We start from the raw sequence: 282,803 nt of genomic DNA, 5'->3' as shown, positions 1-282,803 counted from the left end.
AGTTTAATTTCAAGACTTTCCTGTTCTCATTTCTATTCCAGCCACAATCACTTGCATAATCTTTAAGAGGTTCCAGGTTCCCTAATCTTTTCTTCAGACCTGTCACTAGAATCAACCTTAATTCTTTGTTTATGGCAATACAGGGTGTCTCTCTTTTTAAAGGTTTATTTATGCATTTATTTATTATTTTAAAGGCAAAGGGAGACAAGGAGAGAGAGTGGCAAATACAAATCACCATCTATTAGCTCACTCCAAAAATGGTCTCAATAGCCAGGTCTGGACCAGCCCAAACTATGTCCAGGAACTATATCCCTGAGCTATATCCAGGTCTCCCACGTGTATGACAAGGGCCCAATTACTTGACCCATCACCTGATGCTTTCCCATGTACATTTGCAGAAAACATAATCAAGACTAGAACTCGCACTCTGATACAAAATGCTAGTTTAACCCATTATGCCATAATTTGATCCCCAGTGCAGGCTTTCTAATATTCACCTCAAAATTCCCAGCCTCCATTCATCATCCAGGTCCAAAGACCCTTCCACATTTTCAGATATCTATATAGGAATGATCCTACTGGTCGGTGCCAGTTTTCTATCTTGGTCATTTTTCTGCTGCTATAATTGAATATCACGAAGTGGGTAATTTATAAAATATTGAGTGTATGGGTCTGAAAGCTGGAACATCCAAGAGTTTGGTGTCAGCATCTTCTTGGCGTCTGGTGTTGCTGTGCTATAACACAACAGAGGGAGAGCAACCTGCCAGAAAGAGGTCACTCTCACATTAATCCATGGATCCATGCAGAATGAGTCCAGTCCAAAGGGCAGAGCCCTCATGACACAGCCCTTCCTGAAGAGTCTGCCACTCAACACTGCTGCATCTGAGACCAAGTTTCTTACAGGTCAAAGCAGGGAAATGTGTTCAAGCCTATAAAGTAGTGAAAGTGACATTACAGTTTGTGTAATCAACAAATAAGAAAACAAAGGTTGTAGAGTGTGTTCAGTCTGTAAGTTAAGAGGCCCACACTCCTACATCCAGAGTAGCTAGGTTTTAATTTCTGGCTCTGATTCCTGACTCCAACTTCCTGCTAATACAAAAGCTAGATGGCAATAATGGCGGCTCAAATAATTGAGTTTCTGCCACCTACATGGGAAACTCAGATTGAGTTGCAGGATCCCAGCTCCCACTCTAGGCCAGCCCTGCCACTGTGGGCATATAGCAAGTGAACCACGGGATAAGATCTCTCTGTGTCTCTGCTTCTCAATTAAATAAATTAAGTGGGTTTTGTTTTAAAGATTTGTTATATATTTGAAAAGCAGAGTTACAGAGAAAGAAAGAGGCTGAGAGAGAGATCTTCCATCTGCTAGTTCACTCCCCAGATAGCCACAATGGCCAGGGTTGGACAGGCCAAAGACAAGACAGAAGCCAGGAGCGTTATCTAGGTCTCCAACATGGGTGCAGGGGTCCAAACACTTGGTGTATCTTTTGTGACTTTCCCAAGCCATTACCAGGGAACAGGATCAGAAGCAGAGTGGCCAAGACTCAAATCAATACCCTTATGGATGTTGGCATCACAAGCAAGCTTAACCTGTGAAGCCAAAGTGCCAGCACCTAACTAAACTAAAATTTTAGAAAACAATCATCCAAGGCCCAGCGCAATAGCCTAATGGTTAATGTCCTCGCTTTGCACGTGCCAAGATCTCATATGGGTGCCAATTCTAATCCCAGCAGACCCACTTCCCTCCAGCTCCCTGTTTGTGGCCTGGAAAAGCAGCTGAAGACGGCCCAAAATGTTAGGACCTTGCACCAGAATGGGAGACTGGCTTCGGATTGGCTCAGCTCTGGCCTTTGAGATCGCTTGGGGAGTGAAAAAACAGATGGAAGATCTTTCTCTTTCTATCTCCTTCTCTCTGTATATCTGCCTATCCAATAATAATAAATAAATAAATATTTTAAAAGAAAACAATCATCCAGGGGACAATATTATAGTGTAATAGGTTAAACCACTATTTGTGATTCTAGTATTTCATATAATCACCATTTCAGTCCTAGCAATTTCACTTATGTTCCAGCTCCCTGGAACTAACGAGCCTGGGTAAAGCAGCAGAAGATGACCCAAATGCTTAGACCCCTGCCAACTGCATGGGAGACCCGGATGAAGCTCCTAGCTCCTGGCTTCGGCCTGACCCACTCCCGGCCATTGTGGCCAGCTTGCAAGTAAAACAACAGATGGAAAATCTCTCTCTCTCCCTCCCTCCCTCACTCCCTCTTTGTAACTCAGACTTTAAAATAAATGGATAAATAGGAAGGAAGGAAGGAAGGAAGGAAGGAAGGAAGGAAGGAAGGAAGGAAGGAAGGAAGGAAGGAAGGAAAAAAGAGAGGGAGGGAGAGAAATCATCTAAGGGTCATACAGAAAATAGTTGAAGAAGGGACCCAGATTTTCTTGCTGTCAACCTCTACAACCTCCACAAACATTGCTCCTCTGGTTTGCTGCACAACTTTTCTGCTTGTTGACTTTAATTATCCCCTTGTTCTCTCTGAAGTGTTAAAGTCTGGGAGCCAGCTATTTTACAACAGTCATCAAACAGGCAGCTCTGAGTTGCATGATTTGGAGCAAGGGCGTAGACAGATGGACACAGCTTCCAAGGAAATTTACAAGTCATTATGAGCATGGTAATCTGCCTAAAACAAACTCAAGGAGTGTAAGATATACTCAGTACTAATTGTACCATAATGTCCTCACAATACATTAGCAAAATAACAGCATGAATGGTCCAGTGTGATGGCACAGTGCCTAAATCCTCACCTTGTATGCACCAAGACCCCATACCGGCAACCACTTCCCATCTAGCTCCCGGTTGTGGCTGGGAAAGCAATAGAGCTGATGACCCAAGTCCTTGGGCCCCTGCACCCACGGAGGAGACCCAGAAGGAGCTCCTATTTCCTGGCTTTGGATCAACTCAGTTCCAGCCATTGCGGCCACTTGGAAAGTGGACCAGCAGACAGAAATTTTTCTCTCTGTCTCTCCTTCTCTCTGTAAATCCACCTCTTCAATAAAAATAAATCTTTTTAAATTAAAAATAGTAATGAAAATTAAAGATAACAACCTGAAAACAGTGAATGCAGGAGAGTCTGGGTAAGCAAACACTTCCGTTGTTGTCAAATTTGGCCATGGGACAATGATTATTCATACTGGAAAAAAAAAATGGAAAGCCGATATACTTCAGAGGTCACAGTATGCCATCAGTGGGAAAATGATGGGGTTTTCAAACAATCACACTGAAACAGCTGAAGTCCTCCACCTGACACCACACAAACTCAGGAGAATTCAAAACCTAAATGTAAGAGGCAAAATATAAAGATTTTAGCTAACAATGTAGGAAAATTTCTACATAATCTTGGCATGAGAAAGGATTTTTTCAACAAGACACAGAAAACACTAACCACATTCACATATTACATTTTTTTTAAGTTGTCCAGTGAGAATGATAATAGGAATTCCATTTTTGTTTTAGGTTACTTTTATCTTACGAGTTTTTTTTTTTCTGTTTCCTCTACTTGTTATGTCATGATACCTTTTTATATTGGAAAGTTAGTTTGTGATTATGAAGTGGATGAATATGCTATTATAATAATTTGGGACAAATATAATAATAAGGGAATAGAAGGAGAAAGTCCTATATTTCTACTAAACTCTATACGGTAAAACTGTGAAATCTATTATTTTCATATAAATGGGAAAAAATTATTTCAAAATAAAAAAAAATGGAAAGTGAAAGAAAATGGAGAAAGGAAAAAGCCAAGCCACAAACAAGGGTGTGGATATTACAAAAGGATAACTGGCAGAGGACTGGTATTCAGAAATGCATAGTGAATTCTTACAAAACATGAGAGAGAGTAAGAGAAAAGAGGGCTGGGGGAGGGGGAAGAAGGCACCATGAGCTAGTAAGTTAGCCCTCAACCTGTGCTGCCAACATCCCATATAGTCATCAATTTGAGTCTCAGAGCTCCATTTCTAATCCAGTTCCCTGCTACTGTGCCTGGAAAAGCAACAAAAAAAATGGCCCAAGTGCTTGGGCCTCTCTACCGACATGGGAGATCAGAAAAAAGATCTAGGCTCCTGACTTCAGACCCACCCAGCTCATACCATGCAGCTATTTAGGGAGTGAATCAGCAGATGGGAGACTTCTCTCCCTGCTTCTCACTCTCTGTAAACCTGCCTTTCAATTAAAAATAAATGTTTTTTGAAAAAGAGGGAAAAAAAAGAAACAAAATATTACAAGTAGGCATTTGGCAAAGGGAAAGTCTAAATGATTAATCAAGATGAAAAAAATGTCTCCCCAGCTGTAGGCAGCCACTTAGGCTACCTTGTACCGGAGGCAAGTGTTCCACTGTTGGGAGAAAAGCAGCCAAGAGTTGGCGGGCATCCTGGGTCTGCTTAATGCCAAATTTGTGTTAACTCTGTCAGTATGCCAGCATAGTTACCTATTCTATTTTTTTAAAAGATATGAGGGCAGGGGACAGATGCCAGCACGTCAGTAGACAGGGTGTGTGTGTGGGCCCTGTGTGGTAGGAAGGGCCCTAGGCTGGCATGGCACACCACTGGAGGACCAGGCTTTGGGGGCTGTGGATTGTTCAAGAAAGCGGGTCTGTAAATGTATGGAAGGGAGGACTGCTGAGGGAGAATGTGAGGGGTGAGGAGTGACTTCTGGGGTACTTCTACCAACCTGGCTACTGCACTTACAGGTAAAGGGGGTGAGACTGGGTGGTCTAGAGGAGGGAAACTGGAGGATCTTCTGAGGCTAGACCAATGCATTCACCATGTGAGAGACCTGACCTAGGATTGTTGGTATCAACCACTGCCTAACGGTGAAGATGAAAGCCATGGCTGGGGGTCTTTCCTGACAGGATTTGACCATAGTATTTGCTAGCAAGTGTTGGGGCAGGGGGTGGACCACGTTAGGCTGGGCCATGACACTAACCAGCTCACAAGAGAACTAGTTCTGGAAACATGCTGTGGGGGATTTGTGGGGTACCCCTGTGGAACTGCCATACCAGCTGGTTTGCTCGAGGGCTGGGAGTGGTGATGGGCTGAGCTAGGCACAACCATGGAACTCAACAACACTCATGGTCGCTAGGGTTGGAAACAGGCCAGGCTGGTCCAAGCTGCAACACTCACAGTCCTACACAAGGGTCAACACTGAGGAGGCAGACCACCAGCTAAGGGCCTAACACTCCCTGGCATGCATCAGACCTGCATCTGGGAGTTGGCCTGGTAGGGGAACTTGAAGAACTCCCTCTGGTGAGCATATGAGTCAGAGTTAGGTATTGACCACGCAGGACAGGTCCACTTCACTTATCGGCAGGTGTGTGGGTTGACTCTGGAGGGGCAGATCGGGCAGGGTTGAGCCAAACCATAGCACATTGGCATGTGCAGGAGACAGGAAGGATGCAGGCCATGCTGGGCTAGGCTATCACACCTACTGGTTTGCATGAAGGCAGGGATGGTAGCAGGCTGGGCAGGGATAGGCTACAGCACCTATCAGCAAGAGTTGAAACTTGGGGCAGGCCAGGCTGCAGCATCAGATGGCAAAGGCCAAGCTTGATAATGGGTTATGGCAGGCTGGGTCAGAGCAACCACTGGCATACACAAGATCTGTGTCTGGAAGCAGTCCTGGTCGGGGAGCTAAGGGGCTACTGTTCCCTCTTGTGAGTGAGACAACTGGAATAGAGGTGGAAAACTGGCTAGACATGGCACAGCATCCCTTAGCATGGGTGTGGACTGTGTCTCCAGCACCCACTGGTGCTCTCGAGAGCCAGGATACATGTGGACAGGCTAGGTTAGATCTCTGCACCCTTTGGACTGGGTCTGGGTGTGGGCCAGGTAGGGCTGGGCTGTAGCACCAACAGTAAGAGCCAGAATGAGTATAAGTCAGTCGGGCTAAGCCACTGTTCCTGCCGGGACAGGAGGTGGCCCAAGTCAGGATGGGTCAAGGACCCACCGTTGTGCATGACATCTGTGACTGGAAGATGTCCTGATACAGGAACTTGCGGAACTCACTCATCTGTCAGGACACAGTCCCTGCTGGTGCACACAAGAACCAAGGCTGGGGCGCGGCGTGGTAGCCTAGTGGCCAAAGTCCTTGCCTTAAACGCGCCCCGGGATCCCATATGGGCACCAATTCTAATCCCGGCAGCTCTACTTCCCATCCAGCTTCCCGGCTGTGGCCTGGGAAAGCAGTCGAGGACGGCCCAAAGCCTTGGGTTCCTGCACCCGCGTGGGAGACCTGGAAGAAGTTCCTGGCTCCTGGCTTCGGATTGGTGCAGCACCAGCCTTGCAGTCACTTGGGGAGTGAATCATCAGACAGAAGATTTTCTCTGTCTCTCCTTCTCTGTGTATATCTCTGACTTTGCAATAAAAATAAATAAATCTTCATTAAAAAAAAAAAAAAGAACCAAGGCTGGGGGCCAGGTTACAGTACTCACTGGCATACATATGGGTCAGGTCTGGGGGGCAGGCCAGGCTGGTTCAATTCATAGTATCCACTGGCAGATGTGAGAACCACAACAGGACAGGCTGGGTTGGGCCACAACACCAGCCACTTCACAGGGCCGAAACTGAGGGCTAACTGGGTTGGGCTAGACGGCAGCACCCACCAGCATAAGCTGAAATTCACAGCAGGTGGGGCTGAGGCAGTAATTTTGGAATATGCTCCAAATCAGGGACCCTGGGGTGACATCAAGTGGCCTTCCCCTGTTCCTGGATACTGAAGCTGTTGGGAGTGGCCTTCTCCCCTTCTCTCTCCACTTTTGCAGATACCACAAGAAAAGGGTTTGGAGGCATTCCTTGGCCCTCCCCACCTTAATTGGTGGTCCACATGAGCATGCATCCCTCTCAACTATGTAAACATCATTAAAAATAAAAGGATCTACTCTTAAAATGTTAAACACAGGAATATCATTTAACCTCTGCAATAATCAAGGAAATGCAAATAATTGTTTTAAAAAGCAGTGAGAGCAGCCTATTGGTTGCTGGTGGGTGCCAGGCTGGGATCGTCTCCATGTGCAGAGCCCCGATTCCAGCCACTGTGTCCATGCAGTGACCTGTCCCTGGACCTACCCAAACTCCAGAGACTGCTCCCTTCACAGTATCTCCATGTCAAGGCCTCTGCACTTCTGGGATGTCAATCAATCCTCAAGACTCTGAGCAACAGAGTAACTCTTCCTTTGAAGGTAAGGGAGGGTAATGAGACCTAGTAGGTTGGAGGAGAGGGACCAGATGACCTTTATGGATAAGACTGATACACCAAACTCCTCTAAATCCTGTGTTGTAGTTGTAATCACTGAACAATGATGGCCACTGAACACCAGTCCATGCAAAAGCTTAGGCTCGGGGCTTGCCTAGCAGGATCATATCCTATTACCTGACATGATGATGGATCAGGAAACGGGTTATATTAGGCTGGGCCATGACATTAAGCAGCACATGAAAGAACCATATCCGGGGGTAGATTCTGTGGGGAATGTGTGGGCCAAACCCAGAGGAAACACTAGTAGCTCAAGAGTTGAAGGGGTGATGGACTAAACTAGGTGTGAGCCTGCCATCACTCACAGGTAAAGGAACCCACAACAATCTGGACTGGTCAAGGCAGCAGCACCCAAATGTGCATCCTGAATACCGTGTGGGGTGGGCTGCACTGCAATGTTCACCAGCTCATACAAGGCCAATTGGAAGGCCAGACTATGCCGGAACCTGGCCTAAAACCCAATGGCATGTATGAAAACTGGGTCCGGGAGTGGGTCAAGTGGAGGAACTTGGGAAACTCCCCTGGCGGGTCATAGTTCCTGCTGGTGAACACATGGTCCAGACCTGGAGGTCGGACAAGCTGGGCAAAGTAGCTCCAATGGCTGGCTAATGTATGGATTGGTAAGGGAACAGGGTGGACCAGGCAGAACTGAGCAAACTTAAGCCCAGAAGCAAAATTAGAAATCAGGATGGAGCACAGGTCCTGCCAAGCTAGGCTCTTGTGCCTGCTAGTCTACGTGAGCCAGGGACGCTAAGTCACAGTGTGTAAGGCAAGGGCTGGGACAGATGAGGAGCTGTGCCAAGCTGAGTCAGAGCAACCACTGGAAGGCGTGCAATCTATGGCTGGGAACAGGCCCGGTTGGGGAGCTAACCCTAGCTGGGTTGAGGTTCCCACTGAGGAGCGTGGGGGCTGGGGTGGGGGCTGGAGTGGGGGCTGCGTTCTGATCAGGATACAGTTGTAGTCTCACTTAACACAAGTGTGGACTGGGACTGGATGCACCAAGCTGGGCTAGACTCCAACACCATCTGGTGCTCTGGAGGACCAGGGTAGATGTGGGACTGATTAGGCTAAGTCTCAGCCCCTACTGAGCCATGTGTGAGCTGTATGTGGGTTTGGATGAGCCTTGACTGGGCTGAAACATCCAACAGTAAGAACCAGATTGGGTTGAAGGCCAGTCAGGAAAGCCACTGTTCCTACTAGGACAGGAGGTGAACTGAGTAGGGCTGACTTATGGACCCCCTGGTATGCACGAAAAATGGCATTGGGAGAGGTTCTGATGGAGGAATCTGGGCAACTCCTCTGGCAGGACACAAACCCTGCAGGTAAGCGCAAGGAGCATGATAGGAAACAGCCCAGAACAGACCATGAAAAGTTTCCCACTGGCATACATTTGGCATGGGTCGGGGGCAGACAAGGCTGAACCAGTTCACATCATCCGCTAGTGAATCCGATCACCAGAACAGAGTGTGGATCGAGCCAGGTTCAGTCGCGAAAAAAAAAAACAGTGCACATTACAGAATGCCAAGGTGATGTTGGCTGTACCAGATGTGACCACAGTGCCCAACAGCACATATGAGAACCAGGGAGGGAGGGGGCAAAGCCAGCACAGGGAATATAGGGGTGCTCCCCTGCTGGACGGCTACTCCCATTGGACTAGGCAGTGCTACAACACCTGTGCGCCTCATGTGAGCTAGATCAGGGAAAAGCCAGGCTGGCCTGATTGTTCCTACTGGTGCAAGCAAAAATTAAAGTGGGTGAGGGTTGGTTGGGCTTAGCTGCCACAGCATCAGCTGGCAGAAGCTGTCACTGGGGGATAATTCTGTCAAGTTAACCACCTGGAGAGTGCATAATCCGAGAGTGGAAGTGGCCTAGAAGGGAAATAGTGGGCTCCTGCCTCTTGGGTTACCACTCCCACTGGAGGGAACGAAAACTAGGAAAGGGGCAGGGGTGGCTAGACAGAGAGGCACCCACCAGTATGTGTGTGGGCTGGGTAGTAGGGTTGGTTGGGTTGAACTAGGTTTCAATGCCCGTTGACATGTACGAGAGCTAAATGGGATGTGGGACAGACTGAACAAGTCTGCGGAACACACTGGCAAACCAGGGTAGGGAGCGGGCCTGGTGGGGTTATTGTGGGTCGCTCCAACTAGGCTGCAGCTCCCACTGGTTTATGTGAGAGCCTAGTGTGTGCTGGGCAGAACCAGGCTGGACTGCAACACCCATTGGTTCCAGTGGAAGACAGCGCTGGAAATAGAACTGATCCAGCAATTGCAACCACCAGCTGATCAGGGCGATGAACTGTGCCGGGACCTGTACTTGCTAGTACATACAAGAATCTGGTCTGGGAACACCTCAAAGTTTCTTTGGGTATCTCCCCAATCAAACTATTGGACTCAGAACCCTAACCATGAAAAGACAGAGGCTAGAACAAGTCAATCAGCCACCTCAGCCATATGTTGGCAGTGAAAAACTGGGCAAATGGAGACTCTAAGATGGACTATGTCAATCAGTAGATTCTTCAACAACCTCATTGTGCTTGGAGTGGCAAGACTGGCAGCAATTCATAACCGTTGAACTATCAAAACCACTTGAGCAAGACCCTCAGCGCATGCCCCACATCCGGGACCTGGGGTAGGTGGGAGACTGGGTGGTGCTTCTCCCTTAAAATCCCCCTTTACCTCAAATACATGAAGGAAACAATGTGGAAATAATAGTCTTACCCACTTTCCTGTAGTCCTTGAACCTTTTTACCTTATTAACTATGTAAAGATTGTCAAAAATATAATAAAAAATGGAAAAAGAAAAAAGAAAAAAGCAGTGAAACATTGCTACATATCCCCAGATGAGAAATATGGTCAAGTCTAATGGTATCAAGTGTTTAAGCACACAGACCAGGGGAAAGCCAGTCTAAAGCTGTGTCTCTTGGGTGCAGAGTAACTTAGCATTAGCAGCTTACCTCCGTTCCATTCAGCAACTCTCTCCATAAGTATATGCCCTAAATTTGGAGAGATTCCCATTATCTGCACAAGCAGACACATGCAAGAAAGTTCACAGAAGAGTTGAAACAGCAGAAATGCCCTTCAACATTGAAAAGGACCAAATGAATGAAAAACCATGATTTGTTCACATACTGTGATATTACACTAGAGTCACAAAGCTGTCACCACATGCATCAGTTTGGAACAATCTCATAAAAATGTAACATTGAATAAAAAAAGTAGATCACAAAACACTTATGATTCACTTATAAACACAAACAAGGGGCTGGGCACTAGTTCAACAAGCTTATCTTCCGACTCACAGTGCCAGCATCCCAAATGGGCACTGGCTCTAGTCCCAGCTGCTCCACTTCCTATCCAGCTCTCAGCTCGTAGCCTGGGAAAAAGCAGAGGATGACTTGGGTCCTTGCCCCTGCTCACACATATGGGAGACCCGGAAGAAGCTCCTGTCTCCTGACTTCAATTCAGCCCAGCTCCAACCACAGCAGCCATTTGGGTAGTGAACCAACAGATGGAATACCTCTCTTTCTGTTTCTCCTCTCCCTGTAGCTCTGCTTTTCAAATAAAAATTTAAAAATTGCTTTAAAATCACACAAATACATGCGCACACACATGCAAGCAGAATTGTAAATGAAAAAAATCTTCAAAAACTTCATGGAAAAATGCATGGATGCCAGCACACTTACTGAACTGTACAGAAAAGAGGCAATACTTGGGTCAGTGCTGTGGTCTGGTAGGTTAAGCCTCTGCTTGCAGGACCAGCATTCCTGTGGGTGCCAGTTCATGTCCTGACTGCTCCACTTCTGATCCTGCTCCTGCTAATGTGCCTGGGAAAGCCGTAAAAGATATCTCAAGTGCTTGGGCCCCTGCTCCTGCATAGGAGACCCAGAAGAAGCTCCAGTGTCATGGCTTCGGACAGACCTAGCTCCACTATTGTGGCCATTTGACCAGAAAAGCCAATGGATGAAAGATGTGTGACTTTCTTGTCTCTCATTTTCTCTGTGAAACTGCCTTTCAAATAAAACTACATAAATCTCAGTAACAACAAAGAAATGAAATGATTCTCATGAAAGGTGGCAGAGTGGCACCTAAGGGAGGGAATGAGCTGGAGAGGAGCACAAGGCAGCAGTCAGTGTTCGGTACACTGGGTGCTGGTTAGCGTAGGTTTTGCTTTAACTTTAAACTGGTCCACTAAACTAGGATATAGCTTGTTAACACATGAAGTTATTGTTCCATGTCAAATCTGAACAGATATCATTAAGGCCACTTGGTTCAATGAAAAACCTATGCATCTATGAAATATGTTGTATAGTATTTTTGATGTATTTTTCCAATTTAAAAAAATATAGAAAAGGGCCCAGAGCAGTAACCTAGTGGCTAAAATCCACACCTTGCACACACCAGGATCCTATGTGGATGCTGGTTCATATCCCAGCAGCCCTGCTTCCCATCCAGCTCCCTGCTTGTAGCCTGGGAAAGCAGTCAAGGACAGCAGAAAGCTTTGGGACCCTGCACCCATGTAGGAGACCCAGAAGAGGCTCCAGACTCCTGGCTTCAGATTGGCTAAGCTCCAACCATTGTGGCCACTTGGGGAGTGAATCATCGGATGAAAGACCTTCCTCTGTGTCTCTCCTCCTCTCTGTATATCTGACTGTCCAATAAAAATAAATAAATTATTCATATATTTTTAATATGTGTATGTATATATGTTTAAAAATATATATTATGTATAGTATACATATATGCAATACATATATACATATATAAATATGTATATACATATATAAATATGTATATACATATATAAATATGTTATATAATATATGTTATGTGTAATATATAATATGTTGTATAATATATACATATATTATGTATATAGACATATATAAATATATACAGTATGTGTATATACATATATAAATATATACACATTTATATACATAAATATGGAAGGGAATACTAAGGAAGAATCAGGAAAACCTTGTTCTAGGAAAACTAACTGGGCTCCAAGCTGGCTGTTAAAACCATGAAAAGCCCTTTACCCAATTCCTGCACAGGAACAGAGTGCACTGGCGGTTAATCCCAAGTCTCTGCAGAGAGCATGACTCCCAGGTCTGAGTCCTGCCCACGTCACTTAAAGCAGCATCTCCCTGCCTCAAAGACCCAGCTAGTAGCAGCATACATTTCCCGTTTGACAGAGTTGTTAGGAAATGCACTGCAGGTAAGAGTATATAAATGTATAGGGTCTTAAAATTATAATACCATTGAATGTAGATGCTGGACTCTTTCCTTGGTATATGCTTGCAATGAAAGACTCTCAACTGAATTTGATTTGTAATACTGCAACAAGGTGGAGGAATCCACCAAGGGGGGAGGGGAGGAGGAGGGGTTGGGGGAATCCCAGAGCCTATGAAACTGTGTCACATAATACAATGTAATTAATAAAAAAAAAAACCTGTTCATTCACAAAAAAAAGAGTATATATAAATGTAGAGGAAGTGCTGCAACACTGTGTTACCAATAGCTTAGCAGGGTGTCCAGCATCTCCTACTTAACTAAACAAAGAGAGTCGTGTTATTGGTCCCTTTTCTCCTGCCTCATTTCTTCAAAGGGCTTCAGAAGGGTAAAATGAAGAACTACATGAATGAGTTTTTAAAAGCATAGGAACTCCACACAAGGATGGTGACTATGGCTGCTCTCTTGCTCATACACATCTGGGCCAGTCCGCCATCACTCACCACAGAAGCAGTACCGTCTCATTGATGGCACTGCAGGCAGAACAGCGGGAGTAGGGATAGAGCTGCCGCTGCCTTCCGTGCCACCTCAGAGTGAAACGAACACCTGAGGTCTTTTGCAAGACTTATTTGTTTATTTTTATTGGAAAGGTCAATTTACAGAGAGAAGGAGAGACAGAGAGACCTTCCATTCGCTAGGTCACTCCCCAAAGGACCTCACTGACCAGAGCTGAGTTGATCCAAAGTTAGGTTCCAGGAGTTTCTTCCAGGTCTCCCACACGGTGCAGGGTCCCAAGGCTTTGGGCCATCCTCCACTGCTTTCCCAGACCGTAAACAGAAAGTTGATTCAGAAATGAAGCAGCCAGGACATGAACCAGTGCCCGTATAGGGGTGCCGATGTTGCAGGCAGAGAATTATCATACTACACTACCACATGGACCCCATAGAATACCTGAATTTATTCCAATGTTCTGGTGTGACATTGAGATTCCTGAACTCACAAGCAAAAGGCCTTGCAAATATTCACCTAAGTCAACCAATCTAACCCTCCTGATTCACATAAGAAGCACCAGAGATCAGCGAGGAGTCTCAGACAGATCCCATGGAACCTCTCCAAGGGATCAGGCCCTGGCAGCAAGCATGGTCAACTGTGACCTGCTGGGGCACCAGATAGAGCAGCTCCAAGTGGTGGACAGAACCGCAGGCTTCTCAGCCCAGGCTGGCTCTCGGCTTCACCAGGGTTTGCAGGTAGCTTGTGCTTCCCACTTTGAAGCTTTAAAAACAAAAAAAAAAAGTCCAATGTTGTACAAAATTATTTTCATATAGAACATGACAAAAGTCTGTGGGAAGTGGGAGGTCTCTGCTATGCAAACAGGATGGCCTCTATCAACAGTCTCTATTCCACCCTCACCCATCCCACTCAGCTTTGGCACTAAAGGCTAGAATTACTCCATGGGAATGTGGAGAGAAAACTTAACATCCCTGGCTGACTTTGTATTCAGTCTGAATCATCTCAACTTAAAAAGAACGAAAAGAAAAAAGAAATCCGGGCACATGGAAAGAAGGAAAGTTCCACAAACGTGTAAACATGGCCCGACTCTCTCATCCATGTTTCAGGTGCAAGCTTCCACTTTCATTTTACAACTTGATAATCCCCATTAACTGCACTTCGCTTTTCAAGTTCAAAGCCAGATATCCAGCTGCATCCTCCCAACAAATTCACAAGATTCTGTCAGCCATGGAGCCTTAGATGTGTGGACCTAGTCTCCTGGCCACTATTCTGTTGAATGAACGCTTCATAAGTATAAAAACTATGCTTGGTAACTCCCACCATACATTCTACTCCAGAAACTCAAAAGGAAATTGAACACTAATTAAACGGAAAAAAAAATACTAAAATTGATCCTATTTCTTACATTGTTCTCAGTTGGCCTACTTTATCTCTGTCCAGAGGATGCCCTGAAGACAGTGTCTGTCTGAGTAGGTGTAGCTCTGTTTATAGTGGCTAGACTAGTCGTGGATGACATCTTACTTCCTGTAGTTCTGCTGGTGAACTCCAGAAAGCACAGTCCAGAAGTACAAAACTGTCAGTAGTATCGCTACTGTTCAGTTACTTACGAAGACCACCTGCTACAGTGATCAGTATGGAAACCCTATACAGATTCTTCACAAGCCAACATTAGATATGAAAACAGTCTTGAATTGCTTGGCTGTGCTGGCCAAAAATCACTGTAATCCAATCCCATTGTTACTCCCAGAGAGCAACCCCAGTGTTTGAACTGAAGTGAAGATGATTATCCACCTACAAGCATGACAGTATATCAGCTCATATTTGTCTACTGAATCTTTTTTCCAGGCTTTGATAGTGATTGTGAAGCTGAAATTGAACTATCAACCCATTTGTTATATATGATTACTGAGCCTGGAATGTCTTGTTGCAAGGAGTGGATGTTTTGTTGTTGTTGTCAGATAAAGAGAAAGGAAACTTTCATTTATTAGTTCATTCCTCCAAGTCCCCAAATGTCAAAAACAGATCTGGGTCAGGTGGAAGCTGAAAGTGGAAACTGGGTACAGGTTTACCACATGGCTGGTGGAGAGCTTACTACTTAAGCCATTGCCTCCTATAGGAAGCTGGAATCAGGAACGGAGCCAGAATTCAAACATAGGCACCACAACACAGGATGCAAGCCTCCCACCCACCATCTTAACTATTTAGCCAAATCTATGCCCTCAAATCTAGCATGTCCTCTATCAGTCAACTGAAGGGTCCAGCTATTAGTTTATGATGTTGATTTCTTGGATGGCAGACTGACTTGCTGAGTTCCCAAGAAAAAATCTCAGTGCTTCAGGCAAGTAAAATTTTCCTAAAGAAAAGGTGCTGGCCATTTGAGGGGTTGGGAGGTGGGGGAGAATAAATGGACAGTTACAAGTTCACAACTGACCAGAATAAAGACACTTGTAGATTAGGAAATAGGAAGCCCAGGTGCAGGTGGAAGAACTGGTTTCTGGAATCAGGCTACATGGCTAACACAGCCTGCCCATACTGACAAACATTTGATTCCAGGAAGCAAGTCAGCACATTCTTTATAAACAGTGGTTAAAGTTGTTTATCGTGAATTAGATCAAATCATAAAAAAATGATTTGGAAATTTGAAAGTACTACTCAAAATACTTAAAACATAGCATTCAGCTTCTGCCCTTGGGACCACCAATGGCTCCCTTGCATGAACTCTGGGGCCTAGAGACTTCATGCTGGAACCTAGAGACTCATGCTGGGGCCACCTGAGTGGGCCTAGAGATTCCCACATGTGCGTGGGTCTTGGTCTGGTGGGGGAGGAGGGAAGTGTCCCATGCTGGCATGCTAGCATGCTGGTGTTGTGTGCTGATGGACCAGGCCTGGCAACACACACATGATTGGGTCCTGGACAGGCAGAGGGGTAAAGTCCCAGGCCATCATGCATGCCAGAGGAGCAGGTCTGGAGACCCATGCATGAGCTTGAGTCCTGGGTGGGTGGGAGAGACTCCAGGCAAGAAAACCACCCCTCCAGAAGACTGTGCTGGAGAACCCATGCACTCCCAGGTGTGGGGACTGTAGATTGCTTAGGGAAGGGGAGATGGGGAAGTGTGGGTGGGGGGATCGTGGATGGAGTATGTTGCAGGTGAGGAATGACTACTGGGGAACTTCCACCAACAAGGCCACCATAGTTGCAGATAAGCAAGGAGACTAAGACAGAGCAGTTTCAAGGAAGGAAGCTAGAGAACCTTTCTGGCCAGACTGATGCACCCAGCCATACGGAAGACCTGAGCTGGGCAAGTGAGCATCAACCACTGCCAACCACCACTCACTGGCACATGCAAAAGCTAGGGCTGGGGGCCTACCTGGCAAGGCTCAACCACAGTACCTGCCAGTGAGTGTAGGGACAGGGGATGGACCATGTTAGACTGAGCCATGACACTGACTAGCATACAAGAGAGTTGGGTATGGAGGCAGATTCTGTGAGTGATCATGGGCTTATGCTGTGCCACTGCAATATCCGCTGGTTTGCTCAAGAGCTGAGGGTGGTGACAGGCCAAACTAGGCCTGACCACAGAACTCACCAACACTCATGGATACTGGGGTTCTGAGTAGACTGGACTAGTTCAGGCAACAGAACCTGCAGGTGCACCCAAGAATTGTATGTGGGGCAGGTTGGGCCACAACATCCTCCAGCACACACAAAGGCCAACACTGGAGGTAAGAGGAGGGAATGGATTGTACCAGGTAAAGGTCTAGCAATCGCTGATATGTGTGAAATCTGGGTCTGAGAGTGGGCATGGTGGGAAATTTGGGGAACTCCCCTGGTGGGCCATCACTCCCTCTGGTGAGCACATGAGTCAGAACTGGGTGTTGGTCAGGCAAGGCAAGACTGCTTCACTTGTCTTCAAAGTGTGTGGGTTGGCTTTGGGGGACATACCAGGCAGGGCCAAGCAAAACCATAGCGTACTGGCATCTGCAGGAGCCAGGATGGGGTGTGGGATAGACCATCACACCTACTGGTTTGCTTGAAGGCAGGGATGGTGGCAGGCTGGGCGGCAGGCTGGGCAGGAATAGGCTACAGTACCTATCAGCGAGATTTGGGACGGGGGACAGGCCACACCAGGCCAGGCTGTAGCATCCAACGGCAAGGGCAAAGACAGGGGATGAGCCAGGCCAGGCTTGGTCAGAGCAGCCAGTAGCATGTGACTGGGAGTTAAAAAGAGACCTAGGCTGGGCTGTAGTTCCCACTAGTGAGCATGAGAGCTGGAATGGGGGCAGTGATCTGGGCTAGACACGGCTGCAATGTCATTCGGCATAAGTGTGGACTGAGTCTGGGGTATGCTGGCCTGGGCTGGACTTCAGTACTCACTGGTGCTCATGAGAGCCAGGGTGGGTGTAGGACAGACTGGGCTAGGTCTTAGCACCCACTGAACCATGCAAGAGCTAGGTCTAGGGGTGGACTAGACAGGGCTGGGCTGTAGCACTGAACATTAAGAGCCAGAATGAGTATGGGCCAGTTGCGCAAGGCCATTGTATCTGCTGGGACAGGAAATGGGCCAAGAATCCACCAGTTCTTTAGCACAAGATTTGTGACAAGAGTGGTGACCAGATAGGGAAGCTTGGGAACTCCTCTGTCAGAGTGCAGTCCCCGCTGTTAAGCACAAGATCTGGGGCTGGGAACAGCCCAGACCACACAAGGTTACAGTACCCACCAGCATATATGTGGCTTAGGTCTGGGGACAGGCCAGGCTGGACAGTTCATAGCACCCACATAGAAGATGTGAGAACAGGATAGGGCAAGAGACAGACTGAGCTAGGTTGGGTTGCAATATCAGTCAATTCACATTAGGGCTGGGATTGGGGGCTAGCTGGGCTGGGCTAGGTTGCAACAACCACCAGTAAGAGCTGGAACTGGAAGTGGGTGCAGACCAGGCTAATCCTGGCTGCAGCATCCACCAGCAAATGCTGTGTCAGATTGAGCCATTGTACCCAGCATACACAAGAGCCTGAGGGGCGCAAGCCCAGGAGAGCTGGGACTTGGGGCAAACCAGGTTGAGCAGGTCTACAAAACCTATTGGCCTGCATGTGAGATAGGTTAGGGGGAAAGAAAGGGTAGGTTGAGCAATCACATCCACTAATGCATGCAGGAGCCAGAGTAAGTGCAGGTTGGTTGTGCTTTGCCACAGCATCAGGTAGCAAGTGCCAGGAAAGAGGCAAGGCCTGTCAGGCTAGACCAGAGAACCACCTGGAAAGCGCAAGATTCAGGACTGAGAGTGGGCCTAGTAGGGTAGCTGTGGACACCTTTCCGATGGGCTACAATTTCCACTGGTGAGCATAAGAACCAGGGACTGGAGCAGGCCTGGCTGGACAGGTGGTGACACCCATCAGCATAAATGTGGGCTACATAGTGGGGTTGGTTGGCGTGAGCTAGGCTCCAACACCCATTGATGTGTACAAAAGCCAAATAGGCTGTGAAATAGACTGGACCAGTCTACCATACATACTGTAGTGTGCACGAACCAAGGTTGAGGGTAGGTCTGGTGAGGATTATTGGGTGTCCCTCCAACTGGGCTGGGGTGTGTGTGTGTGTGTGTGTGTGTGTGTGTGTATAAGGGCTGAGTGTGTGGCGGACAGGGTTGGGCTGGGCCATAGCATCTGTTTGTGTGTGTATGAGATGGTGCTGGAGACAGAACTAACCAGGTGACTCCAACTACCCTTGTGTGTATAGGCAGTTGTGGGTGATGGACAAAACCAGACCCCGCACTGGCTGGCACACACAGGAGTCAGGTTGGGATCACCTCAGGTGAGGTGTCTTTGAGGATCCCCTGTACTTGATCACTGGACTCAAAACTCCAACCATTTGGAAAACCTCAGCAAATGTAGTCTGATCATGGAATGCATGTGTCAGAGTTGGGCCTCCTCAATTGCTGAAGCCTGTGCAGTGGACAGCATGCCTGATGCATATAGGGGACATGACAGATCACTGAGACCTGCAGAGGACATCTAGTACCATAGAGGGTACCACAAATCCGACTGCTCCCCATGGCCAAGCTTTGACAGCAGGGCGACAGTATGGGCGAGTTGAGAGTCTGAGGTGGACTATGTCAGCAAATAGACACTGGAGGGATTTCTTCAACCTTGAAGCAATGAAATCAACAGCATCTCAGAATTATCAAAACCACTTAAGCAGTACCCTCAGATCATGATCCACAGCAGGGACTCCAGGATAACATTGAGTGATTGTCCCACATCCTTCAGTACTGGTGCAGTTAGGCTGCTGTGAGTAGATCTCTCCCCTACTCTCTTCCCCTTCCCCAGATACAGGAAGAATAGAAAGGAAGATTGGAAGTAGTTGTCTCATCAATTTTCCCCCATTCCTTGACCCTTCCCATCTTAATCGGTGGTCCACATGGGCACACATCCCTCTCAGCCATGTAAGCATAATTAAAAATAAAATAAATCCATTATGAAAAAAATAAAGCATAACATTTAGATCTCCTAGCAAAGTTAACAACAATTAAAGCACGTGATTTACTTAACATACAAGGAACCTTAAAAAGTTCATGAGAAATGTATATTGTGTAGAGACTTACATGGATTTTAATTTTTTACAACAAAATAAGCTTTTAATTCCACCTTTTTATGAGCTTTCTGAAGTGTGCTCGTATTTCAGATGAAAACGAAAGTACAAAGAGAGCAGGTGTTTGACCTAAGAGTTACGATGCCAGTTAAGACACCTGCACCCCATATTAGGGTGCCTACACTCAATCCCCGACTCCATCCCTGACTCCAACATCCTGCTAATGCAGACCCCAGAAGCAGCAACGATGGATCCAGTACATTGGCTCATGTCAACCACATGGGAGACCTGGAGTATGTTGATAGCTCCAAGTGGTGGCTTGGCCCAGGCTTGACTCTTGCATGTTTTTGGAAAGTAAATTAGTAAATGAGCGTGTTCTCTCTCTATCTGTCCTTCAGTGAGCATTTGAATGATCTTTTGAAACAATATAAAGGATAATAACAAACACCTATATAGCTAGCCCCTAGTTACTCAATTAAAACTTGCCATATCAATTACCTTTCCTTGAGCATTTTAGAATATAGTTGCCAGTTCAACAAAAAGCAGTTGAAGTCCCCCGTGGCTATTCTGTAAGAACCTCCTCTTCACCTAAACAGAATCACTTCCCTGAATTTGGCATTTGCCCTTTTAGATTTTTATTAAATTTGTATTGCTGGATTTTTAAAAATCATGGTACCATTCATTATGCTTTAAAGTGGTGTACTATTCTGTATCTTTCTTTTTGCTCAATATTATTTTTTTAAGTCAGCGTTACAGAGACAGAGTTCTTACATCTGCTAGTTTACTCCCCAGATGACCGCAATGGCGGAGCTGGGCCAGTCTGAAGTCAGAAGCCAGGAGCTTCTTCTGGGTCTCACAGACAGGTGCAGAAACTTGAGCCATCCTCTGCCGCTTCTCCAGATCACTGGCAGGGAGCTGGATCAGAAGTGCAGCTGCCAGGACTTGAACTGGCATCCAAATGGGATACTGGCAATGCAGGCAAAGGTTTAGTTTGCTATGCCACAGCACTGGCCTCTTTGCTCAGTATTATTTTCGTTAAATGTCACTCGCATTGATTCATATTTCTACTGCTTTCTTTTCACTGCTTTGTAGTATTGTGCATGAGTAACCACAGTAATACTTAGGTTACATTTGTTTTGTTTGCTTTAGCTTCTTTATTTAAAGAAGGGCAATATGCTTGTGCCTTTGTGTGTGGAATTCAGAGAGCTTCCAAGGGCCCTCTGCCAGAGCTAGAATTAAAGGGTTCCCACGTGTAGGTCTCCTCATATTATCAAGTCATTTTCCAAATGACCGAAGCAATTCTTCCTCCTATTGTCCTGTCTTCTTTGCTAACACCTGATACTGTCAGACTTCCCTTTTTTTTCCCCAAAAGTGATGAAGGATAAATGCATTCTCACTGGGGTTCTAGTTTGTATTTCTCTTTTAATGGTTTACTAGGCATTTGTATTTTCTCTTTATAAATTATCTGTTGCCTCTTTGGTCCAATTTTAACTGGTTTGTTTCCTTTCGATTTAGGAGGCTTATGAATAATTATATCTCTTTTATAATATGCACTACAAATGTCTTCTCCTAACCTATGACTTATTTTTAGTTTTTGTGGACTTTTCTAAAAGACACAAAAAGGTGTTTAGTTTAATTTGATTAAATTTACCAATATTGTTTTTACATTTTGTCCCTCATATGTCTTGGCACAGGATTTAGAGCAGCTTATGACTAGTATACTTACTCCATGCATAACAACTGAGCAAGGGAAGAAGAGACAGTTGTATTGTGTATAACTATAAAGAAAATCTAACAGGATATACAGGAAACTATTACCTGTGCTTCTCTAGAGTAGGGTAGTGGAGCAGGGATTGTGCAAGGTCAGATTGGAGGCTGATACAGGCTGCTTAGGGTCAATTAAATCAAGTCAGAAGTGAGACTTTCTTTTCAACCTATTGGCAGAGTGAGCCTGTCCTACGATTTCCTTTGGCCGGTTGTTTCGGAATGAACCTTACTTGCAACAAGTCTGGAAATTTGCTGAATATCACCAACAAGATTACCATGCAAGACCTGCCCGCTGCCCTATATATGGTCTTGGGATGTCATTAGAAGCTTCCTGAATATTACCCACAGGGGTAAAAATCAAGAAAAAGGTGGAATGGTGGCTGGTCCCAGTATCTAGGAGACAGCTGAATGGCAAACAACTGTTAAAATGTGCAAGGATATTTCCTTATAGTTAGAGGAAACAGAACCGACAGAGGCCTTACTAACAACATGACCACCACTGACACCTCTCAATAAAGAACGAGGTCATCCAGGGTTGGAACTTGCTTTGAACCCGTTGAGCCAGAGCTTCCCAAACGTGTGAATGAAGTGCTCTTAATGCTCTATAATAATGTAACAAAAAGTCATTTTATATAGTGTCCATTACTATTAAGGCACATGTCATCAGCATACGCCCACTAATAATTCATAGGTTTGGTAAGGGTACTAACCTTCTATTTGACGTAACACTCTTGTTCTTTATTGTCCTTAGAGACAAAATGTCTTACCAGTATATTCTGAATAAACAAACTGTGACAACTCTCAGCCAAGTCTTTTTTAAAAAAAAATTCTGTGTTGATGTATTTTTCCTCCTTTAATTCTGGAAGAAATCAGACATTGATTAATTTTGACATTTTCAGATTTTGTAATCTTTCCTAAATACTGTATGCCTTGATCACCACTAATAGAAAAAGATATGGCAAATTGAGAGATAATCTTTTGCTGACCATTGTCTGCCCTAAGTCCTTTCAAGTGAACCTGCTGCTCTATGACCTTCACACACAGTCACCCTAAAACTTATGCAGGTGAGTGACACTCCACGTGTACCTTTAGTAAAACCCACACAAGACAGCATGCGTTGTGTAGTCCCTTTCTCCTGAGACCAGACGGCAGGGTAAACTCGAACAACAACCTTGGACAACCTGGACACCTGGAGCAACCATCTACACCTGGTCATTCCCAGAACCCTTCCTTTGGCCATGTGTGCCCTATAACAGAAAACGTAAATAGTGCTCTTGGGTATCCACCCAAGGAACCCCAAAGACACTCTCTAAGCATTCTGAATATTGGATATGATTTGGAGAAGAGAAACATTTGACAGAGCTGCCAAGGGAATGCAATCAATTGATAAAGGATGAAGACACCTATGAACAAAAAGTATCCTTGATGTTGGCTGTTATTAGCTGAACCAGTTTTTCATAACAATTACAGCAGAAACTAAGGAATAAACTATGCTGGAGCTGGCAGCGCAGTACAGCCTGTTCAGCCAGCACTCATGACATGGACATCCCACATTGGAGTGCCAGTTTGAGTCCCCGCTACTCAGCTTCTGACCAAGCCTCCTGCTGACTGCTTGGGAAGGCAGCAGAAGATTTTCCAAGTACTTGGGCTCCTGACACCCAAAGGGAGCCCATCTTCGAGTTCCTAGCTTCTGGCTTCAGCTTGGTTCAGCCCTGGTCATTACGTTCATTTGTAGAGAGAACCAGTGGATATAAGGGTCTTTTTGCTACAATAGCAAACAAATCGTTTTAGAAAGAAAAATATCTATTCATTCTTCCAGAAGTGAGGATCCCTTATTTTTTAATCAATGAAGTACCCCAAAGCATAATCAGTTTAAATAATCATTTAAATATTAATTTTAAGAACATTAGCCCCCTTAGAAGGTCAATATTTTACCCCCTGGGAAACAAAAAAGACTCCATACAACTTCATAATAGCATTACACAGACCACATTACCAGAGGCAGATTTTCATTTCTCCTACCTGCAAGTCCTCTAACCTCAATTCTATGCATGGTCTTTTAAATTTAATATGTCCTAGTGTGAAATTCACATAGTTTGGTAGTCAAATACTATTTTAAGAAATATTTTAAATTCTCACTTATAAAAAGTGTTTTCAAATATTTTATAAGAAAAAAGTATGTAATACAATAATTTTATCAACTTAATATGAGTGATTGCAGAGGACACATATTTACAAGAATATGGAATTTGGAAACACATGTGAACCCTGTATGATGACACAGTACTATATATCTCTCTTGATTTTAATTTTCTTAAAAGTTGAAAATATTATATGCAAAGTGAATAGAGACAAAAATGTACTTTACAGGTGCAATTAAATGGCTATTAAGCCAGCAAAACGCCAGCACCTTAAGACTTCACACAAATAATATAAATGGATTAACTCTGTGGATCTATGTAATGTACAATATCATCTTAGGATTATATAAAAACCCAATTTATGGCCCCGTACTATTTTTTTTAATTATGATTCAAAGTAGTTGTGTGTATTTATCTTTAGATTTGTATTTTTTTAATGCTAGAAATGGGTGATGATTATTTCCTGAATCTTTTTGACAAGTGAAGGAAATCCAGATAGTTTTTTAAAATAATACAGTTTTTGTTAAAACAGAAATGCAAAGCTTTGAATTAGTGTGACACACTTACATTTTAATTTTATGCTGGGGCAAAAACAAGAACAAGGAATAGCCACAATGTAACCCCAACTTCACCAAAATGATTCATTACATGGTCTATACTGACAAAGTTAAAATTCAGGTCTCTCTGTTTCACCAAATAATATTAAAACCTTCTAGAATTTGATGCAAAAGGATTTATTTCAGTCTTACTATTATACATTCAGATTTATGATAAAAATACTTAAAATCTATCCTTTTTAATTACTTTTACCTTTTTTTTTTTTTCATTTTTGCTTTTCTGCCAAACAAAAAGATTTAGATCTGGAATCATTTATTTAGAATCAAACTTAGATTGTTTTTCCCCCCATAGAGACTCTGGGATCCCCAGATGTTTGCCATTTTACTTGACAACTTCTCTCCAGTTGAAAACAGCAGTTCCCTGCTTGCTTCTAAAAGCTGCATGAGATAGAACGTCTGCCCCAGAAAATGGAAGTCACCATGCAACACCGACTTCCCTTCTGGACCAGTTGTATAAACCATCAAGTGTGAAGCTGGATGCACCTGGTAAGTGATCCATTATAAAACAAAACAGGGTCTGAACAGGCCCAGAGCACATGACAGAACTGCAAAAGAGGACCTTCAGAACTCCTCAATCACTGCCCTGCCTCTCCCTCATTCCACACCCGCAGCCTCATGGGGAGCTCCCATGGGGGAAGAGATGTGTGGCCTTGGCTCTGTGCACTATGCCAGCCTGAGGGAAGAGGATGGTCTCTCCACCACACCCGATTCAGGTGCAATCGCTCCAGAACCTCCAGTAGTATGTGTGATTGTGCACTTTGCAAGGAGCTACTGCCTATGTGTTGACTTATGGATAGCATCTAGCAGCTTAGCAATGGACTCAAAAAGAGTCAAAAGCAGGGACTCAAAAGAAAAACAAAATGAAAAGATCTGGGAAAGAACTGTGTGAAATGGATACAGTATGAAGATTTGTGTGTCCCATGTAAATCCCTTCAATACACTGGGCTTTCCTAAGCTCAGCATCCCCTCAGATGTGACGCCAACCTACATTGTGCAGAGCATCCATTGGGACTGTCTCGTATCACCCCACGGAGCTCACACAAGTGACAGCACAGCACACATGAAGCACGAGAGGAACCAACACCTTTGTCTCTAGCCCAGGAGATGCATGTCTTCAATGTCAGCATGCAGGAAATGGTCGCAGGCAAACTTATCAGCTTACAAGTATCATGAAAGCTCAGACTTTCCACAACCGTTGGCAGTTCTGATGAGAATACAATACCAACAGAGTTGTGTGGCCTTCTCTAAGAGGAAAGTAGAAGGGCTCCTTTGCAGGCCTGGTGAGAGATACAAGAGATACTTGCTGGGATGAGGTAGCGGATGTTCCTTTCCCTGAGGATGGGTGAGAAGCAGGGAACGAGCATCTCCACTCTTAACACTTTAATGAAGTTGAGAGGTGAGAGTTAAGATTAAAGCAAGCTGTCCCCAGGGGCTTGGCAGAGGTTCATCTTTCCTGAGCAAATAAGAAGGAACTCATCATGATGGAAAAGCAAGCCAGTGGACAGCAAGAGAATGGTCCCTTCATCCAGGGATTGCCCAAACCTGAACTAGCTGGCCTTGGTGGTGAGGACATAGAACAGCAGTGGGTTTCCATAAGCCTGAACCACCTGCAGCAGCTGCGCATCAAAAATACACACAGTGTCTGTGGGCTGACACAGAGCTGCCAATGCCTGGCAGGGGGTGGTTAGGGCTTCCCTCTCTGCCTTGAGGAGACACACTGTCTCTACCTTCCACAGCCGCTGCAGGCTGCGCTGATTCATACTGACTGTAGACAGCTTCCCTATGCAGAGGTGAAATGAAGCTGACATTTGAATGGCAAGGACCTGATCCTTGAAGCTCATGCGGTAGGCATTCCAGGCAAAGACCACACCTCACAGGAAGCTTCCACATAAAGCATGAGCATGGCATACTCCAGGGACCGATGCATGTGGGCAGTGAGGAATGGAGGCCTCAGAGACAACCTCCAGCTTTTTGAGCTTCAGCAGGAAGGTGGAAGACAGAACTATCTAGAAAATCATGATTGCCAGGGACAAAGCAAATCCGAGCAGGAAGTCAGGGGTTTCTTTTATTTTTATTTACTTGAAAGGCAGAGTTACCACAAGGAAGAACAGAAATAAGGATGGAGCACAGATCATGCCGAACTAGGCTCTTACACCGACTGGTCTGCATGAGCCAGGGATGCTAGGCCACAGCATCAAAGGCAAAGGCCGAGACAGGTGAGGGACTAAGCCAACTGGGTCAGAGCAACCACTGGCACATAATCTAGGGCTGGGAATAGACGCAGCTGGGGAGCTGCGACAGTACACCCTTGCTGGGTTGGGGTTCCCACTGGTGAGTGCGGGGACCAGAGTGGAGGCTGCGTTCTGGTCTGGATATGGCTGCAGTCTCCCTCGGCACAAGTGTGGGCTGGACTGGGTGCACCTAACCGGGCTAGGTGCCAAAACTATCCGGTGCTCTGGAGAACCTGGGTAGATGTAGGACAGACGAGGCTAGGTCTCTGCCCCTACTGAGCCATGTGTGAGCCGTATGTGGGTATGGACAAGCCTTGACTGGGCTGAAACATCCAACAGTAAGAACCAGAATGGATTGAAAGCCAGCAATGATGGCTGACCCATGGAACCACCAGTATGTGCAAGATCTGGCACAGGGAGAGGTTCTGATGTAGGAGCTTGGGAAACTGCTCTGTTGGAACACAGTCCCTGTGGGTAAGCGCAAGGAGCACGATAGGAAACAGCCCAGACCAGGCCAGAGAAAGATACTCACCGGCATACATTTGGCATAGGTCAGGGGCAGACAAGGCTGAAGCAGTTCACATCATCCGCTGGCGAATCTGAGCACCAGAACAGAGTATGGGTCGGGCCAGGTTCAGTTCTAACACATAGCAGTGCACATTATGAAATGCCAAGGTGAGGTGAGCCATACCAGATGTGTCCACAGCGCCCAACCAGCACATATGAGAACCAGCGTGGGAGGGGGCAAAGCCGGCACAGGGAATATGGGGGTGCTCCCCTGCTGGACGGCTACTCCCACTGGAGAGCGTGAGCTGGAATGGGTGCAGACCAGACCAAGCTAGATCAGAGAAAAGCCAGGCTGGCCTGATTGTTCCTACTGGTGCAAAGAAAATTAGAGTGGGTGAGGGTTGGTTGGGCTTAGCTGCCACAGCATCAGCTGGCAGAGGCTGTCACTGGCTGTCACATAATCTGTCAAGTTAAATCACAGAACCACCTGGAGAGTGCATAATCCGAGAGTGGGAGTGGCCTAGAAGGGAAATAGTGGGCTCCTGCCTCTTGGGTTACCACTCCCACTGGAGGGAACGAAAACTAGGAAAGGGGCAGGGGTGGCTAGACAGAGAGGCACCCACCAGTATGTGTGTGGGCTGGGTAGTAGGGTTGGTTGGGTTGAACTAGGCTTCAATGTCCATTGACATGTACGAGAGCTAAATGGGATGTGGGACAGACTGAAGAAGTCTGCGGAACACACTGGCAAACCAGGGTAGGGAGCGGGTCTGGTGGGGTTATTGTGGGTCGCCCCAACTAGGCTGCAGCTCCCACTGGCTTGCAAGGCCCGAGTATGAGGTGGGCAGGATCGGGCTGCACAGCAACACCCATCGGTTCACGTGGAAGACAGCGCTGGAAATAGAACTGACCCAGCAATTGCAACAACCAGCATGTGCATAAGCTGACTGGGGTGACGGACTGTGCCAGACCCTGTGCTGGCAAGCACATACAAGAATCAGGTCTGCGATCACCTCAGATGAAGTTTCTATAGATTTCCCCCAACTGAACTGCTGACCTCAGAACCCCAACCATGAAGAGACTATGTCAGCCAGTGGGTTTTGAATAGATTTCATCATGATTGGATCGGCAAGAATGGCAGCAATTCAGAACTGTTGAACTATGAAAACTGCTTGAGGAGGGCCCTCGGAGCATGCCTCACATCGGGGACCTGGGATGGGTGGGAGGCTGGGTGGGGCTTCTCCCTTTGTTTCTCCCCTGACCCCAGATACAGGGGAAAAAATGATGATATTAGTGTGGAAACAATGGTCTTACCCAATTTCCTGTAGCCTTTGACCCTTTGTACCCTAATCAAGTAAGTAAGATTATAAAATAAGAAGAAGAAGAAGAAGAAGAAGAAGAAAGGCAGAGTTGCAGAGAGAGGGAGAGATAAAGAGATTTTCCATTTTCTGGTTCACTCCCAAATGGCCACAAAGGCCAGAGCAAGACTAGTTCATAGCCAGAAGCCAGGAACCTCACCCACGTCTCCTACATGGGTCTATCTTCATATGTTTTCCCAGACACATTAGCAAGGAGCCGAATCAAGGAGCCAGGATGCTAATCAGCCCCCTGTTTGGGCTGCCAGCATTGCAGACGCAGGTGGCAGCTTAACCCGTTACACCACAATGCTGGTCCCAGGAAGTCAGTTCTATTTGACAGTAGTGAGTCTGACGTAGCTCTTGTGGGTTTCTATGAAGCCCTGCAATAAGCATTCAGATTTATGAGAGGTTCTGGGGAAGTCAGGGCAAGAAATAGAAACTGGGGAGTTCGTGGCAAATTACCTGGGCACCAGGCACAGCACAGCACAGCAGGCTTTCTTACAGACATCAGAGAATGTTCTACATTTTCCTGCACACTATTGTGCTGTGCTTTGATCCAGTAAACCTCTGGGAGCCAGCTGCCATGCAGGGTCCCATGACTACTCCTGCCCACTGTCAGCCCACCAGGATGGCATTGCAGAGCTGTCACGGTGCAGCTCCTAAGGCACTTCTGTGCGTCTTTATGTGGCTTTTTAAAGTTGACTCAGGTAGAATCCTGAGTAGACAAGACAACATGCTTCACACTAAGCTTTATCTCCAATTCACACTCTAAAATCTAGAATCTTCCATCCACTCAAGCCAAACTTGAAATTTCTGGAAAAAAAATTTTACTCAAAAATCAGGAACAAAGATGATGATATGATTTCCCTGGCAGCCTAGATGTTTACCTCCCCAGGCTGAGCCTGGAGGTCTGAGTTCATCTCCAGCTCCAGGAACACCTGGGAGACACCTGACTCTAACCTATCCCACTGCTCCCCCCTGGGGTTGGATGATTTTGACACTTGAGCCCTGGTTGAGCACCGACTGAGCAAGAGACTTGGCTTCTGCAGTAGAAGCAGGAGCGGCTTGCATGGAGTGCCTAACAACTGTGAGCTCAGACAGAGGCCGCCCTGGGTGTTGTGACTCTCCCTCTTCATTTTATCCTTAGGACAAAAGATGTATGTGTAACCTTCATTTCTGGTACCATCTCTAGTCTTCCTAAAAATCATACTCCCTAAGTTTGGCTCAATTATTTTTCACACTTTTTTTTTGAAGGGCAGACAGAGTTGAAGAGAGAGAAATAGAGAGAATCTTCCATCCACTGGTTCACTCCCCAAAAGAGCTGCAACAGCTAGGGCCACGAAGCCAGGAGCCCTGCGTGGGTGCAGGGGCCCAAGCATTTGGGCCATCTTCTGCTGCTTTCCCAGGTGCACTGGTAGGGAGTTAGGCTGGAGGCAGAGCAGCCAGGTCAACAAGTACCATGAAGACTCTACGCTTACCTCTCCAGCAGTGATTGTAATCTCTTGCACCGATATTTTAGGGTTAAAAAGGCATATTCACGTTGAACTTAGCTGGAAAATAAGATGCTGGACCCTATGCTTGATATATGCTTGCAATGAAGGAATCTCAACTGAACTTGAACTGTGGTTATGCAACAAGGTGGAGGAATCCACCATGGGGGGAGGGTTTGGGGAGGGGTGAGGGGGATCCCAGTACCTATAAAACTGTGTCACATAATACAATCTAATAAATAAATAAATTTTTTTTAAAAAGGCATATTCAAGTCCTTCAAAATGTCTTAGGCATAACACTTCTATTTGAGCCTTACTACTCAACATTTATTCTGCAGAACTTTAGCAGTTATAGCCTCTATTGCTATGAACTGAATCTTGTACCCTGCCCCCCAAATTCCTATGTTCAAATCTAAACCACCTCCAATTTGATGCTATTAGGAGCCAGGGTTTGGGGAGTCAATTAGGTGTACGCAATCATGACAGGAGGGCCCTCTTCATTAGTGTACTCATAATAAGTATCAGGTTTGGCTCTCTCATTCTCTTTTTCTCTCTCTTCCTCAAGTAAGTACAAGCCAAAAACAGCCTTCGATAGATTCCAACCATATCCTGATTGGGCATGCTTTGGATCTAGAATTGTAAGAGATACATTTATTTTGTCTGGAAAGGTATCAGGCCCAGCATTTTTTTTTTTTTGGCAAGGTTTATTATTTATTTATTTAAAAAGCCAAGTTACAGAGACAGAGGGAGAACAAGAGATCTTCCCTCTGCTGATTCACTCCCCCATATACCCACAATGCCAGGGCTGGACCTGGCTGAGTTCAGGAGCCTGAAACTCCATCTGGGTCTCCCACGTGCTTAGCAAAGGTCCATGCACTTGGGTCATTTTCCATTGACTGAATGGGAAATCAAACAGAAAGTTCTCAAACCAGTACTCATAAGGATTCACATTAGTACTCATTGCAGGCAACAGTTTAACTGCTGCACCACGAAGAGAGCCCAGGTCCAGCATTTTGAACACCTGCTAGGATGCTCATGTCCCACACAGAGTACTGGGTTTGACACCTGCCTCTGGCGCTAGACTCCAGTTTCTTGCTAACAGAGACCCTGGGAAAGAGCATTGAGGGTTCATTTGAGTTTTTGCCATCTGTGTTTATGATCTGATAGTGTTCTGGGCTCCTGGCTTCAATCAGGCATCGTCCCAGGCACTGAGAGCATTTGGAAAGTGAAACAACAGATGAAGTTCTATCTCTCTGCCTCTCTACTATATATATATTTTTTATTTTTATTTTTAAAATAATCTTTATACTGCTCAAGTCGTCTCTAGACTATGGTACTTTGTTTTAGTAGCCTAAGCCAAGACACTTAGGCACGTTCAAAAGGAAGGCTCTACCCCAGACTTGTTGCATCAGAATCTGAATTTTTACAAGATCCTCAAGTGATCTGAACATTTGCTAAATACATAATAAAAGTTGCAAAGCTCTGTTTGGGGGACCTACTCCAAGTCAGAGTAAAGAGCATTTGAACCCTCCAGCCCCAAGAAGCAGGCTCCACAGTGTCATACTCTTCAACAGGCCCCAAACCAGAAGTACCAGATTCATCTGAGTCCTTGAAAATGAGATCCACAAAGTCTGTTTTCCCCGACTTGTGTTTCTCTGGATTCCAGCCTTCAGGCTGAGGCAGCAGTATGTGAGGATATGAAGCTGCGCTTCAATAAACCTCCTTTATTACAGTAGAAACTGCCCCAGGCAACCCCACCCTAAAATCACAGGTTCACATAACAGAACAAACACGAACAGGAGCTTGAAAGGAGCAAAACAGCCACTTAGTTTAACCACATATCTCCTGACTCTCCTCATGCAAATTTCCGGTTGTCATGGTGAAAGACTAGACCCTCCTGTTCCTCTTCAGCTCTCTTAACCAGATTTCCAAGTTCAATGATGATAGTTTAAGCGATCCAGAGAAAACAGTTCACACTTTCATGTCTTATTTTTTTCTAGGTGGTGTCTATACCATTGCTTTCATTACTGGGTCCCTGTTTAGAACTTGGTAAGATTGTGCTTGACGTTTTCCTTTTAGTTCTCAATGTATTTGAGATGTTTTGCTTATTTTAAAGGCAGAGTTACAGAAAGGAAGACACAGAGAGCAATCCACTGGTTCGCTCCTCAAAGAGCCCTGCCAGATGGGGTTGGGTCAGGCCCAAACTAGGTTTCTGGAACCCCATTCAGATCTCCCACATGGGTTACATGGGCCCAAGTACTGGGACCATCTTCCACTGATTTCCCAAGCACATTAGCAGGAAACTGGATCAAAAGCAGAGCAGCTAGGATTGGAACCAATACCCATATGGGAAGCCGCATTGCAGGCAGTGGCTTAACTGCACAAGCCACAAAGCCAGTTCCTATATATTTCATTTCTTAGAGCAGTTTTGAGTTCACAGGGAAACTGAGTGAAAAGTAAATTTCTCTTATATCCTCTGTGGCCACCCATGTAGGCCCTCCCCAACATCCATTAAAATAATACAAAGTCCCTAATTTACATCAGGCTTTACTCAATGCTTAAGGATGTAGACAATTTCTGAAAACTGACCCATCGTTATAATAAAATGCAGAGTAGTTTCACTTTCCTAAAAATCTTTGAAATTCACATTTTTTTTACTGACACAATGGGGGCCAGCACTGTGGCACAGTAGGTAAAGTCACTTACTGTAATGTTGGCATCTCATATGGGTGTGGGTTTGTGTCCCAAGCTGCTTTACTTGCAACCCAGCTCCCTTCACTTGGCCTGAGAAAAGCAGTGGAAGACAGCCTAATTGTTTGGGCCTCTGTCACCCATGTGGTTGACCTAGAGAAAAGTTCCCAGAGTCCTGGATCCTGGTTTCTGGCCTGGCCTAGCACTGGTCATTGCAAAATCTGGGGAGTGAACCACTAGATGAAAGATTCTCTCTCCCCCATCCCTTTCTCCTCGTGTGTGTGTGTCCTCTATGTAACTCAGACTTCATGAGTTCTTTTTTTTTTTTAAAAATTGGCATAATGGGCCCGGTGTGGTGGCCTAGCAGCTAAAGTCCTTGCCTTGAACGCACCAGGATCCCATGTGCCCACCAGTTCTAGTCCTGGCAGCCCCGTTTCCCATCCAGCTCCATGCTTGTGGCCCGGGAAAGCAGTCAAGGACAGCCCAAAGCCTTGGGACCCTGCACCTGTGTGGGAGACCTGGAGGAGGTTGCTGGCTCCTGGCTTTGGATCGGCTCAGCACCGGCCGTTGCAGCCACTTGGGGAGTGAATTATCAGATGGAAGATCTTCCTCTCTGTCTCTCCTCCTCTCTGTATATCTGACTTTCCAATAAAAAAAAAAAACGATTTTTTTTAAAAATTGACACTGTAATTGTACATATTTCTGGAGTACATTCTGATGTTCTGATGCATGTATACAATACACTTGCCTTTTACCCACACATTTAACCTGAATCAAGCAGCAACATAAACCAATTGTGTCCAAAAGCGTGAAAGGAAAGACACAAATAAAGATCTCAAATTTCTAATTTTTTTCTTAAACCAAGTGGTTCTTTTTCAGTATATCAGAACATGCAAACAGCTCCTTTTGGGCAACAACAAAATAGCTAGCATGTCAAGCTCAATGTCCTCACACAGGGTGGCCTTCCACATACTCACTGGTGGCACTCATTGCCTCAAGAGAATAGTAGAACTCCCTGGGTTGCCTACAGTAACACAGTAAGATTTCCCCATTTAACTAGCAAAAGTCCCATATGCTTGGAGAGCAAGGGGGCAACTTGAAATATTTTTGTATCTCAATGTCTACTACACAGTAAGCTTTCTCACAAAATTTGATATGAGTGAGAAAATCCAGTGCCCCATCCAGGTTTGCCCACTCTGAACCAGACCCTTCTCCCACTGTGCCACACAGGTGTGGCTCCTGGAAAATCCTACCTGCCCTGCCCCTTTGTACCAAGGGAGGGTGACCCTAATTCCCAGCCTATAGAGAAACGGGGAGGCTGGGCAGGGATGACTACTCTCCAAGATCGTATCTCTCTCTCTCTCTCTCTCTCTCTCTCTGACATCCTCTATACCCCAGGTATGCATTAATGTTGAAATGTTTTACCAAAGGCTGATTTTTCCAGACCCTATCCTTCCCAGCATTTGGAAGAACATTTTCATCATGTGCTTAAATCAACAAACACAGCAAAAGTCAGAGCTATTTCAGCAGCTGAACGGCATTCCCCTGTAAGAAGACAGAAAGACAGGAAGGAAGAAGAGGAGAGAGGAGAGAAGGGAGAGGGAAAGGGAAGGAAGGGGAAGGAAGGGGAGAGGAAGGGAGGGGAGGAGAGGAGGGGAGGAGAGGAGAGGGGAGGAGAGGGGAGGAGAGGAGGGGAGGGGAGGAGAGGAGAGGAGAGGGGAGGGGAGGAGAGGGGAGGGGAGGAGAGGAGAGGGGAGGAGAGGAGAGGAGAGGGGAGGGGAGGAGAGGAGAGGAAAGGAGAGGAGAGGAGAGGAGGAGGAGAGGGGAGGAGGAGAGGGGAGGGGAGGGGAGGAGAGGACAGGAGAGGGGAGGGGAGGAGAAGAGAGTGAAGAGGGGAGAGGAAAGGAGAGGAGAGAAGAGAGGGGAAGAGAGGAAAAGATTAACAGTAAGTTGCTAAGAGTAAGAGTCTAAAGAGTCTTCCATCTCCCATGCAGAGCCCCAGGCCTCAGTTCCCTATCTCCGCTGTTTCAAAGGCAAAATCTAGAATGTCAGTTAGAGGCAGCAATGCCAAGATGTCACGGACCATGATTATGACCATCAACGAGCTGAGTCCGTATCTTGAATGATATGTGAAGTAATTCCACGAAAAACCTCCTTTCAGCTAAAAGTTACAAATAACCTTTGTCATATGACAAATAGTTTGGGTTTTCACTTTTGCTTCCAGCAAACGCCTGAAGAAAATACCCCATTGATCAAATATTGATGTCTGGCCTAATTCTATGAAGCCCTGAAGCCAACGTCAGGGGGAACTTCATAAAGTTCAGCACAAACTCCGCAAGGGTCCACCTAAGTTTGCTCAGTGAAGGCAGACCCAAATCCACTGTCTTCATCAGCTACAGCACATTAGCACCAGACTGGGTACTGAACAGAGACTCACTACACCAAACGATTTAATCGCATTTCAAGGAGAATTTCAAACACACACTAGGGTAGGAATTTAGTTACAGTAAGTCAAAAGTTGAGCCTGAGGTAAAAACTGAAAATAGCAAGTGAAACTGTTCTTCCATAAGCCTGGTTACAAAAAGGACAGAGATGCGAATACGAGGGCTGCAACTTCAAGAGAATCACTCTGCTTTCACATGAGAAAGACTTAGGTGTGATTTTATAGGGAGAAGCAAGTATACAATCCCACTTATATGTCCTTACTGTACTATTAGTCTAATTCACTGTGCATCCAAATTTTTTAATGTTTTTTTTTCCTTTAATTTAAGAGGCAAAGAAAGGCAAACAGGCACAGATAGGAGAACAAGAAAGCTACCATCCACAGGTTCACTAAAAATCCACAACAGCTGGGGCTGGACCAATCTGAAGCCAGGAGCCCAGAACTTCATAGAATTTGGAATCCAAAGTGGAGCCAGTGCTAGAGCTCAGACACTAAGATATGGAATGCAGCCTTCCCAACTGGGATGTCTACCAGCAGGTAAACCTAACACCTGTCCCGCAATAGTTTCACGGAGCAACATTTACATGTGAAGACCCAGTTGATATGTTAGGAATACTTACGTGAACAAAGCCTAACTTCAAGGAGATTGTTACCTCCTGTTGTGACTTCAACTTGCCAAATTTTTTCTAGAAAGCTCCCCAGGTTAGTTCCATGTAATCCAGCCAGGGTTTGTCTGTGTTTTCTGAACATGCCACACAGCCACATACTGGGTTATCTGGTCTGTCCCCTCCTGTAGAATCTGTCCCCTCCCCAAGAATCTCATCGTCTTTGCATTCCCAGAACCTGGCCAAATATGAGGCAGGGGAGAGAAGGACTAATTCTAGGAAATCAATCAATCCATCCAGGCTACTCTATGTTCGCTTTTTACCTAAGTGGTCTTGTTCATGTCCCAACATCGCGGGAAAGCTAAGCTCCACGTAAAGCTTAGAGAAGGGTCCTTTTGACAGTTGGATGAGGGTTCCAGGCAGACCACTAGCACTGCAAAAACTCTACAGGGCTTGCCTACAATGGTCCTTTAAAAAGTCTGTGAACAGTGCATATCACAAAAAAGAAAGAGCCAGGGTTGTACCCAGCAGGGAGCTGGTGGCAGCAGGAGGCAGTTGCCGTGGCGGAACACTCTAGCTCTGTCTGTCCATCTGAGGCTCGGCGCTGACCGTGTGCAGAGCCCATCCATGGCCACAACCAGCCTCACACCACTGTCGGGGCCCACTACTTGTGACCTGAGAACTCGTCTGGCACATGGCAGTCGACACCAGATCCAAGTTTAAGACGTGGATCCGGTCGCTGTGGCTGATGCATTTGTTCACTTGATTTCCACACGCATCGTCCAGGATTTGCTTATGTTCAGCATCCTTTCTTCAGGTGGCTGACCCATGAGGGATGCTGAAGTTTGAAATTTGAGTTTAAGGAACGTAAAGCTGGACAATCACAGTGATGCCAAAAGAGACAGCATGAGAAAATCTTAGGCATACACACTTAGAACAGCAGAAGAGCCAAGGCTTGTCACAGGTCAGGCTGGAAGAAAAGGGAGGCGTCTGCAGGAGAAAAAGCTGAAGGAAAAGTAATGGGAGACAAAGCCTCGCTGAGCTGACCAAAGGGGGAAAGGGCGCTCTCATGTTAAAGATAAAGCCAGCTGGGCTCGGCGGGGTAGCCTAGTGGCTAAAGTCCTCACCTTGAGTGTACCAGGATCCCATAAGGGTACAGATTCTAATCCCCACAGCCCCACTTCCCATCCAGCTCCCTGCTTGTGGCCTGGGAAAGCAGACGAGGACGGCCCAAAGCCTTCGACAGCACCCATGTGGGACACCCAGAAGAAGCTCCAAACTCAGCTTTGGATTGGCTCAGCTCCAGCTGTTGCGGCCACTTGGGGAGTGAATCAGCAGACAGATCTTCCTCTCTGTCTCTCCTCCTCTCTGTATATCTGACTTTCCAATAAAAATAAATAAATCTTTTTTTAAAAAAAAGATAAGGCCAGCTGTTATCATTAGTGAAGTCCTTCTAACAAACACTTGGAGGTAAGATGAAGTTTAGTAAGTCAAAATTAAATCAACTCTGAAGCATCCCACAGAATGTTTTCCTTTTTTTTTTTTTTTTTTTTTTGTCTGTAAGCAGTTTACTCACAAAACCTGTAGCTTGATTTGTGTGGGCCTTTAATATGGTGGCCGTAGCCTTGTATAAGCCCACCCTCTCTTGCTGCTCAAGTTTTAAAGGATATAATATTGTTAGGCTTACAAGGAGCATGTGGGAGGCACAGATACAGAGCCGAGTTTAAAGGGGGGACAGACACATGCACAGTTCTGGGGGTCTTATACGGCCAAATCCACCACAAACACATACACTATTTACGACGGACTTTAAAGTGGCTGCCGGGAGACACACTAACGTCTTGAATGAGCTCTGTGAAACACCAGGCCCCACAATGCTTCCGTACACACGTGATGACAGCTGTGCCCGAAGGGGCTGCAGAAGGCCTTCGGGGTGACAGGGGTGGCAGGGAGGGATGCTAGGTCAGAATCTACAGGAAGTCGGTGTTCCGCCCAGAGTTTCAGGTCACCTTCCTCTTCAGTGCTGCACAAGGGCTGCATCTGGCTTGGCTTGATAAATAAAAGTAGTGCTACTCTGTGCTTAGCAAAATAAATCAGGATTCACCTTGTCCGTTTAGAAATAGAGATATATTTCAGGAATTCCTGTCAAGGGGATGTGATGAGCTGTCACTATTGAATGATCACATATTCCCTGAGATTCCTACTGCATCTTAAGAAATATTATAGGAAAATCCCATTTCTGCCCTAAGACGCTGCGCATCACGCATCACGAGCCCTTCCTTCTCCCTTATCCGGACACCCCCAGGGTGGGGGCTGAGGACTCCCACTTCTCTCTCAGAATCAAGGTTCCGAGCCAGTAATTCGCTTCTCACTTCCCCCTTGCTCCCCAACACCTCCGAGGCCCTGCCGGGCATGGCCGGGTTCACACTGCCCCCTGCTGGTCGGCCGTCTCCCTGACAAGACGCATGTCCACCAACAGGCTAGCATTCGTACGCATGTCCACCAACAGGCTAGCATTCGTTCTGGTTTAAAGAGAGAAAGAAAAAAAAAAAAAAAGCAACAGAATGCCCCCACGAAAGTCAAATGTCTTTATTTTATATAAAAAAATTTGTACAGTTTTAGTTCCTATGTTTAAGAAAAAAAATCCCTAAAATTGCCATCATGTTTAGATCCACTGCAAACTGTAAAAACAAGCTTTTTATATATTAAAAAAAATTTACATTTTATAATTTTCTACAGGCATGCACAAGATCTCAGTTCTGTAACCCAAAAGGAAAAGAAAAAAAAAATCTATATCCAATAGTGGAAGGGTCTACATTGACAGTCTCACTTGGAAGGGCCTCAGAGAATCCCTCCCTTTCGCGCACAGAACAAATCACAACAATCACACAACAGGACTGAATCCATCAGCAGATCCTGCCCAGGGGGAGGGCAGAGGAAAGAGGAGAGACAGACGGACAGACAACGCATGGGGGAGAGAGGGCGCACCTGAGCCCCGCGGAGGAGAGAACTACAAACCCTGCGGACCAGGGGTTCCCACTGAGCAGCTGCCGGGACCCCGATGTACCTCCACAAGTGTTCTCTCAGGGTTTGTGACGGAAATACTGAGGTGTGGACAGAGAGGCAAAGAGGGGCTGAAATGGAGAGGGCGGGGAAAGAGAGGCCAGAGGGAAGTCAACAGAGAGAACAAAGACCAGCTTAGGTGGAAGGGACAGCGGCAGAGTGGCGAGGTAGGTGAAAGACTGAGGCACAGTGTCCTGGTGCGGAGGGCAAGCGTCCCAAAGGGAGGAAAAGGAAGGCCTGGCAGGTGGGCTGGGGACGGGCAAGTCACAGAAATAGGTGGAGAGGCCCAGCCAAGGCACCCCTTACAGGGCCATGGGGGGGCCATGGGGGGGAGGGCGGTGCGTGTGCAGGAGGTGGGTGCGCCCCATCCAGCGGGTGGCAGCGCAGGCTGGGGTGTGGGAAATCTGCTCGGAGGACAGAGGCAGCCGCTTCCCCCCCCCCCCCCCGCAGCAGTTCACAGCACGAAGACTTCCCACACGGGAGAAGCGAAAGACAGACACACAGCCACACACTTTGCAAATCATCCTGACATCTTAAAAAACAACAATAACAATAATGACCAAGGAAGACAAAGATACCACAGTTGTGACGCAAAGGACCAAGACATTACCATTCTCAGTCACAGCCCTTAGTGCTTAGACAGAAAGTTGGGAAAACATTTTCATTTCGTTTTAGGGAAAAGGAATGAAAAAAAAAAATCACAGTGATTAAAAACGTGGCAGATTCTTAAAATAGACATTCCCCAGCCCCTAACCCAGGGCAGCAACTCAGACCCCGAATACTTTCCCTCTGCCCACCATAACCCACTCCTCAAACCCCATGGGGCAATGCCCCTCACCCCTCGATCACCATCCAGGCCCTGTTTCCCAGGATAGTGAGGTATTTATGGGACCCAGAAGGGAATCCTCTGAAGCCAGGTTTGTGAAGAAAAGAAAAGCTACCTTCCCAGGATGCTCGGCACAGGATGTATCTCACACAGGCCAATCCAAAGATGCCCAGCCCCATCCAGGGCCAGTCTCAAGGCCCTGCCTAAGTCAGCCCTACAAGCCTTTCTCTAGTAAGGGGTGGCAGATGCATAGCCTTTGCAGAAAGGACAGCAAAAACCCGAGTCACAAGGTGCGGCCATGGCCAGGAACACGGTCACGGCCACAGAGGGCAAGCTGCCTGACAGCTCAGTGGCACTGCCACCCAGGTGCACTGTGACAGGCAAATGTGAGGGAGCGTGCCCGGGGAAGGAAGTGGCACGGTGAGCTATTTAGAGAACTGGCCAGGGGTACGCCCCGCCCCTCCATCAGCACAGTCCTCTCCCACCCACATACATGGGCGTGCCTGCTCCTATGCCCCCTGGCAAAAGCCACATCACTCAAAGGTCTCTTTACCGGCTCAAATTCACTCTGAAAATACATACTAGAGGGCCAGCACACTTTGCTCAAAATGAGATCTACACTATTCAGAATTCAGAGTTGGGGCAGACTACGGAAGTTAAAATGAGGTGAGGGTCTTCAGTCTCCACAAAAGGCAGTCATCCTGTTCCTTCACCCCAATACCTAGGGAGACCAGCACCCAGAGAACCAGACAGGGAGGAGAAGGGGGGACCCTGAAGGCCAAGGCAAGGAGACCCCTGAGGCGAAGAACTGGACTTAAGGCAGGGGGTGAGAAGGAGCTGCTAGCTCCTCTCATACAGAGATGAGGCAGCAGGTCCCCAAAGCCACGAGAAGATAGCAGGGCTGGGCTGGTTGGAGAAGGGAAGGGAAAACACTTGTCGAGGCCCACAGGGGCCAAGCAGGGTCTGCAGGCTGCGAGGTGTGGACAACGGTCTACGGTCCACGCTTCCCCGGGAAGGCAGAAATGGAGGTGAGAGAGGCTCAGAGGGCAGAGGTCAATGACAAGGGCCGAGACCTCAGGGGTCTGTCTTGTGCTTCTCCTCTGGGGCAACTGCCTGGACGAACCACACTGGAGGGAAGGCAGAGGTTTCCAGGTAAGGCTGTGAACTTCTCATGCTCTAAGCACAAGTCGATGGGGGGTGGGAGAGGGAGGCACTGGGAGCTGGCAGCATATCCTTCCAGCACTGGCTCTGCGCAGCAGGAGTGGCCTTGCCCTGGCGCTCCGGGTTTGTTGAGGGTGGCTGCTGTCCTGTGCATTTGCCACTGTGGCTCTCGGGAGTCCCACCTCTTCCACAGGCCACTGGAGAGAACCTGCTACACGAACTTGGGTTTGCAGTGGGGCTCAGGCAGGACGAGGCAACGAGGAATAGACTGCCACCTGGGGAAGGCTGGGGCACACAGCAGGGGAGGCACTGATTCCTGCAGGGCCTGGAGGGGCACAGCGGTCGTGGGAGGAGCAGAAGGATGTCCCAGGTACTGTAGACAGCAGGGTGGTCTACTGGGCGCCACGTGGGGGAAGAGAAGGATGACAGGAGAAAACTGGGGAGGGGGAGGGTAAGTTCATTCAAGTAAAAAAAAAAAAAACAAGAGCAAGAGGAAGAAGGGGGCCCGGTGTACAGCTGGGCCTGAGACCCGAACCCTCCCCACCCTCAGGCCCCCAGAGTCTCCTGCTGCCCTTGCAGCTGCACAGTCACACCGAGGTCTCAGACTGCAGCCTCATAACAAACTTGTGCGACTTGGGATCCACAAACTCCTCAGAGAGTTTGAAGAAGGGCACCTTCTTGGTGCTGACCACCAGGCTGAAGTCCTGGCGCTTTAAAAGGAACACGATGCCGTCCTTGAGCCCGTTGGTCACCGGCTCCTCGCTCACCAGCGTCCACTGCTTGGCCAGCCAGCGCTCCTTGTGGTATTGGATGGTGGGTCCAGCTGCCAAGTACCGCTCCAGGAAGGCCTGCAGAGGCAGAAGCCATGCCATGGGAGTCTCCCGCACCCACCCATTGGCCATCACCCGTAGGACACAGCTTCCCAAGACAACCTCGAAGGGGCAGGAAGAGGCCTCAGGGCACCTGCTTCACAGACTCCTGTGTTACAGATGAGGTAGCTGGGGCAGCTGGTGCCCATGGAGATGAGGGGGCTCCACAGATTCAGGACTAGAACTCAGCCCCCCAGCTTGCATCTTCTCCTCTTATCCCTATAGCAGGCTATGAGCTGTGCAAGCCTCCCTCCGTCTTCCTTCCCTCCCATGGGATTGGCGCCAAGCAGGTCTGCACCAGGAAGGACTGTGAGAGGTCAAGATGAAAGCGCAACCCCTTTAGCTGCCCGTGTACTCTGGGAGGTTGGCAACACAGCCAAGGGGTGAGCAGTGGCTCAACATGAGCAGAAGATAGAGGCAGAGGTGGCAAGGGGTGGGGATGGGCATAAAGGCAGGACTTCTGGAAATCCCACAACCCTATAGAGATGCAAACAGGTCTCTGCCATCCCCTCAAGGAGCCCCAAAGCCTCTGTTCCCCGACGCAGATGGTGCACATGTGGATACCAAGGAGAGAAGAAATTGTAAGGAGGAGATAGAGATAAAGAATGAAGAGAAGTGGAGGGTGAAGAAAGAAGGAAGAACACTGAGGAAAGGAGAATGGAGAAGAAGAGGCTCCTGAGCAGGGACTGGGAGCCGCGCAGGCCTACCTTGGGCGTCATGTCGTGTGTGATGCAGAACTCCAGGTGCTGCAGGATGCTCTCCATGGTGTGGTAAGGCTGCTGCTTGGTGGTCCGAAGGTACTTCTGCATGGCACGGGCCATGGAGGCAAAGATGGCCTGGGCTGCCTCCCGGGGGTCCATCACCTCTCTGGGGTTCTTCTGTTCCTCCTCCTGCAGCCGCTTGATGTGGGTGAAGGCCTCCTCCACGGCCACCACGAGCCTGGGGGACAGGAGGGAGGGGTCTGGACCAGATGCTCCAGCTCTCGTCCTCCAGAGCCTGGGTGAGGCTAGACCCACCCCAGTGCACCCACACCAACTGGAACCAAGGGCTGGACTTCTGGAGGACTGAGGGTGGAAGAGGGAGGTGAGGACGTCTTTCCCCCAGTGAGGGTAGCACATGTCCACGGAGCTGACTGAGCCCCAGCCCAGAAATTCAGAAAAGCCCAAAGAGACAATCAGAGCCTATGCTACAGAAACAGCCCAAACAACACCCTGGAATCACCAGTCATCAGGTCCAAACCAGTACACATGATTGTATCAAAATGACAGACCTATCCAGCCATCATAGCTTGAACAACATTGAAGGAAATAAAAGAGTACTTCAAAACGTTCATGGAAAAATGAAGCAAAAAGTAAGTTTATTTCTAATGAAAAAAAAGAAGAAGAAAAAGAAGAAGAAAGAAATCTGTGGGCCTGGTACAGTAGCCTAGTGACTTAAGTCTTCGCCTTGCATGTGCCAAGATCCTGTATGGGTTCCAATTCGTACCCTGACTCCTCCACTTCCCTTCCAGCTACCTGCTTGTGGCCTGGGAAAGCAGTCGAGGACAGGCCAAAGCCTTGGGACCCTACACCAGCATCGGAGACCTGGAAGAAGTTCCTGGCTCCTGGCTTTGGACCGACTCAGCGCCAATCATTATGGCCTTGCAGAGTGAACTAGCAGACAGAAGATCTTTGTCTCTCCTCTCTCTGTAAATCTGACTTTCTAATAATAACTAAATCTTAAAAAAAAAAAAAGAAAACAAAGAAATCTGGGCAGGCATGATGACACAGTAAGGTAAGCTGCTGTTTATACTAGCATCCCAATCTGGAATGCCAGTTCACATTCCAACACGAGCCAGTCCTGGTCAGCACTGCCATGTGGGTGAACCAACAGAAGAAAGGATCTCTTTTTCCGTCTCTCTCTTTCTTTCTCTCTGTCATTCTGCTTTGAAAGTAAATAAACCACTTTTTTAATTTGTGAAATGCATGTGTAGCTCTTCATAATCCAAGTGTTCAGTGAACTTTTTGAAGGTCCCTGATAGATATGGATTCACATGTTTTTCATCCGAATACAGGTATCTTTTAATTCCAGTTTCCATGACTTTTTAAAGTACACTCATACATGCAGGATCCAAAACCAGCAAGTGATTAATGTCTAAAATATGCAAAGAATCCACTGCAAATCAAGAAGAAAAACCAAGAACTCGTCAGCAAAACAGGCCAAAGGACGCAAACCAACAATTCATGAGACGCCTGAAAGCTAAAAAGTAGATGCTGTGGTTACTGGTTGGTAATTAGAGAGATGAGAAATAAAACGTTAAGATGATGTTACATCTCCTCCAAAATGGGGGGGGGGGGGAGCAGGAGGATGACTATAACCCAATATCAGAAAGCACAGTGGGGTTTTCTATGAACTGTTACGCAGTAAAAAGACGGAAGAGGGGCCAGTGTTGTGGTGTTGCCGGGAAAGCTGCTGCCTCTGACACTGGCATCCCACTTGGGTGCCAGTTCAAGTCCCAGCTACTCCACTTCTGATCCACTTCCTGCTAATAGTCTTGGAAAAGCAGCAGCAGATGGCCCAAGTTCTTGGAGCCCTGCTAACCACTGAGGAGATCCAGATGGGGCTCCTGGCTTCCACGTGTCCCAGGTTGGCTACTCAGCCCTCTGAGGAGGGTAAACTAGTGAATGCAAGATCTCTCTCTCTAACTCTTTCAAATAAATAAATATTTCTTTTAAAACTGTGTAATAAAAACCTTTAAAAAAAAGAATAGGCAACAAACTGGATCCACTCACAACATGAACAAATCTCAAAAACAGCATTCGGGCCCGGCGCCTGGTGCGGTGGCCTAACGGCTAAAGTTCTCGCCTTGAACACCCCGGGATCCCATATGGGCACCGGTTCTAATCCCAGTGGCTCCACTTCCCATCCAGATCCCTGCTTGTGGCCTAGGAAAGCAGTTGAGGACGGCCCAATGCACTGGGACCCTGCACCCGCATGGGAGACCCAGAAGAGGTTCCTGGTTCCTGGCTTCGGATCGGCGCAGCACTGGCCATTGCGGCTCACTTGGGGAGTGAACCATCGGATGGAAGATCTTTCTCTCTGTCTCTCCTCCTCTCTGTATATCTGACTTTGTAATAAAAAAATAAAGATAAATCTTTAAAAAAAAAAAAACAACATTAAAAGCAAAACAGAAAAAAAAAGTCCAAGTACATTAAAAGCACACAGAAACACAAGCAGATGCTAAATTTGTACAAGAAGTTACACCCACAGAAATGAGCACCTAAAAAGTGGGAGTGGAAGGAGTGAGGATGAGAAGAAGCAGGAAACTGTATTAAGAACTGTGAAAAACTGTATGACAGTGTGCTAATTGCTGAGAAGAGTGAATCACGCAATTCTCTGTACATGACGTCCAAATACAAAATAAAACCACCTCGCTTAGGAGCAGGAACAGACTGTCCTATTAGACCAAGGAAAGCAGTGAGGTCTGCCGGCTGGGATCCAGAACCCCAGAGTCCTGGGAACCCGTGAGCTCAGGCTGGGCCTCTGGGCAAAAGATGGGTGCATCTGAGCACAGGTATAATTTCTGTCCATTTGTTTCCCCTAGGCATCTCAGCAAAGTTCCTTTTATTTTTGTAAGATTAATTGATTGATTTGAAAGGCAACATCTTCCATCTGCTGGCTCACTACTGAAATGGCTGCAATGGTTCAGGCTGGGCCAGGCTAAAGCCAGCAATCAGAAACTCTACCCAGGTGTGTCATGTGGGTGACAGAGACCAAAGCACTTGGACCTTTATTCACTGCATTCCCAGGCCCATTATCAGGGAGCTGCATCAGAAGTGGAGCAACAGGGACTAATACTTGCACTCACATGGGATGCTGGTGTTTGCAGGTAGCAGCTTAATGCACTGAGCCACAAGGCCAGTCAGTCCCAGTAAAGTTCCTTTTAAAAGATCCTTCTGCCTCAGATGAATCAAGGGAAAATGGTTATCACCAAGGTAACGAGGCGGAAAGAGCCTCCTTTGTGCCACCACAGCAGCACAGGGGCCCCACAGAGCCCTGCAGGTGGCAGGTCAAGGAGGGCCTTTTCTGAGATTGCTGGATACACGTTGGGATGTCACAGAAACAGGGCCAGGGTTCTCTGCTCCACTGCAGTGGACTCCAGCCTCAAATGTCCAGAACAGGACCCGGCCACTTCCCTCCCTGAAGCTGGGAGAATGTGTGGGCAGGAAAGCCAGTCCCAAGCTCTCTGCTCCTCCCCCGAGGTGCCAAGGTGCCTTTGGACAACGGCAGGGTCTGGCAGCAGGAAGCGCCCAGGAGCTTTTCCAGGCAGGACTTAAGTTCACATGATAGAACAGGTAAAGGGAGGAATGAGGACATCACTCAAGAGTCTACCAAAATGTGGGCATTCAGGCCCGCCTGGGAAAAAGGCTGCTCCAGCGTCAGGGCCTGCTCTTGCAAGAGTAATTCACAGCCCTGTATGGGGTCCCTGCTCCCGCTGCAGTGGGAAGAATTCAAAGACATCCCTGATTTGTGCCAGATTTCCACTCCCTCTCCATTCTATCACCTTGGCACATTTGTGCAGAGGTCAAAGGCCAAGTGGCTTCACTGTAACCTGACAAGATGATCCTCTGGGGCCCAGTCTAATCACACGCACCCTTTAAAAGCTGAGTTCGCCCCATCTGACAGCAGAGGTCAGAGAGAGACCTGATCCTGCTGGGAAGGGTGAGACATCATGCTGAACAACTGGCCTGTGGGGTGAAGGAACAAGACAGTGACTGCTGACAGAAGCCAGCGAGCTTAGAAGAGACACCCAAGCTCAGACCAAAGCTGACCAGATTTCCACTGGGGAGGCCCGGGCACAGGGTGCCACCAGCCTACACCTGACCCACAGAAGTGGGACAATACATGGGAGATGTTGGCCAGCCCTTGTGTGCAATGTCATCTGTTATGACAGCAGTGGAAAATGAATACACATGCCCATCCGTATCATCACTGTCCTGATTTCTGGCAGTTGCCCAGCTGTCCACAGGTGCCCTCCACCCCTCCCCAGCCCAGGGACCCACCTGGCCCTCCGTTTGCGCACCCTCCGCTCGTGCTCAGCCTCCTCATAGTAGTATTCATTGTGGCTGTTGTCCCGCCTGCGGGCCGCCGCCGCAATCACAGCCCGTGACTGGCCGGTGGAGTTGTTGGTGCTGTTCTCTGCACAGGGTCAGGGCAGATGGCAATGGTCACAAGGGCCACCAGACTCTTCCACCCCAGCAGCTCTGGACACTGCAGTCTGGTGTGTCCCCACCATCCAGCCACACCTCCCATTCCCACCCTTCCTGGATGTTGCCGGGAGAAGCTGAGAGGAAGGCAGCTAGGACGGCACTGGAAGGACGAGAGACCCGCAAGCATGTACGCCTGCCTCGTTCAGGAGGCTCTGGCTGCCCACAGCCCAGGGGCCTGGACCAGGACCAGAGGAGACACGGAGGAGCCAGATCAAGGGTGGCGAGGAGGGGACACACCATAGCAGAAAGGGACAGCAAGTGGAGTCAGCAGCTTAGCCCAGCCACCTGAAGCTGAGGAAAACGACAGAACAGAGGAGCTGGAAGAAGGCAAGGGAAGCAGTGGGGGAAGAGAAAAAAGAGAGAGAGAGAAGGTAACTTGGAGTCCTGCTGGCATGAGGGGTGGAGGAGCAGGGCTGCTCACCCTCTCCGAGGGAATACACCTTGAAGCCAGACACTTTCTTGGCCAGGACGGACTTGGGCAGGTTGAGGAGGGCAGGGTTGTAGACAGGGAAGTCATGGTAATACTTCTCCAGGATCCACACGGCCACGCACTGGATGCTGTGGGGGAGACGGCAGGATGGGGAGGGAGAAGGGACAGACAAGGGGTGCAGGGGGAGGGACACATCAGGGCAGGTCGGCAGGGCAGGAGAGGACACTCGCCAGGGACACGCAGCTTCCACAAAGCCTGCTCCAGCCTGAGCTCTCTACTCACCAGGCTCCGAGCCTTCCCCAGGGGTCGACCTGCTACTCTCTCCCTGCCCCACCAGAGCCCAGAAGAGGCAGGGCCTTGGGCCCTGGAGCCGAGCCAAGAGGCTCCTCTCCCCTCTCAAGAATTCCCCCAAGATCCTCTACAAGACCCAGGAGGAGCCACTGATTCTCTGCATGGCCTTGGCTGGGAGTGAGGGCTGGAAGGTTTGTAAGACACCTGCCCATAGGTTCTACTGAGAGCTGAAGCCCCCTCCTACTACCCTTTCCTCTGGGGGGGGGTCACCACTCTGGCCAGCTTATCTCAGGGACCACTCACTGAGTTCTCCCTACAATCTGGGTATCCAAGGCAGGACAAGAAGGAAATACCAAAAAGTACCCTTATTTGTGCCCCCAGGCTCCTCCTCCCATTGGTCCACCCCCTCTGAGTCTCTCAATCTCTAATTGCCTGTTCTCTCCCAACTCAATCCCCAGCACATCTCGCCCACGACCCTGCACAAAACAGTTCTGTAAGGCAGCAAACTCTAAGTGCAGAGTCCTCAATTCCTACACAATCCTCCCAGACCATCACCCTCTGACCCCAGCGTGCCCTCAGCATCCTCCAAGTCCCTTTACCTGTCCCATTCTTCTCCCTGCACTGGCCCTGCCTCCTCCCACATCTCCATACCTGAGATGGCCAACGTTGTAGAAGCGGCTGGCCCCGTCAGTTGAGCGCACGACCTTGAGCGTGAACTGAGGCTGGAGCTGGCGCAGCTCCAGCAGGACCACAGCCAGATAGTGCACGAAGAGCAGGGCATCCACCAGCGATACGGCAAACTGCACCACGCCCTGGTAGCTGCGCTCCCGGGCATCCAGGATGCGCACGCCATAGAAGAGCCAGTAGGAGACGACGAGCAGGAAGACAAGCACCATGAGTAGGGCACGCAGCACAAAGACGCGGGGCAGTGAGGCCTTGGGACGCCGGAAGAACAGCGCCCAGCTGCCCAGCAGCAGGATGAGCAGCTTGAAGGCCACAGAGATGAAGAGGCCCTCACAGGCCGTCCCGCACGGCTCCAGCTCCTCCCGCCACAGCAGTGGGGGCAGCAGCAGGAAAGCCAGGGGCGTGAGGAAGGACAGCAAGGCCAGTGTGGCCCCCACGGCCACTCCCAGGTGCCGGGAACAGTCCAGTGGGACGCTGTCCTCCATGTCCTTGGCAATGCGTGTGAGGTCATCGTGGGAGATGCTGTGCTCAGAGGTGCCGGTAACGACTGTGGTGGTCTCTCCCCAGTTGTCATCCTGCAGGCAGCAGCAGACCACATGGAGGGGCACAAACACCGGCATGAGGGGAAGGAAGCATGGGAAGGGAAGAGACAGAAAGCAGAGAGGATCATGAGCAACGAGGCAACCTCCAGAGCATGTGCTGGGCGGCCCCGGGTGTCCAATGTGGCCTCTGCAGCTGTTGACGTCTGAGACCCTGGTTCTAGGGTCAGCAAGATAGGCCCTTGGGAACACAATGCACACACCAAATCCACGGGGGCAGCTCCACTGGTGAGCGGGACCTGACGGCAGGCTCGCAGGCAAAGGCTAAGAGCTGAGTCCAATTTGCAGGGAACAGTGGGAGCTGAGCTGCCCCTTGGGGGCAAGTGGAATGAAGCAGCTGGACAGGATTAGTCGTAACTGAATACATAAGTGTTAGCTCAAAATGTGACCTGTGGCCCAGCAGCATGGAGTCTATCAGAAATGCAGAACCTCAGGCCCACGCTACAAGTTCTGCCCCAGAATCTGCATCTGACCAAAAACCCAACGGATCATTCAACAGTCAAATTCTAGAAGCACTGCCCTACATCCCTGCCAGCTCTTGCAGCAATTCATGATTTCAGCAGGAATGGCACGAATCAAGGAACCTAGAGCACTGTAAAAGCTGGACACTGACATGGAGGAATAGAGACAGGAAGGTGAGTCTGAGGGACCTGAGGATGGGGTTGCGATACCAGGCTAGGCGATGCGACACACACTCAAGGTTTCTGATAAAGACACAAACCTGACAAAAGCAGCATATGGAAAAGAAGAAGACACTAAGAGCCGAAGGAAGGAGAGAAGTGGGGAAGAAATCAGGGCAGGACATGGGGACACAGTGCCCTCCCAGGGACAGCTCAGTGCCCAAAGTGCGGGGGCAGCCTGTCCCTAGAGACAAGAGGCTGAAGGCCGAGGTGCCCTAGCACCCTGAATGTGGTCTGCCAAGCTCCGTCATGGCTGGGGGTCACCCCATAAGTGACATGAGGCTGCTCCTGATTCCAGGACCTCAGACATGCTGACTACTCCTGCAGCCAGCCTGTGCTTGGGAACTCCTCCCCGGCAAGACAGGAGCTGATCTTGTCGCGGGGTCACTTCGAGAACTCAGGAGACCACATCCCAGGAAAAGGGGGGCGGAAGAGGGAAAGGGGACCTTTCCTGATGGTACTGACCTGCTCCCAAGACCCAGGAATTAGCAGAGGAGTAAGGAGTTGAGAGGTGCCAGTCCTCTAAGATGCTCCCAAGACAGAAGGGCACTTGGGCAACCTTGGGTGTCACTTCAAATCCTGTCTCTGCCATCCTCTAGCACTGTGCCATGCCCAGTGCCCTCCCTGCCAGATGGGCACAAGAGGCCACAGAGGTCAGAATCCTCTCCTACCCTCTCAGCCTCACCTCTTCCCCCTCCCCGTGGCTCCATCACCACCACCTACCACAGATCCCCAAACAACCTGCCTGCCTGGCATCCACCAGAGGAGCCAGACAATATCCAATACACAATCCAGGTCACCCCCCAGCCTCTCTGAAGATAAGAACGGGGGACGCCACTGCTCCCAAAGGGACCTTAGCTAGAAATCACTGTGAAACAAAGTCCTGCCTTGGGACACTAAGCCCAGAGAACCCCAGTGTCAGACCCCCTCCCTCGGTTGCTCTGTCCTAAAAAGCAGGTTTGCAGGGCCTGCCCTTCTGTAATGTCATGGTCTCCTAACTTCTCCAAGCAGTGGCTTGCAAGCCCCTGGCCTGGACCATCTCACACAATGCCACTCACCCGCTCGTCCCCTCGCGTGGACTCATTGTCCAGCAAGGGCTCTCCTGGGGCCTGGATTGTCACCGATTTGTCCCCACGGCTCCCATCTCGGCTCTTGGATCGGTGTCGGTCCCGGCGGTCCCTGCAGTCAGAGGAATGGGCACAGAGTGTCACCCGGGGAGAGCTAGGATCATCACCTCTGCATGTGTCCCCAACCCACTGCACACCACCTGTGTGGCCCACCTGTGCTTGCGGGAGCTGCGGGAGTGGCCCGACTTGTAGGAGTAGCCCGAGTACTGGGACTCGGTGTCCATGGCGTCGGAACGCCGTGCCTTGTAGCGCTCCAGGGCCGCAGGCTGGGGCCACTTGGGGGGCCCCACAGCCACCTCCTTCAGTATGGGCTTCTTCAGGCCAAGAGGCACCTTCAGGAAATCAACCGTCGCCCTGAGGGACTCTATTTTGCTGGACGGGTGGGCTTGTCTCAGAGAAAACCAAGCGGCGCTCCTGATGAGAGAGAGCATCTGACTAGAAGTGGCTCGAGCTCCTTCCATGGTCAGGGTGGGGAGCAAGAGTACCCACACGACAGCCACGGATGTCCAAAGCCCCCGCTTCTTGCTCTGTCCCAACAGCCTCCCCCACCTGACCTCCTGGCAAGATCCTCCCCAGCAAAACTCCCCCAGGAGGACCCCCACACACACCGCCAAGGCCCCTGGAGGGGAGCCTCAGGGCAGTGCTCCACCCCACTCAGCCTGGAAAATGGGCGTAGGGGAGGTCAGCTCGGTTTGGCATGACAGATGAAGCCATGTGAACCTCAGACAGCAGAGGCAGCCTGCCTCTGTCCAGAGGCCACTGCAGGGCTCCGATGCCCCCTCCAGCCTCTTCACTTCATTCAAAATTGTCTGAGTGTGTCCCAGTGGGTTGCTGATGGCTGCTGCTCCTCCCAGCATCAGCTGCACAGAAACACATCCACTTACTGCTGTCCTGGTGTGCATGTGTGCATTTGTGCAAGCGTGCATGCACACTGGGGGCTGTGTAAGGAACTCTGGGCGGTAGCAATAGACAATACAATGTGCAGGATGAGAGGAGAAGTCATTCTTGGAAGCTCCAACAGAGGCATGAGTTTTCATGGTTACTCACAGGCTGAGGGGACAGTGGCTTGCATCAGTGCTCCCTCACTAATTATGCAGGCAGAAATGACCTCACCTTCTCCCCCTTGCCCCAGGTCCAGCCCCTCACAGGAACACCCTCCTATACTACCACCAGTGCCCCCTCTTCTCCGCGCCTGACCCCACTGCATATCCTCACTGTGCACTGAGCTGATTCTTACAGCTGCGCCCACTGACTCATCAAATCCTTTTAGGCGCTTTCTGGAAACCACACTTTGCGAGGCCCCAAACATGTGGCGGGGCAGCAGGACTTGAGTTTATAATCTAGCCGGCAAGATGCACACTCAACAAGTACACAGGCGAACAACCAACCCAACCACCGTTCTTGCGAAAGGAAAGGAGAAGGGACCTGTGGAGGCAACGCCAGGCAGCAGGCGTTCAACAGGGCGGTTCCGGGCGGTCTCGCGGCCTAAGCAGAGGTCCGAAGGAAGAGCAAGCATTACTCAGGCAAAGAGTGGAGGGAGAAGGCTGCTGCGGAGCAAGACCACACACAGGAAGGACAAAGGCAGGCAGGAGCTCAGTGCATTTGAAGAACCAAAAAGGCCAGAGGAGCCCAAGTTGAAGACGGAGGGTGCAGAAGCTGTGCAGCAGAGTCAACTTCCAGGGAGGGGCCAGGTAAAGATCCTGGGGCTTAATCCTAAGGCCAGCCTTTGAGGGTGGGAGCAATGCAGGTGTGGACTGGAAAGAAGGGAAAATAGAAACAGGGAGATGGGAAAGCAGGTCACTTTGGCAGTGAAGACGTGGCTGGGGCAGAGCTGCAGGAGAGCAGAGAAGCATGTCTCAGACCTCTGCTGGGCATGCAATCAACAGGATCCAGGGAAGAGCTGGCGTTGCTGGGGAGGGGGACTCAAGAATCCGTGGCCTGAGCGAGGGAGCGAACAGCAGCGCCACTGGGGAAGGCAGGGAATGCTGGGAAAGAGGCAACTTTGGGGAGGAAGACGAGCTCAGTTTCCCATGTGCTACATTCAGGGCAATGGGTGTCAGAGCTGCTGAACCAGAGGTAGCCTCAGGCGACAAGGCCATGGAGATGCCTGGAATCAACCACAAGCGGGGCAAGTTAGGGACCCCAAGAATGACAACATGCACCCGTGTCCAGGGAAAAAGAGCATACATAGTGGTAAGCAGGTGAGGCCACGGGAGCAAGGGTCCCCAAGAGCGAGGTCCCAAGCCAGACAAGACCCCGCTGCATATTGTTTCAAGGGCAGAATGAAGCCAACCAGGTCAAGTGCTGTTGGGTGGCTGATTGTGTAAAGAATTAAAATGGCTGTGATGGTATAAATTCTCCCCAGCTCCTCCATGCTACCACCACCCCACAAGTAAGCACCCTGACACAGACCCATGTGTGCCCAGCTCCCCTCTCATAAGCTTGGAACAAGTAATTGATGCCCACCCAGGGACAACTACACCTCTCCAACCTCTGTGGAAACAATGACTGCAGGGAAATGAACTTTATTCACTCCTCCTCCTCTTTCTCCTTGCAATCCACAGGCTAGTCATGGGCGCCAGTATCCCACATCAAAACCAGTGGGTGGTAAGGACACGCTTATAGGACAGAGACAAGAACCTTCACCCAACCCTAAATCTTTCTAAACACCCTTGCCACACACAGAGCCCTGGATCCCCTTGGTCTACAAATTACACACTGGGCTGCTTCACCATGTCTCTGGAGAACCCATTCCACTGGTTTATTGTAGTTGAGACGTCTCACCTGCACCCCTCTTGATGTGGTTCCCGACTAGCCTTCCTAGTCCTACTCTTAGAGAGGGAATTCTGCCCTTGGTATTCTCACGGATACCAAGTGGGTTAAAAAGGACAGAGGCTCGCGATGCAAAGGGGGACCTGCCAGGACTGTAGCCTGGACAGACAGTAGACCTGGCTGGGCTTCCCACAGCCTCATCCCCATCCCAGATGCCCCTGTCTGCCACAGCCAATGGTAAATGGAACCTGTAATCTACCCTGAAGATCTGGGTTCAAAACCCATCTCTCCCCCTGCCTCGCTGGGTGACCCACAAGCAGGTTACCTAACTTTGCGCATGCAGCGTGCTAGACTTACTGATAAAATAGGGAAAACAACGATGCCTAGTGCACAGGGCTGATGTAAGGATCATGGGGGTGAAACGAATGCTTTTACGCACTGTTCTCCTAGTAATTAAACAATTAATAAGTTCCAGGATCACTCATACTTTGATCCCAGACACTTCCTGGGAGACTAGGGAAAGAGAAGTATAAATAAATCCTGCCAATTGCGCTACAGAAGACACACACACACAATCCGAGCCTGAACCACCACTTCAAACACACACGAGGCAAGTTGGTGTCTCTGTGTTTCCCCTACAAATAAATTTCAAACCAGACAAGGGTGCCCAACACCTCCCAACGCTCTGTCCTCAGCTCCTTAAGCCTCCTGCTCCCTGTTGTCCTCTCTAGCTACTTAGCAGACTCAACATGAACCCCACTCTCCCAACCTGCCAACCCACCGAGGTGCCAAAAGGCACCCAAACGTGCTCCTCCCTCCCTTCCCTTACCAAACCCATGGGGCCAAAACATAAATGCAAAACGTAAATGCAGCTCCTTGCCTGCTGTCCCTTCAAGGAGCCCAGGCGACCAAAGGGAGCAGGGCGCAGCAGGAGTGGGGGAGGAGCGAAGGCGAGGGATGGGAATGAGCAGAGGGAAGGGCAGAAGTTCCCCCTCAGCTAATCAGTCTCAGCAATCAGGGCTTTGGAGGGTCTCCCGGGTGGGCAGCGTTCCCAGGGAGGAGGGTGGGGGAGGGGATCCGTGGATGAGATCAACAAGTGGAAATGTCAGAAGGATGACGGGGGAGAACGCAGCCCCAGCCTCGTGCAGAGCCAGAGCCGTTCTGCGCTGGCGGGGGGACGCCAAGCGGGGTCATGTATGTCACCACATCGCACCTTGTCCCCTGCTCCCTCCACACACATCACACTCAGTCCCCTGCTCAGGCCAGCTATGGATCTTCTAGGGTTAAAAGGAGGCCAGGGAGGAGAGAGGGAGGCAAGAGGGCCTGGCACACAAAAAGAGACCCTTCTCCCCTCCAAAGGCCTTTCAGAAATAAAATTAATGGAATGTGTCTCAGTACCATCCCAAGGGGCTTGAGGGGGGAGGGCTGAGGGGAACGAGGGGGCTTTTGTCCCGGCTGCCCAGCTTCTCCCACATTGATCACCATGGCAACCAAAGCCCCCTGTTGCCTAGGTGATGGCAGCCGGGTCCTGGAACCCATACCCAGCATCCAAAGCGAGGAGGTTATGGAGGTGGGGGGATAGGGACAGAGGGGGAGAGAATGGGGTTTCTCCTCTGGCAGCCCCAGCTTTTGTCTGAGCTTCGGCATCGGGTTTCTTCAGGAAACAATTGGAGGCCTCTGGAAAAAACACACTCAGAACCTGGCAACAAGCAGAAGGAACAAGGCCCTGGGGTATGTGTGTGGGATTGGGGGATGGCCAAAATGCAGGCCAGAGTGGACGGACGCTTCCCCTTCCCCAGTCACAGGAGGCGACTCAAGTGGGTAAGACACAGAACAAGAGCTGCCACCCCATGAACGGCACGTGCTGACCGATGAGCAGTCGCAGGCGGCTGCAGGCCCTACTTCTTCTTGCCACCTCGCTAGTACTGGCCCCCACTGCAGCCCAGTCCCAGCTACAGGAGGCCTAGGGTAGGGGGACAAGGCATAGCAGCGAGGAAAATAGCTGGGGAAGAAGCCCTGGAGGAGCCACAGAAGAAAAGGTGGGGAGGACAGGACACAAATACACACCTAAGGGGGCATACCTCACTTCACCTGCAACCAGGACAGGGCTGGAGGGATCATGCCAACAGCGCCGCAGAAAGCACCTGCTTTTGATTGTAGAAAGGATTTTGGAGGGGAAAGGGGCCAAGAAGCCAGATGTTCTCCTTCTGACAGGGGCAGGTGTCATATAAGACCCCTTTCTCTTTGCAGCCAAGCACTAGGGAAGGGAGGCCCCTGTGTGTGGATACAGGGGGGCAGGCCCAAGGATCTCTTCAGACACCCACTGAAGAGGAGCCTCTGGGCCCTTGACCATTCAAGGTCTCTGGTTCCTACACCAGAGCCTGAGACTTATCGCACCCCATTCCCCACCACAGCCCACAGGCAAGCCTGACGATCCTGTGGGCGATGTGAACATGTGGGCTCTCCCAGCCCTGACACTGCTCACCAAGGACAGCCCCAGTGTCCGAGGGTATCAATGTAAATTCTACTCAAAGAGCTGGACGCTCACCTTCCTAAGGCAGAGGAGGAGAAAGAACCAAGCCAGGGGTCCAACCTTCCAGCCCAGCACTCAGAAAATCTAGATATGTATCCAGAACAGAGCGCCTGGCCGGGTCCTGAGGCAGAGCAGCAGTTCACCACGCCCCCACTCCAAGGCCCTTGCTTGGTCTTTCACAGATGGGTTCAGCTCAGCCTGCCCAGTCAGGCATCTAACATGGTTTCCACAGAGGACGCTGGCTACGCCACCATTAATCCCCTCACTCCCCTGTTCTCATCCCCTCCAGGAGGACACAGCAGGTAAGTACACCAATCCATTTATTACTGGTTCCAGCACTAACCAGAAAAGGGGCCTTAAGTGTACTGGCAGGCCTGGCGCAGTGGCCTAGCAGCCAAAGTCCTCGCCTTACATGCGCTGCCGATATCCCATATGGGCGCCAGTTCTAATCCCTGCGGCCCCACTTCCCATCCAGCTCCCTGCTTGTGGCCTGGGAGAACAGTCAAAGATGGCCCAAACCCTTGGGACCCTGCATCCCAGTGGGATACTCAGAAGAGGCTCCAGACTCCTGACTTCAGATTAGCTCAGCTCTGGCTGTTGCACCTACTTGGGGAGTTAATCATCGGATGGATGATTTTCCTCTCTGCCTTTCCTCCTCTCTGCATGTCTTTCTAATGAAAATAAAAATAAAAATCTTTTTTGTTTGTTTTTTTGTTTTTTTAATAAAGATTCATTTATTTTTATTACAAAGTCAGATATACAGAGAGGAGAGACAGAGAGGAAGATCTTCCGTCCGATGACTCACTCCCCAAGTGACTGCAACGGCCGGTGCTGCGCCAATCCGAAGCCGGGAACCTGGAACCTCTTCCAGGTCTCCCACGGGGGTGCAGGGTCCCAAAGCTCTGGGCCATCCTCGACTGCCTTCCCAGGCCACAAGTATGAAGCTGGATAGGAAGTGGAGCTGCCGGGATTAGAACCGGCGCCCATATGGGATCCCGGGGTGTTCAAGGCGAGGACTTTAGCCGCTAGGCCACGCTGCCGGGCCCAAAAATAAAAATCTTTTAAAAAAAGGTAGTTTTACCAATACAAACATGAAGCTCAAACAAAAAGTGAGACCTAACCCACATTACCACTTGTGGGGCAGACTTTTCCTGCCTCCCCTAACTGGTAACTTGAGGTATGTTCCCCTTGTGTGACACTGGGCTCCTCCATGAGTCCCCAGCTGCCTTCTGGCACTTTGCACAGCCATGGCCACGAGAAGACCAGGATGGGAGACAACTAGCTGACTCCTGTGCTACGCTCTCTTCTCTCCACTAACAAAGGGACAGAGACTGAACAAGTGCAAGACAACTCAGCAGAGACCAAAGAGCCCCTGCCTCACCAAGCGGTGGCTTCTGTCCACACACCCACTGCTCCTGCAAGCCCTGAGGCCCCTTCATCCAGCGTTGCCCAGCTTTGCTCAAGCCACAGAGCCCACAAAATGAACGGGCAAGGACAGGCCAGAACTGTCCAGGCCTGTGCCACGGCTCTCATGCCCGCAACCTGGACAACGCAGTGGGCTGAGAGATGGGAAGGAGCTGGCCCCAGGTGCCCGCCCCCGCCCTGCTAACCAGGCAGTCTCCCAGGGCAGTCTCAGACATGAGCTCACCATCCTACAGCCCCAGGGTCGGGGCAGGATCCTTCTCCTCCCCAGCCCAGGAGAGGCGATGCCTGGGTCACCAGATCTCAAGGCTTCCAAGCACTTCAGCACCAGACCCCCGTGCAGGCAGCTCCTGGAGGAGGGCCCACCAGCTGGGCTCTGTGCCAGGATACCTGAGCCAGCGAACGACTGAAAAGGAGCTGGGGACGCCGGGGCCCAGCCCCTCTCCACCTCCTCCTGCCTTTCCCTCAGCCTATGGCAGAGGTGAAGTCAGCTCCCTCAGAGCCCAGATACACTGCAACAGCAGCACACACACAGACACCCACGCTCAGATTCCCCCCTCACGAAGTTGGAATGGCTCCTGCCTGCCCCACCCGGCTCCACCCACCCTGGCTAGGCAGGTTCTGTAGAGACCTGCTCTGCCCGCAGCCCCAGTCTCTCTGGCACCCCCACCCCCATCCCAGCTCCCAGAAAATCCCCGCCCCCAAACCAAGCACACACACACACACACACACCATAGTATCCCATTCCCCAGTTTCCTCAAATCCAATCCCAGCCAATCTGGAAGGGGAGGTGGGTGAGAGGTGGGAGCTCCTGTAGGAGAAAGGGTGAGTAATTCCTCTGGCATCTGCCCAGGTGGAGGCCAGAGGGGAGAGACAGGACACCAAGCCAGTGGGAAGGTAACCAAGGCTTCCAGATGCCTGGATGTTCCACTGAATTCTCACCAATGAGTAGGCCTCACAATTGCCACCCTGGGGCTTGCAGCACAAGACTGGACCCTACCTGCCCTCTGAGGACCAAGTAGAAGAACCAAGAAGGAAAGTAGGCACCCAGAGGTGTGCTCAGGGACAGAGCCTGGGTGGACAGTGGAAGGTGGGGAGGCAGTGCTAGGCCAGCGGCCAACATGCTGCACCCTCCCTACAAAAACATCCCCCCTCTCTTCACAGTCTGCCCAGCCCCAAGAGCCCTCAAGAGCCTGCTTACCCAGCTGCTGCCCTGGGTCCCAGTCACTTGGTAGCCACCTTAGGTTGGGCATGCAATCGGACAGCTGGAAAGAACTGAGACATCGGGAGGAGTGACGGGGAGGAACATATGGGGACATTGCCAGCAAAGGCTGGTGTGGATGGGAAAAGCAACAGAGCGGGCCCAGGGTGTGAGACGCAGCGTGACTGGAGGGTGAGGGTGGCAGACCTGGGCTTCCCACCCCGAAAAGCTCCCGCTTGAGCCCAGAGCTCAGCTCCGACAAGCAAGCAGGATGGTTCTTACCCAGATGAACCCAGCCAGGCAGGAGGCCCCCACCAGCCTCCACCGACCTGCCCAGCCCTGAAGGGTCTCACTCCTTCTGAGGATGCTCCACTCCTCCATCCCTTGTGTGTGCCACTGCCACTCCTGGAGTAAAGCAGGTGACAACAGGCATGTTTCTCTTCACGCTGTTTTTTTAATCGCTGCATTCACACCTCAGACTCAGCACCTGTTTCTGTCCACCCCCACCTACCCTAAATGCCAGCTCCCTCACCCAGCCCTGACTCCACCCCTCCCCCACCCTGGCCCAGCTCCTCCCCCAAGAAACACACAGTTTCTTCTGGCCAGGCTTAGCAGGGGAGTAGGGGGTACACCAGCAACAACACAACACAAGCAGGGGGGTGCGAGAAGACACCAAGGACAATGAGGGCCAAGCCCCTCTCCATCACAAGACCCCAGGATGCAGGTGGCCCACTCAGGTCCCATCAGCACCTCCTCCTGGATTAGTACCAGGGTCCTCCCTGAGACCCCACCTGACTCCCACCTCAGAGGAAGCCTTCTCTCCTCCTCAGCTGCCATTTGGGTTCTTATCTGCTTTGCAGGGAGACAGACAAAACCTTTCAAGTTCACAAGGAAAGGCAATCATGGGAAACCAGCTCTAACAGCAATGAATGCAGGGAGAGGGGAAAAGGAAGTGCAGGGAGGACAGACAGACCCAGCACAGTCTTTCATGGGCTACATCTTGGATGAGTCGCTCACCTGCTCTAAACCTCAGTGTTCCTACCTGTGAAATGAGAACAATAATACCTATTGTAGTGAGTTACAAGTTTTTGGTGAGATTCTGTTCACAGATCATAGATGTAACAGATGCTCAACAAAATGTTAGTTCCCCACCTCCTTCTCCTTTAGCCAATGCAGAGCCAACCCTCTCCACTTCCTGGTTCCAATAGGCTCCTGGTGAGAGGTGAAACGCCACCCAGAAGCAGATGGAATCAACTCTGGGTGTGGGGTCAGCCCCTCCCTGACTTGGGTCACATGCAAGAACTGACAGGGCCCTTCCAGCGTCTGCTTCTTTCTCCAGGGTCTCCTGAAGCCCCACACCACTCTCCTTTCCTCCCTCTGTCCTCACGTACAGTGAGGCAGGGCCTGGGCTCTAACCACCTCCCACTCTCCTCTGGGCTCTAAGCCGAGCCATGTGTGCAACGGTAAGAAAAGGGGACCCCAAGCCTCCTGCCTCACCCCAGCCCCCAGCTTCTTCCCACTCTCCCTCTCACTGCCGCACCCTGATTGCCAGGATAGCCTCAGCTCTGCTGATTCCAAGCCTGCTTCTCCCAAACTCGTTCCCAGCTGTCGTGTCTGTAATTACTAACCTTGCCAGGGGCATCAGACAAGCAACACCTCATTTCCAAAGGGCCCCACCACAGAGAGCCTCTCCTCTGCAGCCAGGAGAGTGGAGCACAGGGAGGCAGAATCCCCCTGGGCCACTGCAGCTTGACCCAGATCACAGCAGGCAGGTGACAGACTGCCAACAAGGACAGGGCTAGGGCCAATGTTGTGGCACGAAGGTTAACACACTGCTTTCGATGCCAGCATTACACATCAGAATACCTTTCCAGGACCAGTAGCTCCACTTTGGATCTAGCTCCCTGCTGGTGCACCCAGGGAGACAGTGGGAGACGGCCTCTTCTGCTCTTCTGGGGAGACCCAGACGAAGTTTCAAGCTTCTAACTTGGGCTTGCTCCAAACCTGGCTATTGCAGGCTTTAGGGGAATGAACCAGCAAATAAAGATCTCTCTCTCTCTCTCTTTCTCTCTCTCTCTCTCTGATGATCTTTCAAATAAGTAATAAATACATCTTAAACAAACAGGAACAGGAGTACAGGGGCCAGCAAAAGCCAGGGTGTCGACAGGATTCGCTTCCAGGTCCATCCTTCCTGTCTGGGGCCACATCTCCCCATACACAGGGTTACCCAGCTGTGGAGGGTAAGAAGAGGAATTTCAGGCCAATGCAGAGGGAGGGGAATAAGCTGACGCCGAGTAACACAGGGATGCAGGAGAGAGCCACCCAGGAAAGAGGAAAAAAGAATAAATTTAAAGTCTCACCCCTAATCCAGACCCTGAGAACAGGCAGTAACCTGAGCCTCTGTTCTCTCCCCTCACGCCTCCACCCACCCTTCCCATCCCATAGCACCAGGAAGGAAAGGGATGATTAACTCCATTTTATAGACAGGGAAACTGAGGCCGAACGCCCAGGCCAGGCTTCGAGACCCAGAGATCCCTCAGGCTCACACTGAGCTTCCAACAGCAGCACCTGCCCCAGTCCCCTCCTTTAAAAGCCTGCTCAGGCATGGCCACGCAACGAATAAATGAGGGGCTCACACACGCCACATGCCACGGTGCCAGCGAACCTTGGAAACATGATGCCAAGAGAAGGAAGCCAGATCCCCAAGGTCACACGCTCACGGTGTGACTATATTTATCCAAAATTCTCAGAACAGGTAAATCTACAGAGACAGAATATGGACTGCTGCTGATAGAGGCTGATTCAGCACTGATGACCTAAACGGCACAGGTGTCTTTTGGGGACAGTGAAAGCATCTGAAACTAAAGAGAAGGGGTGGTTGCCATGGTTCACAATAAGATGGTTAATTCTACATTAAGTGAATTTCATCTTAACATATTTTTTAAAAATCCAGCCAAGGTGACATTTCCTCCAGGAACCTTCTATAACCATTCAGGGTCCAAGCCTTCTTCCTCTACACTCTAGCAGCCTCCTAAATACACCTGCACATAGCACTCCACAGGTGAAACATGGTGAAGCTACATGTTTATACAGTCTCCCCCCATGAAAGCCTGTCCTGGCTGTCCCTCGACCCTAGTGCTTAGCACAGAGCCTGGCAGGCGACAGCCAACACCTAATGTGGTCTGCCAGGAAAAGTCCAGAGGTCAAGCCTGGCTCTCCTGCCCCCCACTCACACTTCCATGCCTTACAGCCCTCACTTGCTGAGGGTTTCCTATGTGCCATGTACAACACACTGCCAGGATTATTCCATTTAATCCTCATACAGCGAAGAGGCAGGGCCTATCATTAACGCCATTTTACAGGGCAGGCTTCAAAAGTTACCTGTTTTGTCTGAGGTCACAGAATTAGGAAGTGGAAGAGGCAGAATTTCAGAGCAAATTACAGGCAGGAGGCCACTGGGAACAATCCCTGTGGAACAGCGCAGCGTAGCCTTCCCGGGTGATGCCTCTCACAGCCCAAAGGCTGGGGAATGGGGTTTAATAATTCGCCCAGGGTTACACCACTACTAAGAACTAATCCCAACCAAGTCCGTCTGACTCCACCCTTTGGCCTCACAGTGTGGGACACTGTCAAGAGAAGAACAAGCAAAGGAGAAGGCTAGAATTCCTAAAGTTCAGAAGGAGGGGCAGGGAGTCCCATTCCTCTGTCCTCTTCCCCCAAAGCCTGAACTAGCCAAGTTTCCTCCCCCTGGAAACCAAATAGATGAATAAGGCAGCAGTCAGTCCTGCTCTAGACTCAAGGGGGGGCCCTTGTAAGACCTGGAAGAATTAGAAGGAGCAGAGGGTAACACACTAGAGAACCCTACCCTGGAAGAATGGAAGGAAACAGCAGGCAGGAGTAAGACAATGAAGAAAAGAGGCCAGTGTGGCTGTGGCCACTGGTTCCCAGTCTGGAAGTACTATTAGAAATGGCACTTCCTTTGTCTGACCACAAACCATCCTCCCTGGAAGAGAGCCCCCACTAGCAAAATGTAACACGCATATGATGAGTGTAGACAGAGAAAATAAGGTACCTTAGAAGACTGTGACATACCATCTTAAACGCCTTGCTAGCCTCAGGAATCCTAACCATCAAACAGGTGTTGGGTTTAGGGGAGCTGTGCATCAGGAAAACAGGAAAAAAGATCTAGTCTTTCCCTACTCTGCCCCATCATGACACCCAACATTTTCTACCCGAATCCGGACCTTGGTGGAGAGACCTGTGGCTGGCAGAAAGATGGAACATTCCAATGGCACATGCCCATTAGATTCCAACATTCCATTTCCATTCCATTGTGGTGCCCAAAGACCCTAGTGAGTACCTGCAATGCCAGCCACAGCTCTGAACCCTGGGTATCGGGTCCTCACTTCCAACGGCAGGAGGAAAATGGTTCAGGACCTGTGATGGGGGAGTAAGCCTTGTGTCTTACATTAGGAGATGGCCAGTCCCTTCCCTTAAGGAACACTGGTCGCTGCCGTTTCTCTGGGGACAGAGCCATCCACCTGCTGGATGGATAGCGGCTGAATTTCCAGCACGCTATCAGGATGGTTGATGGGCTGTCACAGGGTGCCCATCCCTTCCCAACCCACAGACATGTCCCTCTTACAGACTCAGTCCAGGTCCCGACCCACAATTCCATCCCAACCATGCTTCTCACCAGGAAAAAGGGCAGACACAGGGACACTTGCAGACTCTGCGAAGATCCCCTTCACATCATCCTCAATCCTGAGGTCCAGCAGCCCCAGCTGTTCCCTTCAGGCACTGCCCTCCAGCCATGCATCTTCCTCTGGCTTGCATCTCACACCTAAATCCCAAGGTTCCTTGGGAACATCAGGGTCCCAAGTGGCAGGAGAGACACAAGGGCATGGATACTGCAACCTGCAAGATCCTCCCAAGAGAACTGTGGCCTGGGGGGTGGGGAGGGAGCGGGAAGAGGAGAGCGATGAAACATGGCTGGGAGGTCAAGAATCCACCTCTCTGACCAGCGGGACCCAATCTACTATGTGGGAGAGGAACTTTCTCCTCTTCTCTTCCACTCCCAGAGCCCTTCGCATGTCTCTAGGAATGCAACCCCTCTCCTCCTTTCCCCACTATATACACCTCTTCCAGAAAAGCTCTTTTCCTGAGGCAGGTCTCTCATTGGACAGTCCAGTCTCACCTACCCCATAAGTCTCAGAGATTTAAGGTTCTACTCTGGAAAACGGGCAGGACCATCCAGAGAGCCTTCCCTTTGCACACAGTTGGGAAAAATGTGCCCGCAGTGGCAAGAGGTAGTTCAGAAACACACACTCACACTCAGCTAAGCCTGGCACATCCACTATTCCTTGCCTATCCACACAGGTTACGCTAGAAAACACAGATTCATCCCCCAGTACACCCACCCCCAGTACACAGGTGCACACACAGCATCTATGTAACCCCTCTGCTCTCACACACACACCTCACTCAGCAGGGGAGACTCCTCTTTCCCATAAAGCCTTCTCCCAGGCCGCACATGTAGACACACACCCCCTTCCCCTGAGCACACACATAAGCACAGACCCAAACACACAGCAGATGCACGGTCAGCCACTCCCTGGGTGCACATACACTCCAGCACAGAAAAACACCTCCACATCCAAACCCCGGGGCCCGCCTGGGGGGTACGCGCAGCACCTCCAGGCAGGCAAACGCACAAAAATAATAATATAAATTAAAAAAAAAAAAGGATATCATGAAAGAATCACGCACGCCGTCCCCACCGATCGTTCCAAACTCACTAGCGCTGAGGCCACAGTCTCCACGATGGGTATATGTGAGAGCAGAGAAGGATGCTGGCGTCTGTACCCTGGGCCCCCACAGCCACTGCCAGGGTCTCCTCCTCTGGCTCCCCGGCCTCCACCCCACACCCTGAATGCATACCTGCCCGCGTCCCTTCCCACACACCCGAGGCGTGGATGCACCCCCTGGGCACCCTCGGCTTCCAGAACCTCCACACTCCAACCCTCCACCGCCTCTCCCGCACCCACCCCCCACCTCCAGCACAAGCTCCCAGCCTCGGCTTCAGCCGGCTCCCTGGGGATCATCAAGGCCCCCGCCCGGGCCCCGGGCCCAGGAAAGTCCCCGGCTCGCCAGGCCCGGGCTCCGCCCCCTCCCCACGCGCCCCTTCCCCTCCCCAAAGTTGGGGGGGGTGGGGTACTCCGCGGAGAGCGGACCGGAAGGGGGTTATCCCGAGCCCCCCTTCCCCCATAAGCCACCCCGCTCGCTCTAGGGCCGGGCACCCCTTAGCCTCTTGCATGATTATCCCCCCTACACACACACACACACACACACACACACACACACACCTCTTTTTCTTTCTTTTTCTTTCTTTCTTTTCTTTTCTTTTTTTTTTTCAAACTTTGCCCGCGCCCCCGCGGCCCGGCACTCACCCGCCGCTGCGAACCGCCGGTGGGCTCGGCGGGCGCCCCGCTCGGCCCGGCGCCTTTGTATCCGCGGCGCCCCGGGTCGCTCCGAACTCCGCGCTCCCGGACGGGCTGCGCGGGCGATGGGCGGGTGTCGAGGGGGGATCCCGAGGCTGGGCACCCCCTGCTCCGTCCCAGACCGCTGCGTCCGTCCCCTCAAGGCCCCGGGGGGCTGGGGGGCCGGGGGAATCTGAGGGGCGGGAGGGGGGCGCTCAGGCTCCCATGGCGGGACCCGGGATCAAGGAATCAGGGATCGGGAATCAGATCGGGAGCCGGCGGCGGAGGGGGAGGGGACGGAGTGGGGGTGCAGGGGGCGGGGGAGCGCGCGCTCCCGGGTGCCGCCTCCCGGCTGTTCCCGCAGCCCCCGCCCCTCCCGCCGCCGCGTCCATTGTCTGCGGCCGCGCTCTTCCCGGAGTCGCCGCTCCCCCAGCCCTCAGCTTCCACAGCCCCGCGGCCCTCACGGCTCCTCTCACGGGTCCTGGGAAAGGGCGGCGGGGCTCAGACCCCAGCCCGGAACCGTGAGCGGGACGCAGCTTCGATGCTTGGCCTTGGCCCAGCCCGCTGCCACCCCTGGAGCCGTCCTCCTCGACCTCCCTGCGGCAAGCGCCAAGCCCCCCCAGGCCCCCCAAGGCTGGCTGAGTTTTCTCCTTTGGGGCCACAGACCGGGCGCCACGAAATCCAGCGGAATCTGAGACGTGCGAAGATTGATTTTTTTTTTTACCCCCTAAGGCTGCAGGAAGGAAGATTCGTCCCTCTTTTTAATTAGTGAAGACACTCCCCTCTTCCGTTCTTATGGTGATTTCCCCTACAGGATCACCACTGTGCATCATCCCCCACCCAAAAAAAAAAAATTAATTACTCGAGTGCTAGCTGCGTGCAGCGACCGCCGTGCCAGTCTGGGACGCTCCCTCATTAGCACTTCTTTCCTCCCCTCTGGTTTGAGTGTTGGGATTAATTACAAAGGGAACCCAGCCCGGGGGGCGACTAGGGAGATGGAAACCAGGAGGTGCGGGGACCTTGGAGGGGAGGGGGCCTCCCTGGAGACCCGCGGGGTGAAAAATGCACGGGGCATTCGGGTCCCTCATAGGCTGGACTCTGTGGGAGGAGTTTCAGGTACTTTAGAGTTGAAGGTCTTGTAGGATATTACAAAAGGCCCGACACAGGGCATCTCCACCACGGAGCAGGCCAAGAACCCAGTTAGGGTTCATGAAGTGGGGCAACAGATTTGAACCCACCAGGAGTGACAGTCCCCACAGAGATCTGGGCTGCGGTGTCAAGTGAGGGAAAGCAGGAGTATTATTATGTTGCATTAATATTGTTGCTGTGCTACCTGCCACTTAGCTGGCACAATATCACACACTTCTCCCCCAGCAGGACAGCAGCCTCCAGTTCCTATACCTGCCCTCCCAGCCCTGTGATTAAGAAATCCCAGAGCAGGAAACTCCATCCAGGTTGTATTCCTGTCTTGTTCTGTTCTTCCCTGATAGATGCTTTTTGCTCACACCTAACCTCATCCCTTTTCTCTGTCCAAGCTAACCTGACAGGGGGCGAAGACAGGGACCACCTGGTGATGGTTCAAAGATGGAGAACCACTAAAAAATATATGTCGTCTTCCTTGCCCAAACCCTTGCCTCTCCTCATCCCCTCTTCCCATACAGTGGGTCAGTGAGTGACTCAGCACACACACACTGCACCAAAGATGCAGAGTCATCATTTCAGGTACCCAAGTCCCTGCATGCATCCCGGCCCTCGTTCACCTTGTGCCTCCCGTGGGCGGGGCACTGGGCTGCACAGGTGGTCCTGGCTGCAGCCAGAGGTATGAAAGACTAGTACCGGGAGAGTTGGGGAAAGATGGGAGGTAGAGAACGGAATAGGAAGGGAGGTGTTTGGGCAGCAGATGTGTAATTTGCCAGTGTTGGGCTTCCCCCGGCGCGCCGTCTGACTCTGGCAGATTGGTATGAATTATGTTCACGCGCTGCCAGGCTGTGTTCTAGGCCTCAGAAGGGCTCCAAGAACTGGGAAAGGGTTTCTGGAGTGAGGTAATTCTGTCAACTGGCTCCACCTGAAGTCTGAAACGTGTCAACTGAGGAGACTGTGGAATCCCATGAGGAATCTGCCGCTCATCTCAGCCTGTGAGACTGGGGGCTCCCAAAGACTACTTGTGTTGGAAACATGGGGTCACAGAGGAAAAGTCCCACACTAAATCTAATTGGTGTGGTGTGTCCCATCCAGCCATACTCCGGCATCCCCTCATCCTCACTTTGGGAGGGATACCCACATGGCTTTCACACACCTTTAATTCAGAGTGAGGAAACAGACCCCAGGAGAAGGTCCATGTGCCCTGGCGTTCCAAGGTCCTAACCCTAAGGTGGAAGGTGGCACTGTGGTGACATTCCACCAAGGTTTTTCCAAGGGGGTAAGCTCCAGCAACAGAGGGATGCCAGCAAGTAAAGCACATTAGAGTAAACAGATTGGATGAATGCACAGCTCCTGGTCTTGAAGACATAGTTTCTTAATCTCTTCAAACCTCAATTCCTGTTTATTTTTTTTTTAAAGATTTATTCATTTTATTACAGCCAGATATACACAGAGGAGGAGAGACAGAGAGGAAGATCTTCCATCCAATGATTCACTCCCCAAGTGAGCCGCAACGGGCCGATGCGCGCTGATCCGATGCCGGGAACCTGGAACCTCTTCCGGGTCTCCCACGCGGGTGCAGTGTCCCAATGCATTGGACTGTCCTCGACTGCTTTCCCAGGCCACAAGCAGGGAGCTGAATGGGAAGTGGAGCTGCCAGGACTAGAATCGGTGCCCGTATGGGATCCCGGGGCTTTCAAGGCGAGGACTTTTAGCCGCTAGGCCATGCCGCCGGGGCCCGTTTCCTGTTTATTTAAAAAAAAAAAAAAAAAAGCTAATGGCTGAAGTTGTCACCTTAAATGCACTGGGATCCCATATGGGCACCGATTCTAGTCCTGGCAGCTCCACTTCCCATCCAGCTCCCTGCTTGTGGCCTGGGAAAGCAGTTTAGGATGGCCCAATGCCTTGGGACCCTGCACCCGCGTGGGAGACCCAGAGAAGGCTCTAGGCTCCTGGCTTTGGATTGGCGCAGCTCCGACCATTGCAGCTGCTTGGGGAGTGAACCAACGGACAGAAGATCTTTGTCTCTCTGTCTCTCCTCTTCTCTGTATATCTGACTTTCAAAAAAAAAATGAAATAAAATAAATCTTTTTAGAAAGAAAAAAAAACAATGAGATGGCAGAAGGAAGACCCTCCACATGCTCGGCGTGCCCAAGTCAATATGCTAACAAGCTTCTTCCTCCTCATGCATTTTAGGGACTCCTACTTTTTTCAAGAATCACCCTAGAAGGAGGCTCTTAGCCAAAAGCCAGTGCCCTCTGTTAAAGCTCTCTCAGACCTCACCAGCTTATGTTCAGGAAGCAACAATGGAGTGAACAGATCCGGGGGCCATTCAAAAGCCTCAGAAGCGAAGATGCAAAGAGCTCAAAGCAGGGCCAGCATTGTGGTGCAGTAGGTTAAGCTGCTGACTGTGACACCAGCATCCCACATGAGAACAGGATGGTGTCCCACCTTCTCCACTTCCGATCCAGCTCCTTGCTGACACACCTGAGAAAAAGCAGTGGAAGGTGGCCTAAATAGATGGATCCCTGGCACCCACTGATGAAGGTGTAGGTTCTTGGATTTGGCTTGCCTGGCCCTGGCCATTGTGGTCATTTGGAGTGTAAACTTGCGGACAGAAGCACTCACTCTCTCTCGCTCTCTCTCTCCCTTCCTCTCTCCCTCCCTCTCTCCCTTCTTCTCTCTGTCCCCCTTTCCCTCTTTTCCTCTCTTCCTCTATAACTATGACTTTGAAATAAATGAATGAATCATTTTAAAGGGTTAGTCTCAAGGGTTAGTCTCAAAGGCTAGCTGTATCCCTCTGCGGGGCAAGTTCCTAGGCTACAGCGAAGCACCCACTTTGCTGCACACACACCTGTCCCTGGAGAGCAGGCCCAGACACTCATCACAAAGGAGAATCCCCAGCACCTCTGCTCAAACAGAAGCACCCAGCCTAGGGGCAGGTGTTCTGGTGCCGCCGTTAAGATGTCATTGTACTGGAGTGCCTGGTTCCTATCCCAGCTCTTCTGCTTCCGATCAGGCTTCCTCCTAGTGCACACCCTGGGGGGCAGCAGGTGACAGTTCAAGTACTGGGGTGCGTGCCATCCATGAGAGAGAACCATGTTGAGGTCCAGGCCCCTGGCTTCAGCCTGGCCCAGCCCTCGCTGTTGAGGGCATTTGGTGAATTAACTGGACAGCAGGCATATCTCTTTCTCCATCTCTCCCCTTACCTTTTTTAAATAAATACATAAAACTTTAAAAACAAGCGAGTTCCCACCCCTAGCAGGATGGCCACCAGTGTTTTGGCAGAAGTGGTTAGCCAGCTCAGCCAGCTCAGCCACCCTCTGGGTGTGGGTGGCCACAGTGCTGCACTCAGATGCTAGGCCACAGCCATGCACTCTTTCCTTCCAGCCCTGCTGATGATCCAGGGAGTCTGGTCTTCAGAGTAATTAGAGCTGTTTTTCCAACACCCACCTTCCCAGAGAGGCTACTCCCAATGTTTGTAGAGATGGCCCTATATGCTGCATTGCTTTGGAAGCCCACATGCCTGTAATCCAAGCAAGGCAGTAGGTGACAGTGCAGACCCAGGGGCCCCTGAAACCAGGGGAGGCCATGTTTGAACGTTGGACTCCTGGCTGCATCCTGGCTTAGCCCAGACTGTTGCAGACATTTGAGGAGTGAACCAGCAGATGAAAGAGCTGAAGCGTTCTTTCTGTATCTCAATCTCTCTCTCTCAAATAAAATGCAAACATTATAGTACCATGGATTAATTCACTTCTAGCGATACCAGGATTTCATATTAGAATGCTAGTCCTGACTATTCTACTTCTCATGCAGCTTCCTACTAATGTATCTTGCAAAGCAACACATGATGTCTCAACTGCTTTTCTGCTACCCATGTGGTAGACCCAGATGCAGGTCTAGGATCCTGGCTCAGACCTGGCTCTTAAAGCCATTTGATGGGCCCAGCACAATGGCTCAGTGGCTAAATCCTCACCTTGCATGCACCGGGATCCCACATGGGTGCCAGTTCATGTCCCAACTGTTTCACATCCCATCCAGCTCTCTGCTTGTGGCCTGAGAAAGTAGTAGAAGACAGCCCAGAGTCTTGGGATCCTGCACCCACATGGGAGACCCAGAAGAAACTCCTGGTTCCTGGTTTCAGATTGGCTCAGCTCAGGCCATTGCGGCCACTTGGGGAGTGAACCAGCAGACAGAAAATCTGCCTCTCCAATAAGAACAAATGAATCTCTTTCTTTTTTTTTTTTTTTTTTAAAGATTTTATTATTATTATTGGAAAGTCGGATATACAGAGAGGAGGAGAGACAGAGAGGAAGATCTTCCATCCGATGTTTCACTCCCCAAGTGAGCTGCAATGGGCCGGTACGCGCCAATCCGATGCTGGGACCAGGAACCTCTTCCAGGTCTCCCACACGGGTGCAGGGTCCCAAGGCATTGGGCCGTCCTCGACTGCTTTCCCAGGCCACAAGCAGGGAGCTGGATGGGAAGTGGAGCTTCCGGAATTGGAACCGGCGCCCATATGGGATCCCGGGGCTTTCAAGGCGAGGACTTTAGCCGCTAGGCCACGCCGCCGGGCCCGAATCTCTTTCTTAAAAGATTTACTTTTATTTTTATTGGAAAGTCAGATATACAGAGAGGAGGAGAGACAGAGGAAGATCTTCTGTCCGATGATTCACTCCCCAAGTGACCGCAATGGCCGGTGCTGTCATCTAAAGCCAGGAGCCAGGAATTTCCTCCGGGTCTCCCATGCGGGTGCAAGAACCCAAGGCTTTGGGCCATCCTCAACTGCTTTCCCAGGCCACAAACAGGGAGCTGGATGGGAAGTGGTGCTGCCAGGATTAGAACTGGTGCCCATATGGGATCCCAGCGCGTTCAAGGCGAGGACTTTAGCCGTTAGGTCACCATGCCGGGCCCAAGAAATAAATCTTAAAAACATTTTTTTGAGGAGTATATCAACAGATTGAAAAGTCCTCTTATTCATTCACGCTCTTCTTCTCGGGCTCTGCATTTTACATAAGTAAATGCCACGTATGTATGAGATCTGGGAGAAGTTCCTGGGCCCAGGCTTCAGTCTGACCCAACCTTGGCCATTCAGGCCATTTGGAAAGTGAATCAGCAGATGAAAGATCTCTCTCTATAACTCTGCCTTTTGAATAAATAAATAAATCTTTAAAAGCAAAAAGTACTTCCAGGTTTAGTCTATACTGTGAAATAAATAGGTTTTAAAAATTTTCACTTGCAATGAATAAAGTTGGGGGAGCGGAGGAAGCTTTAACTGACCTCTGCTATTTTGTTGGACTCTTGTGAGGTGCCCCTTTGTCACGTAAGGGCCTGATCTCTTTGAAAGGGACTGAACTTCATTCATTTGTATCACTTCTGCAAAAGTCACTGTTGGTGTTAGTTCCCTTTCCTTCTATGCCTTCTGTTTCTCCTCCCCTCAATTGTCCCAAACTTGTACCACTCCCAATTCAACCAACCCTTGTTAATTGTGTATTTCCTTAAATAAATCCTATTATCACCAATCTAAAAAGTTACCTACAATTAAACCAGTGGTTCTCAACCTTGACTGCAGATTTTAATCACCTGGGAAGCTTTGAAAACACACCAAGACTCAGGAGCATCCCAGACTAATAAAATCAGATACCTCTTAGCTACAGCCCAACTGCCGGCATATGTCTAAAATTATCTAAGAAATTTTAATATGAGAACCACTGAATTAAACTCCTTCTGATTCCCTTCCTCCTTTGTGGAAGAATAAATGTTCCCACCTCCTTCAGTTGGCATCAGTGCTGCCAAGTGTGCAGACTTTCCCCTTCCGTTGTCCACTCATCCTCACCTGTCAGACATAAGATTGGACACATCCCTTCACTCTGCAACCTGTTCCTGCTTCCATTCTTTCTTCCTTCTCATCTAACCTTCTTAACAGAGTAAATTCATCACTACCATTCCTCCCTTCACTCCTGAATTCCTGGAGAGCCAGGCATCCTCTCCATCTCTTCACGCCTCCTGCCTTCAAGTATTTATGTTTCCTAGAATTCAACTCTCAGCCCCTCAAGTCCTCACTCTCCACGTTCTCTTCAAACAATGTCACTCACCCTTGTGGCTTCAGACCATGCTCACTTCTTAGCACTCTTAATTCAGGGCTCTTCTTCCAGGTAGCAAGTTTCTATTTCTAATCTCCTACCAGACATTTTAATTTGGATATTCCTCACGTACGTTGAATGTAATAGGTTTTAGAGGAACACATTACATTCCCTCCACCTTCAAAGGTTTATCACTTCCAAACTTGTCTCATTCCCTTTCTGTCGACAGTGTGATTTTTCTGAAGGGGAAATCAGCCCTTCCTTTCCTTGCCTGACACTTTCTAAATGCTGGCCACTGTCTACGGATTGAAGTTAAAATGTCTTGGTGCTGTACTTAAGGACCTGCCAGTACCTGACTCCGATTCCCCTTCTAACCGTATTTCCTATTATTCCAAGTACAAACATTCAACACAGATACATTGGAATTCTACCCACCTGCTCATTCTGTCAACTTGGGGCTCTATTATTCCTGCCTTCACAAAGTATTCCCTTTGCCAGAAATGCTATCACCCTTATTCTCTGCCTGCAGAGTTCTGTTCACCCTTCAAGGCTTCAGTCGGGTCTCAACCCCAACTTTCCCAAGCCAAACCAGATGTTCCTTCACCCAATGAGCCTTTGTGCTCCCCTGCCACAGCATTTATGACACTGTGTGGCAATTTCTCATTTACATATTTTTCTGCCCAGCTGGTCTGCGAGCTTCTAAAGAGGCAGAACAACCCCTTATTTATCTTTGCGCAGAAATCAGCTTGGAAGGGCACACAACAACAAATATGTGCCTAATGAAACAGAAAGCAGGAGACTAGGAGCAGATGAACCGTGGAACATCTGATGTGAAAGACATTTGTTTGTTGAGGACTGCCCAATGCATTGGGACACTGCACCCGCGTGGGAGACCTGGAAGAGGTTCCAGGTTCCCAGCTTCGGATCGGCGCGCATCGGCCAGTTGCAGCTCACTCGGGGAGTGAATCATCGGAAGGAAGATCTTCCTCTCTGTCTCTCCTCTGTGTATATCTGGCTGTAATAAAATGAATAAATCTTTAAAACAAAAAACAACAACAAAAAAAGAAAGACATTTGCTTATAAATCGTAGGATAGTAGCATTTTGAGGTTGGGAAATGTCTGTCTCTGTTTTTACAGACGAGGGAACAGGTACAGAGCAGGACTCTACTAATTCATAGCAGCTCTAGAATCGGAAGGCAGGGCTCCTGATCAGTAGTTCAGTAGTCTGCCAATTGCATCACCTTCACTGAGCATTGTTCATTTTGAAAAAAAGACACAGCTCTTAACCTTTTGTGGACTGTCACTCTCTTTGAGACTTCAATGAAAGCCGCAAACTCCTCCCAGGAGAATATATACAAGGGTACCAAAAACTTTATGGAAAGAGGGCCTGCGCTGCAGCATATCAAGTTAAGCTGGCATCTCATATAGGTGCCTATTCAAGGCCTGATTGCTCCACATCTGGGTCCAGCTCACTGTAAACGCACTTGTAAAGCATGAGTCAAGTGCTTGAGCTTCTGCCATGTGGGAGACTCCGAGGAAGCTCCTGGCTCCTGCCTTTCAATTGGCCCAGCTCTAGGCATTGCAGCCACTTGGGGAGTGAACCGGCAGACTAAAGATTCTCTCTCTCTCTCACCTTTGCCTTTGAAATAAATAAAAATGAATCTTAAATTTCATGGGCCCAGCATGATGGCTCAATGGCTAAATCCTCATCTTGTAAGCATTACAATTTACAAGCACCAGTTCATGTCCTAGCTGTACCATTTCCCTTCCAGATCCCTGCTCATGGCCTGGGAAAGTGGTAGAGGATGGCCCAAAGCCTTGCAACCCTGCCCCCTTCTGGAAGACCCAGAAGAAGTTCCTGGCTCCTGGCTTCAGATCTGCTCAGCTCCAGCTATTGTGCCATTTGGAGAGTGAACCAGCAGATGGAAGATCTTTCTCTCTGTCTTTCCTTCTCTCTGTAAATCTAATCTGCCTCTCCAATAAAAATAAGTCTTTAAAAAAATAAATTTCCTATGAAAATGAATTACAGTATGTGCATTTTTATTATATGCAATTGTTATAACTTACTCTTATAAGTTTATTTGGTACAAAATATTTAAATCTATGTATAGCTTTTTCATAATACATATTTTATTAACTGCTTGAAGACTGTGTGTATATATAGTTATTCGCATAAGCACACACAACTTCATACACAATCTCAAAGAACACAAGGAGCCAATGTCTATGTGAGGCATGGTTTGAAAAAAGAATATTTAAACAGAGAGTCGTTAAGGAAAATAGAAAACAAGAGAGCACAGCGTGGCACTAAGACCACAGGGATACATGGAGACAGAAAAGAAAGCTTAGAGTTGAGTGCTGATCTGCAGGTGAGGTGGATAGGGCTCAGGAACAAGGGGGCATTTAAGATGACAGGATGACTCAGAAGCCTCTGGTAGAGAGGGTAAGAGAGATGGTGAGTGATAGCACAGCCCAAATTAGAGGCTACTGAGAGAGCAAAGTTTGAAGGGTAGATAATGTGTTGGGTTTGACAAGTGTCTCAGGTGTGTCTGTAAGCCATAAAGATCGGGCTCTCCACAGGAAGTTGGAAATAAGTACCTCTGCATCGCCCGCCACTTTCCTCCAGATCAGCCGGACAGTCTAGTGCTCCCTGAACCAGCGCATCCCCCGCTGTCTCCAAGCCTTTGCTCTCCCGTTCCTTCTGTGTGGAGCACCTTCTTCGCACCGTCAAGGGACTCCAAAATATTTCAAAGTCCAATCCAAATTATGTTCTCTTTATTAAACCGTTACTGACTCCACCAGTCTGATGTCATCTCTCTCGTCTCTAAAACACTAATGCTCTTTCAGAACTCCTCTTACCACATTTTCTATTTAGAATTTTAATTATTTATCTTCTCAAATAAAAGGGGTTAAGAACAAAGGAAAACTGCCCAAGTAAGTAACAAATAATGAGATGGAAAATGTAAATCCAAGTATGTTAATGATCATATTACATGTAAATCTAAATACCCCATTTAAGAAGCAGAGATTGTCAGATTAGATTATAAAAGTATTTTCAAACTACATACTACCTTAATGAAACCCTTTCAAGTTGGAAGAAAAATAAGCTAAAGATAAGTAGATGGGAAAAGTATACCAAACTAGTATTATTCAAAATAAAGTTGGAATGGTTGAACTGACACAATAAAGTCGATTTCAGGGACCAACATGGTGGCACAGCAAGTTAATCTCTCTCTGCAGCCCTGGCTTCCCATATGGGTGCCAGTTTATGCCCCAGCTGCTCCACTTCCAGAATTCACCTCCCTGCTGGTGGCCTGAGAAAGAATAGAGGATGTCCCAAGCCCTTGGACTCCTACACCCACATAGGAAACACAGAGGAAGTGCTGGCTCCTGGCTTCAGCCTGTCCCAGCTCTGGCCACTGCATCCAGATGGAGAGTAAACCAGTGAATGGAAGACAGATTTCTCTTTCTCTCTGCCTCTCTCTGTCTCTGTCTCTCTCTCTCTCTCTCTGTCCTTCTCTCCCTCTGTAACTCTACCTTTCTAGTAAAAACAGAAAATAACAGATCTTCAGAATAAATAAGTAAAATAGAATTCAGTTTAAAGAACATGATCAAGGACAAAGAGCATCATTTCATAATGACAAAGGGGTAAATTAAGACACAGTTTCAAACATTTAGTTTCCTAATCACAGAGACTGAAGGTGCATACAGCACAACCACTAGAACTCTGCAAATAAACTGACAAACCCAAAATTATAATAATAAATTATAGTACATCTTAATAATTGATAGAACCCATATGCAGAAAAATCAGTAAATATTTAACGACTTGACCAACACTAGCAACAGACTTGATTTAATGGACCATGGAACATCCCACGCAGAAACAGAATGTACATTTTTTTTCAGTTACAATAGGAGCATATGGCAAATCTTGAACCATGGAATAAGTCTTAATAAATGTAAAAGAAATAAGATTATTTTAAATATATTCTCAAACTATAATGGGACCGAACTATACAGCAATAATAGATAACTGAAAAATCCCAAATATTTGGAAGCAACACAATTTTGAGTAATGCCTATGGAAAGGAACGAAGCAAAATTGGAATGTAGAAAATATTTTGAACTGAATGAAAATTAAAACACCACAAAATTTATGAAATGCAACACTTGGAGGGAAATTGAAGTAAGCACAAGAAAGGAAATAATACAAATCAGAACAAAAGTCAATGAAATAATAAAACAGAAAAGCAATGGAGAAAAATCAATAAGCTGAAGAGCGAGTTCTTTGAGGAAATATGTAAATGTGGCCTAAATGATTTGGAGTAAAGGACGCAAATGACTAATGTCAGAAATGGGAGAAGTGACATCTATAGATCCCTCAGCTGGAATAAAGGGTAACAGATTATGAACAGCTTCAGTCCAATCCATTTGTCGATTTAGATGAATGCACCAGTCCCTGGAAAGCCACATACTGCCAAACTAAACCAGGAAGAGACATATCACCTGGATCATCTCACAGCGGTTAGAGAAATTGAGTTGTTGGGACAGCTTTGTGGTATAGCTGCTTAAGCAACAATCACGATGGCTACGGCCCATGCAGGTCTGCTGGTTCAAGTCCCAAATGTTCCATTTCTTTTTAAAATAATTTTTTAAAACTTATTTATTTTGAGTCCGGCGTGGTAGTTTAGTGGCTAAAGTCCTTGCCTTGAACGTGCCAGGATCCCATATGGGCGCCAGTTCGTGTCCCAGCTGCCCCACTTCCCTTCCAGCTTCCCGCTTGTGGACTGGGAAAGGACAGCCCGGGGCCTTGGGACCCTGCACCCATGTGGGAGACCCAGGAGAAGCTTCTGACTTCAGATCAGCTCTGCTCCAGCCATTGCAGCCACTTGTGGAATGAACCAGTGAATGGAAGATCTTTCTCCTGCCTCTCCTCTCTAAATCTCCCTTTCCAATAAAAGTAAAAAGAAGTATTTTTTAAAAAAAGGTTTATTTATTTTTATTGGAAAGGCAGACTTACAGAGAGAAGAAAAAACAGAGAGAAAGGCCTTCCATATGTTAGTTCACTGTGGTTGCAATGGCCCACGATGAGCAGATCCAAAACCAGAAACCAGGAACTTCTTCTGGGTCTCCCACTCAGGTGCAGGGTACCAAGGCTTTGGGCCGTCCTCGACTGCTTTCCCAGGCTACAAGCAGGGATCTGGAAGGGAAGTGAAGCAGCTGGGACATCTACCAGTACCTACATGGAATGCCAGCACTTAGAGGTGGAGGATTAGCCAGTTGAGCTATCACACCAGGCCCCAAGATGCTCCACTTCTGATCCAGCTATGCATTAATGCACCTGAAAAGGCAAAAGATAGCCCAAGTACTTAGACCCCCTGCCATCTATATTCCTGTCTTCAGCTTAGCCAAGCTCCAGCCATTACAATAATTTCTCTAACGCTGCTTCTCAAATTAAATAAAGCATTTTTTTTGTTTTGAAATTGAATTGTACTCCAGCTGTAGGCGACTGCCTACGGTTGCTTTGTACCTAGGCAAGTGTTACACTGCTGGGAGAAAAGCAAGCAATAGTTGATGGGCATTCTGGGCATGGTTGATGCCAAAGCTATGTTAATTATAGCAGTATGCAGCATGGTCATTTATTCTTTCTTTCTTTCTTTCTTTCTTTCTTTCTTTCTTTCTTTCTTTCTTTCTTTCTTTCTTTCTTTCTTTCTTTTTAAGATAAGTGGGGAAGGCAGGGAACTCCAGGCTGGAATATGCCAAACTCTGAGGGAAGGGAGCTGCACATTACCTAGGAAGGGGATTTGAGGGCGTACAGGAGTGGGAGTGACTGAGGGCAGGTTTGACAAGAAAAGAATGACTCTGGAGTCTTCCATGGACCAGATCACTGCATTCACAAGTTTAGGCAAAGGAGCTGAGATAGAGTGGTTTAAAAGGGCGAAACCGTAGGGCTTGTCTGAGTCACACCAAAGAAAGGACCTGCTACGTGAGAAACCTTGGCTGGGCTAAATGGCATCGCCCACTACCCATTGGCACTCACAAAACCTGGGGCTGGGGGGCATGCCTGCCTGGGCTAGGTTTCAGTACCCACCTGCAAGTGTGGGAGCAGGAGATGGATCTTGACTGTGAGGCCCAGTGCTCGCTCCATGAAACTCTCTTTTGAAGGTAAAAGTTTTGCATGTTGATAAAGCCCAATTTATCATTTTATTTCTGTTATGGGTCATGCTCTTGGTATATTTTAACAAATCCTCGTCTAACTCAGCGTCATAAAAAACTTTTGAATGCCTCATGGTTTTAAGTTTTATATTGAGGGGCTTTGTAAGATTTATTTATTTTTATTGGAAAAAATAGATTGGATTTACAGAGAGGAGAGTCAGCAAGATTTTTCATTCGCTGCTTCACTCCCCAAGTGGCTGCACTAGTTGGAGCTGGGTAAGTGCAAAACAGGCAGGCAAGATCTTCCTCCAAGTCTCCCATACGGGTGCAGGGTCCCAAGGCTTTGGGCCATCCTCCTCTGATTTCCTAAGCTGCAAGCAGGGAGCTGGATGGCAAACAGAGCAGTCAGGACAAGACTGGAGCCATATGGGATGCTCGCACCACAGGTGGTCCTTAGCCTACCACACCTTGGTGCCAGCCCAAACTCCCTCTTTTTCTTCTTCTTCTTCTTCTTTTAAGATTTATTTTATTTTTATTGGAAAGTCAGATATACAGAGAGGAGGAGATGCAGGGAGGAAGATCTGTACGTTAATTCACTCTCCAAGTCACCAGAATGGCCAAAGCTGAGCCAATCCTAAGCCAGGAGCCAGGAGCCTGTTCCGGGTCTCCCACGTGTCCACAGGGTCCCAAGGCTTTGGGCCATCCTCGACTGCTTTCCCAGGCCACAAGCAGGGAGCTGGATGGGAAGTAGGGCTGCTGGGATTAGAACTGGCATGCATATAGGATCCCTGCACATTCAAAGGGAGGACTTCAGCTGCTAGGCTACTGTGCCTTGCCCTACATTGAGCTTTATGATTGATTTTGAGCTACTTTTTGTGTCTAATGCAAAGTATACATCTTGAAACTCTTTTTTGTTTGTTCTGTTTTGCACATGGAGATCCAGCTGCTCTTTACTGAAAAGACTAAATTTCCTCTGCTCTATTGCCCCCTTTTAAAGACTTATTTTACTCCAAAGTCAGAGTTATAGAGAGATAGGGGGAGAGAGAGAAAGAGGGAGGATGGATAGGTCTTCCATCCACTGGTTCACTCCTTAGACGACCACAACAAAAGTCAGGAGCTTTATCTGAGCCTCTAAATGTGGGTGCAGTGGTCCAAGTACTTGAACCCACATGGGAGACTCGGAAGAAGCTCCTGGTTCTTGGCTTCAGATTGGCTCAGCTCCAGCTGCTGCAGTCTCTTGGGGTGTGAATCAGTGGTTGGATGATCTTTTTCTCTGTCTCTCCTTCTCTCTGTAAATCTGTCTTTCCAATAAATATAACTAAATATTTTTTTTAAGTTCAGTAGAAGTGTAAAGAAAGACAAATAAATCAATGTAACAGATTAGTAAACAAATCAACAGACACATATACATATGGTCAATCAAGTTATTGAAAAAGGTGAAAGGGTCTGAAATTGCAGCATAACGAATAAAGCCAACAATGACAACATCCCATTTGGGCACCGGTTCTAACCCCAGATGCTCCATTCTCATCCAGCTTCCTGTCAATGGCCTGGGAAAGCAATGGAGGATGGATCTCCATGTCACAGTCAAGACACCAGGCTGACCTTGATTCATGGCGGAGGCTCCAACCCGTGCAGAGCCTGAGACACAGCACTTGGTGGCTGAGTAACTGAGCCTCTTGCAGCCTTGTGGGAGACCTGGAGTGTGTCCTCAGCTCCTGGCTTGGATTGGCCTGGAAGCGCTGGCCTTTAGGAAATGAAGCAGCATCAGATAGGATCTCTGTCTCTCTCATTCTCATTCTCTCTCTCTCTCTCTCTCTCTCTCTCTCTCTCTCTCAAATAAATAAACCTTTAAAACAGAAGAATTGGGGAAGGGAGTGGATAGCATGGCACAGTGGCATAGCAGGCAGATCTTCTGCCTATAACTCCAGCATCCCATATGGGCACCAGTTCGAGTCCCAGCTGCTCTATTTCTGATCCAGCTCCCTGCTAATGGCCTGGCAAAGTAACAGAGGATGGCCCAAGGCTGTAGGCCCCTGAACTTAGATGGGAAATCCATAAGAAGCTCCTAGCTTTGGATTGGTCTACCTCTAGCCGTTGCAACCATTTGGGGAGTGAGCCAGTGAATGAAAACTAACTCTCTCTCTCTCTCTCTCTCTCTCTCAATTCTACATCACTTAACCAAACCAAAAAGTGCTAAAGTTGGATAATATAAAGTACTAGTGCGGCGGTGGGAAATGGAGATCATCATGAGCTGCTGCCAGCCATATAAATTGGCACAGTTTGTAGGACAATTTAGAAGTGTCTGGTAATACTGAATATGTGCACAGTCTTTGACTCGGTGCCATTCTTAAGACTAAATCACAAAAATAACCCTGAAAAAATAGATAAAATGACATATTGAAGGATATTCATTGCAGCAAAAAAAGGAGGGGGGAATCTTCCATGATAAATATCTGTGGAAAATGCACACAGTATATGTAATTACAGAGAATGAACTAGGTCAGCATGTATTGTGACTAAATTGTCTCTCATTTACATATATATATATATACACACACACACACACACATATGACAGAATAGAACTTACATGCCCTATTTGTTTGAGAAAGAGAGTCAGAGACAGAGGGATTGCATCTGCTGGTTGAATCCCTAAATGCCAACAGCTGGGATTGGGTCAGACCCGAGCCAGAAGTGTGAATCATTCCACATTTCCTAAGTTTCTGAGTCATCCTCTGCTGCCTTCACATTAGCAAGAAACTGGAACCAGAAATGGAACCAGACAGCAGCACAGTGGCTTTGTACACTAATCCTCCACCTGCAGCTCAGAAATCCCATATGGGCACTGGTTTGAGTCCTGGCTGTCTCACTTCTGATCCAGCTCCCTGTGTATGGCCTGGGAAGGTGGCAGGGGATGGCACAAAGCCTTAGTGTCCTTCGCTCATGTAGGAGACCCAGAAGAAGCTTCTGGCTTTGGATAAGCTCAGTCCTGGTTATTGTGGCCATTTGGGGAGTGAAACAACTGAAGGAAGATCTTTCTCTCACTCTCTCTCTTGCTCTCTTTCTCTGTCTCTCCTTCTCTCTTTAGTCTGTCTTTCAAATAAAGATAAGCAAATCTTTTTTAAAAATAAGAAAAGATGTATACAATATTGCTGTGAAGTACCATACATATAGATGTAATATAACGTATTGATCACAGATACACCCATGCTAGAAAGATGTGGGAGTTAGCTTCAGAGACACACACGGAAAAGACAGGTGCTGTGCAGCATGGCAAAGCTGCTTTTTTGGAGTGTTGTGTCCCATAGCAGAGGGCTGGCTCAAGTTTTGACTGCTCAGCTTCTGACTCAGCTGCTTGCTAAAGCATCCTGGAAGGCCAACCCAGTTTAATGCATGAATTTTAATATGTATGTTCTATATATAAGCTTAGCAAGTGAAGCTGGTCTACATATATAGATACATGTATATAAAGATACTTAAGATGAATAAAAATCAGCAGAAATCATATCTCATGGATTTTGATTTTTTTTGTTGTTGTTAGTTTCACCTCTTCAAAACACTTTCTTCTGATTAAATTCTTCACTGAGTCATAGATCATACAGTGGCATCATTTTGTTCAAGAAGGTTCTTGATTTCCATTTCTTCAGTGACACATTAGTCATTCAGTAGCATGTTATTTAACTTCATGGGGTTGCTGCTTCTTTTTTCTTCATGTTGTTGATTTTGTTTTGTGGCTTTTCATTTAAGGGGATGTATAGTAGCTGTGTAGTGGAGACTACCACATCCAGTAGCATGTTATTTAACTTCATGGCATTGTGAATTTCTAGTTTTCTTCCTGTTGTTGATTTTGTATTGTGGCTTTTCATTTATTTTTTTTTTTAAACAAAAAAAATTTTTTTTTATTGTATTGTTGTTGACAATCTTTACATAGTTAATTACAGTTAAAGGAAAAAGAAAAAAGAAAAAGGTTCAGAGGGATAGGAAAGTGGGCAATGCCATTATGTCCATATTGTTTCCATCCTGCATCTGAGGTAAAGGGGGACATTGAGGGAGAAGCCCCACCCGGTTTCCCGCCCACCCCAAGTCCTGGATGTGGGGCATGCTCCGAGATATGTGCCCAAGTGGTGTTAATAGTTCTCTAGTTATGAATTGCTGCGCGTTTCGCTCGATGAGGTCGTCCACTGATTGATATGGTCCATCATAAAGTCTCCGTTTGCCCCATAATTTGCTGCCAACATATAGCTGAGATGAATGACTGTCCCGTTCTGTCTTCTGTCTTTTCTTGGTTAGAGTTCTGAGTCCAGCAGTTCGATTGGGGAGATCTCCAAAGATACTTTGAGGTATTCCCAGATTAGTTTTTTGTATGTTCTAGCAAGCACAGGGCCCGGCACAGTCCATCACCCCGATCAGCTGGTGGTTGCAACTGCTGGGTTGGTTCTGTTTTCAGTCCCGAGTTGCACTGGAACCAATGGGTGTTGCAGTCCAGTCTGGTTCGGCCCTTACATCAACCAGTGGGAGCTGCAGCCTAGTCGGGGCGACCCACATTAACCCCCACCAAGCCCGCCCCCCACCCTGGTTTGCCAGTATGTGTAGCAGAAGACCCGTCTGTCCCCCATCCCATTTGGCTCTGGTACCCGTCAATGGGTATTAAAGCTTAGTTCTATCTAATCAACTCAACCATCCAGCCCTCACAGATGTTGTTGAGTGCCTCTCTATCTAGCCATCCCAGCCCCCATCCTAGTTTTCATGCCCTCCTACGGGAATAGTGATTCAGGAAGGGGGAACCCACTTTTCCCTCCCAGGTCTCTCTGTCCCAGTTTATGCACTCTTTAGGTGGTCCTGTGATTTGACTCGACAGAATTAGTCCCCAGTGCCAGCTTCTGCCAGCTGATGCTGCGGCCCTGATCTAGTCCACATGCAGCGCACAGGTGTTATAGCCTTGCTTAGTCGGGTGTGTCTGTATCTCAGCCAACACTCTCCAGTGGGAGTAGCTGACCGGCGAGGGGACCAGCCCCTTAATCCCCCCGCCAGCTCTGCCCCTTCCTTCCTGGATTTCACGTGTGCTGGATGGGTGCTGCATTCATATCCAGTACAGGCAACCACGCCCTGGCATTCCATAATGTGTACTGGTTTTGTCGCAACCAAACCCGGCCCATCCCATACTCTGGTCTGGCGATCGGATTTGCCAGTGGTTGACATGAACTGATTCAGCCTGATCTGCTCCTGACCCATGCTGAATGCATGCCAGTGGGAAACTTTCCATGGCCTATTCTGGACTGTTTCCTATCATGATTCTTGCGCTTACCTGCAGGGACTGTGTCCTGCCAGAGGAGTTGCCCAGGCTCCTCCATCAGAACCCCTCCCAATGCCAGATTTTGCGCTTGCCAGGGGGTTCTTGAGCCAGCCCTACTCAGTTCACCTCCTGTCCTAGCAGGAACAGTGGTTTTTCCTGGCTGGCTTTCACCCCATTCTGGTTCCTGTTGTTGGATGTTTCAGCCCGGCCATGGCTCGTCCATACCCACATACAGCTCACACATGGTTCAGAAGAGGAATGAGACCCAGCCTAGTCAGTCCCACATCAACCCTGGTTCTCCATAACACCAGATGGTATTGGGATCTGAACCGGCCTGGTGCATCCAATCCCAGCCCACACTAGTGCCTCTGGTGACTGCAACTGTTTCCTAGATAGAACACAGCCCCCATTCCAGCATATACACTCCTTGGTGGGAGCTTCATCCCAGTTGTGGTGTCCCCTTACCTCCCAGTTTGGGCCTGTTCCTAGCCGTGAATCACGCACCTGCCCGTGGTTGCTCTGAGGACCATTAGGTGCAAGCCTCAAGTTCATTTGGGATTCCCTAATTGCCAGCATTCTGTTTCCTCCATTTTGATTGAAGGGATCCCCAAAGAGACTTTGAGGTGTTCAGAGATCAGGTTACTAGCAAGCACAGTGCTTCACGCCCCCAGCACTGTGGGTTCAGGAGGGAGCCTCCCAGGAAGCAGGTCAATGAACCAAAAATCAAAAACTCTGGCCGGGTGGCCAGCAGGCGGAGCCTGGCGCCAAATGGCGCACTGGCCGCCCTGGAGCAGCTCCCCACGTGTACGTGGTAGCTACTGTGTGTTCCCAGGCTTGAGGCGTGGCCATCCCAAGGCCCCCCGGCAGGCAGTGGGGTAGCTGCCTGCCGGAGGTTCAAGTCCTTGGGCCCCAGTCCCACCCTTCCTGGCTCCTCCCCCCAGCTCAAGCCACATGGCGAGCAGTAGGGGAGGCCCAGACTCGCTACACAGACCCCCAGGACTCACCCAGAAAAGGGGTAGCCATCGAGGTTCCGGCAAATCTGGGAGCAGCTCCCCACGTGTACGTGGTAGCTACTGTGTGTTCCCAGGCTTGAGGCGTGGCCATCCCAAGGCCCCATGGCTTTTCATTTAAAGGGATGTACAGTAACTGTGAGATGGAGACTAACATATCCAGATGTGAGGATGCAATGCAGTATGCATCTCTACTTCCAGACTAAAGATGAACTCCCAGTGAAACTATTTACTATATCTTGACAATAGGATGCTGGACTCTCTGCCATTGTCCATGCTCACAATGATGGACATATGACTGAGTATGAAGAACCATACTTTAGTAATGACATAGAGGAACTAAGTGGGGGTGGTTAGTTGGGGAGGGGATAAGAGAAATCCCAGGGCCTATAGAATTGTATCTTAAAATAATAATAATAATAATAATAATAATAATAATAATAATAATAATAATAAAAGATATTTTAAAAGATACTTAGAGTGTATTTTTTAAGATTTATTTTATTGGGCCCGGCAGCGTGACCTAACAGCTAAAGTCCTCGCCTTGAACTCACTGGGATTCCATACGGGCGCCGGTTCTAATCCCGGCAGCTCCACTTCCCATCCAGCTCCCTGCTTGTGGCCTGGGAAAGCAGTTAAGGACGGCCCAAAGCTTTGGTACCCTGCACCCGCGTGGGAGACCCGGAAGAGGTTCCTGGTTCCCGGCTTCGGATTGGCACAGCCCCGGCCGTTGCGGCTCACTTGGGGAGTGAATCATCGGACGGAGAATCTTCCTCTCTGTCTCTCCTCTCTGTATATCTGACTTTGTAATAAAAATAAATAAATCTTTTTGAAAAAAGATTTATTTTATTAGGGGTTCTTTTTTTTTCCTCCTGCCACTATAGCAGGAGGTCTGAGGTTTTTCCTCCCTTGGAGCCCCCTTCTGTCACTAAGGTAGGAGCTGTCTTTTTCTTTCCTAAATAAATCATACTTTGTAAACTAAAAAAAAAAAGATTTATTTTATGTACATAAAAGGTGGAGTTATAAAGAAAGGGAGAGACAGAGCTAGAGAGAGAGAGATGGTTTGTCCTCTGGTTCACTTCCCAAATGGCTTCATCAGTCAAGGTTGGACCAGGCAAACCCAGGAGCCTGTAACTCCATCAGTGTCTCCTACTTGGTTAATGGGAGCCCAACTACTTGGACCAACAGCCATTGCTTTCCTAGTCTGTAGTGGAGAACTGGTGTCAGCATATTAACAAACAACTAAGTCAGAAGTATAGCAGCCTGGACTTTCCTCATGTAGCATGCTGGTATTGCTGGTGGCAACTTAGCCTGCTATGTCACAACACTGGCCCTAGAAGGTATATTTTTCATCAGATTTATTTATTACCAAGCTATAGGCAACTGCTTAGGTTGCCTTATACCTAGGAAGTGTCACACTGCTGGGAGAAAGGCAGCAATAATGGCAGGCATACTGGGCCTGTTTAATGTCACATCTGTGTTAACTGTACCAGTGTGAAACATAATTGCCTATTCAAATTTTTTTTAAGATATGTGGGGAACTCTTCACAGTTGGGGGCAGAGGACACCAGACTTGGGATATGCTACCTGGCCCCCATGAACACCACAAGCTGATGAGTGGTAGGAGGGCTACAGATTGCCTAGGGAAGGGGTTCTGGGAGGTGTTAGTGTAGGGACTGCTAAAGGATGTTTGGCAGGTGAGGAGTGACTTCTGGAGGCTTCCACTGACCAAGCTACTTCACTCAGAGGTAGACAAGGGAACTGAGAGTGACGATACCCATAGATTCACATGTGGGCTGGGTCTGGGGGCTGACCAGACTGTGCTAGGCTGTAGCACCACTGTTGAGTGCCAGAATGGGAGGTGGTTGGTTGGGCTAGGCCATAGTACCCACCAGCACACAACGTGTCCAAAGCTGGGAGCAAGCCTGCTATAGGAACTTGAGGAATTCCACCTGCTAGACCACAGCTCCTGCTGGCGAGAACAAGAACTGGGGCTGGGGCACCACAGTCCCTTGGCCAGCCCACATAACACATGCTGGCACAAGCAAGAGTACCAGGATGGGGTGTAGGCTGGGCCAGGTTGGGTCACAACACCTACCAGTTCACATGAGGGCCAGGGCCAGAGGCAAGACTGGCTGTAACACCCGCCAGGAATGCCGAGATATGGGTGGGCCAAGCCCAACTGGACCACAGCACCTGCAAAGCCCAAAACTGGAAGTGGACCTGGTGGGGCAGACTTCAAGGACTCCCCTGCTAAGCCTCTGCTTCCACTAGTGAACATGAGAGCTGAGACTAGGTACAGGCCAGCAAAGTGAGGCTGCAGCACCTGCTGGTAAGTAGTAGGACTTAATGCGAGTTGTGTCAGGCTAGACTGCAGTAACCCCTGGCCAGCATAATATCTGGGGTTGGGCATGAGAAGCAGGCCTGTGGCAGGCTGGATTAAGCCTTAGTATCCATAGGCTCAGGTAAGAGATGGGGCAAGAGGCAGAACTGACCAGGCGGTCACATCCACCAGTGTGTGTGTTGGCTGGTACAGGTGACAGATCAAAACTGACCCTGCATTAGCTGGCACACATCAGAATCAAGTCTGAGATCACCCCAGGTAAGGTTTCTTAAGGGACTCCCCAGCTAGATGGCTGGACTCAAACTCTGGCCACAAACTGGACTCAAACTCTGGGAGAAACAGGTATGTGGTTTGATCTTGAAGTGCCTGTATCTGGACTGGGCTCTCTCAGCTGCTGATGTCTATGCAGCGGACAGCATGAGCAGATGCACACGGGAGACATGACAGCCAGCTCATATAGGCCAGCAGGGAACATTGAGTGCCTTGTCAAAGCATAGAAAGCAGAACAGGTTGGACAATTTTCCTGGCCAAGCTTTCCAGCATGTTCCTGGGTCTGTAGATGCATTAAGGTGGACTTGGTCAGCAAATAGATCTTGGAAAGATTTTCTAAAGCCTGGTGCAATGAAGCCAACAATATCTCAGGACTGTCAAAATCACTCTGGCCAGGTGTGATAGCCTAGTGGCTAAAGTCCTTGCCTTGCACACATTGGGATCCCATATGGGCGCCAGTTCTAAAGCTGGCAGCTCCACTTCACATCCAGCTCCCTGCTTGTGGCCTGGGAAAGTAGTCAGACAGCCCAAAGCCTTTGGACCCTGTACCAGTGTAGGAGACCCAGAACAGGCTCCTGGCTCCTGCCTTCAGATTGGCTCAGCTCTGGCAGTTGCAGCTGCTTGGGGAGTGAATCAGTGGACAGAAGAACTTTGTCTCTCCTCCTCCCTGTATATCTGATTTTCCAATAAAAATGAGTAAATGTGAAAACAAACAAACAAACAAACACAGTCAAGTAACACCCTTGGGACATTCTTCCCCCACCCTAGGATCTTTAAGGTGTAGTCAAATGACTATCCCCCATCCCTGGGTGCTGATGCAGTTTAAGAGCAAGGAGTGGTCCCTTTCCCTTCCCCCCCTGCAAACACAGAGAAAAAAGAAAGTGAAACATTTGTCCCACCACCTTCCTTCATATCTTGACCCTCAGCACCCTAATTGGAAGCCCACAGGGACATGCATCCCTAGCAACTAAGCAAACAATATTAACAATAAAATTAAAATAAATTCTTTAAAATATTTGCTTATTTGTTTGAAAAACTGAATTAAAGAAAAAGAGGGAGGGGCCCAGGGCAGTAGGCTAGTGGCTAAAGTTGTCATCTTGCATGCATTGGGATCCCATACAGCCATTGGTTCCAATCCCAGCAGCCCTACTTCCCATCCACTGCTTGTGGCCTGGGAAAGCAGTCGAGGATGGCCCAAAGCCTTGGGACCCTGTACCCATGTTGGAGACCCGAAAGAGTTTCCTTGCTCCTGGCTTTGGATCAGCTCAGCTCCAGTCATTACAGCCACTTGGGGAGTGAATCATCGGACAGAAGATCTTCCTGTCCGTATTTCCTCCTTTCTGTGTATCTGACTTTCCAATAAAAATAAAATAAATCTTAAAAGAAGAAAAAGAGGGAGTTTGGGCTGGCACCAAGGTGTGGTAGCCTAAGGACCACCTGTGGTGCCAGCATCCCACATGATTCTTAACCTACCACACAGTGGTGCGAACATCCCATATGGCTCCAGTCTTGTCCTGGCTGCTCTATTTCCCACCCAGCTCCCTTTTGTGGCTGGGAAAGCAGTGGAGAATGACTCAAGTCCTTGGGATTCTGTACCCACATGGGAGACCCAGAAGGAGCACCTGGCTTCTGGCTTTGGTTTGGCTTAGTTCTGGCCAACCGAGGCTATCTGGGGAATGAAGAGTGGATGAAAGTACTCTCTCTCTCTTTCTTTTTGTAACTGTGCCTTTCAAATAAAAATAAAATAAATCCTAAAAAAAAGTGGGTGGGGAGCAACAGAGAACAAGAATAAGTCAGAACCAGAGACAGACATCTTACACTGGTTCACTTCCCAAATATTTCAGCTGCAGCCAGGACCCTCAACTCCATCCTCATTGTCTACATGGGTCTCAGGGGACCATGCACTTGGGCCATCTTCCATGGCTATTCCAGGTATATTAGCAGGGAGCTGGACAGGAAGTGGAACAGCTGGGACTCGAGCCAATGCTGTTATGTCTTGCAGGCTCAGCAGGCGGCTTAACTTGCTTCACCACATGCCAGCTCAAGACAGTTTCACATCATGTTTGATAGGCAAAATAAACAGCCAATGATGGATTGGAGGTGGGCGCAGGGGGAAACGAGGTGTAATGATCAGGGCAGTGGAATGCTGTTGGCGAACTATTTATCTACTGAGAAAACAGAGGGAGGAGCAGAGTTGTAGAGTGAAGATAATGTGGCCAGTTTGGGGATGTGCACTTGGAGATTGCTGGGAGAAATCCTAGTGGAGAGGTACAACTCTTCAGCCCCAGACCCAGAAGGCCACCCTTCTTCTGGACAGTTCCCTGGGAAGGCTCATTTTATCCTTGCTAGGAGATGCTCACTGTCTCCATCGCCCCAACTCCCCAGCTTCTCCTCTTCCCTAACTCTGCTTTGGAAAGTGGCACCTGTGTCCATCCAGGCTCCTGGTCCACAAACCTGGGAGTTCTCTTCTAGCCTGTAGTATGGTAAAGCCACCCTTCCATTAGGTTTCTGAAATTTGTCCCCACTCCCCCATTCCCACTGTCACTTCCTAAACACAGACTGATCTATTCATACTGACCCTGGAAAAACCTCCCAAAGCTATCCCCGTAAAAATTGCTCTTTCTTGTCTGTCTTAAGAATCTTCTTTGGTGGGCCTGTCGCAATAGCTCAGTGGCCAATTCCTCACCTTGCACACACCAGGATCCCATATGGGCGCCAGTTCATATCTTGGATGCTCCACTTCCCATCTAGCTCTATACCTGTGGCCTGAGAGGCAGTAGAGAATGGCCCAAAGCCTTAGGACCCTTCTCCCACATGGAAGACCCAGAAGAGGCTCCTGGCTTCTGACTTTGGATCGGCTCAGCTCCAACCAGGGGCCACTTGGGGAGTGACCAGCAGATGAAAAATCTTTCTCTCTGTCTCTCCTTCTCTAGGTAAATTTGCCTTTCCAATAAAAATAGATAAATATTTTTAAGTGCATAAGTGCTAGAAGCATTCATAAAATGGCAACTAAGGATTTAGAATACTAACAAAAAAATCTTTGGAAGCTCAGCAGGTTCATCCACAGGCTGTAGCTCTACTATCCCATATAGACACCAGTTTGAGTCCCCGTTTGGTCCACTTTTGATCCAGTTTCCTGATAATGGCCTGGGGAAATAGTGGAAGATGGTTCAAGTACTTAGACCCCTGCCATCCATGTGACAAACCTGGGCTAAGTCCCTAGCTCCTGGTTTTACCCTGGCCCAGCCCCAGTCATTTGAGGCCATTTAGGAAGTAATGAAATATTCCATTTAGGAATATCTGTCTTCTCCTTTTCTCCATCTTTCTTTCATTCTGCCTCTCAAAATACAATAAATAAAAGGTCTTGAAGAAAATGAAGTAATTGTCCTTGGTGTGACATTGCTAAACACTAAACTTGTGATGGCATCTAGCACCTCTACTGGAGATTACTCACTGGCTGCCCCACACCTGCAGCAAAGTGCTGGCTGCCCACCACGCACCCAGGGCCTCTGCCACCACGCACCCAGGGCCTCTGCCACCACGCACCCAGGGCTTCTGCTGGCAGGGACCTGCTCTACTCCTCCACTTCATTCTCTCCTAGCCTTCATGTCCCCGGCATTCTAAGTCCTCAGAACACCAAGCGTTCACTGTGCTTTCTTGCTCACCACGCCTTTTAGGGTCCAGACTTTCCTTTCTCCAATGCCCTCGAATCACTGTGGTAGGTAGCGTTCTGGGACTGTTTTCTTTTCAAGACACACAGCCCAAGCTCCCGTAACAAGGCCTGAAAAGAACCTGTGAATTCCATTCAGGTCTCCCACCCGGATGGCGGGAACCCTATCACTGGAACCAACCCTGCTGCCTCCCACAGTGTGTAGCAGCCAGGCGCAGAACAGAGAATCAGACCCAAACATTCAACTCAGAGGTGGGCATCTTTTAAAAAACATGTATTTATTTTTATTGAAACGGGAGATTTACAGAGAAGAAAGACAAAAATCTTCCATCTGCTGGTTCACTCCTCAAACGGCCACAATGGTCAGAGTTGAGCTGATCCAAAGCCAGGAGCTTCTTCCAGGCCTCCCACATAGGCGCAGGATCCCAAGGACATGGGCCATCCTCTTCTATTTTTCCTGGCTGCAAGCAGGGAGCTAGATGAGAAGTAGAGCAACCAGGATAAACCAGTGCCCATATGAGATTCCAGCACATGCAAGGGGAGGATTAGCCTGTTGAGCCATCACATGAGCCCCAGAATGTGGGCATCTTAACCACTAGGCTTCATCATGATCTCCCTGGACATGGGCGGCCTTTCTTGGCTATCCCTGGCTTCTTCCCCCAGAGGCAGTTCCTGGCAAGGGACACAGTCACAAGTCAACACCCACAGCTGGGGAAGCAGCACCTCTGGCCAGCAAAGCAGCTGAAGGAGGGAGCAAGAACAACCTTGACAGCATGCCACAGAATTCACTATGTGCCCCTGTGCCCTTCCAACAGCAGCTTCCTCCCTCGCCAGCACCAGGTCAGGTCAGAGTTCATTCTGTTTCTCTTATTTTGAAAGATTATTTTCTATATTTTGAAAGATAGAGTTACACAGAGAAAGAGAGAAAGGGAGAGACAGAAAGAGAGATTTGCTTCCTTTCTAAAGCAGCTCGGTCCTCAAATGGCCCCGATAAGAACCAAGAGCCTCCTCCAGATCTGGCACAGGAGTGCACAGGCCCGAGACCTCAGGCTATCTTCTGCTGCTTTCTCAGGGGCACTCGTAAGAAGCCGGTTCAGAAGTGGAGCAGCCGAGACTCAAACTAACAACTGTATGGGACACTAGCACTGCAGGCCAGGGCTCTACCTGCTATGCCACAGTGCCAGTCCCGTCACTCCCTTTCTTGCAACTGCTTCTGTTCCTTGCACATACTACTTGTCACTGTCAGGAAAGTGCTATGCTTACTTGTCTGTCTCCACATGTCCCCTTCTCAGTAGACAGTGGGGAGAGCCCACAGCGTGTATGTCAGAACCCAGAAGAGTGTGTCCAGTACACACTGGCTGATCAGTGGCCATACACAGCACTGAATAAATAGCATCCATCTATGAAGGAGGCTGGGAGCAGACTGAAAGAGGAGAAAGCTGGACTTGAACTCCAGGATGGGTAAAAAGGAGGTGTGTGGTCTAGAGGCTCTGATTACAGGGCCCTCCTCACTCCTCGCTTTCAGGGGGAATCCCACTGGAGACCCTGCTTGGGAGGCCCAGAGTTAGAGCGAACAAGGCTCTGAGGTTGGAATGTCTGCAGTCAGTAAAGACCACCACCTACAAGTAGCCCTGTGGCCTGGGGCTGGAGGGAGCAGAAGGGATTCTGGCTTCCAGCCCTTGCGTCACACCCCACAGCTGCCTAGATAACGAAGTGCACACCACTAGGAGGCCCACATAAAGAAAACACCCCCAAAGAAGCACGCATGTACAAAAGCTCAGGAGCCGCTAAGACTGCCCAGGCACAAACATAGACATGCAACAAATGAGAGAGGCACAAACAAACAAAAAAAAGATCTGAATAGCATAAATCACTGACACCTATACAAGAAATATGCATGATTTCTAGCCTCTGTTCATCCCTCGTTAGACTCCAGCCCTCTCTCACCTTCTTCCCACCACCTTCCCCCCGCCCCTAACCTTTCCTCAGGAGCACAGAACTTCGAATTGCTGGTCCCACCACATTTGCCTCCAGCTTTGTCCCTAACCAGAGGTTTCTTTTCCAGTTTCCCGGCAGCTTACCTGGCAGAGAAGGAATGGTCAAAAACATCTTTGCTAGCGGCCAGCAGGGGGCAGTGTTCAACAAGCAATAATTAGATCTAGCTTCTAGCTGCTTATTCAATGCAAGAGTCCCCAGGCCACTCCTCAAACACGCACTCCTCTCTTTCCTTCTGCTTCTCCTGTTCCCTGCGTCTCCTCAGCTGCAGTTGATTTCATAACTTGCCTACTGAATGTTCCAGGGAGGTCAGCTCAGAAATTGCTCCTGCTCAGCACTCCTGGGTATTCACTTGGACTTCTGAGTGATACACTCAGGAAACCCACTAGGGTCTTGATTCCAGAGCCATCTCTCCAGGGAAGCCTGCATCATCATGGGTGCCCAGCTGGTCTGGTGGAAGGGGTGCTGTAAATCCAGCCCCTCCCCTGACCTAGCACCTCGGAGAGTGCACCAATACAGGCTGACCTGTATTTACTGCCCCTAGGTCTCATTTGGCAAGTCCTTAGGGTGCCAAGCACCGTCACAAGGATTTCATTTAACCCTCAGGACACCTTGGAGGACCTTGCCATTGACCTGATTTTATAGATGCGAAAGGTTACACTCAGGGACGGTGTGTTAGTTACTTGCTGGAGCACATGGGGTCGGGACTTGAACCAGCACCCTTATAGGCTGCTGGCACTGCTAGAGGCATGGGTTCTCATTCTCTCCTCCTAGCACAACATTGCTGCTGCTGCCACAGCCACCTCCTCTGCCTCCTCCTCTCTCTCTCTCTCTCTCTCTCTCTCTCTCTCTCTCTCTCTCTCTCTCTCATGCAACCTGGGTGAGTGCCTTCTCCTTCTGTCCTTGCACGGCACTGGGACTGAAACCAAGAAAGAAGTAGAAAGGGCGAGTATGTGGCACATCAGGCTAGTTTTTAGCCTATGGTGCTGGCATACCATACAGACATTGGTTCAAGTCCCGGCTGCTCCACTTCTGATCCAGCTCCATGCTTATGTCATGGGAAAGCAGCAGAAGATAACCTAAGCCCTTGGGATCCTACATCTATGTGGGAGATCAGGAAGAAGCTCCTGGTTCCTGGCTTCAGATCAGCTCAGCTCTGGCCATTGTGGTCATTTGGGGAGTGAACCAGCAGATGAAAGCTTTCTCTCTTTCTTTCTCTCCTTTCTCTGAAAAAAAAAACTGCCTTTTAAATAAAAATAAATATTATTTTAATGAAGTAAAAGCTAAAGCATGGGAGTGGTGTGAGGGTCCTTCCAGGGAGAGGAAGAAGAGATGAAGAAGTCAGGCCTGGGGGACTGGAGACAAACGAAAGTGTAGGAGAGGAGAGAGAAGAACCCCCCCACACACACACAGAGTGCCCACACCCAGAAACGGGCACGGGCCAGGCCTCCATTGTGCAGGCACAAAGGGGCCATATGGCAGCCTGCGGTGTCCTGCGTGTGAGCATGGGGCGTGTGCCGGAGTCCAGCTCCGGCCGGGAGTTCGGAACTTGTGAAGTGTGCATGGAGTCGGCGCAAAGAGAGAAAGAAAGAGACGGACCACTAGAATTCCATGATGATATCTTTAAAAAGATACATTTATTTATTTGAAAGCCACAGTGATAGCAAGAGAAAGAAGTTATTTTCTGTTTTGGTTTGTTCCTCAAATAGAAACAACAGCCAGGGTTAAACCAGGTAGACGTCAGGAGCAGGAACTGCATCAAAGTCCACTGCAAGGTGACAGGAACCTGCACACTCGGCTGTCACCTGGTGCACCTGGCAGGGGAACCTGCACACTCGGCTGTCACCTGGTGCACCTGGCAGGGGAACCTGCACACTCGGCTGTCACCTGGTGCACCTGGCAGGGGAACCTGCACACTCGGCTGTCACCTGGTGCACCTGGCAGGGGAACCTGCACACTCGGCTGTCACCTGGTGCACCTGGCAGGGGAACCTGCACACTCGGCTGTCACCTGGTGCATCCTTGTGACATTGGTAGGAGGCTGGTCGCAAACATGGAGTAGCTGGGACTTGATCCAGGCGATGTAGAGGTCTTATACTTGACTCAATCTGCTACATTAGAACCCGTACTTATTTATGAAACTTTTGGAAAAGATTGGATTATATCTTTTGAATCTTACCTGGTTTTAGTTTAAACAAGTGATTATATTCATTGGTGTCATCTTTAAGAAAAGAAACAAGACACATTTCATTTGTATATAGAATAAACTTACAGACATAGATCAAAAATAAAAGTTTTTATATACACACACACAAAAAAAAGAATTCCATGATGATAGTGGACCCAGCAATAAAGCCGTCCGCTTTATTTATACAGAATCAGTTAAACTCTGGCTCAGACTTTTTTACGTCATGATTAAATGGGTGTTACTAAAGATAATTCTGCCGTTTGTTTCACCTAAGGCAGGATGTTATCCATGCTGGCACCTATCAATCAGTAACACATTCCTACTACAATCCTCATTCTACAACTGGTCTTGAATCAGCTAAGGGAGGAAATGTAACACAGGAGGCAGGACCCAAAGATCAAAGAAAGAGGGAAAGAATGGGTTTCCCCTATACCTGGAGACTAGCACCCTTGATTAGCATAAGATCAATGGAAGAGGAAAAGCCCTGAACACAGGTTCCCACCACCGGGGGACAGAACACCCTTGATTAGCATATAGCCAATAGGAGGAAAATCCTAATAGGTTTCTGCTATGCCTCTGATCAGCATAGGATCGAAAGGGGGAGTTAACACCCTGATCAGTATATTGCCAATGAAGGCAGCTGTGACAGCAATAGTAAAAACCTTTTTGCTAAAAGCGAGTATCAGCAACATCAACTTTCAAGCTCGCATAGATACGACACGTTAACCCCGCAGGGGCAGACAATGCCTAGGTAGGTTACAGGAAACTCAGTGGGGAAGTCCGGTGTCCGGCAATGGAAAGCGGGCTGCATTCAGGTGATCTTCGCGGCCCTGCCTGCAGTGGAAGCAATGCTCCTCACACCTTCCTGTCTTCCACACCCATCACACGGACCCCGGCAGGCGTGGCTGGGAGCCTCCTGACTCCCAAGCCTGGAGGCTGGCTTTCTGCTCTGCCACTGCCAGTGGGACGTGCTGAAAGGCCTGAGGGAACCACACTGAGGGACAGGATGGAGGCCTGGGGCCCACAGGATGGAGGTGGGCAGGGACTGGCCGAAGGGGCCTTGGGATACTCAGCAGGAAGGCAGGGCTGAGATGGAAGAGTCCTCTTACCTGGAGCCCCAAACTGGCCCCGCTGGCTCCCCTGGCCAGTGCTCCTACTCCCACCCAACTGTCCTCTCACAAAAACCCCTTTCCTCCTCACTCCCTAACAGTCCCGCAGCCCTCACTCTGTCCAAAGACTTCCACCCACCTAGACTGGCCCTCTCCCACTGGGGTTCCCCCACTCTCTTCCCCCTCCCATTCTCCACCTCCTTCGGAGGCCGAAGCCAATCGATTATCTGAAGAAATTTGTGGCTAGCTATAGAACAGCTGCGGCTGCCTCCCTTCGTTCCCCTCCCCCAGGCACTGAGGGACCCTCGTGGGGAACCTCCCCTCCCCATCACCAGTCCTCCTGCTTTCAATTGAGGAGAGGCACAGAGCACACAGGATGGCCATGAGAGGAAACCATGGGTTCTAGTCCCAGCCCAGCATCCTGGGGCAACACAGCACCTCACTGGACAAGGGTTCACCTGCCTTTGGGGGCAGTTGATTTCTGTGTCCTCCTCCAACGGATGTGCCCCCCACCTCAGTTTGGCCCTCTTTCTTGTCAGGCTATGGGCGGGGCACTTTGCATGGTTCCTCCATGGAGGTTCCTCCCTAGGTCTAACTCAAATCCTCCTTGCTGCAGGATATTTCTCTTTGCTCATCAAAGATGAAGATTTTTCGGGGATTGGTGGACATCACCTCCGTCCCGCTCCTCCCTCCCGCCTTCTCAGGTGAGCTTGACAGTGTCTCACTGGAGCTGGAGTGCCCCGCCCCCAGTATCCCCACAGGTGGGTGCCTCTGTTGCCAGGCAGTGCCAGCTGTTGTGAATCATAGCTTTTGCTCCTTGGCCCTGGAAAGGTCTGTTTCTGTCTCTCCCCTTTGGTGTGTGAAGACATCAAACTGCCTCCAAGGCTGCTCTTACCCAAATGGAGCCTCTGCTTTCACTGATTGCTTCTACGGAGAATCTGACAGAGCGCCACCTGTCGACAGCTCATTTCAGCGAGGTCGAGGGCAGTGGCAGGAAGGGGCCAAGGAGCCTGGGTCCCAGCCTCAGCTATACCTCCCCACAAGCTGTGGGGTCAGGACCTGGCTCATCCCCTCTCTGGGCTTCAGTTTCTCACATAATTTGAACGCCTTCCAGGATTCCTTGGACGTTCCTTCAGGGATCTTGTTCTAAATCTCCATCCCCACTCTCAGTCCCAGGTCCCCCAGCATGTGCTCCACAGTCCCCTACGGCTGGGGAACACAACACGACCAAGAAGTGACATTGAAAGGAGTTCTGACCCAGTATAGGCGCACAGAGGCGAAGCCAGTGTTGCAAGTTCATGTCACGGCCCTTCCTGGCAGCGTGAACCCACAGACACCTGTTTCCTGGAGTCCCACTGGGACACTTGGCTCTTGCTCAAGCCCATGGGACACAGGAGCTGAAGCACAACATCAGAGAAGTCGGTGAGTGTCACTCTGTGTCAAGCGGGGCACCCATGGGGCCTGTGGGTTACACCTGCCCCTGGCCCGTACCCTGTGGCCCTTCTCTCTGTCTTCATTCCTCTGTCGTTCTGAGCTGCCAGGCCTCTTCAGAAGAGCCATCAAGACCTAGGAGACTTGGTCCCATCCTCCCATAACCAAAAGCCAGCTTCCCCACCCAATCAAGTGATCCACAGCCATCCCTGGTGCTAGAACGAGGTCACTTTAATGTCTCTGTCTGAACTTGAAAATGCCACAGGAGGGAATCACACACAGGACTCGGGGTCTGCTTTCAGATCAGGAAGAAGCAAGGGTTCCAGGGCAGGGCGAGTGGGATTGTCTGGGAGTGGAGGGTCCTTGAGGAAGGATGCCCGGAGGGGCACTAGCTTGGAAGACGACTAGTACGTCAGGATAGGCAGTGGCCGGGAGGACAGGGCTGGGCATGGGGGGCGCAGGGGATGCAGGCATACCTGGGGGCAGAGCAGGAGTAGGAGAGGAACAAGGGAGGTAAGAAGAGAGGCCATTGCTGGGCGTGCCTCACTCTACCCCAAAGTGCACAACTCGGCAATAAATAGTGACATTTATAAATAAATAAATAAATACATAGATGAATAAATAAATACATACATACATAAATATCCTTGCAGCGAGGAGTTTGGTGTGAGGGAAGAGAGAGTACGGACATCAGTGAGTATGTCTCCTGCACAGGTCCAAAGGGGCTGCCTTCGTGGTAGGCAGACCCTGGGCAGCAGTGAGCAGGCGAGGCTCAGGGACTTGGAGAGAGGGGTGCAGAGGGCCACCAGGCCAGGGAGGCAGTCTTTTCCCCTGCCAAAGGCTGATTAAGGGAGCTTCCCAACACACACACACACACACACACACACACACACAACAGGCTGGAGGGCCAGGAGAAGTGAGCATTCCCAGGGGACGGTAATAGGGCCTCACTCCCTGCAGCGGAGGGAGATGGGACCCGAACGGGTTTTGCACCTTTTCAGGGTAGGCTGAGATGCTGCCCACTCATGGCCTGGACCCTTGCAAGTGGTCTGGGCCTTTCCTGGGATGTCGGCCCTTATCCAGGATCTAGATTTGACCTTTCTCTAGTGGCACACAGGGAAAAGGGAAGCTGGAATGGGAGGTGTGGGAGAGGCAGGGGTGCTGAATTGCTGGGACAAGGCACTCACTACCAAGTGGGGTCTGAGGTCTGAACCTTTTAAACTTCAAGAATAAGATGGGCAAAAGAGAAGTAGAGTTGTTCCAGCTGCTCCGAGTACCCCCTGGCAGGGGTCTTCCCATTCCTTACCCTCCCACCCCATCCCCAAGCTGGCTAGACTGAAGTGGGAGCAGGAAGTCCCCTGCCCGCGGTCACCCTAGCCCTTCCCCCTTTCCAGTACAGAAGCCCTATCCCCACCATGGGCATAGAAAGCTGACTGATGAGGGAATCAAGCACGGGTCTGGGGTCAGGGAAAGTCTGGACCTAGGGGTAAGAAGAGGCAGCAACTCATTCGATCTGCCACAGGGAGACCCTGAGTGTGCCTTAGCCCAGCAAGGGCTCCATACTGTAGGCTCTAGCCAACCATTGTGACCCACTGGGCTCCAACAACCCCCACAGGAAAACGGCCCCAGGATGGCCGATCCGGGAAACAAAGTCGCATTCAAGTGGAGGTGGTGAACCCTGCCTGAGCGGGCGGCCTTTGCGCCTGGGCACCTCGGTGCGGGTTCTGGGGAGGAGGAGGCGCCGCTCCGAACCGAGAGGCAGCAGTGACAGGAGACACAGAAGCCCAGAGCAAGCGCGACTCCGGGGCGAGTTCAGACGTCCAGCACGTGGTTCAGGTAGGAGATGTAGCAGATGGCAAGGCGCAGGATCTCGATCTTGGAGAGTTTCTTGTCAGGCGGCAGCGTCGGGAGCAGTTTGCGCAGCTCGGCGAAGGCCAAGTTGAAGGCTTCCACTCGGATGCGCTCCCGCGTGGCGTGCGCCGTGCGGTACTTGGCAGTGGCGCGGCGTCGGCGCCTGCGCTCCTCCCGGCTCAGGTGCTGCAGGTCTTTGCGACCTGGCTCTCCCGGCTCTAGGCTCCGGGCCTGGCCCCCTCCAGGACCCCCCGGCCCAGCACTCTCAGGACCCGCCCCGCCCCCACAGTCGCTGAAACCCGACTCGGTCTCCGAGTGAGTGGGAGGCAGGTCCAGCTCCATCGTATCTGAGTTGAGCATCATGATGGAAGACCCCGAGCCCGGGCGATTGGGATCCCCTCCCTACCCCTCCCTCCCTCCGGGAGCTTGAATGCCGATTGCGGGAGGGGCAGGAAGGGCACCGGACACTGAACTCTGGCAAGCCGAGCCACTTCAGGGTTTCATGGTCAGCGTCCCAGCCCGGAGCCTGGGAAAGAAAACAGAAAACCAACTGGGTCAGAAGGAGGGAGGGGGAAGTGGACAGCTCCCAGCGGTGGTGCAGAGGAGGACGGCTTGAGAGGAGCTGGGAGGGGGGTGGAGCTGTGAACGTGAGGAAGAACTGGCACAAGGATGGGGCTTTGGAGTCTGGGCTGGAAGCTGGAGCAGTTGGAGGGCAGTGGAAAGAACACTACCCAGAAGGGAAGGCAACCCGGAAAGTCACAAGGACTGCGGGAGTGATGAGGACACACCCAGCAGGATGGGACGATAGAACTCTAAAACAGGGCAACGTATTGAGACGTTGGACCTGCTATGATGTGTTGGATATGACATCCAAAACGCAGGCAACAAAAGCGCACATAGCAAAGTGGGGCAGCATCAAACTCAACTTTAGAACATAAAAGGCACAGTCAGTCAACAACTTACAGAATGAGAGAAAAATACCTGGCAAGGAGTTAATAGACAGAACACGTGAAGATCTTCAAACCCAGTAATAAAAAATCATGTAGCCTGACTAAAACGCGGGCAAAGGATTTGAACGGGTATTTCTCCAAAGATGACACACAAACAGGCAACAAGTATATGAGAAAGATGCTTAACATCACGAACCATTAGGGAAGCACATCAAAACCCAACGAATTATCCCTTCACACCCATCAGACCGACTCCTAAAATAAAACAAAGTCAGTGTTGGCAAGGCTGTAGAGAAACGGGACTCCTCGGACCCTGTTGGGGAGGTGATAAATGACACAGCCTCTGTGGCAAACAGTATGAATGTTCCTTGGAACCAAAATCAGAACTCCTACACGATCCAGAAATCCCATTCCTGGGTACATAGCCAGATAAAGACACCCAGGTTCACGGGAGCACTCCCCATGACAGCCAAGAGACAGAAGCAGCTCAAGTGGCCATAAGTGAATGAACAGAGGAACACGATGTGACAGAAACACACAGGGAATATTATCCAGTCTTAACAAGGAAGAAGTCTTAAAAATGAAGCTGGAGGAGACAAGGCTGAAGGAACAAATACTGTACGATTGCTTTTGCATGAGGCCTCTGATTCATGGAAGTAGAAAATAGAATGTAGGTGGCCACAAGCTGGAGGCAGGACAAGGGAAGTTGCTAAAATGACACAGAGTTACACATAGGTGACAGAGATGACCTTGCAGCTCTTCTACACACCAGTGGAAATATACTTCACAGTCTTGAGCAGTACTCTTAAAAGGGGCCAAAACGGTGACCCTGGGGTTATGCATGTCTTTTTTTTTTTAATGGTACCAGGTAAACAAATAAGAGGGAAAAGCTGAGCAGGATCAGAGCCACAGTACCGAGAAAGGTTGCCTACGGCTCCAGACCTTTCCTACCTTGAGCAGGGGTGCAGAGTAGGGGAGATAGGGAGTGGGGACGCAGGGCTGCAGGCTTTGCTCTGCCAACCCCTTCCCCTCCCTTGCAGGGCCCCTCCACAGCCATGCTCCTTGAGGGTGGAGGGTGGGCAGACATGCAGATTGCCCCATTGTACAGTGGACTGGGACATATGGAGCTCAGCACAGCTGGCCCAGCCCGGTCCCTCCCAGCCCCCTAGACCTCCGCAACACAGGCGCTGCCTACATCAGATCCTACCAGAACAGCATCTCCTCTCACCACAATTCCCAGCCCAGGACCAGCCCTTCCTCCAGCTCTGTCCTCATCACCAGCAGCCCATGACATTCCCTGGCCCTTTTGGAGACTTTACAAGGAGGCCTGGGAAAGGAAAAGTGATCCGTTTCCTGCCCCAACACTCTCCCACAGCCCGAGACAATTCTGACATAGACCCAGCAGGCAGACAAGGAGGACACAGACAGCTTCTTGGATCCACCCTTGTGGCATTCACCCTGAGACAAGAAAGAAAATCTGGTACTTGCTCCCAGGGAATAAAGCAGGAGCTTCACCTGGGAAAAGCTGGGGAAAGGGCTCCGTGTGGGAGGATGCATCACGGGGGCAGGAGGACTCTCAGTTGCCTTCACTTTTCCTTAGTGGTCAGAAACAGGCGCTGAGGCTGCCCCCAGTCACATCTGCCCTTCCTCCCTGGCCCTGGCGCTGCTACCTGCAAGACTCCCAGCTCTGCCCCCAGGGCCTTTCCCCATCCTACCACTGAGAAGAGAAGTTCCAGCCAAGTCCACAGTTACAAAGCTCCGTGGAGATAATAGGGCACACAAGTATGTCCACACCATAACACAAAAGAGAAGGTGGTCAGTGCTAAAATACAGAACACATCTCATATGCCGGGGTCCAGGGGAGCAACAGGGGATGGCAATTGGATGGGAGGCCCCAAATTCGACATCTCCCAGTATGTCTCTTGTCCCCAACACCCAGTCCCCAGGCATGGATTGGGAGCAAGGGTTCAGCTGTGGAATTTCTCAGCCTGATTCTCCCTCTGCATGGTCCCCACATTCCCCCATCCCTGGTCCTTATGCCATGCTTTCCTCTCTCTCTGCTCCCTCCACCTGGCCCAGACCGTCTCCACCTGCGCCACAGACTTCCCAGCAGCAGTCTCTAGTTCCCTATCAAGTCCTTATGCCCAAACCCACTTCTGATATCAAAGTTCCAGGCACTAAGGGCTGGAGAAACGGCAATTCCGAGCATCCAGGCTAGCACTTCCCAGCCCTACTTCTGTCGGTCTCAGCCGGGCTGAGGTTAGAGAGGCCTGGAGTCAAAGAAGAGACACGGAGTGAGAAGAGAAGCAGAGCTGGAGAGACACAGCAAAGAAGAGAGGAATCCCAGAAGGAGATGTGTGAGAGGTAGCTTGAGCTGGAGAAGGGGAGGGTTGTGCCCACCCCTCCCCTACCCCCAGGACCCTCTTTACCTAGGAAGACCCTGGCAGGGGATCCCAGCCGGCAGGACAGGGGGTGACGTTGGTGGCCCCAGTCACCTCTGGCTTCTCAGGATCATCCGTCTGCAAAGTTAGTGACCAGCTTTCTAGAGCCCTCGGGGGCAGCGTTGCATGGCTGTACAGGATCCGGGGTGGGTGCAAGGGGTACACATGGTGAGGAGATGTTGGGCCCGGGTGGAAGGAGTAGACCTGACAATTCACCAGGGCCACCCAGCCCTCACACACACACTCACACACACTCACAGATACATAACACACACCTGAGCTGACCCAGCCCTGTATTATATATATGGAGATACACACACACACCCCCAGCCTTCCATTGGCTGGCCTGGCCCCCCCTCATCAATATTAAACAGCCAGGCCAGGCAGTCATTGGCAGAGGGATCTGGGAACCCCCCGGGAGCTGGGGGCGGGGGCTGGCCCTGGGGGGGGTGTGGGTAGAGGGGGAGCAGGGACATCTGTTCTCCATGCATATTTCATAAGCAAGAAATGGAGAGCTGGGGAAGGGGTGGGGCTGGGGCGAGAGCCAGGGCAGGACCACAGATGAACCCAGCAAGCCAGGCTGAAGTGTCAGAAATTCTGAGTCCCCTCTGGAACTTTGACAGCTCCTCCTAGGTGTCTCCCTTACCTGGGAAGAAGGCTTCCCCAGGTCCAAGCAAGGGAGCCAAGAAGGGAGCCCTCGGACAAAACCAGGACACAGATGAAGACGCCAGGGTCCTGGCCACTGCCTTTTTCTGTCGTAAAGGCTGGTGCCCCGCCCTCATACCTTGGGACTCAGTCTCCCCACCCCTGTAACCCTGGTCCCCACCCTCCTACCTACCCAGTCACCAGAAGAAAAGTGGAACCAGACTCTAGACATAGACTCCCACAAGGAATTTTCCTGAAGGTCTCAGTTTAACCTGACGCATTGGGAATTAGGGGCCTTAGGAAAAAGGAGACGAGTGTTGAGAGGCAGATGCGCGATTGGGAGGACACTGGGAGAAGGAAAGGCAGCCCCGCAGGCTTTCAAGTAAGCCATGAGAAAAGTTAAATCCAAATGGGCATGGACTAAGTTCACATTGATAACTCAGGCACTTGCAGCATGCCTGTGTGCTGTATGTCCTTGTGCATGTTTGTGTATATGTGCATGTGTGTTTGTGTGCATTGCAGGGTGGCGGCAGCAGCAGCAGAGCTGGTCAGAGACAGGACAGGGAGGCAACCAGCTGAGTTTGGGCATCTGTGGCTTTCCCCTGCACAGCTGTTGATGTCACCATTGAGCCCTGTATCTAACACGAACCATGAGTGCAAAGGACTCTAGAGACAGCCAGGAGCTGTAGGGAAGAGCTGTGTGAGCTGAGCTGGGACACATCACAGACTTTTGAGCCTCAACATCTCTCCCTGCAAAATGGGGCTATGGAAGGCTGATTCTGCTGCTGAAGTTGTCATGGCAAAGAATGAGATAATGCTGCCAACGGCCTAGAACACTAGCAGGAAGCATGGCCAGCCTTCAGGTTGTTGGAAGTATTTGCCATTTCCCTGTTGCTGATCAACCTTTTTTGGGCTTTCTCCAGAGTGAGGCATTCCCTGAGGAGTCCCATAATTCTTCCCCAAGCTCCCTCCCTCCCCCACCCCCAGGTCTGGGAGGTGCCAACTCCCACCTGGGCAGGCCCAGACAGGTGCCCAGGCGCCAGCAGATGGGCTGAGCTGGAGGGGAAAGGAGGCCTGAGGAGGGGGGCTAGAGAGGGGCAGGGGATCAGGTGGCATCTCAGTTCTTGCATCATCATTGCCATGGCGCTGATTAAAAACCAATCTCTTCCTAATGAGCCCCCAGCAACAACAGTCCTACCTCCCCATCCTTCTGCCCTCCTACCCATCCAAGAAATTGGGAGACTGGGGGGACTCAGGAGAGAGTGCCACGGGAGAGAGGAGAGATGCGAACAGGAGAGGGAGAACGGAAATGGAGGGAAGAGCAGGGAGAGGCAGGGGCAGAAATATGGAGAAAGAAAAAGGACAAGGGAAATCACAGCGGTGGAGTAACAGGCCCGAGGGAAGGAGAAGACACAGTCACAAAAAGATGGAGACACAGGGAGACAGACATTTAAAAATAACAATAAACAGAGGATGGGGCAGAACTGCCAGGTTACCAAAGCTTTGTGGAAGACGCCGAGGGGTAAGGTATGGACAAGACAGAGAGGTGGGGGAGAGACTTGAAGAGGAGGATGGTTAGGAAAACACAGACCGGGGTGGGTCCCGACAGGGAGAAAACCCAGCTATCCAGGGCCAGAAGAGCCCTGAGGAAGATCCTAAGACAAGTGAAGACATACAGACCAGCATGGGGAGGGAAACAGCAGACAGAAAGGAGGAAACAGAAAAAAAGGCCAGGGATTGAGATGGAAAACTAGATCCCAAAAGGTAGCAAGCACTGAGTAAAACAGAAGCAGAACCCAGAAAGACCCTGGAAACAGAAAGAAATCTGGGGCTGGGGCCGGGGCAGAGGGTGGAATGGAGCAAGACTGAAGGAGCCAAGCCCACCTGCCTCAGTGGGGGCTTTTAGTCAAGGTGCCCCAGCTCACAACCTCCAGCTCTGAAGCAGCCAGTCTGGGATGTCCCCAATGTAAGCTGAGGTTTGCTGGGAAAGGAAGGTAGGTGTGCCAGGGACCACTTCCTCCTGTTCTGCCAGAGGGGACCAGGTCCAAGGTTCATTTAGAGATCTGGCTTTGCTCTTATGGAGGACAGCAAGAAAGGACACTCTCAAAGCACGGGATGAGGAAACCTGGGTCAGTTAGGCTGCTCCAAGCACAGACAACCTTACAAGTCACTTAACCTTGACTGGGTCTTACTCTATCACCAGTCAAGTAGGCATGATGTTGCAGGGCCTTGGGACCCCGTGACAACACAGCCTGTGACTGTGCTGGGTAAAGCCAAGTGTGTTTCCCAATCCCGCATCCATGCCGTGATGAAGGTGGCTAGAAACCCTCTGCATGCCAAATGGGGGACATCATGGTTGAGGGCTCTTGGGGGGAGCTGCCAGCCTGGATCCTGCGGCAGAAGCAGCACCCTGGGACGTGTGTGGAGAGGTTTTTGCTAGCAAGGACGAAGGAGCAGGGTGTGATGGGGAGGAACAGGAAGGAATGAGGGTGGCTTCATGATTTCTTACAACATTTTATGGACATTCACTTCTTCAGCTTGCCATTCACAAATCTATGTTGGCACAGTCCGTCAAGGTGGACTGGTGCAGGGAGGAGTGGCGTTTGATGGTCAGGGAAGACACAGGAGCTTGGGCCTAGTCCTTGAGGGTGGGGGAGGGCCTGGAGGAGCTGGGGAAGCAGTGGGTTTGGCAGGAGAGGGGGTGACATATGTGGGGAGCCCTGGGGACCAAACCAGGCAAGCGGCTGGCAGGGAGAGCAGACGGAGTTAACCCTCACTGTGCCACACCGCCTGACCCTCTCTGGGAGTGGCCGGGGGCTGGAGGGTTATTTTGTTTGGCCAGCTGGCCCTGTCTAGGGTCATAGGAGCTGTGCAGCAGGAGGAAGCTGGGCAAGGGGTTGTGGTGTTGGTGGACAGCGGCCGTATGTCTTCCATCCTCTTCCTCCTGGAACTTTGCTCTTGTCCGTCAGTCTGTCTTTGCCTCCACCTCGCTGCGCCTCTGGAAGGGGACAGCGGGTCTCCACTCTGGCTAACGACACAATCTGTCACTCTCTCTGCTGCCAGCGCAGCGGGAAGCCCCATCTCAGCGCCAGCCCCCGAGCCCTCTGGCCCAGGGCCCCCCCCCCCGCCCCCCAGGCCTCATGGCCTTTGTCTCCTCAGGCAGCCGCCCCTTTCTTCTTGCCTCTCCACTCACCTCTTCTCTGCCGGGAGCCCATCTCCAATCTCATTAGGCCTCCAACCACTGTACCGCCCCCGCCCCCAGCTTCTCCTCCTCCCTCCCCCATCCATCTGTCTTCCCTGAAGCTCTCCTCTTTGTGTCCACCCATCTGTCACTACCAGCTCCGGGCCTACTCCCCTCCTGGCCACACCCGGCTGGCCTTTCTCCCCTCAGGCTCAGCTCTCTCCACTCCCTTTCCTCCTTCAACCTTGCTATGAATCCCCCTGCCTAGTGTCCTCTAAGTACTTTCTCCGGATCCTGCAGTTTTCCTAACTTCTCTGTTGTGAGTCAGGGGAAAAGTCAGGGACCCTGGGGTCCCAGCCCACAGCCCCCAAGCACCAGCCAGGGACCTGGGGCTGGTAACACTGGCTCATGCTTGCATCATATCAGACCAATGGCTGCTCTTTGGGCCTCCTGAGATGACCCCCACCCAGGTTGGGGACAGGGGCCACAGCTGCTGTCCTATACAACAGGAGCATGGGAGCTTCGGTTCAAGACAGGAAAACCCAACCTGAGGCCTGTGCAGAGCCCAGCCCTCCAAGGCACTTGTGTCTGCTTCTCCAAACTTAGCAACTCCAGCCAGCATGTCCTCAAGGCCAAGCTGCTGAATACTGGACAGGATGTTTTATAGGATGCGGTGTCATGATTTCCCCAAATCCTACTGCCCCGGGTTAGAGGGCAACGGTGCCCCTCACGCCTCTCTCCCTGGAGTTGACTCTGAGTTAATGAATCGATCAGTCCTTTTCAAATCACCCCTGCCCTGAAGGGTTTAATAAAAGGGAAGAGGCTACCAACACAGTCTTTGCCTGCACAGAGCCAAACCCACAGACAGCATCACTGGTCTCAGCCTCAAGGCCAATGTTATACTGAGGCCCACAGAGAAAGCCACTTTCAAGGCCAAACAACCTTAGTGGTGCTCTCCCGTACTATCATCACCCACTGAAAACAATCCCTCCATCCTGTAAAATTTGGACAGAACCTGTTTAGGATACCAATTTTGTGTGGAACACACACACACACACGTGGTCTCACCAGGTTACTGATCTTGTGTAATACCACATTTAGACCCCAGACCCAGAGTCTCTAATGGAAAGCCATGTATCTCTTATTGTTTTATGATGCTGGGACAGAATGTCCGCCCATGGCCATACTCAACAAATGTTTATTACTGCTGTGGCTGCCTGTGCAGATGTCAGGAACGTTCCAGCCGCAGCCCAGACCCTCACTTGCTTACCTTGGGTGAGCCACATCTCTCCTCTGGGCTCCTGTTTCTCCATCCGTCAAATGAGTTAGACCACATAGAACGACTTCTAAGATCCTCATGCTTCCTCCAAGCATGAGAAATAAGGTGAGAACCCAGCACAGAACAGCAGACACCACATTAAACAAATAAACAAAAAACACCTCCTCCCAGATTGTGCCTTTGGGAGCAGTGATCCAGTTATGGGTAAGAGAAAGGAGCAAACCCCTTTACTCAAATCAGCTGTGGAAGAGGCACCAGCTAGCGGGGAAGGCTTTAGAGCTAAGGCTTGAGGGATGAGGTGCCACCAACAGAGACAGGCTGGGTCACGCACACAGGATGAGTCAGCTTCCCAACTCTGCCTGGGCTGGATGAGAAGGTGCAGAGACAACAGCCAGCCAGCAGAAGCAGACAAGAAAGGAATCCCTTGGAGGTGACAGGACTGAACAATGTCTGGCTAAAGGAAGGAGAGGAAAGTAAACGGATGGCCAAGCTCTAAGCCAGCCACTCAACACATGGTCTCTGGGGCATAGGAGGTAGCTGGTTAAGGAGTCAGACCATGGTCTCCTGGGTGAGGGAGCTGCTTCGGAGTCCCAGTGGGGTCCTCTAAGGGCGTTGTGCTTCTTTCACAGAGCTAGCCTTTCCAGGGGCCACAGAAGGCCACGTGTTCCTGGAGAAGGATTGGAGGGAGAGATGTCATGGAGGACAGACGGCCCTGTGTTTAGGATTCTTCTCGAGGCAGAACAGGCTGTGGTATTCAAGTCCTGCCTCCCATGCTCCTCGTTCTGATTGTGCACAAGCCTCTGCTCCCCAGTTCAGCCCCCTCACTGGGAGCCAGCCACTTCCCTGCCTCCCGAAGCTGCCAGCAGGATGAGGGAGTTTACTGTTCTGTCCGCTGGGAGACCTGTTGGCCAAGGGAGGCGCGGAGCCGGCCCAGGCAATGGAGGCAGCTGCGCTCAAAGCCCGCCAGCGCAGCTTCTCTGGCTCCAACTGGGAGGGCGGGGTGGGGGGAGCAGCAGGGTGTATTCCCATATCTCAGAGCCCCAAACCCAGCTCCCCACCATTCCTGAGGGAGCTTGGAGAGAAACCTAGAAAACAATCTCCCCTCAGCAGTGGTGCAAAAGGGCAATCACCCAGGCAGGGAACTAAGAGGAGGGTTGGGGTATGTGGGGATAGCAAATCCTTTGCAGGGCCCAGCCTTCAGGCCCATGCCCACACCAGCCACTTCGCTGGCAGTGGGGAGATGGCTGGCCTTAGCCTGCCATTCTGGCTGCCGCTTTTCCCTCCACTGACTCAGCCATTGCCCAAGATCTCCCACCAGCTCTGCTCCAGTCCAAAATTCTGCCTGCACAAGGACCCGGGGAATCAGAGCTTCTCCACGAACATGAGCTGCTTTCTGAAACAGTCAGAAAGCAAAGGCCCACCTACCCTTGACAGAAAGCCAGGGGTCCTAAGCATGTCACCCAGGAACCTCTGTCTCCTGGCCCCAGCCTCACCTCCTGCTGAGGCACATGTGGCTCTGGCACACTGGAACTCATCTTTTCATACCACCTGACCCTGCTTCTGCACCTGGTGAATGTCTTCAATTCCAACTCCAGAGCTACCTCCACTGACCTGGATGCCTCTGCTACCATAATACCCTGGGCATGCCATAGTGGTGCCATCTATTGCAGTGGATCGCACCGGCTGTGGGTGGATCTGGCCCTTCCCCCACCCTAACTAACCGTGAGTTGCTCAGGGTAGGCAGTGAGTAATGAAACACCATATTTCCCAGTGGAAGGACCGTGCTAATGCTGGCCTTAGAAGAGGGAGCCAGGGCTCGCCAAGAGTTCTTCTTTCAGGACTTTCACTGTTTCTCACCCAACCTTCCTCTTGGTCCTTGGGAGCCCAAGAAGATAGCATGAAAGGCAAGAGTTCCATGACTTCAGGTCTTGGCTCACTGAATAAGGTGGTCTGGGGAGAGGAACCAGTCACAGTACAAGTCAGATGGGATAACCTGTTTTAATGAATCCCCCTATTTATATATTTACAAAAAAAAAAGGAAAGAGAAAACAATAAAAATAGATATTACAGCTTAATAAAAAGACCAACCAAGCACTGTGTGCCGGAGGTGGGATACCCACCCTAATGTGCCAGCTGAGACCCTGGAGAGAGGGTGGTGGGGACGAGCATGCGCAGCCCACAGTCCCTCCACTGCAGCCCCAGTCTTCCTTCACAGGGCTTTACCATGGCTCCATTCTGACATCCAACCCTTCAGGTCCTTCTTCCCGGTGTAGAAGGTGGCCGTGTACAGGGGATGGGGTGGGGAGCAGAGAAGGTACAAGGCAGGATGGGAAGAGGAGAGGGATCCTGAAGGGTGGCAAATTAGGGTGGGTGAGTGGGGAGTTTAACAGAAGCACTTAGCTCCTCTAAGTAACCCCAGAATCGGATGGGTATAGAAAAGGAGGAGAGCATGAGGAGGGGGACGGGGGAGAGAGGAAAGGGGAGGAAGAAGAGGAAGAGAAGGGGGAGAGGGAGAGAGGGAGATGTAGAGGCGACTTGTTTCTTTCTCCCTGTCACTTCTGGACAGTTCCAGTCTGTTAATCCCAGTCTGAGGCAGGCTCAGAGAGGGTCCAGTGACAAACTAGTGGTTTGTGTCCCAGTGGGACAGATGAGCTTGGAAGTGAAGTGCAGAGCTGATGGGATGTGCTTCCATCTTCCTCAGTACGACACAGCTCCTGGCTCACGGGGAGCGATGAAAAGGATGTCGGCTTTGGCGTTGATGCAGTAGGTGACAATGAGAGAGAAGGCGAGGATGCCAAAGCCCACCATCAGGGTGAGGAGCTACAGGGCGGAGGAGGGGAGGAGAGCAGTGTTCTTAGGGTGTGCGACTGTGTCAGGCTGTTGTTTGGGGTTGGTATACAGGGGGATCTGTGCTGGCTTCAGGCACCACATAGGGGAAAATCATAGACAACTTAGAGTCTCTCCACTGGAAGGCAAAATGTCTCTGTTCCTGTATCTACCTTGTATACTTTAGCTGTTAAGCATTTTGAAAGTAGGGCCCACAGCTTTGGAAGAACTTCTAGGATCCACAGGGTTTCCCCAGAATGAATGGAAACACCAACCATCAGCAAGAAACCCTCCCCACTGGGACAGTCTGGCTGACCAGGGACAGATCTGCCGCAGGTTTTCATGCAAATCTGAGGTAAAGGGATGCGGACATGAGATAAGAGACATAAGAAGAGGTTAAGCAGGTTTGCGCCATCTGTCGCACCTGCAGCCACTCACCTCAAGTTCTTTGCTGGCGATGAGAAATATCCGGGCATGGATATCTTTCCAGCGGCTCTCAGTCCACGTGGAGTACTCCGTGGAACTCCACTGACTCAGCTCGAAGGCAGGGGACAAGGCCCTGGACAACCGTACCGTGGAGCGCACACAGTGAGGGAGCCGCTCCGTCTTGTTGGAATTCAGAGGGCCCTGAACCCAGGAGTACTCATATAGCTGCGGAGGAGGAGGGGCATGGCATGGGCTGACGCCATCCTCTGCTCACCTGCCCCTGCACCTTTAGCCTGCACTGTGCTCCAACCAACCAAGCCAACCATCAGCAAGAAACCATTTGGACAGTTTGTTTCCACCCAGCCTACTGCCTCTTCCATACTCAAGTTCAAACAGCTGCGTCTCCACCTGTCCAGACCACTCCCCCAGTTTACCCAGGAACAAGAGGTCTGCTAGCTTTTTCCAAGACAAGGGGCCCGAGAAGGGGCAGCTCCGACACCCACCAACACTCACATCCTTGTTTTCACTTGGGACTTTACTTGGGTCCTGGCACTGCTCCCGGGTGAGGTTCATCACCTGGCCGGTCAAATTTGCCAAGGCATATTGCACAATGTAGGTGGTGTTGGTGGGGCTGGAGACCGCAATGTAATGTTGAAGAGGGCTGTCACCTGATTGTGGACCAAGAGGAAGGAGGAGTCCGGTGGGTGGAAGGTAGGAAGGGTACACAGAAACAAGAAAAGTCCAAGATTGGCAGGAGCCAGAAAAGGGAGAGTTAAGAGAAAATGAGCCAACAAACATTACAAGAAAGAGGAAACGAAGTGGGGGGAGAGCACAGAAAAAAAGCAGTAATGGTTAAACTTAAATGATGATTTTTCCTCTATTCCTTTCCTTGGCTGAGGGTCCTGTCTGCATACCAGATACTTACTCAAGTAGGACCGCAGGTCGTGCCTGAGGATGGACTGGAACCAGGAGTTGTTGGCTCTAATCAGAAACCCATAGAGCAGGCGGGTGACCTAGGATTGGAACAGCAACAAGAAAAATCCCTGGGACTTGGAGGGACCTCAGGGAAAGAATTCTGAGTGGAGGTCCAGTGCGGGGGCAGGAAGCAGGCTGGCCAGTTGGACTAGGGCTGGAAGATAGGAGTGGGCTGAAGGTATAAGCACAATCTGTTCAACAGCTGCCTGGAGTGTGAGGTGTACCCAAGCAAGTTCAGGGTTGGAGAGGGTGGATAGCTAAGGGGTAGGAAGGACGGGAGCAAGCTGCTGTGTGGAAAAGAGCTAGGGCCCACCTGTTCTTACCGTTTGGGGATCAGCCTGGATGGTGTTGGTGAAGTTGGTTCCTCCTGCAAGCTCATATAGGGCACGTGCTAGCACCGTGGCCACGTTTGCCAGGGCCTGCGGTAGGAGAAGAATGGGGCTGAATGGAGGTATGTCTCATCCATTCTCAAACGCGATCCTTCTCGCCAGCCTCCCTGTATTCTCCGTGCTCCCACGCAGCTGAAGGTCAGGGCTACCTTGGCGGTGTCCGTCACAAAGTTGAGTTCCTCTTCAGGGCTCTGGCCCTCGGGATAGACCACATGAATGTTCTCAGCAGTGTCGTAAACGCTCTGGTAGTATCTGTCGGGAAAGTCGGCATGGACCTTGGCTTCGCTCAGCCATGGCCCCTGCCCCGTTTGCTACTCAACTGCCTCTGATGTAGGAATGTGACATCTTACTTTTTACCATCCACGGGCAAGCAGAGCGAGAACATCAGGGAGAAGACTTGGAAAATGACAGGAGGAAGGGAGGGAGTGGTTGGGGAAGCACAAAGCCTTTCCTGACAGACAAGGTCAAGATGATAAATGGACTGAGGTCTTTCAACACGAGGGATTCTTCCAATATGATCTGGGCAGGTGATGCAGGAGGCTGGCCAATCTGCATTTCAGAGAACTCTGACACACAGCTGGTCAGCTGTACAACTGTGCCCACGAACATTGACATTGATGCTAGCCAGCAGCAGGGGGTGGGGGACTGACCAGTGTTAGGATGAGCTCTGCTCACAGATATTTAAGGCATACACTGGATGGAGTCACTGTGATAATCCTTTGGGATCCCCAAGGAGACAGGTCATAGGTCACAGGAGAGCTCCCAGCCTTGACCGTTGACAGATCCTTGTCCCTCACCGAGCTAAGTCAGTCACAGGATCAAGTTCCAAACTTGTGCAAATGAATCATCCCTTACCCTAAAACGGTGCACAGGAGACCTGACCCTAACCACTGTGACCGTCACTCCCCCGAATGAAGGAAAACGTGCTACTCGGCTGGAGTTACAGGACTGCAGCTAAAGCGTTTTTTAGTTTCAGAAAATCATTTGGCCCCAAGGAGGTGAGGGGACTCAGCAATCCAACCCGAGCATGACGTTCCCTCCTAACCCAGGCTTCAGGTTAGGCACAAGCTAAGGGTACCACAGAACAGGAGAGAGATGACAGTGCCCCACTTCTGATCTCTGGGCCTCCCCTCCATAGCAGGGTGTGTTTATGTGCCACATCATGCACCTTCTACAATGGTGGCAACAGGTTGAGAGTTCACACAGCATAAACAGCATTTGTGGCACCAGGGACTGCTCTCCATCCTCTAGCCAAAGAACCACCAGCTTGCTTCCCTGGGGCTCTTGTTGGAGACAATGCCCTCTGCTGGCAGCCCTGGGGAACTTAGGTCCCAAGAGAGCTTGAGGGAGGCAGAAGTGGAGCTAACAGGCAGGATGGTGCTCTGAGACTGAGGAGGTCCGCTCTTCTACCAACAGGCCACAGAGCCAAGAACACTGACTGCAGACTTTGCACGGGGTTGGAGTGGGGACAGTCTGCAGAACAAACTCTCTCAGAACATGAAGAGCACACGGGGCCAGATTCCTACTTGTTATGGAAGGCATCAGAGTAGTCAGTCAGAACAACACCGGAGATGTTTCGAGCTCGAAGGAATCGCTGCAATGAAGATGGCGGGAGGGCCTGGGACTGATTCAGCCTCCTGAGGATGACCTCGGGGACACCAGCACCAGTCCTCTCCAGCGTGGCCAGGAGCTCCTCTACCTGGGGGAAGGGGGCAGACCAGCAGTCGGGAGGTCTGTTTGGGGATCTACCCCATGCTCTTCTCGACCTGCACCTCCCAAGCCTTTTTGGGAACCAAGGCTCTCCGATTCTTCTTGCAGCTCCTACCATTCTTTTCAGAACTAAAAGATTAGGGCCTAAAGAGGAGGCCTATGCTTTTCCACATTTATAGGTGGACGCCCCCGTCTTGGGACTCTGCCTTCTCCTTAGCAGCTGCTTTACTGACGTTTGTTACATGGAATGGGAAGAGGCAAAAACAAAACAAAAACAAAACCCAATGCAAAATCATCTTCTGGACGCAAATCTTCTGAGTGCTACAGGAGGGCAGGGCAGGGACGACACTGAAGGCTGAAGTGGAAGGACTTCAGGTGAACAAAAGCAGGCCTTGAGCTGGACATGGGAATGAGGAAGTGGAAGTGATTTGTGTAGGGCATCTGACACAGCCAGTGCTCCTGCAGGGCAGCCTTGACAACTGGATCTGTGCAGCAGCAAGGACAGAAGCAAGCTGGTCATCAGCTCTCCTTGCTGGGCAGCGGCTGTCTGCGAGGCACCAAGGCATCAGAGAACTACTCATCCGGGAAACCACTGGACTCGCTGATTCTTCCTAACCAGTAGTAACGGCTATGGTGTTCATCCTTTACCAACACTCAATCTAATCCCATTTCACAGGCTCAGGGGATTGGGGAGGAAAGGGCAGAGGGGAGGAGGTGGGCTCCGTATTCTGAGCTGCTGAAGAGGGAGATGTGGAGGGATGCTCTGCTTACCTGGGCCTTCACAGACTCATTGGTCTGAGACATGGGGTCTGTGTGCATCCACAGCTCTAACGAGGTCCTCAAGGCCACCTGTGGGGCAGACCAAGCAGCAGCCATCAGTCTCCTGTTCCAGCCCTTACCTGGGCGAAGGCCATTTGAAGGCCACTGAGGGATGAGGTGCTGGCACCTGAAGGAAGCACAACGCAATGACAGAGGGAGTAGCTGTGAACACACCTGGCCCAGCTCCACAAACGAGGCGATGTTCTCCAACGGCACAGGAAACTTGCCCTTCTCCATATCGTACACCATTCTAGAGCTGCCAATGTAGTCAAAGGTTTCCTGAGGTGTGGGCACGGGTGAGGAAGGAAACAGAAAATCCAGATGGTCACAGCAGTCCTAAGGAAGGCCTGCCCATCAAAGCTGTGGGCAGGAAGGCTACTGTCTCAGGACCTCCCAGCTCTTAGTCAGCTCCTAGTCACCTGACGGGCCCCTCCTCTCCCTCCACCCTGCCCCGCCTCCCAGCTGCGACTAGCCCTCACATGGGCACATCACAGGACTTCCGGAGCCCAGAGATAGAGAAAACAGCCTTACTAAGGGCCCAAGGTGACCCACAGCTGCTCTGTGCCCACTCCTCGACTCTCCACCTCCTCCACCCAGTCAGGGCCGTGACTCCCTCACGGTGGAGCTTGGCCGAGGCAGCAGGAGGCTTCTGGGTGGAGGTGGCAGTAAAGGGACCCAGAGAATGAAAATGAAAAGATGCCTCAAATAAAGCTTTTCTCAGAAGGAGAAACCTAAGCAGTGATAATGTCAATTTGGGGCACAGAAGGTTTCAAAATAAAAGAGGAAGGGGAGACATACGAGGACATAGCCAGAAGCTCTGTGTCGATCCATAGCTTGGGACCGGTGCCAGGTCCTCCCCCTGCCCTCCCTGCCATCCCACACCCTTCCAACAGCCTTACCCCTTGGAAGAAGACAAACATGACGTTGCGGGGCAGAGCGGACACATCCTGTGCCTTCTGCAAAGCTTCAGCTGCAGCTAGCTGGGTGACGAAGGAGGCGACAGCGCTCTCGGCACCCGGGGCCACATTCCAGAAAAATGAACGGCTGTCCAGCTGGGGAGAGCAGAATGAAGGCAGGGAAGGAATCCCTTAGAACTGAAAAATTAGAAGGAGGTCTAAGCTCCCTATATGCATAATTTAAGCCAAAAGCACATAACATGTCCTGGGGTGAGGAGCAGAGCCCAGAAGCCCCACGGCCTAGATCCCTCTCCAGCTCAGGCCCCCTGATGCAGTAACTCTGAAATCCAATCTTTCCAGCTGCCTGCCCTGTTCAGGGGCCAACACTCACCCGGGTGGCAGCCACCACAACCTTGTCATCAGGCTCCAGTGTTCCAGACGTATTTATAGGCTTCAGCAAGCTCCATACGTTGTAGTCAGACAGGGGGTCGCAGACGATTTCTGAGTGGACATAGCGAGCCATCAACGGGACTGGAGAGGGCAGCTGCACAGAAATCCTCTAAGCCCTCTGGTCTCTGCGTCAACTTCTCCTCTGACCGGGCCTGGCTGGCCTCCCTGCCGCTATCCACTTCAGCTCCAATCTGCTGAAACTCTTCAAAACTGTTTCCGTTCCTCCTACCCAGTGCTGTCTGCCTATGCGCCCCACTCCCGCCTGACCATAGCCCCTCCCTGGCCAGCGCCCTGCCAACCCCAGCCAGCCTGGACCTGCCCTACCTGGGTTGATGCTGAAGGAGCTCTGGATGGAGCTGCGCCGCATGCAGGTGGCCGTGCTGATGACGGCGTGCATGTGTGAGAAGAGCTGCATGGCACACAGCGGGAAGGTGGGTGCTGAGCCGTTCTGACTCAGGTTGTGATCATGATAGCACTGCAAGGGGAGACGGACCCCACTGAAAAAGCTAGCTGTGGAGGTCCTTCTTACTTCCCAGAAAGATGAGAGCCGGGCTCCTCCCTTACGTCCCAGAAAGATGAGGGCCGGGCTCCATCTTTAAGCTATTCCCTTTTGGGGAGACACCTGTTCCTGAGCTATAGTTGCCCTGGTACAGCCACAGGGACTACAAGGTCCAAGAGAAAAAGTCATCAAGAGGTGAAAGGGACTCGATGGCTGGGTTGGAGCAGATGAAATCACCCTACTCCAAAGGCCCTGGCCAAATGTGGATCACTAGCCACTGCTCCAGTGGGATTTAATAAAAGAAACATTGAACTAGAGATCAAACATAAGATTCATGACCATTTGGACATCAAATCACTATGAAACTTCAAACAAGCCTCTTAACTGCCATTTGTGTTACAAGGAAGATGTCAGCTCCAACTGATGCACACTAGAAAAGAACCTCAGATAATCCCAAATCAAACCTCTTGACTTGTAGTCCAATGCTTTTTATCTGAACCTTCACCAGTGCTAAATACCTTGCTTCATATTAACCTTTCCTTTATTATTTGTTTCATTCAAAAACCGTTCAGGCTGTGAGATCAGGCAGGAAGCAGGAGCGGAAACTGAGACAAAGCACTGCTTGGTTCTTGTTGCAGGGCATCTTCCATAGGGGACAACTGAATGAGCAGCACCACAGCCTACCAATAACCCGCTTTCCAATCAGAACTGCTAAGAGCTAACACAAGTGTTACCTGCTTGATGACCTTAGTTTCATTTTCATCTTCAAGAAGAAATATAGGGAAACTGAAGTCCTCATAAGCCAAGCCATTGCCCAGCTGGTTCCACAGGCTGTCTTTGCAATGAGCGAACTCCGACCCGTAAGAGCTGGAATATACACCTGAAGGAGAGGGCAGGGGGAGGGAGGAGTGGGCTACTGACACACGAAGCGCTGAGGGACCCCGAGAAGGACAAAGGTGACGGGTTCAGAAGGAAGACAGTGATGCAAAGAAGGGGACCTGAACCTATCATCACACAGAGACACTGGTATCAAGCAACCCTAGATTGGCAAATCGTGGCGCTGAGCATGAAAGAATGACGGGAAGCAGGAGAAGGCAGGCAAGGGATGAGTGGCAGAGACAGAGTGACACTTGTCGGGGAGTCAGTTCCCCACAATCTGCACACACACACCCCTCACAGAGACAGGAGACTGGAGCAAGTCTGAGCCTTGTGTGACAACAGGCTTTCCTGATTCAGTGGGGGTTCTTACCAAACCCATCATTTGGGCACTGCACACTAGGAGAGAAGCCTTGGCTGGGACTGGGCTTGGCCAAGGTCACTGCAAGGCCAGCGATGCGGCTGGTTCTGCCCTTCAGCTTTTCCATTGTTTCCCTAGAACAGGGGAAGATGGAATTACCAGACAGCTTGGAGCTCCACCCTCCAGTTGCTAACAAACGGAGAGCTAAGGGACTCAGAATGGCTGACTCGTTTCTTCCTTCTTCAGTCTCTAACTTCCAATTCTGGACCAAGATTCGAAGGTGAACTCAGGGATCATCTAATCTGTCCCTGAGTGACCCAAGGTATGTCTCCTTCCTCCTGGTGGTTCTTTTTTCCTTTTTCTTTTCAAGATTTATTTATTTTTTATTGGAAAGGCAGATTTAGAGAGAGAAAGGAGGACAGACTCCCTGAGCAGGATCCAAAGCTAGGAGCCACGATCCAGGAACTTCTTCTTGGTTTCCCTAATGGGTACAGGGTCCCACAGCTTTGGACCATCCTCCACTCCATTCCCAGGCCACAAACAGAGAGCTGGATGGGAAGTGGAGCAGCCAGCACGTGAACTGGCACCCAAATGGGATTCCAGCATTTGAAAGGGGAGGATTAACCAGTTGAACTATAAAGTGCAGAGACCATAAGAGATCTTCTATCTGCCAGTTCATTCCCCAAATGCCCACAACTGTTGGGGTTGGGTGAGGCCGAAGGCAGGAATCAATGTGGGTCTCCGACATGGGTGGCAGGATCCCAACCACCTGAACATCCACTGCCTCACACCGAGTACATTAGCAGAAGGAAACAGGAAGCAAGGCCAGAGACTTGAGGCCAGGCATTTTGATACAGGATGTGGGCCTCCCAAGTGATTTTTTTTTTTTTAATTGGAAAGTCAGATATACAGAGAGGAGGAGAGACAGAGAGGAAGATCTTCCATCTGATGATTCACTCCCCAAGCAGATGCAATGGCCAGAGCTGAGCTGATCTGAAGCCAGGAGCCAGGAACTTTCTCCAGGTATCTCACGCAGGTGCAGGGTCCTAAGGCCTTGGGCTTTCCTTGACTGCTTTCCCAGGCCACAAGCAGGGAGCTGGTTGGGAAGCGGGGCTGCTGGGATTAGAACTGAGGCTCATATGGGATCCCAGCATGTTCAAAGTAAGGACTTTAGCCACTAAGCTACTGCGTCAGGCCCCCAAGTGATATCTTAATTGGTATGCCACATGCCTACTCTGGGACTCTTCTTCTAAGGCCTCTGGGGTGATTCCTTTTGATGAAACCTCGTTCCTTCTGAAAACCACTCCTGCACCTTCCCCTGAACTGACTGGGGCAACCAAGGAAAGTTTTCCATTCACTGTTGTCTCACTCCGCCTTCTCCTGTGTGAATGCATTTTCTTAGTAGGTACATCCAGGTCTTACCTGGTAAAGAGGTTGCCTTCTAGCAGAACCATGTAAGGAGGGTTGGGACCATCAGCCAACACCCACTGCAGATCCTCCATCTTCTCCACGACATGGATAACTCCGGTGTCCCCACTAATTGAAGCTGCAGGGACAGAATGGGTGGAATTCAAGTTCCTACAGTTGGCATTTCTGAGTTTACCCTCCCAGAGTCTGCAGGTCTTCCACTGCTAAAGATGGAACGTTATCTGGGTGAACAGAGCCATCTTTGGACTTGAGCTCAAAGACCGAACTGCCCCTGCTCCATCTGCAAGTTAACAGGAGACGAGAACCTATTAGGAGCCCTTGCTGATGAAATACCAGACAGACTCTGTGATCTTCATTTGCTTGTCCCTCTCCCTCAACCTTAGTCAGCTATTTACAGAACATTCTAGAAGACGACACCAACATGTACTTCCTTCGGGATATGCGAGGCTGATTTTCTCTAGCTTTGGATCTTCCTTTGTGAAAACACTCGTGGCGACATCCCTGGAGATCATCACTCCTTTGCCCTATTCAGGAATGGGTTTGCACCCAGCTTTAGGCGATGCTAGACAGTATCTGAGGTCTGTAGCACACAGCTTCCCAACTGACAGGTTATCTGTGGGTCAGAGATGTACTGACACTGGTCAGCCTCCTTCCTGCGGAACGATGGTTTCCAGGGTCCTTGGGTCACTTGCAGCACAAGCAGACGGATCCCAATATGCTCTGTGAATTTCCCTCTTTTTGTTACGGCCAGGATGCCAGGTAACATTTTCCTTGTCTCACAATGTGACCAAGCCTGGGAAGCTCTGTGCTAGAGATGGGTGATTCAATGCCCAGAATGATTCCGATTTTACAGACCCCCAGCAACCCTGCAGAGCCCTCCTTGGGTGTCCTTGGAATCCTTATTTCCACTGGACACTAGATGTGTTATTCACAGATCATTTTGAGCAGTTCTCAAACCTGGCTATACAGACTGACTTGCAAGTTTTTTTAAATGCAACTGCTTAGACCCTACCTCAGATTTTCTAAATTCACATCTCCCAATCTATCTCTATCTTCAAAACATGTCACCTGTGCTTCTTTCTTATAAACAGCCAGCCAAGAGAATCGTGCTTCTATGCCTGTAACTAGGAATTCACATGTAGAACACTCAACTGTGGCCTACATAGAGGAAATACTTGAATTTACTTTGATGGTGAAAACAATAGAAGCTGAAGGACTAGTGGAGTCTGGAACAACTGTAGCTAACACCCAGATACCACTGGATGTTCTGGGTAGACAAAACCAGCAGTCCTTGCCAAAGCATTTAGAATACAGGAAAGGGAAAAACTGGTACGGCAAGTAAGAAAATGTAGCTTCAGCTGTGGGGAGGATAGAAGCTGTGATAACAGACTGAAAACCCTGGATTCCAACCTGGGTCCCAGTGGACCACTACACCAACTAAGCTGTGCTTACTTTCTCCGGTCTTTAATGAGGAGCAGCTTTCCACCTTTCCCTTGTCACAGAGTAGGAAAGGAAGCAAGGAGAGAGGCAGTGAGGAAAAGAACTCTCCAGCTCCCTCTGACCACTTCAGAGAGTCCCACAGAAGCAGGTTATTACTGCCAGAAAACCTAATCTGGGTCTTTTTCTCCTTTATCATGCTAAAAGGGTGTAGCTAGCTCAAGACAGATTTGATTAAATAAGACTTAGAAATAAACAGGCTGAGAAGGAAACAAGACCTTAATGAGGAAACGGCCAGAGTCCAGCCCCTCCCCTCTTGTCTCTCCGTATTGGCAGTTGGCTTCAATCTCTAGAGGCTCTTGCTTGGCTTCCCATGGGCCGCTCAAAGCCCAGGCCGCAGGATGACTCATGGCCAAAGGGTGCTGTGAGCGTGCAACTCTAAGAGCATGGGCGCTAGCCTTGGAGGTTCTACTTAGGTTCCAGCCAGACCAGTAAGCTGACCTCAGCCCACAATGGACCTGGATGGCTTGGACCTCTCCTGTCCAAAATCCCCACAGGGAACCTGAACAAGCGTTTCCTTAATAGGAAGATGGGACAATGAACATATCTATAACATAAACATCTCTCTGATGGAGTCACCATTCATGAAAGAGAATATCTGAAAATTACAGCTCAGGCACTGAAGAACTGGAAGCCAGCCTCTGGGTCACAACTTTTTTTTTTCCATCTTTTTTTTCTTATTAATTATTTTGCATTATGTGACAGTTTCATAGGCTCTGGGGTTCCTCCCCCACCCCTCCCCATGCCCCTCCTCCACGGTGGACCCCCCCACGGTCACAACTTTTTATTCCTCTGACATTTTGAACTTTTTTTAATTTATTTATGTTTTAATTTGAAAGGCAGAGTTACAGAGAAATAGAGACTTAACATCCACTGGTTAACTCCCCAAATGACCACAACAGAAGGAAGCTTGGTCAGAAGCGGAGCAGCCGGGACCCGAATGGTGCCTACAAGGAATGGCAGCACTGCACGTAGAGGCTTAGCCTGCCACACCATGGTGCCATCCCCTAATTTCTTTTCCTTTTTTTTTTCTTTCGTGGGGGGCAGGAGGAGGAGAATGGAGTACATCCACAAAGCATAAAGACAAACTTGAACATTTCATTTTCAATGTTTTACATTCAGTTACTATTAACAAAGACAAACAGAAAAAACTTATGATGCTTGTCAACTATGCCCATTTATTCTATTTTCTGTTAGAATGTTCTACCCACTGATTCACTTCCAAACCCATCAGACAGGGTTAGGCCAGGCCAAAGCCAGGAACCAGGAACTCTACCCTGTTCTCCCAAACAGGTTGCTGGCACTCAAGTATTTCGGCTACCACCTGCTACCGTCTCAGATACATTAATAGAGAACCAGACTGGAAGCAGGGTAGCCAGGACTTGGACTGGCACTCAAATGTGGATGCTCAATTTACAAACAGCAGCTTTATCTGCAGTGTCACAATGCTGGCCCCTAGTTTACTACTTCGAAGAAGTTGTCTGGATCCCAAAGAGATACTGCAGAGTGCAGTTGATGACAAGACTCTACAGACTATAAGACTTCCTTTTTCTGGAAAATAGCCTAGTAGAATCATTAAGAGTCTTGGCTTAGAACTTGGAATACCAGGGTTCGAATTCTGCTTTCACCTGAGAATAACCTTGCAAAAATTATTGTGCCTCTTTAAGTCTGAGTTTCATAATTTGCAAAATGGTGAGCACAGGACTTCTCCCTTGGGCATGACAGCATTTACTAGAAGTTAGTGCCTGTTAATTATGGCGCCTGGTTTCACCGCTGCTTCTCTATCATCCCCTACTCACACGTGATTGGAGTGCCAGGACTCCTATGCAGGGCACAGACTGAAACATCAATGGCCACAAATACAGACCCCCACCCGACTCACACTGGCAGCCAATCTGATGCGTAGCATTGAGCAGCCGGACACAGGGGGCTGTTTTATTTAAGGGAATGTAGATCTTCCTCTCCACCGAGTTTCCACGGCATAAACCTGATCAGAAGATAAGAAGTGTTACAAGTTGAGAGGCTCCGATGCTAGCTTCCATCACATCACATTTGCGTGCTGTATGAACTGGGTAAATTGCTCAATTTCATACTGTGAAACATGGAATTAGCATCCATCCTCACTTCTTGGGCATGTTATTGGAGCACACAAACGCTCCACACAGTTCCCAGCTAAGCTCCTCAGAAGACTGCTATGAATTCCACACAAAGGGAGTATGGGAGAAGATGAGAGAAACTGGATTTGTCAAAAAGACAGGTGTTCATCCTTTGATGTGCCAGCTTCTGCGTGTGTGTGTGTGTGTGTGTGTGTATACTTCCACTTTCCTGTCCTGAAGGCACATTACCTGGATGCTGATCTAAGAATGCAGATTACAATTTAAAAAATGATGTTGAGACTTTGTGCCCCAAGAGTCTTGTCAGAAATGGGAGAAATCTGTCAGTTAACCTCACACCAGGAAATCATTTGCATGTGCCCACAGTGTGGCCACAGCTTCTCCTTTAGGGATCTTAAAAAAAAAGTGAATTTGCGGGGGGAAAGCACATTCATAATTATCCACAGGCATGTGTGCCAAATTTCAGGGCTGAACCAACTAGAAAGCCATACACCAGAAAATAAACGCATGTAAGGCTTCAAGTTCCCAGAGTCAACATTTCATACTCTGTGGACAGCCAGGAGTTCCCATACCCTAGCCTGATCACTTCACTGATGAAGAAACTCATCAGGCACGGGTTTATGGCGTAATCAGCAGAGAAGAAACAGATCTACATTGTAAGCGCACTCAGCACCCACAGGAGGAAGCTGTTTCTTATCTCCAAAAAAAAAAAAAAAAAAAAAAGTCCTAAACACAGTGAAGGAAGCTAAACTTTGACACCTGTACCTTTTGGTTGTGAGCGTTGTGACTGGGGCTATAGGGGAATGAGGCACTAGACAAAGTGGGCTGTAGGTGAGCAGGCAAGGAAGCGACCCGAGGTGCCGCAGTGGGGAAGGGACCTACAGGTTCAGGCAAAGGGGGAACGTCTGTCGTGGGAACGAAAGAGAAAGAGGATTTACAGGGTGGGGGGACAGAGGGGCAGAAGGGACCAAAAGGGGGACGGCGGCGCTCGCGCCTGGGCAGATCCGAAGGGGTCCCCTTACCCGCTCAAGGGCGAAGAGGCCTCACCTGTCAGGAGGACGCAGAAAGACAGAAGGAGAAGAAGACCCGGATTTGCAAGGCCAGGTCTAGAGCCGCCCCTAGCCGTGGCCATCTTGCCTCTCCGCGGAGCGGAAGCCCCACTGCCCTCCTCCCGGGTAGTGGCCTCTCTAGGCTACCAGAGGCGCCGTCTCGGTGTCCCGGCGCTCCGGAGACCGGAAGTTCGTGTCTAGAGGCGCTTCCGGGGCTGCGGCGGAGGGTCGCTGACGTGGAGGCGGCCGAAGGGCAGCGGGGAGTGGCAGGGGCCGCCGAGCCGACGCTGTAGCCGGAGGCCTGAAGGATGCTGACCAAATTCGAGACCAAAAGCGCGCGGGTCAAAGGTAGGGAAGAAGAAAGCGGGGGATAAATGTGGAGGCTGGGTGTCAGGGGCGGCGCTGTCACGGGGGACGCGAGAATGGCTGGTCCTGCCGGCCCATGGGGCCCGCTGGACGAGCACGGAGGAAGAGCCGGCCTGGAGGGCGGTTCTGCAGGCCTGTCCTGCTGTGTGTCGTCGGGCTTTGTACACCGTTGCCTGCAGCGCGGAGGGTCCGCCTGGCCCCGCTGCCCTCCATCTGCGTCCCGTTTTCTGCTTCAACGGCCCCGGGACCTGTGAATAGCTCTCAAAACTGAATCTGGGTCTTCCAGACTCGCACCCGAGGCCCTCACGTTCTTGGAGAGCAGTCCTGGCCACCTCGGCGGACCAGGCGCTGACCAGCCAGTGTCCGACTTGGGTTTTGTGTTCTGCTTGGACGTAGGCCCTGCAGGCCTGTAGCCACAGGCAAGATCTGAGCTTGGTAGGGTTGCCAGGTAAAATGCACAATGCCGAGTTCGATCTGAATGTCAGATGGCAGGTGACGTTTTAGTATTGTTCATGGTTTTCCTGAAATTGAGGTTTCACGGTGCCTCTTGCACTTCTGCGTGCCTGGGAGTGGAGGAGAAGGAGCTGATAATGTACTAGCAGCCTCCGACAACGTTCAGCTGGGAAACGCTGAGAAGTGAGGTCCACCTAGACTTGCAGAAAGTGCGTCTGCAACATGTAGGTGATGCAGCCGGGTGCAGTGGTTAGGAGGAACTTGGTGTCCGAAGTCGGTTGGCCTGCTGTGGCATCCTAAAACACACCCCCCAAAAAGTTTTGTGACTTGGGCAACTAATTTAACAACTCCAGATATGTTTCCTCACCTATAAAACGTAATTTTCATTTAAAGAGAGAATTAAAATGAAATAGAAATTATTTCTTGCAGTAAATAGGGACTGACACTCGGTGGCTCAAAAACTGGAGGCCGTTGCTGATGTGATACTCTGTTCTGAGCAGTCTCTACATCTCGTGGGAGTGACCATCGGAAAGGCTTCCAGAGCCTTTCTGGGACGTGCGTGTGGGGCTGAAATGGATCGCAACAATCCTTGGGTTTTCGTTTCTTCTTGAGCAGCACATGAAGGCGGGGAGGGGCCAGGATATTTGAGGATTGCTGTCCATATCGCAAAGGGGGAAACTACATATTATAATATGATATTATCTGTCATAGACGGAGAAAACGCACAACCTAAAGGGTACATAGACCGTTTAGAAGAATGTAAGTGTTCAATAAGTATTTTGCAGGATTCCACCTCCAAATATTGAAAGAACTGCAAAAAATAGGTTTTTTTATGCTACATTAATAAACCAGAAAGCAACATAACATCTTCTCATAGCCAATGTGTACAAAATGAATACCTTTCTAAACTTGAGGAGATTACATATTGGTGATTTTTTTTTCAGTTAAACACTATCTACCGGAACGTTAAATGCATGTGCCCTATCCCTGAACCGCCCCACTTTCACATCTTTAGTTAATAAAGCTGATAGGCTGGATGATGTGTGGAAGTATCTTCAGTAAGAACTTCTGGCAGCCAAAACTTGTGGAAAAGAATTGCCTATTAGTAGGTGATTTCAAATGTGAGGCAGTTGTTCCTTGCAATTGTAAAAAGAATGAAGTTGTATTTATATGTAGCTAAATGTAATAAGATTCGTACATAAGTGAGGAAAGAAGTTTGCAGAACATTATAATGTGAAGATGAGGCCTGTGTTTATACATCATTAAGAATCTGAAGAAATGCATTGCACACTGTCAGCAGTTCCCCGGGGAGCTGCGTTTCTAGTCATGATGGAGTGACGAGCAGCACAGTTCCTTTTCCGTCTTGAATAACTGTGCGACTGAGCGAAATGCAGGAAATAAACATCTTCAGACATTGGACAGTAGGCAGTGAACGACCGTGTCTCCTGAGAGAAGGGAAAGAAGCAGTGTGAGTCTTACAGTTGTTCCCGTTTACTGCTTAGACACAGTTCCCAGGCTGCATTGGAGGTAGGAGAAAGACAGAGTTCAGAGTTCCGCAAACAGACATGGTTGGGGTTTGCTGGATAGAATACCAGGGAAGGAGATGCTGCCCTGGAGGTTGACAGAGGGGCTCTTCAGGCCTTTGCCTGCTAATCTGTACAGGTTGTAGATAGGATGAGCCATGGGACAGGCACAGGGTTGTAAATGGAGGCGAAGACTTGCTGATATGTTGTAGTGTAGTGTGCAGAGTTCTCAGGACTGCGGTTGCCTTTAGAACAGCTCCAGGTTAGACCTGGTCTAAAGGCTGCTGCAGGTCCCTGTAACAAAGCTCGAAAGTGTACCTCAAAGGGATCATCCGAGTCCAAGTAACTGCACCACATTGTAAAGCCCAACAGTATTTGAAGGAGTGTTAACAAAAATCCAACACCCAACCGTGTGATTTCACAATATTTAACATCTAACAATAACAAAAAATCATCAGACATGTTAAATGAATGAGTGAGTCTATGTCAACCTAACATTTTTCTGATCAGGATTGGCAGAAGACCACATCAAGGGAGTTACTTGGTTCATTTCATCGCTTTCTGTTTTTTTCCTAGGGCTTAGTTTTCACCCCAAAAGACCCTGGATCCTGACTAGTTTACACAATGGGGTCATCCAATTATGGGACTATCGAATGTGCACACTCATTGACAAGTTTGATGAGCATGATGGTAAGAGGTTTTGTTTTGTTTTTAAGCTGTGTGTGTGTGTGTGTGTGTGTATTTCAAAGACAGAGTTATACAGTGAGAGGGAGAAACAGATCATCTGTCTACTGGTTCACTCCCCAAATGACTGCCTCAGCCAGGAGTGGCTTTGTTTCCTATTCCAGCTTTCTGTTAATACCTGCCCTAGAGGACAGCAGGAGATAGCTCAAATTCTTGGATCCCTGCCATCCTATAGATAACACAGACTCAGTTCTGGACCCCTGATTTGGCCTGGCTCAGCCCTGGCTGTTGTGGGCATTTGGGGAATGAACCAGCTGATGGAAGATATTCTCCCTCTCTGTCTGTCTGTCTCTGTCTGTGTTTGTATGTCTCTACATCTTTCTGAATTTTTAAAACAAAAGGAGTATTAATTGTCTCCTGTGAGAATTTAATCCTTGTTAGATGTGAATTTTTTTTTGGACCAAAGAAAAGAAAGGGACAGAACGCTCCCGACTAGGGTTTCCTTAGCAGTTCGGAGGGTCAGCTCTCTAACGTGCTCTGTCTGCTTTCTTCCCACCAGGTCCGGTGCGAGGCATTGACTTTCATAAGCAGCAGCCCCTCTTTGTCTCTGGAGGTGATGACTATAAGATCAAGGTAAAGAGACAGACTACGAGACAGCAGCATGTGGGGAGAGTTGGGAATTTTGGAAGGGATTTGATAAGGACAGCTGATTGACACAGAGCCCAGACTCTTAACAACATCGTCTAGAACACTTGCCCAACAGACATGTATTGAGTGTTTATTCTGTACCAGATACATTGCTTCTTTGGGGAAATTGAAAAATAAAGAGTTGGCTTCTATTCTCAAGGAGCTCTTGTCAAACAGAAGAGATAAACACATATCAACAACATGTAGTGTTTAGGGAATAATAGAGAGATATTCCAAGTTAAATAAAAAAGTACAGTCCAAGAGCAGAGACAAAAGGCATGACATAACTGGATATGTTTAGGATACTTTAATTAGTTTTGCAGGAATTAAACTTAGAAGAGAAGAGAAACCAGATGATAGAGTAGCTGTTTGCAGTGCTCAGGAGTTTGGATGTTACATACACATACCAGTGAGCCACTAAAGAGGTTACAGCCAGGTGTTGTGTGCAGAGAATCAAGCAACTATGCAAGATCTCACAGTCCGTGTCAGAATACCTGGGGTTCAGTCCTGCCTCCACTTCTAATCCAGCATTCCTGTTCATGTGCAGCTGGGAGGCAGCAGCAGATAACTCGGGTACTTGTGCCCTGCCACCAAGGTGGGACACCAGGTGGGATTCCTGTCTCCTGGGTTTGGCCTAACCCAGCCCTAGCTCTATGGACTTTTGGAGAGTAAACTGGTAGATAGAAGATATTTCTCTCTCTCTTTTGTTTTTTGTTTGCTTTAAGGTTTATTTATTTTTATTTGAAAGGCAGATTTTTTTAGAGAGAGAAGGGAAGAGAGAGATCTTTCCACCCCTAATTCACTCCCCCAAATAGCTACAGTGGCTGGAGCTGGACCAGTCTAAAGCCAAAAGCCAGGAACTTCTTCCAGGTGTCCCACATGGGTGTAGCAGCCCAAGCCCTTGGGCCATCCTCTGCTGCTTTCCCAGCCCATTGATAGGAATGTAAATCAAAAGTGGAGCAGTCAGGATTAGAACTGGTGCCCATATGAGATGCTTATGCCTCAAACTGAGTGTTAGCTTGCTACGCCACCACCTTGACCCTTCTCTCCTTCTAGTTCTGTGTTGCTTTCTTTGCCTTTCAAATAAAAATAAAACTTAAAAAGAGATTTAACTATAGATGTAACTTAAGATTCACATGTATTTAGAGCAAAAACTAAAGCCAGCAACTTTGAATCTGTAATAATGTATCAAAATGTTCTGTTTACCTGCACAGTTTGTTTTTTGAAACCAGGGAAATTTGTTTCATTACAGAAAGAAGACTTGGACTTTTAAAACTCCTTCAGGAAGTTACATGTTGTAGATTAAGCAGCAGTACCTAGGTGACACATTGAGAAATTATAGCTGCTTGTGGAGAAGATGGATTGGAATGATGTCTTCTGCTTTTGAGCCCCTGGGGGCAGTTGGTGGAAGTTAAAGCCAACTGTTCGAAGTTTTATTTATTTATTTTAAGATTTATTTTATTTGTATTGCAAAGTCAGATATACAGAGAGGAGGAGAGACAGAGAGAAAGATCTTCCATCCGATGATTCACTCCCCAAATGGCCGCAACAGCCAGTGCTGCACGGACCCAAAGCCAGGAGCAAGGCACCTCTTCCGGGTCTCCCATGCCGGTGCGGGGTCCCAAGGCTTTGGGCCGTCCTTGACTGCTTTCCCAGGCCACAAGCAGGGAGCTGGATGGGAAGTGGGACTGCCAGTATTAGTACCAGCACCCATATGGGATCCTGGTGCATTCAAGACGAGGACTTTAGCCACTAGGCTGCCATTCTGGACCCTTGTTAGATGTTTTAAACTGCCAAAGGACAGCAACTTATTGTGATATTTCTAGTGAGGTATTTCACAAATTTTTTTTTAAAGATTTATTTATTTTTATTGGAAAGTCAGATATACAGAGAGGAGGAGAGACACAGAGGAAGATCTTCCGTCTGTCCATTGATTTCACTCCCCAAGCGGCCACAATGGCCGGAGTTGAGCTGATGAGAAGCCAGGACCCAGGAGCCTGTTCCAGGTCTCCCACCCTGGTGCAGGGTACCAAGGCCTTGGGCTGTCATGGACGGCTTTCCCAGGCCACAAGCAAGGGCTAGATGGGAAGTAGGGCTGCTGGGATTAGAACTGGTGCCCATATGGGATCCCAGCGTCTACAAGGCGAGGAGTTTAGCCACTAGGCCACTGCGCCGGGCCCGCAAATACTTTATAGTGATGAACATTTGAGTATCATTAGTGATTATTTTTGTGGCAGGCATTTGACACGTCATTTAAGTCAGTGTTTGGGATGCCCCCACCCCATATCAAGTCCTGGTTGTACTCCTGATTTTAGTTTCCTGCTATTGTGTACCCCTGGAAGGCAGCTTGCTCTATCCAGATAGGTGTAGCATCAGTAGACTCATTGCCATTTGTAGAAACTAAGACTAGAAGACCAGTGCATGTGCTCGCTTCAGCAGCACATATAGTAAAATTAGAAGTACATGGCCAGAGTAATAATCTGAGGATTCATAGTTCTGGAATCTGATAGAGGACATAAAAAAGTCAATACAATTAGGAAACAGAAAAGATAGAAATATGGGCCTGGCACAGTAGCCTAGTGAGAGACCCAGAAGAGCTCCAGGCTCCTGGCTTCAGATTGGCTCAGCTCCCACTATTGTGACCACTTGAGGAGTGAAGCAGGATGGACAGTCTTCCTCTGTGTCTCTGCTTCTCTCTGTAAATCTGACTTTCCAATAAAAATAAATAAATTTTTTTTAAAAAAAGAAATATGAGTTTACAACTGTACTAAGGAAAGTTTAAAACACTTTTTTCTGTAAGGAAGAAGAAAGTCAGTATTTGTGTTATGATCTAATTTGTGTGGGAAGCTGTAATAGTACAAGGAAAATGGAATTTAAAATAATTTAGAATCCAGTGTTGTGGCACAGCACATTAAGCCACAGCCTGCATTGCCTGTGTCCCACGTGGGCTTCGATTCACTTCAGCTTCCTGCTCGTGTTCCTGGGAAAGCAGCAGAGCATGGTCCAAGTGCTTCGGCCTCTGCCATCCATGTGGGAGAGCCACAGGAAGCTCCTGGCTTCAGCCTGGTTCTGTTCCAGCTATTGCAACCATTTGGGGAGTGACCCAACAGATGAAAAATATGTCTAATTTTGTTTAAATAAAATTTGTTCTTTAATTGTAATAGTAAATTTATGTAGGTATACAAAGTTAATACAAAATGCAATTATGAAAAAACTGCATTGATTTCAGGAGGATTTTTTGTTTAGTTTTGTTTGGTACCTGAAGTTGCAAAAAGAATCTTTTAATGTAGTTCTTTTGTTGTTGTTTTAAATGATTTGTTTAATTATTTGAAAGTCAGTTACACAGCAAGAGGGAGAGAAATTTCCACCTGCTTGCTTGCTCTGCAAAAGGCGGTAGCAGCCAGTGCTGGGCCAGGTTGAAGCCAGGAGCCGGAAGCTTTATCTGGATCTACCAGATGGGCCCCAGGGCCCAGGCATTTGACTTGTCTTCCACTGCTTTCCTAGGTGCATTAGCAGAGGACCAGATAGGAAGTGAAGGAGCTGGGACTTGAACCAGCATCCATGTGGGATGTTCATGCTGCAGGTAGCAGTTTAGCCTACTGTGCTGCCAGCTCTGTTTTAGTTTGATTTCTGTGAACTTTTTACGGTACCTCCATATGTATATTTTTGTGGATGACTGAAGAGATGATGGTTAAAGTAATAGAATCCTTGAACTTTTCATGCTCTATTCCTTTTCTCATTTCCTGCACATTCTTACTGATCACCTGTCATGTGTCAATCCCCGTATTGGGTGCCAAGGGGAGAGCATAGAGCATGCTGGACAGACTGCTTCTAAGGAGCTTGCATTCTTGTTTAGAAGATCATACTGAACCTTTAAATTGTCTGAATCTGTTACAGGAAAGAACAACCTCTTAATTTTATAAAAAGACTATAATAATAATATGTTGGCCCAGATAGATTTATAAACAGATACTAAATGACATTTTAAAAATGAAATGAGGGCCCGGCACTGTAGCGTAGTGGTTAGGGTCCTCGCCTTGCACGCACCGGGATCCCATGTGGTTGCTGGTTCTGATCCTGGTGGCCCTGCTTCCCATCCAGCGTCCTGCCTGTAGCCTGGGAAAGCAGTCGAGAATGGCCCAAAGCCTTGGAACCTTGCATCTGTGTGGGAGACCTGGAGGAGCTCCTGGCTTCGGATTGGCTTAGCTCCAGCCGTTGCGGTCGTTTGGGGAGTCAACCATCGGAAGGAAGATCTTTCTCTCTGTCTCTTCTCCTCTCTATATATCTGCCTTTCCAATAACAATAAATAAATAACAAAAGAAATAATCTTTAAAAAGCAACTTTATAAAAAAATGAAGTGAAAACTCTGGCGTCTCATTGTGTTTTTAAGAGATTTTCTGGATGAGGAAGATGAGTTAACTTTTTGTATGATCCTACTTTTAATGCCTTCTTCCGTTGTGTCCGTTGATGCCTGGTTCTCTGTGCTTGACTCAGCTTTGTTACTTGAATGCGATAGTGTTTCCCTGCTTCAGCTTAGCCCACCTGAGCAGTGCAGGACTGTCAGCAGTAGAGAGTTGAAGTCTATTTGTATGATAAATGAGTACTGACCACAAATGTATGGGCATCATTTGGAGTCTTAAGAAAGTGATGCTCCTTTTTATATTATTGTTTCCTTTAGCGCCATGGTATCTGCTCAGTTGTTTAAATGCGATAGCTGTAGCACTAAAGAGTCTATTCAAGCTGAGAATACAGTTATTCAAAAACAAGTTTCAGATTAATCGCTGCATAAGTGTCTTACTTTTTATTGCTGGCTTCCCAGTCAGGGTTGGGAGTGGGGGAATCCTTTGCACAATTTTATCTTCACCTTCCTCCTAGCGTTGATTGCCACCAGTGTTTCACATGTATTTCCATCCTGGAGCTTTTCCCCTCCAATCTGAAACAGGATACCCTATTAAAAAATGCTGAACCATAAACAAGGGTTGTTCATTGAAAAACCTGAGCTGTTCAGAAGCCAACTACCATTGATGCTGTTCTTTTGTTGGATTTCTGTCTTTGCAGGTTTGGAATTACAAGCTTCGGCGCTGTCTTTTTACATTGCTTGGGCACTTAGATTACATCCGCACCACATTTTTCCACCATGTAAGTAGCCATGGTAACTGATTTTGGCACACTCTTCAGATTCCCTATAATAATCACCTACTTTTTCCTCCGCAACCCATGCCATGATAACATAATTATAATGTGACTCTTCAAGAATGTGTGTGTTACTGACCTTTCTGCTTTGTTTCTGTGTACGAACCACTTAAGGGTATACTGAATTTGCTTGAATTCAGTGAACTCTGTGAGAACATTATTATCTCTCTAGGAAAAAGTAGAGATTTGGTTTTAGGTTTGCTAAGCCAGCAAAAACAAAATTGCAGGCTAATCATGCATAGGATATTATTAATGAATAGTGGCTGTATCTGGAAGAGGGTCATGCTGTGTTTTGATAAGCTAGCCAAGCATTTACTGTCCTGTCCCTCTAGCCTAGGGAGAAGGAGGTTTGCTGGAGCCTGGTCCCTAGCCAGGCTAATTACCTTCTTTGAACTATAAGATAACATAGAAGATTCAGATACTGTATTACAAATTAGGAATTTCAAACTCTAAATCCAGTCTCAGCTTGTTTGGGTCTTATGTTAATTTTCTGTTACTAGAATTACGTGGCACTGTTTTTGAATTCTGAATAAACTAAGTGTCTTGAATTAAATTGCAAGTTAATAAAGTAGTAATGCTTGACTGATTGGGTGTATTTTTATTTCCTTTCCTGTAATTTGGAAGTTTTAGGGGGGATTGAAAAATTACAGGTGAAGATTTGAGAATGGTAATTACTCAGTTAGATAATCTGTTACATAGGAGCTGTTTGTTATTGCCATGAAGGACTTGCAGAGGACCTTCTTGGAAGAACAAATTACTGTCTCCCAAGAAAGTTACTAAAAATTTTTTCCCAGTTTCATAGGTGTTTATGTACCTTGTACTTAACAAATACTCTACTGAACATCGGATATACAATGTAAATTAGAAATACTCCCTTTTCTCAGTGATCTAACAGACTCCAAAATGTCTTTCCATATTAACTTTCTCTTTTGGTTACTGAAATTTGAGAATTTTTGAAACTGCACGGTCTGACGGGGATGAGTCAGAATAGGAAACAGGGTGAGCATTTAGCCTGCAGTGTCCCACATTGCAGTATTTGGGTTTGATATCTGGGTCTGGCTCCTGATGCTAGATGCATGCTAATAATACCCTGTGCGACAGCAATGATAACTCAAGTCATCAGGTCCCTGCTCCCCATGTGGGAGACTTGGATTGAGTGTCCAGCTCCTGGTTTTGGCCTGGCCTCATTGCTATTTGGGGAATAAACCAGTAAGTGGGAGCTCTCTGTATGTTGCTGTGTGTCTCAGATACATAAATAAAAAGTTAAATATGTATGTATGCAAATACACACACACACACACACACAAAATTTAAATACAGTACACACACAGTTTCCATCCTACAGGTAAAGGAAGAAGAGCCTTCCATCGTATTTAATATACAAGATGAACTATATGGATAAATACAAATACATACACATATAATCAAAAGTAAATATAAATATTTCTGCCACCAGTGAGGACCTATGATGTCTGTCAGGATTCCATCTTTATTTTTTTTTTTTAGTTCTCAGTTTTTATTACAAAATGCACATTGTAGCCAACTTGAATAACTTGTTTTTTTTTTTTTTAAGATTTATTTTTTATTTTTATTGGAATGTCAGATTTACAGAGAGAAGAAGATGCAGAGAGAAAGATCTTCTGTCACTGATTCACTCCCCAGACGGCCGCAACAGGCAGAGCTGCGCCGATCCGAAGCCAGGAGCCATGAGCTTCTTCCGGGTCTCCCATGTGGATGCAGGGTCCCAAGGCTTTGGTCCAATCTCAACTGCTTTCCCAGGGAACAGGCAGAGAGCTGAATGGGAAGTGGAGCACCTGGGGTTAAGACCAGCATCCATGTGGGATCCCAGTGCATGTTGGAAGAGGACTTGAGCCACTAGGCTACTGCGCCAGGCCCTGTTTCTTTGTTTTGTTTTGGTTTTTGTCTTTAAACCCTAGGCTTCGAGGATTCAGGATCTCCCTGTCTTTCACCATGTATTTGGAGGCACTAATCAGTGGCTTGTCATTTGCTATTATTTTCTTCTTTCAAGCACTGAAAGAAATGTCCTCCATATAAAACAACAGCAGCAAAAATGTTGTAAATTCCATGTCATCACAGTCAACAGAATTATAATAATCATTCAGAATGTATGGCCACAAAATATGAGCTATATGCTGGGAAAAAAAAGATGTTGTTGAAAGGATAATGATCCTGTGTATTTATTAACAGATTAGCAAAAAAAACCTCACTGGATTGTGATATTTATGTTATTTGAAAAGTAAAGTAGTGATGAAAGCATGTCATAATTATTTTCATTTTCTTTTTTTCCTTTTTTTTGTGTGTGATTATTATAAACATCCAGTCAGATATATGGTATGGTTTAATGCTTTTGAGATGACGGCAATTAAAACAAATGTGGACAGAAAATGAATCTTTGTCTACATCATGGCCCCATCTGTTAAAAAAAAATTAGGGTCCAGTGCAGTAGCCCAGTGGCTCAAGTCCTTGCCTTGCATGTGCCAGGATCCCATATGGGCTCTGGTTCTAATCCTGACGGCCCTGCTTCCCATCCAGCTCCCTGCTTGTGGCCTGGGAAAGCAGTCGAGGATGGCTCAAAGCCTTGGGACCCTGCACCTGCATGGGAGACCCAGAAGAGCTCCTGACGCCTGGCTGCAGATCAGCTCAGTTCTGACTGTAGCAGACACTTGGGAAGTGAATTAGCTGATGCAAGATCTTCCTCTCTGTCTCTCCTCTCTGTATATCTGACTTTGTAATAAAAATACAGAAATCTTTGAAAAAAATTAAACAGTCTACAGATAGAAACAAGGTCTTAACAGTAAAAAAAAAAAAAAAAAAAGAATATGCTTTTCAAGTAAGCACTTTTTGCACAAATGCAGCTGATTCCACAAAGGCTTCCTTTCTTAACAATTACGGACAAAAGGGCCAAAGTTGGGAAGCTGTAGTAGAGTGATGGAGAGGAAAAAAAAAAAAAAAATAAACCAGCTTGTCTGATCACAGAAGTAGTTGAGGTGCTCTGCAAAATGTTAGAGAAAAATAAGCACGGGACTGACAGGAGAGATTTGCCTAAGACCTCTGTCTGGAATGTCTTTCAGGAATATCCGTGGATTCTGAGTGCTTCCGACGATCAGACCATCCGGGTGTGGAACTGGCAGTCTAGGACCTGCGTCTGGTAAAGCAGGAGCAGAGAGTGCTTTATGCTGAGATTTGTGTTATCAGCTTCTCTCCAGAGGCGCTGCCTCCCTTTCCAAATGAGCCGTGTCTGCTGATTATCTATTTGTAAAAAAAATTATATTTGTGAAATCCAAAATACTCCAGATACTAAAACTTGTTGAGAGCTGATGTGACATTCAAAGTTTGGGATTTTAGAGCTGTGATATTATATATTGGTTTTTATCTATGGTTCCTGGCTCCCAACTCTCCAAAGCACACCTTTGAAAATCAGGTGACAGGGTGTCTCTCCAGGGTGTCCTGCCCCGTAGCTTTGAGAAGCAAAGATCTGAGCACACAGGCCTTGTTGGATCTGTTAGCAGTCGTGCCTGTGCCACCAAGTCTCCACGAAAACCCGAAAGGACAGAGTTAGAGAGCGTCTAAGGATGAACGCATGGGAGTTCCTGGACGCTGGCTGGACTCTCGGTGCCCCTCTTCCCATCTCTCACCCTCGTGTCTTTCACCTGTAACTTTTTGTAATAGCCTGTCTAAAAACCCTTAAAAGTAAGTTAATGGGTTTTCCTGATTTCTGTGATCCACTCAAGCAAATTAAATCAAGCACGAGAAAGGGATCGTAGGTTGTAGGAATCCTCATTTACTGCTGGTTATCAGAATCATAGAAAAAACGTGGGCAAGGGAGGTGGGTGGTTGGTGCATTGTTCAAAGTGCTGCTTGAAACTCCTGTACCCCTGTACCCGCTGTCAGACTGCCTGGTGTCGAGTCATGTCTCCACTTCCCAGTTCCAGCTCCTTGCTGATACACACCCTGGGAGGCAACAGGCTTTAACTGAAGTAGTTGGGTCCCTGCCGCTCTGCCCCACGGGGGACCTGGAGTGGATTACAGGCTTCTGGGTCCTGCGTGGCCCTGTCTTGGGTGTTGTAGGCATTTAGTAGGCAAACCAGAGGAAGATCTTTCTGCTTGTCTCTCTGCCTTTCACATTAATAATAATAAGGCTGGTAATTCAGTGTTTTTAAAAAATTGTGTATTGTGGCTGGCATTGTGACACAACACATTAAGCCACTGATTGCAGCCCCATATGGGTACTGGTTCTAGTCCTGACTGCTCCATTTCCCATCTAGCTCCCTTGTAATGCACCTAGGCTCCTGCTACCCGTGTGGGAGATCTGGTATGGGTTCCAGGCTCCTGGCATTGGCCTGGTCCATCCCTGGCCATGGTCATCTGGGGAGTTAACCAGCAAATGGAAGATCGCTGTCCCTGTTTTCCTTCATCTTTCTTCCTTTTTTCTTTTTTTTTCATTTGATTTCAGTTCCAAAATATTATGTTAAAAACCCTGGGGCTTGCAATGGGCATGTAATGTTGAGGGAGACCTCTTTTGATAATGATTCCCTAACTTGTGAGCTCTGATACAGTCTTTAGGTAATGTCCTCAGAATTGGATTAGAGGACATTCAGCTGGTGTCCGTTGCTGCTGTTACTGCTTGCTTTCTGCTGGGAGAAGGTTCACCTCTGAGTCTTCTGTGTTGATTATGATGTGGAAGCAGAGGAGAAAGTGTTTTTTCCAACACCCAGGAACATTACTGGTTTCGGTTGTTCACATTTGAGGTGTTCAACTTGTAATAGACGAATCTGATTTTCCTGGTAATTTCTTACCAAGGAAAAGAGGTCATATAGCTAGGTTTTTAGAACAAGAACTTTTAACTGCTTTAAATTCTGTTCTAAAACCTGAGTCAAGGTCTGGATAGATCCCTGCCCCACTTTGTGTTTGGGGCTGGTACTCCACATAAGCCTTTATGACAAGATGAGGGCTGTTGAAAATGTGCTGTAAGAACACCCTACTAGGGTCTGGCGGCGTGGCCTAGCAGCTAAAGTCCTTGCCTTGAACGCCCCGGGATCCCATATGGGTGCCGGTTCTAATCCTGGCAGCTCCACTTCCCATCTAGCTCCCTGCTTGTGGCCTGGGAAAGCAGTCGAGGACGGCCCAATGCCTTAGGACCCTGCACCCGTTTGGGAGACCTGGAAGAGGTTCCAGGTTCCCGGCTTTGGATCGGCGTGCACCGGCCGTTGCGGCGCACTTGGGGAGTGAATCATCGGATGGAAGATCTTCCTCTCTGTCTCTCCTCCTCTGTGTATATCTGACTTTGTAATAAACTGAATAAATGTTAAAAAAAGAGAAAAGAACACCCTACTAAAATCTAGCAGTTCCCAATGTAAATTACTAATATGCTGTTTATTTTGATGTTTTAGTCAAAAGAGGAGAACCAGGCAATCTCAGTTCTCCTAAAATTAGTAATATTTGCATACTGAGTCCTTAGAGGCAGGCAACTATTGTGAACACAGCTGATCCTACTTAGTATTATTAGCTTGTAATTGTTGGGATTATTTCCTCTGCCTCTTTAGAAGAATGGAGAATATGTTGAATATGGGAAAAGGTATTTAATTTAGGAATCCCTTAATTCCCAGTTCTAATTTGATGTTGTTTTTCTTTTGTTTCCTTACAGTGTGTTAACAGGGCATAACCATTACGTAATGTGTGCTCAGTTCCATCCCTCGGAAGACCTGGTTGTATCAGCCAGCCTGGACCAGACTGTGCGCGTTTGGGATATTTCTGGTGAGCTGCCCAAGTTCAGGGGACAACCTAGTCATGTCTGGCGTAAAACTGCAATTGCTTGACATAGGATCATTTATTTGAAACAGGAAGTTTTGTTATATTTTCCCATGCAAGAAAGGTTCACAAAGCTTATAGAAAAGTCACATTCTTTTTCAATTCCATTTTTCCACAAACAGCATTTTCCACAAATAGCATTTTCGTTTCTTAAAGTGTTGAATTTGCTTTGTGGTTCTTCTTAGAGGCATTCTTTAGAAAAAAAATGGTTACTCTGGAGAATTCATTTCATTTGAAGACATTTTAGCTTTGTAGGTTAGTTTTGGGTTAAAGTCTGTGTATATTTTTGGGAATTCTGTTCAGGAAGCTTTCAACTTAAATAAGAAAAAAAATAGGTCTTTGACCGAAGTGTTGAGAGTAGTTTTATTCAGGAAAGCAGAATTGTTTGATTCTGTTGGCTTGTCTAGAGAGAGGTTTCTTTTAGTATTAGGAACTAGATGAGGAAGGTACAAGGTAGTGGTTTTATGTACAGAATGCCTTTAAATGGACAGACTTTTAATAAGTAGTCTTCTAGGGCTGTAAATTAAATGTAGATTTTGAATAAATCCTTTTTTTCACAGTTCATATGTCATGATTTTGAGATAATAATTTAAATATTTAATGTTACATGGGAGAGAGCTAAGAAGTTGCTAACCAGATTTAAATGCAGAGAAAGAACTATACCTGTCTGATAAATGAAGTGCTTCATGTTGGAATTAAAAATGAGACTACATTTTGAGATCCTCTCTGCAGTCATGTATCCTTAACATTTGCTAACTTAATCTCTGTTGCCTTGGAAATTGGTAGAGATTGAGTTTCTGAGAGCACAGTGGCTAGACTACAAAGCAGTGTTTTAAAAGAAAGGAAGGACCCTTTTCCCCCTATCAGTCTTTATCTGGTTCGTCATGGTAATAAAGGAATTACCTTTGTGCATTGTGTGAGTGAGCTGGTGACTCAACTCTATCGTGGTATGTTAGGCCAGGGTGGTGTGATAGTTCCATTCCTAAAAGCCATCAGTGAGCAGCAAGGGAAAAGCACACCATTTGGAATATTATAGTAGCAGATGATTAAGATGGTTGTAGCACAGAAACAAGCCAAGAAGAGAGGGGGAACAACTGGAGAGTAGAATTTCTAGATTCTGTTATCTTTGCAGTTTTCAGAAGCTTAGAGTTCAAGGAGACAGCTGTAATCAAACGGTACTGGAAGTACAATTGGAGATGGGGCAGTTGTACTCTTTTTAGGGCTTGGCCATTGCGGTTTTCTGTCAGACTAACTAGGCTTGTTGAAGTACACCCAGATGTGACCAGCCATGCCAACAGGAGGAGCGAAGCACAGGCACTGTGAGCCTGTGCCCTCTCCTTCTGCCAGGGAGCTTGGCATCCACTTTTGTAGTAACTGAGCTGTGGCTTCCTGTGGGCTTTCACTGTGCACACGTTCAGAGCATCCTCTCTGTCTCGGGATCTAGGAGTCTGAGGGCGTGGGATGCCAGCTTGTGATGCTCAGGCTGCACAGGATAATTACTTAGAGCAGCCTTTCCCAATCTGGATTCTCTGAGAAAATTAAGTGCTACAGAAATTATTTTGAATGACTGTTTTATCATTTTCCCCAAGCATTGTAGATAGCTAATGCCATTCTAGATCACAAAGCATTAATTTGTCACATCTTAAGCTGTTGCTTTCCATCCTGGAACACGGGGTTGAGAAAAGCCTTCCCTAGTTCCACTCTAAGAGTGCTGTTTGGGCCACCCTGTGGTAACATAGCATGTCACCTGTGGTCGAATCAAAGTGACCGCAGGCAGTCCGGTGGTGGATTTTCATTGGTGATCATGAAATGACCAAGACAGAAAATACTTTTCTTCACCTTTTGTGGGTGTTTACATCAACATTAAGGTTCCTAAATCAGAGAAGAGAGGAAGAGAATGTGGCTCCAATTGAGTTTAATATTTGCTCTTGAATGTGTGAAATGCATGGATTAATATACAGTAACATTATAACTTCTATAGTTAACGTATGTGATAGAGTTTTGTGTTATTTTTGCTGTACTAATGTTGATGTTCTTTTCCATTTCTAAGGTGTTTTTCTCTGCTCATAACTCTTGACTTCAGTAACCTCTTAACCAGAGAGGAAGGAGATTTGGGATTGGGGTTAGATTTTGTACTTATTTTTTCTTTCTCTAGAAGCAAGCATTTTTAACAGAGTGTTTTTTGGTTTGTTTTTGTTTTTGTTTTTTGCTTGGGTTCAAACAAGCCAGAATGTAAGAAGAGAAATTAGCTCTCAGATCTGTTAACGACCAGGGCTAATATTTCTAAGAAGGAAAGGAATATTTGATGTAAGACAAAAGGTACTTCCAAATTTAGAGGCCTGGTGAGAATTGTACTTTTTACCGCTGTTTCTTGTTGAGAGGGACACTCTTTGAGCTAGGTAAGCAGTGAAAAAAAAAAAAAATACTGAGAAAGGAAAGCCTAGCTCTTGGTACATTCCTCCCATGAGAACTGAGCCACATGGGGCTTACGCTGAATGTTCTGCATTAACCTGGCAGAACTCTTGTTTCTGATGTATTTACAGCCTCAGATAGATAGGTTACTTCTAGCTGGAGCTTCCAGATAAACTGACAGCTAAATTAGTTTAATATGCTTACACCTTTGCATGTCAAGCCCATGTAATTCAGGCTCAATCTTTGAAATAACTACTAAGAAGACTATTAATTTGCTGCCAAATCCTATCCTCATCCCTTTCTCTTTGCTTCTCCCCCTGATCCCCGTTGGGAGGTGTGCAACACACTGGTCCATTCTGAGAGTGTCCTCTCCCTCTGAATTTGGGTAGCTGCTGTAGAAATTTTCCATCTGTCGTTCAGTTCCAGTGAGTGGTTTGTCAAAGCCTCAGCTATTTCTTCTCTATCTTTTCACTGCCTGTCACTATTCATCTGTCTGTTTTTGCCCTTCCCCTTTTCCTAGATCATTACATGCAAGTGCAACAAAGGCTTTCATTCTGTCATAGAGCTTTCCTTTTAATGTGCGTGTTGAAGCTTATTGGATGTGAAGTTCCTCACAGCTGTCTGTCTTTGTCTTTGAATCTGTTTCACACACTAGACTCATTAGAAAAAGTTGACAGATCCTATTAAAGGGACGAGCGAAATAAGTGAAAGCAGGCATCCTGTGATAATGTATTTAAGAAGCCCTGAAAGGTGTATTTTTTTTTTTTTTAAGCATTAGCTGTATTTCTGTCTAGCAATTGGCTAAATGCTCATCTTGGGGGATAATATAATTAAACTGTCATGGGCTTTTAAGCTCAAGCTTCTAAATTGCTGATGTTTAAGTGACACTGTAATAGATATGTTTGTAGTTTTCAAACTCTTAAGTATGACCATGTTCAGTGAACTCAAGTTTTCGTATTTTCCTTTAGATGCTGGAAATTTAGACTTCAGACTACTTGGGCTTTATTTTCAGTTATTTTTATTTCCCCTTGTTAGAGATAAATACCTTTTGTGAGGTTTATTTTTGTTTAGGGTTTTTTTTTAATTTTCTATTTTATAAGTGCTAGATAATTTTGTATTCTATTTTGACACAAAATGCTTCAAAAGATACTATTTTAGCCCCACCTCAATTTTCTCACCTGTAAACTTACACCTGCTTGCCTATCTCAAAAGTTTATCAGCAGAATTGAACCATGGAATGTTGGTAGAGTGCTTTGAAAGCCAAAGAGTTCTTTTCAGATGTCAGGTAGTAAGTAGTATTGTTATCATAATTTTGGTTCTGGCTTTAATAACACAGATGATTAGTTTTTAAAGGTGGTACAGCTGGACCATAAAATAAAATATTTTGCATCTTGATGTTTTCCTATTGCTTTCAAGCCATCAACAAATTCCTCCCAGTGAGACAAGTTTCCAAAGGTTTTAATGACAAAATACTTATATTCAGATCTCTAATGAGCCTTTTAAGCAAGAATTTAAAAGAGCGTGACAGTTTTAATGATTCTGTTCCTGTCCAGGGGTCAAGCAGATATGAGCATACTTCTTGCATAATTTATTGTTTTACACTATTTCCACCAAATAGCTATTTTGTTCTTAACAAGCCTCATTTTTGTTACCCATTTGGTAGTTCCCCATGAATTGCCTTAAAACTATCAGTTTGAGAAACATTGTGCTGCTTCTTCCTAAAAGGCATTTATTTAAAAATTTTAAAGGTAATGCACAAAATGCTGGTAGATAGTACATGAAGTTGAAAGCAGAATTTGAATGTTTACATTTTAAGAACAGTGAAGAATGGAAGATGGCCATGATCAAGTAGACGGCTCTTGAGGTGAGATTTGTGGGAGAGGTTAGGTGGGTCAGCATTTGGTTTGACCTTCTCGAGAGAGATTCAGGTCATGGGTTAAGCATCACAGTGAATGTGCTTCAATATTTTGAGCAGTTTTAGAATACAATCTTTGAGTCTTTTTCCTTTCCTTAGTCTCTAATTTTTTTTTCTTCTTCAGTCTCTAATTTTTTTCCCCTTTCCCATTGATGTCAGTACTATGTTTCCAATACTGTGTTGTTTGGATAACATGTTTGCATCTTTCATCCCATTTCTTACTCCTTCAAAGGTCTAAGGAAAAAAAACTTATCCCCTGGTGCAGTGGAATCGGATGTGAGAGGAATAACTGGGGTTGATCTGTTCGGAACTACGGATGCAGTGGTGAAACATGTACTGGAGGTACGATCGCTACAGCCAGTGGCTCAACGGCCTGCTTCTAGGGAGAGTCATGTCGTACTGTCCACCTGTTGTTCCTTTCAACATATGCTTATGGAGTGTTTATTAAATGCCAGCACGGAGGCCCTGAAAGTAGTATTGTGAGTGACCCGACAGAGTAATGAAGCCTAGGTGCCGCCTGAGAACCCCCGCCCGGGGAGGAAGGGGTAGAACTGGCTTTGGGCTGTATCACCAGGGCAGGGGCCATTCTCAAGCCTCCTGTAAGGCACAGGTAAATTGTGTCAAAGCTTGTGAGAACCAACCATGTGTAAATAACTTCTGTACTTGGGAGGAAATTGAAAAGTGTAAGACAAACTGACTTTTCTTTTAAAACATGTATAAATATAAAATATATTCATCACAGGCCCTCCACTGAAGAAAATATTATTAGCTTTTCTATGCCAGTGAAATTTAGAAAAATTGGGGCCAGTGTTGTGGCACAGCAATTAAACCACTGCCTTACAATGCTGGCAACCCTTGTGGCTGCTGGTTTGAGTTCTGGCTGCTGCATTTCTAATCCAGCTCCGTGCTAGTGCTCCTGAAAGGGCAGTAACCCAAGTTCTTACGCCGTTTTACTCATGTAGAGATGCCCAGATGGAGTTCCCGACTGTTGGCTACAGCTTGACCCAGCCCTGACAGTTGTAGCCACTTGGGTTGTGAACCAGTGGGTTCTCTCTGAAACTTTTCCATTTAAATAAATGAATATTTAAAAATTAGAAAGAAGAAAGGAAGAAAGGAAAAATTAAGACATTAGCCAAAATCTACGTGTTTCTAATGATTGCATGAAGGAGGCTTTAACTTGGATCTGACTTCAAAACGTAGCGTTTCATCACCCCATGATACCTGAAAAAAATTACTAATTCAAAACTTCCTTTTGAGAAAAAGGGCCAGGTGCAGTACCCTAGTGGCTAAAGTCCTCGCCTTGTACACACTGGGATCCCATATGAGAACCAGTTCTAATCCCGGTGGCCCCATTTCTCTTCCAGCTCTGTGCTTGTGGCCTGGGAAAGCAGTTAAGCATGTCCCAAAGCCTTGGGACCCTGCACCTGCATGGGAGACCCGGAAGAGGCTCCTGGCTCTTGGGTTTGGACTGGCTCAACTGCAGCTGTTACAGCCACTGGGACGTGAATCATCAGATGGAAGATCTTCCTCTCTGTCTCTCCTCCTCTCTATATATCTAACTTTCTGATAAATAAATAAATAAATAAATAAATTTAAAAGAATAGCACAGTGGGGAGACACAAGAGAGATCGTTCATCTATCAAGTCATTGCCTAAATGCCAGCAACTGCTGGGGCTGGGTCAGAGCCTGAAACTCAAAACCAGAGCCTGAAACTCAAACCAGGTCTCCACCTGGGTGTCCAAAAATCCAAGTATTTATCTGCAATTTTGCCAAAGAATGGAGTGTATATCAGTATAATAGGGTATGGCATATCTTAAGTCAGTAGGTCTTTTTGTTTGTTTGTTTGTTTAAAGATTTATTTAATTTTATTACAAAGTCAGATAAATAGAGAGGAGGAGGACAGAGAGGAAGATCTTCCGTCCGATGATTCACTCCTTAAGTGACTGCAACGGCCCATGCTGTGCTGATCCGAAGCCAGGAACCAAGAAACTGCTCCAGGTCTTCCATGCAGGTGCAGGGTCCCAAGGCTTTGGGCCTTCCTGGACTGCTTCCCAGGCCACAAGCATGGAGCTGGATGGGAAGTGGAGCTACCTGGATTAGAACCGGCGCCCACATGGGATCCCAGTGCATTCAAGGCGAGGACTTTAGCTGTTAGGCCACGCCGCCAGGCCCTGTTTGTTTTTAAGACGTATTTATTTTTATAGGTAAGGGAGATTTACAGAGAAGAGAGAAACATCTTCCATTCACTGATTCACTCCCCAAGTGGCCCCAGTGTCTGGAGCTGTGCCGATCTGAAGCCAGGACCCAGGAGCTCTTCTAGGTCTTTCATGCGGGTCCCAAGGCTTTGGGCCATCTCGACTACTTCACCAGGCCACAGGCAGGGAGCTAGATGGGCAGTGGAGCAGCCAAGGTTAGAACTGGGGACCACATGGAATCCCGATGCATATAAGGCAAGACCTTTAGCCACTAGGCTACTGTGCCAGGCCCTAAATTAGTAGTTCTTAAACTCATTCATCTGAGAATTTCTTTTTGAAACTTTATTTTACTTGAAAGGCAAAAAGAGACAGAAATTATACCTGCTGGTTTTCCTCCTAAGAATCCACAACAACCCAGGCTGGGCCACACTGAAGCCAGGAGCCAGAACTCCATCCAGGAGGTGACAGGGAGCCAGATGTCTGAGCCATCCATCATGCACTGTCTCCCAGGTGCACATCAGCAGGAGGCGGAGTTGGACAGCAGCGTAGCTGGCCCTTGATTAAGGCACTTGTGGTATGGATGTCCCATGAGGCAACTGACCCCTGTGCCAAATGCCTGCCCCTTAACAACTCCTTAGTAATCTTACATTTTATTGAGGACTCTGGGGGGGTTTTATGTGAGTTATTTCTGTTAATTTTTACGATTTTTGAGATTAAAACTGGCACCATGGCCTAGCAGCTAAAGTCCTCGCCTTGAACGCACCAGGATCCCATATGGGTGCCAGTTCTAATCCCAGCAGCCCCGCTTCCCATCCAGCTCCCTGCTTGTGGCCTGGGAAAGCAGTGGAGAATGACCCAAAGGCTTGGGACCCTGCACCCATGTGGGAGACCCAGAAGAGGACCTGGGCTCCTGGCTTTGGATCGGCACAGCACTGGTCATTTTGGTCACTTGGGGAGTGAATCATCAGACAGAAGAGCTTCCTCTCTGTCTCCTCCTCTCCGTATATCTGACTTTGCAATAAAAATAAATCTTTTTAAAAACTTTAAGAAAGAACTAATTTTAAGACATGAACTGTGTCAGCACACATTCCATTGGTTTTCGGGACAATGATATCGTAATACTTAATATAGCCTCAGAACATACCCCTCTACACCTTTGGTTAACAATTTGTTGGAGAAATGAGATATAAATAGGTGAAAAAATAAGGCAATATGTAAGATTTTTTAATTTATTTTTTATATATTTTAAAGGCAGAGAGAGAGGTCTTCCATCCATGGATTTACTTCCCAAATTACTGCAACAGCCAGGGCTGAGCTGCATCAGTGTCAGGGACCCCAACTGCTTGGGCCATTGCTATTGGAACTGCAGGCAGAGCTAAACTTGGAAGCCTGGTATTCTGATTTGAGCTGTGGTGTCAAATGCGTGTCCCAAGGCACTATGTCTCAAATGCAAATGCAGCTGATTTTAGGAGTAGGAATATTTGGAAATTCTCATGAAAATTTCAAGTAATATTGAATATATTGCCATGGTGAATTCTGGTGTTAAAGCCTTAGGGACTAGGGTTTCGTGCAGTAATTAAGATGCCATTTGCGCTGCCTGTGTCCCATGTCTGAATCTCAGCTCAGCCTCTGACTCTAGCTTTCTGCTGATACCACCCTAGGAAGCAGCACGTGATGGCTCCCTGCCATCTCAGCCGAGACCCAGATTGAGTTCTGACTTCTGGAGTCAGCCTAACCCAGCCTTGGCCGTGTGGGCATTTAGAAAGTGAATCAACAGTTGGCTGATCTCTGATTGCCTCTTTGTCTTATTTTAAAAGATGATATTAAAAAGTCTTAGAGCTGGGGATGGCCCTTTGACTTAGTGATCAAGACACCAGTTAGGATGTCCATTTCTCAAATCCGATTACCGAGGTTCAATTCCTGGCTCTCCTCTTAACTGCAGCTTTCTACAAATGCAGACCTGGGAGGCAGTGGTGATGATGGCTCAAGTGATTGAACTCACATGGGAGACCTGGATGGAATTCTTGGCTCTCAGCTTCGGACATGTCCCAGTTCCAGCCATTTGGGGTGTGAACCAGCAAATGGGAACCCTCTGCTTCTCAATAAATAAATAAACAATCCTTAGAATAGCATGTGCCCTGTGTCTTTTCACATGAGTAAATCAAAGTCATCGTTTACAGCTACCAGGTTGGTTCACTGATTTCCTTTGAGTAACAGTTTGAAAGCTGTTTTAGAAGAATTATTTCTGCTTTTCTGCAGGGTCATGATCGTGGAGTAAACTGGGCTGCCTTCCACCCCACCATGCCCCTTATTGTTTCAGGGGCAGATGACCGCCAAGTGAAGATCTGGCGCATGAATGGTGAGTGAACCAGTATCACTGTATCTGAGGAACTGATTTTGTTGTCATCGGTGGTGGTGGTGCTATCCTGTTTATTTTTATTATTATTATTAGTTTTTAACTAATTCAATGTGATTGTAGATTCAGTCTTAAGAATATAGATTCTCTTTCTCCCACATACCTTCCTTCTCCCTTTTCCTCTTTTTAAAAAATTTTTGAGGTAACATTTTAAATTTACATTACAGTAAAAAGACTTAATATTTCCCAGAATAATAAATTCAAGTAAAAAGCCAAAAAAAAAAAAAAAAAAAAAAAAAGGGGGAAAAAAACCTGATTGTTTACCAGAAGGGTAAGGTCCCTGAACTTAGATGTATTTTCCTGTCTTAAGTAGGAATATCTTACAGTGTAATCTTGGGAGTGTAGATATCATGTTCCCCATTTTGAGGAGTATGATTATAGTTAAGAGTAAGAATTCATTACTTTGTATTATTATTTGTGTATCTGAAAGACAGAGTTACAGAGAGAGGGAAAGAGCTTCTGCCTGTTGGTTCAGTTCCCAAAGCTGAGACAGGTCAAGGCTAGGAAGCAGGAGCTTCATCCAGGTCTCCCACAGGGTGCGGGGTGCGGGGTGCCTGTGGTCGACTTAGGCTGTCTTCCACTTTCCCAGATGCATAAGCAGGGGGTGCTAAGTGGAAGCAAGCACCTAGGCACCCAGGTGGGATGCTTGGTGTTGCAGGAGGCTACTTAACCCATTACCCCGCAATGCCAGCCCCAAGAATTCCTTCATTTGCAAATATTTATTAAGTACCTGTTATAAACTAGATATTGTTCACAGCACTGGAGGTACAATGGTGACTGATACAGATAAAACTTCTTTTCTTTTTTTTAAAGATTTATTCATTTTATTACAGCCAGATATACACAGGAGGAGAGACAGAGAGGAAGATCTTCCGTCCGATGATTCACTCCCCAAGTGAGCCGCAACGGGCCGATGCGCGCCAGTCCGAAGCCGGGAACCTGGAACCTCTTCCGGGTCTCCCACGTGGGTGCAGTGTCCCAATGCATTGGGCCGTCCTCAACTGCTTTCCCAGGCCACAAGCAGGGAGCTGGATGGGAAGTGGAGCTGCCGGGATTAGAACCGGCGCCCATATGGGATCCCGGGGCTTTCAAGGCGAGGACTTTAGCCGCTAGGCCACGCCGCCGGGCCCCAGATAAAACTTCTTCATGGAGCTTATGATTATTCTGAAAATGGAAGCTAGGGTGAACTCTTGGCTTTAATGGTTAAATGATGCCTGGGACATTTGCATCCCTTATCAGAATGCCTGGGTTTGAGTCTTAACTCTGCTACTTCGCTGGTGTGTAATTCAGGAGGCAATGAAGTACGGCCCAAGAGAGTGGGTTATTACCACTCACACAGGAGATCTGGGTTGAGTTTCATGCTGCTAAGTTCAGCCTGGCCCAGGCCCATGTGTTACCGAAGCTGGGAAGTCAACCAGTAGATAACAGATTCTTTATCTTTCTGCCTTTCAAATAGAGAAGGTAAAAAAAAATTAGCATAAAACTGCAGCCAATGTCATACTGTTAAGGCAAGAAAGAGGATAAATGCACAAAGAATGAGAAGAAGAGATGTTATGATTGATAGCAGGATCAAGAATGAAAAAAAAAATTGTGAAGACTGTGGCCCGGCGCAGTGGCCTAGCAGCTAAAGTCCTCGCCTTGAATGCGCCAGGATCCCATATGAGCGCCGGTTCTAATCCTGTCAGCTCCACTTCCCATCCAGCTCCCTGCTTGTGGCCTGGGAAAGCAGTCAAGGACGGCCCAAAGCCTTGGGACCCTGCACCCGCATGGGAGACCTGGAGGAAGTTCCTGGTTCCTGGCTTCGGATCGGCACGCACCGGCCGTTGTGCTCACCTGGGGAGTCAATCATCAGACGGAAGATCTTCCTCTCTGTCTGTCCTCTTCTTGGTATATCTGCCTTTCCAATAAAAATAAATAAATCCAAAAAAATAAATAAATAAAAATAAAAATTGTGAAGACTGAGAGCCTTAAAAGAAGAAAAATTTTTTATTAGAAGTTGGGGGCAACATTGTGGCATAACAAGTAGAAGCACTGCATGCAATGTTGGCGTCTCATGGGTGCCAGTTCATGTCCTAGCTGCTCTGCTTCTGATCCAGCTCCCTTCTAATGACCTGGGAAAAGCAGCAAATGATCATCCAGTACTTGGGCCCCTTTTCCCCATGTGGGAGACAGTTCCTGGCTTTGGCCTTGCCCAGACCTGGCCATCTTGGGAGTGAACTGGCAGATGGAAGCTCTCTCTTTCCCTCTCTCTCTGTATTCTGACTTTCACATAAATAAGAATTTTTTCAAAAAGCAAAGCTGTTCTGGTTGACGTTATGGCACAGCACGTTAAACTGCCTTTTGGGATTGCCCATTCTGTATCAGAGTGCCTAGTTCTAGTCTCAGCTATTCCTGAATTCCATACCAGCTTCCCAAATACTGAGTTGCTATCACCCATATGGAGACCTGGATGAAATTCCTGGCTTCTGGTTTCAACCTGTTCTATCCATGAGCATTTGGGCAATGAAATAGCAGATAGAAGATTTCTACCTGCTTGTCTCTCCCTTTTTCTTTGTCACTGTTTCTTTCAAATAAATTAATGAGCCTTTAAAAACAAAACTAATGGGGCCCAGCGTGGTAGCCTTATGGCTGAAGTCCTCACTTTGTATGCACCGGGTTCCCATATGGGCACCAATTTTAATCCCGGCAGCCCCGCTTCCCCTCTAACAACAACAACAACTAGTAGATAGGCGTGCCCTTTAATAAAAAAAGGAAAAAGAGGTTGCCAATTTAGCATTTTGTAGTAGTATCTTCGACAACACTTATTTAAGAGGATGTCTGTCCAGGTCCAAAGGTACAGTACTAGGGAATTGGGATGACCAAATTCCTTTTGTCCTTTAGAGTCAAAGGCGTGGGAGGTTGATACCTGCCGGGGCCATTACAACAACGTGTCCTGTGCTGTCTTCCACCCTCGCCAAGAGTTGATCCTCAGCAATTCTGAGGATAAGAGTATTCGAGTCTGGGATATGTCTAAGCGGTAAGTTGTTTATGTTGTGTAACCCATCCAAGGGGACTCTTGGTCCTCCCTCCCTTATTCTGTCTTTTTAAAAATTAGGATATTTCTCGGGCCTGGCACAATAGCCTAGCAGATAAAGTCCTCGCCTTGCACATGCTGGGATCCCATATTGGCACTGGTTCTAATCCCTACAGCTCCACTTCCCATCCAGCTCCCTGCCTGTGGCCTGGGAAAGCAGTCGAGGACAGCCCAAAGCCTTGGGACCCTGCACCTGTGTGGGAGACCTGGAGGAGGCTCCTGGGTCCTGGCTTTGGATCAGCGCAGCTCCGACCATTGTGGCCATTTGGGAAGTGAATCATTGGATGAAAGATCTTTCTCTCTGTCTCTCCTCCTCTCTGTATATCTGCCTTTCCAATTTAAAAAAAATGATCAAAGTTATAAAAAAATTGGAATATTTCTTTTGTCTTTCACGTTAGTGCATTTAGAAATAAATTCATGTTATAAAAGCGTAAAGAGACCAGCCTACATTGGCTAATACCCATCAAATAGAAATTTCTAAGTGTATAGTTTTTCTCCTCTAAATTTAAACATTATTTGCTGCTTCCACCTTCTTGCCATGGCTGGATAGGTAAACAATATGAAATAAAGGCAATATAGTAGAAATCTATCATGAATAGGGTTGGGTCAGTTTGAAGTCTTTTCTTGGTAGAATTTTACCTTTACTCAGGATATGGAGTTTAATGTCCCTGATTTATTTTAATCAGCTTGCTGACTGACCATTTGGTATTCTCATATATAATGGGCTGAAGCTAGGTAATTGATATTTTTTGTGTTCCTTTTGATTCCCCAGGACTGGAGTTCAGACCTTCCGCAGGGACCATGATCGTTTCTGGGTCCTTGCTGCTCACCCTAATCTTAACCTGTTTGCAGCAGGTAAGGGTCATTTCTCCACCTTTTTTCTCTTCACTTTAGTTCAGAATTTTGAAGACTTGAAAGCAATTCTTCATTAGCTTTGTCTTCAGTAATTGCATAGCAAGATGACAGGACAAATTCTCAGAGCCATTTAGCTAAAACTTGCCTTTGCCTTGGAGTAGTGCTGTTAGTGTTCTAACTCCACCAAGAGCCGTTTAACAATAAAGCCCATTCACTTTAATTGGCTCCAGGAGCTCATAGGAGGCTGATACCGATGCTTGGAGTTAGTCTGAGACGCTAGAAGCTGTGTTTTATTCTTTCATTTAATAAGTACCCATTGGTGCTTGACTGGATTGCTGTTTTATAGTACTGCATGAAGCTAAGTCCTTGCCTTTATGGATCCTTTATTTATAATGAGGGAAGATCATTAAATAATACACGAAATGCTATGTGGTAAAAATACATTGAAGAATTATAAAAAATAAAGGCGGTGGGGAGAAATGGTGATGGGGACTGTTTATGTCAGAGGGAAGGGAGGCAGAGGGAGCATCAGATGCAAAGGCTTTGATTCTAGTGATGTGTAGCACCTTCAGGGAGCATCAAGAACCACTGGAGCACAGTGAGTGAGGCATTGAATAATAGGAGGTGAGACCAGGAGCAGTTGGGCCTTGTAGGTCATGTTTGGAACTGAAAATTTCATTCTGAATGAGTAGAAATCCATGAGAAAGTTTTGGAGAGAGAAATGACATGATCTGGTATTTGTGTGTGGAAAACAGGAGGACAGGAATAGTGGATTATGCTAACTGGGAAAGAGCAAAACATTTTCTCAAAATAGAACCCTTGGTGTGGGCATTTGGCCCAATAGCTAGGATATCATTGAGCCATCTGCATTCCATATTGAAGTGGCTAGGTTTGTGTCTCAGCTCCGCGTACGTTACCAGCTTCCTGCTAATGTCCGTTCTGGGAGGCAGCAGGTGATGGTTCAGGTACTGTGCCCCTGCCGGTCACCTGGGAGACCCAGGGTGACTTAGGTTCCCTGCATCAGCCTGGCCCAGCCTCAACTGATGCAAGCATTTGGGGGAGTAAACCAGTTCTCTTTTAGGATAGGAGAATTTTCTTTCCCTCTGTCTTTCAAATAAAATTAAAATGAAGACAGAACCATAAAGCCCTTTTAAACTAACATTCATTTTCTCAGCGAATACTTTTTATGTTCTGGTGGTGTGCTAGGGCCAGAAAGGGTAAGGATGGGATTTATTGTAATTTCTGCCTTCAGGGAAGTTCATGGTTTAGTGAGGGAGATGGGCCGAAATTATTTCAGTGCAGAGAATAAATACTGTAATGAACACAGAGTGTTAGGGGAACCCAAAGAAAAATAGTTAAATGTGGCAGTGTGACATAGAATGAGAGAGTCACAGATTTATTCAAATAAAGATTGCGAGAATTAGAATGCATTTAGGAGTCTTGCCTTTGTTTTTAGCACACATATAATAAATATTCCTCATTATGAGGTCTGTCACGATAGTGTAGCAGCTAAAATCCTCGGCTTTGAATGCATCGGGATCCCATATGGGCACCAGTTCATGTCCTGGCAGCCCTGCTTCCCATCCAGCTCCCTGCTTGTGGCCTGGGAAAGCAGTCGAGGATGGCCCAAAGCCTTGGGACCCTGCACCCACATGGGAGACCCAGAAGAGGTTCCTTGTTCCTGGCTTCGAATCAGCTCAGCTCTGCTCCAGTTTTGCGGTCACTTAGGGAGTGAACCATCGGACGAAAGATCTTCCTCTCTGCCTCTCCTCCTCTGTATATCTGCCTTTCCAATAAAGATAAACAGATCTTTAAAAAAATATATTCCTCATTATTATGTAGTTCCTGTTTCTTTCTAAGCTACAGCTAATTCTTTCCTTGTTTTTCCTCTATCCCTTAGGCCATGATGGTGGCATGATTGTGTTTAAGCTGGAACGAGAGCGACCAGCTTACGCTGTTCACGGCAATATGCTGCATTATGTCAAGGACCGATTCTTACGGCAGTTAGATTTCAACAGTTCCAAAGATGTGGCTGTGATGCAGTTGCGTAGGTAAGTCTGACTTGTTTCTTTCCTCAGGCCCTCTCATTTGTCACCATGATACAGTGTCCACAAACACAACTCATTAATTTTCAACAACATTTTGGATCGTCCTGTCACAGCCTGCTCAGGGTGCCCGCTGCGAGTATGGTAGACAAGGTTGTAGCCATGAGTAGAATGACATTCCCTATTGAAAATAATAGTGACCCTGTGGAGAGGAAATGATACGGCTGCAGTTGCCAGGTTTCCTGCAACTCTTCTTTCCTTTGCAACTAACTGGATGTAACTCCAAACCAAAATATGTCTCCGGAAACTCTTTATGCTGAAGATGTGATAACCCCTGGGATGCCTGGCAAAAGGAACTGTCCTTTTGGAAAGCCAGCTGCATCAGCATGCTGAAACATTCATGGTGGCAAATTCTGGCATGAGTGTTTGATAACCACCCTCTATCATTGCTGTAATAAAAATATGGGCTGTGTGAACATGACACAAGACAGAAAAAAGCAGCCAGAGACAGTGCTGAAGTCCACTGTAGTTATGTGTAGAAATTTGTTCCTAAACAGGACAAATTCCACCCAATTGCAGTTAGTGCCAGCTCTACCTTTTGTTGAATGACCTCTTGTACTAGAATTTAGCTTTTTGACTTGTTTGCTCAAAGCTAAGATAGGAAGTTCCCAAGCCTTAAAGGAAGAAAGAATGAAAACCGTATGTTAATTCTTGATTTAAGAAGTGATGAGTTTTTATGTAGAAATTGGAGATGAGTAGGAGTAAGATGAGTTCCTTTCTCCTTTCTATTCTTCTATTCTAATGCCTCTTTGCTTTGTTTTTTTCTGTATGTATTGCTAGTGGTTCCAAGTTTCCAGTATTCAACATGTCATACAATCCAGCGGAAAATGCTGTCCTACTGTGTACAGTAAGTATTGCAGCCCTAGTATGGAGTGAATAACCTGTACTGTTGTCCTAAATGGTGTGGTATTCCATAGCAGATGCTTATTTTGATTTCTCCCTTTCAGTGAAATAGAAGAGCTGTGATTTTAAGAGAGGGTTCTTTTCAGTGGAGTTGCTTTTAAGGTCATGAAATAGCCATTCTCACTTCTTGACACACAATTTTCTTCCCAAGGGGCTGATGGTGTGGCATACTACATTAAAACTCCACTTGCAGTGTCGGCATCCTATATGCATACTAGTTTGAGTCCTGGCTGCTCTGCTTCCTGCTAGTATGCCTGGGAAAGCAGTGGAAAGTGGCCCTCATCCTTGAGCTCTTGCTTCACTTGGGCAGCCCAGAGGAAATTCCTGGTTGCTGGCTTTGGACAAACCCAACTCCAGCCATGTGGCCATTGTGGGGAGTGAACCAGTGGTTGGAAAATATCTGTCACTCCTCTGTTACTCTGCCTTTCAAATAAAAGTGAATCTTTAGGAAAAAGAATTTTCCCCCAGAAGGTTTTCGCTTTTAGTGCCCTGGTGGCCAAATTAAAAAGGTTGAAAACTTTTCTTTCCCTGTGAGACTTCCAGTGTCTGTTTTCAGTGCTTTGATATCTAGCAGCCCAATATTCTCCTGACAATTTTGTTCAGTGTCTTTTCTTTGTTATTTTTTTCTTTCCAGCAGAAAGTTTATATATATACACACACATACACACACACACACACACACACACATATATATACACATACATTCAGATGAGGGCACTTAACATATTGGAGTTCTTGTGTTTTAATTTGTGGAATACAAACCTGTCCTTCCTTTCATTCAGGTAACATCTGCATCTTTGGAGAACAAATAAAATTACATCAGTGTTGACTTGTTTGATAGAGGACCCTATAATTCTTAGATATGGAAATATTGAAATACGAGCTGAGTGAAGGGGAAAAAAGTTCCAAATTGTGTAATGGAACTGTTTTCTCTATCAGAGAAAACCACAATCTTGGTTACTTCTCACTAACATTGTAATTTTCCCTCTCCTTCTACAGAGAGCCAGCAATTTAGAGAACAGTACCTATGACCTGTACACCATCCCCAAGGATGCGGATTCCCAGAATCCTGATGGTAGGCATTCTTTGTTCCACTCTGCTTCCAGCTCTTTTCACCCACATCATCATTCCTCTTTAAGTTTTTCACATTCCATCCCCAGGCCATGGCCACATCACTCATGTCTGTTGGCAAGTGCTGCTGACAGTTGCATCAGAGGCGACCATGATGTGAAATATTCATGTTCCTGCTTCATTTTATTACCCCAGCTAGATATATATATTTTATAATTTAGTTATTAGAAACTCTCCATTTTCCCTTTCAGCACAGCATGTTATTCTAGTTTATTGTCAGCAATATGACTTTCACTCTGGTAGTTTCATTTATTTAAAAATGTGGTTCCAATCTTGCAATGTCCTATCCTGGGACTAGGGATTTATACCCTCCCATCCACAACCAGATCTGATTTGCTTCTTTTTGTATGTCAAAAAGATGAGGCTGCTAACAGCCCCACACCCCATCTGGGATCCCAGGATCCAGCTGAGCCCCTGCCTACCTCTTCCATCATCACCATCCCTTTTTGATGTCCTTAGGATTAGAACTTAGTAACAATAGCTTTGACTATCTTCTGTTTGTTTCAGTGGGTTTATAGACATGACCAGGTCGTGCATGTATTCCGCAGGTTGATGGTGTGTTAGGACCTGCCAATTCACAAAAAAATACTTCGCTAGCTGTTTTAGGGCTGTCACCAAGTCTGTATTGATTCCTTCTCTTAAGTGTGATCATGACGAGAAAAAGAGAAAACCTGTAGTATCAAGTATTCTTAAATCAGTCTCCTTGGGAAATAGTTAAGTCATTTCTACTGAATCTTGGGAGTTTGGTGCCTCCCAATCCATCCCTTGCATTTTTCCCCAGACCTGTTTACAATTAATAGGGTTTAAAATGTCTTAATTTTGTTTTATTACCACTTTTATTTTCTCTTCTCCATCCTTTGAGAGAGATAATAATTAGTAAAAGTACAGCCTAATGACAGGCAACAGAAAAGAAAACCAGCAAAAGCTTATAGTGTGGGTCCCTGGCCCATAGAGAATGGGAGTGTTAACTGTGATAGTAATTAGGTTTGTAAATTATCTGCTGTTCTTGGTGCCAGAGAAATGTAAGGCAGAACAGACCAGCATGTTGTGTGCAATTTTCGGCTGATCTAATAGGTAACAGTATTTCAGTGTTTCCTTCTGTTTATTCTTCTCTAAGTTTCTGAGAAAGTAGAGTGTACATTCCAAAATTCTACTCAGCCTGCTATGGAGGAACATTTTGTAACTCTTCAGGGTAAGAAGGATAGCCATTTGACATTTTCATAGCAACGGGTGCTTGGTACTGTGGGGTCCAAGGCTTGCCTGTCAAGATTTAGTTGGGAGTACTGTACCCCACCCTGTCTTACTAGGAGGTCAACATTTGCATGTTAAAGCAGCCTAGCAGCTGGGTCCTGGGAGGGGGCTCTGTCTCCACTCTATCCTCTACAGAGAGGAGCTCCTGTGACACTCACAGTGTGCTTGCTGTGGCTCAGCTTGGCCACGGAGGCCGTGCTCGTTAGCTTGATGGAGTATGCTGTCTCCCAAGCTAGGAGGTCCTTCTGCCAGTACATAGTGTTGGCTGAAATGCAGCCACTTGGCCTAGAGAAAAGAGGCTTGGCAGGGATGGAGCTTAGAGTTTGCAGGAAACACTGGTGGGGAAAAGTCACTTGACAATAGCCTCAGGTTATAGCTGAATTAGTTAGGAAGCAGCTGAACTGGCACAGTCAAGATGGCAGCCGGCAAGACTGGCAGCTCCATGGCACCTGACTCTGTCACCTGCCAGTGGCTCACCACATGCTCTCACCCCTTGGTTTTGTTCTCAGCCCCTGAAGGAAAACGGTCCTCAGGCCTGACAGCCGTTTGGGTTGCTCGTAATCGATTTGCTGTCCTGGATCGGATGCATTCGGTGAGTTGAGACTAAAAGTGGAAACCAGTTTGGAGAGTGTGGCTGCAGGATTCTGTCTATTCACGGAGCAGCTGTGAGCCTCATGTACTAACTCTCCCTCTATTCCTGGCTCTACACTAATCATTTTGGACAAAATGACTTCTAAATCCATTTTGATTAGACTGATAATTACTGTGGTTTGGGGTTGAAGAACAATTTAAAGTTGCTTTAGACTGCAAGAGCCAATAAAAGCATCAAAGTTGAAGTGGGAGGGCTAGATAGATGTGTTGATCATCTCATTCCTGTGTCCTGTCTCCACTGGTACTTGAAATACGCACTGTGTAAGATAAGCAAAACTCAGTGAGAAAGTATTTGGCAAAATAAAAGCCATAGTGCTGTTTTCTCTCCCGTTGATTGAAGAACTCAGGCTCTTGTTGGACTTTTCATTGTGTTTCCAAAACAAAAACAAAAAATGGAGATGGAATTGTAGCACATTGAGTTAAGTGACCTTCTGTGATGCTGGTATCCCAGCATCTCATATGGAGTGCTGGTTTGAATACAGACTGCTCTACTTCTCATCCAGTTTAGGTGGAAGATGGCCCAAGTACTTGGGTCTCTGCTACCAAAATGAGAAACCTAGATGTAATTCTTGGCCCCTGGTTTCCACTTAGCCCAGTCCATGCTGTGGTTGGCAATTAGGGAATGAACCAGTAAATGAAAGAATCTTTCTGTCTCTCCCTCTCTGTATTAGTGCCCTTTGAGAGAAGCTTTATTGATGTGGACAAGGAAAAGTACATTTAGTTTATTGAAGCTGAGAAATAGTTGCATGTGTACTTCTTCTCTTAACCCCACCTTTAATATTTGTTTCAGCTTCTGATCAAGAATCTAAAGAATGAGATCACCAAGAAGGTACAGGTGCCCAACTGCGATGAGATCTTCTATGCTGGCACAGGCAATCTCCTGCTTCGAGATGCAGACTCCATCACACTCTTTGATGTACAGCAGAAACGGTAACTTGTCAGATGCCCTTGAGGAGTCAGACATGTAGTGAGGGAAAGTGTGTATCATTAGTGTGGCCCTCTTACCCCCAAGTTTGTCTGTCTTACTGCTTGGTCATTTCTTGTGCCATAACCTAAAAATTCTTTGTAGACACTTTCTCCTCCTACCCTGATCACTCTGCCCTGCACATACACATAAGTATTATAGCTAGGAGCTTGCTTATGTATCTAATTTTATAGAATTTATCTGAATGAAGAATGAGAGGAACACAGTGATAATTACCACAGCTTGAATGCTAAAAGGAGCTTACAGGGCCTGGCACAGTAGCCTAGTGGCTAAAGTCCTCCCCTTGCACATGCCAGGATCCCCTATGGGTACTGGTTTGAGTCCCAGGTGCTCCATTTCCCATCCAACTCCCAATTTGTGGCCTGGGAAAGCAGTCGAGGATGGCCCGAAGCCTTGGGATTCTGTACCCGCGTGGGAGATCCAGAGGAAGCTCCTGGCTCCTGGCTTCGGATCGGCTTAGCTTTGGCCATTGCAGCCACTTGGGGAGTGAACCAGATGATGGAAAATCTTGCTGTCTCTCTTCATCTCTGTATATCTGACTTTTTTTCAATAAAAATAAAATAAATCTTTAAAAAAAATCTTTAAAAAATAATAAAAATAAAAGGAGCTTACAGTAGAGAAAACAGCTATATACAAATCTAGTAATAAATGAGAGGCAAAGGGTCGAGGAAGAGGGATGTGGACTATGTGAACCAGTGTGGTAAAGTAAAAGCTTATGCAGAGAATGCTTAATTGATACTGCATTGAGAAACAGGGATTTACATTGATGTGGGATTGAAAAGCATGTAGGTCATAGCCTGAGACAAGCAAATAATCAGATCCATTCACATTTGCCCTGCTCTCTCTGCCTCAGGACTCTGGCATCTGTGAAGATTTCCAAGGTGAAATATGTGATTTGGTCAGCAGACATGTCCCATGTAGCACTACTGGCCAAACATGGTAAGTCTTCATTTTTTATCCACCTTGACTTAGAGGCCTGTTCCTCCTACCCCACATCCCTGACAGTCTAGTATACTCAGCCTGTCCAACAGAGCACTCATACCCTTTGCCTCTTACAGCCATTGTGATCTGTAACCGCAAACTGGATGCTCTGTGTAATATCCATGAGAACATTCGTGTCAAGAGTGGGGCATGGGATGAGAGTGGGGTGTTTATCTATACCACAAGCAACCACATCAAGTATGCTGTCACCACTGGGTAAGTCCATTCTCTGGGATGTAGACTGGGAAAGGCAGCCTCTTGAAATCATGGTCCCATCTTAGATGCAGCTGATGGTCCTCACAAGCTTTCTTCATAGAAAAGCCTTGCCTGCCATAGATGTGCCAGAGGCGTCAAACATTCATTTTCCATTTTTTTCTAAATTGTGAAATATAATGTAAAAAATATAGAGAATTACATAGGAAGTAACTTTTAAAAGTTAATAAAAATGTAATTAAAAGGTAAGTTTGTTTTGGTGGAAAAATATTTTTAAATTCATGCTGCATCTGAGAGAGGTTTTGAAAAATTTCATGTAAAATGTGTATTAGGAAAAAACTATGCATGGGTATCAAAAGATGTTTTGTACTGGGTGGGCGTCATGAAACAGCTATGCAGCTAAGGATGACTACATCCTATTTGGAGGGTCCCTTTAAGTCTCAGCTGTTCAGCTTTCTATTCAACTCCCTGTTAATGGGCCTGAGGAGTAGCAAATGGTAGCTCAAGGACTTGAATCCCTGCAACCCACATGGGAGACCAGGATGGAACACCTAACTCTTGGCTTCAGCCTGGACCAGCCCTGACTGTTGTGGCCATCTGAGACTGAACCAGCAGATTGAAGATCAATCAATCTCTCTCTTTCTTTCTTTTGCTGTCTGCCACTCTGCCTTTCAGATAAATAAATAAATATTTTTTTTAAAAAATTTTTGCACCAAAATAAGCTTACCTTTTAATTTCATTTTTCATGAATTTTTGAAGTCCCCTCATAAATTATAAATAAAACGAATAATGAATAAGTTACAGTGAACATCTGTGTAACCATACCACAAGCCCAGAAATAGACGTCTGGGCCCAGCACAATACCATAGTAGCTAAAGTCCTTGCCTTGAATGCTCCGGGATCCCATATGGGTGCCAGTTCTAATCCTGGTGGCCCCACTTCGAAGATCTTCCTCTGTCTCTCCTCCTCTCTCTATATCTGCTTTTCCAATAAAGTAGAAAAAAAAAAAAAAAAGACAGACAAGTCTGACATCCTGGAAACCCTTTGCAGTGTTCTTTGTTGGTATCCACCCTAAAGTAACATTATCTTGATGTTTATGGTAGTTTCTTCCTTGCTTTTCTTAGTAACTTTACCACCCATTGTGTATGCTATTATGAATACTTTTGTTTTGAGCTTCATGTAAGTGAAATACTGAATATATGATCTTGTATTTGCTCAATATTTTGTTTATAATCTCTTCCATCTTGTAGCTGGAATTTACTTTTGCGTAATAATGCATTATATGCTTATATAACACAATTTGTCACAGTTTGTCATTTAGCCTACTCTTGAGGACTATTGAGTGAATGCTGGTTTTGGATTATGTTGAACAATACTCTTTTAAGCATTTCTTTTGCGTGTTTTCTGGTGCCCATATACATTCATTTCTCTGGAGTGTATGCCCAGTGTAAACTGTTAACTTATCAAGTGAATCATAACTTTCCAAATCTTCTGCCCTCTGCTTTCATTGTTAGCTTATCAAAAATGAGTTTATCTGTATGCAGGGTCTTCAGTGTCTATCAGAATTGAAGATTTAACTTTTATGTCTTATTCTTACAATCATTTCTGTTACTCAGCTTTTAGAATAAAAACGTATATCAGGAAAGATCATATCGTCTGCCTTATACAAAAAATAAAAAACTTAGTGCCTTAGTTCTGCCCTTTTTTGAAACACATACCATTTACACAGCTGTTCAAATGACCAGAAAGGTGATGAGATAAAAGAAATGTATCCCTGATTTGTTCCATTTCACCACAAACTGGATATCCACACTCATTAATGAAAGTTGTACCCTCTTCCCCCTGTTCCTAGGGACCACGGGATCATCCGAACTTTGGATTTACCCATCTATGTCACAAGGGTGAAAGGCAACAATGTATACTGCCTAGACAGAGAATGTCGTCCTCGGGTACTCACCATTGATCCCACTGAGTTCAAGTTCAAGCTGGCTCTGATCAACAGAAAATATGATGAGGTATGAAGTGAGGAAGCATACAAGGAGTTTAAGAGGAGCAGCAGTTCTTTTTCCGCACAAGTGATCTCTACTTCCTTCCCTACCCTACCCCAAATGCATAGGTCCTGCACATGGTGAGGAATGCGAAACTAGTAGGCCAGTCTATCATTGCCTACCTCCAAAAGAAGGGCTATCCTGAAGTAGCACTGCATTTCGTCAAGGATGAGAAAACTCGCTTCAGTCTGGCATTGGAGTGTGGAAATATTGAGGTGAGAGGAATATAGTCATCAGCCTTACAGTGCTTTAGAAAAAGGTGAGAGGGCTTAGGCAGCATCGGGAAGGCATTTTCCTCAATCCACTTCCTCTGCTAGAATAATAGAATTTAGGGCTTAAGAGAAAAAAAAAAGTTAATTTGAAAGAGAGAGGTGGAGCAGAGACCTTCCATCCATTAGTTTATTCTCCCAGCTGCTTGCAATAGCCCAGGCTGGACCAGGAACTCAGTCCAGATCTCCTGACTGAGTGCTAAGAACCCAAGTGCTTGAGACATCACCTCTGCTTCCTTATGAGGAAACTAGAAATCGAAATGAAGCCGAGATCTAAATTTAGCCACTCATGTGGGATGCAAGTAGCAAGGTGGCATCTTATCACTTAGCAAAACCCTGTCCTAGGAATTTTTTTTTTGAAAGATTTATTTATTTAGAACGTAGAGTTTCAGAGAGGAGAGAGAGGCAAAGAGTGATCTTTCATCCTCTGGCTCACTCCCTGAATGGCCACAATGGCCAGAGCTGGGCCATTCAAAAGACAGGAACCAAGAGCTTCTTCCGGGTCTGCCACATGGGTACAATAACTAAAAGACATGGGCCACCTTCTGCTGCATTTCCAGGCATGTTGGCAGTGAGCTGGGTGGGAAGTGGAGCAATCAGACTCAAACCAGTGCCAACATAGGATGCCGGTACCAGACAGCAGCTGTACCCGCTCACCACTGCACTGGCACCCTGGGAAATTTTTTTCTTCATTATTAGGGGGAACCATTTTCCTGTTGCTACTTGCTCATGTCTGTTTATTCCTTTGTCTGCTTCTGCTACAGCATGTCTAGTATTGTTGCTATTCTCATTTAAATCCGAATTCAGTAACATCTAGGAAAAAAGCAAGGTAGCTTAAAATTTGAAAACTCTATTTCCTTGACACTTGATCGTGTTTAGATGAAGGAAAGGAGTATTTATTAAACGTGTAGGACCTGAATGTACAAGCGCTGTTTTCAAAGAAAGAGAGGACTTAAGAAAATGTTGTGAATTTCTTTTGTTATTTCCTCTTTCCTCAAACTCTGGGGCTCTTCAGACCTGGCAGGTGGAGAATAGGATGGCTGAGAAAGAATTGGCCTTGTGGAGTCAACAATTGCCAGTTGATTGTGTGGTGGAAGTGAAGTTCTGAAGAGAAGGAAAATGTAACAGGATTTTCCTCTCCATGGGACCAAGGGGCTTCTATTTGTTGATAGGATTTTCAGTGGAGTTAAACTGAATACTAGGGCTGATGGAAAGTATTGAGACTTCTTTGGGAAGCTTATTAACAGGCAAATTCTTTGACTGTAGTCTGTGATGTTGAGTCACAGTATCCTCCAACCTGTTTCTACTGACCCTGGGTTTCTTCAGATTGCTCTGGAAGCAGCCAAGGCTCTGGATGACAAGAACTGCTGGGAGAAGCTGGGTGAAGTCGCCCTGCTGCAGGGGAACCATCAGATTGTGGAAATGTGCTACCAGCGCACCAAAAACTTCGACAAACTTTCCTTCCTATACCTTATCACTGGCAATTTGGAGAAACTTCGCAAGATGATGAAGATTGGTGAGGGTCCTAAGGCTAAGGGTGGGAGGAGGAATCCTTGAGAATTGGACAGCAGATAGGAGAAGACCTGACTATCTCTTATTGACCTGGTACAGCTGAGATCCGCAAGGACATGAGTGGCCATTATCAGAATGCCCTATACCTGGGTGATGTGTCAGAGCGAGTGAGGATCCTGAAGAACTGTGGGCAGAGTAAGTATCTTTCCAGGACTCACTGGCTGCTTTGAGACCTTTGGAAATAATTTCTCTTCCTCTTGAGTTATTTATGTTGGTGAAGGATTTCCCTTTATTGTGCACCTTTTCAGGAGTGATGGCTTGCTCCTGCCGTGCTCAGAGATGTCTTAAAAAGCCAAATATTTTTAAAATAGCCAGTATATTTTTAAGGAATCACTAATTCTAAGGGAAATTAAAGGTTATAAAAGTCCTAGAACAAGGACCAGCATTGCGACACAGTGATCCCACACGCTCTGATATGGGAGATATGTGTTCCAGGCAGCATGTTTGCTAAGCCAAAAGCCTACCCTGTCCAGATACTTTGTGTGCCATCAACACATAACCAGTAGGTTCTGCAGATATTCCAGACAATTCCAAAGTGTAAAACACTTCTGGTCCAAAACGTTTCTGGGAAAGAGCATGCAACATGTAATTTAAAACAGTGAACATTTATTATCACACAGTTTTGAGTATAGCATAGATCTGTACTGCTATGAGACTATAATCAGAGGGTTGGCCAAGGCTGGAGACTATCATGGCTGTTGACAGTTTTCTTGGCATGTTGACTTCTTCATAGGGCATTTCACAACACGGTAACTAGTTTCCCTCAGAACAAGTGAGAAAGAGAGCACTTCAGATAAAAGCCACAATCTTCGTAACCTAACTTAGAAGTGGCATCGCATGTCTGTCATATTCTATCCGTTAGTTAATTGTCCAGCTCATATGAGGGTTGTATATTATTTTCTTTTTTGAGCATTTATTTATTTGAAAGGTAGAGTAGAGAGATCTTTCATCTACTGGTTCACTTCCTAAATCTTACAACAGTCAGAGCTGGGCTAGCCTGAAGCGAGGAGCCAAGACCTTCTTCCATATCCCACATGGGAGCAAGGGCCCAAGCACTGGGGCTATGTTCTGCTTTCCCAGGCATACCAGCAGTGAGTTGATGTGGAGTGGCCAGGACTAAAACTAGCATCCACATGGGATACCAGCATTACAGGCAGTGGCTCTACCCTCTCTGCCACAGTGCTGGGCCGCAGGTTTTTTTGTGGGTGTTTTGCAAGTACCTGAGTGACAGATCACTGATAGTCATCCCTGAAGCCACATACCACAGCAATGTTCAGTTGGAATTGGACCAGGACCACAAAGTCTGTTTTCTCTACAGAGTCCCTGGCCTATCTCACAGCTGCTACCCATGGATTGGATGAAGAAGCTGAGAGCCTGAAGGAGACATTTGACCCAGAGAAGGAGACAGTGAGTCTTCATTTGCATGAGTGCCTGATTACAGGATCAATGTTAGATCTTGAGACAATTTAAAACTATCAGTGTCAGTCTTCTACTGGTTACAGAGAGAATCAGAAGCAAATGAGATTAGAGGCAGCTCCATAGCCTTCTCTTCATGATTCATAAGAGCTGTTTGTGTTTAATGTCTTTTCTTGCACTTTTCAGATCCCAGAAATTGACCCTAATGCCAAGCTGCTTCAGCCACCTGCACCTATCATGCCACTGGATACCAACTGGCCCTTATTGACTGTGTCCAAGGGATTCTTTGAAGGCTCCATTGCCAGCAAGGGTGAGTGCTCACTTCTCCCAGCATTTTTGGTTGCTTGTTTTGGGAAGAGCTATCATACAGCTTACCTGTAGCACTTACTTTGATCTGGCCTTTTTTCTGCATGAAGTTTCAGAGTGCTGAAATGCCAGTCAGAGTTGTGGTACTCTCTTAAAATTTTAGTAAAATTATTTTGAAATCTTTTAAAGTAAAAATGGAAGACTTAAAGGAAAATACTTCAACCATTCATAAATGAAACATTCAGGACGTGAACGAGTGCCCATATGGGATGCCAGGATTGCAGGCAGTGGTTTTACCCACTATGCCATAATGCCAACCCCTGATCAGCTCCTTGCTGTCGCTTTTCTGTGCAGGGAAAGGAGGAGCATTGGCTGCCGACATTGACATCGATACTGTGGGCACTGAAGGCTGGGGAGAAGATGCGGAGCTGCAGCTGGATGAAGGTAAGAGTGCTCCAGGCAGCGGGGTGGACACTGGGTCCTCCTGTGGGAGGACTGAGGTGGGGCCATTTTGCAGGCTTCCAGACTATTCAGCAAATAAGATCCCAGTATTTTGCTTTTCTTTGACTAAAACTATATCACCCCCAGAATCTATGCTGAGCCTAAATTTTTCTCACAGATGGATTTGTGGAAGCCACAGAAGGTTTGGGAGATGATGCTCTTGGCAAGGGACAGGAAGAAGGAGGTGGCTGGGATGTAGAAGAGGACCTGGAGCTCCCTCCTGAGCTGGTATGTGGAAGTCCTAACCATGTAAGGTTAACTACTTCTTCTTCTTCTTCTTCTTTTTTTTTTTTTTAAAAAGATTTATTCATTTTATTACAGCCAGATATACACAGAGGAGGAGAGACAGAGAGGAAGATCTTCTGTCTGATGATTCACTCCCCAAGTGAGCTGCAACAGGCCGGTGCTGCGCCGATCCGATGCTGGGAACCTGGAACCTCTTCTGGGTCTCCCACGCGGGTGCAGTGTCCCAACGCATTGGGCCATCCTCGACTGCTTTCCCAGGCCACAAGCAGGGAGCTGGATGGGAAGTGGAGCTGCCGGGATTAGAACTGGCGCCCATATGGGATCCCGGGGCTTTCAAGGCGAGGACTTTAGCCGCTAGGCTACGCCGCCGGGCCCTTCTTTTTTTTTTTTAAGATTTCTTTATTTTTATTGGCAAGTCAGATAGATATACAGAGAGGAGGATAGACAGAAAAATCTTCCATCTGCTGGTTCATTCCCCAAGTGGCCACAATGGCCGGAGCTGATCCAGGAGCTTCTTCTGGGTCTCCCCTCTGGGTCTCCCGAGCCTTTAAGCTGTCTTCAACTGCTTTCCCAGCCACAGGCAGGGAGCTGGTTTAAAGTGGAACACCCGGGATATGAACTTATGCCTGTATGGGATCCCGGCACACGCAAGGCAAGAACTTTAGCCACCAGGCCACCACGCCAGGCCTGTAAGGTTTACTTCTCTCCCTTAGTTGCTAGAAGCCTAATTACTCCACACCCCACTCCACTCCTGTCCCAAGGTGTCCAAATGGAAGGACACTTAGACCATCTTTTCAGTATGTTGCTTATCTGCCATTTGAAAGAAGGAAAGAGGAGAGTCACAGGTGAGGGCCATATTACTGCCATCTTCCCTAATATACCCAAAGAGGAGAGGATGTAGGAACGCCCCCTACGTAATGCTTACTGCCCATTTGAAACAGAAAAGATTGAGGTAATGATGATTGTACCAGCATAATGTAAAGGCCACACACTTCTGCAGATCTGCGTTGGAGCTGTCAGTTCTGGTTGTGCTTTTGTTTGTGGTGAGGTGATTCCTATTTGGGGGTCTTCTCCCATAACCACCAGCCTTATTCCCCCCATTATAGTAGGAAGCAAGGTGAAGTGTTATCTTTAAATTCATCAAAATGAATTGTGGTGGTTGAGTGGCATTTTTAAAAAGATTTATTCATCTATTTGAAATGCAGAGTAATAGAGGGAAAGACAGAGATCTTCCATCTGTTGGTTCACTCTCCCGATATCCAGACCAAGCCAAAGCCAGGAGCCAGGAATTCTCTCTAGATCTGTCATGGGTAGCAGGGGGCCAAACCCTCGGAGCATCATCTGCTGGTTTCCCAGGCACATTAACAGGAAGCTGGCTTGGAAGGGGAGCAGTAGAGACTTGAACTGACACTCAGATAAGGCCACATACAGGTGACAGCTTAACTCAGTCACAACACTGGGATTGACTGATGGCTTTTTTTTTTTTTTTTTTTTTTTAGAGTTACAGGGCAGTGCCATGGCACAGCAAGCTAATCCTCTACCTGTGGCACCGGCATCCTATTTTGGTGCCAGTTTGTGTCCAGACTACTCCACTTCTGATCCAGCTCCCTGCTTATGGTGTGGGAAAGCAGTGGAGGATGGCCCAATGCCTTGGGAACCTGCACCCACGTTTGGGATCTGAAAGAAGCTCTTGGCTCCTGGCTTAGGATCAGCTCAGTTCTGGCCATTGCTGCCACTTGGGAAGATACCCTGAGTGAAGGGGAACACTCTCACAGCTTGTTCACTCCCCAAGGATGGCAGCAGCGGCCAAGCCAAAGCCAGGAGTTTTCACCCAGGTTGCCTACAGGGATTATAGGGGTCCAGGCACTTTGTTCATCTTCTGCTGCTTTTTCCCAGGCCTTTATCAGGTGGCTAGATGGGAAGTGGAGTATCCAGGACACAAACTGGTAGCCATATGGAATACTGACATCGTAGGCAACAGGTTTGCCTACTACCTACCCCTTAAATGATTTTTTTTAATGACTCAGTTTCTGGTTTTCTTATAGGATATACCCCCAGGGGCAGCTGGTGGGGCTGAAGATGGGTTCTTCGTGCCCCCGACAAAGGGAACAAGTCCTACTCAGGTAAGCAAAACATAGCCCAGTGGCTGGTACACTTTTAGCGTGTAAATGTTGGATATCTTTCTGCTATAGGTTTGGGGCAGTTTGGGCAGAGAAAGAGGGAAGCTTCACTTGACTTGGGTGTTTTCTATCTTGTTAGATCTGGTGCAATAACTCTCAGCTTCCAGTTGATCACATTCTGGCAGGTTCTTTTGAAACAGCCATGCGGGTGAGTCTTCCTGAAGTAACCTTGCTTTTTCCTTGAGCATGCCTAGCCCAGAGTCCCTGGATAATGGATGACTCATCCTAATTGGATGGAATTCTCCTATGCACAAAGGCAGACATGTGTTTATCATAGTCTTGCTTCAGGATACTTGCCTCTAAAGCCTTCTGCTTACGTGCTTCCCACTTGACCTTGTAATTCCTTAAGGCATATCCATCAAGTCATCTCCCCATTTATAGTTTACCTTTAATAGTTTTATATTTTGACCACTAAACCACATGCTATAGTACTAACAGTAACTGCAACAGTCATTAGCATTCATTCAGTATTTACTCTGTGCCGGGCACTATCCTATATACTTTATGGGTATTAATAATGAGGAAGGGCCTCTAAGTCAATGTGTTTTACTAATGAGGAAACGAGTAACAGCAGCGAACCACCATGCCCACAGTTAGTTTGTAAAGGACATGGCCAAACCCCTTGCATTTCTTTCTTCCTGTGTTCCAGCTCCTTCACGACCAGGTAGGGGTGATCCAGTTTGGCCCCTACAAGCAACTGTTCCTACAGACATTTGCCCGAGGCCGTACTACTTACCAGGCTTTGCCCTGCCTGCCCTCCATGTATGGCTACCCTAATCGCAATTGGTAAGGCCCCTTTGCTCCTTGCTTCATCTGTCTCAGGTTGTGGTGGATATTGTAGATGATAGCCTGAGTGACACAGAATTGTCCCGGAGCTAGAGTTGGCCAGCAGGTACTTAGTACTACTCTGGATTTGGTTGACACCTTCTGCGTTCCTATTCCCCAGCTACTTGCACATTAGCGTAAGTGAGTATGCTTGCCAGAAAATACAGTTGCCTGCAGGTTGCCTGCTGACATCCTGTCTTCTTCCTGCTTGTGCCTTTCTAGGAAGGATGCAGGATTGAAGAATGGTGTGCCAGCGGTGGGCCTGAAGCTTAACGACCTCATTCAACGGTTGCAGCTGTGCTACCAGCTCACCACAGTTGGCAAGTTTGAGGAGGCTGTGGAAAAATTCCGTTCTATCCTCCTCAGTGTACCACTTCTTGTTGTGGACAATAAGCAGGAGATTGCAGAGGTAGGAGAGGTCTGGCCACTTCTCCCTGCTCTAGGCTCCCTCATGTTCTTGTCTGTACCGTGCCCTTGCTGTGTTTCCTCTCTAGGCCCAGCAGCTCATTACCATTTGCCGTGAATACATTGTGGGCTTGTCAATGGAGATAGAAAGAAAGAAGCTTCCCAAAGAGACCCTAGAGCAGCAGAAGCGCATCTGTGAGGTAGGGTTTCTTGGGACTCACCACTGCAGAGGCATCCTGTCCTTTCGTCTCCCTGAGGCCTGAATTCTTTAGGTACCAAGCCCTGCCAGACTCTGAGAAGCTCGGTTACTTTTCTCCATCCTTCTTCCTCATTTTATCAGTCCTCCATACAGAGGAGCTAGAGTGCCCTCTGCTGTATGGCCAGCACTGTTTTTTTAGATTGTGTTTTTAACACTTGGCTTGGCAGCTTATAGAGGAAGGACTATCCAGCAATCATCCTGACATATGTTTCTCTTTCGCTCCACCAGATGGCAGCCTATTTCACCCACTCAAACCTGCAACCTGTGCACATGATTTTGGTCCTGCGTACAGCTCTCAACCTCTTCTTCAAGCTCAAGAACTTTAAGACAGCTGCCGCCTTTGCTCGGCGCCTGCTGGAACTTGGGCCCAAGCCTGAGGTGGCTCAGCAGGTAGATGAGAATTCCTTCAGAGACTGTAAAGGAACCCGATTTACACTTAGATCGAGGGAGTGGAAGCTGAGGTCCTTGCCACTGAGTCTCAGCCCTATATAGCAGCAGTGAAGAGGAGGGCCAGTAGAGCCACCATCTGTTTCCTTAGGAACTGGCTACCTCCTTTTGTCTCTAGAACTGAAACCAATCATTTATTCAAACATGGCACCGGTGTAAGGGTAACCTAGGATAACCTGGAATAGCTCCTCTGTACCTAAAAATACCCTGTCCTGTTTTTAGGCTCCAAATATCCTGTCCTGACCAGCAGCATCCTTCACGTAGGCATCCCATTACTGCTAACATCAAAAACATTTTTCTTGGGAGGGGTGAGGGGAATCCCAGTGCCTATAAAACTGTGTCACATAATGCAATGTAATTAATAGAAAAAAAAAGAAAGAAAAAAAAAAACATTTTTCTTGAGTAAAGGAAGCTTGTTCTGACCCTTTCAGGGACTGTCTGTCATAATCTCAGCCTTGGTAGAGAGGATTAGGTCCATTTTGGTATTGAGAAGAGTAATTGTGATAAAACAGGAATGGCAGAGTTTTTCTTTATATTTAAGAGTTATTAAGTTGAAAGAGAGAGAAAAGAGATCATTCATTTGCTGGTTCACTCTCCAAAGGGCCACAATGGACAGGGCTGGGCTGAGCTGAAGCCACGAACCAATAGCTTCTTGCGGGCCTCCCAATGGGTACAGGGGCCCAAGGAGTTGAGTCGTCCTTTTGTTGCCTTCCCAAGCCATAAACAGGGAGGGAGCTGGAAATAGAGCAGCCAGGATTTGAACCCAGTGCCCATATGGGATGCCAGCACAGTGTGTGGAAGATTAGCTTCATGCACTACTGGGCCAGCCCCAGGAATGGCAGTTTAAACCCTTCACATACATTCCGTACAGAAAATGGGATCTTTTCATGTAGCATAGCTGCATTATGTATAATGGTGGTGGTATCATTTTAATTATCATATGCCACGTTCTGCTCTCTTAAATGAGTACTTTTCTCTTCCCTAGACCCGAAAAATCCTGTCTGCCTGTGAGAAGAATCCCACAGATGCCTGCCAGCTCAATTATGACATGCACAACCCTTTTGATATTTGTGCTGCCTCTTACCGGCCCATCTACCGAGGGAAGCCAGTGGAGAAGTGTCCTCTCAGTGGGGCCTGCTATTCCCCGGAGTTCAAGAGTCAGATCTGCAGAGTCACCACTGTAAGTATTGTCCTCAGGAATTCCGCTTGAAATATTGAAGGAAGAGGAGAGAGAAGCATCTAGTTCATTGCTCCTCTTGTGTGTGTTCCCAGCTCCTTGAGCAGTGACACAGGTGAAAGCTGGAGTGTCTCCCCACTGCTCTTTACCACCCGGGAACAGACCTTCACCTGCTGTGCTGCTGGAAGGGTGAGGGATGGGCCTCACAGATCTCTCACTTGTTCCTGTTTCCTCCTCCACAGGTGACAGAGATCGGCAAAGATGTGATTGGTCTGAGGATCAGTCCGCTGCAGTTTCGCTAACACCTTTGTGTGCAGGGTCAGTCACCATATCTTACCGTGTGCTCCTTCTGATAGAACCCACTACACACACTAGTGTCCTTTCCAGTGTCGTACCTGGCTCCCTCTGCCCTTCAACCTGCTGTCCTGTTTCACTTTGGCAAGTTAGAATGTCTCAACTTGACATTTTTGGTTACATGACCCTTTTACCTTCTCAAGAAGACTACAGTTGTAGCCACACTTGACTTTGTCTTTCTAGCATAGATCTTTCAAGGGAAAATGAAAGCTCTGTATGGGCACTTATTTAATAAATTTTTTCAGTATCTCTCTAATCCACAAATTAGTTTTCTCTGTGCTAGAATGGAGAGGGATGTGATAAATGAGATGCCGTTTTTTTTACTCAGTCACACACACTTGTCACCATTCCCTATTTGGATGGTTAAACTCCCAGACTGGTACTCCCTGTGATCAGAAGTGAAGTGTCTGATTTTTCAGGATGCACATTTGATTTGTCCCTTACTACCATTGTTCTCATATTTTCTTTCTCTGACTAAATAAAGTACATTTCTACAGAAGCTTCTTGGCTTGCCATTTATTTCCTGCATACCTTTGTTTCTCTTTTCTCTGTGTAGCTGCCCGCCCAAGGCAGATGCCTTCCCCTTATTTTTTTTTTTTTAATTATAAGAATAGTAAATACCCACTACTGAAAAAATGAATCGTATGGTTTCCACAGGCTGTATTTGAGGCATAGACCTAAACTGCTGTGGGAATGACAGAAAACAAGTAGTTCCTCTATGCCAGTTTCTGATGCAACTCTCGGCCTACTGCTAATTACGGCCAATATCTATGGGATACCTGTCATGGTCTGTTTGTTTCAAAATGTTTTACATGGGCCAAGTACAATGGCTCAATGGCTAAATCCTCACCTTGCAAGCGCCAGGATCCCATATGGGTGCTGGTTCATGTCCTGGCTGCTCCACTTCCAACCCAGCTCTCTGCTTGTGGCTTGGGAAAGCAGAAGAGGATGGCACAAAACCTTGGGACCCTGCACACACTTGAGAGACCTGGAAGAGGTTCCTGGTTCCTTGCTTCAGATCAGCTCAGCTGCACTGTTGCAGCCATTTAAGGGGTGATTAGTGGATGAAAGATCTTTCCTTCGCTGTGTAAATCTGATCGGACTTTACAGTAAAAACACATCTTTTTTAAAAAGGGCCTGGCATGGTGGCCTAGTGGCTGAAGTCCTCTGCTTGAACGTGCCGGGATCTCATATGGGCGCCAGTTCTAATCCCAGCAGCCCTGCTTCCCATCCTGCTCCCTGCTTGTGGCCTGGGAAAGCAGTGGAGGATGGCCCAAGGCCTTGGGAGCCTGCATCCACATGGGAGACCCGGAAGAGGTTCCTGGCTCCTGGCTTCAGATCAGCACAGCTCTGACTGTTGTGTCCAGTTGGGGAGTGAATCAGCGGATGTAAGTTCTTTCTCTGTCTCTTCTCCTCTCTGTATCTCTGACTTTCCAATAATAATAAAAAAAAAGCGATAAGGCTAGTGAACACTAAACCTGACTTTGTTAAAAAAAAAAAGATTTTTTACATGTTGTATATGAAAGATTAGTTAAGTGTGTAGTATGTCATATATATAATGTAGTGACTACACTGGCAATACAGTATTTTGCTTGTCCTGTGCCAAGAATTATTGATTAGAATGACTTGCTGTACATTTGGATTAATATATGTACTTTTCTAGCATTTTAAGTTCATGTTTTCAATTTACAGTCATACAGTTAAATGATCAGTAGATGTGAAAAGCTGTCCTTTTCACCCTTTTTCTCTGTCACCTAGTTCCTAACATTCCCCTAAACAAGTAACCACTGTTATTAGTTTCTCTTATATTTATACATTTTATGTACAAATAAGCTATAAATACATCTTCCCCTCCCCCCATTTTTTTGCCTTTTTTTTTTTACATTTTATTATTATTTTTTTTAAAGATTTATTCATTTTATTACAGCCAGGTACACACAGAGGAGGAGAGACAGAGAGGAAGATCTTCCGTCCGATGATTCACTACCCAAGTGAGCTGCAACGTGCCGACGCGCGCCAATCCGAAGCCAGGAACCTGGAACCTCTTCCGGGTCTCCCACTCGGGTGCAGGGTCCCAAGGCATTGGGCCGTCCTCAACTGCTTTCCCAGGCCACAAGCAGGGAGCTGGATGGGAAGTGGAGCTGCCGGGACTAGAACCGGTGCCCATATGGGATCCCAGGGCGTTCAAGGCGAGGACTTCAGCCGCTAGGCCACGCCGCCGGGCCCTATTATTATTATTATTATCATTTGTTGATACAGTTCCATAGGCTCCTGGCATTTCCCTTATCCCCTCCCCAAATCCCTCCCCCCACCCCACCTAGTTCCTCTATATCATTACTAAAATATAGTTCTTCATACACAGTCATATGTCCTTCATTGCAGGCATGGACAATGGCAGAGAATCCAGCATCCTATTGTCAGGATATAGTGAACAGTTTCATTATAAGTCCATCTTTGGCAGTAGAAATGCATACTACATTGTCTCCTCACATCTGGATGTTAGTCTCCATTTCACAGTTACTGTACATCCCTTTAAATGAAAAATCGTAATACAAAATCAACAATACAAAGAAAAATGGAAATTTACAATGCCATGAAGTCAAATGACATATTACTAGATATGATAGTCTCCATTACACAGCTGCTATACATCCCCTTAAATGAAAAGCCACACAACAAAATCAACAGGGAGAAAAAAGAAATTAACAACACCATCTGAATGACTAATGTGTCACTGAAGAAATGAAAATCAAGAACCTTCTTGAAGAAAATGATGCTACTGTATGATCTATGAGTCATTGAATGATTTAATCAGAAGAAAGTGTTTCAAAGAGATGAAACTAACAGAAAACAACAAAACCCATGCGATATAGTTTCCTTGGATTTTTGTTGGTGACGTGTGTCTCTTCTAGACAATAAATAGATGGGTTTTGTTTTTTAATCCAGTCTACTAATCTATGAGGTTTGATTAAGCTTAAACCATTTACATTCAGAGTTTAATATGTATGGATGGTACTTTGGTCCTGTCATTTTAGGAATGGGTTGTTCATTGGTTTAGTCTGCTCTTGTCATTTTACTGGCATGTTCTTCCGATTTGCCTTTGGTTTTGGTAGGGCCTATTCCTCTGTCAAGAGAACATGTTGAAGTATGATTTGTAGGGCAGGTTTGGAAGAGGCAAATTCTTTTAGTTCTTTACTGTGGAAGAATTTTATTTCATTTTCAAAGACAAAAGAAAGCTTTGCTGGATATGTTATCCTAGGCCAATAATTTTTTTCTTTTAGAATCTGGAATATATCATTCTATTCTTGCCTGAGAGTTTCCTGTGAGAGATCTTCTGTGAGTTTAATTGGCATTCCTTTATATGTCAATTGATTTTTTTCACGTGCACATTTAAGGATCTTTTCCTTATGTTCAATTGAAGAGAGCTTGATGATCATGTGTCTTGGTGAAGATCACTTTTGATCAAGCCTGTTGGGAGTTCTGTGACCCTTCTGGATCTTGTTTCCCAATTCTTTCTCCAGATTAGGGAAATTTTCCTTAATTATTTCATTAAATATATTTGCAAACTCAGCTTCTCTCTCTGTACCTTCTGGGACTCCCATAACTCTTATATTTGGCCTCTTAATAGTGTCTTTCAATTCTTGAATACTTTTTTTGGCCTGATCCAGCTCTGCTTCCAGCTTTTTGTTTGCTTCCCCCTGATGACAGGAAATATCTTCCAGTTCTGAGATTCTTTCTTCTGCTTGCTTCATTCTATTTTGGAGACTCTCCATTGTACTTTTAATTTGCTCTACTATGTTCTTAATTCCTGATATAACAGCCTTGATTTGCTTTATTGCTTCCTTAAATTCTTTGAACTCTTGTATGTGTTTCTCATTTTTTATCAGAAGCTTTAAAAGGAGTTTTATGAATTCTGTATGCCCCATTTTCTTAATGTCTTCCTCAGTGAACTCTGAGGTTGGCATAGGGTTTTGCTCCTTTGTAGGGGAGTCTTCAGTAGTATTCATTTTGCCTTTGTCTCTTCTTTTGCTCTTGATCATTGTATTTCTGATTAGCAGAGTCTTCTCCTTGGGGCAGATTTCTAAGCTGTGTCACCCACAGGTCTACAATGCGATTTTACTTATTGCAGTTGGTACACAACACTTTGCTTGCAGCCAATTGTGCCACAACCTCCAGCGAGTTCCAGGTCTGGGTTGTTATGTTAGATTTCCACCATAGCCAAAGCCCCAGCTTCTGGCTCACCACTCTCCACCTCCTGTGATACCGTACTGAGGCTGCACTGTTGTCTCTGCAACCTTTCTCCTGCTTTCAGTTGGAGCAGGTCCCAGGATTAGGGAGACACCATGTGTCCTATATAGTTAGGTTGTTAGTGGCGCTGATCTTGTCAGAACCTGTTGGACTTTCGGTCTGGGTGCCACATGGACCTATTTTGACTGGTACGATGCCACAGTCGGTATTATTTTCTTGCGGGACCAGTGCAATCCACTGAGCTCAGAGAGTTCTGGCGAGCTCAGCACATGCGCAGTTCACTGTTGTCCCCTGCAGTCCTAAAGCTATTGCCACAGTGTACAAAATGGTGCCTGACATGCTCCTACTAGAGTTCTTGATCTGCTGGCTGTCAGGTCTGAGGGCCACCCAGACCTGTCTTGGGTGGAACCTGTAGTATGCCATGTTGATGCAGTTCACTGAGTCAGAAATAAGTTCACCCCCAGCTCAGTGTAGGCTCAGTCCTTTCCCTTGCCTTTGCCTCCTTAAGCAAAATGGCGCCCAATTTGGCTCTAAGGGGCTGACTGGGCTGTGAAATCCACCCTGTTCTCGCACTGCCCATCTAGGATCTGCTGCTCTGTCTCTGCTCCTGGTCAAATCAAACGGACCAGCAGGACGGACAGTTCTTTGGGTTTACCTCCCAAGCTCCAGTGAAAGTCCCTTCCCACCTGGTTGTTGGTGGAGTTCAATGGCCGTTAGCTGAATGCCGCTGGAGTATCAGTCACTGCAACACCACACCGTTGTGTCCACTGCTTTCCTGTGTCTGTCAGTCTCCAGGTACCCCTCTGCTGTTGTTCTGTCCTTTCCTGTTTCCTGGAATATGTCCTCTCTACTTCATCCTGATTAAATGTTTTTCCATCCATTTAAACGTGTCCTTACCGTATTCTGCCATCTTGATTCCCTTCCTCCCCCCTTCTTATCAGTAAATGGAAACATACTACCTGACAGTTGTGTTCTGTTCTCAGCATATCTTAGAGACTTTCATAGTAGTGTACCTTGTGTGGTTTTACAAAGAGACAAGTTATAGCAAACCACACAGTGTGTACTATACAAATAGCAAAAGCAGGCAAGGGATGAAGCTCTGTAATACAAGTACTCGGCCAGTGATAGCAGCCTCCCGTATGGGCACCTGCTCCTGTCCTAAATGTTTCCCTTCCATCCAGCTCCCTGCTAATGTGCCTGGGAAAGCAATACATTATGCCCCTGCCACCCACATGGGAGGTCAGAATGGATTCCCTGACTCCTGACTTTGATGTGGCCCAAGTCATGGCCATTGGGGCGTGAACCAACAGAAGATGTCTTTCCCTCTCTTGCTCTGCCTTTCAAGTAAATACATCTTTTTAAAGAAGCACAAAAATAGAAAAGCAGAAAAAAATTTTAAAAGTAATTTAAAGAAATAAACCATGCTTTTGTGTTCCTTTTTTTTAAGATTTTTTAAGGAGGTTTTTTTTTTTTTTAGATTTGTTTTATTTTTATTGGAAAGTCAGAGAGAGAGGAGGAGATACAGAGAAGATAATGTTGTGTCTGTTGATTCACTCCCCAAGTGACTGCAACAGCTGGAGCGAGCTGATCTGAAACTAGGAGCCTGGAGCCTCTTCTGGGTCTCCCACGCGGGTGCAGGGTCCCACGGCTTCGGGCTGTCCTCCACTTTTCCCAGGCCACAAGCAGGGAACTGGATGGGATTAGAATCGCTGCCCATATGGGATCCTGGCGCATGCAAGGCGAGGACTTTAGCCACTAGGCTACCACGCCGGGCCCTGGATTCAATCTTCATAGTCTTCATTGCTATCTAATATTTTTGTCGTTGGCAACCTTCTGTTACCACATTGATGTAAAGTCAATAGAAATTTCATTTTAAATATTTATATTTTTATTGGAAAGGCAGATTTACAGAAGGAGAGGCAAAAAGATCTTGTATCTGCTGGTTGACTTTCCAAATGCCTACGGTGGCCAAAGCTGAGCCAGTCTGAAGCCAGGAGCTTCATCTAGGTCTTCTACATGGGTGCAGGGTCCCAAGGCATTGGGCCATCCTCTACTGCTTCCTCAGGCCATAAACAGGGAGCTGGATGGGAAGTTGAGCAGCTGGAGCTTCAAGATGGAAGATCAGCCAATTGAGCCCCAATGTGCCAGTCGTAAGTTTCATATTTTTAACATGTTTAAAGAAACCATAGCCCCATAAGAGACACATGTAAGAAGTTTGAAATTGAATGAGAAATACAGAAATAATTATGTTACAGGCACTGGAAAAAAGGAAGTCAATCAAGTAAAGATTCCATATAGAAGATAAATGAAAACTTTGGGGCTGGCACTGCTGTGCAGTGGATTAAGCCACAGCTGCATCCCTAACATCCCATATAATCACTGATTGCAGTCGTAGCTGCTGTCCTTCCAATCTGCCTCCCTGCTAATATACCTGGCAAAGCAGTGGATAGTGACCTGCTTACTGGGGCCTCTGCTAGGCTCCTGGATTCAGCCTGGCCGAGCCCTGGACATTGCTGCTATTTGGAGAATAAGCCAGCCTCTGGACAATCTGTCTATCCTTCTCTTTTTGTAATTCTGCCTTTCAAATAAGTTTAAAAAAGGGAACAAGAGAAACATCTTGTGAAGGTTCTGTGGCCTGGGGTTGGTTCCAGATGAGTTGACTTGCACAGTCCTGAGATTACCAAGCAGGTTGCTTCCATCAGCATTGTACCAGGAGTAGAAGTTGAAGCCACCATTGCAGATGCTCAAAAGAACCAACTGTATTAATACATTGACTATCAGTTGTTTGTTTAAAAAAAAAAAAGTAGGGGGAGAGCTGGGGAGTAGAATGATTCAGTGATGGTGTTGGGACTAGAGCTTGAGTTTTATGACCCAGTTCATCACGTTTCCTACAGAAACACACCACTTGTGCTTAGATGAAAACAGGTTTTGCACAGGTATGAGTTTACAAGTCTGTGCTCTAAGAAGCAAAGAGTACCTGGTCTGGTGCTTCAACAGTGTACTTACGTATTTTAAAGATTTATTCTTACTTTAAAAAGCAGAGATACAGAGAGAAGAGACATTTTTATCTGGTAGTTCACTCCCCAGATGACTGCAATGGTCAGAGCTGAGCAGATCCAAAGGCAAGAGCCAATACCTCTGGGTGTTCCATTTGGTTGTAGAGGCACAGGGACTTGAGCCTTCCTTCACGGCTTCCCCAGGCCCTAAGCAGAGAGTTGGATTGGAAGTGGAGCAGCTGGAACATGAACCAGTGCTCATGTAAGATGCCAGTGCTGTAGCTGGAGTCTTAGTCTACTGTGCCATGGCACTCACTGGCTTCTGTTTTTATTTTTTTGTTTTTAAGATTTATTTGAAAGCAAGAGGGGGATGGGGGTGAAAGAATCTTCCATCTGCTGACATGCTCCTCAAATGGTTGCCAGGGCCTGAGGCTGGACCAGACGGAAGCCAAGAACCAAGTTTTATTTGGATGGGTACAGGGGCCCAAGCACTCAAACCATCTTCTGCTGCTTTTCCAAGGAGCTGGATCACAAGTGAAGTAATTGGTTCTCAAACCAGCTCCCATGTGGTATGCTCTTGTTACAGGTTTAACCCTCTGTGCCACATTGCTGGCCCCTAACATAAAATGTTTAGGAAGCTCAATGTGAAAATAATAAAGCAACATATAAGACTTTCTTCACCCCTTTTAAGACATACCTAATTGTGTGTTTATCTAAGCCTACCCCCAGGAAACTGCCAGTCAGCTGGTTTGATTTTGCCAGCTTCCGCTGGGTCCAGCACAAGACTTTAACAAAAGATGACTCAGTGCTAAAGCAGATTTACACAGTTGCTATCTTCTGACAGCTGAGTAAAGTAATTGGAAGAGGGAAAGGATATCTGGGGTTGTTCCATCTGAGTCTCTGCTGTCCATTCTCTTGGAAACTGAGTTCAGTGTAAAGAAAATGAGAAAGGTGGAGAAGACGGCCTTGTCATTATTACATGCAGCTTTCCTTCTCATTCACTCTTAAAATCTTGAAGTTGCTTTTTCTAACACCAACTCTAAGTTCCTGACCCTGTGCCCTTTAGTTTAACAAGTTTCTGTTTTAAAATTTATTTTTGGGGGCCTGGCACAATAGCTTAGCAGCTAAAATCCTCATCTTGAACACGCCGGGATCCCATATGAGTGCCAGTTCTAATCCCGGCAGCACCGCTTCCCATCCAGCTCCCTGCCTGTGGCCTGGGAAAGCAGTCGAGGATGGCCCAAGGCCTTGGGACCCTGCATCTGCGTCGGAGACCTGGAAGAGCTCCTGGCTCCTTCCTGGCTGCTGGCTTCAGATTGGCTCAGCTCCAGCTGTTGCGGGCCGCTTGGGGAGTGAACCATTGGAAGGAAGATCTTCCTCTCTGTCTCTCCTCTTCTCCATCTGACTTTCCAATAGAAATAAATAAATTTCTTCAAAAAATTTATTTGGGGCCCGGCGCGATAACTTAGTGGTTAAAGTCCTCACCTTGAATGTGCCAGGATCCCATATGGGCGCCAGTTCTAATCCCGGCAGCTCCACTTCCCATCCAGCTCTCTGCTTGTGGCCTGGGAAAGCAGTCGAGGATGGCCCAAGGCCTTGGGACCCTGCACCCACCCGCGTGGGAGACCTGGAAGAGCTCCTGGCTCCTGACTTAGGATTGGCTCCACTCTAGCTGTTGCGGCTGCTTGGGGAGTGAACCATCAGACAAAAGATCTTCCTCTCTGTCTCTCCTCCTCTGTGTATATCTGCCTTTCTAATAAAAATAAATAAATCTTTTTTTTTAAAGATTTGTTATTATTGGAAAGCCGGATATACAGAGAGGAGGAGAAACAGAGAGGAAGATCTTCCATCCGATGTTTCACTCCCCAAGTGAGCCGCAACGGGCCGGTCGGTGCGCGCCAATCCGATGCCGGGAACCAGGAGCCTCTTCCAGGTCTCCCACGCGGGTGCAGGGTCCCAAAGCTTTGGGCCGTCCTCGACTGCTTTCCCAGGCCACAGGCAGGGAGCTGGATGGGAAGTGGAGCTGCTGGGATTAGAACCGGTGCCCATATGGGATGCCAGTGCGTTCAAGGCGAGGACTTTAGCCGCTAGGCCATGCTGCCGGGCCCAAAAATAAATAAATCTTTTAAAAAGTTTATTTGGGGCAAGCATTGGTGGGGTTAAGACACTTACCTGCTATGCTGACATTGCATATTGGGGCTAGTTTGAGTCCTGGCTGCTCCACTTCCAGTCTGGTTCCCTGCTCATGGCCTAGGAAGGAAGCAAAACTTGCCCCAAGAGCATGGGGTCCTGCCACCCAGGTGGGAGACCCAGCAGTAGTGTTGGACATTGTGGCCATCTGGGGATTGGACCAGCAGATGAAAGATCTGTCTCTCCTCTATAACTCTTTCAAATAAGTAAATCTTTTAAAAATGTATTTATTTAAAGGGCAGAGATAAAAGATAAGGATGTTTTGTCAATTGTTTTGTAACTGAAGTGTCCACAACAGCTGGAGCTAGATCAGGCCAGATCTGGAAATTCATTCCAGATCTCCTGAGCGGCAGGGACCCTGTACCTGAGCCGTCAATTGCTGCCTCCAGGGTGTGCGTTAGCAGGAATCTGGAGTCTGAACAATAGCAGCCTTGAACCCAGGCACTCCGCGTTGAATGTGTGCAACCCAAACCACATCTTAACTACTCTGCTAAACACCTGACTCCAAGAATGACAGTTTCAAAGGACAGGAGAGATACCCACTAGATCGAGCAGAGACTGGGCTCGATTAGGATCTGGGAAAGTAAAAAGTAGTAAGTTGGCAGCCCTGGCACAGAAGTTGGAGACCAACAGTGAAGACAACGGATGGTAACCTTTGTCCGCATGCTACTTACATCACAATGGGTGGAGATAATAGTAATAAACAGGATATATAAGGAAAACACTGTATCCGATTGTGTTTGGTGTTAGGGAGAAAGGGTTAGGGGAACAGAAAGTTAATGGGGTATTATTTTATTTAGTGAAACCACAAAAAGCAATGCAGAGATGACATCTGAATGAAATACTTAGTTATATTTACAACTGGTTATTCCAAGGCAGTTTGTCACAAACTGGCTTATCTGCAGCTCTTGGAAGAAATACTGAAACGCCCGTTTCTGTAGGTAAAACGGGAAGTTGAAAGCAGATGACAGTAGGCTCCCCTTCTCAGCTCAGTGGTCTCAGGCAGCAACAAAAACCACCTCAAACTTTCCTGTCCCTTTAAAAATGGCGGCGGGGCGCCGGCCGACGACGCCATAGGCTGACGGCGAGGGCGAGGGCGGGGCGTGCGCGCGGTGTCCGCCCGCTACGGCAAGCCGGAGGCAGCAAGATGGCGGCGGCGGAGGACAGCTGTGGTGCAGGGCCCGAAGCGGACCGCGAACTGGAGGAGCTTCTGGAAAGTAAGAACCCGAAAGGGGAATGACCCGAAGAGGGCGGGGGTGGCGACCCATTCAGGGCTTTAAGTGACCCAGAGATATTTGGGACTAAACCGGAGAGACTCTGCGAAGCTTGGACGGGGGCGGGGATCTGACTGTGACCCCTGAGAAAAATCTCGGAGTCACCCTGCCAGCTTCCTCGTAGGCTGGAAGTGGGGAGCTCCCTGCAAGAAAGGGGAGCTGTCACCGGCTTTGCCCGGTCAGGGTTTCTTCATGCCCGTGTTTTTGAGGAGGACTTAGTTCTCGGAGTCTGACTTCCTGCCAGCAGCGGCTTCGGTCCTCGGTGGGTGGTGAAATGGACACTCAGGAATTGCTTGCGTTACCTTGCAGTGTGTCCTCGACGCAGGAACTTTGGCCCTTCCCAGGCCTTTCCCTCCCCAGGCCCCCTGTGTTATCAGTTCAGGCCAACTCCTTCTGTGTTGAGAAACTGAGGGTGCAAGGATCCCAGGGGGAAAATGGTTCATCCCCCCCGAAAGACCACGGAGGTTCTGTGCTTCCTTAGCCTCGTCTGCCACTTCCCTGTTGTTTGCTGCCTTGCGTGGGTTCTGTGCCCTCTCCTTAGGCTTGGCAAGCGGACAGGGTGCTGACAACACATGCTCTTCAGGGCAGAGGTGAGCTGGGCCGTCTCTTACCCAATCACAGGTGTGGGCAGGCAGAAGAAATAGCAAACAGCGAGGAGTGCCAAGTGAATGGGCAGATGGTTATCTGCATCCGTGAAACCCAAGGGGAGGACCAGCAAGCACTGATCCCCCTACAAGGGGTGCAGCCTGGACTCTTTCTGCCTCTCCTGGCACCAAGACCAACAGGAAGCAGGGGGCATAGTGCGTGCTTTCTTGCCACCTGTCATCCCCCTTAGGACTCCTTACCTCAGGAAGTGAGGGCACCCAGGTCTCTGTATAGGAACCCCAGGTTAGCATTAGGGTATGTATGTGGAGAGGGTTGTGCAGAGTGCTTTAGCCCTTTCCTCCCTTCTCTCAGGGGAATACCTGTTTGACCTTAAGGGATTTCTTCTCTTTGTCTCTATAAAGTAGATCATCTGGATGGGAGTGGGAAGTTATTTGCTGGGTTGGCTGGGAGGGAGAGACAAAAAAAAAAAGGGAATACTGAGCGAGGTTGGCAGTTTGAAAGATCATTTTTCCTAATGCTTTGCCCAGAAGCCCCCCAGCCTTACAGCCTCATCCATCCCCAACATATACACCGTGTCTCTTGTCTCTGAAGGTGCTCTTGATGATTTCGATAAAGCCAAACCCTCCCCAGCACCCCTTCCTACCACCACGACCCCCGATGCTTCGGGGCCCCAGAAGAGATCGCCAGGAGACACTGCCAAAGTATAAATTCCAGTCCCTTGCGGGAGGGAGAGGGAGGGCATGCAGCTCTGAGCAGAGGCGGGGCGGGCCCCCTTGGGCCAGACGGGAGGCGGGGAAGGGTGCCTTGGCCTCACACTGCTGAGTGCTGCTTCACAAAGTCCTTGTGCAGCAGGGACTTGAGGCTGACTAGAAGAATCTCAAGGAAATACCTTGGGAAAAGAACAGGTTAACGTGGTTGGGTTGGTATGCTAGCTCATACCCTTGGCTCACTGGCTCCATGCCTTTCTTGCTGTCCTCATTAGGATAGGTGGTTAGAATGACCTCTGTAGGTGGCTAGGAGGGAGGCCCTGCATCTCCAGGAGCCTTCCTGTGGCTTCTGTCAGAGGCCAGGTACAGTGATGTACAGTACAGGAGGACCTGTGGTTGCCCCTTCCCTACAGGATGCCCTTTTCGCCTCCCAAGAGAAGTTTTTCCAGGAGCTGTTTGACAGCGAGCTTGCTTCCCAAGCCACGGCTGAGTTTGAGAAAGCGATGAAGGAGTTGGCTGAAGAAGAGCCCCACCTGGTGGAGCAGTTCCAGAAGCTCTCAGAAGCCGCAGGGAGAGTGGGTGAGGAGAGGACCCCACCAGAAAGTGAACTTATCCAAGCAGATTTCTGAAGGCACTGTTGCTCAGGAACACAGAATGCTTAGTAAAACTGATAGCAGTGACGATGTCACAGCTGAGGGGTGGGCTGAGGCCTGGGTGAAGGGAACACTGGTGGGCAAAGAGATGGGATAGGTTGGCAAGTAACGGAAAGGAGTATTGAAAAGTCACAATGTTAGAGTGTTTCACTATGGAGATTAAAGTGATACACAGTCATGTAGATTTAGGAACTTACTCTGAAGAGAACTGTAGAATATTCCAAGATTTGAAGTGATAATAATTCACTAGTCCATGCACGTATCATTGATGTCCAAGCTGCTAACAGCTCAGTCCAGGTAAACAGATGACTGAATCCTGAATGATCTCTGCTCTCTTGATCTTCCCTAGGCAGTGACGCGACCTCCCAACAAGAATTTACTTCTTGCCTAAAGGAGACACTAAGTGGACTAGCCAAAAATGCCACTGACCTTCAGGTGAGGGGGGAAGGGGTCACAGCTTGTGGTGCAGACACTTCCCCAGCAGTGTCATCAAAACACTGGCATCTGTGCTTATCCTCCTGAACTGGTCACCTCCTCGCTGTTTTAGATGTGTCTTTCGCTCCTGAAAGAGTGGCAAACATCTCAAAAAGACAGTGCGCCAACTCCTCTCTCTCTGTCTCTCGTCCTGTCTAGAACTCAGGCATGTCAGAAGAGGAGCTGACCAAGGCCATGGAAGGGCTGGGTATGGACGAAGGGGATGGGGAGGGGAACATTCTCCCCATCATGCAGAGTATTATGCAGAACCTGTTATCCAAGGATGTGCTGTACCCATCGCTGAAGGAAATCACAGAAAAGGTTTGTGAACTTGTGCTTGTTCTCCTCACCCTGTATAGCAGCTCGTACTTTGCTCAGAGCTTGTTGGGAAAGAGTGACTGACATGCACAACTCTCAGTTTTTTTTTTCCTCCTTCAGTTAGCATGGGAAGAACTAGACATTGGGCTAGTATTGTCTGTATCAGACACCAAGAATATCTTGGGAAGAGAGGAAATCCTGGGGCCACTATGTAGAACACTGGGTTAAGCTGCTGCTTGTGACACCTGCATTCTGTATCTGAAAGTTGGTTTAAGTCCCAACTGCTCCGCTTCTGATCCAGCTCCCTGCTAATGCTCCTTGGAAGTACTTGGGTGCTGGGGTTCTGGGCTCCCAGGTTTGGGCTGGCCAGGCCCTGGCTGTTGTGGCCACTTGGGGAGTGAACCAGTAAGTAGGAGATCTCTTAGCTTCTCCTCGCTCTGTCATTCTGCATTTCAAACAAATAAGTCTATGAAAAATGAGGAATAGAGATTCCTTCAGTTCTATTTTTCTGGTTCAAGACTCTGGGATTAGCTTTATGTATTTGAAAGGCAGAGTGGCAGAAGGACAGGGAGCTCTTCCGTTTGCTGATTCATTCTCCAAACAGCCAGGAATGACTAGGATCAGGCCAAGCTAAACGCTAGGAGTCAGGAACTGTATCCTGGTCTCCTGCATGGGTATTAGGAGCCCAAGTATTTTTTTTTTTAAAGATTTATTTATTTTTATTACGAAGTCAGATATACAGAGAGGAGGAGAGACAGTGAGGAAGATCTTCCATCCGATGATTCACTCCCCAAGTGAGCACAACAGCCGGTGCTGCGCTGATCTGAAGCCGGGAACCAGGAACCTCTTCCGGGTCTCCCACACAGGTACAGTATCCCAAAGCTTTGGGCCGTCCTCAACTGCTTTCCCAGGCCACAAGCAGGGAGCTGGGTGGGAAGTGGAGCTGCTGGGATTAGAACTGGAGCCGATATGGGATCCCAGGGCGTTCAAGGTGAAGACTTTAGCCACTAGGCCACACCGCCAGGCCCCAGGAGCCCAAGTATTTGAGCCAGCCCCTGCTGCCTTCCCAGGCACATTAGCAGAGCTGGATCAGAAGCAGAGCAGCTGATATAGGGTACCCCAGACCTTGAACTGTCACCCCAATGTATGATGCCAGTGTTGCAACCTTTTCCTGCCTTATCATCATATTGACCTGTTAGAATTCTGACATCATTCATTTCTCCAGCAAGGATTCACTGAGTGTGTTTTGACCTTTTTATCATGGATAATCTAAAAGTGGTTTAAATAATGGTCCCATCAAAGTACTGATAGCTTTTCTGAAGAGATAAAATGTAGGAGTGACTGAAAGCAGTGTGTGGTTAGGCACCTCATGGCCACCTATCACAGAGCAAAGTATTTTGTGATAACACATCACAGAAACATTTTGCCAATCTGTGGTGCCCATAAGTGATAATATAGCCAGATGATCTGGCTGGAGTCTGTCTTACTTCTCATAGTAAATTGCTTATTTAGCTCTGCCTGCTATGTCTTCCTCCTTTTCACATTCTATAGGTTGTTTCTGTTGTTGTTACCTTTTTGTGTCAGCTGTTGTCTTAATTTTTCCCCCCACCTGTTCTGTCTTTCCTTAGTATCCAGAATGGTTGCAGAGCCACCGGGAGTCCATACCTCCAGAGCAATATGACAAATATCTGGAGCAGCACAGTGTCATGGGCAAAATATGTGAGCAGTTTGAGGCAGAGACACCGACGGACACTGAAGCCACTCAGAAGGCTCGTTTTGAGACGGTGCTGGATCTCATGCAGCAGGTAGGGACTCCTTTGTCCATCTGCCTGCTGGTGCTGTCCACACAGGTATCCGTTGGAGGAGGTGTCTGGGAATGATGCTATGCTACTAAAGCCAGAAAGAAGGAGCACCACAGAGGCCTTGTGATCAGAGACCATGTGACAGAGAGTCCGCCACAGTCAGATTTCTTTTCGGGGCTCCTCCATCCTCTGGGGCTTTTCTCCAGCTCATATTCCTCTCTCCTCACTTTCTAGCTACAGGATTTGGGTCATCCTCCAAAAGAACTGGCAGGGGAGATGGTGAGTATGTTTTCTCCTCCTAAACGTTAATCTCAGCCCCAGTTGCTAAAAATCTGTAACCTCTGGTGATTGTACCTAAGATGATGAATGTGGCTCCTGGGGATGGACCTTTAGAAGATCTAACCTGAAGTATGAGCACTTATCTGAGTCCCTTCATCTCTTCTCCAGCCTCCTGGCCTCAACTTTGACCTGGATGCCCTCAATCTTTCGGGCCCACCAGGTGCCAGTGGTGAGCAGTGTCTGATCATGTGAAACACAACACATTTTCCTCCCCGAGTCCCTGCCACGGGGAAGATCTGGAGTCGGCAGAACCACTGGAAACTGAGGCAGGAGTGTCGTCTGCTGAAGCAGTCTGCCCACTGTCTCCTCATCCCATTCAGGACTGTGCCATACTAGCTGAGGCTTTTCCTCCTTATAGGAATAGGATCTGTTCTGCGGGCCTCTTCTGTGAGCCCTACTCCATTATGGTTTTTGCTGCTAACAGAGGCCCAGCTACCTGCCAGATGAAGAAGGCATCCGTTTGGGGACATGTGTCTTCCTCTCACTCCCAGAGTGTTGTATGTGGCGGTACTGATGCCCACTTGTATGCCCAGGGTCTTTGTGCCTTGTATCTGCTTCCTCTCTGATCTAGGGCATGGGGGCAGACTTCCAGGACTCTGTTTCTTCTGGGCAGAATGAAAGTGGAGAGAAACTTGGCCTGGGCTGGGGCTATAAGTCTGTCACCATGTCCTCTGACCTTTAGACAGACTATTGTGAATTCCACGAAGAGAAAGGGCTTTTGCGTCTACTCACAGTAGAATTGGAAGAGGAGCCCTGGGATTCTCTTCTCCCTAGGTGCTGAGCCCTCCATTCCCCATTCCAACCTGAGAACTCGAGTTACTACCCTGGTTCTTCTACTATGCTGTTGAGCTGGGTGAGCCCAGCTCTCAACTGCCACTTTTGGCCTCCTGCCTACCCTCTTACCACCTCTGTCTGAAAGATTGGTTGATTGCAGTCCTGCTGAGCCCCAGCCATTACAACAAAAGACCCATCCTTTTTTTTTTTTCTTTGCCATCATCTGATTCAACCATCACTCTCACTGACTCCCTCTCTCTTTGAAAACATGATGGTAGTCTCAGGTCCGAGAAATAAACAGAGCATTCTTCCAGACTACATTCTCACTTATTTAATAAACTGAATTCTCTTAGAATCCTGCCCCTTGGTTTCGAAAGGGAAAGGGGGATGAATATAGCCTGGGTCCCTTTCCCTGCAGGCCCTTTGGGACAGTGTCTAATAAATACTCTAAGTGAGGAGTGTGGCCTGTTTTTCATCTAGACCTTTTTCTGATCTTGTTAGCTTCTGTAAGCTGCAAAGTGAGAAATGTTAGGGGACTAGTGTCCTACAGTATTGTGGTTCTGGGTCCACCAATACTGCTTTCTGGGCTCAGTCTGCACCCGAGTTTGCAAAGGAGACTGGGTAGCCATATTTCAGTCTGGAAAACCTTCACTTAGCATTGTGTTTCAACATTTCACAGTAGTGTTAGCAGTGTGCTTTTATTTTTTTTTTTTTTAAGATTTATTCATTTTATTACAGCCAGATATACAGAGAGGAGGAGAGACAGAGAGGAAGATCTTCCATCCGATGTTTCACTCCCCAAGTGAGCCGCAACGGGCCGGTGCGCGCCAATCCGAAGCCGGGAACCTGGAACCTCTTCCGGGTCTCCCACGCGGGTGCAGGGTCCCAAGCTTTGGGCCGTCCTCAACTGCTTTCCCAGGCCACAAGCAGGGAGCTGGATGGGAAGTGGAGCTGCCGGGACTAGAACCGACGCCCATATGGGATCCCGGGGCTTTCAAGGTGAGGACTTTAGCCGCTAGGCCATGCCGCCGGGCCCAGCAGTGTGCTTTTACACAGTAAATTGTAAATTATTTCTCTCTGAGCTGACCTTGTCCTACTCTGAGGCTCCTGATGAATCTGGGAACCGTGACTGCCATGTGTTGACAGATGCTCTGGTGTGCCCAGTGTATGGATGACCAGTTATTTTTATTCAGAAAATGACTTGTTGTAGTAGGTTTACATTCTGACATGTCCTTTTCCCCTGGATTCAAACTCCCTTCCCAACCCCGCACCCCCGATGATCCCACATGTTCTGTGGTAAGGGCAAAGAAGGAAATAAGGAAATGTTCTCAAGGCCTCAAGTTGTTTTGAGAAGGTTTTGTATCTATACCTTAGCAGAGTACGACGGAGCCCAGATCTGCATGTGAACTCCTGTGCTTCTTCAAGTGATGGCGTGACACAAACAGGCTTGTGATGATGGTAATGGGACCTGAACCCCAATATTCTCCCCTTGAGCTACAGCCAAAAACTAGGCGAGGATAGAGAGGAGGAAGGAGTAACAGATGACCCTGCCTCTTTTGCTCACTGTCTCAGTCAAGAGTCTCACTTTTGCTGACCTGCCTGGGGCTGCCAGGAATCTAGGTAGGTGCTCTGGCATTGGCTTTGTTCCCAGTGTATTTACTTTTCATTTCTATTTTGATTAAATGATCAGCTTAACCTCAGAAGGCTGTACTTGTGGAAATTGTTATTTGAATGATTATAGGACTTACAATGGAGTGTTGAGCAGTCCTTCTCAAAATGTGTGGTAAAGAACTAGGTTTTTGGCTTGTTTTTAAACAATCTAATCCTTTGTCCATATTCGTTTCCATTACCCACGGTAGTTTTATACTTTATACTCTGCTCCCCACCATGAAAATTTGGCAGCACCCAAAACCCCCTGGATCGTTGAGCAGGTTGAGTCTACTGGTCATGTCATTGGATACACACAATGTCAAGTGATAGGAAGTCACTGAACTGTGAAATCCTAATTCCTCATGCCACGTACTGGTATCAACAACAGCCAAAACTGCTGCAGATCAGCAGAAGTCTGCCTGCTATCTATGAGCAGCACTGCACTGGGCAATTCTTGGTGTCTGTATGATCATAGCTAAGACAGTAACATTTTTGTATTTTTATACAAGAATCACTTTGACAGAATTTGCTCTTCAGCAAAAATGTGTCACTCTGAGGACATGGTTAACATGTCATCACATTACAACATTTTTGATGCTTAAAAAAAACCACCACAAAATTTGGATTTAAGCTGCATATTTTTGGTGCTAAAAGTGTTTTGTTTTTTAATCTTTTTAAGATTTATTTATCTTTACTGGAAAGTCAGATTTACAGAGAGAGAAAGAAAGATCTTTCATTCTCTGGTTCATTCCTCAAGTGGTCACAGTGGCCAGAGCTGAAACGATCGGGAGCCAGGACCTTTTTCCGGGTCTCCCACGCAGGTGCGGTGTCACAACGTTTTGGGCCGTCCTCTACTGCTTTCCCAGGCCACAAGCAGGGAGCAGGAAGGGAAGTGGAGCAGCCTGGGTACAAACTAGTGTCCATATGGGATCCTGGTGCATGCAAATCAAGGACTTTATCCACTACACTACCACACTAGGCCCATACTGAAAGTGTTTAAAGAGAGTGTTCATTTGCTACACAGTTCTGTATGTTAGGTAGCAAATTTGTGGCTCTGTGGCTTAATGCATTAATAATTGAATTCCGTCAGAATTTATGGCAATAGAAACATTTTCCTCCAATGCTGTGGCATGTTATAAGGGCTCCATGTTTGTGTCTAGATGGCTTTTGGGAGCTTAGGAGAAACCAGCCCATTTTTGCAAATGGCAGAACATATAGAGAAAGCCCAGAAGACTTAGAGGAAATGGACCTGATCTTGATGAATGAATGTCCTGTAACAGGAAAAGCTGTCAGTTGACCAGACTTCTGAAAGGCCTCAGGAGGTTTTTTTGTTTGCTTGTTTTGTTTTAATGCAATAGAAATGGCACCGATGAGGGAGTATCAGCATCCTTCAGAAGATTAGAAGTAGCTGTTTCTATAGATTGAGGCCAGTGTAGGGTATTTCAGGAACTGCTTGCCTTAAAAACAATGGACCCAATAAGTTCATACCTTACAGAGAAGGCGAGAGGGACAACGGTTAACTGCTGAGAGTAAGATGGGTGTATTTCGGGCCCGGCGGCGTGGCCTAGTGGCTAAAGTCCTCACCTTGAACACCCTGGGATCCCATATGGGCGCCGGTTCTGGTCCTGGCAGCTCCACTTCCCATCCAGCTCCCTGCTTGTGGCCTGGGAAAGCAGTTGAGGACGGCCCAATGCTTTGGGACACTGCGCCCGTGTGGGAGACCTGGAGGAGGTTCCTGGTTCCTGGCATCGGATCGGCGCGTACCGGCCCGTTGCGGCTCACTTGGGGAGTGAATCATCGGACGGAGGATCTTCTCTGTCTCTCCTCCTCTCTGTATATCTGACTTTGTAATAAAAATAAATCTTAAAAAAAAAAAAAGATGGGTGTATTTCAGTAAGGGTAACAAGGTCCAAGTAGAGATGGCCAATAGAATGTGAGTGGTCCTGAAAGCACAATAGGCAGCCAAGGAGAGAAGGCTCGAGGTAGTGACTTTAGTGAAAAATCACAATTCCTCACCCAGTGTCTTTTCTTTTGCTCTTCTCTCTGTGTGTGTGTGTGTATGTAATAGATAGATAGATAGATATTTAAAGATTTATTTTATTTTTATTGGAAAGTCAGAGAGGAGGAGAGACATAGAGGAAGATCCTCTGTCCATTGATTGACTCCGTAAGTGGCCACAAATGACTGGAGCTGCGCTGATCCAAAGCCAGAAGCCACCTCTTGGGTCTCCCATGTGGGTACAGGGTCCCAAGGCTTTGCGCTGTCCTCAGCTGCCTTCTCAGGCCACAAGCAGGGAGCTAGATGGGAAGCGGGGCCTCTGGGACCAAAACCAGCAACCACATGGGATCCCAGGATGTGCAAGGCAAGGGCTCAGCTGCTAGGCTACTGTGCCAGGCCCCACTCTTTTTTTTTTTTTTTTAAGATTTATTCATGTTTATTGGAAAGGCAGATTTAGAGAGAGAAGGAGATAATAAAGAAAAAGATATTTCATCCATTGGTTCACTCCCTGAGTGACCACAACAGTTGGAGCTGAGCCAATCCGAAGCCAGGAGTCTCTTCTGGGTCTCCCATGCAGGTGCAGGGTCCCAAGACTTTGAGTCATCCTCTACTGTTTTCCCAGTCAGGGAGTTGAATCAGAAGTGGAGCAGCCGGGACATAAGCCAGTGCCCCTATGGGATCTCATTGTGTGGAAGATGAGGATTTAGCCACTGAGCCATCACACTAGGCCTCTTCACCAAGTTGCTAAGCCTGAGATCATTCTTAGACTCATGAGCTACCAGAGATTTTATTTTTAAAATAATCTTATCTGAAAGGTAGACTTGGGGGAGAGCTATAAAGAGAAAGACAAATCTTAGATCTACTGGTTCACTCCTGAAATGACCTGACTGAAGCCATAGAACTCTGGGTCTTTTCCCATGCGGCTGACAGGATCCTATGTGCTTCAGTCATGTTTTGTTGTTTATCTAGGTAAGGGTTGAAAACAGTGACCGCACTCAAAGCAACACTCATGGTATGCTAATGTTGCAGGCACTCGGTTAACCATTATATTGTACCACAATGCTAGTCCCATAAACTGTCAATTTGAAGAGAACCATTTACTCGGTTTATCATATAATAGTGAAAGAATACCCAGATTTCAAGTTTGTAAACACAGATGTAGGGTCTGAGTTGCCAGTAATACTCAAGGATGCAAAACACAGTGCCTCCCCCTCAGAGTACTCCCTGCTGTGCTCTCCGTAAGTTAGAGAAATATAGGGTCAGGGAATGAGCACTGCTCCAAATATGTCTCAAAGTGGATAGAAAATCCCACTTTCGGTTGATTCCAAATGTGTAATCGTAATGAATATATTTAGCAGTTGGCAAAAAGACCAAGAAGTATCCTCAAAACATTACCATGTATGCCAAGAAAGTAAATATTTATTTATTTATTTATTTGAGATAGTAAATATTTAAAAATTAAAAAAAAAAAAGCAGAACTCTGAGAATTGGCAGAGATTACTTATGAAAAACTTAGAGGATCACGCTCTCCTTTTGTTTGACTTGTCTGGCCCTTGCAAAAATCACATGGCTGATGGCGGATGACAAGTTTGTTACTGCAAACTTAGCCAATAGTAGTCCTGATTTTAGTGTTCACCATTGTGGTTCATTCACTGGACAGATTAGCACAGCCTCTCGTATAGGTATGTGTCTGTTAGCACATTCCCTCTAAAGTAAAGGACAGATAATTGCAGGCCTCTTAAAGTTTTTATGTATTTATTTTTATTGGAAAGACAGATATACAGAGAGAAGGAGAGACAAAGAGATCTTCCATCTGGTTCACTCAAGTAGCTGCAACAGCTGGAGCTGAGCTGATAGAAGCCAGGAGCTTCTTCCAGGTCTTCCCCAGGGGAACAGTGTCCCAACGCCTTGTGCCATCCTTTACTGCTTTCCCAGGCTATAAGGAGGGAGCTAGGAGGGAAGTGGAGCAACCGGGATATGAATAGTTACCCATATGGGATCCTGGCAGGTACAAGGCGAGGATTTAGCTTCTAGGCTACCACTCCAGGTCCCAGGCCTCTTACAGTTTTAGAGGCACATTCTGCACTTAAAATGCAAGATTCTGGGAGTCAATCCAGGGAGCCATATAACTTAAAAATTCCATAATACTAGGGGTATCTGCTGCAGGAGAATATGCGGTGTGGGTTTCTCTGGCAGACCCCATAAGAGTTCAGCCCAGAATTCAAGATTCTGAAGAAAAGAGTGCTATCTTTTTTTTAAAAGATTTATTTTTCTTGCAAACTCAGATATACAGAGAGGAGGAGAGACAGAGAAATATCTTCCATCCAATGATTCACTCCCCAAGTGACAATGGCAGGTGCTGCGCCAATCCAAAGCCAGGAGCCAGGAGCTCTTCCAGGTCTCCCACACAGGTGCAGGGTCCCAAAGCTTTGGGCCATCCTCGACTGTTTTCCAGGGCACCAGCAGGGAGCTGGGTGGAAAGTGGAGCTGCCGGGATTAGAACCAGCGCTCATATGGGATCCCGGCACGTTCAAGGTGAGGACTTTAGCTGCTAGGCCAGGCCGCCAGGCCCAAAAGAGTGCTATCTTAAGCAGAGAAATTTTTAGCATTTGAACAGTATTTCCTGGGATGCTGTCAGGCCCTGATAGAGACTTAGTACATGACCATGAGACAGCCTATACTTGTGACTCGTTGCCTATTTAATCAGTTGTTTTTCAGTTCAGCCAAATGATAAGGTTGTGTGGCTACAAACACATTCAGGAAGAAGCCTAAGCAAATTTGGTGGCAGAAGAAACAAGCAGCCTCAGGCCCCCACACTACCTAGCTCTGTTGACCAGCTTTATCTCAGCTCACATCTCTGGTCACATGAGAATTCTTTCAACCATCTGGCAGGAAAAAAAAAAATTATGTTTAGTTAATGAATGGACTGGTTTGCTCTGCTGGGGAAAGGTGGATTTAGCGTCTCACTGTGGCCCCCTTGAGAGTGGCCCTGAAGCCCCTTATGTGGGGCTTCAGGCAATATACTTGATTACTTTGGAAGAAGAGGTGAGCAGAGGTAAGGTTATGTATAAACCCACTGTTGTATTGGTTAGTGATGTTCAACAAGGTTTAGTGATGAGCATTGGGATGGGTCAGTGGCTGGGACCCGTTACAGAGTAATTGCCAGAAAAGCAGATGGTGAGGATGATGTGGTCAGGAGTAGCACAGCTATCCAGTGCTTGCACAGTGAGCTCATGTGTCTAGTTACGAAGCTAACCACCCCTAGTAGCATTTCTTTTCCCTCACCCAAGACCGATGTGATGCTACATGTCCAACCTGTCAGCATCCAAACAAGCCCTGAGTCTCCGGTCAGTGCTGTTCAGGATAACCAGCTGCCTAGTGGTGAGTGGATTACACTGACACTCCAGTTTGAAAGAGGCAAACGTTCATCCCCAGTAGTATTGAAGCGTTTTGTTGAGCCCATCCTGTCTACAGTGCCTCAGTTGGTGCTATCATTCAAGGACTTAGTGTAAATATTTGGTCTACTGTTATGAAGTCCAGTATAATGCCTTGGAATAAAGCAAAGCAAATATGTAATGGGCTGCAGGGCACACTAATCCTGCCAGATTCATTCAGGACGTGCTGCCTGGAAGGACAGTGGGATGACCTTTGGAAGAAACAGTTACAGTCTGGCAAGGAACGTGCTTCACAATGCAGTCTAAATGTAGGTGACAGGGTGCTTCATCTCCAGTAGGCCCTGGAACCAGTGAGTGGCAGTAGGAGTATCCTGTTTAATCGAATTCCTAGCAGTCTACTGGAAGAATTCGTATCTCTCGTCCCTACAACTTTAAGCCCTGGAGATCTAGATGTCCTCGTTCCCAAAGAGGATGTGCATCCGTCAGGTATTTGAGATGTTTGTTGCTGTCTGTCACCTTGGGTTTCTAACATCAGCAGACTTATCAGGCAAAGAAGAGAACATACCATACTGCCCAGTACAATTCACTTTGTTCATTTTGAGGAGGTAAAACTGCTGTGCAGAGGGCATAGAGGAAACTGTGATGTAATGTGATCTCTGTTGGTCTTCCCATACTTCATTTTTACTGTAAATGGGCGGGGTCACCAGGGCTTTGAGTCTGCGGTCACCCTGCCAGATAAGCCATCTAGATCAGCACAGATGCTAGTCTAGAGGAGATGAATCTAGAATAGGTGGTGGAGACAGAGGAGTGAGTATCACTCATAGCTTCAGGACCCACTGCAGCAATACTCCCCCTTAAGTATTCACAGTAATAGTTAACACCTTAATCTGTATAGTTGTCTAACTTCTGTCCTGTCTTGCTTACCTTCATTATAGGTTTCACTTGAGAGCACACACACTATAAACCATTTGCACAGAATTTCTTTGTTAGATTTTGCTTCCAGTGAATCCAGCCTAAAATTGGTAAATACTGGCACCAGGAGATAACAGGAATAGGAGGGCTTTGGGCTTGTCAGCAGTCCGCGGTAAAGGTTAGTTTGATTTTAGAATGCAAAAGTGCCCCCCCGTCTGTAGGCAGCTGCCTAGGTTACCTTGTACCTAGGTAAGTGTTACACTGTGGGAAAAAAGCAGCCAATAGCTGGTGGGCATTCTGGGCCTGGTTAATGCCAACTCTGTGAGATAACTATACCAGTGTGCAGCATAGTTGGTGATTTTTTTTAACATGCAGGGAGCTCTGTGTGCCACTGCAGAGGGGGTGGAGGATTCCAGGCCAGGATGTGTCACCTCATCCTCTAGGTGGGGATGGGGGAAAAGGCTGCATATTGCCCAGGAGAGGGCACCTGGGGTCTTGTTAGAGTGGGGACCTCTGAGAGTATATTTGACAAGTGAGGAGTGACTTCTGGGGGCTTCTACATACCTGCAAGTGTTGGGGCAGAGGTGGGCCACATGAAGCTGAGCCACAGCACCCACCAGAACATGAACCAGATCTGGGGAACAGATTCTGTAGGGATTTTATGAGCTTGTCTCTCTGGGACTATAGCAGCTGGCAGTTTATGTGAAAGTTGGGGGTGGTGATGAGCTAAGCCAGATTGGACCATGGAATTTATTGACACTCATGGGAGCCAGTGCTGGGAGGAGGCTGGTCTATGCCAGTCTGCAGCACCCAGTGGCACATGCAAAGGCTGAGACTGAGTGCAGACCATACCAAGTAGGGACATGGCACCACTGGTACGTGTGAGAACCAGGGCTGGGAGCTGGCCTGGTAGGGGGATTTCAAGAACTCCACTGCTAGGCCACAACTCCCATTGGGGAGCACAAGAGCTGGGGGTAGACCAGGCAGTGTCGTAGCACTTGTAGGCATGTGGGCCAGATCTGGGGGCAGGATGGGGTGTGGTCATGCCAAGCTAGTCTAGGCTGCAATACTCACCAGTGAGAGCAGAGACAGAATGGGCCATGCCAGGCTGGTGCAAAGCACCTGCCGGCATGTACAAGATCTGGGTCTGGGAATGGGCCTGGAGAGGAACTTGCAGGACTCCCCTGCTAGGCTGTAGTTTCCACTGGTAAGAGCAAAAGCCAGATCTGGAGGCAGACCAGCAAGGCTGCAACACCTGTCAGCATGCACATAAGCTGGTTCTGGGGACAGGACAGACTGGCTAAGCCCCAGTACCTGTTGGTGTTCACGAAAGCCAAAATGGGTGTGGAATGTGCCAGGCCAGGCTGTGGCACTGCTTGTTCATGTGAAAACCAAGTCTGGGGTGGGCCAGGCTTGGCTAGGCTGTAGTACCTGCCAGTGAGAACCAGAATGGGAGTGAGCCAGTGGAGCTAGGCTGCCATACGCACTGGTGAATGCCAGAACTAAGAGTGGGCCATGTCAGGCTGGGATGCAGAACTGATGGCCATATGAGAGATCCAGACCCAGGAGCAGGCCTGGTAGGAGAACTTGGGGAACTCCCTGCTAGGCCAAAGATCCTGCTATTGAATTTGAGAGCCAGGGCTGGGGACAGGCTAGGCCAGGTTGGACTGCAACACCTGCTAGTTCACATGAGGACTGGAGCTGGGAGTAGGCTAGGCTAAGCTGCTGCACCCACCAGTGAGAACTGGGTCTGCGGTTGGGCCAGGCTGAGCTGAGCTACAGCACCTGCTGGAGAATGCCAAGATTAGGAGTAGGCCATGCCAGACTTGGCTATAGCATGCACTGACATACACAAGACCTAGAGCCAGGACCAGGCCTGGTAGGGGAACTTCAGGGACTCCCCTGTTGGCCACTACTTTCACTGGTGAGCATGTGATCTGGGTAGGGCTGTAGCACCCATCAGTTGGCATATGGGCTGAATCTGGGTACAAGCCAGGTTGGGCTAGGCTACTGTATCTGCTGGTGCATTGCAGAGCCAAAATGGGAGGTCAGCAGGGCTAGGCCACAGCACTTACTTGACAAGTCCTGGAATTGGGTAAAAGTCCTGTCAGGCTTGATTGCTGTACCCCCAGCAACAGCAGGGTCTAGGGCTGGGAGAAGGCCTGGTAGGGGAACTGTAGACACTCTCCTGCTGGACTACAGCTCCCACTGGTGAGCACAAGAGCAAGGGCTGGGGGTAAGCCAGACTGGACAAAGTGGCAGCACCCAACAGGATATATGTGGGCCTAGTCTGGAGACAGGGTGGAATGAGCTAAGCCACAGCAACTATGGTTACATATGAGGACTAGATGGGGTATAGGATAGGCTGAATTAGGTTACAACAGATGCCAGCATGCACAAAATTCAGGGCTGAGAGCAAGCCTGGAGGGTTATTGGGGGTCTCCATGACTAGGCTGCAGCAACAGCTGGTGTGTATGAGGACAGGATCTGGGCACCCGGTGGTTCTTGTGAGAGAGGGCTGCAGGCGGAATTGACCAGGCAACTGCATAACTGGCATGTGGTATGTGCATTGAACCTGACCCTGCACTAGCTGACCCTCACAAGAGGCAAGTCTGTGGTTAACCCAAGTGAGATTTCTTGGAGGACTCCACAACCACATGGCTGGACTCAGACCCTGGAAAATCACAGGATGTGTGGTTTTACCTTGGAGTCATGTATTTGAACTGGGCTCACTCAGTTGTTGATGTCTGTGCAGAGGACAACATACCCAGATGCACACAGGAACATGACAGCCAGCTCATCTAAGTCAGCAGAGGACAACAAGTTCTTTGTCAGAGGATGGAAAGCAGAACAGGTTGGAGAACTCTCCTTGCCAAGCTTTGCAGCAAGTGTCTGGTCCTGTGGATGCTCTAAGGTGGACTTGATCAACCAATAGACCTTAGAAGGATTTTCTCAACCCTGGATCAACAAAGCTGACAATGTCCCAGAACTATCAAAACCACTCAAGTAACACTCTCAGAACATTCTTCCCCACATCAGGGTCTCAAATGATGTCCCCCATTTCTGAGTACTGATGTAATGTGACAGCAAGGAGTGGTCCCCTATCCTGCCCCCCAGCAGACACAGGAAGAAAAGAACTAAATATCCCATTCACCTTCTTCCATACCTCTACCCTCTAATCAAAGGCCCACTGGGCATGCATCTTCTGAAGTATGTAAAGAATATTAAAAACAAAAAATTTTAAAGAATGGTAAAGTGCCATTGTTCAGAACAGAAGGCAACTTTAGCTAATAAAATGTATCTTAAAAACATTGCTGACATATGTAATGGTGGAAGGGCAGATGCTTTTCCCCTAAGATCAGGAACAAGACAATGATACCCACTCTCGTTATTTCCAGCCAACATTACACTAAAAGTTGCAATCAGGGCAAATAGGAAAGAAAAATAAGTAAAAGGCAATGTCATTAGAAAAAAAAATAGGTTGGTGGGTGGAGTCCAGGTAAATCTGCTCAGAGGTGCAGGTACTTTACTCTCCCAGCCACATGGCTATGGCTGGGAGAACCTGCGCTGGGCCAGGCTTCCTGCTGGGGATCTTAGCCCCCTGTCCACCACTGCCAAGCGGTGGGCAAATCTTTGGCTTGCCTAGGCCTGAGAGATTTCGCCCACTGGCCACCCAGTGGCAAGCTCTGGGGTCTTGCGGATGTGGAATTACTGCCCAGGGATATCCATTTATAAGGCCATTGTATGTGTAGGTGAGGAATGAATCCTGAGGCACACCCAATGACAGGGCCACTGTATTTGCAGGTAAGCAAGGAGACTGAGAATAGGTGGTTTGGAGAGGAGAGACTAGAAGATCTGTATCGGTCAGGCTGATGCACCAGCCCACATGGGAGTCCTGAGTTGAGCTTGTTAGCATGGAACATTGCTGACCACCACATGCCAGTCCATGCGAAAGCTAGCACTGGGAACCTGTCCAGCAGGACTAGATTCCAGTACCAGACTGAATGTTGGAATGGGAGCCAGGTCACATTAGGCAGGGTCATGGCACTAACCAGCATGCAAAAGAACCTGTTCCGGGGACAGATTCTGTGGGGAATGTGTGGGCCAAACCTGTAGAAAGATAAGTTCTGCTGGTTAGCTCAAGAGTTGTGGTGATGGGCTGAGCTAGCTGTGACCTTGGAACCTGCGAACACTCACGGTGCAGGGACTGGGAATAGTCTGGGCAGGCTCAGGCTGCAACATCCGCATGTGCATCCTAAACAGGGTACTAGGCAGGCCAGCCTGCAACATTCATCAGCTCAAACTAGGCCAAGATGGAGGGGCAGGCTAAGCTGGGCAAAGGCCTAGCACCCGCTGGCATGTGTGAGATCTGGGCCTGGAAGTGGGCCAACTGAGGGAACTTGGGAAATTCCCCTAGTGGGTCATGTGAGCATGTGATACAGGCCTCGGAGTTGGGCAAGCTGGGCAAGATAGCTCCATCCTTTGGCAAGTATGTGGGTTAGTTTTGGAAAGGGGTGAACCAGGCAGGGCCAAGCAAACCTTAGCTCACTGGCAAGTATGGAAACCAGGCTGAAGTGCAGGTTGTGCCGGGCTAGACTGTCACAGCTACTGGTTTACATGAGTTAGGGATGAGAGCAGACTGAGCAGGGCTCATCCAGAGTTAGGACTAGGGGCAGGCAAGGGCAGGCCAGGCTACAGCATCCAAAGGCAAAGGCCAAGACAGGGGAGGGACTATGCCAAGCTGGGTCAGAGCAACCACTGGCACTCACAAGATCTATGGCTGGGAACAGGCCTGGTTGGGGAGCTAAGGGAATGCCCTGGCCAGGTTGTGGTTCACACTGGTAAGTGCAAGGGCCGGAGTGGGGCTGCTGTCTGGTCTGGACATGGATGCAGTGTCCCTTGGTACAAGTGTGGACTGGGATCTGGGGTACGACAGACTTGGCTAGACTCTAGCACCCACCGGTGCTCATGAGAACCAGGATAGGCATAGGACGGGCTAGGTTAGGTCTCTGCCCCCTGCTGAGCCATGTGTGAACTGTGTCTGGGTGTGGACCAGGCTTGGCTGGTCTGTAACATCCAACAGTAAAAACCAGATTGGGTGAGGGCCGGTCAGGAAAGGCCACTGTTCCTGCTAGGACAGGAGGTGGACTAAGTAGGCCTGGGCCATGGACCCAGCAGTGTGCACAAGATCTGGTATTGGGAGAGGTTCAGATGAAGGAGCTTGGGGAATTCCTCTGTTGGGACACAGTCCCTGCGGGTGAGTGTAAGAACCACAATAGGGAGCAGCCCAGACAAGGCCAGGGAATGGTACCCAACAGCATGCATTTGGCATAGGTCAGGGGTGAACCAGGCCGGGTCAGTTCATATCACCCTCTGGTGAATCCAAGCACCACAATGGAACGCAAGTCAGGCTGGGCCGGGCCACAACACAAGCCAGTTCACATGAAGGCTGGGATCAGGGGCTGGCTGGGCTTGGCTGGGGTAGGCTTTAGCCCCCACCAACATGAGCTTGAAGGTAGGCTGGGCCCAGTCAGGCTACAGCACCCACTGACAAATGCCAAGATTTAGCAGGCCATGCCAGACTGAGCCACAGCACCCAACCAGCACAAATGAGACCCAGAGAGGGAGGGGGTGAAGCCAGGGGGGATGTGGACAGCTCCCCTGCTAGACTGCCATTCCCACTGGTGAGCATGAGAATTGGAATGGGGGCAAACCAGACCAGGCTGGGCTACAACACCTCTTGGCCTCATGTAAGCTGGAACAAAGGAAAGTCAGGCTGGGGTGAATGTCCCTACTGGTACATGCAGAAGTCAGAGTGGGTATGGGTTGATTGGGCTTTGCTGCAGCTTCAGCTGGCATAGGGGGCAATTCTGTCAAGTTAAACTGCAGAATCACCTGGAGAATGCAAGATCCAAGAGTGGAAGTGGCCCAGTAGGGAAACAGTGGGCACCTTCCTCTTGGATTGCCACTCCAACTGGTGAGCATGAGACCAGGACTTGGGCAGGCATGGCTACACAGAGTGGTGCCCAGTGTCCTGTGTGTGGGCTGGATAGTGGTCTTGGTTGGGTTGAACTGGGCTTCATTGCCCATTGACATGTATGTGGGACAGACTAGACCAGTCTGCTATACAACTGGCAAGCATGGGAACCAGGGCAGGGACTGGGCCTGGTGGGGGTTATTGTGGGTTGTATATAGCTGTTGCCTATGTTCCCACTAAACTAAGATCTTTTTGCTGTTTACTTTTAAACTTATTCAGTGAAGTATTAAGCCTTTTTACTATAATGTAAATTTAAAATGTTATCTCAAAAATCGAAAAGGAAAGGAAAATGGGAAAGAGAGAGGGAGGGAGGTATGTTGTTATGTTCTTAAAAGTGCGTCTACAAATCATTGAATCTGTTAAGAACTAATTAAAAACAAAGTGAAATAAAAACTGGGGGCCAGTGCAGTGGCAGGGCAGGCCAATTCTCTACCCAGTGATGCTGGCCTCCTGGATGGGCACCCGTTCTAGTCCCAGCTGTTCGACTTATGCCCCAGCTCTCTGCTGATGGCCCGAGGAAGCAACAGAGCATGACCCAAGTCCTTGCGACCCTGCACCTATGTTGGAGACACAGAGGGGGATCCTGGCTCCCGGCTCCAGATGAGTTCAGCTCTGGCCATTGTGGCCTTTTGGGAAAGTGAACCAGTGGATGGAAGACCTCTTTCTATCCTCTCTCTGTAAAATCTGCCTTTCAACTAAAAAAATATTTAAAAAACTTTAAAAAAAATCTACAAACCACACACAAGAAAACAAAAAGCTAGAACAAATGCCCATTGAAAACAGGAGGAAACCTTCGTGACTTTGGGCTCAGCAAAGGGTTCTTCAATATGACACCAAAAGGGGGAGAATCCCAGATTCTATGTAATTACAACACAATGTAATTAATGAATAAATTTAATAATAAAAAAAATATGACACCAAAAGTACAAGCATCAACCACAAGGAATTGATAAGTTCAATCTCATCAAAAGTTAAACATTTTGTCATTCAAAAGATAACCATCAAGAAAGTGAAAAGACAATGCACTAGAGGGAGAAAATATTTAAAAATATTTGCAGATTATATATATATATATATTTATATTTTTAAGTCAAAGTTACAGAGAGGAGAGACAGAGATCCTTCATGCACTGGTTTGTCCCCTAGATGTCCACAAGGATAATGATGGGCCACACTGAAGCCAGGAGCCAGGAACTTCCTCCCAGTCGCCCACCTGGGTGGCAGGGACCCAAAACCTTGTGCCATCTGCTGCTGCTTTTTCGAGGCCATTAGCAGGGAGCTGGATCAGAAATGGAGTATGTGAGACTGGATCCAACATCAACACAAGAAGTTGTTGTCACAGGTAATGGCTCTACCCACTACACCACAAGCCTGCCCCAAATCACATTATCTCATAATAAACGTGTATCTAAAATCTACACTCAGTAATAAAGACAAGCGAGGGTAAAAATGGACAAAGGATCTAAATAAGTATTTTTCCAAAGAAAATGTAATAGCTACCAAGAATCACATAATAAGATGCTGGACATTGCTAATCGTTGGAGAATGCAAATTAAAACCATGATGTGATACTACTTCACATCAACTAAAACAACAAATCAAAAAAGGTAACAAGGGCCCAGCGCGATAGCATAGTGGCTAAAGTCCTAGCCTTGAACGCACCAGGATGCCATATTGGCATCGGTTCTAATCCCAGCAGCCCTGTTTCCCATCCAACTCCCTGCTTGTGGCCTAGAAAAACAAAAGAGGATGGCCCAAAGCCTTGAGATCCTGCACCTGCGTGGGAGACCCGGAAGAAGCTCCGAGCTCCTGGCTTCAGATAGGCTCAACTCCAGCCACTGTGGCTGCTTGGGGAGTGAACCATCAGATGGAAGATCTGTATATCTCCTTTTCCAATAAAAATAAATAAATCTTGAAAAAAAAAAAGGTAACAAGTACTGACAAGCATGAGGAACAATCAGAATCTTCGTATGTTGCTGCTGTGAATGTAAACGGTACAAATGCCTGAGAAGAGTCCGGCAGTTCATCAAATGGTTAGAGAAGTAACTAGATGACTCAGCAGTTTCATTCCTTGGTATATGCCCAAAGAACTGAAAACATATGTCTGTGCAGAAACTTGTGTATAAATGCTCATGGACAGGATTATGCATAATAACCAAAAGATGGAGACAATCCAAATTCTGTCAAGAGATGAATACACAAACAGAATGTGCTATTTTATTTTTGATGATGTTTATATAGTTGATCAGGGTGGGAAAGGTCGAGGATCAGGGGAAAGTAGGTGAGATCATTGTTTGCACATTTTCTTTTTCTCCTTGCTGTATGTGGGGGAAGGGGGAGAAACCACACTCAACCTCCCAACCGCCTCAGTACCCAGGGATGGGAAACGCCACCCGACGTCATCCCAGGGTCCCCGTTGTGGTGCTTTCAGAAAGTGTTCTGTCCACAGAATATTACTTTGGCCCTAAGAAGAAATGTAGTACTAATACATGCTACTATATTCAAGAACTTTGAAAACATTTCACTAAAGGAGAGGAGCCAGTCATAAAAGGGCATATAGTTTATGATTCTGTACATAACAAAGTCCAGGGATGGAAATCTAAGATTAATAGTCTCTTAGCGCTGGCTGGAGAGAGAGGAAGACAGGGAAGTGACAGCTGCTGGGTACTGGGTTCTTTTTATTATTTTTTAAAGATGTATTTATTTTTTTATTGGAAAGTGAGATATACAAAGAGGAGGAGAGACAGAGAGGAAGATCTTCTGTTTGATGATTCACTCCCCAAGTGGCCATAATGGACAGAGCTGAGCCAATCCAAAGCCAGGAGCCTCTTCTGGGTCTCCCATGTGGGTGCAGGGTCCATATGGGATCTTGGCATATTCAAGGCAAGGACTTTAGCTGCTAGGCTACCATGCCAAGCCCAGGGTTTCTTTTTATTTTTTTTTAAATTTATTTTATTCAGGGCCTGCACAGTAGCCTAGTGACTAAAGTCTTTGCCTTGCATGGGCTGGGATCCCATATGGATACTGGTTGGTATCCTGGCCGCTCCACTTCCCATCAACCTCCCTACTTGTGGCCTGGGAAAACAGTAGAGGACAGCTCAAAGCCGTGGGACCCTGCACTCACGTGAGTGACCCCCAATAGGCTCCAGGCTCCTGGCTTCAGACCAGCTCAGCTCTGGCTGTTGGAGCTACTTGGGGAGTGAACCAGCACATGGAAGATCTTTCTGTCTCCTTCTCTCTCTGTAAATTTGACTTTCCAATAAAAAAATGAATAAATCTTTTTATTTGTTGTACTCATTTGAAAGGCAAAGTTACAGAGAAAGAGACCTTCCACCTACCACTTGACTCCTCAAGGGGCCACAACAGCAAGCTAAGGCCACAGTGAAGCCAGGAGCCAAAGGCTTCTTCTGGGTCTCTAACGTGGGTTCAGGGGCCCAAGGATGTGGGCCATCTTCCACTGCTTACCCAGGCACATTAGCAGGGAGCTGGATCAGAAGTGGAGAAGCCAGGACTGGAAGCAGCACCCTTAGGGGATGCTGGCATTGCAGGTGGCAGCTTCACCCACTATACCACAATGCCAGCCCTGAATTTGTTTTGTTTAAAAGGCAGAGCAATGGAGAGAGATCTTCCATCTTCTGTTCATTTTCCAGATGCCCCAAGGACCCCAGGATATGGCAGATTGAAGCCAGGGGCCAACTGGACTTTTCATGTAGATGGCAGTTACGAGGTATTTGAGCCATTATCTGCTGGTTTCCATGGTGCACATTAGGAAGTTGGATCAGAATCAGGGAGGGACTCAAGCCCAGGTACTCCAATATGGTATGTGGTCATCCTAAGAAGCGTTTTAACTTACTGTGCCACAATACATTGGGTGATGAAAATGTTCTAACATTGACTGTGGTAATAGTTGCATACATCTGTGAATAGATTGAATATTGCTGAATTACAGAGTGCAAATGAGTTAATTGTATATGAATTATATCCTAACAAGTCTGTTTAAAAAGTAAAAAGTGGGGCCCAGCATGATGGCCAAGTGGCTAACTTTGCGCCTTGCATGTGCCTGGATTCCATGTGCTTGCCGGTTCATATCCCAGCTGCTCCACTTCCCATTCAGCTCTCTGCCTGTTGCCTGGTAAAACAGCAGAGGATGGCTCAAATCCTTGGGACCCTGCACCGGCCTGGGAGACCTGGCAGAAGCTCCTGGCTCCTGGTTTCGGATCAGCTCAGCTCCAGCCATTGCAGCCACTTGGGTAGTGAACCAGTGGACAGAGATTTTTCTCTATATCTCCTCCTCTCTATATATCTGGCTATCCAATAAAAATAAATAAATCCTTTAAAGAAAAGTAAAAAGTGCTATTGGTCATCCAGTATGTGAGCACAGACCTTCAAAGAAAAGGCTGGGTTAAAAATAAAGACATGGGAATTATATTCCTTATGAAGGACTATACTATTGTAACAAAATGGGGTGGGAGTTTGGGGGGGGGGGAATCCCAGCCTATACAAAATTGTACAACATAATTCAAAATTCAAAATAAAAATATATTTAAAAAAAATAAAGACATGGGAGCCATCAACACGTGGACGGTGGTTCAAACTGTGAGAATGGATGTGATCACTTTGAAAGAGCATATGCGGGCCCGGCGGCGTGGCCTAGCAGCTAAAGTCCTTGCCTTGAACGCACCAGGATCCCATATGGGCGCTGGTTCTAAGCCTGGCAGCTCCACTTCCCATCCAGCTCCCTGCTTGTGGCCTGGGAAAGCAGTCGAGGACGGCCCAAAGCTTTGGGACCCTGCACCCATTTGGGAGACCCGGAAGAGGTTCCTGGTTCCTGGCTTCGGATCGGTGCAGCACCGGCCATTGCGCTCACTTGGGGAGTGAATCATCGGACGGAAGATCTTCCTCTCTGTCTCTCTTCCTCTCTGACTTTGTAATAAAAATAAATAAATCTTCCAATGAAAGAATCTCAACTGAATTTGAACTGTGGTAATGCAACAAGGTGGAGGAATTCACCATGCCGGGAGGGTTTGGGGAGGGCGGGGAATCCCAGTGCCTGTAACACTGTGTCGCATAATGCAATGTAATTAGTAAAATAAAGGAAATTAAAAATAAATAAATCTTTTTTAAAAAAAGAGCATATGCGATGAAGGGGAAGAAGTGGCCATTGGGACTGCTAGGTAAGATGACCAGTCCCATGTCAGGACACTGGCTTCGATATTTAGTTTCAGCACTTGACTCCAACAACTGTGAGAAGCAGCAGTGATGACTAAATGATTAGTTTTTCACCTATGTGTTGGCTTCCTGGCTCTGGGTGTCAGAGCCATCATGGGCATTGCGAAGTTAACTGGTGGATGTGAACTCTGTCTCTCAAAATGGAAAAAGGAGGAGCATGAAGGGAGAAGTGGGGAGGGAAAGAAGAGAAGCTACTGAAATAAATGACTAGAGACATATAAATAGAAGACTGAGTACAGCATCACAGCAATCAGTGGGATTGAATATCCTGAAGGGATAATGATCATCATGACCTCAAATTGAATAGCAAAGTCCATTTAAGAAAGGGAAAATTTAATAGTAATTGCAATTTTTTTTTTTTTGTAATAGCAATGATATCCACAAACCATGGATACGAACACTAAAAAAATGGTGTGTGGGTGGGGGCTTTAACCCTAAAGCTCCATTAAAGTTATTGTTGAAGTCTTAACCTCCATGCTTCCAAATTCATTGGTCAACTTTCTGTCATCTTAAGCAGGAGTGACACTGTTTAGTATCTTTCTTCAGATCTTTAAAAAATCTGCAGTACTAGATGCTTGCTGCCTTGGTTGGATGTTCCACTGTTACATTTTGCTGCCTATTCCCCCTCTCTAACCTCTAATAACTGAAATGCCTCGGGACCACAGGTGTCCATCTTTAGTGTGCTTGTCTTCCACATTAACTAAGTGAGCTCTCCCCACCCCATGGCTATCTATACTATTTGTAACTTATTAATTCCTCAATTTTTAAAAAGATTTATTTACTGAAAAGGCATTTACACACAGAGAGAAAGACAGGCAAAAAGAGCTCTCCAAATGGTGCTCTCCATTGACTGATTCTGTAAATGGCTGCGAAGACCAAGGCTGAGCAAGACAGAAGCCAGGAGGCTGGGCCTCCAACCAGGTCTCCCCAGACAGGTGCAGGACCCCAAGCACTTGGGCCCTTCTCCACTGCCTTCCCAGGCACAGCTTCCCAGGGAGCTGGATCAGAAGTGAAACAGCCAGAACTGGAATCCTATCTTACCTGGGAGGCTGAAATGTTGACCTTTGGATTCCAAAAACTTTAACACCTTTCCCCCCTTCTGTGAGCTCCAGATGCACATTTCCCATTGTTTATTTACCCAATAGATTTGAAAATACAGTAGACATCTTCATTTTCACTTGTCTAAAATAGAGCTGTGGGGTGGGTATTTGGCCTAAGGTCAGGCCTGGTTTAAGTCCCAGCACCACTTTAAATTCTAGCTTCCTGCTAATGCACACCTTGGAGACAGCAAAAGTTGGCACCGGTTGCTTAGGCCCTTGCCACCCCAGGCTGGAGACCTGGATTGACTTCCTGGCTATGGGCCTTTGGGGAATGAACCAGCAGATGGAAATGCCTGCCTGCATGTTCCTTGACAAATAAATTAGAGCCGGCTGTTCCTCCCAAATGCCCTGATCTCTTTCCCTCTTACGGACTCTATCTCAAAAGTGGCATTACTATTTATCCAGTTATCCAAATAAAAAAAATTGACGCTTTTACACCTAACATTCAATCTATTTCCAAGTCACCCCTATGCCATTTTCAAAGTACATCCTGAGTCTAGCCACTTCCTGCCGTTTCTGTGCAATACTAGTCTTGCAGATCTGTAATCGCTTCCTAACTGCTATTTTGGCCTTATTTTGCTTTTCAGTAGGCAGTTCTCAAAGAAGCAACCAGACCAAGCCTCTTCATGTATAAATCACATTATGTTACTCTTTTACTCAGAGCCCTTCTGCCTTTGTCAGCACCCTAGGATAAAATCCCAAGACTGTAAGTGACCTAGCTTCCATGCTGTTTCCCCTGCCCTTTTTCTTTTCTTTTTTTTTTTTTAAGATTTATTCATTTTTATTACAGCCAGATATACACAGAGGAGGAGAGACAGAGAGGAAGATCTTCCATCCGATGATGATCTTCCATCCAAGTGAGCCGCAACGGGCCGATGCGCGCCGATCCGATGCCGGGAACCTGGAACCTCTTCCAGGTCTCCCATGCGGGTGCAGGGTCCCAATGCATTGGGCCGTCCTCGACTGCTTTCCCAGGCCACAAGCAGGGAGCTGGATGGGAAGTGGAGCTGCTGGGATTAGAACTGGCGTCCATATGGGATCCCGGGGCTTTCAAGGCGAGGACTTTAGCCGCTAGGCCATGCCGCCGGGCCCTCCCCTGCCCTTTTTCATGCTGGCTTCCTTGCCAAGCACACTCAAGCTTCAAGGTCATTACCTTGCTAGCCCGTATGCCTGGACTGTTCTTTCCCAATTGGCTATGACTCACTCATGTCCTATCTCTTCTCAGATATCATCTCAGTAAAGGGGCCTTTCCTAAAACTTCTATAAAGCAGCACACTCACCTTGGTACCCACTTTTCTCTGCTGTATTCTCCTTTCAGAGTTTTTTTTTTGTAACTTTATAGTCTCTGTGTCTTTCTTCCCCCTAACTTACAACTCCTGCATTATTCAGTTGTATTCACTGCTGTTTTCATATATAGAACTCTTAATAGGATTGCCTGTCTCTTACTACACTCTCAGTCCCTGCAATAATAAATTCCATGATTGCAAATGTCTGTCTTGGTTTTTTATTCACTGCTGCAGAATCTACAACATGGGTTCTCCATGTGACAGGAATTCAACACAGAGCTGTTGACAGAATTAATGTGTAATGTGTAAGATGGTAGGGCATTAAGTAACCAGTTTGTGCTCTAGTTTGTTTGTAGATGTTGAGGTTACAAAGATAAAGACAAGGTGCTTTCCCTTAAGAGTGCATATCTAGGCCCCAGTGCGGTGTCCTAGTGGCTAAAGTCCTCGCCTTGCACATGCCAGGATCCCATATGGGCACCAGTTCATGTCCCAGTTGTTCTACTTACCTTCCAGCTTCCTGCTTGTGGACTGGGAAAGCAGTGGAGGACAGCCCAAAGCCTTGGGACCCTGCACCCACATGGGAGACCCGGAAAAGCTCCTGGCTTCGGATCTGCACAATTCTAGCTGTTGTGGTTACTTGGGGAAGTAACTAGATGGAAGATCTTCCTTTCTGTCTCTCCTCCTCTCTATATATCTGACTTTGCAATAAAAATCTTAAAAAAAAAAAAAAGAGTATATACCTAGATTACAAACCCAATTATGGATTAAATATTACGGGTTAAAAAAATGGTATGAAGGGGGCAGGAGAGGTAGCCTAGTGGCTAAAGTCCTCCCCTCGCACATGCTGGAATCCCATATGGGCGCCAGTTCAAATCCCGGCAGCCCCGCTTCCCAACCAGCTCCCTGCTTGTGACCTGGGAAAGCAATAGAGGATGGCACAGGACCTTGGGACCCTGCTCCCAAATGGGGGAGTGACCCAGAAAAAGCTCCTGGCTCCTGGCTTTGGAGGCGCTCAGCTCCAGCTGTTGTGGTCATTTAGGGAGTGAATCAGTGGAAGGAAGATCTTCCTCTGTCTCTCCTCCTCTCTGAATATCTGACTTTCCAGGAAAAGTAAAATCTTAAAATGGTATGAAAAGCAGAATAAGAAACAGAGAATGATATGTGTGGTTTTACTTTGGTTGGAATAGCCAAGAGCCCTCCTCAGGAAGCAGCATCCGAGTCAAGACTTGATTATGGGGAGAGATCAAACTAATAAAAATGCAGCAGGTGGACATTTCAAGAAAAAGGAGCAAGCCATAGGGGCTGAAACATGCTTTGGTTGGAATGAGAGTGAGAAGGTCAGGAAGAGTGGAATAAAAAGCTAGGAAGGAGTTGAAATCAGAAAAAGAGGTGCCAGGTTAGGTAGAGCCTCCCAAGCCAGTATCATTTTATTATTATCATACGATGGGAAGCAACCGGAGGTTTTGAGTAAGGGAATAAAATGACCTTACGTTTTAGAAAGACACGCTAGCTGCGCTCTGTTGCACAGCAGCAGAGTAGGTGGGTTAGGATGGTCAGGGCTCTGACCTTCTGATGACTGGTCCCGCGACCTGGCAGCAGGGAATACTCCGGGACACCCTTGCTCTACATGTCAGAGCCCCCCACGCAGTGCACCAAAGCCACCCACCCTGATCACCGGGGGACCCTCGCTCTTCGGAAAGGACCTCCTGAAAAGATGAGCTGCTCCGCAAGTTTCCGAACGCCTCTTTAAATGTGGCTACCTGGAGCCTGTCAGAGGAAAGCTGGGCTCAGTAGCACAGAAACCATATAAGGAAGTAAACTCTTGAAGAAATCGGGCGAGAATGGTTCGTTTCCAGGGCTCTGAACCGGCGAGAATGGAAGCCACCCAGCAAGTTCCCTGCCAGTCTCTTGGGAAAGAAGTTGACGTCCCCGTACAGCTCTGGGAAGCCCCTAACTCGAGTTTGTTTGGGGTATCATGCTGGGAAAACAGAACTCTGGCCCCTGAGCAATGCGCACGCGCCCCTCGCCGTGTTTTCCGTTGGCCGTAGGCCCCGCCCCTCCTGCGTCCTTCGAGGAGGGTTGGGAGCCGCGAGCTCGGGCGACCACTCTTCCCTCAGTCTTCTGGAGCACAGCGTCGCAAACGGGGCCGGAAAGCGTGGCAGCGCAGGCGCAAGCGCAGAGAGCGGAGGCGGTGGTGGTGGCTGCCGCTGGCCAGCGTAAGATGGCGGCGGCGTTGGTGGCGGCAGTGGACGGGGCGGCTGGGCCTGGAACAGTCGGAGCAGCCGCTGGCAGAAGGATGACCCGAGACGGGAAGGGGGCCGCTGAGCCTGGCCGGTTCCCGTGCTTGTAATTGCCCCAGCCGGGTACCCCCTCCCCCCCGACCGAGACCCGGTCTGTGTCTTGTTCCGGCTCGGCCTGCCCCCTCTCCTTGACCGATTCCCCCCTTAGGATGGGTCTGACTGCTTTCGAAAGCTGCTAGGGCTCAGGTCTTTCTCCTTCCTCGGCCCGAATCACCGCCGGGAGGACTGGTTGTCGTTTGCTCCGGTCAGCCTCGGGGTCGTCCCCAGGAGGCAGCCCCACAGTAAACAGGGGCTTCTTGCTCGGTCGGGTTGACCCGTTAGTGTGTTCCCAGGAGCCCCCCTTGGCCCGGGGGGACGCGGCTCCCCTGGCGTCTCCCTGTCCCTCCGGGGCCACCGCGCACCGTGTCCCCCTCCCCCAGCCCCAGCTCTCCGGTGCAGCACCTTGTACGGAAGGCCGAGGTCCAGGAGGCTGGGGAGTCCGAGGCTGCCGTCCGGTCTTTGGGATTCTTCTCGCTTACTCCCTCCTGTCCCCCGCAGATCTTCGGGGACACCTTAGGACGGTCCCGTTTGGTGCCCGGTTGGTTGGAAAGCATCTGGTGGCTTTGCCTTTCCGACTCTTAGGATTGTTGCTGGAGTCTGTGTAAACAAACCGGCGCTCGCGCTATCGCATTCTCTGCGGGATTTCCCACCCCCACCCCCACCCCTGCTCCGTGGCTTCTTGCTGAGAGGTTGTTTGGTTACGGTATAGTGTTGAAAAGCTGTTCACGGTTTTAAGTGACTGTTGTTTTCAGTGGAGTTAGGAGATAAATGGACTGGCTGCTTAATCCTTGGGTTGGTTGGTTTTATTTCCGTGTGTGTGTGTGGGTTGGGGAGTGGGTTATTTGTTGATTAGTCAGACAAGTTGGTTTTAGATAGTTCCTTAGGCGGTCTAGAAAAAAAAAATACTAAAATGCGTTTGTAAATCTGTTGATGATGTGTAGTACGAGAGACACCTTTTCCGTGTAAGCTTAACTGTTCTCGGTCCTTCAGTGAGTCTCCAGACCTGTTTTCTCAGCTCAGCCCGGCCTCACTGCAGTGGTAGAGGAGGAAAGGTGAGTGGGAGTCGGAGAAGACAGCCCCAGCCCCCAGGCTTAAGTGCTGACCACCGAAGTCATAAAATTGCTTCTGCAGTTGCCAAAGAGGTTGAGTGTTGTTGACTGTGTTCTGGTGCTGGTGACATGACTTTTTACAAGTTTGGTTGGCTGTGGGCATCTTGACTTTCTTTTCTCAGTTATTGCTGTATATCTTCAAATGACTTGAGTTAGACCTGGACGTCCGGGCAAGTCCCCACCCATTGCCTTTGTGTGGATCATGCTGCTTATGTTGTTAAACCCCGAGAATTGGTTTGCCTGTGCAAACCTCAGCCTCCCGGCAAAGCGGGTCTCTTCCTTTTCAGGCCTTTGGGTTGTCGGCCCTTACCATTTAGAGGAGAACATTTAGCCACTCATCACGCAGAGCTGAGGAGTACTGAGTGATGCTGCCCCTGGTTGATGTCTGAAGCCCATCTAGCCTAGAATCCCAGCTTTTCGGGACATAGTGGGAAACCCTGGGGGCGACAGTGAGGGAGCCATTGCTATGCCTGGGCTGAGGACTTGATGGGTCGCAGAGTGTTGTTGTACATTCAGCAGGATGGCTGATGCCAAAGAGAACATGTTTGTTAAGTGTGATTTTTTTTTTATTTCACTTTTTATTTCTTCCTTTTTTAAAAAATAAAAAGTATTTATTTATAAGACAAAGTAATAGAGAGCAAGCTCAATCTTTCATGTGCTGCTGGTTCACTTCCCAAATATGTGCCACAGCCAGGACTGGGCCAGGCCAAAGCCAGGCACCTGTAACTTCACCTGGGTCTCCTGGCAGGCACACTTAGGGTCTCAGCTGCTGCCTGTCAGCTTCATTAACACATCCAAAACAAACAGCCAGGCGTGGAACCAGGCACTTTGAAGTGGGATGTGGGTGTCCCAGGCAGGAGCTTAACTTTCCTAACAGTGCCTGCCCCTAAGTAGTTTGTGTGTGTGTGTTTCTGTTTGTGTTTGAAGTCTGTTTTGATTACTGGTAGCAGAGAATGGTGGTGTGGACAGAAGAGTAACATTTACTACTTGTTAATGTCTTTGATTTATAGTAGAACTAGCCGACAGTGACACTGGTGAAAGTTAATTGTAATGGTATTCACACTAAAAATTGCTAATTATGGACTAAAATTATTAGCGATGTTGTATATATATCAGTAAATAAAAAGTGCAATTTTTAAAATTTTTAGAGATGGACTACAGTTTAAATAAGTACTAAAACTTATTAGCCATGTGAACTTGAACAAGTTACACTTTTCTGATTCTTAATTCTCATAACTTTTTAAAAGGTTATGTTGATTTATTTATTTGAAAGGCAGAGTGACAGAGAAGAAGAATCAGAAAAGAAAGAGAGCTCTTCCATCTGCTGGTTCACTTCATCTGCTAGTTGGTTACAATATGGGGCTTGAGCTGGGCCTGGCCGAAGCTAGCGCCAGAAGCTTCCTCCTGGTTCCTGGTGGGAGTGGGGGCAGGTGCTGAGGCTGCCTTCCACTGTGTTAGTAGAGATTTGGATCTAAAGAAGAGTCAACTGGGATTCAAACCTGTAGGTCGATATGGGCTACAAGTGTCACAAACATTAGCTAAAGCCTCTCCACACCTGTAAAGGTGGGATAATAACCCTTTTCCTTGCATGAGGGAACTCCTGTAAAGCGCTTAGATTATGTCACGTGCTTTCAGCCATTTAAAGCACACCTGTTGTCCTTGCACTTCATAGAACTTAGAGTTGTACATTGGCTTACACGTGTTTTCGTTTTGATTTAGAACGCATTTTCCTGGTTTCTCAAATTCAGTTTTCATTGGTCAGCTTTAATGTGTTTTTTTGCTTGTTTTTTTGCTTTTTTCTTTTTTTGGTAGGATTTACTTTTTTTTATTTGAAAGAGAACAGAGAGGAGAGTTAGAGAATTTTTCCAACTACTAACTGGTTCATTCCCTATTAAATGGCTGCAACAGCTGAATCTGGGCCAGTCTAAAGCCTGGAGCCTGGAGCTTCTTGTGGGTCTCGCATGTGGGTTTTGGGGCCCAAAGACTGGGCCATCTTTCATTTCTTTCCCAGGCACAATAGCAAGGAGGTGGATCAGCAGTAGAGTAGCTGGGACTTGAACCAGTATCCATAAGAGATACTCTTTGCCTCAAGCAGAGGCTTAAGATACTGTGCCACAGCACTACCCCTAATTGGTGCTTTATAAGCACTCATCAAGGGTTGTCTTTTTTTTTTTTTTTTAAGGCTTACTTTTATTGGAAAGGCAGACATAGAGAGGAGAGACAGAGAGGAAGATTTTCCATCTGATGAATTACTCCCCAAGCGGCCACAACAGCCAAAGCTGAGCCAGTCCGAAGCCAGGAGCCTCCTCCGGGTCTCCCATGTGGGAGCAGGGTCCCAAGTCTTTGGGCCTTCCTCAACTGCTTTCCCAGGCCGCAAGCAGGGAACTGGATGGGAAGCAGGGCTGCCAGGATTAGAACTGGTGTCCATATGGGATCCCGGCGCATTCAAGGCCAGGATTTTAGCTGTTAGGCTACTTTGCCGGGCCCAAGGGTTGTCTTCTAAAGATGATTCAAAGCAGTGTGGTGCTTGATCAGAGGACAAAGAAAATGTTAGAATTGTTAGATTTGTTTGTGTGTGTGTATGTTTCTAATTGCATTTTTAACATTTATTTATTATTTTTATTGGAAAGGCAGATACACAGAGAGGAGAGATAGAGAGAAAGATCTTCTACAAGTGACCGCAATGGCTGGAGCTGAGCCAATCTGAAGCCAGGAGCCCCTGAGTCTCTTCCAGGTCTCCCACACGGGTGCAGGGTCCCAAGGCTTTGAGCCGTCCTCGACTGCTTTCCCAGGCCACAGCAGGGAGCTGGATGGGAAGTGGGGCCCACGTCGATGGTAGGGACTGAAGTACTTGGGCCATCAGCCTTCCCAGGCACATTATCAGGAGGCTGAGTTCAACCCAGCACTCCCAGTTGGGCTGTGGACATCCCAGTCAGCAGCTTAACCTGTGCAGTGACGACCACCTATTGTAACTCTTGCTGTGGATAGACTGCACTTCTTCCAAGATGCCTGTCTTCATAGTGAGCCTCACCGAGAAAGAGACTGTGGTAAACATTTATTTATTTGACAGTTACAGAGGGAGGAGGATCTTCCCATATGCTGGTTCACTCCTCCGAGTGGCTGCCCTGGCAGGGCTGGGCCAGGCCATAGCCAGGAGCTTCCAAGTCTCCCATGTAGGTAGTGGGGCCTGAGCACTTGGCCCGTCTTCTGCAGCTGTGACATGCACTGTTATTCCACAGTGCTGGCCTCTTTGTTTCTAAAGTGAATCAGAAGTAGGTAGTTAGGAAGGTAGAAGTTTGTTTTGTTTTCCATTTATACACCTGGTCTCTAAACAGTATGACAGTACAGATAAAGAGATTTAAACTTCCTGTTGAATTTTCTTTCACTTTTTCTTTAAAGATTTATTTTTTATTGAAAATTGGATTTACAGAGAGGAGATACAGAGAGAAAAATCTTCCATCCGCTGGTTCACTACCCAAATGGTCACAATGGCTGGAGCTACACCAATCCAAAGCCAGGAGCCGGAACCTGGAGCTTCTTTTGGGTTTCCCACATGGGTGCAGGGTCCCAAGGCTTTGGGTCATCCTCCACTGCTTTCCCAGGCTACAAGCAGGGAGCTGAAAGGCAAGTGGAACAGCCAGTGTTAGAACCGGCGTCCAGATTGGATTGTTCAAGGTGAGGACTTTAGCCGCTGGGCCTGAATTGAAGTGGTAGAATTCTGTGGTAGTTTTCAGTACCTAAGAATTGTATATGGAAGTATTTTCTAGGATGGCAGGACTGGGAAGCTAAGTGTACTGATGACATTTTTGTATCGCCACCATTCTGGCATAACATTTTATAGTATAATCTGTTAAATATAAAACTCAGGCTCAGTGCCTTCCGTATCCCGTAGTGTTGACTAGGACCAACCAAGCAGAGGTTTGTTACTAAGTTTTAAAAAATAAAAATAAAAAAAACAGCCTTGGGCCCTGCCCAGCGGCCTAGAGGCTAAAGTCCTTGCCTTGCACATGTTGGGATCCCATATGGGTGCCAGTTTTCCCAACAGCCCTACTTCCCATCCAGCTCCCTGCTTGTGACCTTGGGACCTTGCACCTGCATGGGAGATCCAGAGGAGGCTCCTGGCTCCTGGCTCCTGGCTTTGGATCGGCTCAGCTCTGGCTGTTGCGGTCACTTGGGGAGTGAATCATCAGATGGAAGATCTTCCTCTCTGTCTCTTCTCTCTGTACATCTGAGTTTGCAATAAAAATAAATAAATGTTAAAAAAAAAAAAAACAGCCTTTATGTTGCCAGTTTAAAACAGTCCTGATGTTTGAGGAGTAAGCAGACCCTAACAGAAGGCATTCTAGTTGGATGGGTTTCACAATAGGTCCTGTATTCCATCAGGTGTTTCAAGTGTTTAAAAGCATGAAGAGGCTAGCCTGTTCAAATTCTGCTTGCTGTAGTTATTGTTGAATACTTGCTACTGTAGAAAAGTTACTCTAAAAATGTGTAGGAAATGTTGACAGTGTTCAAGAGAAACAGATATCCAAACAGAGCTTTTGACTTTATAGCGTTACTATTAGTTTTTGTCTCTGAGATTGGATTAGCTTTTTTTTTTTTTTTAAAGAAGATTAACAGTGAGTTAATATAATCTGCTGCTGACTCTCACCTGTTTGGAACTCTAGCAAGTGAATTGATTAAATTGACGAAAGGCAGAGAAGTGGTGACTATGTGTTAGCTTCTCTTCTGTGGTTTTGCTTTTCAGTGTACTCGTGGTCAGTTGTGGTCTAAAAATATTAAGTCGAAAATTCCAGAAATAAAATACTTCATGCATTTTGCTTATTTATTGTTACACTTATTTATTTGAGAGATAGCTTTTACTACTGGTTCACCTTCAAAAGGGTCGAAGCTGGGAACTGGGACTCCATCCAGTCCAGGCCACCCATTGCTTAGGCCGTCGTCACACATGCTGCTGGGATCTGTGTTAGCCGGAAGCGCAAGGCGGGAAGCAGAGCCAGAAACTGAGTGCCTAAATTGCTGGGAGGCACAGGTGTCTGCCTGCTGAACACCGGCTCTCCTCAGTCTTAAGTTGTGCGCAACAGCAAGGCGTGTGATGAGCTGGCCCCTGCACCAGCGTACTTAGAGAGCATCCTTTTGTCAGCATATGTACACTGCACGTGCCACCTGCCTGTTAGTCACTTGGTAACTGGCACAGTTATCAAATTGACTTGTGGTAATGGCAGTGCTTGTGTTCAGTTAATCCTTGCTTTATTTAACAGGAGTGGTGTTGCTGGATGTTTGAATATGCTAAAGAGAAACCATGGAGTTCTTGACTTACTAAGGGGGAAAAAATCCTATGCAAAGTTGGCTAATACCTACATTGTAGTGAGTAACTTTGAGAAACAGCATAAACACATGAAGTTTTAATACAATATGTTGTCATAATTTTTATTGCTAATGTCCTACTCTGCCTAAACATGTATCATGTATGTATGAGAAGAAATAGTTGGTGCTATACGTGGCTGTAGGCACTTACTGGGATTTTGGTACACATGTGTCTCCCTTGAATTAGGTGCTACTAACTCTTCACTCCACAGCCATGAGCCAGTGAGTCTGGGATCAGCTTTATACTAATAATGACTACCTTTTCCTGAATGTGCCCAAGAAGCATCATTGTTGTTAAAATTGATCAGAAAAATAGGCTACCTGTTCTTGCTTAGTAATTCAGATATTTTCAGATAACAGTTTTGGAAAGTCTGTAATAATTAGTGTGGATTGAGTTGTATAACTTGTTTCCTGTTTTTAAAATTTATTTTTTATTTTTATTGGAAAGGCAGATATACAGAGAGGAGGAGACAGGAAGAGCTTCCATCCAGTGGTTCACTCCTCAAGCAGCTGCAACGGCCAGAGCTGAGCCAGTCTGAAGCCAGGAGCCTCTTCCAGGTCTCCCACGCGGGTGCAGGATCCCAAGGCTTTGGGCCATCCTCGACTGCTTTCCCAGGCCACAAGCAGGGAACTGGATGGGAAGTGGAGCAGTCGACCCAAGAACTAGCGCCCATATGGGATTCCGGCAATTGCAAGGCAAGGATTTAGCCACGGAGGCATTGCACTAGGCTCAGAGTGTGGTTATTAATCCAAAGAAGGAGTGAAATTTCTTAGCATAGTTTGGTTGCCAAAGTAAGAAACTTTTTCACCTTCCTTCCCATTATTGTAGTGATTGATTTGCATTCTTGCATTGTGAATATATTCTGTATCTTTAAATGGGAGAAAAACTTAGGAGACAGTTGGTTTCTTCATTTTACAAAAGAAGAAGCAACACAAAGGTAGATGGTAGGGGTAGAACTCAGAGCCTGGATTTGATCCCAGCTCTCTTCTTTCTCTTGTACAGTAACCTGTCTTTTAAAAACAGGGTTTTGCAATTTCAAGAGGTGAAGTAAATGGGCTTCAAAGTGGCATTAAATATTTCATGCAAAAACTATGCAAGATATAAAGGGTCTCGTTGGGCCCGGCGGCGTGGCCTAGCAGCTAAAGTCCTTGCCTTGAATTCGCTGGGATCCCATATGGACGCCGGTTCTAATCCCGGCAGCTCCACTTCCCATCCAGCTCCCTGCTTGTGGCCTGGGAAAGCAGTCGAGGACAGCACAAAGCCTTGGGATCCTGCACCCGCGTGGAAGACCCAGAAGCTCCAGACCTCTGACTTCGGATTGGCTCAGCACCAGCTGTTGCGCCCACTTGGGGAGTGCATCAGCGGACAAAAGATCTTTCTCTCTGTCTTTCCTCCTCTCTGTGTATCTGACTTTGCAATAAAAATAAATCCTAAAAAGGCGTGCAGTAGCCTAGTGGCTTAAGTGTCACAGGAACTGGCACCCATATGGCAGAGGATTAGCTGGTTGACCACTACGCTGGGGTCCCTTAAATTACTTCTAAACTTCTCCTTCCTTTTCTGTCCCACTTCAGTCCATATTATCATCTCACGAAGCAATCTGTCGAGTCCTGGCTAACAGGTGCATGTGCACTCAGTCTCCCCAGCAGTCTACTGTAGGGCTTGTCAACTATAGTTACCACTTGGCCAAACCAACCTACTCATATTTTCTTGAACACATCATCTTTTTAACTTCCATGGCTTTCTCCTTCTGGACCTGTAGGATGAATACCTTTTTTTACTCTTCGAAATCCTATGCTTCCTGCATAGTTTGTCTTGGAAACTCAAGGATGCTTTTCTTTGAAACTGTAGTTTTTTTCTCCATTCAGCTGTAGCACATTCTGTTTATTTTTTGTGTGTTTGATATTGCTATTTGTATCAAAGTTATATACTCATTTTCCTAATTGACTAACTGTCTACAAAAGGGATTGTTACTTTTTTATTTGTAACTCCCGTATTGCCTGGTTATTGCCTGGTTATTGCAAACCAGCATACTTATGAACAGCTAAACCACTAGGTGGTGCCAGAGGCCTATAATTTAGATAAAAATGCATACGCTGAGGCCTCTCCACTGTGGTATTGGGCTATCAAATCTGCACGAAAGGCATTAATTTTCCTGGAGCAGAAACATCCAGAATATCTTTCTACTTTTCCATTCAGCTAGCCAGAAGACACAGTGTCTTATATACGATTTATCCAGATGCTTAACAGAAAGTAGCCTAGAACTAAAGATCTCCCCATAAGCATATGTAATATGTTATGTTTCAACCTTTTTAGGACCATCCTTTGAAAGCTGATACCTGATGAGGTTCTTTATATGAGGAATGAAAATTGTAAGCGGTGGGTGGCAGCAGGAGTCCGGAAAGTAGGCCTCAAGAAGTGTGTTTTGTAAAGTAGAAAAAAGAATTTACAGTGAACCATTTCAGACCTCTGTTGTGTGGCTTAATGAGTTGGGCTGTTTCCCAGAATGCTGACATGGGCACCAGTTCAGGTCTCGGCTGCTCCGCTTCTAAGCCAGGTCTCTGCTAATGCAGGTGGGGCAGCAGCAGAGGATGGCCCCAGACCCTGGGCTCCTGCACCCACTGGAGAGAATGCTTGGCTCCTGGCCTTTGCCTGTCCCAGCCCCAGCCCTTCGAGTCATTTGGGGAGGAAACCAGAGGATGGAAGGTGTTTGCCGTTCTCTGTCTCACTTTAACTTTCAAGTAAATAAATAAACCTTAAAAAAAAAAAAGGCAATTTCAGGTGGAAAACAAAAATTGGAGGTGGGTAGAGTCAGTTGATACCAGTTAGGCTGGGGGACCTAGGAAAGCCAGTTTGTACTTTGCACGGAGAGCCGCCTGGGTGAGGTTTGGTTCTCCTGACAGGGACCGGGGCCTGTGTGGTTCACCAAGAGCTAGCTAATCATTCAAATGCTTTTCTAACACCACTGTTCAGCGCCTGAGTAAATTCTAAGACCTTGTCTCATTGAAGTGTGGGTGTTTCTGTAGGCGGCTTGGGCACTTGAGCAGCAGGAGGCGGCATGGCTGGCAGAGTGCGCGGAGGTTGTCAGTCGGGAGAGCTGGTTTTTGGATGTTGATGTTTTAAGCGGGCTAAGCTAAGGCAGTTGCCACACCAGTTTTCTCAAACGGCAGAGGGTTTCAGATGAACTTCAGATATTTAAAAAATAGAAACATGCAAATTAAATGGGACAATTGCTATAACTATTTTGAACAGCTTTAACCTTTTTTTATGTTTGTGATTTTTTTCTTCTCCATTTTTAAAAAAATTGTTATTTTATGAAACAGTTCTACAGGCTGTAGGATCTCCCTTATCTCCCTCCCCAGATCTCCTCCCTCCTCTCCAGCTTCTGTTCTTAGTTGTAATTCATTTAGTGTTTCTAGTTGTAAGGTATTATTTATCTTAACAGTTTGTATTGATTGTTTTTTCCCCCTCAACACTTTCCTCCCATTCTGCATTCATCATTCATTGAGGTGTAATTCGCAACAGTAAAATTAGTTAATCTATTTTGAGATTTTTTTTTTTTACTGTAAAGTCAGATATACAGAGAGAAGGAGAAACAGAGAGAAACATCTTCTATCCGCTGATTCACTCCCCAAGTGGCCGCAACAGCCGGAGCTGAACCAATATGAAGCCAGGAGCCTGGGGCCTCTTCTGGGTCTCCCACTTGTGCAGGGTCCCAAGGCTTTGGGCCATCCTCGACTGCTTTCCCAGGCCACAAGCAGGGAGCTGGATGGGAAGTGGGCCTGCCGGGATTAGAACCGGTGACTATATGTAATCCTAGGCATGCAAGGTGAGGACTTTAGCTACTAGGCTACCGCACCAGGCCCTGTAACAATAGGGGGGGAACCCATTCTTTGAATTCTGACAGTCGTGTGCCTCCATTGGCATGTAAGATTTTCATAATTCCATAAAGTTTTCCCATGTTCCCAGTCAATTCAATTCCCCCTACCCTCAGTCTCCTTCTACTTGTAGTTTTGTCTTCCAGAAAGTTTATCAGTGGAGCCATGTTGCTTGTCTGCCTGAGTCTGCGCTTTTCAGCCGCCTACCGCATTTGAGATGTGTACATCAGTGGAGCGTTCCTTCTTACTGCTAGCCTGCAGTGCCTGCCTCCGACCAGCCTAGCTGGGCAGCATTGGGTTACTTATATGTTTTTGATAAACCTGAATCTGGTATACATCCATAGGTTTTTTTAAATTCTGTGGGCATATAGTTGCCTTTTTCTTGGGCTTCCTGGATTGTATGCTAAGTTATGGTTACCTTAATACCATTTTCCAAGTTCATCATACCATTTTGCATTCCTGTTAACAGAGTTGAAAGTTCTAGTTACTCCATTTCTTATTATTACTTGATAAAATAGATTCCATTATTATTTCTAAAACATTAACTGTTCTAACAGATGCTTAATGTATTCTCATTGTGATTTTAAATTACATTTCCTTAATTAGTAATGCTGAGTATGGTTTTAAGTGGTTAATATTTACCTATGAAAAAAATTTTAAAGATGTATTTATTTTAATTGGAAAGTCAGGTATATAGAGAGGAGGAAAGACAAGAGAGGAAGACCCTCTGTTTGCTGATGCACTCCCCAAGTAGCTCAAACGGCCTGTGCTGAGCTAATCTGAAGCCAGGAGCCTCTTCCAGGTCTGCCACACGCAGGTGCAGGATCCCAAGGCTTTGGGCTGTCCTTGACTGCTTTCCCAGGCCACAAGCAGGGAGCTGGATGGGAAGTGGGGCTGCTGGGATTAGAACCAGTGCCCATATGGGATCCCGGTGCGTTCAAGGCAAGAACTTTAGCTGCTAGGCTACCACTCCAGGCCCATCCCCAGTGATTTTTTTAAAAAAGGTAGTTGTTACTTTTTCCAAAGTGCTCTTAATCAGTATACTAACTCCTCTGTGTAACTTTTAGTATGTGGTTGGTTAAAGGCTTAGGACTTTGGCGGGGGGGCGAGGGAGACCCCAGCACCAACTAAACTATTAAAAAAACAATAAAAAAATTAAAAAGATTTAGGGCTTTATTCTTACTATGGAAAGAAATCTAGATTGCTATAAATTATTAATCAAATTAAAATGATACTTTGAGTTCCTTAAACCCTCCCCCCCATCTGCCTCATCTAGTAGTTTATTTACTCTTTAACTCACAGTTTGATGGGGTTGGTTACTGTTACGATATAGGGAACCCTGATGACCTAATCTCACTCTTGCAGTTACTTTGGGTCGCTTGGGGCCCAACTGCTCTGCACACGTAGAGTTTTATCTGAACTGGGTTTTATCTGGCAGTTGAAACAGCCAGGTTTTTGGTGATGTAATGCATTGAAGGAGCTGCTTTGGCCTTGGCTCATGTATGGATGGTCCCTAACCTCAGATTCAACAATATGATTTTATTCTTTTTAAATTTGTAGTTCAGTAGATTATAATTATGTATATATTCACACTTGTAGGTTTGTGTTTTAATTAGAAAGGCAAGTTTACAGAGAGGAGAGACAGGGAAAGATCTTCCATCTGCTGGTTCACTCCCTAATGGTCACATTGGCCAGAGCTGAGCTCATATGAAGCCAGAAGCCAGGGGTTTCTTCTGGCTCTCCCATGTAGATGCAGGGTCCCAAAGTGTTGGGCCATCCTCTACTGTTTTCCCGGGCCACAAGCAGGGAGCTGGATGGGAGGTGAAGCAGCTCCCACATGGGAATCCTGGCGCTTGCAAGGGGAGGATGTAAAGCCACTGCAGTGGACCCAGTAGTCACATGTTTTTAAAGAAGCTGTTACAGAGCTGACTAGATTCTGAAAGAATCGGCACTTAGTGGAGGACTGCTGGGTGTGGTTTGCTTGGCATAAAGTCCTCTGTATTTAAAGCTGGCAAGCATCAGGCACTTCCCTTTCTCTGTCTCCTTTTCAGTGTCATTTATCTGCTTTTATTTGTGATTTGCTGAAAGGCTGAGATGACGTTCTGCAAAGACTGACAGAATGAAGGAGTTACTAAGTAGAACAGGATCTCAAATGTCATTCTGTGCCATTCCTCAACAGAGGAAGAGGCCATAGGGGCGCTTAGGTCAGGGAGCATGAGGTAAGGTTTTACTGTGGAGCGAAGGAAGAGGTGCTGGAGTAGCTCCTGCCCTCTGGTCCTAGAGCCTAGCCAGAGCACGTCCCCCAAGTGGCCGCTGCCTGCTTCGGCTCGGCCTCCCACAAGCCTTCCACAGCAGTTTACTTCTCACAGTCCTAAAGGCTGGGGAGTGTGGCGCTCAGGATGCCAGCATGCACGGTTTCTGATGGAGTCTGTGTTCCCGCCTTGCAGTAGAGGGTTGTCTGTCCTGACCAGGTGGAGGAAGTATGCGGAAAGGCAGAAGGAGCCCTCTGGCATCTTTAGGGCGCTGATCCCACTGCGAGCTGGCCGACTCTTAGGACTCCAGCTGAGTCCAGTTTCTCTGAATATCCTGCTGGCACCTGTGCCTTCATAGAACATTGTAGAGGAAACAGTTCGGTCTGTAGCAAGCGGTTAGTCTTAATTTCTGCCCTGGAGTTGAATTGGGTTTGAGTTTATTCATTTTGACTGAAATCTGTAAGAATCACAACTTACTCTCAAACTTCTTGTATGTGTTTTCACAATTTCTTGGCTTTCTACAGAAGTCTCCTATCGTAGAAATGTATAAACTCAGAGGAATCTACAAGATGAGCCAGTGGTATATGGAAAAATGATGCTGAAATATCTTTTTTTATTAATATTTACTGTGAGCTGGCTGTGTATGTGTACACTTTGGGGAGGGGTTGTGTTGAACATCTTCACCAATAGAGAAACTGTAATCGGAGTTTTGAGACTATTGTTCCAGAGTACCTTTTCATATAGTTCTGTCATATTTCTACTTAACTTTGGTTGTGTATCACTTAACCAAAAATGTTTTCAGATTTCAGAATATTTGCATAGATTTTACTAATTGAACATTGTCAGCTTAAAAAAAAAATCGGAAACCTGAGGCTTTAGCATCATGCTTGTAATAGGTTGCAGGTTTCAGGGAATTTCAGAGTTTAGATTTTTGGGTTAAGAATGCCCATTCTGTATTAGAGAATAAAATTAATTAAAAGAAAATCAGCTCATCTAGAACACAAAGCCTGCTAATGGCTTGTCATACTAGAATGTATGGTTGTGCTAGGGCCTGGCACGATAGCCTAGTGACTAAATTCTTGCCCTGCATGTGCTGAGATCCCATATGGCATTGGTTCGTATCCTGACTATTCTTCCCATCCAGCTCCCTGCTTGTGGCCTGGGAAAGCAGTAGAGGATGGTTCAAAGCCTTGGGACCCTGCACCCATGTGGGAGAGCTGGAGGACTCCTGGTTACTGGCTCCTGGTTTCAGATTAGCTCAGCGCCGGCCATTGTGGCCACCTGGGAGTGAGCCGGCAAATGCAAGACCATTGCCTTTGTCTCTCCTCCTCTCTGTATATCTGCCTTTACAATAAAAAAATAAATAAATTTTTAAAAAATAAAATAAAAAAGATTGTTGCTCCTGAACTGTTGCTCCTAAAGTGTTACTTGCCCAACTAGGTTAACATAAAGCATTAAACTAGGTTAACATAAAGCATTCAAATTTTATTGTTGTTAATGGTTTTGGTCATAAATTCTGTCAACTTGTTTCAAGAACATGACTTCTTGGAAGAACTTTAAGCCAGTTTTCCCCAAAACTACTCTGCAGCCTCAGGTTTTGAATTAAATTTTATTTTTTCATTTTTCCCACTTCTCAAAGCTGTGAAGCTGTGTGGGAGTTAAGGCTTTGATTTTTCCTGTTGTGCAGGCTTGGAAAGCAAATGTATTTTCTAGAGCAGTTGTGAGTCTAAAGGCTACCCAGGCCCCTCTGGAGGCTGACAGTTCATTTTGAGAAAGGTTCTCTGGGCCTGGCGTGATGGCGTAGTGGTTGAGGTGCTCGCCTTGAATGCACCAGGATCCCATATGGGCGCCGGTTCTAATCCCAGCAGCCCCGCCATCCAGCTCCCTGCTTGTGGCCTGGGAATGTAATCGAGGACAGCCCAAAGCCTTGGGAGCCTGCACCCGCGTGGGAGACCCAGAAAGAAGCTCCAGGCTCTTGGCTTCGGATTGGTTCAGCTCTGGCCTTTGCGGCTGCTTGGGGAGTGAACTATCGGACGGAAGATATTCCTCTTTGTCTCTCCTCTCTGTATACCTGCCTTTCCAATAAAAATAAATAAATCTTTAAAAAAAAGAGAGAGAGAAAGGTTCTCTGGCAATGGATATAAAAGTATGGTATGGTGGACAGTTTTTGATTCTGGAGATGAGAAAACAATGCCTCTGCTCTCAGTTGTCCTTGGTACAATGATCTACTTACAATGCTTATAACTTTTCTTTTTCTTTCTTTTTTTTTTTTTTTTTTACAGATTTATTTGTTTAAAAGGGTGACAGAGAAAAAGAGGTCTAGGCACCAGTTCACCTCTTGGGGATTGTGATGGCCAGAGATGAGCCAGGACAAAGCCAGGAGCGTGGCGCTCCATCCAGGCCTCTAACGGGGATGGCAGGGCCAGGACCGTGTTTGGGAGCCGTCTTCTGCTGCTTTCCCAGGAACATTATGAGGGAACTTGATCAGAAGTAGAGTGGCTAGCACTCAAATCGGTCTCTAATATAGGATGCCTGAGTCACAGATGATAGCTTAACCCATTACACTAAAATGCTGGACTCTTGAACTTTTTAAAAAATATATGTATTTATTTATTTTTATTGGAAAGGCAGATTTTACAAAGAAAAGATAAAGTCCAAGTGGTCACAGTGACTGCACGACAACCAAACAGGAGCCAGAAGCCAGGAGCCAGGAGATTCCTCTGAGTCTCCCACGTGGGTGCAGGGGCCCAAGGACTTGAGCCATCCTCTTCTGCTTTCCCACGCACAGGCATGGAGCTTGACTGGCAAGTGGAGCAGCTGGGACATGAACACTGGTGTTTAATTTTAATAAAAGTAGTGCGATCATTTCCCTCACTTCATAACAGTTTTGCAATTAATTTTAAGTGAATATGGATTTAAGTGTTGGAAAAGATACTGCCAAGATGCTAAAAAATATAAATAGGGACTATTAAAAAAGTAGAAGCAAGTGCTTCATGAGAAATGCTGTTACATATATTTATATGTATATGCATCTAGACTAAGTAAAAGAGAAAAATTGCTTGCTGTGCGATAGCTCCTCCCTGTTTTTCTGTATGTGGCTTCACATGTCTGTGTTTTTCATCAGCACCCTTCCAGGTGTCCTTTTTTCAGATTCAGCCTCAGACCTGCTCTTGCAGAATTTCTGCTCCCCTGTTTTGACCTACTGTGAGCAATGTTTGAGCAGCCGTCTCTCAGCAGAGGAAGATACCTTTCTCTGAGTCAGCTTTAATTTTTGTAAGGAGTAAGGAAAAGACAGGGCTGCTTTAGGGGTAATTGTTAGGGAATGAAAGGACTGTTGAGAGACTAGAGGCCTGTGTGCCTGGGTGCAAGGGCTGGGGTCATAATCCTACTTTGTCTTTTACCAGTGTCTTTTGTCCAAGGCGCTGAAAGGGCTTAACAAAATCGGGTCTGAGTAATAATATTCTGTGCTTTATTGGCGTTTTGGAATTTGCTGGAGGTTACAGTGAAGGCCCTGAAAAAAGAGAATATGGTGTAGTGGCATGGAAGGAAATGATCTAGATATTTTGATTCCTTACTTAGGGCTTTGACAAAAAGACTAGTCTGGTGAAAGTTGGTGTATTTAGGTAAAATATTGTTTGTCTTTTTAAATTGGGCTGGAATGACTTAATGGAAATCCTGCCCTTTCTTTCCCCACCTTGGCACTTGATAACTGGCTGCTGGTCCTAAGAGGGAGGGAAAAATGAATCCCCAACGTCATCCCCATGATTTTAAGACTCTTTCCTTGGAGTAGAATGCTCCTGTGTTCTGATTTTTGTTCTGCTTTTTAATTCTTAGTATTTGTACCTGTAAGTTAGAAGCTGTGCGTTTCAGTGAACACCAAGTCCAAGCTCTTACCTCAGGAGCTTGATTTCTTGTAACTCTGTGGACTTCTGAGTAAAATGATACTCAGAATCTGACTCACCTCTTCATGCTGTGAAAACAAATACTAGACAGCGTTTATGGATGCAGGTGACTATTTAAAATGGAAGTGAGCTTTTGTGTTGAGTGGAGGCTGTATGCTTGGCAGTACTTGATGACTGATATGTGCATACTGGTTCAGATTTTATTTCAGTTTCCTCTTTCCCATCTGAAAAAAAAAAAATTGCCAGCTGCTCAGTGAATCAAGGTCAAGGGATGGCAATGTCTTCCCCGATATATAACCCCTGATGGAATTGAGACACAGGGGGGAAGAAATCTGGTGATGTGTTTTTTTGGTAGCCGGGAAACCTTATTAAGCATAAAGAAAAAAATAATTTTTTGTAATAGTGATAAAACCTGTACATTGTTACATCTTCTTATCCCAATTCTTGTCTTTCTCAAGTTAATTGTTTCTTTTCCCCAAATTCAGGCTGGCTAAAGCAAACGTCTTTCAAGATGTCCAGCAAAGAGAGCAGCACGGATGGGAAAACAGACTTAGCTAATGGTAAGAGGCCAAAATGAAAGCAAAGCTGTTACTACCAACTGAGGTTCTGCTTCTGCACCAAGACAAAGTGGAAGCTGGATTTTAATAGAGGGAAGGAAGCCTTCCTGTGTTGCTCTGAGTGTAGGAAACCACACAGGAAACATCTTGGACTATCTGGCATTTTGTTCGTTCAGATTTCATCTGATTGTTTTGAGAAGACTAATAACAGGGCTGTATTTCTAAGAGTTCAAGTGATTGGGATTCTGAAAGATTGTAGGGTGGGCAGAACCTTGGAAATGCTGTTAATAAAAGAAAAATAAGAGTGGCACTGGCCAGTGGGAATTTTGTGAAATATGAAGTTCCCAAGTTCCATGAAGGAATCCCTCTCCTTGATACAGTTTTAGAAGGATTCTAAAGAAGAGATGAAGTTAGAAGCTACATTCCCTGGGATTGGGCCCAGTCCTCCTGTCGTTGTCTTCCTGTTTTCCTCCCTTCTCTCCACTGCTGCCTTCGTACTGTTCCTTCTCTTCCTTCCCTTCCTTTCCTTTCCGCTGGATTTAACCGAAAGGCACATTTCTAGAGGGATTTGATATATACTATTCATTTGGAGATCGGCCATTAGCTAGATCAGGAATCAACAAACTACAAGCCAAATCTAGCCTGTTATTTGTTTTGAAAAGTTTCATTGGAATAATCATGTCCATTCATTTATATAGTGTTTGGGAACTAGATCAGAAATGAAGCAACCAGTACCTGAACTGGTGCCTGTATGGGGGATTAGCCTGTTGAGCCACGGCACCAACACCCAATAAGGTTTTTTTTGTTTGTTGTTGTTGTTAGTTTTTGAGCTGGTAGGAGTTAGTATGTATTTACTAGCAAATGGTGAGTAAGGACCTTTTCATATGATCCCAATTCTCACCCCTTAGCTTCCATTTTTAGTAGATCTAGACACATAGAAGACTTTGAGCATTTTAGGCACTTAGCAAGGAAGAACTTCCATCTGTTAGTTCACTCCCTAAATGCCTGCACCAGCTGGGGTTGCTGTGCTGGGAGCCAGGAACTCAATCCAGGTCTTCCAAAGCAGTGATTTAAATTGTCACTGTTCCTCTCAGGATCTGGCTGGGTTGGTTGGAGTTGGAGCTGCATATTGAACCCAGATAATCTGGCATAGGTCTCAGGCATCTTAACCTAACTCTGGTAGAGTGACTTTAAATCATTTTTTTCCTCCAAGAAGATGGCTGTGCTAACTCCTGCAGGGATGTCTGTTTTTTTGCTTTTGTGTTTAATTCAGTTCGGGCATCTGTTGTAGACGCCTGTCTGGCAGAACAGGGACTGATGTTGCAACAGGCAGACTTTCATACACTATGCCAGCACTTCGTTCTTTGAGAATGTCCATGTACTTTTTCTCCGCCTAGTTTGTTTAAAAGAGGAGGAAATCACAGAAACACATTCAGGGACAGAATGGGCAAAGAGGGGAAAGGTGCAAGAGAGTTGTTGTTTCTTTCATCATGTGAGCGCAGGGAGAGGCGCCCCTCCTCACTGCCTAGTTCTTGTGAACCCAGGAAGGGGAGTGGGCACATGACACCACACTGTAGTTCCAGGTGAGGGACAGTACAACATGGAGAGGGGGGTCACTTGATCGACAAGCAGGCAAGCCGTGTTACATAGAGCAGGAGAGGTGTGGCTTCCAGTCCCGGAGTCAAGCTTGCTACCTGCATGTCCCTTTCCATTCCCCCCTGAGATTTCTGACATCTATTCTTGAGGATGTCAATATACTCGATCATATTTTGTTGAAGTACTTTGATTTGGGTGTGGCTTTTATTTTAACCTAGTTTCATTTCTTTACAGAATTTCCCATCAGAAGGTAATCATTATAAGTATTTGTAATGGATACACTTTAAAATTTGTTTCATGGTCTTTTGGATATAATTTCTTAGACTAAAGTGTGAGCTCCTTCTGACCAGTGTTGTTTTCTCTTCCACCTGCCAATTTCTCACCTCCATCAGGAAGCCTGTCTAGCAGTCCAGAGGAGATGTCAGGAACTGAAGAGGGAAGGGAGACATCCTCAGGCATTGAAGTGGAGGCCTCAGATCTGAGTTTGAGCTTGACTGTGGACGATGGTGGCCCTAATCGCACCAGCACAGAAAGCCGAGGTACAGACACAGAGAGCTCAGGTGAAGACAAGGACTCTGACAGCATGGAGGACACTGGCCATTACTCCATCAGTGATGAGAACCGAGCCCATGACCGCTCAGAGGAAGAGGAAGATGAAGAAGAGCAGCCTCGGCGCCGTGTACAGCGCAAGCGGGCCAACCGTGACCAGGACTCATCAGATGATGAGCGGGCCCTGGAGGACTGGGTGTCCTCAGAGACAACAGCCCTGCCCCGGCCCCGCTGGCAAGCCCTTCCTGCCCTTCGGGAGCGTGAGTTGGGTTCAAGTGCCCGCTTTGTGTATGAGGCCTGTGGGGCAAGAGTCTTTGTGCAGCGTTTCCGCCTGCAGCATGGGCTTGAGGGCCATACCGGTTGTGTAAATACCCTGCACTTTAACCAACGCGGCACCTGGCTGGCCAGTGGCAGTGATGACCTGAAGGTGGTGGTATGGGATTGGGTGCGGCGACAGCCGGTTCTGGACTTTGAGAGCGGCCACAAAAGTAATGTCTTCCAGGTGAGGCAAGGGAGCCTAATAGCACCTAACAGAATCAGACACGAGTGAGAGGAATCTGAGCTGCTGGCAGTGAGTCGTGGTGGGGATTAGACAGCTGTGACTTCCACAGTCATTTACATGCTCTGAAAGACAATGACATTTTGTTTCTTTGAACATCAGTGCTGTTTGAATCCTCATTTTAGGTAGAGGGATTTGAATTCATTGGGTAGGAGGCAGCATAGTATTAAAAGCACAAACTCTTTAACCGACACATGTCCCTTCCACTTTCTAGCTGTGTAAGCTTAGGCAAGTTGGTTAACCTTTGTCCTCAATTTGTTTATCTGTAAAATGGAATACAGAGGGTCAAGAGGATTATATAACAGAAGCTCAGCACTTTCCACTGTGGCTGGTACTTAATAAACATGTGATAAGTACTAGCTAGTATTGTCATCATTCTTTGGAGATTTTTCTCCTCAGTCCCACCTGCCGTATTGGTACTAGCCATTTATCTCTCTCCTTCCACCCTAGTTCTTTTTTCTTTATGGCAAATTGATGTTTGCTTTCTGAGTCAAGGTAGATTTTTCTTATTTCTTATTTTTCTCCCCAGTTAAGTATAGTCATAATTTAACACTGAACACTTAATCATGTACCAGTTTAATTTTCCAGAAACAACAGAAATGCTTACATCAAAGGAAGTTTTTTCTCCCTCTGATTCCTGGACGAAATTGAGCTTGGCCAACTATACAGGAGTAGGAATGCTAAGTTTCCAACTGTCATGCAAGAAAAGGGGGTGAATTGAGATCATCATCACATTTTTCTCTGTCAAATTCACTTCTTCAAGTTCTTCTGTGTGTTCCTTTTCTAATTCTCAACACCCTAGGCCAAGTTCCTGCCCAACAGTGGTGACTCCACCCTCGCCATGTGTGCCCGAGATGGGCAGGTGCGGGTAGCAGAATTGTCCGCCACACAGTGCTGCAAGAATACAAAGCGTGTAGCCCAGCACAAGGGAGCGTCGCACAAGGTAAACAAGCCCCTGCTGCCATCTGCAGTCCAGGTCCCCTGTGGATCTCACCCGGCTCTGCCTTGTCTGCCCAATGTGTCCCCTTTGTTGTGACCATCCACTCTCAGCTCTTTTTAAGTTGCAGTTTGTAGTTAAGGAAGCAAAAGCAACCATCCTAAACTTCTTGGATAAATATTTCAAGAGATCCCTGGGACATACCATTTGATCATATCCCACAGTTAAGCTGAATCATAGTTGATTTGGAGGTCCTTGAGGGTCCTTTATTCGCACCAAACCTCCTAAGTTGACTCTTTTTTGAACAGTCCAATAGTTTCAGTGTGCTGGTAGTTGCTTCCTCATATGTGAGAGCTCCAACTTTCCTGCTCACAGCTCTTCAGCTTGCAAATAGTACTATTTCTGGAAGGCCTGTTTAGAACTGGGAGTAGAGGCCAGTTTGTCAGGGTAGCAGCCAGTGAGGAGCTGAGAGCGGCCTGGGCCGAGGACAGGTATCCTGCTCTTCCCTGCTGTCCTCCTTAAAAACCCTAATCTGATACAAGGGTGAGTTGCACATGTCCTTTTATAGCTTAGCCTCCAACCCACTAATCTCTAGTTCGTAGAATTAAAATGCAAGGGACAGACATCCTTTCTCTCCACACCTGAGAGTATCCAATTGATTTTATGTCGGAGTGAAGTACTAACACCTCATACTTTGTTTTGGCATTTCTGTTTGGATCCCTTGGTGAGTAATTTGAAACAACAAATCACCTATTCTTTGGCTTAACCTCCCTTCCTGGAATTTTTCAACAAGAAAGACATTTCTCTTGTTGAGGCATTTTAAACACAGCCCTTCTTAGAGGTAAAGGAAATGAGCCAGATTATCTCCAATTATAGCCTTCAGAAACATCCTTTTCCCATTTTTTTCCTTTAGTTGGCCCTGGAGCCGGACTCTCCCTGTACGTTCCTGTCTGCAGGTGAAGATGCTGTAGTTTTCACCATTGACCTGAGACAAGACCGGCCAGCTTCGTAAGTATAGAATGGCCTTCACAGAACTGTGAGCGTTGGTCCAAAGTATTTCCTGTGTCCTGGTAATGCTCAGCTCCATCAGAAAAGTACCCTTGTGCCTGTGATACAGGGCAGTTTAAGAATTATGGGAATTCTTTACTTCCTCTGTCGTCTCCTCAGCAAAACACTGTGCGGTCCACCTTCATTTCTCTAGCAAGGTTCGGTTATCTTAATAAATGTGGGTTTTAGTAACTTGGCAATCTTCTGCTCTCCATTCACTTAGGTGCCATCCCGTTTACCCACAAGAAGCACATTACTCTACAAATAGCTTAGAGATACAGTCCTGTAAGTTTTCAGTTCAATTTCCAATAAAAAACAAGCAAGCAATAAGTTGATAAATCTGGAAAAGAAATATGGGTAGCTATAGTAGAGTTATAACTCATACATCAATGAATTTGACACTCATGGGTAGGTTATATCCATTTTTGATCATAAGAAGAACGTATGGTCTTGCTTGGATCCAGGCTGATCTAGGTTAAATCTCAGCTCTGGGCCCGGCGGCGTGGCCTAGTGGCTAAAGTCCTCGCCTTGAATGCCCCGGGATCCCGTATGGGCACCGGTTCTAATCCCGGCAGCTCCACTTCCCATCCAGCTCTCTGCTTGTGGCCTGGGAAAGCAGTCAAGGACAGCCCAAAGCTTTGGGACCCTGTACCTGTGTGGGAAACCTGGAAGAGGTTCCTGGTTCCCGGCTTCGGATTGGCACAGCCCCGGCCGTTGCGGCTCACTTGGGGAGTGAATCATCGGATGGAAGATCTTCCTCTCTGTCTCTCCTCCTCTGTATATCCGGCTTTCCAATAAAAATGAATAAATCTTAAAAAAAAAAAAAATCTCAGGTCTGACACTAATTGTGACCTGTGTCGCTTCCAGAGCCTCTGTTTCTTCATCCTCACTCTGGGCATAAAGTCATCCTCCTCCGGCTTTTTCCTTTCCCTCTTTAGGGATTTCTTTTTTATTTATTTATTTATTTATTTATTTTATTACAAAGTCAGATATACAGAGAGGAGGAGAGACAGAGAGGATCTTCCATCCAATGATTCACTCCCCAAGTGAGTGCAACAGCTGGTGCTGTGCCGATCTGAAGCCAGGAACCTGGAGCCTCTTCCGGGTCTCCTACGCGGGTTCAGGGTCCCAAGGCTTTGGGCTGTCTGGACTGCTTTCCCAGGCCACAAGCAGGGAGCTGGATGGGAAGTGGAGCTGCCAGGATTAGAACCGGCGCCCATATGGGATCCCCGCGTTCAAGGCGAGGACTTTAGCCGCTAGGCCACGCCACCAGGCCCTCTTTGGGATTTCTATTGTTTCTGGTAGGTTTTGATTTGTTTGTTTGAGAGGAAGAGAGAAAGAGAACTTCCATGTGTTGCTTACTCCCCACATGTCTCCTCCCACAGCTGCAGCTGGGCCTAGGCTAAGGAAGGAGCCGGCAGTTCATTCTGGGTCTCCCATGTGGCTGATGTGGAGCCGGGCACCTGGGGCAGCCCCTACTGCTTTGTGAGGTTTACGTTAGCAGAAAGCTGGATCAGAAGTGGAGGTCTTGGAACTTGAACAGGCTCTGATACGGGATCTTGGGTCCTAACTGTGGTGCCAGTTGCCCTCCCCTGCATTATTGATGTACACTTGATGTATACTGATACATATTTGATGTCCCAATATAGAGTCTAACACAATGGCTGGAAATAAGATACAGCTTCTTTAAAATTATTTTTTTCCCCACACCATTTATTATTTTTTTAAGATTTTTTTTTTAGATTTATTTCCTTTTATTACAAAGTCAGATATACAGAGAGGAGAGACAGAGAGGAAGATCTTCCACCTTATGATTCACTCCCCAAGTGACTGCAACGGCCGGTGCTGCGCCGATCCGAAGCCGGGAACCAGGAACCTCTTCCGGTTCTCCCACACAGGTGCAGGGTCCCAAAGCTTTGGGCTGTCCTTGACTGCTTTCCCAGGCCACAAACAGGGAGCTGGATGGGAAAATGGCACTGCCAGGATTAGAACCAGTGCCTATATGGGATCCTGGGCTTGTGCAAGACAAGAACTTTAACTTCTAGGCTACCACGCTGGGCCCTCTCATTAGTCTTAAAAAGTAAGTATAACAGATCTTGTAGGTCATTATTGACTGAGGTACGGCAGTGGTTTATATGACATGCCAAGTAAAATGTAAATTAATTTCTGAAATATAATATGAAAGACAATTATTGTTAGATTTGTTTTTAGAAAGATAAGTCTAGAAAAGAGCAAACTAGACAGTGGAAAAATTTCTGCAGCTTAAACGTGACAAAAATTAAGTTTGGGGAAATCAAATATTGGTTATTTATATAATCATCAAGAGAACAAAAGTTGGAGGATAATAGCTTTACACTGGAAAGGAAACAAACCCAAATGAGAAGATCTCTGCCTTCCAGCAAAGATGGTCTCCTACTTAAAATGATTCAACTGAAAGATTTTCAGATTTATAATGGTATGAAAACCATATATGTTCACTTAGTAGGAACCATATTTCAAATTTTGGTTTGGATCTTTTCCTTGGCTAGTGATATATGGTATGTTATTCTCCCCCGACACCGGGCAGCAGTGATAAGTTGTAGCTGCCTGGCTGCCATGCGGTCATTAAGAACAACTGATACTCAGCAGTGTTCTCTGTTGCCATGCTACAGTGGTCAGTGGGTTAAATGCATTTTTGACAGAATGTTTTCAACTACTGTGGGTTTTAAGTCAGGGAGCATCTGTAATCCCTCTGCAGTTAACCAGCTTAGAGAAAAATCAATTTCGATTAATGTTCTTTGTTTCTAACTCTGAGGTCCTGTGGTTTGGGGATTGTAATAAAATATTAACAAGTTTCCATAGGGAAAGGGAAAGACAAGGATGCCAGAAATGACGATGAACTTGATCTGCTGGGCTGGAGAGTTGTGAACCAGAATGAGAGCTAGCCTGTGAGCCAGGTGCTGAGGGAGCTGCCATCAGCCAGCCACAAGCTGCTGGGAGTCTGGTTTGGGTAACAGATGATGCATGTGACTGGCAGGTTATTGGGTTTGGAATGAAATCGTAGGGGCAGAACGTTTGGCTGTGAGTTGGTCGTAGGTCTAAATACCAGTTAAGATAGGCAGGATAGAAACTAAATGGATGAACATGGAATAAAAAGAAGTCCAACTTCTAGATTTGAGGAAGAAGAGTGAGTCTGTAACAGATTTTTGCTTTAGCAGTTAAAGATGTAGTTTGTTTGTTTTAAGATTTGTTTGTTTAATTAAAAGAGTTAGAGAGACAGAGATCTTCCATGCACTGATTCACTCTCCAGGCAGTTGCAAAGGTCAGGGCCAGGTCAGGCCAAATCGAGGAGCCAAGAGCCTCTTCTAGGTTCCCCAAACTCTTCAGCTATATATTTTGTTCATTTTTCCAGGCCTAGCAGGGAGCTAGGTTGGAAGTAGAGCAGCCTGAACATGAACCAGCGCCCATATAGGTTGCTGGCATGTAAGTCAGTGGTTTTAGCCATTATGCTACAATGCTGGCCCAGAAGTAATGTTTTTTGTTGTTTATTTGTATTTTTTGTATTTATTTATTTGAAAGAGTTACAGAGATAAGGAGAGCCAGAGAGAGATCCTCCATCTGCTGGTTTACTCCCCAAATGGATGCAGTGCCTGGAACTGGGCCTGTCTGCAGGGACTCAAGGTCTTGGGGCCATTTTCCACTTCTTTCCCAGGAACTGGATTGTGGAGTGGCCGGGACATGAACCAGCACCCATATGGGGTACCAGCACTGCAGGTGGCAGCTTTACACACAATGCCACAGCACAAGCCGTAGTAGTTTTTTTATGAGCTGGAGTGAGGTGGAGGACTGAATGGGAAGATCTTGGCCAGAAAAATCTAAATTATCCGTGTTAAGCTACTGTCTCAGTATCCATTTGCACAGAGTGTTTTTGTGTGAAGCCGGCGAAACAGGACTTTCCTTTTGCATGTATATGACATCTGAGTGTCTGGAAACTGGTGAAATTGACTAGTGTGTTAAGAAAAGAGTTTGATTTGGAACTGTGGGCGAGGTGTTTCCTCAGCCAATGGAAACCAGTTTGTGATAGTCTTCAAAGGAGTCCTGTCTAATCTATAATTATTTTTCCCTTTTTGCTGGGATGTAATTTGTCGTTAGTTTCAGTGCAAAATTCAGTGAGTTCATTTTGTGTGGTTTCATGGCTACATTTCTCTGTGCAAACATTTTTACCCTGTTCACATGATTGGCCAGCACCTCTGTATAGTTTCCCAAACTGTACAAGACACTCTGTATTTATCCATTGTGAGAACGAATAACTTGTTTTAAGGGAATAAATTGAGAAATAGAAAGATTGAGCTTCGGCCAGTGCCATGGTATAGCCAGTTAAGCCTTCACCTGTGGTGCCAGCAGCCCATATACTAATTCAGATCCCAGCTGCTAATGGCCCAGGGAAGCAGTGGAGGACAGCCCGCATGCGTGGGATCCTGTTCCCATGAGAGACCTAGAGGAAGCTCCTGGCTCCTGATTCCCGCCTTGCTCCAGCCATTAGGGCAGTGAGGCAGCAGATGAAAGATAGCTTGGTTGCTGTCTCTCCATCTCTTTCTGCAACTCTGCCTTCCAAATGAAGAAAAAAAAAGTCTTCAAAAAAAAAAAAAAAGGTTGAGCTCTTTGTTAGAATTATGTAACGGTAGAGCCAGTACTTCCCAAGATATCCTTTAGACTCTTAATTTTGCTTTGGTGTGCTTTTATATTGGACCTTGAAATGTAAATTGCTTAGGAAAAAAGCTGATCCTATAAACGGAGCAGCAACAGCTCCTAACTTCCTTTCTCCTGTCTAAAACTGACCCTGGAGATGCTTCCTCTTAGCTAGCGTTCCTGAAACTTACTCTTTCAGCACGTTTTCTGCTTGTGTGTTTTGGAAGTAGGGAGCTTCGTTTTCCCAAATGACATTCCTTTTCAGTAACCTCTGAAACTCTACTTTCTTTCCAATAATAAATTCACGTGATTTTTGATGATGTTTATAGTTGAAAAGAATGCATGCCCATGTGGACCATTGATTTGGGTGGGATAGGTCGAGGATTAGGGGAAAGTAGATGAGACAACTGTCTCCAGTCTCCCTCCTCCTCCCTGTATCTGGGGAAAGTGGAGAGAGGATGGGGGCTGTCACCTGATGTTATCCCAGAGCCCTCAATGTGGGACATGTTCTGAGGTTACTGCTTAAGTGGTTCTGATAGTTCTGAGATGCTGTTGATTTCACTGCTCCAAGGTTGAAGAAATCCCTCCAATGTCCGTTGGCTGACATAGTCCACTTCAAAATCTGTTTGTCCAGATCCTTGCTGTCAAAGCTTGACCGGGAGAGCTGTACTATTTTTTCTGCCCTCTAAGGTACTAGACATCCTCTCCAGGCCTCAAAGAACTGGTTGGCATGTCCTCCATGAGCATCCGGACTTGCTCTCCACCATACAGCAACCATGTAGACTCAGTTCTGACACATGGATTCCACAGTCAAATCACAGATCCTGTGATTTTCACCATGGTTGGAGTTCTGAGTCCAGTGGTCCAGTCAGTGGGTCCACAAAGAAACCTCACTTGAGGTGACCACAACCTGACTCCTGTGTGTGCCAGCCAGTGAGGGGTCCAGCTAAGTCCCTCACTCACTTTAGCCCCCACACACACTGGTGGTTTCAGTTACCTGGTCCGTTCTGTCCCCAGCCCTATCTCTTATACAAACCAGTGGATGCTGCAGCCCAGCCTAACCCTGCCCACCACACACTTGGCCCTCATACACACTCATAAGAACTGCAGCCCAGTCAGAGCAACCGCCAGTAATGCTCATCAGGCCCACCCACAGCCCTGGTTGCTATGCATGCTATTTTAAACAATAGATTGGTCTAGTCTTGTACTCTATTTTCTTAATGGAAAACTACAGTGGTTTGTTTGTTTGTTTTTTTTTTTTTGAAAGATTTATTTTGTTGGATAGCCAGATATACAGAGAGGAGGGGAGTCAGAGAGAAAGATCTGTCTGCTAGTTTGCTCTCTATCTGGTCACAAAAGCTGGAACTGAACTGATCCGAAGCCAGGAGCCATGAGCTCCTCTGGGTCTCTCGTGGGTGCATGGTCCCAAGACCTTGGGCCATACTTTACTGCTTTCCCAGGTCACAGGTAAGGAGCTGGGTGGGAAGTGGAGCAGCCAGGACAAGAACGGGTACCCACATGGGATCCTGGCATATGTAAGGCAAGGACTTATCCACCATGTTATTGTGCCGGATATCTACAGAGATTCTAAAATCAAAATCCTTTCTCTTTTGCCAGTTCTGGGCTAGATCGCCTTTGACTTGCAGAGACAATATTAAAATTGTCTCTTTACAGAGGAAATAATTGCCATGGTTTTAAATTTTCTGTTTCCATAGCGTCAGCAATGAATAAAATCTTAGAATTAAAAGGTAACTTCTTACTGTTTCTTGATGTTGTTTCTTTCCTGTAAATGTATCAATTTTCATGGTGGCTAATCTGACTAGTGAACATGGTACCACCCTACACTAGACTAACTTTAGTTTCCTCAGGGTTTCCTGCCCTTCTAGCAGTCATCTTTCTTGTATACAGGAATAGCTTAGAAATGCTTTTTCAGCCTTCTAAAGAGCATTCTTCGTAAGAGCTCCCTCTTTTATTTTGCTTCAGATAAGGGACGAGTACTGTTTTATGCTGGCAAATTATGGCTTGTCATTGTCAAAGCTAGATAGTAAGTGACATTTCTCTGGAAATCGGCAAATAGACTCTGACTCTAGTTACTCCTCCACCTTGCTGCTTGTTCCCAGGCGGTTAGAAGGATGTGAGTGTCATTGCCTGCTTAGTGGTGGTGGTTACTGTCTGAACTGCAGCTGAATCATGGCTTCCTGACGATCATATGTTCCTATGCCTTAGCTCTTACTTAAGGGTCGCTAGATATGACTTTACTGTACATTATTTCCCCAGTCCTCAAAGTAGCATGTAGTACATATGTGTGCTTTTTCTTATTCCATTGTTCAGAATACACAAAAACCACTTTGTTTCTTTCCAAAAGAGAATCTGCTTGGTTTTTTCTGAGCCCTCGTCTGCTGCTGGCTTGCCATTACCAGCAGAATCTTCTGGAGAATATAACTTTGTATCGTTTTCTACTCTTAAAGGAAACTGGTGGTGACGAAAGAAAAAGAGAAGAAAGTGGGGCTGTATACAATTTATGTGAATCCTGCCAATACCCACCAGTTTGCAGTGGGAGGACGAGATCAGTTTGTGAGGTGAGTCTGTGGCTTCGTTGTGTTTTTGAGAGTTTGAGAGTTAAGTGCCTTCTGAAGCTAATATAGCTTCATAATAAAGCTCATATAGCCCTTTGAAGGAAGGCTTTGTACATTTACAGACTATTGGCTTTTTAACAAGTTTTAATGAATAGATCAAGTTCCCCACATAGCAACTAAAGTTGTGAAACAAGTGCTGTGTTAGTGTTTTCATTTATAAATTAGCCTTGCAGCAGATATTTTGAATACTAGTTTCAGATTAAAAGTAATCTGAAGCACTCGGTATGCACTGATGGTTTTTACCTCCCATTCTGCTGAACCATTTTTCTTTATCTGTTGTGATCCCTGTGTGACTGTGAACATCTGCTGTAATACTCACTATTGATGCGTAGCCTAAGGAAAGCAGGCATGATGCATTACATCCCCATATATACAACTTGACTTGCTTCTCGTGCCCATCAGTGGTTCTCATCCAGTTGGTTTTTTCTGTTTAGTTAGAATCAGCAGTTTGGAGAGAAAGGACAGGATCACTAGAAAAGTAGATCACTTTAGTGGGTAAATAACATCTTCATTTTGAAGTAAGCACATCTTCAACATTGTATTTGGAACTTAACTGTATTAAGTAAGAATTGTGGGGAAGGATAAGTTTTTTAAGAATTACATGAGCCATGACTTTGTTTTTTGAGAATCCTGGGCAGCCTTGTCTCACTTCTTCCCTGGTTCCCTTCCCTTCCAGCCCCTTTCTCTGGTCCCCAGTCTTGCAGATCTTCCATCTGTTATCAGCCTCAGTATTCTGTCCTCCTTTTTTAAATCCCAAATTCTCAATACACAATAAGGTGTTTAGTTGAAAGAGGCAAATAGGCAGTTTGAAACATACTGATGCAGTGTGAACAAATAACTTTGTTTGTTGCATTGTTTTAAGATTTACTTATTTGAAGGGCACAAAAACAGAACTCTTTCACCCACTGGTTTACTCTTCAGCTGAGTGCAGTGGTCAGGGCTGGTCCAGGCTAAAGCCAGGAGCTGGATCGGGCAGAGCAGCTGTGACTCAGACTCTGCCCTGCTAGAGCACGCAGTGTTAGTGCAGCAGCTTTGCACCCTGTGCCTCAATGGCAGCTGCCTTACCCTTAGCTTTGATTTCTAGTTTAAAGGAATTCTTTCAAAGGAGTACAAAGAAATAGCTTTCTCATCCCCAAGGCATTTGCATCGATAATGCTGAATATTAATTTAAGATTAGGAAAGGATATTCAAAGCTTTTTGGGCCTCTAACCAAAACAAAACAGCAACAAAAAGAAAAAAAAAGGCTAAGTAGAGGAGATAGACGTCTCAGTCTCTGCTACCAACTCCTGTTGACGTTACTTTAAGTATTTAAAGAAGTGAAGACATTAAGCACGGGTCGTCTTAATCCTGTGGTGGCAGTATGATTGCTTGACATGCAAATCAGTTGCTAAAGCATTGTTTGATTTATAATTTCAGTGGCCATAGGACCAATACTGTGGTGTAATGAGTAAAGCCGGTACGGCGGCATCCCATAGGGGCACAGGTTCAAGTCCTAGCTGCTCAACTTCTGATCCATCTCCCTGCTAATTATGTGCTTGGGAAGGCAGTGAAGGAAGGCCCACGTGCTGGGCCCCTGTGCTGCTGGCTCCTGGATGCAGACTGGCCCAGCCCCAGCTGTTTTGACCATTTGGGGAGTGAACCAACGAATGGAAGACACACCTCTCCCTCTGTCCTTGTAACTCTGCCTTTCAAATGAATAAATAAATATTTCAAAAAAATGTTAAGAGTCTGTCATATGCTGACAGAAGAAGGGGGAAATTTATATTCCTTTATTTCTGTCTAGAACAGGACTCAACAAATTGAATAGCTTGCTTTTATAAAGTTCTGCTGAATATGTATGTGGCCATTTGTTTATCTGTTGTCTGTGGTTATTTTCATGCTACAGAGCCTTTTTTTAGATTTATTTTATTTTTATTGGAAAGGCAGATATACAGAGAGGAGGAGAGACAGAGAGGAAGATCTTCCACCCAATGATTCACTCCCCAAGTGTGCGCAACATCCAGTGCTATGCCAATCTGGAGCCAGGATCCAGGAACTTCTAGGTCTCCCACACAGGTGCAGGGTCCCAAAGCTTTGGGCCGTCCTCATCTGCTTTCCCAGGCCACAGGCAGGGAGCTGGATGGGAAGTGGAGCTGCCGGGATTAGAACCGGCGCCCTTATGGGATACTGGCGCGTTCAAGGCGAGGACTTTAGCCACTAGGCCACGCCGCCGAGCCCTACAGAGCCATTTTTAAGCTCAGTAGTTGCAGCAAAGATTAGATGGTCTGCACTTAATCTTTTTTTTTTTTTAATATTTATTTTTATTGGAAAGGCAAATATACAGAGAGGAGGAGAGACAGGGAGGAAGATCTTCTGTCCGTTGATTCGCTCCCCAAGTGGCCACTACGGCCAGAGCTGCACCAATCCGAAGCCTGGAGCCCAGATCCTTTTCTGGGTCTCCTACACAGGTGCAGGGTTCCAAGGCTTTGGGCTGTCCTCGACTGCTTTCCCAGGCCACAAGCAGGAAGCTAGATGGGAAGCGGAGCCGCAGGGATTAGAACCAGTGCCCATATGGGATCCTGGAGTGTGCAAGGCAAGGACTTTAGCCACTAGGCTACCACCCTGGGCCCCACTTAGTCTTCTTCTTTTTTTTTTTTAAGAGATTGATTTTTATGTGGGGCAGTGTAGTAGGCTAAGGCTCCACCTGCAGCACTGGCATCCCACATGGGTGCCAGTTTTGAGTTCCGGCTGCTCCACTGTTAATCTGGTTTCCTGTTTGTGGCTTGAAAAAGTAGTAGAAGATGGCCCAAGTGCTTAGGCCCCTGCACCCTGTGGGAGACCTTGAAGTTCCTGGTTCCTGGCTTCAGATCAACACAGTTCCAGCCATTTCAACCATTTGGGGAGGGAACCAGTGAATTGAAGATCTCTGTATAATTTTGCCTTTCCAATCAAAAATAAACTTTTTTTTTTTAGATTTATTTATTTTTATTGGAAAGGCAGATTCACAGAGTAAAGGAGACAAAGAGAGAGATCTTTCATCTGCTGGCCAGAGCCAGGAGCTTTCTCTAGGTCTCCCATGTGGGTGCAGGGTCCCAAGATATTGGGCCGTCCTCGACTGCTTTCCCAGGCCACAGGCAGGGAGCTGGATGGGAAGTGGAGCAGCCAGGACACGAACCAGCATCCATATGGGATCCCGGGCATGCAAGGCAAGGACTTTAGCCACTAGGCTACTGCACTGGGCCCAAAAATAAACCTTTAATAATAAAAGGAAAAAGGATTTATTTTATTTATTGGAAAGGCAGAGTTAATAGTGACACACAGACAGAGAAATCTTCCTTGTGCTGGCTCACTTCCCATATGGCTGCAATGACCAGGGCTGGGCCTGTCCAAAGCCAAGAGCCAGGAGCTTTCTCAGGGTCTCCCCTGAGCTTTGATTAGAGTATGGAGGGTGAAAGGAGGTTTTTGTTTGTTTATTTATTTGTTTGTTTTGGCATTTAGAAATAGAAGGCAGTCTAAAGGAGAGGAATGGTGATTTTGTAATAGCCATGGAGTATGAGAGAGAACTGGCCAAGTAAGATTTCAAAGAGGAATCAGATGACCCACTAACTTATTGAGGAAGAAGGACCTTTTAAAAGGAACACTGGGAGATCAGGCATCCAGCTGGCACTGTCACTACGTTTTATTGTCACCACATTGAATTGTAGCTACTCAGGATCTCACTTTATAAATTTTCTTTCTTTTTTTTTTTTTTTTTTTAAAGATTTTATTATTATTGGAAAGCCGGATATACAGAGAGGAGGAGAGACAGGGAGGAAGATCTTCCATCCGATGATTCATTCCCCAAGTGAGCCGCAACGTGCCAATGCGCGCCGATCCGATGCCGGGAACCTGGAACCTCTTCCGGGTCTCCCACGCGGGTGCAGGGTCCCAATGCATTGGGCCGTCCTCGATTGCTTTCCCAGGCCACAAGCAGGGAGCTGGATGGGAAGTGGAGCTGCCGGGATTAGAACCGGTGCCCATATGGGATCTCGGGGCTTTCAAAGCGAGGACTTTAGCCGCTAGGCCACGCTGCCGGGCCCTATAAATTTTCTTTTTTTAACGTTTTTATTACTTCGTTCATCATAGGATTTATGACCAGAGAAAAATTAATGAGAATGAGAACAATGGAGTACTCAAGAAATTCTGTCCTCATCACCTGGTAAGATTCATTAAGAGCCAGTGACTCCTTTCTTCCCTGACACAGCTGCATGGCTGCCCCTAGACTTGGTAGTATGATGGGAAGAGCTTGGTCTCTGAAGTCACACACCTGGATGTGAATCGTGGCTTTACCAGTGACCAGTTCTGTGATGCTGAGCACTTCACCTCTGTTAGCCTGTTTTCTATAAAAAACAATGACTTCATGTACCATCATAGTAAGGCCTAATGAGACAGTGTATATGAAATGGCTAGCATACAGGAAATAACCAAGAGAAGGCCCGAAGTCTCTTTCCCCTCAGGTGGACATGTTTTTTTATCAGTTATATTCCTGTCTGTGTGTGTTTTTCTCAGTCTCTGGGAGAAGATATAGGGGAGTTTTGAAGGAAAACCTGTTTCCTGAAGATGGTATAATAAGTGGGGGGGTGGGGCATCAGTCAGTATCTGCTCCTTATTGCAGGTGAACAGTGAGTCCAAAGCAAACATCACCTGTCTTGTGTACAGCCACGACGGCACAGGTACGTGAGCAGGGCCCAGCTCCTAGGCTGGCATGCCCCCTCTGTCTGGGGAGCTGCTGAGCCAGTGAGGCATGTGCCCTCCAGTGCTCACCTCTGTGCAGTAGCTCCAGGTGGAGCAGCTGGGGAGCACATAGTGGGAGGATGCAGAAGGTGACCCTTGTAGATGCCAGGCACCATCTGCAGAATGCTGCAGGTGATTTTTGGCAGGGCCTGTCCTGAAGCCCAGGTTATTTGCCTGAGCAGGTTGTTACGCCTTTGACTCATTCCTGAAGTAATGGGAATGGTCTTCCGGAGCATTCTGCCACCCCTCGGTTAACAGTATGTTCCTAATCTACCCTATGCAACCTGACATGCCTGCTGTTCCAACTACGTCAGATGGGTGCTGTAACTGGGTATTAGGAGGGGGCACTACTGGCAAGAAGCCCCACCCCAACCCCTTAACTCCTGGTCCCTGCTTTTTTCAGCCTTTGCCTTCACTGCTATGTTCTTGTTCTTGGCAGAACTCCTGGCCAGTTACAATGATGAAGACATTTACCTCTTCAACTCCTCTCACAGCGATGGGGCTCAGTATATTAAGAGATATAAGGGTCACAGAAATAATGCCACAGGTGAGACTGTCTTATGTAGGATTTTGTGACCCAAGTCTTTTGGCTTGGAGAAGCACAGTATCTCATTTAATTTCTGAAAGAGGAAATTGTCTAGATCCTTGAGAGCGGCCAGGCTGGCAGTGATACCATGAGAAGTTATCTTAAATTGACCTAGAGTTACCTTATTTTTCTCAATTGTTGTAAAGCAGAAAGGGCACAAAATATTTCTCATTATTGCAGTGATGTTGCTACGAATTGCCTTAAGTGTAAGGAAACCAGACTGAGGGTTGTTTGGTTGTTGGTGATGATTTCAGGTAACTTCAGAGCAGTTACAAAGGGCTTATTAGACAGACAGGGAGATCCCTCTTTAGTTAGTGGTACTCAGTGGTTCAAATGGGGAGGGAACTTGTACCTCTAGGGAAGGAGGAGGAAGAGGAGCCAGAGTTTACAATGAAGATTGGCTTTTTTTAAATCTGTTTTTATGTTTTGTTCTGTTTCCTGTTTGTGCTCCCAAACTTAGGGGGCACTGGGACTCAAAATCTTTTAAAAATACTGATGTCTGTTTCCCACCCCCATATGTTTTGATTTAATCGATAGCAGCTGCATCTTAAGCATTGGGATTTGTTTAAGCTTCCACATGTGACTCTGTAGTATTACAGTTGGGGGATCAGAATTCTTGGTTGGTACCCTCCTACCACATCTGCCACAATTTTGACTTAGAGGCAGCAGTTAATTTCCTTTTTCTTCTGACCTGGTAAAAAGGGAGGAGGAATCTGCTTGGATCTCAGTTTGCAGGCAGACAAAAGGGAGGATGCCACTCTCATAGCTGGGGTAGAACTGGTCATGGTGATTGGGAGTGCTGGCTCTTACTAGTTCCAGAGAGTGGAGCTTTGTGTTTCTGTGTTTGTCCTGATTACAAACTCAGTTCAGATTTTTTTTTAGAGATTTATTTATTTTTATTGGAAAGTCAGATATACAGAGAGGAGGAGGAGACAGAGGGGAAGTTCTTTCATCCGATGATTCACTCCCCGAGTGACCGCAACGGCTGATGCTGCGCCAATCCGAAGCCAAGAGCCTGGAACTTCCTCTTCCGGGTCTCCCATGCGGGTGCAGGGTCCCAAGGCTTTGGGCCGTCCTCGATTGCTTTCTCAGGCCACAAGCAGGGAGCTGGATGGGAAGTGGAGCTGATGGGATTAGAACCGACACCCATATGGGATCCCGGGGCTTTCAAGGCGAGGACTTTAGCCACCAGGCCCTATATACATATGTATTTTTTTAAATAGGGATCATGCTATATACTTTGATCAGTGTCAGACTGACTGATGACCCAAGCAGTGTTGACAAGGCACTGATGAAGTCCACATACCAAGGATAATTCTAGGGCAGGCTTCATAGGCACGGTCAGAGCTGAGGTAATGCAGGTTCGGACAAGTAACGTCTTAGAAGGTCGGTTGCTGTCTGAAAAGCTCTAGGCTGCGGCAGGGTGTTGCTCGGGCTGCAGCCTCCTCTGCCCATGGAGGTCTTAAGGAGAATGCAGTTTCTAGAATTAGTGTATTTCTTCTAACTACCTATGTATCCATGCATAATTCTTCATTTGTTTTGTGAAAATTAAAGGAATTCCTTGGCTCTTGACTTAGAGTTTGTGGATAACTCAATTTCCTGCAAGGTAAATACATATCGGCCTGATGCCAACCCTTGTGTGGTTTGTTCTTCATTTATCATTTCAGTAAAAGGTGTCAATTTCTATGGCCCCAAGAGTGAGTTTGTGGTGAGCGGTAGTGACTGCGGGCACATCTTCCTGTGGGAGAAATCATCCTGCCAGATCATTCAGTTCATGGAAGGGGACAAGGGAGGCGTGGTGAGTATGTTGCGGTGGGCTGGCTGCCTCCCTGATTTCTCCAGTCATTAAGGTAGGTTTTATTTTATTTTATTTTTTTTAAAGATTTATCTATTTTATTACAAAGTCAGATATACAGAGAGGAGGAGAGACAGAGAGGAAGATCTTCCATCCGATGATTCACTCCCCAAGTGAGCGCAACGGCCGGTGCTGTGCCAATCCAAAGCCGGGAACCAGGAACCTCTTCCAGGTCTCCCACGCGGGTGCAGGGTCCCAAAGCATTAGGCTGTCCTCGACTGCTTTCCCAGGCCACAAGCAGGGAGCCGGATGGGAAGTGGAGCTGCCGGGATTAGAACCGGCGCCCTTATGGGATCCCAGGGCGTTCAAGGCAAGGACTTTAGCCACTAGGCCACGCCGCCGGGCCCAAGGTAGGTTTTAGCAAGCCACTGAATTGTCTCTGTGCTAACAGCTGAGTAAATTAAAAGGCATTGAGTCTGGTGTGGAGGGGAGGGGTGCTGGTGCTGAGGTTTTGATGGAATGTTTTGTTTTTCTGTCCTCTACCTTTTAAAGTTGTGGTTTACTGAAAAGAGAAAGGAATATTGGGCAATAGCCTCTACCTGAGTGTGATAACTTATCTGTAGGCATATAGCTTTTCCAAAACAAAAAGTATGAGGGTTCAGGGCGTGCTGTGCTACACAGTGCTAAAGATGTGTCTCTGTCTCATCACTTACATGGTGATCTTGCCTGGATCCCAGATCTATAGAGAAGAGCAGTTTTTTAGACTGTTGGGAAAATCATTATATGATTTATAAATTAGATAATACAGTATCTAATACTGAAGCTATATGATATGAAAATATTTTATGAAGAATAGAGTATTTTTGTACTTATGAGATACACGTTAAGGTATTAGGGGCAAGTGTGATCCTACTTTCAGATGAATACATAAGCACTCAACACGTGTGTGTGTAGTTTGTGTACATAGAGGGAATGGGAATGTAGAAAAGTATTTTTCCCAATAGTGACTGAATCGCCTGCTATAGAACCCCTAGGATCAGATCACTATCTGTCCTTTGAGTTCTGCAGACAACCTCTGTGAAGATAGGGCAAAAAGGAAAAGGACTGACTTAGTGAATGAAGTGTTCAGCTACAGAGGTGTATCTAAGTTAACCATAATTTTTTTTTTGAGATTCAGTTAATTGCATAGATTTCTATTATAAGCTTTTTAGACTGCAAAAAATATGGAAGAGACAGTTTGGATAACTGTAACTAGATTGCAGATTACTCAAGACAGTCTGGTAACCCAAGGCCTGTAAGAATGAATGAGATGGCTTGATTTCTCTTCATTTTCATTCTTTCTAAGCTGTGGGGAGCTTTGAGAGCCCAGTGGATGGGGTTTGCCGGAGTAGTTTTAGAATTTAGAATGATTACTTTGTGATCAGCATCCCGTTCCTTCTCATGTTTTTCTTGCACTGGTATGAGGGTATTTCACATTTTCTCTGGTTTCCTCTAAATTTGTGGGACTTGGGACCTGTGTAGATTAAGGGCCTGAAGGCAGAAGGGAAGGAATCTAGAAATTCAACCTGTATGTCGTTCTTCTTTGCTTCATTTCCTACTCTTTCATAGGAAGCCATCCGCATTGAACAAACCCAAACGCTGAAGTCTTAATGAATTCTGCAATAGGCAGATAATCAGAAGGAAGTCAAACGGGACCAGTGCACTAATCCTTTCTTGATCATAAACTATTGTCTTGCATTCTGTTCCAGAGAGATACTGGGTTGAATGCCCTCTCCCAGACCAGCACTTATGCGTTCTCCAAAAGTAGTCTGCAGGCCAGTTTGCTTTTAGCTCAGCCAATACCAGGGTTTGACGATAAATCCAGGTGCTCAAGGTGGAGAAGGTATCTATTTCGGATGGGTGGGTCTTAGTGGTTCTGAGACTAGAACAAGAGAGATAAGTGATTTTTCTTACTTGTTCTTGCCTCTGTGAGTTTAATGATCCATATGGTCCTCATTTGGCTCTTTGCTTTTTTTTTTGTCCTAAATTCCTAGCGATGGAAGTCACCAGGCACCAGCCTCATTGTTGTCTATGCAGTAGTTCTATGTCACAGAGTATTAGAATCAGAAGGGATCTTAACAGTTAAGTTCACCTTGCCCAGGTTTCCTGAATCTAGTTTTGGGTTCTGTTCGTTGTCCCATTCAGCTTCACAGGGACAAGGGTGGGGGCTGTCAAAGGACAATCTCGTACTCTCTCAAGAGCACTTTGGTACTTCATCCCCTTCCCTGCATTCCTCCAACCCAAGTCATCTAAGGCCAGAGCTCTTTGATCTACTCAGGCATTACTGACAGGATAAGCCTGGCACTCAGACAGGTTTGGTGAAGTGACCAGGTACCTTGGCCCAGCAGTTCTCTGTCGGCTCCCCTGCAGGCTCCAGTTCAGGTACTGTATGTGATTTATCCTGTTGTTCTTGCCATTGGCTTTGTCCTTAGTCTTACACCCAAAGGAACTGTTCCCCTATACTTTGTTTACTCAGAGTATAGGTCTGTAGCAAAAGCTCAGGAGATGAATGAGTATGTTCAGGTTTCTTTGGATATGTTGTCATGTATCTTTGGATACTATTTTCATGCAGTGGAGTTTCTTCTAGTGTCTGCATGCTCCAAACGCACTGCCTAAGAAAGCTCAACTATGAACTTTGCAACGAGCTGAAATGGGAATTGGGCGAAGGAGAAGAAAGAATGGGATTTTAACTTGACTGTTAGGCTCAGACTTAGAGTCAGTCCTTTTTGATGTTTGATTGTTCATTTGTAAAATAGAAATCAAAGAAGTCTGCGGATCAGCTTTATTTTTCATGCCTGCTCCTTGCATCTCAGAGGCTGCTGTATATACGTGAGGAAGGGGAGGTTTGTCCAGAGAGTTAAAGAAGCTTCTGGTCAGGGTTGTTTTCTTTAACTGTAGGGCAGCTGCAAGGAAGAGTGCCTTTTTTATGTGTTCCTCATTTGGCTAAAACCCCTGAAATACTGCAGCAGCTAGATTGGGACTAGCTCTTCTGGTGGGAATGGGAGCTGCCCTGCCCTGTTGGAGAAGCTCACAGTTCCAAGTCAGACAGCAGGGGGCATGCATCTTTTCAGACAGAAAGAAGTTGTCTAAGCCAGAAAGCCTGCCTGCCATAGTTCTTTCTCCTATTCCAGGAGTATACTCAGAAAGTAGCTGAGATTGATGGTCTGAGGAGGCCCAGAGAGCTGCCTTGGTGTGTAATGCTGCTGAATGGCTGGGTTTAATTGGTGCTGTGAGAGCAGGTGGTTGAGCTGCTGTCCTCTGGGATACCTAAGTTTTCCAAGCAAACATGAGCCTTCATCAGCTCCGCAACCTACAAGCTCAGTTTCTTCTTCCCAGCCTATGGTGTCCTCCAATTCTAGTAAATAGTGCCAAGTGAGTGTTAATTGTTGTCTAACTCTTTTCTGGGGCTGATTGGCAGATGCTGCTTTATTGAGTTTGAAAATCTGCCACTTGGTGAAAGCCACTGAGATGTTTTTCCAGCCTTGGGCAAGTTCGAGCTTTGCTCTCTCGAGTCAGGGAGGTCACCTGGATTTCACTGCCTTCTTGTGAAGCCAGCAGGAAGCTTGGGCAGTCACTCACCTACGTCTAGGCCCTTGACTGGGGATGAAGCACACAGTAACCTCTACATATGAAATGACAGATGGGCCTGGTGTCACACCCAGTTTGTGTCCAGTACTTTCTCTATTCACTAGCCCATCTGGCCCAGGCTTAGGACGAGTGGGCCTGCCTTCACAGCAGCTGCCTCAACCCTGATAGAGGACAGTTATTTGGCTCAAGGTGAGTAGTGGTTTTAAAGCTGTATTTTCACATACCCTTGACTCTGCTTTTCTTTCTTCCTGACTAGGTAAACTGTCTCGAGCCCCACCCTCACCTTCCTGTGCTGGCTACCAGTGGCCTGGATCATGATGTGAAGATCTGGGCGCCTACAGCTGAAGCCTCCACTGAGCTGACAGGGTTAAAGGATGTAAGTGGCTAAGGGGGATCTCTTCTTCTTACTTACTCAAATACAGTCATTATTCTTCATTACTTACTCAAATACAGTCATTATTCTTCATTGTCATGGTAAGGAATAGCTTGGTGCTCAGTTTTTAAGGCATTGCTCTAATAGCCTCCCTTATTTTCCTTGTCATTGCCTCTGTCCTAACACTCCTGCTCCCGGGGACAGCTTTGAAGTGCCTTCCTTGGCAGTAGGAAGGGGATAAGGAACCTCTTCCAGAACAGTTACTCAATTTTAAGGTTTTACTTCAATAGCTGAACCTCAGGACATCCTTTCCTAATCTAGTTCAAGGACAGTTTAATGACACTTAAGGAAAAGTTTTATTGGAACAGACCATCAGCTTTCTTAATCAGGTTGAGGGTTCCTGTTCCTTTTGGGTCCAGGTGATTAAGAAGAATAAGCGAGAGCGGGATGAAGATAGCTTGCACCACACTGACCTGTTTGATAGCCACATGCTGTGGTTCCTCATGCATCACCTGAGACAGAGACGCCACCACCGGGTAAGCTGGAGTCAGGTGCGCTGCTAGGCCAGCGGCCTTCTTGAGAGGGCTGAGTCCCAGTGTTTGCCTCCTCCCCACTTCAAGGAAGGTTCAGGTGGTCTTGTTGGATTTCCTGTCCAGTTGTCCCCGTCTCCACCAGAGCCCTAAGATAGACTTGAAGAAGCCACCAGCAGAAATGAGGGGTGTCTGCTTGTATTCTCTATTGCCAAACAGGCGTAGTGCTATATGCATAAAGGCAAAGGCAGGAGGGTGGGGAAGGAATTGAGAAGAAAGAAGCCTCAGTAACCCTTCTATTTTTCCTCTCATGCCAGCAGAGACCTTGGCAGGGGTCCATATGTTGGCAGTTGGCCTGCTGGTTTTGTAAATAAAATTTTATTGGAATGTAGCCACGCCCATCATATGCATACCTGTGGCTGCTTTCATGCCACAGTGGCAGAGTTGAATAGCTGCAATAGAGACCATCCTGGAAGTCTACAGTATTTACTGTCTTGCCCTGTAAGAAACATTCTGTTGATCCCTGGCCTACCTAAAACCTAATAGGCTTGTACTTGTTCCATCCAGAGAAGTTACTAACAAGCCTTTCCCATCCCACAGCGCTGGCGAGAACCTGGGGTTGGGGCCACAGATGCGGACTCTGATGAGTCTCCCAGCTCCTCAGACACATCGGACGAGGAGGAGGGCCCTGACCGGGTGCAGTGTATGCCGTCCTGAGGCCTCACACCTACGAGGGTTGGGCTGAACTACCAACCCAAACCTGCCTGGGCAACCCTTTCCTTGTCCCAGGCCCCTACATTCAGCAGAAGAGCACTTTGGACTTTTTGCTTTAGATTTAAAAAAGAAGGACATCCCAGGAAAAGGTCAAACCAGAGGGGAATGAACCAAAAGAGAGAATTTAGGAATGGGAATTGAGCCCTGGAATGGAGTTCCGTGGAGCTATGCATAGCACTCAGCAGAAACGGCCTCTACCCAGTCTTTTGAGGGATGGGGGTGGGGGTCCTATTTTGTTAACTGGGTTAGGCTAGGGAATGGGGCTTTTCTTTACTCTCCCTTGTTTCTTGGGCAGGGGGTGGGGAAAACAACTGACTGTACCAAGGGGCCAGAGTGGGCAGTAGGAGACCACTCTGTCTTTGGTTTAGGTTTTGACCTTTTCTTCCTTTGTTTTTTTATGTATTTGACAGTTTGTTTCTTCCCTCCTGAGCAGTCCCATCCCAGAACCCTGTTTTTCAAGGAAGACCTAGAGCCCTTAAGCATCCCGCTCTTCACTTTCCACACCTCCTTCACTTCCTGTACTTACCACAGTGTTTTGCACTTGATTATGTATCCTTCACTCTCTTCTCTTCATCCCATCACCTCCTAAACAGATAGAGGAAGGGAGGCTGGGGAGAGGTGGGAGGCAGGCCTGGCAATGGAGGAAAACTAGGAAGGATATTACCTCTTCTGTTATTTTTTTTTTTTTAAGTTGTTTGGTGGCAGCAGTCTCCCTGTCCTTATCACTGTTAGAGGCCTAATTTTCTATCTATAAATATGTTTAAAAAGCAAGTCAAACTTGGATGTATCAAGTTAAAATTATTGTCAAAGTTTAAATACCTATATATTCTTTATGAATGAAATAAAGGGACTTAAAGGAAGAGTGAGCAAGAGTACTGATGTGGAGGTGACACTTGCGGTCAGCTTACCTTGAGAAATGGCCACTGGGCCACTGGAGCTTGGGGCTTACCCCTTAGACTTTAGGAGGCTCGAATATGGAAGGATCCTCAATTCTGCCCTTCCCTGCTTACCTGCCTTGCAGTGAAGGTTCAGAAAAACAGGAAATTCCTCTCAGCTCTTTGCCTCAGATCTCCTACCTCTTTTAAAGTCTCTCGGGGGTTCCCAGGATGGCTCTTCTCACCAGAGGCTGGCCTGTCTTTAAAACTTGACTGAACTATAACTTCAGGAAGGGCACAGCCACTGCAGACTGTCCTGATACTGCATATGACACACACACACACACACACACACACACACGAACTGAACTCTGACTTCAGGAAGGGCACTGCCACTGTGGACTCTGTCCTAATACTGTATAGCTCTCATACACACACACACACTTAGCTGCTTGATTGTTTAAGCCATTCAGTGACAACTCCCCCTCCAAATGAAACAGTGAAGGCAAAGACTTCCTGGGTCTGACTTTATACCTTGTCCACCTCTTCATTCTTGGGAATGAGGGAAGAGTCAGTTGGTCTAAGGATTGATAATGGTCACTGGGACTTAAATATCTGTCTTGTCACTGGTCACACAGTAGGAAAGTCCCAGTTGGATTCTTGGCTCTTAAATGCTTTTGCTGCTATTTCTTTGTCCCCAACTTCCACAAGATTCCATTAGGAAATCTGCATCCTAAACAGCCAGATTCTATTGAACCAAGTCAAGAGGGTTGGGGGGGGGTGTGGGGAGAGTGAGATGATATTCCCAGACACTTCTTCCTTCTGCCCTCTTTTCTAGCAGCTCTCAAACTAGATACTAGCTGCTGCACTTCCTCTCTGAGGTAGGAAATGCGTGGTGACTGAGTGGTTTGTGTTTCTATTGCTAGCAGGGTGGTGGGGTGAGCTGAAAACCATGCACTCTGGAATTTGTTGTATTTTCTCTCAGTAAAGTTTTTTTTTTTCTCCCGACTGCTTCTCTGTGTGATATGTCCATGCATTCATGGTGGGACTGTTTTCATTATTCCTATACATTACATTATACCTAAATCATGTAGATACCTGGCCCTGGCCTCTTAGTCATCCCATATTCCAATTTTAGGAAGTCTAGTCTGGGATAATCATACTTCAAGTCCTTGGGTACCAATTCAGAATAGGCACCATTTAGTTCAGTAATACTTAAATTAGAAGGGTAATATTTGAGGGTATTTTCCAGGCCCTTCCCCGTCATTCAAAAATCCTAACCACTCACAGAAATTCTAGAATCAACCAGGTACAGTACAATCAGTCACCTTTATTCCAGGGTTAGAACAAGGCCGTGCACATTGCAGACAGAGGAGTGCAGGAGAGGGGAAATCTCACAGCAGTACAAGGTTGATGGGGGGCAGGTTAGTCTTCTGAGATTATTTTGCCTTATGGAGGAACTACTAGACTCTGCTAAAAATAACCCTGTTTCTCTTCTCCCATTTCTTTCATAAGGAAGTCTTTCTTTTTCTCTCTCTCTTTCTCTCTTCTCACACACATAACATATCCTGAATGAAAGCACAGTCCATATTCATTTTCCCCCTCTCAATTCAACAACTGTCTCTCTCAAGGAAGAAGCCAAACAGGGCTGGGGAAACTTGAAACAACCTTTAAGGCAAAACTGAAGTCCTCAAGGTGTGTGTGTTAAGGCAGGTGTCCGTAGCAATGGCCAGAGGGGACGGGCCGACCAGGCTAGGCTAGTAGTTGAAGGTGCTCTGTAATCAGTCTGGCTTCTTCCCTCTCCAACAGCCAGCCCAACCCCCACTGCTCCCACATCCTAAAAGCGCCTAACTTCAACTTTCTCCAAATAGCCTCTGAGACTGCTTGTAAGTTTAATGTTTTTTTTTTAAAGAAAGAACAAACTTTTTTTGTTCAGACTATGCAACAATTTCGACTCTGCTATGCCTTTTACCGTGGCATTCCACTCCCACCCTTGCTCTGGCCTAGAAAATAAGTTAATGCTAGACACCACAAAACAGGGCAGACATGGCAGTGCAGGTTTAATATACATATATGTAGAATATATATGTACACACAGTTAGCACGGTCAGGGTGAGGAAGGGCATCTTGGGACAGGCAGGAGGCTGGGGTCACTCACTGTACTCTAGTGATTTGGCTAGGAGGCATCCTGAAGCCCAGGGTGCCAGGATATCAAGTGAGAAGGGTGATTACCATGTTCCTTCCTAGATTGAATTGGGATCAGTGCAAAGGAAAATACTGTTAACTTTTTTTTTTTCTGGCTTAGGATGTTCTAGACCAAGTAGAGAAAAGGAAAGGTTGCCTACAGTTGGGACCCGGAATAAGTCCAACGAGAATCTGATTCTCCAACCTCCCCAGGCTCAGGGTCAGTTTATGCAACAGTCTAAGTAGAAACAAGGAGGGGAAAAGGGGCTCCTTCCTCTCTTTGCCCTCAGTCCCATCTCAGGCTCAGTGGTGCATGTTCTCAGTAAAGCCTCTCCAAAGCGCAAGTCGGCAGGCACAGCTACTGCTGGCTGGCTGTGGGGTATGATCCTTGGGACGAGGAGAGGATCTGGTGGTCCCCTCTCATCAGGTCCCTGGCTCAGACCCATCTAGGCCTATGGGAGGGGCTCAAAAACGGACCTGCTGGCACCTAGGCATGCAGCCTGAGGGAATAGCAGAAAGCCAGACTCCAGTCCAGCGTGGGAGTACAGACCTCCAACTTTGCTCTGCCCCTTCCAGATGGGGGATAGTGGCATCTTCACCGGCCCTCCCCACTGCTTTCCCTTCGCTCCACCCACCTCTCTTCTATCTCACCCCCATCTCGGTTCCTCAGTGTAGGAAAATGCAGGTACTTTCTGCCTCCACATTTTAAAGATGGGGGGTAGGGGTGAGTGAAAGGGAAGCAGGAGGAATGTGCCAATTTCTATTTGCATAGAAATAGCCTCCACCTCCCCCTACAGTGGGGAAACCAAGCCCCAACCCACACCCCTGCAAGCCCCTGACCCCCATCCCCTCACAAGGAGGAGGAACTAGATGAGCTAGACATAAAGACAAACAGCCAGAGCGTGCGCACACGCACACACACGCGCACAGTAAAGGGGGTTAAGGACCAGGTTAGTAAGTGGGTAGATGGGGGGGTTGTCCTTGCCCCTTCCCATGGAGGATGAGGGAAGGGAGTGGTCCGATGAAGGTCCAACCTTCCTGCTCTTCCTCCCCCTTGCTCAGGCCTTCTTCGGTGGGGGAGCCAATTTGATGATCTCTTCTTCAGAGGGCTGCCGGATAATGTCTAGGGGTGGAAAAAGGGTGTGTCCAGGGATGGAAGCAGACCCAGTGAACATCACCTCCAGTCCCCAAGTTCAGAGATTACAAGGATCATGACTGGAAGGGGGAAGAACTCCAGCTGTGGATGGCCTCTTACCTTTGTATTTCTTGGCACTGGGGATACGGGTTAACTTGGTGTCCAGCTCATCTTCTTCAGAGATCTTCAACACGCGGGTTCTGTAGTCAACCACCATGGTAAGTAGGTCAGGACGGCGAGAGATCTCAAAGATGTGCTCAATGTAGGAGAGGTTGTCTGGGGAAGAGCAGGCGAGTGTGGGTCAGAGCTAGGCTACAGAGGTCAGTCTGCCCTTCTCTACAGAGCGGTGTCCTGCGGTCAGATGCTGTGCCCCTGAGCTCTAGCCCCTCAGTCAGAGCCATGTCTGGATGGAACCAAGGCTGAGTTGTTCACATTGCCTATCAGAAGAGCACCTGCGAAGCCACCTAAGCTAGGAAAAGAAAGGTATCCAAACTCTTAATACAGAGATTTGTTCCCAAGAAGGGCAGATACCTGGTCAGTAAAATTTCTAAGATTATGGATTTAGAATGAAGAATTCAGATGAGATATCTGGTACCAACAGAAAAAAAAAAATGCGGCTTCTGATAGCTCGCAGCCACTCTGCCTTTTTCTGCTTTCCTTTAAGTAAGCAGCAGGAAGAACTCTACAACAGCAATGTATGGCCTGGAGGGGCAGTCCGTAGACAGTCCCAGAGGGATTCTAGTTCTAGCAGAAAGGTTACTCCCAACGACAGATGCCTGGGTGCCTTCTCTGTTCCCTCCCACTGGTAACTGCAGCAGTCCAGCTGTCCCACTTCCTCAGCCTTTCTGCCGGCTAGCCACACCACGGTCAGAATACAGTGTATGTGAAGGGCCCAGAGGTCACTCAAGGCCCTCCACAATGTTTTTTTGACTTACCTGCCCAGCCATTTCTGCTATGCCCTAACTTAGACTCAAGCCTAGCTTGCTTTTCCAAACATACCTGCGCAGCTGTGTTCCTCTGCCCAGCATGTCTTCCTTTGCATCCTGCCTTAGGACTCCAACTTGCCTTGTCCAGTTCCTCATCCCCCACTGCATAAGATTCTCTAATCCACACACCTCCCCTCAGAGTAGTAGTACTCAAAGTGCATAAGGCAGTGTCAGTAACACGGTTCTCTTTTAGATGTTACTACTTTTTAATTTTTATGTTCATATATATAATAATAGCACAAGAGTATCTGTGTAACTTTCTTACTAACTAGGCATAATGGAAATGTCTAAAGACTGCTGCTTCTGAGCCCTTACACTCTGCTGCAGCATCGTTATTACTCTCCCTTGTTACGCAGGGGCCTTGTGCTGGGGAGAGTTCTGAACTCTCTCGGTGCGGAATGACCGAGCCTGACCTGCCTGTGACTGGCCCTGCGTGCTCCCCTCCCCCACCTTTGTCCAGCTTGTTGTGACTCTCCAGGAAGCTAAACCAGGCACTGCCAGTAGTGATCTCCTCACTCTTCTCACTGGGAATGTCCTCCTTGCAAGCCGATTTGAGCTGTTCCAGATCTTCAAGAGTGATGTTGTTGGTCAGGTCCTGGAGGAGGGTCCCGTACTCGGCCATGACTGGGGTTGGGAGACAACAAAAGGAGTACAGGAGGCTGAGCTGAAGGTACAGAGTGTGGTTCACGCCCCTGGATTGCCCACTCCCCGACTGACAGGAACCAGGCCCGTGCCTAGAAGAGCAGGTGGAGGCAGAATGAGACTGGTGGGAGAAAGGGAAGACCTAGGGGAGGCGGTGGGAGTAGGTAGGAAGAAAAAACTCACTAGGCCCCAGGTTGGAGTCTGGAGTAACAAACATACTTCTTTTCCCCCACCATCTTTCTCTTCTGTTCCCCCTCTAACAGTAACCCTGGCAACTGCTCCCCTGACTGAGGAGGCGGTTACCAAGGCAACCTGCTCCAGACTTTCTCAGTGCTGACTCCAAGTCCCTTCCCCCCTCCCCCCGAATTGCCCCACCCACTTGCAACCCCTCCCCCTGTTAGGGAAAAAAAAAAAGCCAAAATATTCAAAACAAGAAGCAGGGAGAGGCTTTCTGTGGCAATTAGGGGCTGGAAGGGAGCTGGTGGGGTAGGCTGAAGCGTTGTTCTCATTCTTTCCCAGAGGCAAAGGGGTACCCTCACTTCAACTCCCTACCACCCCTCAAATGACTCATTTTGGATGGGTGCCAGGTTGCTTGGTCTGACGATTCTGCGACCCTCCCCTGCTTAGTCTTGTACTCAGTCATTAGGGCTGGTGGGGGGAGAGAAGCAAAGGGCCACCCCCATCTTTGTGCGGCTCATTTTCTGCCCTGATGGTTACTGAGTCCCCTACTCAGTGCTCTCTCCTAGTCTTTGTGCTGTGCCTGCAGCCCCCGCGCCCAAGAATACCAAGCGGCTGGCTCTGGCCCCCTGCCCAGTTCCCAGGCTGGCTGGTGGCAGGGGGAGGGGTGTTTAGATGTGGCTTTGGGAGTCTGGCAGGAAGGGGCTGCCACCTCTTCTTGCAACAACATCCTCCTGGCACTACCTTCAGCACGACCTCCCATAAGAGGCTAGGCAAAGCCAGAGCTCATCTGGGCCTTCACTCTATCTCCCTTTCATGACCTGAGGTGAGAAAATACAGAACATTCAACCTTCCTTGAGCTCTAGGATCTGTGGTTCAAACGGGAAGAAGGGTGGGCTCCAGAATTAACTTTCTGGATTTGATAATATGGGAAACTCTAATGGCAAACTCAAAACGGGACTGTTTCCCACAATATGTTTCTTCTGTAATTAGAAAAATGAAGCATTAATAAAGCAAAGCCTGCTACAAAAACTCTGTAGCTAGACCCTAGGGTGGTTACAAGGTGGATGACCTTACCTCATTGCAAACTGCCCATAGATCATCCCAGCACTGGGCTGGGAATGTGGCAGATCCAAGGGGGCTGGCTGACACACCCCCATTCTCATTACTCTAGCCTCTACTGCAGAACAGAAGCAGAGAGGCATGGCCATCACACAATAAGAGGTATGGACCCAAAAGTGCCTATTCCCAGCCCCCTGCCTGGACCAGAATAAACAAACCTCCCTTGGTGGCAGGCACTGTGACACAGACAATGAGCCAGACAGAAGGGCAAGCAAAACCCTGATGAGAAACAGGCACACTCACTTGCATACCCAGGTGCCACCAGACAGAAGGGCCCAGCGGTGGCCCTGCCAGGCCGGGCCAGGAACAATACTCTCTGACTGTCAGCACCAGGAACCATCTTCGCCTTGAAATCTAGGTCACAGCAGCAGGCACTGGAGCCCAACCCCCCTCCTGATAATCCGAGGGCAGAAGAAGGGGTTTGCAGGGGAGGTGGGTTAGGGAAAGGGGTCCAGCAGTGCACAGCACGATGGGGGACAGGGAAAGCTGGAAGGGAAAAGGCATCATGGGAAGGTAACAAGGAGACCCTTCCTGCCCGGAAGAGACACGGGGGCCACACCATCTAGAAAAGGGCAGAATGCAGGGTCATGCTGCTCTCCTTTCACATGGAAGAGGAGTTAGTAACTACGAGCGATCCTGTGGGAGGAGAGTGTGTATGTGACAATCTCTCGGGAGGAGTTAAGATTTAGGGCTCTGAATCTCTACAGGGGAGGCGGGCGGGAAGGGATCAGTGTGTGTAACACCCCCACCCACAGAGGCTGGGGGGCAGCAGGCAGGAGCTTCCTAAGAGTGAGACAACCCTAAAGAAGTCCCCAACAGAGGTGGGGGTGGCCTGCTCAAGTGGCAGTGGAGTTGTGCATGCATGCCAGGATCCCATGCACGGATGCTACTCCCTGGGTGCGGGCCCAGGAGCAGGGAGGAGGCAGTGAGTACGTTTGGATGTTCTGATTAAGGGAGGCGTACGTGTTGGGTCTGCAGGTGGGGCTGCGGGTACGCTGGCTATGAGTGTACGTGGGATGTTTGTGTCTGAACCAGCAGAAAGCATGTGTGTAAGAAGGTATATAACCACAGGCTCACATCCAGAGGGGTGCAGGCAGAGCCTGCAAAATTGAAAAGAGAGATAGGGTTGGGAGAGGGAGAGACTGGGGCTACAAATAGTGGGGAGAGACAGGGAGGAGGCGTGCAGAGGGAGCACAGAGTCCACAACAATAAGGCTGCAGCCTCAGCTCAGCTGTTACCATAGCAACCTCAGTTCTGGGTGCCCCCCCTCTAGTCATCAGGACAATAACACTACTGGATGGGAGGGGTTTGGGGAGTGGTGAGTAAGAAGGGACAGGATAGGAATAGGGGTCCCCGAAGAGAGCAAGGAAAAGCATTCTGGTTACCTCTTCTGGAGAGATTCCATCTGCCCCAGCCTGGGTGTGGCCTCAGGAGCAAGAGCAGAGAAGACTTTGGGGGAATTTAGGGGGTGTGAAAGATGGAGTCTCCTCACATGGCTCCCAAGTCTCACTGATCAACTATTATGCCTGGGCCAAGCTGGCCACGGTGGGTCCTGGCAGAACTTGGCTGCTCCATCCTCCGGGTTGCATTCCTCACCAGATTCAGAATCCCTCTGAGCCTGTGGAGAAGTCTCCTGCCTCCCCGGCTCTGAAGCGGCACAGGGGCCTTCCCAGAGAGCAGCAGGCAGACTGGGCGGAGACCACTCTTGGGACAGGATACCAGGGCAGGAACCAGAAGAGGGAGCTGAGGCTGCCAGGAAGTCAGTCCCCTTCCCTCCCAGCTCATTCTGTGTCCTACTCACCACTTCCTCACCCCTTCCTTCCCCCATCTCCTTCCTCCCTTTCCTTCCAAGCTGACCCCAGGAGGCACCCTGGCACAGGTGGAACCAACTGATGATGCTGTGGAAGGGGGCCAGAGGTGCCGAGACCAGGTGGGTGCTCTTGTGAGCCCTGGGGCAGGAAGAGGCAAGCCTCAGAGATGCTTTGAGACGCTGGGCAAAACAGAAAAACTACCTGTGGAGGAGGTCTCAGCAGCCAAGGAAATGCTGAGCATTCTGACATTAATTCCTGGAAGATTATCCCTCTCCCCAGCATTCGGTTCCAAATCCTCAGTAAATGTAACAAGTGAGAAGGAGGCTTGAGGATTAGCAGTCGCTGCCCCTCCTTCCCTCACATCTGCTGCAGCTGTCTAAGGCGGAGGGGAGGGCCACCCCACACAGCTGTGAGGACCCCGGAGATCCCTGAAACGGGCAGGGAAGGACTTCCGGACATTGAAGTCCTGAGGCCCGAAGTAAACAGCAATAATCCAAGAGAGGCAGGGGAATGAGATGGGAGGGAAAGTAGGTTCCAGCCATCCTGTTTTCAATGGCATCTGCACCACATTCAAGCTGTTCCATAATTTATTTCCTTTAATATACTCAACTGACTTTGTCCCTAAGCTTCTATCCATCTTGGGCAGGGGGGGCGAAGGAGGACCATCTTTATTCCTGTAAGAAAGGAAGAAGGGGGCTCTGAAACTTCAGTCAGTCCCAGAGTGGAGGGGAGGCAGGACACCTGTGTCCCAAAATGTTCAGTTTGAGAAGCAAACTGGGTTGCCCCTGGGCATGGGTACAGGGCTTGGTGTTCAGCTCTTAATCCAAGAGCAGGGTCTGAGCCAACATGAGGGCAGATGATAACGGGTCAGAGGAGGCCCGTGCCGAGCGCATCTTCATACTCCTCCCAGCTCCCAACTGTCTCCCATCTCTCTGGCTCTTCTTTCTCATCCATTTTTAAACCCTGGGCTTTCAGTCTCTTCTCCTAGTTTCCCTTCAATGGGCTTGCATCCCATTCAAGGGTGGCCATGAATACCTAGGACTCCTGATCTCTGTGACCCGAAGTCCCCACCTGAGCTCTCAGAGCCACCGTCAGGAAGGAGTTTGAGCCTCTGTGGTGTGTGGTGGAAGAGGGCTACCTGTGCAGCAGGTGTTGTAGCAGATGCAGCTGCCGACTGCCTCCTGGGTGACTCCCCACAACATGTGTCGAATGAGCCTCTGTGCAATTCAGTGTGACCCACTTCTCTATGCATGACAGTCCAAGCACACGTGTTGGGCACAGGTGCCGCGGAAAGCTGACAATCGGAAGCCAGCAGCCTAGGGCATTGCTGGCACTCACCCCAACAGAGTGTTTAACCACAAAGGGAAGAGCAATTAAAGCTAATCGCTCTGACAGCCTGGGGGGCCAGACACACCACATGCCACACACACACACACACACTGCGTGTTCCTACTAACCCTCTGCCTTCTTCCTCCCCAACCTGTGAGCCTCTTCAGTTTACTCCAGCAGGCTGCATTTCTCTGACCATCTCTGCCCCTGCCTCTGACTGTATCTCTATCCCTTCCCCATCGGTCTACACACACACACACACACACACACACACACATTCCTCTCATATTCTCTCTCCATCCTTGGCTGACTCACTTTTTCTTCTCTCCCTTTCTCCCACTCCCTCCCCCATCATCCCAGGGCTACTCAGAAGCCTGAAAACTAGCCACTTTCCAGCACCCCGAGTTCTCACTCTACCCACCAAGAGGACCACCAGATGCCCCTCCCTTCACTCCCACTTAGCCAAGAATACTGGACCCCATTAGCCATCACGAGCCAGTCTCTTCCTCCTAGTGATGTTCTCACTGTTTAAAAAGTAGTGACCTCAAGTTCAGAGCCAAAAAAGCTGCCCTGAAAATCAATGTGGTCCCGGGGACAGTGGCCCCTTCTATCCACTGCTCAGAGGTCCTGTTCAACTGGCATCTTGGCGCCCACAGTCCGGGGTACTCCACAAGGAAGCCACCGGGGTTGTGGCAGTGTGATCTGGCGTGTGCGAGACGATGTGTGTAAGAGTCACATGGGTGTGTGTCACTATGTGTGCTGGCTGGCTGCTGTAGGTGTGCCCGTGCCCCTGTCAGTTTCGACACGAAGTGTACGGAATTAATTAGAGGTTTTAGCTTAGAGACATCATCACTCCTCTACACCCTCAGCACCTCCTCCGTCCCTCGGGACAAACCTTGGCCAATCCCACCTCTTCCCCAGGTGGTGGCGAGGGCACACGCCGCCGGCGGCCGGCTGCCCGCGGAACTGAGGCGGGGCCCGGCCGGGAGTCGGCCGGCGGGGGCGAATCCGGCCGAGGCCGCGAGGGAGGGGCGGGAGCTGGCCCGGCCGAGCCGGCTGGGCGGGAAGCAGGCTGCATCCCAATTCCCAGGCCCGGGTCCGACTCCAAGCCGCCGCCGCTCAGCGTGGAAAGGGCGGCCCAAGCCACGCCGGCCGCAGCACACGCTCGGTGTCCGGGACGCACCGACAGGAAAGGACTCGTCCGGGGGTCCCCACGCTCCCCGACCTGTCCCTCCGGGTCCCGAAGGACCACCCCCTCTCAACACAGACCCAGATCTGCTCCCTCCCCACCACTCATCTCCTCACCGCCTCCGGAGCTGAGCGCTCTGGGAGCGGGCGCTCCGGGGTCTCCGGTTCCTGAGCAGCGTCTGGAGCCTCCTCCTCGGGTGCAGCCGCCGCTCCTGCCGCCGCCGCCGCCTCTTCCGCCCGCGGAGCCCGAGCCCAGCGCCGCCTCACCCCACCCGGCTGGCCGGTGATGTCAGAGCCGGGGAGGGGCGCGAGGAGGGGGCGGAGAGGGGAGGCCGGAGGGGCGGGGGACGGAGGGGCCAGGGTTCTGGAAGGCTCGCAGGACGGGGGGCGGGGAGACAGAAATGGGCGGGGAGCCGGGGCAGGGTCGCCGCCCCTTCCCCCTGAACTGCGAAACAATTCTCCGACTTCATTCTTTCCTGGTGGGACACCCTTCCCTTGTGACCGTGGGTTGACCACAGAGCCTAGGACCCCTGGGAGGCTTAGGAATGTGGAAAGCCTTTGACCCGAAGGTTCTCTTAGCTGCTTGCTTTGGTGTTTGACAAAAAGTCTTTCCTGAGCCTTGCAAAGGGAGACTGAGCCTAAGTGATCAGACTTGCCCACGTTGCGTTGGGGGAAGGGCGAGCAGTCACGTGGGGCCCTCCTTGACTTGACCCGGAACTGTGATTGAGGGCTGGTGGGGGTCCTCAGCAGGGAGAGGATGCTAGTAGGCCCCCTTGTTTTCTTCACACCTTTCCCCCATACACTCCCTCTCCTGCCATCCCCCACCATGATGTAATTTTATTTTCTGGGGAGAAAAAGAACAGCAGTGAGCTCAGTATGCAAATATAGACAACTTACACAGCCACGCTTAGCTGGTCTCCTAGCTCTGGCCCCCGACTAGGCCTAGCATGGCCGCTCTCACTTCCCTTTCACCTCAGGGACTTTCCTTCCCCCAGATTATCAGCCAGACTGAATGGGGGAAGGGAGAACTGGGGAAGCATCTGCTTTTACCCCCAACAACCACTGCAAGGAGGTCTCAACTCTGATGTGGTCCAGGCTTGGGAAGAGGCGGGCGCATCCCGGAACATCCCCACCTTGTCTGTTTCCAGCCTGGCAGAGACCAGTCTGAAAGCTGCTCTGCTCTGGCTCTGCACCAGGCTCCCTTCCCGCTACTGCCCCATTCCGCAGCTTTCCTCTCCCCCAGGGTGCCCTGGCACTGACCCTTTGGCAAGAATGTACCCTCCTGATGGGTCTTTTTGTAGCTCTTTCTTTTGTTCTCATCTCAGTTGTGGGCTCATCCTGTGTCATTGACCCACCCCTGGAGGCGCAGAAAAGACTTCTCTACACAGTGTGCAAGCCCAAGGCTCCCACCTCCTGGAGGCTACAGGCTCAAGGGCCATGGACAAGTCACTCCCCAAAGCTCAGTGTCTCACAGTGGGAGTGCCAGTGCCCTATAAACATTACTTTGTTTACCTAATTGAACTAGCATGCTGAGCCTGGACATCCTGGCTTCATCCCCAGTTGCCTATAGTGGCCCGGCTGAGCTACACCGAAGCCTGGAATTCAGTCCAGGTCTCACACAGGTGGCAGGAACTCAGAGCTGCTGTCTCCCGGCGTGAGCATCAGCGGGAAGCAGAACTTGGCAGCAGAGCTGGGACTGGGCCCAGAAGCATGTCTGTATGGGATCTGAGTATCCTAAGTAGCATGATGACCACTCTGCCAAGCCCCTGCCTGACTGAGGTCTCTTGGATAGGGATAGGGTTTTACTCAGATTCAGAAATAGTAAATCTCTAGGGACTGACACAGTTGGTTACTTGAAAAGTAGCAGCTATGTTTAGTTCAGGGTCTTCCACAGTCCTGTGCTAGATGGTGAACTCTACAAAATAGTTGTGTTAGCCTAGTGCCCACACTAGAATGTTTCCTCAAGGGGTACTACATGTTGGATGAATGCATGCTTTCTGTTTTCTTCTTGGAGTGTTTCCTGGATTCATCTGTGTAAGTGAACACTCTTCTAACCTCAGGACCCATTTATCCAGACTTAAGTCCTCAAAGGCCCCTGCAACCCCTTTACTCTTTTTTTTAAATTTTTTTTGCATTTCATTTTTTATTATTTTATTAATTACATTGCATTATGTGACAGTTTTATAGGTACTGGGATTCCCCCAACCCCTCCCTAAACCATCCCCCCATGGTGGATTCCTCCACCTTGTTGTATTACCACAGTTCAAGTTCAGTTGAGATTCTTTCATTGCAAGCGTATACCAAACATAGAGTCCAGCATCTTATCGTCCAGATAAGTTCAACGGCTACTTGGGGAGACCATCTCTGGTCTGAAGGTAGAGCAGGCAGAGTATCATCCCAATCAATTAAAAGCCCCAACATAACATCAGCAACAATTTATAAGGTTATGGAATTAATTGACATAGTATTGAGTAACCAATATGTTAAAAGAAAGAAAAAAATGCAAGTTCTTAACCACATCCTGTGACTTCTTTATTGACATTTCAATTTTAGTTTATACACAACCGGGTTCTATACACCTTAAAAAGGTTATAGATTATTATTCAGCTGTCTCATGTCTATTTTCATTATAGTATTTGGCATTTTATAGCGTTGAAGCATAATTTTGCTGAACCTGACTGTCTTTCGGGTAGTCTAGACTGGCTGATAACTCTAACAAGACATATGTCAACAGTTTAGGTGCAGAACAGTTTTAGGAGGGGTGTGCAGAGAAGTCTTCAGTACCCTAGTGAGGAGTAACTAATCTTTGTGTCCCACTTAGTAAGGTATAAGTGAATCCACGCTGACTGTTTCCTGTCTGATTCTAAGCTTTGCTTGTTGTTCTCTATCTATTCTAGATTGTTTGTTTGTTTTGAGGGGTTTCCGGAACGATCCTGATGGCCATTGCCAGAGAGGGTTGGAACCAAGCGAGGACCAGAGAAAGCTCCCCTCCCTATTCCCGAAGGAAGTTTAAACCCCTTTACTCTTGACCCATGATAAATACATCTGTTATTTATGGATTTGTTCATCTGTCTCTTCTTCCCTCTACTCCATCCTTTGAAAGCCCTTTATACTTACCCCAGCTGAGAATTATACTGGAGAGAACAGAGCTTACCCTCTAAGTACTTCAGTAGGCCCAAGTTTGGAGTGCCATTGTACGAAACTCATTATATCACTATTCCATCACCACCGTAACTGGTTCTCACATCTTCAGTCTATTATAACAATTCCATGGCATTGTTTGCTAAGCCTCTGCCTACGGCACCAGCGGTTGGAGTCCTGACTGCTCCACTTCTGATCCAGCTCCCTGCTTGTGATCTGGGAAAGCAGTGGAGGGTAGCTTAGACCCTTGGGATCCTGCATCCACACGGGAAAACAGAAGAAGATCCTGGCTTCAGATCTGCTCAGCTCCAACCGCTGAAGCCATTTGGGGAGTAAACCAATGGACGGAAGACCTCTTTCTCTGTCTTCCCTTCTCTGTGTAACTCTGCCTTTTAAATAAAAATAAAATATTTTTTTTTTCAAGATTTATTTATTTTTATTGGAAAGGCGGATATACAAAGAGGAGGAGAGACAGAGAGGAAGATCTTCCATCCGATGGTTTACTCCCTAAGTGACTGCAACAGCAGGAGCTGAGCCAATCCGAAGCCAGGAGCCCGGAGCTTCTTCCGGGTCTCCCATGTGGGTGCAGGGGCCTAAAGCTTTGGGCTGTCCTTGACTGCATTCCCAGGCCACAGGCAGGGAGCTGAATGGGAAGTGGGGCCGCCGGGATTAGAACCAGCACCCATATGGGATCCTGGCACGTTGAAGATGAGGACTTTAACAGCTACACTATTGCACCAGGCTCAATAAATCTTTTTTTTTTTTTTTTTAATTTCTGTCTCAGTATGAGTTGGGCTCCCTGCCACTGAGATTAACATCATCTCCCCTCTTTGTATCCATCCTGTTCATTGCTATCATATTTTTTCCCGTCCTTCCTGTCTCACGCGGTTAAATTCAAATACCTCTATAACCCGGCCTCATTATGCTTACCCAATCTCATGCCACGACTCAAATTTCCATTCTTGTCTTTGATCTCTTTGCCCCAATATGACAAGCTCTTCTGCCAGTATTTTTGATGTTTCCGTTGATTGCAGAGTTTCCTCCTGAGCACCGCTGCCTGCAGCAACACCCCATTCTTCAGTGTAAAGGCTAGAAAAGACTCCTGTCTCTTATGGAATCTTTGGACCCACTATCATCCTCTCTTCTAAGTCCATACTGTTTCTTCGCATGTTCCTCTTTTTTTTTTTTTTTTTAATTAATTTATTTGAAAGAGTTCCAGGGAGAGAGGGAAAGGTCACAATAGCCATAGCGGGCCAAAGCCAGGAGTCAGGAGCTTTTCTAGGATTCCCGCATGGGAAGCAGGGATCTAAAGACTTGGGCCATTTTCCGCTGCTTTTCCCCGGTCATTAGCAGGGAGCTGGATCCTGGAAGAGGACCAGTCAGCATGGATGGCAGCATCTCAGCTTTACCTGCTATGCTCCCACACTGGACCAGCCTTCTTTTTTTTTTTTTTTTTTTAATTGGAAAGTCATATACACAGAGAGGAGAAGAGACAGAGAGGAAGATCTTCCACCTGTTGATTCACTCCCCAAGCAGTAGAAACAGGTGGAGCTGCGCTGATCCAAAGCCAGAGCCCAGAGCCTCTTTTAGGTCTCCCACGCAGGTACAAGGTCCCAAGACTTTGAGCTGTCCTTGACTGCTTTCCCAAGCTACAAGCTGGGAGCTGAATGGGAAGTGGGCTGCCAGGATGAGAACTGGCACCCACATGGGATTCTGGGTGTATACAAGGTGAGGACTCTAGCCGCTAGGCTACCATGCCAGGCCCCCTGCCTTCTTTTAACAAGTGTTTATTACAAATGAATCTCTATGTGGTAGGCCCTGTGGGTACAAAAGAAACCTGCTTTCTGCCTTCCAGAGACTCTCCGTTGACTGGGGAAGACAAGTATATAAACGAAGGCCTACCGTAGAATGTTCTAATTGCTGGAATGGCGATGTGCATGGGAAAGGCAGTGGGAACACAGAGGAGGGAACTTTAGGAAGGGTAGCCTCCAGGAAGGCCTCGCAGAGGGGGAATAATGGGGGCTCTGTCGTGGTGTTCAAACAGAAGTGGCAGGGAGATGCTGTTGAGCAGCACGTAATCACTTAATTACACATTGCTTTGTGTTTTTCAGCAATTGTTTAGTTTGCTTGTCTTGACTTCTCATTGAGGGTAATCAGCTCAGGAGCAGGGACGGGCCTGGCACTCTGTGTTCTCCCGGAGTCTAACAGCAGCTCCAGCTGAATTCTATGTTTGCAAAAAAAAGGCTTGTTGGCTTGAAGCAGACAAATAATCCAGCTTTTCTGGGACAATTGCCTGGGGTGGGACGGTTGGGAGAGGGATCCACACCTGCCCACCCCGCCCCCCAGCTCATTCTTCACATAGCTCCCACACCTCAATCCTACATCCTCTGGCCACCTCCCTCCTGCCAAAGGGGTGAGACTTCATCAACAGACACTTGCTTATGCTGCCCCAGATCTTTTTATTGAGGCCTCCCATTTGACCCAAATACATTAACAAGAGATTACTGTGATCTAGCCCCAAACACAGTGCCCTTGCTTCCCCGTGGCCAGGGTCAGGACAATGAGAGGACGTAGGACGTGGGCTAGGGGGAGAAGGCTGGGCATTGAGGAAGAGAAAAGAGTCGGGGTCCATAGATAGGTTAAGAGGACTATCACAAGAGAAGAGCGTAAGGAGTGACGGAAGAATCAAAGCTAGAGGTCAGTTATGGAGTAAGAAACAAGAGTCAGATGAGAGAGAGCTTGGCTGGGGCCTAGAGAAAAGTAGCTCCTTTCCTCATCAGATGAGGGGGATCAAGGTCGCAGCACCCAGCCCTTAGACCCCCAACGGGCCCTAGGGCAGGGAATGACCAGGAGTCCCTGAAGGAGCTCCAGGAAGGACAGGAGAGTAGGAGGGAGTTTGAGAAGGACAGGTGGGGTTGAGAGATGACTGCCACAGCACCTAGTCATCATCATCGTCATCGTCGTCATCCTCGTCGTCATCATCCTCTGTGTTGATCTCGCCCTCCAGCACGTCCTCCAGCCAGTCCTCCAGCTCTTCAGCAGAAGGGAGGTCCTCCTCATCGTCCATCTCCATCCACACACTGTCCGCCTAGGGCGACAAGGTTGGGCTCAGAAGCTACAGCGATCAGTGGCTTTGGGCCCGTCCTTCCAGTTCTTCGGCTTGGTACGCCCTTCTCTACCATCCTCCATCCCTTCCTTTAATTTGGCAGTGAAAACTGGCCAAGGGAAGACCTAGGTTAGGAAAGTGACAGATGGGAATGGAAAGGAAAGCTGGATTGACAAATGGACCTTCTGTCCTCCTTCTGTCTTTCCTGCTCTCGCCATGCCTACCTTCCTAAAACGGACCTCTGTGTCATGCCCTTGGTGCAACCCCTTGGGTGGCTCTTCACAGCCCATAGAATCAAGTCAACCATTTGTCAGCACTCAAGGCTTTTTACAACTTCTCTACTACCATCTTTAATGCTCTCTAGACCCTCAATCCATAAAAAAACAAAAACCAAAAAACAAAAAACTTTCCTTTTCCTAACCCTAATAACTCATTTTCCTTCTTTTGACCTTTTGATCTTGCTTTTTTCTCAGTTTGAAAATAATTTCCTCTAATCATCACTTGTTAAGGCCCTACACGGGGTATAACCTCCATCTTGAGAGCCACTCTCTCTTAAACCCTTCTCTGATCATCTCAAGCACAGATCACTGTGATCTCTGTGCCATCTTAGCACTGCATTTTAAATTTGATCAGATCCAGTCTTGTTAATAGAATACCACCACCACCACCACCGCACCTCACACTGACACACACACACACTGGAATACAGTGAAAGCAAACATCGTAGCCTATTCAACTCAACCATTCTGAAACACCCACTAAGTGTGTGAGAGAAGATTACTGCCCTCAAGGAGCTCAACATCCACTGAAAGAGATATGATACATCAAGAGCCATATGAAGGTCATGTTCTCAGCCAAATGAGCTTCGAGAATGCCACAGAAAGGTTCCAAATGGCAGATCTGAACAACTGCACAGAGGAAAAGGAACTGAACCAGGCCTTTGAAGCATGAGTATCCTCCTCTGACAGAAGAGGACAGGGGAATGTACAGGTAACTAATCCTCCACCTCCATCCAGCCAATGAGTGTGGGCATTGCTGACAGTTGAGCATCAACCAGGGATTCGGGAAGGAAACTCACATCAGTAACATTGACGACTCCTATTTGTGGAGCTGACAAGTCGATGTCAAACGTCTTCTCCCAATATGGGACCAGCTGCAAAGAGATCCAAACATGGCAACTTAATGGAATCTGGGTGCATATGACCGCAGGAGGGTGAATGGGAGCGTCAGCCCAGGACAGAAAGGGAACAGCCCGGATTGGCAATGGAGACCAGTCAGCTGGAGGGCCTGAAGGCAAGGAGTAGAGGTTAAGCAGGAAAGAGTAGAAATTCCAAATGGAAACCATCAAGAGGGGCTGACAGGGCGCACTCACTCATGCTGGATGTGCCACTGATTCCTCTGGTGATTTGGGACAAGTCACTTCTCTCTGGCCTGCAGTTCTTATGTCTCTAGATTAAGGTAGCTTTCCCTGGTTGGCACCAATGTTGCTCACATTTCTGTTCGTTCAATTACTCACTCGACAAAGCATGTTAAGGGCTGGGGATTCTGCTGAGACGTGGAGTCTTTGTGCTGTGAGCCTGCGACGGAGTGTGCATACCCAAGGTCAGGGGTATTGTGCTCGGCTCCTCACCAGAACTCTGGTTTTCCTCCAGGACTGAGGCCTGGCACAGGAGCCACCTGCCCAACCTGTGCTCTGGGAATTGTGTGTGCTATCTCTTGCAACTCTCTTCTCGTCCTATTTCTCCTGCCTCCAGAAGTCCTCTCTGCCCTCGAGTGTGCAACAGACATGGCCTTCCCAAGGTCCTCCAAGCTCGGCCACAGGAATGAGAGCCCGGAAACAAAGTGCCCTGCTCAGCAGCTGCCTCCGCTGAAGCCCTGGACTTAGGATGCTCATGCCCGGCCCTGCCTCTTACCAGAGGGAAATCGTCAGGGTCAATCCAGATGATGCTCAAGTCAGGGTTGTCAGTGTTGTCTTGGGCCACAGCCTTGAGGGTCTCCAGGAACTCGTAGCCATCTTGGAGGGAGCACAAGGGAAAGGTGTGAGGGGAGGCAGAGGAAGGAGAAACAGCAGAAACAGAAGTCCAGTTGTGTCTCCCTGCTTCCCACAGCTCCACATGGCTGGAGCCAGACTGCCTGCACGCTCCCAGGAAGAGACCTTGCAACGTGGAGTCCCACGTTCCAACAAGCTGACCCGCCATCCAAGTCCTTCCTCCCACTCCAATCCAGGACGCCTCCCTTACCAGGATCCGCTTCCTCAGCAAAGGCCACAATATGGATTCCATCCATATCGTCCTCCTGTAAGAGGGCGAGAGAGAGAACAGGGCTGGGGAGGAGACTTACTGCCCCCCTCACAGCTGCGAGCCCAGACAAACCCTAGCTGTTCTTTGAACCTGCATTGTGAGGAGACCCAGCTGCTGGACCAAGTTTATGCCTGTGGAGATGACCCCTTTCCCGGTGGCACTGTCCCTTGCAGCTCCAGAGCCCTGCACCTTCTCTGGCAACCCCTTTACCCCAGAGCTTGGGGCTCCTCCCTTGTCTCTCTCCTTCATCCACTTAGGTCCACCTGCCAACTCCTGATAGGGCCTTCAGAAAACCCTCTACTTGGTCTGCGCACTGTTTGTTCTCCAAGTGGGCATGCCACGCCGCAGGGTGGGAGCTTTCCAGGGCTCATGTCTTCAGCCAGCCCTGCTTCCCAAGGGCCCGGCCAGGGGTACTCACCCAGGTCTCATACATGCTCTCTGGCTTCAGCTTCCTCAGGGTTGATCTAGGAGAGGCAGACAGAGGGTCACCAGTCCCCTAGCAGAGGCTGCTGTGGGTCAGGCCCAGGGCACAGACAGCTGGTAGCCCAGAACAAAGCCATCTGACAAAGGTCTGGGCAGGAGGCCCAGATCAGTGCGTGGTTAAAGTGGCGGAGAGGGGAGGGGGACAGCAGGCCTGGAAAGAGGCTTTGGGGGAAAAGGTAAGAACTGGGCATCTGGGGCTTCATGGATTTTTTTTTTTCCATTCATTCCTTCAGCCATTCCCTGACATTGAGTGGTGTGTTCTAACACTGTACTAGATGTGGGCTGGAGCTGAACCAGGCCAACATGTCACTGTCTGACCAAAGGGGGCCATAATCTAGTGGGAGAGAGTAAGTAGTATTTATACTGATGAATGGGTATTTTCAGTTGTGGAGTACAGTGAAGGAAAGAGAATTATAAGTGAGCTTAGGGTAGGGTTTTTCCACCTCAGCACTTCTGACATTTGGGGCCAGATAATTCTTTGTTGTCGGTGTGGTGCTTGGGGGCGAGGGGGTGGGGTTGGCGCTGTCCTGTGCACCGTCAGATATTTTGGCAGTGTCCCTGGCCTCTGGCTGCTGGACATCACTGGCACTGCCCATCACCATTATGTGATAGGCAAAATCCTCCTCCTCCTCTCACCAGTCCTTCCACCAACTGTGCTGAGAAGCACTGGTGTGGGGTAACATGTTACACAGAACCTGGGGCTGACCAGGGTCAAGAACCCCAGTGCCAACACTCCCCCTGCAGCCTCTCTGACTGAGATCGTCAAAGAGATAAAATGCAGTAAGAAAACCAAGCTCCTGGCAGTTGTCGGCAGACCACAGACACACAGATTATTTCAGGTTCGACCAACCTCACAACAAAGTGCACATATTTGAGCAAGCGGGTGATCGATCCTCTGTGTTGGGGTGCATCGTAGCGTACACAATGAGCAGCTTCTCCGTGAGTCCTCATGTTCAGCTGGCCCAGCTTCCTGGCTGGCCAGCTGCTGGTATTCCAGCCGAGCCCACGGGGCGGGGGAGGCGGCCCTCCCATCCCTACCTCCTGTGCTCCTCCACGAAACTGACAATCTCCTCTTCGCTGTTGGGCTTGTCTGGGATGGTCACAGGCTCCTCCATGAAGGCCTCATAGAAATCAATCTCGTTCAGCTTCAGGGTCAGCTTCTTTGCCACCTTAGGAGGAGGCAGCAGGGAGGAAGAGGAGCAGGGGAGGTATGCGGGAATGCGTATTAGGAAGGGACTCAGAAAACCTGCATTCCCCCCATTCCTGGGTCTTTTCTGGGCTTAACATGAGAGGGGTGGATTGGATCAATTAATGACCTCGGAGGAGCTGAGGCACGCAAGGGGAGTCTGCAGGGACCAGATCCCATGGGGTCTGGTTGAGAGAGAGCTAGAAGGGGCAGCTCAGGGTGGGAGGGAAACCCATTCCAGCTGTGGGCAAGAAAGAGAACCTTGCTGTCGAAGGTGGCGAAGAAGGGGATGTAGGGGTGGAACTCCTCCGCCGCGTCCTCATAGGCTTTGTAATCTGAGGGGGGAACGTGCAGTGAGTCTCTGGCAATCCAGGGTCCCAGGGCATACTGCCCTCCTCTGCCTCTGAGACCAGTCCAGGGGGTCTGTACAGGGAACAGGGAGGGGCTGTCTGGGAGTCCTCCCAAGGGCAGTTGATAGAGAAGACTATGGCAGCAGCAAGAGGTATAGGGAGTTAGGGGCAGTGAAGGTCAAGTGAGGAGGCAGGCCTACAGGTGAGTTGGGGGGCTCTGGGAAGGCACCATGGAGTCAGGGTTACCCACGCTCTGAGTCTTTGCTCTTGAAATAACCAATAAGTTTGATTTCATCCTCAATGTTCTCAAATGCCTGCAGCTCTTTTTCACCCTCGATCAATTCCACAGGGTCCTCTAGGACCTGGAAAGGCAGAGATATTGAAGTGAGTTTCTATCCCACTGATAGAAACAGGGATGGGGGTTGAGGAGGAGAGGAGGAGGATGGGCACTGGACAAGAGAGTAGATATTGATTCTCTCTCTGTGTGTCGGGGTCAGCCGAGCCAATGGACAGTGGCGTCCTGGAGCAAAGTAGTCACGTCCAGGGACTCTCACATCAAGCAGAAACTCCACCAGGGTGTCAGCAGAAAACTCGCCGTCGTATTCGATGACTTCATCTCCCTTGAACACATAAATGCTGTCTTCTTCAGTTAGTCCTAGGGAGGAGGCAGGAGCTGAGCCAGGATCCCAACCTTCCCATTTGAAAATCCCCCGGGGCCGCACATCTCCAACCTCTCCTTCCCCTGTCCCACTCATTGCCACTACTCTTTACTCCTGGACCCTGATGGCCCTGTGTCTGGGTGTAGCCTGGCTTCGGGGCCTCTCTAGGGGAGAAGCTAAGCCTGTGGGTAAAGGGAGGAAATCAGAAGACACTGATTTTTAGCAATGTTTCTCCTTTGTCTGTGAGATGGACAAATATTCATGCTTATCTCCTCTGAGGACTGCAGTAGCTGATTCTCAGACCGGCCCTTTAACTCGGCTATTACTGATCAGATGACTTCAGTATTACTAAGCACCCCTCCCCCATCCGTATCCGGAGTCCAGGCCCACAGATGTGCTGCCCCCTGGTGGCTGGACTCTATAACACTTGGCCACTGCCGTGGAGGTGGGGAGTTGGAAGAGGAGTTGAGTGGCTTGAGTGGCTTGAGTGGCTTGAGTGGCTTCCTCAGCCTCCAAGGCCCCCAAGGCCTCCTCAGCCTCACGGACCGAGGTTCCCTCTCGGCTGCTCCCTCCCCGTTCTTACCTAGTTTCTTGGCCACAGCTGCGTCCTTCTCGGAGTCCACCAACCCAAAACCAACACCCTTGTCTTCCAGGACTTGGGCTGCTAACTGGAGGGAGGGGGTAGTGTTAAGCCCTGGGAAATTCTCATTAACCCCTATTTCCCATCTCATGCTTTCAACTCAGGCTAATGGGGGTGCAGCAAATGGGAGCTGACCTTGATCCTTTGCGGAGATTCTGTGGATTCCCAACTTAGAACCCTTGAGATCCTCTGACAACATCTATCTTCAGTTGGACTTTTTTTACTTCATGAATATTTATTGCTCATTTGCAATGTGCTTCCTATGTTGAACTTTAAAGCACTGCACTTGACACCTCTCAGGTCTTGAGGCATGCTGGGGAGTCTGGCTGCCCAGTGACTAAGGGTCTCTGCCCTTGATGTACACCTTGATCCCAGGCCAAGCCAGTGTGGGCGTGAGGATAGAAGCCCCTAGGATTCTTCAGAGTGGCTCCCATTGGCAAGAATTCTGGAGGGCGAGGGGCAGGGACTGTGGTGGTGTGCTGAGGACTGGATCAAGCCAGAGTTGAGAACAGAAGCACTCACCACATTTCCAGGGAGAGATACTGCCAGACCCGAGATGGCCCACTCCCCTGTTGCAGAGGCACGTCCAGGGGTATCTGCCTCCATCAGCCTCCCAGCCCTGTGCTCCACCCAGACTCACTGCCCAGCTTGCCCTCGACTCAGCCAGACTCAGATGCCATGATTCTCAAGGGGGACGGGCCAGGGAGGCACTTGGCAGGTGGATGGCCAGGGATACTGAGCACTCAGGATAAAAATACCCGGCTCATTAATCAGATGGCAGGTTCCAGCACCCAGCAGGGGCACACAGAAATGCTCCTGGCATCTCAGCCTGTACTGTTCCAAGATGTGGACAGGCTGGGGTCTATCTGCACCAGCAAACTGGAGAAGGGGCTGCAGAAACTGCAACAAGGAAAATGGAACACCTACTGGCTGCTGGAGCACTGTGTGGGAGCACACCTCCCTATACCCCAAAACAGGCGCAGCTTGCTTGCTTCTTGATGAAAATCCTTGTTCCCTCTTTTGGGTTGGAAGTTACAGACCCAGGGAGAGGAGACACTTCGCACCAGTAGAAGATGGGGAAGGAGTTCTGAAGCCTCCCTCAGCCACAAGGAATGTCCCAGTTCTGGGGTCAAGCTTGATGGGATGGGGCAGATGAGGAACTACAGAAGGGGAGAGGGAGAGAGGGGTTTGGGAGGCCAGCAGGAGGCAAAGTTGTCGCTAGGAGATACTTCTGCATTTAGCTGTTAAATAAGTGACACTCGAGTAAGATATCAATAGTATTTGACTGTATATTCAATTTGGCTATCTGTGAGGAAAAACCCCAAAAGAATGGACAGGGATGTGTTCTGGGGGTGTGCAGGGACTGCGATGCACCCCCACCTCAAGTGCTTCTCTTCTGGTTTGTCCCCATTCTTGTCGGACCCGGTATTCCCAGCCTCCCATGGCAGGAGGGCAGGGAGGTGCCCTGCAACCTTCCCTCGGGCATTGACCTGACCATGCTGGTGATACTTGGTGATGCCCAAGTCTGTGTTGGAGTTGGCTAAGGCTGCACACAGGCCACCTGTGTCTTGTTGCTCAAGACGGGGGCCTTGCCACACTGCCCCTTGGCCTCAGAGCCACCCTAGATGGTGTGCAGAGGGTTGCCGGAGAGGGGCTGGCCTCTGCGGGTCTGCGGTCCCCCACCCCTTACCTCTAGGATCAGCTCCTCCATCTCAAACTGCTTCAGGGAGGCCTTGTCATCCTCCGGGGGCTCGTGGTAGAGGAGCGCCAGCACCTCATACTTCTTGAACACGTTCTTGTAGTTCTTTGCGTTGACATTGATCACACGGTCCACGCCGTCGTACTCGGGGAAGTTCAGCCCTTCCTCCCCGTGGACCCCCGACTCAGGTGAGCCTAGTACCAGCAGTAACAACAGCGCCAGCTGCAGCCTCGGTGCCACCCTGGCCTTCATCCTGTTTGGAGCTTCCTGGAGGTAGTGAGATCTGGGTCGTGCACTCCTGGTCCAGAGGAGGTTAGTTGAGGTAGGGAGGGGCCCCCCCGGGTCCCAAATCTGCAAGTTAGGGGCTCAGGGTGGGGGTGGCGTTGGGAGTGGCCCAGAGCAGGGGACAGAGGACCCTGCTAGGTCTTGGAGAAAGTGCAGACAGAGCCAAGCAGAGAAGGGTCAGGAGGAGGGATAGGAGCAGGGGGCGGGGAGGGAACCGGAGCTGCCCCCTGAAATTGGCCCCACTCAGGCCCCACCTGGTCCTGTCTAAATATGTCTCCGAGGTTGGCAGGAGAGACAGATAACCTTCTGAGGCCAGGACCGGCTCCGCAAGGGCCGGAGTCCTCCCACCTCCTGGACCTCTCCCCCAGGCCCCCACGGCTCCTTCCCTCCCCCTCTTCCAAGGCCCAGGGCTCCTCAGCCCCTGGCCCCATGCAGAGCTCATCGCCATATTAAGAAAGGAAAGGGAGAGACGCCACACGCCGCTAAAAATAAGATCAGATGAGTCGGAGGTAAATGAAGCTGGCGCTGGGGGAGGGAGTGCAGGGGCCACAGGGAGAGCCCAGGGCAGGGCAGGGGTGACTGGAGAGCAGCGCAGGCAGGTGGAGAGGAGGTGTGCAGGGGTCAGGGGCGGGACAGACGACCTGTGACCAGAGGGGGAGAGAAGTAACAACGGACAGCCCAAAGTGGGGGGCAGCTTCGCTGGAAGGGGGTCTGTCGCTGTGATCCTGGGGGGAGGGGCACTAACTGGGCTGTCCAGGCTGCACCAGACAGACCCCCGTGTGCTGCACTTTAAAGAGCCAGGACCAAGTATGAGGTCATTCCCTGAATAAAAGGCAGAGCCCCGTCCAAGGCTGGCGATCTGGCTTGGGTCCAGCCAGTTTCCTTTGCTTCACTCAACACTCGTAACTGGGGAATGTGGGGCAGCAGTGGTCTGGCTCCAATCCCTCCCATCCTGGAGCGAAGCAGATGCAGATTTGGGGTTTCTCCAGCCCTCGTTGAGAAGGGGAGTGCTGTGTCTGTGCTCTCTGCCCTGATCCTGTGGGATTTGGTTTTCTAGGGCACAGTGGGAAGGGAGATTCCCCAGGCTTGCGTGATTCCAAGGAGAGTGAATAGCTGCTGTTTATGCCTGTATTGCAGATGAAATGGATCAGATCTAAGTAGTAGAGGGTGAGGGGGATTCACAGGAGGTGGTGGGCCCTGTGCCCTGAACTGAGGATATCAGTTAACTGTGCACTGGAGGCCACAGCGGAGTTGCAGGTGTACACTGGCTCCCAACCTGGAGAGGAGGGCAATGTGGAGGAGTCGGGCTTTGTGCACCTAGAAAGAAGGATCCTCTCTGTGGCCTTCCTGACCTGTCACCATGCAAGAGAAAACTGAGGCCCCAAGGCAGCTAGGACAACAGTCAGGCATCTCACCCCTACCCTGTCGGAATCTCTGATGCTGGGGTGAGGGCTGTATACGCACATCAACTTTTCCACCCTCCCATTGGGCAGACCTTACACAGTCAAGCAGGGCAGGCTGTAGAAAATTCCATCAACATGGCAGCAGAGAGTCCAAGACAGACAGCTGTCCCTGCAGCCAAAGGGTCCAGAGCTCAGGATCCCATGTCCTGGTCTCTCAGGAGGGTAGCTGGCATGGCCAGACCCCCAGCCGGGACGGGCGGACAGCCCTGCCCAGAAGTAGGTGACCCAGATGACTAGCAGCCCCACTTTTCGTCTTCAGGAAACACCTGGGCAGAAACATGGGAGCAGCACTCTTGCCCCATCATCATTTTGACCTTGGGCACTGCTAAGGGTGTGAGAGGGGACCACCAGGTGACTTTGTCCTACTCCATCCCTTAATCTCTCCCAGACGCATTGGCTCTCCTGGCTCCCACCCATACCCTCTCCAGCACCTGCCCCTCTCAACTCTGATGCCTTACTGTCTGCCATCAATCAGCTCCCCTCCCCTCCAGCCCCTGCTTTCAGGCCTTTGGACTTAACACGCCTCAGTCATTGGTATCAAATGACCCTGAGTTGGGGCCTCTGTATTTTTAACCCACCAGACACCCAGAGCTCCAGCTACTGAAACCTGAGCAGTTGGCCCCCAGGGCTCCCCCTTCCCACCTCGCTCCCAGACACCCCAATCCCTCCATCTTCTAGGGTCTGGTTCAGCTGCGTTGTCCATGGCAGCTGGGGAAAGACCTCAGACAGCTGGGGCCCTCACAGAGGGAGGGGGCACCAGGGAGAGAGACTGCTGAGCGTGGCCTGGCGGAGGCCAGGTCCAGCCCCTCTTCTCCAACCCTAGCCACAGCCCTTCCACCACCACTGGCTAGTTTTTGATTTTGTTGGTGTTTGTGTCTTGGGCCAGGCCTTGCTGAGGGTGAGGATGCTGGAGGGAGAGGGGGAAGTTCTGGTTTCCTGGTGCATGGCAATGGTTAGAACTAGGTGTGGGGCCCAGCAGCGTGGCCTAGCGGCTAAAGTCCTCGCCTTGAACGTGCAGGAATCCCATGTGGGCGCCGGTTCTAATCCTGGCAGCTCCACTTCCCATCCAGCTCCCTGCTTGTGGCCTGGGAAAGCAGTCAAGGATGGCCCAATGCATTGTGACCCTGCACCCGCGTGGGAGACCTGGAGGAGGTTCCTGGTTCCTGGCATCGGATCAGCGCGCACTGGCCCGTTGCGACTCACTTGGGGAGTGAATCATCGGACGGGGAAGATCTTCCTCTCTGTCTCTCCTCCTCTCTCTGTATATCTGACTTAGTAATAAAAATAAATCTTAAAAAAAAAAAAAAGAAGTAGGTGTGAATTAAGTGGTGGTGTCTGTAGAGCTGTGCGGTCCCAGTGCCAGGTGTAGGGAGCAGCCACTTCCTACGTGTTCATGTGCTTCATAATAGCTGTTGGTTTTCTGTGGTTTTCTTTTTTAATATTTACTTATTTATTTATGTAAAAGTCCAAGCTATATTATAGAAAGTAGGACACACACACAGACACAGGGAGAGGTAGAGAGGTAGAGAGAGATCTTCCATGTGTTTGTTCATTTTCCAGATGGCTGCCAAGGCCAGCTCTGGGCCAGGAGCTTCTTTAGGGCCTCCTGCATGAACGGCAGGGGCCCAAGCACTTGGGCCATCTTATGCTGGTTTTCCCAGGCACATTAGTAGGGATCTGGGTCAGAAGTGGAGTAGCTGGCACTTGAACCGGTGCCCATTCAGAATGCCAGTATCACAGATGATGGCTTTACCATCTATACCACAACACTGGCTCCGTTTCCTTCAGCATTCTCTCATTCTGAGTCTGAGGGTACTTCACAAAGCTCGTGGGGAGTGGGCTTAAGGGTATTTCAGTGCAAAAAGTTTTGAAATCTATGCAGTTTTTTTCATAATATTTTCTATGGACTTTCTGAAGATCCCTCACACTTTTGGGCACAGCTGATCCTCTGCTCTGAAAGGGGGGGTGGTGAGCCAACCCACAACACCAAAAGGGGGCTCAGAAAGCAAAGGAAGCTGGGAGAGGAAGGGCGGAAGACTTGAGGGAAGGTTGCCTGAGATTCCTCGCAGAGGTGGCCTGGGTACCTGGGCCCCGGCCGCAGACCAAACCTTTGGGAGTGTCCGTCACCCTCCACAGTGTGGGGTCAGGGGGTTCCAAAGCGTTATTATAACTGAGCA

General features: G+C 47.9%; 8 protein-coding genes and 2 long non-coding RNA genes across 20 annotated transcripts; 4 read left to right on the top strand and 6 right to left on the bottom strand.

Annotated features, from left to right (window-relative positions):
- Nucleotides 1–40,620: 40,620 nt before the first annotated feature.
- Nucleotides 40,621–65,013, bottom strand: VANGL2 (VANGL planar cell polarity protein 2). The gene is made up of 8 exons (XM_004589087.2): nt 64,840–65,013; nt 50,616–50,876; nt 50,394–50,514; nt 48,024–48,631; nt 47,073–47,209; nt 46,445–46,580; nt 42,110–42,341; nt 40,621–41,381 (listed from the first exon to the last, which is right to left on the bottom strand). The coding sequence occupies exons 2-8, from the start codon at nt 50,684–50,686 to the stop codon at nt 41,121–41,123; spliced, it is 1,566 nt and encodes a 521-aa protein (XP_004589144.1). The 5' UTR covers nt 50,687–50,876; nt 64,840–65,013; the 3' UTR covers nt 40,621–41,120.
- On the top strand, nt 54,765–56,315 carry LOC131479523 (uncharacterized). The gene is made up of 5 exons (XR_009244927.1): nt 54,765–54,804; nt 54,895–54,965; nt 55,034–55,273; nt 55,950–56,073; nt 56,243–56,315. It is a non-coding gene; the product is annotated as an uncharacterized LOC131479523 (long non-coding RNA).
- Nucleotides 65,014–99,268: 34,255 nt separating the features above from the next.
- NHLH1 (nescient helix-loop-helix 1) lies at nt 99,269–103,523 on the bottom strand. Of its 2 annotated transcripts, XM_058660503.1 has the most exons (3): nt 103,451–103,523; nt 102,793–102,934; nt 99,269–99,939 (listed from the first exon to the last, which is right to left on the bottom strand). In XM_058660503.1, the coding sequence occupies exon 3, from the start codon at nt 99,774–99,776 to the stop codon at nt 99,375–99,377; it is 402 nt and encodes a 133-aa protein (XP_058516486.1). In that variant the 5' UTR covers nt 99,777–99,939; nt 102,793–102,934; nt 103,451–103,523; the 3' UTR covers nt 99,269–99,374. The 2 variants fall into 2 exon arrangements, with proteins under 2 accessions (XP_058516486.1, XP_004589143.1); XM_004589086.2 differs by lacking the exon at nt 103,451–103,523 and having other exon boundaries at nt 102,793–103,230.
- Nucleotides 103,524–109,888: 6,365 nt separating this feature from the next.
- On the bottom strand, nt 109,889–124,460 carry NCSTN (nicastrin). Its single transcript, XM_004589085.4, has 17 exons — nt 124,223–124,460; nt 122,944–123,048; nt 119,559–119,682; nt 118,149–118,270; nt 117,634–117,779; nt 116,725–116,875; nt 116,342–116,451; nt 115,954–116,106; nt 115,229–115,333; nt 115,007–115,084; nt 114,052–114,224; nt 112,675–112,777; nt 112,460–112,555; nt 112,087–112,174; nt 111,675–111,829; nt 111,174–111,386; nt 109,889–110,729 (listed from the first exon to the last, which is right to left on the bottom strand). Exons 1-17 carry the CDS (start codon nt 124,305–124,307, stop codon nt 110,607–110,609), a joined length of 2,130 nt encoding a protein of 709 aa, XP_004589142.2. The 5' UTR covers nt 124,308–124,460; the 3' UTR covers nt 109,889–110,606.
- Nucleotides 124,440–172,549, top strand: COPA (COPI coat complex subunit alpha). The gene is made up of 33 exons (XM_004589084.3): nt 124,440–124,572; nt 127,143–127,256; nt 127,810–127,883; nt 132,996–133,076; nt 136,223–136,299; nt 138,796–138,905; nt 143,519–143,628; nt 147,741–147,840; nt 150,778–150,913; nt 151,743–151,825; nt 153,726–153,876; nt 154,711–154,777; nt 155,833–155,908; nt 157,725–157,807; nt 158,657–158,796; nt 159,705–159,790; nt 159,910–160,048; nt 161,898–162,060; nt 162,162–162,308; nt 163,689–163,878; nt 163,974–164,069; nt 165,253–165,341; nt 165,537–165,660; nt 166,011–166,100; nt 166,276–166,385; nt 168,449–168,526; nt 168,663–168,731; nt 169,233–169,369; nt 169,631–169,817; nt 169,903–170,013; nt 170,301–170,462; nt 171,505–171,699; nt 171,939–172,549. Exons 1-33 carry the CDS (start codon nt 124,533–124,535, stop codon nt 171,996–171,998), a joined length of 3,675 nt encoding a protein of 1,224 aa, XP_004589141.1. The 5' UTR covers nt 124,440–124,532; the 3' UTR covers nt 171,999–172,549.
- On the bottom strand, nt 171,062–212,915 carry LOC131479522 (uncharacterized). 3 transcript variants are annotated; one of them, XR_009244926.1, is made up of 3 exons: nt 212,779–212,915; nt 199,090–199,187; nt 171,062–171,254 (listed from the first exon to the last, which is right to left on the bottom strand). It is a non-coding gene; the product is annotated as an uncharacterized LOC131479522 (long non-coding RNA). The 3 variants fall into 3 exon arrangements; XR_009244925.1 differs by lacking the exon at nt 171,062–171,254 and adding an exon at nt 194,926–194,964; XR_009244924.1 differs by lacking the exon at nt 171,062–171,254 and adding an exon at nt 195,971–196,255.
- PEX19 (peroxisomal biogenesis factor 19) lies at nt 182,392–188,746 on the top strand. Of its 4 annotated transcripts, none has more exons than XM_058660501.1 (8): nt 182,392–182,701; nt 183,956–184,065; nt 184,509–184,650; nt 185,074–185,159; nt 185,358–185,519; nt 187,145–187,321; nt 187,553–187,597; nt 187,766–188,746. In XM_058660501.1, the coding sequence occupies exons 1-8, from the start codon at nt 182,632–182,634 to the stop codon at nt 187,847–187,849; spliced, it is 876 nt and encodes a 291-aa protein (XP_058516484.1). In that variant the 5' UTR covers nt 182,392–182,631; the 3' UTR covers nt 187,850–188,746. The 4 variants fall into 4 exon arrangements, with proteins under 4 accessions (XP_058516484.1, XP_004589136.2, XP_004589139.1 ...); XM_004589079.2 differs by having other exon boundaries at nt 182,502–182,701; nt 184,485–184,650; XM_004589081.2 differs by lacking the exon at nt 183,956–184,065 and having other exon boundaries at nt 182,624–182,701; nt 184,485–184,650.
- DCAF8 (DDB1 and CUL4 associated factor 8) lies at nt 212,127–256,655 on the top strand. Of its 5 annotated transcripts, none has more exons than XM_058660496.1 (14): nt 212,160–212,428; nt 213,367–213,428; nt 229,365–229,439; nt 231,425–232,083; nt 232,943–233,083; nt 233,991–234,085; nt 241,261–241,371; nt 245,533–245,605; nt 246,062–246,119; nt 246,620–246,727; nt 248,434–248,564; nt 252,445–252,564; nt 252,981–253,097; nt 253,692–256,655. In XM_058660496.1, the coding sequence occupies exons 3-14, from the start codon at nt 229,391–229,393 to the stop codon at nt 253,806–253,808; spliced, it is 1,779 nt and encodes a 592-aa protein (XP_058516479.1). In that variant the 5' UTR covers nt 212,160–212,428; nt 213,367–213,428; nt 229,365–229,390; the 3' UTR covers nt 253,809–256,655. The 5 variants fall into 5 exon arrangements, with proteins under 5 accessions (XP_058516480.1, XP_058516482.1, XP_058516479.1 ...); XM_058660498.1 differs by having other exon boundaries at nt 212,200–212,253; XM_058660497.1 differs by lacking the exon at nt 213,367–213,428 and having other exon boundaries at nt 212,127–212,253.
- On the bottom strand, nt 256,051–265,591 carry PEA15 (proliferation and apoptosis adaptor protein 15). Its single transcript, XM_004589076.3, has 4 exons — nt 265,432–265,591; nt 259,496–259,669; nt 258,180–258,335; nt 256,051–258,047 (listed from the first exon to the last, which is right to left on the bottom strand). The coding sequence occupies exons 2-4, from the start codon at nt 259,665–259,667 to the stop codon at nt 257,983–257,985; spliced, it is 393 nt and encodes a 130-aa protein (XP_004589133.1). The 5' UTR covers nt 259,668–259,669; nt 265,432–265,591; the 3' UTR covers nt 256,051–257,982.
- A 5,279-nt stretch (nt 265,592–270,870) lies between these two features.
- CASQ1 (calsequestrin 1) lies at nt 270,871–279,502 on the bottom strand. The gene is made up of 11 exons (XM_004589075.4): nt 278,870–279,502; nt 277,123–277,207; nt 276,435–276,535; nt 276,131–276,242; nt 275,792–275,865; nt 275,383–275,513; nt 274,280–274,325; nt 273,802–273,856; nt 273,475–273,575; nt 272,640–272,714; nt 270,871–271,543 (listed from the first exon to the last, which is right to left on the bottom strand). Exons 1-11 carry the CDS (start codon nt 279,128–279,130, stop codon nt 271,394–271,396), a joined length of 1,191 nt encoding a protein of 396 aa, XP_004589132.1. The 5' UTR covers nt 279,131–279,502; the 3' UTR covers nt 270,871–271,393.
- Between the last annotated feature and the right edge of the window lie 3,301 nt (nt 279,503–282,803).

The sequence above is a fragment of the Ochotona princeps genome, chromosome 2 (genome assembly GCF_030435755.1).
Source record: "Ochotona princeps isolate mOchPri1 chromosome 2, mOchPri1.hap1, whole genome shotgun sequence".
Taxonomy (NCBI): Eukaryota; Metazoa; Chordata; class Mammalia; order Lagomorpha; family Ochotonidae; genus Ochotona; species Ochotona princeps.
This window is presented reverse-complemented; position numbering and strand designations above follow the sequence as displayed.

Bases quoted from the DNA above. Each gene is read 5' to 3' on its own strand.
- PEX19 (XM_004589079.2), top strand. From the start codon at position 182,632: ATGGCGGCGGCGGAGGACAGCTGTGGTGCAGGGCCCGAAGCGGACCGC. The intron at 187,322-187,552 runs GTAGGGACTCCT...CTCACTTTCTAG, and splicing joins TGCTGGATCTCATGCAGCAG to CTACAGGATTTGGGTCATCC. The intron at 187,598-187,765 runs GTGAGTATGTTT...TCTCTTCTCCAG, and splicing joins AAGAACTGGCAGGGGAGATG to CCTCCTGGCCTCAACTTTGA.
- CASQ1 (XM_004589075.4), bottom strand. From the start codon at position 279,130: ATGAAGGCCAGGGTGGCACCGAGGCTGCAGCTGGCGCTGTTGTTACTG. The intron at 277,208-278,869 runs GTAAGGGGTGGG...CCCTCCCTCCAG, and splicing joins TGGAGGAGCTGATCCTAGAG to TTAGCAGCCCAAGTCCTGGA. The intron at 273,576-273,801 runs GTAAGGGAGGCG...GCTCCCTCCAAG, and splicing joins TGCTGAGGAAGCGGATCCTG to ATGGCTACGAGTTCCTGGAG.
- NCSTN (XM_004589085.4), bottom strand. From the start codon at position 124,307: ATGGCCACGGCTAGGGGCGGCTCTAGACCTGGCCTTGCAAATCCGGGT. The intron at 117,780-118,148 runs GTAAGAACCCCC...CCTCTCCTTCAG, and splicing joins GTGCCCAAATGATGGGTTTG to GTGTATATTCCAGCTCTTAC. The intron at 112,556-112,674 runs GTAGCCCTGACC...CTCCTACCGCAG, and splicing joins TTGTGACGGACACCGCCAAG to GCCCTGGCAAACGTGGCCAC.
- COPA (XM_004589084.3), top strand. From the start codon at position 124,533: ATGCTGACCAAATTCGAGACCAAAAGCGCGCGGGTCAAAG. The intron at 170,014-170,300 runs GTAGGGTTTCTT...TCGCTCCACCAG, and splicing joins AGCAGAAGCGCATCTGTGAG to ATGGCAGCCTATTTCACCCA. The intron at 171,700-171,938 runs GTAAGTATTGTC...CCTCCTCCACAG, and splicing joins AGATCTGCAGAGTCACCACT to GTGACAGAGATCGGCAAAGA.
- DCAF8 (XM_058660497.1), top strand. From the start codon at position 229,391: ATGTCCAGCAAAGAGAGCAGCACGGATGGGAAAACAGACTTAGCTAAT. The intron at 248,565-252,444 runs GTGAGTATGTTG...CTTCCTGACTAG, and splicing joins AAGGGGACAAGGGAGGCGTG to GTAAACTGTCTCGAGCCCCA. The intron at 253,098-253,691 runs GTAAGCTGGAGT...CCCATCCCACAG, and splicing joins GACAGAGACGCCACCACCGG to CGCTGGCGAGAACCTGGGGT.
- NHLH1 (XM_058660503.1), bottom strand. From the start codon at position 99,776: ATGATGCTCAACTCAGATACGATGGAGCTGGACCTGCCTCCCACTCAC.
- VANGL2 (XM_004589087.2), bottom strand. From the start codon at position 50,686: ATGGACACCGAGTCCCAGTACTCGGGCTACTCCTACAAGTCGGGCCAC. The intron at 50,515-50,615 runs GTGGGCCACACA...CTCTGACTGCAG, and splicing joins CGCAGCTCCCGCAAGCACAG to GGACCGCCGGGACCGACACC. The intron at 47,210-48,023 runs GTATGGAGATGT...TCTCCCCCACAG, and splicing joins TACAACGTTGGCCATCTCAG to CATCCAGTGCGTGGCCGTGT.
- PEA15 (XM_004589076.3), bottom strand. From the start codon at position 259,667: ATGGCCGAGTACGGGACCCTCCTCCAGGACCTGACCAACAACATCACT. The intron at 258,336-259,495 runs GTGGGGGAGGGG...GCTCTTCCCCAG, and splicing joins TCACAACAAGCTGGACAAAG to ACAACCTCTCCTACATTGAG. The intron at 258,048-258,179 runs GTAAGAGGCCAT...TTCCACCCCTAG, and splicing joins CAGTGCCAAGAAATACAAAG to ACATTATCCGGCAGCCCTCT.